A 269,593-nucleotide genomic window follows, 5' to 3' on the forward strand; every position below is an offset into this window, starting at 1 on the left:
AAGTTTATTTACAAACGTCGGGGTGCTTTTTCTCCTTTATTCCTTGTGGAAACGAAAAAAAAATAAAAATTTGCTAAACCTACATCGTATTGGAAAATGTTTTTCTTTGTCATGGCCCAATTTTAATAAAATCTATGAAACACCTGTGGGGTCAAAATGCTCACTGCACCTCTATATGAATTCCCTGGGGTATAGTCTCCAAAATGGTGTCTTTTTTGGTGGGGGGGGGGGTGTTTCCTATGTTTTGGCACCCCAAGAGCTCTTCAAGCCTGACATTGTCTCTAAAATATATTCTACTAAAAAGGTGGCCTCAAAATCCACATTTGAGGCGTGTGTTGCAGTTCAGTAGCACACATGGGGCCACATATGGGATATTTCTAAAAACTTCAGAATCAGTGTAATAAATATTGAGTTATGTTTCCCTGTTAACACTTGCTGTGTTACAGAAGAAAAAAAATATTACAATTGTATATCTGCAATAAAAATAAATGAAATTTTGAAACTTCACCTTTAGGCTATGTTCACACGGAGTATTTTGGGGGAGGAATATCTGCCTCAAAATTCCGTTTGGAACTTTGAGGCAGATATTCCTCTCCCTGCACGCCGATTTTCACGGCAATTATCGCGCCGTTTTTCGCCCGCGGCCATTGAGCGCCGCGGGCATAAAACAGCGAGAAATACGCTTTCTCCTGCCTCCCATTGAAGTCAATGGGAGGTCAGAGGCGGAAGCGCCCGAAGATAGGGCATGTCGCTTATTTTTCCCGCAAGGCAGTTTTGAAATCAATGGGAGGCGTTCTCGGGCCGTTTTTGCCGAGTTTTGCGACGCGGTTTCCGCGTCAAAAAACTCTGCAAAATACCCCGTGTGAACATAGCCTTACTTTGCTTTCACTCCTGCTGTTTTGAATACTTTGAAGGGTGCAGTTTTTAAAATGGAGTGATTTATGGGGTTTTCTAATACATAGGGCCATTACAGCCATTTCAGAACTGAACTGGTCTCTAAAAATATGGGTTTTTGAAATTCTTGAAAACGTGAGAAATTATTGCTAAACTTATAAGCCTTGTAAGGTCCTAGAGAAATAAAAGGTTTAAAAAAATGATGCCAACATAAAGTAGACATATGGGAAATGTTAACTTGTACATGTGAAATAACTATTTGTCCTACAAGCAGATACTTTTAATTTTAGAAAATGCAAATTTTTCACAATTTTCTCTAAATTTTGGTGTTTTTTTTACAAGTGAACACTGAATGTATTGACCACATTTTACCACTAATAAAGTACCATATGTCATGAGGAAATAATCTCAGAATTGAGTGGATAAGTAAAAGCACTACAAAAGTTATAACCACATAAACAGCCCGTGAATACTGGCCGACATGTCCTATTTTTGGCCGTTTTAACGGCCTGACAGCCCCCTTTGCAGTCAATGGATCCGTTTTCAATGGCTGTCAATACATGTAACAACCGTTGAAAACAGATCTGTGACATGGGGATTCGCAAGGGAACTACTAGTTCCCTTGCTGGCTATCAGCGCCTCAATGACACACATCCACCGATGCAGCACCGACCTCTTCACGTGTGGTCTCTAGTCTTCACAGGTTCTGCAAAGGCGACGCGATGACGTCATCACGCCCCCTTCGCAGATGCTGTGGAGACGAGAGACCACAAGTGAAGACGAGCTGCAACGAGTGTCATTGCGTCACCTTCACAGATCCAGTACAGACCTTACCTAAAGAAGACAGAGCTGCATCGGTGAGTATGTGGGGCATCGCGTACAGGGAGGTGTGGGGCATCGCGTACAGGGAGGTGTGGGGCATCGCGTACAGGGAGGTGTGGGGCATCGCGTACAGGGAGGTGTGGGGCATCGCGTACAGGGAGGTGTGGGGCATCGCGTACAGGGAGGTGTGGGGCATCGCGTACAGGGAGGTGTGGGGCATCGCGTACAGGGAGGTGTGGGGCATCGCGTACAGGGAGGTGTGGGGCATCGCGTACAGGGAGGTGTGGGACATCGCGTACAGGGAGGTGTGGGACATCGCGTACAGGGAGGTGTGGGACATCGCGTACAGGGAGGTGTGGGACATCGCGTACAGGGAGGTGTGGGACATCGCGTACAGGGAGGTGTGGGACATCGCGTACAGGGAGGTGTGGGACATCGCGTACAGGGAGGTGTGGGACATCGCGTACAGGGAGGTGTGGGACATCGCGTACAGGGAGGTGTGGGACATCGCGTACAGGGAGGTGTGGGACATCGCGTACAGGGAGGTGTGGGACATCGCGTACAGGGAGGTGTGGGACATCGCGTACAGGGAGGTGTGGGACATCGCGTACAGGGAGGTGTGGGACATCGCGTACAGGGAGGTGTGGGACATCGCGTACAGGGAGGTGTGGGACATCGCGTACAGGGAGGTGTGGGACATCGCGTACAGGGAGGTGTGGGACATCGCGTACAGGGAGGTGTGGGACATCGCGTACAGGGAGGTGTGGGACATCGCGTACAGGGAGGTGTGGGACATCGCGTACAGGGAGGTGTGGGACATCGCGTACAGGGAGGTGTGGGACATCGCGTACAGGGAGGTGTGGGACATCGCGTACAGGGAGGTGTGGGACATCGCGTACAGGGAGGTGTGGGACATCGCGTACAGGGAGGTGTGGGACATCGCGTACAGGGAGGTGTGGGACATCGCGTACAGGGAGGTGTGGGACATCGCGTACAGGGAGGTGTGGGACATCGCGTACAGGGAGGTGTGGGACATCGCGTACAGGAGGTGTGTGACATCGCGTACAGGAGGTGTGTGACATCGCGTACAGGAGGTGTGTGACATCGCGTACAGGAGGTGTGTGGGGCATCATGTACAGGGAGGCTGTAAATAGTGTCTAGGTGAACATGTGACCTACCTTTGGGTGTTTTCAGGGGGTTGGGACAAAAAAAAAAAAGCCTGACCAATGAAATTCATCAGGTTTTTTTAACGGCCATGAAAAACTGATGCAAAACGGATGTCAAACGGCCATTAAAAACGGACAGACTGACTGGAAATGGATGAAAATTTGGAGACACTGATGCAAAATGGCCATGAAAAACTCAGTTTATCAGTTTTTAATAAATAAGGCCTAAATGCTAGTATTTGTTCTGTTCTACTATAACAATCAACATTCATATTGTCCAATATTATTTTTAATACTTTTGCCTTAGAACTTTCAAACGTTAAGTTTGGTTTCTCCTTGTTCAATAAGTCTTGCTAAATGTTCCTTTTCCTATGTCAAAAAATTGTATGCAATTAAAAACAGCCAAATTATTATTATTCATTTTAATGTGCTAGTTCTTAAGTATATTACTAGATGTAAAAATAAAAAAGTAACAAAAATAAAACTATCATTCCATTCAGACCTTTCTTGGGGCTCAAGCGCATGGCTGATCCCTGTTACTACCATACAGGCTGTCAGATTCAATGCAATGCTTCTAGAGGAGAATACAGAGTCCAATGGAGCAAAGTACCATTTTTTTCCCCTGTTGGATTTGTACTGAATTTGACGGCATAAAGTTCTGTATGACATTGGAGGCATAGAGGAGGTACAGCCGAGGGATCACGGACCTCTACTGCAGACTATTACCGCTCTGTACAAAACGGAGCAATGATACGGCAGAATGCATGAGCCCTTAAACTGATTTGCGTTGCCTTTTAAGATATCCTAGGTTGTAGTCTCTTGCCCCAGGTCCTCTTGCCCTCTTCGGCTGCACCTGGGATTGAGCCGTGAGTTGCAGCTTTATAGCACTAGAGTTTACTTTTGCAGCCACTAAAAGCTCTTTCATTCCTTTCATCTTCTGGCTCTGGAAACTGAGTGTGAGCTCCTGGGTACACGCTGTGTTCACTCCTTTTTGTTCTGATGGTGGGCGAGGCTGAACAGGTTCCTCAGGCCTGGAGTCCCTGCGAGCGGCCCTTCTTCTGGTGTCATCCGAGTCATCGTCTTCATTAGTAGAGTCAGAGTTCACCATTGTGATCTGCTGCCTTACCTGAAATTGAGAAGAAGGTCACATACGGTGGTTTGTTACGTTTTATGTAGCATATGTAAATAAAGTTAAACCCCTGTAATTCGAACCACAAAAATGGGTATGTAGGAGGCAAAAACTGATCTATCATGAAATGACCATATGAATATAGAAAATATATTTATTTATTTAAATTTAATGCACTACACTCTTTAATTATCACATAGCACATTACATATCTGGTATCGTTATACAAGACGGATAGTAAACAAATTCGAAATCTTAATATTGAGATCAAAAATTAAGAGTGTTCTTCTTCCTAGGCAACATTAACATATCTTGACGGATTTGAGGTCCTGAACATAATATGAGAACTCTTGGATAAAAGAAGAAAAAGAGAGAAGACAGAATGTATAAAGTGTAATAATATGATGATCACTTATATACATCCATATATATATATATATTGTCCGACATCAGCCAGCACATGACATTTCCTCTGTAGAACTATTCTCCAATTCCATATATTGTAGGTATAAATGCCTGTACATAGGCACACACATTGTAGCCAGTACGAACTTCCACAAGACAGTCCCATAATGTACATTTATAAATAGAACCCTTAGGTTTATGCCCAGGTGATACTTTCACATCAAATATGTATAAACTAACATTACTGACTGTCTAAATTTATTGTCATAATGGAGAATGTTCCAACAGCGACTTATCTGTCTAGCTGAAACACTTACCAAGTTCCAGCTCTCCTTTCCTCACTCATTCTCTTGCCTCTCCGTCCTTCCCAGTGAACAGGTTATGCGCACGCGCGGATTACTGCGTCATGGTAGCGGTCCCGATGCGTGAGCATACATGATGACAACACGTCACAGGCTTTCCATGACGTCTGCCGCCCTGCCGGGCGCACAGCGCATGCGCTGGGGCCGCCATCAGGTGCACATGGTGTCGGCTTCGGCGCGTGCGCACGAGCGGGTGGGCATCTCAGTCATCACACCTGTTCATTTGGAGCAGGAAGTGAGGTAAGTGCGCTCTAGGGTGCATCCTATTGCCATTACCATTCATTTATCATTCTATATAAAAGCACTACACTTTCATATGTAAACTAACCCCTGAGGAAGCCACTTTGTCGCGATACGCGTGGGGCTTTCTATCCCCTTTTTTCCCCTCCTGGTTTGAGAAACTGGACATGCTGATCTGATGCTTATTTCTTATATATTTCTTCCAAACATTTCATGCATTGAACGTTTGCTCTAGGGGGGTTGCAATTTGCTTGCCACTTATCATGGTGATTGCCCCCTCCTAGCGATTCTTATATGGCATTTTTTATGATAATTTTAAATGTTTTTAACCTTTGTGTAGTGCATTAAAATTAAATAAATAAAATATATTTTGTATATTCATATGGTCATTTCATGATAGATACGTTTTTGCCTCCTACATACCCATTTTTGTGGTTCGAATTACAGTGGTTTATAGGGTATGTGGCAGAACATACGCAGTGCCTGCCAGTGATTTATATAAAGTTAAACCCCATGGCGCCAGACATTTTTAGTTTTCGTTTTTTTACTCCCCTCCTACCAAGAGCCATAACAGTTTTTATTTTTCCGTCAATGGAGTGGTGTGTAGGAGTTGTAGTTTCTATTGGGCACTATTTAAAGTACCATATATTGTACTGGGAAACGGGGAAAAAAAATCATTGTGCGGTGGAATTGGAATAAACTGCAATTCCTCCATTGTTTTTGTGGATTCAATTTTTACGTCTTTCACCGCGCAGTAAAAACAACAACTTAACTATATTCTGTTGGCCAATAGGATTACAGTGATGCCAAATGTATATAGGTTTTTGTTTTTTATGTTTTACTATATTTGCAAAGAAAAAAAAAATTGTTAAAAAAATAATATTTTTTTTGTCGCTATATTCTGAAAGTCATAACTTGAATTTTTTCGTGTTGAGTGGTGTGAGGCCTTATTTTTTTTGCAGGACTAGCTGTAGTTTATTTTGGTATCATTTTTTGGTACTTTAGGCTTTTTGATTACTTATTACAATTATTTTGACCGCTAAGATGACAAAAAAACAGCGATTCTGGCGGTATTTTTTTTTTTTACGGCATTCACCGTGCAAGTTAAATAATGTTATATTGTAATATTTCAGACATTTACAGACGCGGCGATACAATTTTATTTTTTTTTCGATTACTTTAGGAGGAAAAATGGGAAAGGTTTTTTTTAATACTTCATATTTTTGTACACTACTGAACACTTTTTATTAGTTCCCCTAGGGCCAGGATTAGCATTCTCTCTGTTCCTGACCGGTAGTGCGAAGTATCAGCTGTAATACACAGCTGACACCCGCAGCATATGGAACGGGCTCAGCCCGTGAGCCAACGTCATACTTTAACCCCTTGACACACCAGGATGACACTATGTCCTGGTGCTGGGGTTGAAGTGTTGCTGTCATTACATATTTTATAAGGCAACTTAATTCGGGTATGTTCACACGGCAGCGTCTGTAACGGCCGAAATTACGGGGCTGTTTCCAGGAGAAAACAGCCCCGTCATTTCAGCCGTAAAGGCATGTGCAGGCGCTTGAACGCCGCGTCCATTACGGACGTAACTGGAGCTGGTTTTCCATGGAGTCTACGGAAAACGGCTCCATTTACGTCTGAAGTAGTGACATGACACTTTTGGCGCGGGCGTCTATTTACGCGCCGTCTTTTGACAGCGATGTGTAAATATACGCCTGCTATCAATAGGCAGATGTTTGTCAACGCTTTCAATCCGTAATTTCGGAAGTAATTCGGGGGTTAAAACGCCCGAATTACGTCCGTAAATAGGCCGTGTGAACATACCCTTCCTCTGTTTATACTGTTTAATTTAATACTTTTTTTTTTGTAACAGGGGTCTCAGAGTTTCTTTTATACAAAAAGATTATATTTCTATACAAATTTGTTTCTGCAACAGAAAACTGGCATAGTTATATAGATAGATCATCCTAGTGGTAGCCTTATGCTGCATAAATCCAGGGCTACAGAGCCATTTTGGCCGCTACACATACTGTGGATATGCCATAAATCTTGAGAGGTGAGGCACACCGCATGAAGTATGTGGGAGACTTGAGGACGTGCTGTGATATGTGCTGTACTATGCACGCAGGCACATTATAAAAGGGGAGAGGACATTGCGTAATTACTCGACCGGTCATGTAAAGGAACCAAGAAATCAAAGACGGGTGTAAAGGAATGCAAACAGAAGGATTGCTATAAGTTATAGTTGGTATGAAAAACTTGCATAAAGAGGCTCTGTCACCAGATTATAAGTGCCCTATCGCCTACATAATGTGATCGGCGCTGTAATGTAGATATCAGTGGTTTTTATTTTGAAAAACGATCATTTTTTAGAAAGTTATGAACAATTTTAGATTTATGCTAATTAGGTTCTTAACCCCTTCAGGACCTAGCCTGTTTTGGCCTTCAGGACCCAGACGATTTTTTCAAATCTGACATGTGTTACTTTATGTGGTAATAACGTTGGAATGCTTTTACCTATCCAAGCGATTCTGAGATTGTTTTCTCGTGACATGTTGTACTTTGTTAGTGAAAAAATTTTGTCGATATTTTTGGTATTTCTGAAAAACACCACAATTTAGAAAAATTTTGCATTTTTCTACATTTAAACGTATCTGCTTGTAAGACAGGCAGTTACACCACACAAAATAGTTACTAGTTAACATTTTCCATATGTCTACTTTATGTCTGCATCGTTTTTTGAACGTCCTTTTATTTTTCTAGGACGTTACATGGCTTAGAACTTTAGCAACAATTTCTCATATTTTCAAGAAAATGTAAAAAGGCTATTTTTTCAGGGACCAGTTAAGTTCTGAGGTGGCTTTGAGGGCCTTATAGATTAGAAAATCCCCAGAAGTCACCCCATTTTGAAAACTGCACCCCTCAAGGTATTTGAATCAGCATTCACAAACTGTTTTAACCCTTTAGGCTTTTCACAGGAATTAAAGCAAAGTAGAGGTGAAATGTACAAATTGTATTTTTTTTGCCGAAATTCATTTCTAATAAATTTTTTTTGTAACACAGAAGGTTTTACCAGAGAAATGCAACTCAATATTTATTCCCCGGATTCTGCAGTTTTTAGAAATATCCCACATGTGGCCCTAGTGCGATAATGGACTAAAGCACCGGCCTCAGAAGCAAAGGAGCACCTTGTGGATTTTGGGCCTCTTTTTTTTTAGAATATATTTTAGGCACCATGTCCGGTTTGAAGAGGTCATGTGGTGTCAAAACAGTGGAAACACCCCAAAAGTGACCCCATTTTGGAAACTACACCCCTCAAGGAATTTATCTAGGGGTACAGTTAGCATTTTGACCACACAGGTTTTTCGCTAAATTTATTAGAATTAGTCTGTAAATATGAAAATCTACTTTTTTTCTGAAAAAAAACATAGAAACTTTTAATATTTACGAGGAATAATGAAGAAAATCCCCTTAACATTTGTAAAGCAATGTCTCCCGATTACAGCAATATCCCATATGTGGTAATAAACTGCTGATTGTACCCACAGCAGGGCTCAAAAGGGAAGGAGCGCTATTTGGATTTGAGCACGGATTTTGCTGGATTGGTTTTCGGTGCCATGCCGCCTTTGCAACGCCCCAGGGACCAAAACAGTGGAAACCCCCCAAGTTACCCCATTTTGGAAACACCCCTCAGGGAATTTTTCTAAGGGTATAGTGAGCATTTAGACTCCACGGATCTTTTGCAGAATTTATTAGAATTAGGCGGAGAAAATTAATAATCACAATTTTTTTCCACTAAAATTTTGAATTTTCTCATTTTCACAAGGGATAAAGGAGAAATAAACAACCAATTTTTGTAAAGCAATTTCTCCCGGGTACGGAAATACCCCACATGTGGTCATATATTTTTTTCATTAGAAATGAATTAACCCTTTCAGGACTGATCCATTTTTTGCTTTCTTATTTTCGTTTTTCACTCCCCGCCTTCCAAGAGCCATAACTTTTTTCTTTTTCCGTTCGTAGAGTGGTGTGAGGGCTTATTTCTTGCGGGAGGAATTGTAGTTTCTATTGATACCATTTAAAGTGCCATAAAATGTACTGGGAAACTGAAAAAAAAAATAGGAAAATAGGAAAAAAAAATCTGTGTTTTCGTTTGATTTTGGCGGTTTAAATTATTTAAGTTTATTACGGTGTTCACCGTGCGAGTTAAATAATGGTATATTGTAATAGTTCGGCCTTTTACGGACGTAGCGATAACAATTCTGTTTATTTTTTTACATTACTTTAGAAGAAAAATGGGAAAAAGTTTTCTTTTTTTTTAACTTTAACATTTTTTCTTTCTCACTACTAACAACTTTAATTCTTCTACACATTTTATTAGTCCCCTTAGGGGACTTGTACCCGCAATCATTGCATCGCGGGTACAATATGCTGCAATACTAATGTATTGCAGTATATTGTTATTTTTACAGACTCCTGTAACAGCGCGATCGCTGTTCCTGTCCGTTAGTCCCAGGTGTCAGCTGTAATACACAGCCGACACCCGCAGCGTATGGAGCGGGCTCAGCATGTGAGTCCGCTCCATACATCAACCCCCGCACCATGACGTGCTATTAAGTCATAGTGCGCAAAGGGGTTAATGCACAGCGGATGGTGTGAATATTGCGATTTTCCACTGATATTCCATTTTAGTGCATAATATGTTGTGCCCAGTTTGTGCCACGGAAGACAAATACCTCCTAAAAAGTTAAGCGTGTTCTCCCGGGTATGGCGGTGCCATATATGTGGGCGCAAACTGCTGTTTGGGGACTCTGCAAGGCTCAGAAGGGAGGGACACCATTTTGCTTTTGGAGTGCAGATTTTGCTTGGTAGTAGTTCTGTTTGGGGATTTTGCTGGTATTTCAGTTTATAATGTGGGGGGCATATGTAATCTGTGCGGAGAACATCAGGGCATAATAATGCGGTAAATAAATAATAATCCGCAGATATGTGGCCGGTGTCGCACTGATAAATGGCGCCCGATCTTATCCGCTTTTAGAAAACACTGCACATTTTGCATCGCCATATTCTGAGAGCCAGAACTTTATTTTTTCACCACCGGAGCTGCGTGAGGGCTTATTTGTTGCGGGACAATCTGTACTTTTCACTGGTACCATTTTGGGGTACATGTGATTTTTTTTGATCACTTTTTATAAAAAAAAATTTCAAGCCGGGTGACCGAAAACAAGCAATTCTGACAATGTTTTTTAGTTTATTTTTTGCGGCGTTCACCATGCACTATAAATGACGATTTTACTTTATTCTGCGGGTCGATACGATTACGGCGATACCATATGTATATAGGTTTTTTATGTTTTGCAGCGTTTGCGCAATAAAATCACTTTTTTATTATATAATTTATTTTCTGTGTCACCATATTCTGAGAGCCGTAACTTCTTTATTTTTCAGTCAAAAAAGAGGTGTAAGGGCTTGTTTTTTGCGGGACGGGTTGTAGTTTTTATCGGTACTATTTTCGGGTACATGCGACTTTTTGATCACTTTTTATTCTCTATTTTGGGAGGGGTGGTGACCAAAAAAATAGCGATTCTGGTGTCGTTTTTTTATTGATTTTTTTGGGGTGTTCATCGTGCGGGAAAAATAACATTACAGTTTTATAGTTGGGGTCGTTACGAACGCGGTGATACCAAATATGTGTACTTTTTTTAACGTGTTCATTTTTTTCCTATAATTAAAGACTTATAGGAAAAAAATGCAGTGTTTGTTTATATAACTTATAACTTTTATTTTTATACTTTAAAACATTTTTATTACTTGTCCCACTAGGTGACACTTAGACTTGCAGCTCTGATCGCTGCTGGAATACATTACACTACACACGTAGTGTAATGCATTCCAACTGTCATTGTGATGTGACAGTCACACTGACAGAAAGCCTCGGAGGACCGGCGGAGGCTGCTCCTCCGAGACTTCCGTACATGGCTACCCGGAGGTCATTGTCTGACCTCCGATTGCCGTGACAAGCATCGGTAGCCCCCACGATCACTTCGTGGGGGCTGCCGATGTGCTTCAAACCCCTTAAATGCGGCGACGGCAATCTGTCGCCGCATTTATGGGGTTAATTGCCGAAATCAGCGGCGATGGTCCGCTGACCGGCAAGGTTGGAGTTGTCAGCTGTCGGGGACAGCTGACCTCCCAGTTCCCAGACACTGTCCTGATGCGGGAACTAACCCCTCTGCAGGACGTACTATTGCGGAGAAGGGCGGGAAGAGGTTAATGACCAACTGGGCGGGTTTATACTTTTTACCAAGTGGGCGTTGTACAGAGGAGTGTATGACGCTGACCAATCAGTGTCATACACTTTTCATTCTTTCAGCCCAGCTTCTTTCACTGCACAATCACACTGTAACAATCACACTGTGCAGTGATAGAAGCTGGACTGGAACAATGAGAACTGTATGACGCTGATTGGTCACTGATTGGTCAGCCTCATACACTCCTCTGTACAACGCCCACTTGGTAAAAAGTAAAAACACGCCCAGTTGGTCATTAAGAACCTAATTAGCATTAATCTAAAATTGCTCATAACTTGCTAAAAAATTATCGTTTTTTCAAAATAAAAACCACTGTTATCTACATTACAGCGCCGATCAGATTATGTAGGAGATAGGGCACTTATAATCTGGAGACAGAGCCTCTAACATTTTTTTTTACACTCCTGAAATTGATCTCACTTTTTTGTTTTAATCTCGCAAGATTACGGAGGTAAACAAGATTTCGTTTCCCTTGCTGGAAATCTCAAAGAAAAGAGTCAGAAGTGTCAGGATTCTGAATACACATGACGTCCAGGCTGGATGATCATGTGTATTCATTATCAGGACACTTGATTAACGTTAATCTCTGTGTATGTGGCTGCACATCGCTGCTGTGTAAATCAATGGAGATGAGTGTATGATGCTGACTGGTCACTGATTGGTCAGCGTCATACACGTAAACACGCCCAGTTAAAAACACAATACACGCCCAGTTGGACATAACGAAAAAAAAAACGCCCAATTGTCCATTTCAAAGCTCATTTGCATATATATATAAAATAGCTCATAACTTGGCCAAAAATGAACGTCTTTTTAAAAAAAAAACAAAAAAAACACGTTACTGTTATCTACATTGCAGCGCCAATCACATGCAATAGGAGATAGGGATTTGAGAATCTGGTGACAGAGCCTCTTTAAACCTATCCAAGCGATTCTGAGATTGTTTTCTCGTGACACATTGGGCTTCATGTTCGTGGTAAAATTTGGTCGATATATTCATTCAGTGTTTATTGGTGAAAAATTGCAAAATTTAGAGAAAATGTTGAAAAAAATATAGCATTTTTCAGAATTTAAATGCATCTGCTTGTAAAACAGTCGCTTATACCACCCAAAATAGTTACTAGTTCACATTTCCCAAATGTCTACTTTAGATTAGCATTGTTTTTTGAACATTGTTTTATTTTTCTTGGACGTTACAAGGCTTAGAACATAAACAGCAATTTCTCATATTTTTAAGAAAATTTAAAAAGCCTTTTTTTTTTTTTAAGGTACCTTTTCAGTTCTGAAGTGGCTTTGAGGTGCCTATGTATTAAGACACCCCCATAAAACACCCCATTTTAAAAACTAGACCCCTCAATGTATTCAAAACAGCATTTAGAAAGTTTTTTTTAACCCTTCAGGCATTTCACAGGAATTAAAGCAAAGTGGAGTTGAAATTTGCAAATTTCATTTTTCTTGCTGAATTTCAATTTTATTCAAATTTTTTTCTGTAACACAAGGTTTTACCAGAGAAACACTACTAAATATGTATTTTCCAGATTCTGCAGATTTTAGAAATGTCCCACATGTGGCTCTTTGTGCTCGTGGACTAAAACACAAGCCCTAGAAGCAAAGAAGCACCTAGTGCATTTTGAGGCCTCTTTTTTATTAGAATATATTTTAGGCAGAATGCCAGGTTTGAAGAGGTGTTGAGGTGCCAAAACAGTAGGAATCCCCCAATAGTGACCCCATTTTGGAAACTGCACCCCTCAAGGAATTCATTTATGAGTAATGTGACCATTTAGACCCCACTGTTTCTTCACAAAACTTATTTGAATTGGGCTGGGAATTTAAAAAAAATATATTTTTTCCAATAATATGTTGTTTTAGCTCAAAAATTCTTATTTTCACAAGAAATAAAATACCCCATTCTGTTGCGCAATTTGTCCTGAGTGCGGCAATGCCCCACTTGTGGTGATAAACTGCTGTTTGGGCTCATGGGAGGGCTCAGAACAAAAAGGACCACCATTTGGCCTACTGGGGATTTTCTGGTGCGAAGTCATGTATGCAGAAGCCCCTGAGGTACCAGCACAGTTGAAACCCGCAAGAAGTGACCCCATTTTAAAAACCACACCCTTAAAGCATTAATCTAGAGGTGTAGTGAGCATTTTGACCGGAGACATACACCCCATAAACTGTAATGTGGGTTCTCCTGGGTACGGCAATACCCTACATGTGGCTGTTATCAGCTGCCTGGGCACACAGCAGGGCTCAGAAGGGAAAGACGAGGGGGGATAACCTGTGTGGAGTACATCAGGGTAAATTATAAACCAAGGGATGTATGATAAATTTTAAAACACTTTCATACAGAGCTCTGGTTTTTCGGGACACGTGTCACATTGATATATTGTGTCCTCCCTTATCCCCCTCTTATAGCAGTCTTTGCACCTCTTGACTTTTTCCCTTCTTGCCAGTTTGGGGAACTTCTCCTGGAAAGTGTTGCCCTGGTACGATGCGTGTGGCCTCGCTTCCAGAAGTACTGGGTGCCCCCCCCCCCTCTTCTTGGTCCCTAAAGATTAGGTTCTCGATAATCACCTCTTGAAATTCCAGGAAAGTTCCCCTCTGGCCTGTACATCGACGTAGCACGTACACATTGTACAATGCCATCTGTATGATGTGCACGGCCAGCTTCTTATACCACACCGCATGACGCTGTAGGGCTTGATCTGACAAGTCCACCCCTCCCATGTACCTATTGTAGTCCAGGATGCAGTCTGGTTTGGGGGTCTCTGTACTGGTACCTCGTACAGGTACATGGGTACTGGTGTGACATCTCTCTTGTCCTTGTACGTGACACACAATATGTTGCTGCTAGATTGTGCCCTGCTCTCACCGCTTCTGAGTGTTTGCCCAAGCAGAGTCTTAGGGAGGCCTCTCAGATTTCTTCTAGCAGTGCCGCATGCCGCAGGAGTTCTGAAAGCGTGGCAGTTGAAGAGTGGGAAGCTGGTATAAAAATACAAGTCAGGGTATCCAGTATGATCTGCAGGTTGGTCAGATTTTCCTCCGGGGTGTGGATGAGAATATCGTCCAGATAGGAGACCACCGAAATCCCACTGGAATGAAAAATAGCCACGACCACAGAGAGACTCTCCGAAGACCCAGAAGTCGGTTGACAGGCCAAACGAAAGTGCAACAAGCTGGTAGTGGAGAGGAAGAACCGCAAAGTGCAGGAAGCACTACTGAGAAAGATAAATGGGGATGTGTGGTATGCATCCTAGAATTCTACTGATGATAGTAAGTCCCCCTGTTCCATAAAGGGGACCACCAACTGGAGGGACAAACGGCGTTGAGACGCTTGAGGTCCAGGATGGAACAAATTGAACAGTCCATTTTGGGGACAATGAAGAATTGCGTAGAATCTGCAGGTCTCCTGGTCTGAAGGAACAGGAAAAATTACTCCTTGACCTAAAAAAGATTCTAGTGCATGCAAAATGAAGAGCCTGTTGGATGAAAGGCATGCAAACTCAATCTTGTACCCTGAGGCGACACTTCCAGCACCCTGGTGTTCAAAATGTGAGAAAGCCGGACAACCCTAAGAGTAGAATTTTTCCATCACCCAAGATTTGTTGCAGGCTTAGCGGCCTGGGGGGGAAGGGTGCCAGGAGGAACGGGGCTTGAAGGAAGGCCTATTCTTGGGGTCATGGTGGGACTGCTGACCATTTGCATGCATTTTCACATATTCCTCAGACCACAGGCATCTGAAGTCCTGTTCACTTGGGGTTAGAAGGCAGGTGAGTGCTCTTACCGCCTGTGGCTTCTGACATGATCTCATCCAGGTGGGCTCCAAAGAGATGGGAGTCGACAAAAGGAAGAGCCGTAAAGAAGTGCTTAGTAGCAGTGTCGGCGGACCAGCACACCTGGCACTGTAGAAGTAAACTAAAACTAGTAACTAGGAGTCCACTCAATATACTGCAATAGGCAGGGCTGTAACTCCCTAAAAGCGTGTACTGGCCACCAGAGGTTACCTAGAGTGTTCAAGGTATATGCTACCCGACTGTAAATAACTAGTTTGGTGTCAGGAGAGTTTAGAAATAAAGAAGAAAGGAGGGGTGCCAAAGGCAGATCCTACCCATTTGGAGAATGAACAACATGGTCCCAGCGCCAACCCTCAAGAGGTCTTGTGATTTTGTGTCCCCGCTTGTCTGAGAGAAGCAGAGAGCAGGAGATAACCTGCCCTTTTCTCCCCTCATGCGATTGGCTGCCAGCGGCCACGAGACTGCAGTGTGCCAATTACTGGTCACCAGCAGGGGGCACGAGTTCCACACCCTGTGGCGAGCCAAAAAGGTCGTAGACCGCACAAGGAAAGTGGAAACTGGGGCCATGGGATATAATGTCTTCTCCAACAAAACCACCAGGGAAGCGACCATGGTCCACATTGTAGTGCCAGAGAGGAGCCCACCACAAAATGTGGCAGAAAAAAAATGCGCAAAAAATGCGCCGGGTGCAAAGCGCCCAAGTTGAGGGCAAGTGTCTCACGTTGGCAATACTGTGCTCGGGAAAAGCTTCGCAGGAGGAGGGAAGTAGACGTTGGTGTACACTAGTTACCAGTTTGTAGACCAGCAGAGATCTCATCGCAGCTGGCACACAGAGGTGACAAGTGATGGGGAGGGAAGGAAGAGGATTCTTTGGCTGGTGGGTGACAGAGGAACTTACACTCTTGTCCCTAGTCTTCAGAATGGCAGGGGGACAACAGTGTGATAAAACACCTTGTGCTCGCCAGATGTTGTGGAAAATAGGGGGAAAACGTTGCCCCTGTTCCCCCACTAGAAAGATTGAAAGGAAAAGAAATTAACCTAACAAAAAATCAAGACAGCCTGCCTCCTACGAACACTAAGCTAAGACTGACTAGTTCAGAAGGGTTCTGTACTGTAGTCAACACTTTTAGTCTTAGTGTCTTAATGTTACTTCTGGTGGCAACAGCATATACCCATCGTCTGTGTCCCCCAATGGAGACTTGGACTAGCGGTTGTTGGATCGTTCACACAATATCCTTCAATTCTTATGTATTGCAGTATATTGTGTGGTATGTTTTTTTTAACCGGCTTCTATTAACCTCTTAACGCCGAAGGATGGATATATCCATCCTCAGCAGCTGCTAGTTCGCGCAGGACGGATATATCCGTCCTGTGATGACGCGGGTACTGTCACTGTACCCACGCGATCAGCAGCAGGAGCACGGCTGTTATACACAGCCTGGCTCCTGCTGCAACTGCCGGAATCGAAGCGCGCTCCGATTCCGGCAGTTTAACCCATTAAATTTCGCTGTCAATAGTGACAGCGGCATTTAATGTGTTTGACAGAGGGAGGGAGCTCCCTCTGTCACCCCATCGGCGCCCCCGCAAACAAATCGCGGGTCGCCGTCGGGTTTCCATGACAGCCGGGGGTCTAACAAAGACCCCCAGGTCTGTCTTCCGCAACTGCCTGTTAGGCGATGCCGTAGGCATGACCTAACAGGTTGCCTGTCAGTTTTACACTGACAGGCAATAATGCTTTGGTATACTAAGTATACCAAAGCATTATATATGCGATCGGCACATCGCATAGTGAAGTCCCCTGGTGGGACTAAAAAAAAATATGTCAATCAGTTAAATAAAGTTTGTGAAAAAAATAAAAATAAAAATTACGGTGAAAATCAAATAAATATTTTTTGCCCAAAAAGTGGTTTTATTTAGTAAAAGTGTCAAAACAAATCACACATACACATATATGGTATCCCCGCGATCGTAACAACTTGACCAATAAAATGAAAACATTAATTAAACCGCCGAATGAACGGCGTCCAAAAAAAACGCAAAAAACAGCAAAATTCGCTCTTTTCTCCCATTCCCCCCATAAAAAAAATAAAAATTAATCTATAAGTCCTATGTACCCCAAAATAGTATTAATGAAAACTACACATTCGCCCGCAAAAATCAAGCCCACATACGGCCATATTGACGGAAAAATAAAAACTTTACGGCTCTTGGAATGCGGCGAGGGAAAAACAAGTAATTTTTTTCTAAAAGGCTTTTTATTGTGCAAACTTAGAAAAAACATATAAAACCTTTACATATTTGGTATCCCCGTAATCGTGCCGACCCATAGAATAAAGTTAACATGTTATTTACGTTGCATAGTAAACGGTGTAAATTTATAACGTGAAAATCAATGCTGGAATAGCTGCTTATTTTCAATACTCTCCTAAAATAAAGTTAATAAAAGTTAAATCAATATATTATAAGCATCTAAAAATGGTGCAATTACAAAATACAACTCGTCCCGCAAAAAACAAGCCCTTATACGGCTATGTCGACGGAATGAAAAAAAAATTATGACTCTTGGAATGCGACCGTGAAAAAACAAAAAATAATCCTTGGTCATTAACGTGCAAAATGGCCCGGTCATTAAGGGGTTAAAGAGAACCTTTTACCTCCCCATACATGTGCAGCTGAGTGCAGCATGTAATGGGGAGGGCTGCACAAACCCTGAGGCACTTTACATTTTTTTTCTATCTCCCTCCGTTATTTAGATATCGGTGCCGTTATATTTAGCGCCAGATATTTAAATAACCCCCTGAACAGTCAAGGCTGTGACACTGTCCAATCAGATACGGACAGTACCACAGCAAGACCAAGCAGAGAAAGTGCACGCTCTCTCTCTTCAGCTTTGAATATCAGTCTTTTCACCCGAACTGGCAAGGGGGCGTGTCACTGCTACGGACAGTGTAAGAGCTGGGGAGCGTTTACACTGTCCGTAGCAGTGACACGCCCCCTTGCCAGAGCGGAAGACAATACAAGACTGATCTCTCACAAGAGATGAGCGCGCGCTCCTCTCCACAGCTCTTACACTGTCCGTAGCAGCGACACCCCCTTGCCAGTTCGGGTGAAAATACTGATATTCAAAGCTGAACAGAGAGATTGTGCACTTTCTCTGCTCGCTCTTGCTGTGGCACTGTCCATATCTGATTGGACCGTGTCACAGCCATAGTAACACGTCCCCTTGCCAGTATACGCCCCTGTCAACTGTTCAGGGGGTTATTTAAATATCAGGCGCCAAATATAACGGCACCGATATCTAAATAACGGAGGGAGGTAGAAAAAATATGTAAAGTGCCCCAGGGTTTGTGCAGAACTGCCCATTACATGCTGCACTCGTATGGGGAGGTGAAAGGTTCTCTTTAAGCTCTGCACAAAGATGGCAGACCTGGAGGCCTTTCTTTAGGCTCCCAGGCAGCAATGACAACCATCGGCACGTGTCATTAGAAACTTGCACTTGTAAGACAGTGGCTTTAGTTCATTAGTTCAATTAACCTAGTAAGGGTATGTTCACACGGCCTATTTTCGGACGTTTTACAGGCCGTAAAAGGCCAAAAAAAAATCAAAAGCAGAACGCCTCCAAACATCTGTCCGTTGAATTCAATTGGAAGAACGGTGTTCCGTTCCGACAGGCCGTTGTTTTACGCGGCCGTTTTGAAAAACGGCCACGTAAAAAAACGGCCGCGAAAAAGAAGTGCAGGTCACGTCTTGGGAAGTTTTCGGAGCCGTTTTTCATAGACTATTGAAAACAGCTCCAAAAACGGCTGTAAAAAACGCAGCGAAAAATCGCGAGTGGCTTAAAAAAAACGGCTAAAAATCAGGAGCTGTTTTCCCTTGAAAAGAGCTCCGTATTTTGAGACATTTTTGAGTTTGTGTGTGAACATACCCCAAGTCTAATTTTACAAATAAAAATTCGCCTGGATTTTCACTTTAAAAGATCAAATATGGGAAGCATATGTATATTTATTTCTGAAATTGATATGGAATGGCTGCAACTTGTATAACAAGGAGAATGCCCCTTTAATTAGCGTGTAAATGTAAAGTTGTATAAAGTTCTAAAATAGATCCCTATCAATTGTCAAAATAAAGACGCTCCACAACTTGATAGGCCACTTGAAACCCATTGGTGCGACGTATTTCAGATACTACAAATCTTTGATTTAAAGTTTGTTGTGTACATCTGATTTATGCAGCACGACTTACCTGTGAATCAAATCTGCCAAGTGATTGGACAAGGAATGTTGCCCATCCCACATGTAGCACGGGTGTAGGGCTATCCTCTTCCCATTTACATATTCCATCATAAAAACGCAGAAGATTTGCAAAACATGAAGGATCCTGAAGTGCAGATCCAGTCTAAGATGAAAACAAAAGAGAAGTCACAACTACTATTCTTGGCTCAAAAGGCAGTAATCAGGATTGTGCTGCTCACTCACTGGATTGTCTGACACGGCTTCCTCCTTTAACAAGTTTGGTAACAAATCATTAGCTATATCAAACAGATCTTTATATATCTCTTCATCTTCCCGGCAATAGTTGTATCTAAAAAAAAAAAGTTAAATATATATATTTTTTTTTTAATGAATTCATTATGACTGACAAGTGTAAGATCTGATGCACACGGCAGAGCCACATGCTGCAGTTTGCATGGAGGTACATTGAATTCCTTTGGCTCCAAACTACGGTCTACTAATATGGTCGCTGTATTAGAGAATTATTCTCTCATAGAAGCAAATGCTACATAATGCAGCATCCAAAGAAGCGTGCCATGATTCATACAGAACCCAACAGAAATATATCCCATATGTCTCCATATGAAATCGAAGATATACAGAGGTAAAGTATGGCCCCATAGATGCCTACGGGTGCAGTATTACGGCTACAAAAATTGCACAGATACACCATGCAGGCAAATTAGCGATTATCTGTGTCACAAAGCAAAAAGGGAAAATAAATCGGATAGAAAAATATAGGTAATAACCAATATAAATTCTCACTCTTGAACAACAACAGCCGTCTCAGCCCAAGCTTTTAATGCTTCTCGCACATTCTTGTTCCGGCAGTGATAAGCAGCTAAGTAAATGGGAGGATACAAATGCTGGTTTTCATAATGTTCACGAGAAGAGTATATAGCCTGGGAAATTGGAAAACAGCGGAATAAGATTCAAACCTCTCATAAATAAAACAGAAAACATATGGTTACACAAAAACAGACATGTCGGTTTATAATTTCATTAGCATGCCACGGTTAGAAGTTTAAAAGGGTCATCCCTGGATTAAAAATGTAATCTGTTAGATCATGCAAAACATAACAATTAAAATAATCTAAATACAAATGCTCCTGTGTCTAGATATTGCCGATACACACATGTAATGGCGTCTCCTCGTGTTCTATTGATACCCTTTCAGAACGTTGACCTAATGTGTTCAGTGCTGGTGAGAAGATGCAGATTCTAGTGCTCAGAATGACTCCACCGCTCGTGTATAAGAGAATCCATACGACGGGAATGAGCTACTGGTCCACCAGCACTGGACACATTAGGTGATTGTTCTAAGAAGGAAGCAAAGGAACACCAGGAAGCGCCAAAACAAATATGTAACAGCAATATCTAGACACAGGAGCATTTTTTGTAAATTATTCCAATTACATTTTTTTTTTATATTTTGCGTGATCTAACAGGGAAATGTAATATTTAATTGCAAGACAAGCCCTTTAAACAAATCTGGATGTGTGGAAATTGCTTAAAGGGGTTTTCCGGAACCAATTTACTAATATTTATATCACTGCAAATATAAAAATAATGTAATTTGTAATATACTTACGTTTTGATTTAATCTTCTAACACCCAATTCCAGCACTGGTCACGTGACGTGTCTCCAGTAGCAAAAGCCTTACTTCCGGCGCTAGCCCGTCCATGATCTAAGTTCCGTTTTCTGGCTGGCTCAATGTACGGGTACGTCATTCCTGACGTCACTGTACACTGGAGGGAAGTGGTGGACCGGATACCCCCTTTCTTCTGATAGTTTCCGGTCTGCTGCTATGGGAGAGAAACACTGCTAGTCTCTGAGCATGCGTGGTAAACACTGCTAGTCTCTGAGCATGCGTGGTAAACACTGCTAGTCTCTGAGCATGCGTGGTAAACACTGCTAGTCTCTGAGCATGCGTGGTAAACACTGCTAGTCTCTGAGCATGCGTGGTAAACACTGCTAGTCTCTGAGCATGCGTGGTAAACACTGCTAGTCTCTGAGCATGCGTGGTAAACACTGCTAGTCTCTGAGCATGCGTGGTAAACACTGCTAGTCTCTGAGCATGCGTGGTAAACACTGCTAGTCTCTGAGCATGCGTGGTAAACACTGCTAGTCTCTGAGCATGCGTGGTAAACACTGCTAGTCTCTGAGCATGCGTGGTAAACACTGCTAGTCTCTGAGCATGCGTGGTAAACACTGCTAGTCTCTGAGCATGCGTGGTAAACACTGCTAGTCTCTGAGCATGCGTGGTAAACACTGCTAGTCTCTGAGCATGCGTGGTAAACACTGCTAGTCTCTGAGCATGCGTGGTAAACACTGCTAGTCTCTGAGCATGCGTGGTAAACACTGCTAGTCTCTGAGCATGCGTGGTAAACACTGCTAGTCTCTGAGCATGCGTGGTAAACACTGCTAGTCTCTGAGCATGCGTGGTAAACACTGCTAGTCTCTGAGCATGCGTGGTAAACACTGCTAGTCTCTGAGCATGCGTGGTAAACACTGCTAGTCTCTGAGCATGCGTGGTAAACACTGCTAGTCTCTGAGCATGCGTGGTAAACACTGCTAGTCTCTGAGCATGCGTGGTAAACACTGCTAGTCTCTGAGCATGCGTGGTAAACACTGCTAGTCTCTGAGCATGCGTGGTAAACACTGCTAGTCTCTGAGCATGCGTGGTAAACACTGCTAGTCTCTGAGCATGCGTGGTAAACACTGCTAGTCTCTGAGCATGCGTGGTAAACACTGCTAGTCTCTGAGCATGCGTGGTAAACACTGCTAGTCTCTGAGCATGCGTGGTAAACACTGCTAGTCTCTGAGCATGCGTGGTAAACACTGCTAGTCTCTGAGCATGCGTGGTAAACACTGCTAGTCTCTGAGCATGCGTGGTAAACACTGCTAGTCTCTGAGCATGCGTGGTAAACACTGCTAGTCTCTGAGCATGCGTGGTAAACACTGCTAGTCTCTGAGCATGCGTGGTAAACACTGCTAGTCTCTGAGCATGCGTGGTAAACACTGCTAGTCTCTGAGCATGCGTGGTAAACACTGCTAGTCTCTGAGCATGCGTGGTAAACACTGCTAGTCTCTGAGCATGCGTGGTAAACACTGCTAGTCTCTGAGCATGCGTGGTAAACACTGCTAGTCTCTGAGCATGCGTGGTAAACACTGCTAGTCTCTGAGCATGCGTGGTAAACACTGCTAGTCTCTGAGCATGCGTGGTAAACACTGCTAGTCTCTGAGCATGCGTGGTAAACACTGCTAGTCTCTGAGCATGCGTGGTAAACACTGCTAGTCTCTGAGCATGCGTGGTAAACACTGCTAGTCTCTGAGCATGCGTGGTAAACACTGCTAGTCTCTGAGCATGCGTGGTAAACACTGCTAGTCTCTGAGCATGCGTGGTAAACACTGCTAGTCTCTGAGCATGCGTGGTAAACACTGCTAGTCTCTGAGCATGCGTGGTAAACACTGCTAGTCTCTGAGCATGCGTGGTAAACACTGCTAGTCTCTGAGCATGCGTGGTAAACACTGCTAGTCTCTGAGCATGCGTGGTAAACACTGCTAGTCTCTGAGCATGCGTGGTAAACACTGCTAGTCTCTGAGCATGCGTGGTAAACACTGCTAGTCTCTGAGCATGCGTGGTAAACACTGCTAGTCTCTGAGCATGCGTGGTAAACACTGCTAGTCTCTGAGCATGCGTGGTAAACACTGCTAGTCTCTGAGCATGCGTGGTTTCAACACTAGCAGTGTTTAAAACTCCTGCGCGTCATTTTCACCCCCTAGCAGTAGACCAAGAACTATCAGAAGAAATTATGTGAGGTCAGGAGCCAGTTGCTAGTAGAGCTCTAACAAGGACTCCGGCGTTGGGGTTAGAGCCGGAGACCCGGGCAGAGCGCTAGTATAGGCTCTGCTCCTGGAGAATCCCCTGACATTACTGTCCATGTATGGACAGTGTTGTCAGGGGCTTCCCCGGAGCCAGTGTCCCTGTCAGAGCACTAGTATAGGCTCTGCTCCGGGACTCTGTGGAATCCGCTGACATCACGGTCCATATATGGACAGTGTCGTCAGGGTCTTCCCCAGAGCGGAGTCCTGGGCAGAGAGCTAGTATAGGCTCTGCTCCGGGACTCTGAAAATCACCTGACCATCACTGTCCATATATCCCGGAGCAGAGCCTATACTAGCGCTCTACCCTGCTCTGGGACTCCGGCTCTGGGGTCAAATTACGTGTTTTTTTAACCATTATATAGGTACAGCACTGATGTGTTGCAGATTTATCGTTAGCTCTCACGGATCTAATGAAAGCAGTAAATGGCAACGGAGATTGTTTATAGCTGGGTGTAGTAGGCGTGGTGAGTCCCTGCTGCCGGTGCATTGCATGCTTGGACACAAGCGGTGCATGTCGGCAACTGTATGACCGGAAGAGCAAGACAACGAACACACAGAGGTAAACAAACCTCTCAATGTAAACAAAAGAGAATGGTAAATTAAAAAATAAAAATGTCGATAATGATATTCAGGGGGCATTAATAAATTGAGAAGCGTTGCAGAGATTAAAACAAAAAAAAAAAAAAAGTATTGGAAAACCCCTCTAATAAACATGTCAAAATTTGTCTCCTCACACAACCTAAAAATTAGATTTTAGGTTACATAGTTACAAGTATATACCGTTCACTCCAGATTTATCAAGAATACATAACCAGGTAAGTGGGTGTGGATACATCTACTATGACATGGCACGTTACTTCTTAGTGGTCTAGTAATACGGACTAGCTTCTCAAAGCACCATTTTCCTATAAAACAAAAATGTCAGTCCAGTGATGTGTAATTTTCCACTTTAATTATTCATTAACCCCTTAAGGACGCAGCCTAGTTTGGGCCTTAAGGCTCAGTCTATTTTTCAAATCTAAAATTATTTCACTTTATGTGGTAATGACTTCGGAATGCTTAAAGAGTCTCTGTCACCACATTATAAGTGCCCTGTCTCCTACATAAGGAGATCGGCGCTATAATGTAGGTGACAGTAATGCTTTTTATTTAAAAAAAACGATCTATTTTCACAACGTTAGGAGCGATTTTGGTTTATGCTAATGAGTTTAATGCCCAAGTGGGCGTATTTTTACTTTCGACCAAGTGGGCGTTGTACAGAGGAGTGCATGACGCTGACCAATCGGCATCATGCACTCCTCTCCATTCATTTAGACAGCAGAATCGCGTTCTTACTAGAACATGATCTGCAGCCACATACACAAGCGATTCTGCTTGATTAACGTTAATCCAGTGTCCGGATAATGAATACACATGACCATCCAGCCTGGACGTCATGTGTATTCAGAATCCTGATACTTCTGAATCTTTTCTGTGAGATTCCAGCAATGGAAATGAAATCTCGCGAGATTACGGAGGTAAACGAGATTTCGTTTCCCTTGCTGTAAATCTGACAGAAAAGATTCAGAAGTGTCAGGATTCTGAATACACATGACGTCCAAGCATTACTGTCACCTACATTATAGCGCCCATCTCCTTATGTATGCGATAGGACACTTATAATGTGGTGACAGAGCCTCTTTAAGCCTATCCAAGCGATTCTGCGACCGTTTTCTGGTGAAACTTTGGGCTTTATGTTAGTGGTAAAATTTGGTCGATATATTCAGTGTTTATTTGTAAAAAATAGCAAAAGTTTGAGAAAATTTGGAAGAAATAGCATTTTTCTGAATTTAAATGCATCTGCTTGTAAGACAGATGGTTATACCACCCAAAATAGTTACTAGTTCACATTTCCCATATGTCTACTATATGCTCGCATAATTTTTTGAACATTATATTATTTTTCTAGGACGTTACAAGGCTTAGAACATAAGCAGCAATTTCTGATATTTTGGATAAAATTTCAAAAGCCACTTTGTTTTATGTACCAGTTCAGTTCTGAAACCCCCATAAAACACCCAATTTTAGAAGCTAGACCCCTCAAAGTATTCACAACAGCATTTAGAAAGTTTATTAACCCTTTAGGTGTTTCACAGGAATTTAAAGCAGAGTAGGGGTGAAATGTAAATTTTTTTTGCCAGAAAATCCTTTTTATTAAATTTTTTTCCTGTAAAACAATGTTTTACCAGAGAAACGCAACTCAATACTTATTGCCCAGATTCTTCCGTTTTTAGAAATATCCCACATGTGACCCGTGTGCCTTATGGACAAACACAGGCCTCCGAAGCAAAGGAGCACCTAGTGGATTTTGAGGCCTCCTTTTTGTTAGATTATATTTTAGGCACCATGTCAGGTTTGAAGGTCTTGTGGTGCTAAAACAGTGGAAACCCCCGAAAGTGACCCCATTTGGCAAACTACACCCATCAAGGAATTTATCGAGGGGTATGGTGGGCATTTAGACCATACGTTTTTTTTGCTGCATTTTGTGGAATTAGGCTGTGAATTTGAAAATCACGTTTTTCAGTTAAAAGTTACAAAATGTAAATTTTTACAAGGAATACAGGGGAAAAAACACCCCAACATTTGAAAAGCAATTTCTACCGATTACGGCAATACCCCCACATGTGGTCATAAACTGCTGGTTGGACAAACAGCAGGGCTCAGAAAGGCAGGAGTGCTGTTTGGCATGTAGATTTTGCTGGATTGGTTTCTGGGCGCCATGTCGCATTTGCAGAGATTCTGAGGTACCAGAACAGAGGAAACCCCTTAAAAGTGACCCCATTTTGGAAACTAGACACCTTGAGGAATTCATTGTAGTTTTCATGGGGTGCATGCAACTTTTTCAACAGTTTTTATCCTATTTTTTATTTTTAAGAGGCGCGGTGACTAAAAAACAGCAATTCTACTATAGTTTTTTTATTTTAAAAAATTTACACCGTTCACCATGCGCTATAAATGACATTCACTTTAGGCCTCATTTACACGAACGTGATATACGTCCGTGCGACTCGCGTGCTTTTCACGCGGGACGCACGGACCTATACAAGTCTATGGGGGCATGCAGACAGTCCGTGAGTTTTGCTCAGCGTGAGTGTGCTGAAAAAAAAAACAAACTCACAACCTGTTCTAAATTTTTGCGTTTTTCGCGCATCACGCACCCATTGAAGTCAATGGGTGCGTGAAAACCACGAAGGTCGCACGGAAGCACTTCCGTGCGAAATGCGTGATTCGCGCAAGAGCTGTCAAACTGAATGTAAACAGAAAAGCACCACGTGCTTTTCTGTTTACAAACATCCGAACGGAGTGTTTTAGAGATGAGCGAACCGAACTTCACCGAGTTCGGCCTAACTCGTTTTGACCGAACCCGGCAGGAGACAGTCACTGTCCAGGGTGCTGAAAGAGTTAAACTGGTTCAGCACCCTGGACAGTGACTTCCGATCCCAATATACGTGAAGGTGTAAAAAAAAAAAAAAAAGTTCTGACTTACCGATAACTCCCGGCTTCTTCCTCCAGTCTGACCTCCCGGGATGACAATTCAGTCCAAGTGACAGCTGCAGCCAATCACAAGCCAAGCACAGGCTGCAGCGGTCACATGGACTCCCGCTTCATCCAGGGAGGTGGGGCCAGATGTCAAGAGAGGCGCGTCACCAAGGCAACGGCCGGGAAGTTCTCGGTAAGTACAAACCTCTTTTTTTTTTTAAACAGGTTACTCGATATGGTGATCGGAATTCACTGTCGGGTGTGCTGAAAGAGTTACTGCCGATCAGTTAACTCTTTCAGCACCCTGGACAGTGAGTGACGTCGACTAGCCTCATCTCTATGATGGCGGCTGCGCGAAAATCACGCAGCCGCGCATCATACACGGATGACACACGGAGCTGTCAAGTGCCTTTTGCGCACGCAAAACGCTGCGTTTTTTTGCGTGCGCAAAACGCACACGCTCGTGTAAATCAGGCCTTATTCTGCGGGGCGATACAATTACGGCGATACCATGTCATATGTTTATAGTTTTTTTATGTCTAATGGCGTTAACACAATAAAATATTTTTTCTAAAAAAATCATTTACTTTGTGTTGCCTTATTCTAAGAGCCAGAACTTTTTTATTTTTCCATCAAGAAAGCCGTGCGAGGACTTTGTTATGCGCCATATGCAAAAAAATAGTTTCGATCAGTACAATTTTTAGGTACATGCGACTTTTTGATCTCTTTTTATTCCATTTTTTGGGAGGTGAAGTGACCAAAAAAAATTGGGAATCTGGTATGGTTTATTATTATTTTCTTTTACGGCGTTCACCACAGGGTATAAATAACGAAATGGTTTTGTATTTCAGGCCGTAACAATACCAATTATGTATAGTTTATTTTTAATAATAAATGACTGATCAGGGAAAAAGGGGGATTTTAACGTAACTTTTTTTTTTACTTGGGGAACTTGAAGGCAGGAGACCCTGATCGCAATCCTAATACACTGCACTACATGCGTAGTGCAGTGTATTAGAGCGGTCAGCTACTCACTGACAGCAAGCATAGTGGGTCCTAATTTTTTCAGGACCCACTAGGCTTCCGTAGATGGCATAGCCGGACGCCATTGTTCGGCCTCTGACTGCCATAGCAGCCATTGGTGCCCGCGATGTCGTGGGACGTCAATGGTGCTTTAACGCCTAAGAATCCGCGATCGCTATAGAACGCGGCTTCTAAAGGGTTAATTGGCAGGGACCACCGCCATCGGTCCCTGCACACTGAGCTGTGATAGCCTGCTGTCGGAAACAGCAGGTATCACAGCTCAAACACACGCCTGGGAAAGATGGCGCAGTGTTAACTCAGGTCAGTACATTTACGGAGCTGATCGCAAACAATGCGCTCAGCCCGACGTAATAGTACTGAGCTGAGCGGGAAGGGGTTAACGACCAATCAATTTTTTTTCCCTTTTCCATCGTCGCATTTAAAGAGCTCTAACTTTTTTTTTGGTCGACTTAGCTGTAGGAGGACTTTTTTTTTTTGCAGAATTAGGCCTCATGCACACGACCGTATTTTTTCCCACCCGTAAATACTGGCGTAAATACGGGTCCGGTGTCACACATATTCCACCCGTTTTGCACCAGTATTTACGAACCCGTGCCCGTAAATATGGGTCCGGTGTCACACGTATTCCACCCGTATTTACGAGCACGTTTTTGGCGGCAAAATAGCACTGCACTAATCGGCAGCCCCTTCTCTCTATCAGTGCAGGATAGAGAGAAGGGACAGCCTTTTCTGTAATAAAAGTTAAAGAAATTCATACTTACCCGGCCGTTGTCTTGGTGACGCGTCCCTCTCTTCACATCCAGCCCGACATCCCTGGATGACGCGGCAGTCCATGTGACCGCTGCAGCCTGTGATTGACCTGTGATTGGCTGCAGCGGTCACATGGCCTGAAACGTCATCCAGGACATCGGGCCGGATGTCGAGAGGGACGCGTCACCAAGGCAACGGGCGGGAGACCGGACTGGAGGAAGCAGGAAGTTGTCGGTAAGTATGAACGTCTTTTATTTTTATTTTTTACAGCTTTATTATACTGATCGGTAGTCACTGTCCAGGGTGCTGAAAGAGTTACTGCCGATCAGTTAACTCTTTCAGCTCCCTGGACAGTGACTATTTACGGACGTCGCTTAGCAACGCTGCCGTAATGACGGGTGCACACATGTAGCCACCAGTCATTACGAGAGCTCCATAGACTTCTATGGACTGTCCGTGCCGTTTTTACGGCCTGAAATAGGACATGTTCTATCTTTTTCAACGGCACGGGCACCTTCCCGTGAGAAAACGGGAAGGCACCCGTCGCCAATAGAAGTCTATGAGCCCGTTATTACGGGTCGTAATTACGACCCGTAATAACGGGAGTTTTTACGGTCATGTGCATGAGGCCTTAGTTGTACTTTTTAAATGGTCACCATTTTGGGGTACTTATAATTTTTTTATTAACTTTTATTAACTTTGTTTTGGGGGGCGGGTATAGAAAAATAAACAGCAATTCAGCCATTGTTCTATGCGGTTTAAATTTAGGCTGTTCACCGTGCGGTGTAAATAACATGTTACCTTTATTCTATGGGTCGGTACGATTACGGCGATACCACATATGTGGAGGTTTTTTTTTATGTTTTACGACTTTTGCACAATAAAAACACTTTTGAACTAAAATGATTTGTTTTTGCATCGTCGCTTTCCAAGAGCCACAACTTAATTTTACGTCAATGTAGAAATACGTGGCCCTTTTTTTTTGCGGGACGAGACGTAGTTTTTATTGGGGTTCATGGGACTTATTGATTAACTTTTATTATAACTTTTTGGGGGGGCAGTAGAAAAAAATAGCAATTCCGCCATAGTATTTATTTATTTTTTTTAACTCATCCACTTTGCGGTTTAAATTACATGTTAACTTTATTGTTTGGGTCATTGCAATTGCGGCGATACCATATACATGTACTTTTATTTATTTTTTTACACTTTTACTAAATAAAACCACTTTTTTTTAACTAATCTTCATTAATAATTTTTATTTAACATTTATTACTTATTTTTCAGTCCCACTAGGGGACTTCACCATGCGATCTCTTGATCGCAGATATAATGCTTTGGTATACCAAAGCATTATTGCCTGTCAGTGAAAAAATTAGGCCATGGGTGAGAGAGGGAGCTCCCTCCCTCTGCAAACAACTTAAATGCTGTGGTCGCTATTGACCACAGCATTTAAGGGGTCTGATGAAAGCCGAGCACCTGCTCCAGCCTGCAAGGGACACCCGTGCAGGACTTAAACTAGCCTGCCGTACAAAAGGTGGCAGCCTAAGGCCCCTTAGTGACCGCCGTGAAAAGGAGTATTGGTGGTCACTAAGTGGTTAATACTTATTGCCCAGATTCTGCAGTTTTGAGAAATATCCCACATGTGGCCCTAGTGCGGTAATGGACTGAAGCATCGGCCTCCGAAGCAAAGAAGCACCTAGTGGATTTTGAGGTCTCTTTTTTATTAGGCACCATGTCCGGTTTGAAGAGGTCTTGAGGTGCCAAAACAATGGAAATCCCGCAAAAGTGACCCCATTTTGGAAACTAGACCCCTTGAGGAATTCATTGTAGTTTTCTTGGGGTGCATGCGGCTTTTTGATCAGTTTTTATTCTATTTTTAGCTGGCGTGGTGACTAAAATACAGCAATTCTACTATCGTTTTTTTACAGCGTTCACCGTGCGCTATTAATGACATTCACTTTATTCTGCGCGGCGATACGATTACGGCGATACCAGATGTTTATAGTTTTTTATTATGTATTACGGCGTTTGCACATTAAAATACGTTTTGTAAAAAATCATTCACTTTTTGTGTTACCTTATTCTAAGAGCCAGAACTTTTTTATTTTTCCATCAAGAAAGCCGTGCGAGGACTTATTTTTTGCGTAATGGACTGTAGTTTCGATCAGTACCATTTTTAGGTACATGCGACTTTTTGATCTCCTTTTATTCCATTTTTTGAGAGGTGAAGTGACCAAACAATTGTGATTGTGGTACGGTTTATTATTGTTTTCTTTTACGGCGTTCACCGCGCGGGATAAATAATGAAATAATTTTGTAGTTCAGGCCGTTACGGACGCGGCGATACCAATTATGTATAGTTTATTTATCTATTTTTATTAATAATAAAGGACTGATCAGGGAAAAAGGGGGATTTTTACTTTGATCACTTTTAAAACTTTTATGTTCTTATTTTTACACATCTTTTTTTTACTTTATTACTTTGTCCCACTAGGGGACTTGAGGGCAGGAGGCCCTGATCGCTATTCTAATACACTGCACTACATGCGTAGTGCAGTGTATTAGAACTGTCAGCTACTCACTGACAGCAAGCATAGTGGGTCCTGACGTTGTCAGGACCCACTATGCTTCCGTCGATGGCATAGCCGGACGCCATTGTTAGGCGTCCGGTTGCAATAGTCATCATCGCCGGACGCTATCGTGTAGCAGGCTGGTGATTGTAGCTTAACCCCTAAAAAGCCGCGATCCCTATTGAATGCGGTTTTTAAGGGGTTAATCAGCGGGGACACAGCGATTGGTCCCCGCTGTAGGAGCTGTGGCAACTGCTGTACGAGACAGCAGCTGTCACAGCTCCTGCATGTGTCGGGAAGACGGACGAAACTCCCGTGACGTACTATTAGGTCATGGAGCGCGAACGATACAGCTACCATGACCTAATAGTACGTCCAGGAGCGGGAAGGGGTTAAACCTTACCAACTAATTTTAAGGATAAATAATAATAATAAAAAATAAAGCCCTTAACGACCTGTGTATAGTCTTTTTACATCGGCCGTTCGGGGTAGTTCTTCTTAGGTGCCGCCTTTTCACGTCGGCACTTTAGAAGAACTTTTCCCGCGTTGTGCTCCTGAAGCCCGGGCTGTTGCTAACAGCCTCGGGCTTCAGGGCAACGATTAGAGACCACTAGCAGTGGTCTCCGATCGTATTTAACCACTCAGATGCGGCGCTCCATAGCAAGCACCGCTTCTGAGTGGTTTTAGAGAGAGGGAGCTCCCTCTCACCCCACTGGCACCCCGCGTACATCGCAGGGTGCCAATGGTTTCTATGGCAGTTTGGGGGCCTAACAAATGCCCCCTGGTCTGCCTGCGCATGGACTAACAGGCGCCTGTGAGTTTTACACTGACTGCAATAATACACTGCAATACTGAAGTATTGCAGTGTATTATAAAAGTGATCAAAAGATCACACGGTAAAGTGGGACTAAACAATAAAAAAGTTAAAGAAAGTTTAAAATATATAAATAAAAGTCCCAAGTAAAAAAATAAATAAAAATAAAACCCCACTTACAAATAACTTCATGAAAAAAAAGTAAAATAATACTCATATTTGGTATCGCCGCATCGATAACAAACCCAACTATAAGAAGATTACATTATTTAAACTGCACGGTGAACGCCGTAAATAATAAAATAAAAAGCAATGCCAGAATTGCTGTTTTCTGTTCCTCCTATCTTCCAAAAATTTGATAAGTGATCAAAACAGTCGCATGTACTCTAAAACGGTACCAATAAAAAAAACAACACATACCGCAAAAAAAAAAAAAAGCCCCCATACAGCTGCATCAGCGAAAAACTAAAAAAGTTATGGCTCTTGAAAAATGGCAACACAAAAACAAATTTAAAAAAAATTAAAAAGTGTTTTTACGGTGTAAAAGTAGTAAAACATAAAAAAAACTATATAAATATGGCATCGCGGCAATCGCAATGACCCGTTGAATAATGTTATTTATACCACGCGATAAAGGTCGTGAAATTAAGAGGCAAAAAAGAATGGCAAATTTTCTGTTTTTCCAGTACCTCTCTAAAAAGTTAGAATTTATTTAAGTACCCCAAAACGGTGCGATTAACCACTTCGGACACTTTTGACCTTCCTGACAGAGCCTCATTTTTCAAATCTGACATTTTTCAATTTATGTGGTAATAACTTCGGAATGCTTTTACCTATCCAAGCGATTCTGAGATGGTTTTCTCGTGACACATTGGACTTTATGTTACTGGCAAAATTTGCTCAATACATTCAGTATTTAATTGTGAAAAACACCAAAATTTAGTGAAAAATTGCATTTTTCAAAATTTAGATGCATCTGCTTGTAAGACAGGCAGTTATACCACAAGAAATAGTTGCTAATTAACATCCCCCATATGTCTACTTTAGATTGGCATCGTTTTTTGAATATCGCTCTATTTTTCTAGGACATTACAAGCCTTAGAACTTTAGCTGCAATTTCTCACATTTTCAAGGAAATTTCAAAAGGCTATTTTTACAGGGGCCAGTTCAGTTGTGAAAGTGGCTTTGAGGGCCTTATATATTAGAAACCCCCAATAAGCCATTTTAAAAACTTCACCCCTCAAAGTAGTAAAAACAGCATTTAGAAAAAGTTTCTTAACCCCTTAGATGTTTCTCTGTAAATTTCACCTCTACTTTGCTTTAATTCCGAATTTCACTTTTTGCAGAAATTCATATTTAATCCATTTTTTTTGTAACACAGAAGGTTTTACAAGAGAAATGCAACTGAATATGTATTGCCCAGAGTCTGCAATTTTTATAAATATCCCACATGTGGCCCTAGTGTGCTAATGGACTGAAGCACCAGCCTCAGAAGCAAAGGAGCACCTAGCGTATTTTGGAGCCTCCTTTTTATCAGAAAATATTTTAGGCACCATGTCAGGTTTGAAGGGCTCTTGTGGTGCCAAAACAGTGGAAATCCCCCAAAAGTGACCCTATTTGGGAAACTAGATAGGTATTATGCTGCTCATAGGCGTAATGTTATAGACTGATATTTGTGACGTTATTTTCTATGCATGTAATTAGTGCTCCAGGTGCCATCTAGTGGCCAGTGTTGGTAATTTTCTCCATTGTGTAATTTCTTGTTTTCCCCACCCATGAGAAGGTGAAAAGCATTCTGGGAAGGAGGGCAGTCTCTTCTATGTCTGCTCAGAGAGAGTACCTATGCGTTTCATTCCATCCCTTTGTAGTAGTATAGCCGGTAAGCAGATAGATGGTTTATATTACTGGCCATCAGCAGCCACAGGAATACTGTTAGGACAGTATTCACTCTGTTACATGGGACTGTAATATATCAGTTGGTGTAGTTGTGAAGCTCGGCCTAGCCTCATGGTCGGCCATGTATGGTCCTATACCGTATTTGTACTGCCATACACTGTTCATATTGTACTATAACGGTTATCTCTACTGTTTATTTGCAGATAGGCTTAATATATGTCAGCCTGTTACCTGTATCTGTGGTACATTTATTCAATTTGTCCTTGTTCTTATGTACTGCTCTAATATAATGTAATGTATATTCTTGTTTGTTCCTCAGTTTTACCCTAATCCTATGACCAGTTAAAGGAACAGTGTCATGGCAAATAATTTTTTTTATATGTTAAAGATGTTAGTGCTTTAATAAAAACGTTTTTATTCATTTGTGTGTTTGTGTTTTACTTTTTCTTATTTTTACACTTTTTCTTCCCTATGGGGGCTGCCATTTTTTGTTCCATTTCTGTGTGTGTCGATTAACGACACACACAGACATGGAGTACGGCAGCCACAGTCCCATAGGGACTGTGAACGGCTCCCGTCCCATTCACGTCCGTGTACGGCGTCTGTGTGGGAACTGCGCATGCGCCGCTCCCACACAGTCCTATTCGAAATTGGCGCCGTCCGGCGCCATTTTCCTGTGGACCGGAAGTCGCGGCCGGACTGTAATATTACTACTTCCGGTCGCGGCTTCCGGACTTGTGCACATGGAACAGCGGCAGCAAAGGGAGCGGACGGGCCGGAGGGAGCCGCGGCGGCAGGAGCAGGTAAGACATTTCAATGTATGTTAGTGTTTGTGTGTGTTTACTACTGTATGTAAACCTACTACACTGTGGGTTACCTCAAAAAATGGCGACACACAGTGTAGGAGGTTAAACCTTTCAAACCCCTCGTTTATCCCGGCACTAGCCAGGATAAAGGAGGGGGGGATGCTGAGAGCTCACTAGAGCGAGGGCTTTTAACCCAATGTTGCAATGCTGCAATTTTGGGAACTAGCTCCATCTAGTGACCAAAAATGGGTAGTATTATAAATTAGAATTAATTTATAATATTTCCTGACTATTTCCTGACTCGTGAAAAAAATAAAAAAAATTTGAACCATGTTTAATCACCCACACACTAAATGTTTAATTTTTAAAAAAAAAACATGTTTTTCTGGCAACACCATGCCTTTAATAAAGCTACAGACTTCCAGCCAGTCTCATTTATTGGCTAGTAGGAAGGTGTTTAGCTGCCTGTCAAGCTCCACATGGACCCCGGGGGTGCGTGAAGTGGGGGCAGGACAGGTATTGACCCCACAGGTTTATTGCAGAAATTCTTGGAAGTAGGCCGTGAAAATTAAAATTACATTCTTTCAAAGAAAATGTAGGGTTAGCAAATTTTTTCTCATTTCCACAAGGACTAAGGGAGAAAAAGCACTGCCAAATTTGTAAAGCAATTTCTCCCGATTAAAGCAATACCCCACATGTGGTACTAAATGGCTGTTTGGACACACGGCAGGGCTTAGAAGGGAAAGAGCGCCATTTGGCCCCCAATGGGACAAAACAGTGGAAACATCCCACAAGTGACCGCATTTTGGAAACTACACCCCTTGAGGAATTCATCTACGGGTGTAGTGAGCATTTTGACCCTACAGGGGTTTTATAGATTTTATTAGAATTGGGCAGTGAACATAAAAACAATCTCTTTTCTTCAAGACGACGTGGATTTTTGCTCAAAATTTGTAATTTTCTCAACAAATAAAGGAATAAAAGAACCCCAACATTTGTAAAGCAACTTCTCTGGAGTACGGCAATACCCCATATGTGGTCATAAACTGCTGTTTGGGCACACAGTAGGGCTCGGAAGGGAAGGAGCGTCATTTGGCTTTTGGAGTACAGATTTTGCTGGATTGGTTTCAGGCTGGATTGGTTTCAGGTCGCTATGTCGCATTTGCAAAGCCCCTGTTGGACCAAAACAGTGGAAACCCCCCACAAGTGACCCCATTTTGGAAACCTCAAGGTATTCACCTAGGCTTATAGCGAGCATGTTAACCCCGCAGGTGTTTTGCAGAAATTAGTGTGCACTCGATGTTGCAGAGTGAAAATTATATTTTTTCCATAGATATGCCAATATGTGGTGCCCAGCTTATGCCACCATAACAAGACAGCTCTCTAATTATTATGCTGTGATTTCCAGTTTTAGAAATGCCCTACATGTGGCCCTAATCTTTTGCCTGGACTATCGACAGGGCTCAGGAGTGAAAGAGTACCATGCGTTATAAATTACATGATAACTTTACTCAGCAGGTCAGTCCGATTTCGGCGATACCTAATTTATAGCACTTTTTGATGTTTTACAACTTTTTGCACAATAAAATTACTTTTGTAAAGAGAACGTATTTTTTCTATGCCAAGTTGTAAAAGACATAACTTTTTAATTTTTTCGTCGACGGAGATGTATGAGGGCTTGTTTTTTGCGAGACGAGCTATAGTTTTTATAGGTACCATTTTTGATCACTTTTTCTTTCAATTTTTGGAATACAAAGTGACCAAAAAAACAGCAATTCTGGCATTATTTTCTAGTTTTTCTTATGGCGTTCATTGCGCGGGACAAATAACATAATATTTTTATAGTTCAGGTGTTTACGAACGCGGCGATAACAAATCTGTATGGTTTTATGATTTATTTTCAATAATAAATGACTTGATAAGGGAAAAAGGGCGATAGTGTTTTATGTTATTACTTGAAACTTTCTTTTTTTTTTACTTTTTTTACACTTTTCTTTAGTCCCACTAGGGGACTTGAATTTCCAACTGTTTGATTGATGTTCGAATACATTGCACTACCTATGTAGTGCAATGTATTCGAACGGTCAGTTGTTCACTGATAGCAATCCGATCAGACTCCAGCTCCAGTCGGGGCCTAATCGGCTTCTGTAATGGCAGACAGGAGGGCATTCTTAGGCTTCCTGTTGCCATAGTAGCAGTTGGCATCCTTGCCATCGCATGGCAGGCTGCCGATTTGCTACAAACCACTAAGATGCAGCGATCGCTTTGGATCGCTGCATCTAAAGGGTTGACAGCAGAAATCGGAGCTAGCTACGGTTCCTGCCGTTACAGCGGGGTGTCTGCTGTAACATACAGCGGACAACCACTGCTGATGACTCCGGTTCATCTACTGAGCCGGCGCCATCTTGCCGATGGTACCGGAAGCCTTTTAAGCCTTGCCTGCGAGCAGGGCATCTGAGGCTTCCATTGCTGGCTGACCGGGAGGCCAGTATTAGGCCTCCGGTTGCCATTTCAGCCACCGGCAACCAAGCGATTATGTTGCTGGGGTGCCGGTGGCTAAAAACTCCTCACATGCTGCGATCTCTATTGAACACAGCATCTGAGGGGTTAATCGGTTGAATCAGATGCTAGCTCCGGTCCTGGCTGTTACCGCAGAGTGCCAGCTGTAACATACAGCTGGCACCCGGCGGTGATGGTGCAGGCTCAGCTCCTGAGCCCGCACTATCACCGTCACATAATGGTACTGCGCATTGCGGGAAGGGGTTAAAAAATACTTGTGCCGCATAAGAAAAGTCCTTATATAGCTATGTTGACGGAAAAATAAAAAAGTTATAGCTCTTTGAATGAGACTATGGAAAAACTTAAATTGCTTTAAGATTTAAAATACTTTAATGGGGTTTTGCAGTCCCTATGATGGCTTATCCTCAGGATAGCCCATAAATAGCTAATCGCTCAGGGTCCAAATCCTGGGACCCCCACCGATCAGCTGTTTTAAAGGGGGTGCAGCGCTTGTACGAGCGCTGCTTCCCCTTAATTTCTGCTTGCTCAATGTGAATCGTCAACACACCTGTAGCGGCGATTCACAGTATCGCAGTCTTCTCCCATGGAAGCGACTAGAAGAAGGCTGCAATACTGTGATTCGCCACTATATCTTTGTCAACGATTCACAGTGAGCGCTGCACCTCCTTCAGAACAGCAGGTGTCCTAGGAGTCGGACCCTGACCAATCAGCTATTGATGGCCATCAAATTTTTAGGAACTGGAAAACTCCTTTAATATTAATGTTGTATATAAATAAAATAGAAAGGAAAATAAAAGAAACCCAGCAGTGAACAGTCACCTTGTGATAGAGTTCAAGAGGCTTTGGAAGTCTGGAAGTTGAAGCTAGGTCTTCAAGGTCTGCCAAATTACCCAGAGCCATTGGGTACCTAAGGAAACAGAAGCTCTTTAGACATCAGAACAAAGCAGTCTTATAGTTTTGTCACAATAGTAAAATTACATTCACTGCAAAGAATACCTGCCACTGCACTATTTTATAATCCACCTACATGCTTACCAGGGATAGACCAATTACTGCTGACATCCGTTTCAGTAGGACTGTTCCAGGAGCAAGTTTGCCAGGTAATCAAATTTGGGGATAACCCCTTACACCAAAATAAAGTCTGCAGCAACCTTCTCTGTATAAATGAACTTTCTCTTTAGAAATTGTAAAATTCCTTGAAGCATTATATCCTGTCACTGATGTGTTCTGTCATTTACGTTCTAGGCATAAGCAAAAGAAGTCCTCCGCTCACATTCCACTAATACACAGCAAAACGATCCACCTTAGGGACTGTACTCCTTTCAACTCCAGCTTGTAGTAGAGTTATAAGTGAACTCTAGGAGAGCAGAGAAATAGGTTTTTCAGGCCAAACCTCCTTCCAGTGTTTGCTCCGTTCAGATCAAAAACAACCGAGTCTCCCCGAATGCTGACAGGAAGACGCTGTTAAGGCGAAACCCAGAATCGGGTCCATGCGAGGCGTGCTGCTTGCATGGTTATGATAAAGCGCTGTTTATATTCATGTCTGTGAGTATAATAAAAAAAACCTTGTTTTAACTGTTCATCTGAAGTTGTGGATTTACACTATGTTTGGGTCATTTTAAACTTGGAAAAAGCCAAGTGGAGTCTACAGGAGAGAGACTGATGTGGGCCATTTGTCAGAGGAGAAAAACAGATTCTTTATATAGTTTTGCAGCAAAAATTCCGTATAATTTTTTACAGTTCTTGATTTAACTCCTTCCCACACCCCACTAAGTGTACAGCACATTCATCAGAGCTCAAATGCACGGTCGTACAGTTACGATGCGGTGATGGCCTGGGCAAAGAAGTAGCAGATGTCAGCTGAAATATACATCTAGCAACCAAGATGCAATGCCGTTATTGGAGGTTACTCTGGCATCTAAGGGGGCCAGGATCACAGTTAATAGCGACTGCATCACCCAAGTAGTTTGACAGAGAGAGGGTATACTTCTGTAACCCCATCAGGGCCAGTGAGGTGCTGATGGCTTGGCATAGCAGGCGGTGGCCGAACAAAGGCCCCTAGGTCATATCTGGGTTTTCAGATTTTCATTTAAAAAAAAACACAGAATACAAATCCAATACCTTAGGCAACTACTTTTTTTCTGTAAAACACCCCCCCCCCACAAAAATAAAAGCAACCAAAACCTCACCACGATCTTTGTACTTATCGCACGACTTTCTTCCTGGTGTGGGAAGTGTCTAACACCTTCTATAATGCAAATTTTTACGTACACACTTCTCTGTACACACCATCCTCCTTGCCACATTTTCTCCCCTGCTCACAATGGTGATGATATCACGCATGCTCACTATATGGTTTAGACGATCTAGCCCCCTGAATGGGAAATCACTGATGCCGTTCCATACATAGGGGGAAGTAGGGCTGAGTGATTTTGCCCAAAAATAAAATCTCGATTTTTTTTTTCAACACTTTGGGTGATTTTCGATTTGAATCTCGATTTTTTTTTTCATTTTTTTTCTGTTTATTTAACAGTAATACCAAGAGATAATTTAGTACATTTTCTTTATATAAATAACTTATAACATATATTACTATAATTATTTTATGTAACTTCACAACTTTTAACCTCTGCAAATACTTTTTATCATAAATACAATTGGAAAAATTTATATCTAATTGATCATAACTTGTGTTCCCCGGTAGGGAACAGGTTACCAGAATCTATAATCAATGAGGCACTGCGTGCACTAACATCCCCCTCTGCCAGTCACCACCTCAGACGGTCTCTGACATTGCCGGATTCACGTGACCGTGATTGGACAGTGAAAAACAGTCCGTGTCCCCGCCGGATTTCGTGGCCCGATCACGGTACATGTGAACAGTCCTGACATCAGTCATTTAGGCAACAATCACACGACAGTGAAAAAAATGGCCATTAAAAACTGATCAATGGTCAGTTTTTCATGCCCATTTTGCATCAGTATCTAAAAAATCTCATCCATTTCCAGTCCGCCATTCATGGCCGTAAAAAAACCAAAACGATTTCATTTGTCAGGGTAGATAGTGCCCCAATGCCCACATATAGTGCCACAGGGCCCATGTAGACAGTGCCACAACCCCGTGCAGATAGCACCCCCACCCCACATGTAGATCGCACCCCCACCCCCCTTGCAGATCGCAGCACCACCCGCCTCCCTTGTAGATCGTGCTGCTGTAGCTCCCACTAGGAGCTGAATCCCTGGCCAGAGGTTGCCGACGCTTTGGCCAGGGATTCAGCTCCTAGTGGGAGCTACAGCGGCACGATCTACTATGTACAAGGGGGGTAGTGCGATCTGAAAGGGGGGGTTCTATCTACAGCGGGGCGGTATCTACAGGGCGGTGTGGGTATGTACTAGGAGTCCCTGCTTCCCCACGGAACTGCTGTTCCATACTGTATTATTTTGTTTAGTACAGTACAGCAGTTCCGTGGGGAAGCATAGAACGGGGTGGACCAGAAAGTGACTAGACGGCGGGGCAGAGCTTCCTCCTGCACCACGGCGTGACGGCGCCACTAAAGAATAGATTGTACAATTCTGTTAAAAAAAAACAGAAATCGCAAATCCTTGAGGCCGAATTATTTTGATCAATCTCCCAGCCCTAGGGGGAAGTATATTACTGAACTGGAGAGACTTGATGGGTCAGAGGGTACAGTGTAGGGTATGTGAAGGTAAGCATAGCAAACTCCCTAGAGACGAGCATGTTAACCTTTTGGACGCCTGGAGCCGATGTATCTTCTTTGTCCGACGACAAGGTTGAAGGACCTGTGGTTGACTTCACGCTGTGTGTGTGCAGTGAAAGAAGCTGGGTGGGAACAATGAGAAGTGTATGATGCGGATTTGATACGGTCGTGTGCGTGGGGCCTTAGTGACCACAAACTTTCAGGCCATGACAGTATATCATAATTCATCTTATATTAATTGTACTTACAAATTTGTTGCGTATCTAATTTAAATGTGATATTTGCCATCTTCAATATGTGGGATGCATGACGTGTGCTTGAAACGTCCGCAAACTGAAAAATTTGTCAGACATACAGTCATTGATAAAGTCAGGTTACTGGCAAGAGGCGGTCAGATCATAGATGGGCCCTACTAAACAGGAAAGCCTATTGGATTTTTGTTCTAAACACTCGTTTCCCAAATAGTCTACATTATAGATGAGGCTTGACTAAACACATGCATCAGTGTTACCAATTAGGTTTACTTGAAACGCGTAAGCAGTGTATGTTGGTTTTTACTATTATTGCAAAGATATGGATTCGCTATAGGACTTGAAAAACGCATGTACAAAATGACAAAAAAACCAACACCACCAAAATCGTATGTAGAAAATTCATTAAAAAAGCTGGTGTTTTTAATATTGCATTTAATAAAGCTGGTGTTTCTTTACATGCATTTTTTCAGTTTTGATTTTAACATGGGAGCCTACGTGCCATTATATTTGTCACAGGTATATGTTTACCATGTAAGTCAGGAGGCTTCCCCAGGGCCAGGGTCCCTGAGAAGAGTATCGGGTAGCGCTTGGCGCTTTTGATGCTCTGCCTGGCGACTCCGGCATTGTAAAGCTCCCCAGGGACGAAGTTCTTGGCCAGAGTGATTCCCATGTTCTGAATGTGGTGTCCGGCTCCTGACATCACTGTCCATATATGGAAAATGATGTCAGTAGCTTTCCCAGATACATTGATTCAGCCAATGCTCTGCCTGGGGGCTCAGGCAACGTATCCCATGGTATGCCTTTACAGTGGGATACGTTGCAGCTTTCCTTCAGAGTTATATATCAGAGACCTCCATACGTATACCTCGGACGGAAAGAAAGAGCTTTTTATTTTTAATATAACAAATTATTTTTTTGGGGGGGTGGGCAGATGGGGCTTTAATGCAATACCAAAATACAAATAATATCTTAAAGCAGCACTCAACTCTTATTTCCCCCACCGTTTGTACATTGGTGTTTCAGTGGGGTGCTGTGTGCAGAAATACTTACCGATCCCTGCATTATGTCGTTTTCGGGTCTGGCGCTGCCCACGTGATCTTCACTCTGACCTGTCTAATCACTGCTTTTCAGAAAACCGGAACTCAGGCTCAATGCTTTCCTATGGGAGCCAGAACGAGGCTCCCATAGGAATACATTGAGCCTGGGTTCCGGTTTTCTCAAAGGAAACAGTGATTACAGACAGGTCAGAGAAGATCACCTGGGCAGCGCTGGACCCGAAAAAGACGTGATGCAAGGATCAAATCAGAAGTGGAGATTAAGAGAGGAATCGCAGGGACATTTGAAACAATTTTTGAGAATTTTGCAAGTTTGATGTTTAAATATCTCAGAAAACAACTTTAAGTACATCACAAATGGAACCTAGTTTTCCTTCATTGGAACTTACTTGTCTAGGTGTCCTCCATCATATAACAACCAAAGTAAGCTCTGGAATATAACAGAAAATGCATATTTATTACAAACAGTAAGGTAGCTCCAACCTATACTCACTCAGCTTTACCACTAATTGGTGCCCAAAGACGTTAGTGATTAGTTGCCTAAAACCTAGGGTTCATGTATATTTCATCTCTGATAGTCAACAATATCTGGTAAAGAGGGATCTGGTAAAATTGTTTATAAGCTCATACACAGACAACGGTGAACAATTAATGGATCAGATTACACCTAAAAAGAATGCTAAATGTTCGTTGTAAGCAAGAAAAGCTATTGGCAGCAAAAAGGAATGGCCAGGGAAAAGCGCTAATAATGTACAACTGGTTGTAGACAAACCCACGGATACGTAACAAACCACGAAGTGGAACCACTGGGTCACTAAAGGGTTGCAAAGCATCAGGGATTTTCTCACAGCCCACAAAAACTAGAAAGAAAGTATAAAATTAGCAGGGAAAATAGTAGTCAAACAAGAAGAGATGGGCAGACGGGGTTCAATGAAACTAGGCGAGACGGGTACAGGTCAAGGAAAGTAGATTGCAAAACGAGAAGACGACAGGCCAGGACAGTAACAAGTAGACAGGACACGAAGAAAATGCACAATTTTGAAACAAACAGGAACTCAGAATGTTGTCCTGAGCTGGAATATATAGGGATGTATGAGTTAATTAAAATGATGCATCATGGTCTGCCTGTGTACTGCAATTATAGGAACATAAAATACCATGTGCACCCCTAGAGGAGCAGCAGCCAGAAGTACTGAGCAGACCATGCAGCTGCTCCAGCAAATAAACACAGGAGAACATAACTACACTGCAGAGGTAAGTGACAACAGCCACCGCAAACCAATTACTACGTACAATAGCAGGACAGGCGCCCGAATACAGGCTAGCTATACTTTATAATAATAATCTTCTAAAATGTCAAGGATTAGGAAAACAAGGCTGCTTTCTTTCAGAAACCGCACCATTCATGCCCATGGACTCATTCACTTCAAGCTGCAATACCACTTGTAGACACGTGTGGCACTATTTCTGTAAGAGAAGAGACATGTTTTCCTAATCCCAAATAACCCCTTTGAGGCTCAAGGCCAATGATAAATATGTCAGGATGTGAACTAACCAAATTAGCTGTAAAATGTTAACCTAGAGGGGGAAAAAAAAAAAAACATAAGAAAAAAAATAAAATATGATGCGTAATATTTTTAGGATAATTCACCTGCTGTAATTGCAGCAATTCCAGGCTGTCTGTGTGAGCATCTATTGAAGGATTAATAGCACAGACCATAAAAGCCACTTCCATGTGACGGTCACAACGCAGGTGTCTGCCATTTAGATACAACCAGCTCTAGGAAGGGAACAACCAGTTAAAATAAGTAAACATAATACATTTCAGTTATATTTACAATGTGTTTGCCGTGCATGTTCAGGTATGTGCCGATTATGTTCGCAGACCCCTATGGGCCCAATTACCAACAATAGATTGTCCTTTTGGCATCCAACGGGTTTGTATAAAAATGTTTTTTCGCTGTGTAGGAAAGAGCAGACCGGAAACACAAACAAACAAACACACACACACACACACACACCTTCACAAAATGGGCGACATACACAACTGTATGCCATACTGTTGATTTTAATCAGAGGTCATGCAATGTGAAAAGAGCCTGAGCTTTTCATTCCATGTTTTTTTGTGTTTTTTTTCTACATTGTAGAATCCATATTGAAAACATGAGAACTATGAAAGAACACATATGGAATTAAATAGTAAACAAAAACAGAGGCTGTCCTAGTTGTTCTGTTTGGAAGGTACTTTCACCAGAAGATTGTCCCAGGATGGGATAACCGCTATCCTCCCCCTGGATCGGAGGAGAGTCATGGGCGCCATGAGCTTGGTGAAGACCCTTGGAGCAGTAGCCGCTCCGAAGGGGAGGGACAAAAACTGGAAATGCTCAGAACCTACTACAAAGCGCAGGAAACGGTGATGTGCTTGAGCAATGGAAACATGAAGATAAGCATCCTTGATGTCTATTGAGGACGGGAACTCGCCGACCTCCAAGGAAGCGACCAATGATCGCAGAGACTCCATGCGAAACCTTCACATATCGATTGTGAGGTTTTAGATCCAGAATGGGTCGAAGAAAGTCTCTCTTTTGTACTGTGAAAAGGTCTGAATAAAACCGTTTGAACAGTTCTGGAGTTGGTACTGGGACAATTACTCCTTGACGGAGGAGGCTTTGAATGGCTTGAGAAAAAGCTTTGGCCCTGGAAGGGCATTGACCGGAAAAAATGCCCAGGAGGGTGAGAAGAAAACTATTTTATAGCATGCCGACACAAACTCCCGCACCCAGGCGTCTTCGACATTTGAGCCCCACCCGAGGGAGCAGCTCAAAGGGCGGCAAATTTTCAGGCTGTGGAAGCCTGCTGTGCCGACACAGGCCTAGCGAGTCTATTGCGGGGCTGCCAGTAGTTTCTAGACCGGAAGCAAGGTCTCTGCACTCGGAAGGGTCAGGAGTCATGAGAGTTCTGCCTCGGACGTTATGCAGAGTACCAAAATTAACTAAAGCATCTTTGTAATCTGAATGAGGGAACTGGGCTTAGTCTTGGACGACGTTGTGGAAGAAAAAAAAAGCTCCTTCCTCATGTAGCCTCAGAAATTTGTTGGACCTGGTCAGGTCCATATAGGAGATCTGGGGCAAATGGAACGGCGGAAACCTTCTTCTTAGAGCAGTGATCCCCAACCACCGGGCCACGGACCAATATCGGGCCACGGATACTTTGGTACCGGGCCGTGGTATCTGCCCAGGTGGCCTCAGGGAATTTCAGGCAAAAAACCACACCAAGCTGAATTCTTGCACCTGGGCCCATGAGCTTTTAGCTACGCCCCTGCTGCTATTTGTTGTGGGTTTTACCTCCGCATCGAATTCAATGGGGAAAACCTGCAAGAAATAAGCAGCGTTTACACAAATAGAAATGGACCTGCGGTGCAGAATGTTATTCCGCAGCATGTCAACTGTATTTGTTTTTCCTGCTCACTATTTATGCAGCCTGTGGACGAGATTTGTTTTATATCACCCACTTTGCTGCTACTGTATTACGATGCAGATTTTCCGCAGCATAATACAGGTATACGCCGTATTTACGCAATGTGTGACCTAACCCTACCCCCCTCCGGAACAATTTTCTCGCATCAAACTGGTCCTTGGTGCAAAAAAGGTTGGGGACCGCCCTCCTAGAGGACTATCAGTTTCCCAGTTCCAAGTCCAAATGGCCCTTCGGACAGCTACCGCATTAGCCATAGCCGATCTATGGGCAGCTTGGACAGAGACGTCACAGATATATTTGGACATCTGCAAAAGCTGTGCAGCGAGGAGGGAAATATCCAGCTGAGAGTCCCCTGAAACAATTGCATCTTGTAGTTGAGTAGCTAGTTCAATACCAACCAAGCTAACCCAATATGCTGCAAAAGAGGGCCTGACTGAAGCTGCGGCCCTGCTGAAAGTGTCTTTTGCCATAGACTCCACATTGGCATCAACAGGATCCTTTAAGGCAGTATTTTCATAAAGTTGGGCCATGAGAGCATCTAGCTTGGGGTAAGCGTACCATTTTGCAATACACTCATCAGGGAAAGAAAACCTAGTCCGCACGCTTGGACACATGCATAGACCGGTCAGCGTGTTTCCATGCAGCAGAAAATAATTTGTCCAAAAACCCTTATGATCTGGAAATACCGGAGGGGAGTAGCCTGTGGCAATGCAATAATAACTCATTCTGAGGGGATTCAGCAGGATCATCTTCAACCAGAAAGGGTTATTCCCAAGTAGTCTTTTATTTTTTTAATACATCCTAAACATATAGTCTAAAAAATGTTTTATTCATTTCCCAACTAGATAATGCATCTAGTGCTGGTTAGATTTTCTAAAAGGGGGCGCGAGCAACTTTGTCAATCAAGCCGCTCTGCTCCTTTAGTGCACGTACCAGACGTTGTTAGATAAGGTAGTAATAAATCGCCCTTATTCCCTTATAAAGTCCTTTATTATTATTAGAAAAAAAAATAAACATCTAAAAAAAAAAAACCTAACAAAGTGTAATTGGTATCGCCATGTCTGTAATGACCTGAACTTTAAAAATACAATGTTTATCCCACACATTTCCAGCATTTTTTTTCTTTTAATGTTGATGATTATGGCTAACCGTTAATGAAAACCAAAAATGTAGTCTCTCTGAAAATTTGAATATTATATAAAGCCCAATTTAAAAAAAAATATTTTTAATACCGAAATATTAGCCTACTGAAATACAGTATATGAACTCAATACTTGGTCGGGGCTCCTTTTGCATGAATTACTGCATCAATGCGGCGCGGCGCGGCGGCGATCAGCCTGTGGCACTGCTGAGGTGTTATGGAAGTCCAGGTTGCTTTGGTAGCGGTCTTCAGCTCGTCTGCATTGTTGAGTCTTGTGTCTCTCCTCCTCCTCTTGACAATACCCCATAGATTCTCTGCGGGGTTTAGGTCAGGCGAGTTTGCTGGACAATCAAGCGCAGTAATACTGTGGTTAATCAACCATGTATTGGCAGTGTGGGCAGGTGCAAAATCCTGCTGGAATATAAAATCAGCATCTTCATAAATCTTGACAGCAGAGAGAAGCATGAAGTGCTCTATAATTTCCTAGTAGACGGCTGCGCTGACTCTGGACTTTATATAACAGTGCACCAACACCATCACTGACTGTGGAAACTTCACACTGGACCGCAAGCAACTTGGATTGATGTCGCTCCACTCTTCTTCCAGACTCTGGGACCTGGATTTCCAAATGAAATGCAAAATTTACTTTCATATGCAAACAGGACTTTGGACCACTGAGCAACAGACCAGTCATTTTAAAGGCTTAGGAAACCTTTGCAGGTGTTTTGTGTTGACTAGCTGATTAGAGTGTGACACCATGAGTCTACAATCTTCAACTTTTACCCAATATTCTAATCTTCTGAAAAACAAAATTTTGGGTTTTCATTAACGTTAGCCATAATCTTAAACATTAAAAGAAAAAAAAAAAATGCTGGAAATAGATCACTCTGTGTGTAATGAATCTATATAATATAGGAGTTCCACTTTTTTAATTGAAATACTGAAATAAATTAGAGTCCCCAAAATCCTCTAGGTGCTCCTTTGCTTCTGAGGCCGGTGTTTCAGTCCATTAGCACACTAGTGAGATATTTCTAAAAACTGCAGAATCTGGCCAATAAATATGGAGTTGCGTTGCTTGGGTTAAAAAAAAAAGATATTTTGCCTCTACTTTGCTTTAATTCCTGTGAAACATCTAAAGGGTTAAGAAACTTTCTAAAAACGGTTTTGAAAACTTTGTGGGGGGCAGTTTTTTTAAATGGGGTGACTTATGGGGGTTTCTAATATATAAGGCCCTTAGAGAGATTACGCTGCAAACTCATTTAAAACGAGATTACGCTTGCTATGCTGTAGTGTCGGGATTGTATTAGCGAAGTCTCAGAATTCTGAACACACATCCCGTCCTGGCTGGAGGTAATGTATATTAATTGTCAGGACACTGCAGTAACGTTATAGTGTGTTTATGTGGTGCACATAGCGATATAGCTATATCGCTATATGCAGTGTAAATGAATGGAGAGAAATGCATGACGCCGATTGGTCAGCGTTATACACTCCTCTGTACAACGCCCACTTGGCCAAAAAGTAAAAACACGCCCAGTTATTCATTAAGAAACTCATTAGCATAAAGATAATATAGGTCATAACTCCGTCAAAAATGATCGTTTTTCTAAATAAAAAACTGTAATGATGGGGTAGGGAGACAGAGTTGAGCCCTAATCTACCCGCCACTCAGTCCCTGCCTACTTGCACGGCCCGCCCTAGGCGACGGCCCCTACGCTCAATATGTGCACGACAGACAAGTGTACACAGACGCTAAGGGAAATGGGGCAGTTCCCCACGGCAACACCGTAACAGGCGTAGTGAACGAGCCGAGTCAAACCAGGAGTGTAGGAGGTACCAAACGCAGAGCAGGAGCGTAGTCAGTAAAGCCAGTGTCAAAATGAAGCAAGGTCAATAATAATAATAGCAGGAGCAGCAGAGCCAGGAAACAGGACAGAATCACAGGCAATGAAGACATAAATAGACCGAGGGCGGGAGCTAGAACCGTCTGGCCAGGCTGTGATAGGTTCTCCCACTCCTGAGCCTACCAGCCTGAGTGGTAGCAGATCGAGTCACTATCAGACCTAGGAGCAGGTGCAGACGGATTAACCACGGGCGTCGACACAGAAGCTGTGTCTGGCAGATCCTTTACAAAAACACTGCTGTAATCTACATTACAGCACCGATCACATCATGTAGAAGATAGGCCACTTATAATGTGGTGACAGCCTCTTTAAAGCCACTTCACAACTGAACTTGTACCTATAAAAATAGGTTTTGGAAATTTTCGTGAAAATGTGAGAAATTGCTGCTAAAGTTCTAAGCCTTGTAACATCCTACAAAAATAAAAGGACGTTCAAAAAACGATGACAACATAAAGTAGACATATGGGAAATGGTAATTAGTAACTATTTTGTGTGGTATTACCATGTGTTTTACAAGCAGATACATTTAAATTTAGAAAAATTTAAATTTTTGCCAATTTTCTCTTAAGTTTGGTGTTTTTTACAAAAAAATACTGAATTTATTGATCAAATTTTTCCACTAACAAAGTACAATATGTCAAAAGAAAAACAATCTCAGAATCTCTTGGATAGGTAAAAGCATTCCCAAGTTATTATCAAGTGACATGTCAGATTAGAAAAAAAAATAAAAAAAATCAGCTGCATCCACATGGCCAAAACAGGCTCAGTCCTGAAGGGGTTAAAAAAAAAAAATCTAAAAAGAAGAAAAATATTCTGGTTGTTTAACACTTGTCTTCTACTTAATTCCACATGTGTTCCTTCAAAGTCTTCAATATGATTTTAGAAAAAAAAATTAAAAAAACAAAAAAAAACGACATGAACCAAAAGGGGTGTCCAAATATTTATTTTGTAATCATTAATTTATCAAATAAGTCCATCAGTTTACAGAAATACAAAATTTGTACATGTATAAAAGTACAAAACAGTACAATCAAGGACAATGAAGGCATTCAAATGAGAATAACTGGAGGGGGGGGGGGAGGGGGAGGAGGAAAGGAAGGGAAATGAGGATAAGCACCAAGGAAATATCTGTACATCCAATAGCATGTTACAAAGGCATAAAAAATAAATAAAAATAATAACAACCCGACAGGGAGGATTCCCACCCTCCCTTCATCAAAGGCCAAAGTCCCAAGCGTGGAACCTCAACAACGGAACATATCTGTCCACAAGTGCCACTGGGCCTTAAAACTACCTAACCTGTTCTGTTGGAGTGCAAAGAGTCTCTCATACACACAATGTGACGAACCTCTATCAATAACCTCCCGCAGAGAAGGAGCCATGTCAGACTTCCATTTTTTAGCCAACAAAAGTTTAACAGAGAGGCAAATATGACAGACTAGAGCCCTGTGAGCCGGCAAAACAGATACCATATCTAAGGACAGGAGAGCCATAGCCGCGTTCGGTACAAACGGACTACCCAATAGTCTAGAGAAGAGATCAAAGACTGCCGCCCATAATAGAGTAATAACCGGGCAATCCCAGAAAATGTGATATAAGGATCCCACACCCCCGCCAGCACAAGTGACTAGAAGTCAGAAAGATCTTGGGACAGCTTAGATGGAGTATAATACCATCTTAAAAGGAGTTTGTATTGAACCTCCGGAAGATTTGAATTCATAGTTGACCTAAGCGTCCACTTAATAGCTTTAGACCAATCAATAAGGTAAGTAAACCACAAATCTCCCTCCCACTTTAACATTTGCGGGATCTTAGAAGCCACATCCCCCAAGATCATATCATAGAAAGGCCTTGTTAACTTTGAATCCCCCGTGGAGGACGTGAAGAGCATTTCATACAGCTTAGAGGGAATTTGAACTTGCGTGTGAGACCTAGAAGGGAGAAGGTGTCGAGCCTGCAGGTACTTGAAAAAAATCAGAGTGTGAAATTGCAAACTCCGATTTCAATTCCGAGAAGGATTTAATAGAATCATTTTGGAAAAGGTCGTCCAGTGTCTCAAATCCTAAAGTAGCCCAATCCCTCATATTTAAAATTAGGATCAAAAGCTCAAGAGCATCCACTGGTAAAGAAAGAATGTGAGTAGAAGCAGAATGGGGGGGGGGGGGGATCAGTTTTAAAATCGCTCTCCACGCTTGAAGCGAAACCTGCACAGTAGGAAATTTTGCATGGGTCAAGAGTAACGAGGGAAGAGAAACATCTCCCATCAAATGTCTTTCAATCGTAGGCCAACTAGAGCCTGAGAACGGGAGGCACCAGTATCTCAATTAATGCACCACTATAGCCTTGTGATATGCATCAAGGTTTGGCACACCCATACAGCCCCCCCCCCCCCCTCTGCCGATGTATATAAAGTCGATGCCGAACTATACAAGGCCGACCATTATTCCATATAAATCTCATCAATTGATCCTGTAACTTCCGGAATAGGGATCCAGGCATAAGGACCATAACAGTCCTAAAGATGTAAAGTATCTTAGGGAGGATAAGCATTTTATATAGTACCATCCTACCCATCCAGGAAGGCTCAGTGTCCGATAGGCGTTTCAATTAGTCTTGCAATTTAGCATGTAGGGGGAGAATGTTAAGATGAGCTAGCTTAGAAGTTGGGGAACACAACTTGATACCCAAGTAGGGAATCGACACCTCCTCCAATCCGAACAGGAACTCCCTCTGAATGTCTTGGCGCAATGCTAGGGGGATCGATACACCCAGTATCTCAGACTTGGAGGCTTTAATTTTAGAATATGAACCCTACCACATTGCGACAGAATCTCTGAAACTCTTCTGAGTGAAGCCAACAGGTTTGTGAGGGTCAATATGACATCGCCCGCAAATAAACCAATTTTGTGCTGCCGATGACCTACAGAAATACGGTGCACTTCCATATCCATGCGTATCATCTCTGCCATAGGTTCCATTACAATAGTGAAAAGGGTGATAACGGACACCCCTGCCTCGTACCATTAGTGATATGGAACGGCTTAGACCACATACCATTCGCTAATACCCGAGCAGAAAGGGAGGAGTAAAGGGCCCCAATTGCCCCAAATATAGAGCTGGAGAAGCCAAACCTCTTCATAGTCAAAAAGGCAAACTCCCAGTGTATCCTGTCCTAGTCAAGAGACGTTGGGCCAATATTTTTGCATTTTGTATCACAATTTAGCAACAATATGGGCCTAAAGTTAGACGGAAGAGTAGGAGGCTTCCCCTGTTTCTGAATAGTCACAATAGTGGCCTGCAGCATCTCAGCGGGAAGACTACCTCTGGACATTGCGACATTAAAAATACGTGCCAGATAAGGGGCTAAAATAGAATCATTAAATTTATAATATTCGGAGGAGGACCCATCCGGCCCTGGAGCCTTTTGTGGTTTGGCAAGTCTAATAACTTTAGTCACGTCTTCAGGCAGGATAGGAGCGTTCAGCTGGTCAAGATGAAGGAGAGATATTTTAGGCAAATCGATCTGATGTAGAAAATTTTCTATGGCCTCCGAAGTAGGGTGAGGTGTATTAGGGTCGTCCTTTAAATTATAAAGTTTGGAATAGAACAAGCTAAAATCGGTCTGCAATATCCTGGGGACTCGAAATTTTTGGATCACTACCTTCCGCTAACAAAAACGGTATCTTGGATTTTTGCGGTTTCTGTTTATCTCTTCTCGCCATAAATTTACTAGCTTTGTTATGTGAAGTGTAATAGGTAATGCGAAGGGAGGTTAAATGTTTGTCAAAGTCTGCTATTAAAAGCTCCCTCAATTCCTGTCTGAGTTTAGTCAAAGCGTCATGTAAAGTGATTGAAGGGGAGGATTGTTGTTGGGAGTCCAGGGCCTTAATCTGGACCAGAACTCTGTCCAAATCCACCTGTTTTTGCTTTTTATAATGGGAACTCTGTTGAATCAAAAAGGCCTCGCATCACCGCTTTATGGGCATTCCACAACACAAAAGGGATCTATGTCCGGGGAATCATTAAGATCAAAATATTCCTGCAATTGAGAGGAAATACGCCCTTTATATCGAGCAAGGGCCATTAACCCTTTCACGCCACAGCCCTTTTTCAGATTTTCATTTTTGTTTTTTCCTCCCCACCTTCCAAAAGCCATAACGCCTTTATTTTTCAGTCGATATAGTACTATGAGGGCTTGATTTTTGCGGGACCAGTTGTACTTTTTCGTAGCACCATTTACTTTGCCATATAATGTACTAGGAAACGGGGAAAAAATTATTTGTGGGGTAGAAAATGAAAAAAACACCAATTCCTCCATAGTTTTTTGCGCACCATTTTTACGGAATTCACTGTGCAATTAAAACATCATGTTAATTTTATTCTATGGGTCAATACGATTACGCCGATACCAAATGTAGTTTTTTCTATATTTTACTACTTTTACAAGTAAAAAAGAAAATTTATTTTGTTTCGCCAGATTCCGAGAGCCGTAACTTTTTTATTTTCTGTCGATTACGTGGTATAAGGGCTTATTTTTTGCGGGATAAGCTGTAGTTTTTAATAATACCATTTTGGTGTACATGCGACGGTTTGATCACTGTTTATTTCATTTTTTGTGGGAGATTAGGTGAACAAAAAATAGAGATTCTGGCGTTTAAATTAATTTTTTTTCCGGCGTTCACTGTGCGGGTTAAATAATGATATATTGTGATAGTTCAGACTTTTACTGACGCGGCGATACCAATTATGTTTATTTATTTAATTTTTTTACTATACTCTAGGGGGAAAATGGGAAAAGGGGTTTTTTTTAACTTAATTTTTTTACACACAAAAACAAAAAAAAACTTTATTTAACTAATTTTTACTTTTTTTATTAGTTCCCCTAGGGGACTTCGCCCATGTAATGTATTGCAGTATATCGGGATTCTGACAGTCTCCCATGAAGCCCTGCCGGAGGCAGAGCTTCATAGGAGAACAAAGATGGCGGACCTGGGGGACTTAGTCAGGCCCCCAGGCAGTTGTGCCAACCAACGGCTCCCCCCGATCTCGCCGCGGGGGGGCCGTTGGGACGTTACAGGAGGTCGCCCCCCTGTTTTTAGTAATTTAAATGCTGCGATCTCTATTGAAAGCGGCATTTAACAGGTTAAACAAGCGGGATCGCGCTAAAACCGGATCCCGCTCGTAACCCGGAAATGTCGGCAGTAACACTCAGCCCGTGAGCCCGCTCCATATTCCCCCACCCGGCGTGCGCCGTATATATACGGCAGATGTCGGGAAGGGGTTAAGAAGGTATTATTACGCCAAGACCTGTAAGGACAAGACAAGGGCGACAGCGCTATTTGTATGGAAATTGGGGCATGGTCTGACCAGGTGATCTCTCCCACCTCTGCCCTAACAGCCGACCAAAGCAACAATTTATCCACCAGGAACAAATCTATCCTAGAAAAGGTGTGATGACCGGACGAATAAAAGGTGAATTCTCTGGACGAAACATTATGACATCTAAATACATCATAAACATCCTCCCGCTGAGCCCATGGTGATAAGGTAGGGAGAGACCTCTTGCTCCTACTAGTAGGATCCAGAAACCTATCCGGAATAATGTTAAAATCTCCACAGAAAATAAGTTGGCCTTGTTGAATTTTGCTAATTTTCTGCATGGTTTTGTTTAGAAATCGGATCTGAGAAGCTTTGGGAGCATATATATTGATTAAGGTATGTATCATCGATAGAACATATCTGAGCAAGAAATCTCCCAACATCAACCAAGGCATCAATAAGTTTACAATCCAGAGTATCCCTAATCGCTACCAAGACCCTAGCTCGTTTACGGTCAGAGTTGGCCATAAATATATGAGGAAATTTAGCATTCACAAAAGGTAGGACACGGAGATTGTTGAAAAGGAGTTTCCTGCAAACACAGAATATCCGCACCAGAAGTCAGAACCTCCTTCCAGGCAGACGACCTTTTAAATGGGCTATCCAAGCCTTTAACATTAAAGGGAACCTGTCACCAGCATTTCACCTATTAAACCAGCAATACCTGGTGGTAGTGGGTGAAAAATAATTTCTATATAACCTATAATTGTCGTCTTAGTCGGCTCTGTAGCTTTAATATTCCATTTTTTAGTGTTCCCACTCCGTATGCTAATGAGCATAAGAGTCAAATCTTCGTTTGAAAAGAGTCAAATCTTCATTCCTCAAGTCTTTCCGAGTTGACCCCGCCTCCTTACTTTTGATTGGCAGCTCCTCGCCTTCCCCTAGCACACACAATCCCGCGCTTGTGCATTGATGTCCTTTTCTGGTGTGTGCGCACAAAGGGACACCGGATTATTACGATAAAAGGCGCAAAATGTTTGCAGACCGTTATTTACAGTCGTAGGAGGAGTTTAGGAGCGGAATAATGGTAATGAACTATTTATAGCAGCGGCCAGTGAGGGATAAGTAAAGTTCAATCGGTGAAATGCTGGTGACAGGTTCCCTTTAAGCAAGACAATCTTAACTGCCATAATCAAATTTACAGAGCTGCAATGGAAAGTAATTAATATACATCATCTCCATACTAACATCTTGGAAAATACAGAAGAGAGTAGATTTGGTGAGGAACTTTGGGTAAAAAAAAACAAAAAAAAAAAAACAGGGAAAAGTAGAGCCAAAGTAAAAAAACAGAAGTATCGGAAATACAACATTCCCTGAAGGCAGGGATAGTTCCAGCAGGATCCAGAAGAACTCAACGATCCTGTAAAGAGCTCTGGGGACGAAAGTTCGACCAAATGAGACTCAACCTCATGTAACACAGAAGAAAATAAAGTACCTTAGCGAGAATCAGCTTTCGTCGACCAGTCTGGAGAAAGTCTAGTTGGTCCTTTGGGAAAGGGTTTCAGCAATGGATCAGACAACTGAATACCCCACTCTCAGTAATTCGATGCCATCAGCAGGTTGAAGAAGGACATGCGTGTGGTCATCCTTACGAATCAAGAGCTTTGTTGGGAAACCAAATTTATACGGGATCTAGTTATGGCGAAGCGATAAGGTAACAGGGAGGAAGCTTCTCCTAGCCTGTAGCGTAGCTTGTGTTGAAGCATTAAGAGTTCCCTTCACTAAAACAAAGGGGCGTAGGCCAACCCCATAGCATTATCCCTCCTCCACCAAACTTTACAGAAGACACAATGTAGTAAGGCAGGTAACATTCTCCTGGAATTCGCCAAACCCAGACTTATCCATCAGACTGCCAGATATAGAAGCGCGATTAGTCAATCCACAGAACACGTTTCCTTTGAGTTTAGTGGTGCCATACTTTACATCACTCCATCGGACGCCTGGCATTGTGCTTGGGGATGTAAGGCTTGGAAACCCACGCCATGAAGATCCCGGCGCAGTTTTTGTGAAGATGTTATTGCCAGTGCATGTTCGAAACGCTGCAGTCATTGCATCAGCAGAGCGTTGTCAAAATTTGTGTACTATGCGCCTCAGCAGTCGGTGACCCCGCTCTAACTTTGTGGCTAAGTTGCTGGGATTCCTCACGGGTGGAACCGCTCCATAAAATGCACGTGTCAGCCGTATCTTACAGCCAAAACTTCAGGGTAATGAGCGGATCCTGCTCGTTTAAACCATTAAATGACGCGGTCAATATCGACTGCTGCATTTAAATGACTAGAAACAGGGGGGCGGCCCCCTGTAACATTGCAAAACCTACCCCGTCCCCCCCAAAAAAAAAAAAAATAGAGGAACTCGCTGTTTTTCCTATTCCCCAGTTTCCTACTGCATTATATTGTACAATAAATGGTGTCGTGAAAATCTACAACTAGTCCCACAAAAAAACAAGCCCTCATACGGCAATATTGATAGAAAAAGAAAAGCGTTATGGCTTTTGGTAGGTGGAGAGGAAAGAACAAAAGTGAAAAGCTGAAAAATGGCTGCGGCGGGAAAAGGTTAAGGCTTCTAATGTTTTAATGGCAAGAATAGAAATGCACACTGCGTTGTTATTGCCTTGAAAAGTGGCAGAACCCTCGGGGCAGGCTCTTAACCACAATGTGAACAAAACTGAAAACATGATAAGATTTCATAGGTAATGCAGATAGATAAATCAGGGGACAAATTACTGTAGATTCATTTAGTGGCCAAACAATAAAGACTCTCAAACATCAACAGAGACACCCAGAAGCAAGCAGCACACTACCAAGGGCACTGACAACCGGACGCCTGGTATTTATCAACCATGAGAACATACTAAACGCAAGCCCACCTTTTCTGATACACCAGGGCTCACAGATTGCCCTCTTCTGTCCTCGTTGCCTTTCCCATGCCAGGTTACTTCAGTCGACTCCTCACCATCCTTTCCAAACACCACCCAAGCATGATCCTCAGAGAGAGCTAGATGTACATCAGAAAGACCAAGAACTTGACAGGCAGCTACAACTGCGAATGCCACACCCGGGGAATCAAGCTTTGTACCTAAGACAAGGCAGGCAGAGAAAAAAAAACACCAAAGTATTTGGTATTATAAGTCATCATTGCAATTTTAAATCTAAATACCAACTTCAGTCAACAATTCTTAGGGGCGGTTCACACCTGCCTTGGAGGCTCCGTTAGGGGCCTCCGTCGCAGATCCGGCAGGGATTACCGGAAACAATAGAGCAGCATGCTGCGCTATTGTATCCGGTAAAATCACTGACACCCCGACAGAACCCATTGAAGCCGTTGCTCCCCAGTATTCCCTTGTTCTGCTCCTCTGACGGAACAAAACAACGGAATACCACAATGCAGACGTGCACAGGCCCTTAGTGCCTGGTGCCGATGTGTCCTCGCTCGTCCGACACGATGCAGGACCTGGGGCAGGAAGTGACGTCACAGCGTGATCTCTCGAGAACACGCTGTGTGTCTGTGCACTGCCAGAAGCTGGGTGTTAACGAAGAGAAGTGGATGATGCTGATTCGTCAGCATCATACACTTCTATTCACAACGCCCAGCTAGTAAAAAGTAAAAACGCCCAGATGTACATACACAATACACACCCACTTTTACATAACTTTAAACACGCCCAGTTGTACTTAAGAAAGCCTCATTTGCATAAATATAAAAATGGTCATAACTTGGCCAAAAATGCTAGTTTAAAAAAAAAAAAACAAAAAAAAAAAACCTTACTCTTATCTACATTGCAGCGCCGATCTGCTGCAATAGGAGATAGGGGTTTGAAAATCTGGTGACAGAGCCTCTTTAAGCTCTGTTTATGTAAAACTGGAGAACACAAGAGGTCAACATGCATTAAACTATACTTTGTTACCAGACACCACAAGCATTATTTTAAACATGAAATAGAGCCCTTTTCAAGCTGAAATTGAACTTTTTGGGTTTATTTTGGGCCGAAGTATAGTTGGATGCAATGCTGACATCTTCGTACACATTTCTTAGAATGTTAATCAGAGGTGTCATAAAAATCCCATCAGCGTATGTATGGCATTTGGGACAATGAACTAGTCCTGGTAGTACGGTCCACATGCAGCCACAAGCCAAGACCACCATGTGAAACCATACCCTTACCCGCAAAGCTGAATAAAGGCCCTTTTACACTGACCAATTATCGGGCAAACGAGCGTTTACAGAACGCTCGTTCCCGATAATTGCCCAGCGTAAACAGGGCAACAAGCAGCCGATGACCAAGTAAATGCTCGTTCATCAGCTGATTGTATCATTTTAAATAGTGAAAATATCTCCCTGATGTGCTCCCGACAAGACAAGAATGTATGGGGACGAGCGATCAGAGTAACTAGCGCTCATCCCCATACTCTCTCCTTGTGAAAGGAGCAAATGAATGACGATCAACGAGCTGTCTCGTCGATCGGCGCTCGTTTAGACGGCCCAGGTCGGGCAGTGTAGAAGTAACTTAAGCCCCACATATGTGGTTCTCTACAGAAACCTATGCATAAGCACATAATTCTCCTGATATTGTGGTAACCACTAGGAACATGCATATTTAAACAATGCTATTGCAACACCAGTAACGCACAAGATTTACAAAATAATATCCTAAAATCAGCTGGATCATAAGTAGATCATCCTTTGTTCTCACCTGTTACAAAGCTGAAAAGGGACTGAATATGTGCTCTGTCTTTGAAGTATGATCGACTAAGGCCATTCCAGATGACATCAGATACCCTACGAATTAACTCCCGACCGGACGCACCATTTTCACGAGGATAGCAAGACAAATCCACCGCCCCTCTGGTCTGGGCTGTGAATCGTGCATACAGAGCCTGGACAACAGCTAACTCGAGAGTAGGAAAATAGGGAACTCCTTGCTGGATGGGCTCTCGCTTGCCATTATCCGCTTTCCCAGTGCCTTCCTTTCCAGGTCCAACCGTTGATGCCTCCTCTGTGCTACTGGTGTTTTCACAAGCTACTTCATTTTTCTTAACCTCAGATCTTTCTTTTACAGATTTCTTCACGTCTTTCTTAGTTAACTTTGCTGTGATTTCTTTTTCTTTCATTGCTTGTGCCCCAGAACCTCTTTTCCTTCCCAGTTCATTCCTAGTTCCTCTCTTTACATGGTCAGCCTTAACACCACCACGGGTCCCCTGGTTTGACGAATCTCCACGTTTTGCCTTTATTCCTTCTTCGCCTATTTTTGACAATAAATCAGGCCCTCCTGGTATGCTGGTCACATTTGTGGGAACAACGCGATTAACTGCCAAAAAGTGCTCAACAAAGCCTAATGTAAGCGATAGTAGAGCTAGATCAGGCTCAGGACGAGATAGCTCCCATCTAAACAGTTTAATAAGGGACTCCAAAGAACAAAGAGGGAAAAATGATTTTTGTGTACGTAGAAGACCCATACTATTGACCTCAGGCTGTGTGAATAAAGGATGGCAAAAAAAAGGAAGGGGGAGAGAAAAAAATATAATTATAAACGTACTATAAAATCAGTAAAAGTGTGATTCAATACAATTAAATTAAAGTAGGAAAAATTCTAAAATAAAAAAATGTAAGTTTATTATGCCACAGCCACACACCAGCATAGCCGAATACAGGTTTTATTCAAGTTTGAGGGACAAAACATTATAATGTGTGTGAATAAGGCCAATTTTAGAGTACAGACTTGGTCATTTTAAGCCCAATTCAGGAGTGCATACAAAAAAAGAAGATGAATAAAGGTTTCCATTATACTTTTTTCTCTAGAACCCACTCCTGGTTTTGGCTTAAACAAACACGGATGCAAAAAAACACTCTAAATTTGGACCGTGCGAAAGTGGCCTTAACTGTACATTAATTGGTTTTAAATATACTTCCAAAAAAACTTGACATGTCAGGAGTTTTGATTGGTAGGGGTCCAAGCACTGAGTCCCCCACCGATCGCTACAACTAGGCTGCAGAAGCACTCAGGTGAACGCAGTGCCGCTGAGTTTCTGCTCAGCTTTCCTGCTCTCCTATCTCTATTACAAATATAAAAACTGTATGTGGATGACATTATACAGCAGTAATGAGTAGTATAGCTGACTATCCAGCACTGTGGTGAGATATAACTTACCAGTACGCTGCAGCCCGTCTGCCTGTGTATCTCACTCTGCTTCCCACTCCATAGACTTGTATTAGCAGGCAGTGAAGAGACATACCCCCACCTTCTGCAGTGCTTCTAACTAGGGATAATGCGATTATGTTGAGAAAAACGGGACCAACGGCGCTGCTTGGTTTAAAGAAAATCCACAACCATTCCAGTGGGTAAAGAAATAGAAGGATTTATTGGTATCAGGCTACGCGTTTCGACGCCGCACCGGCGTCTTCCTCAGGCCTGAGGAAGACGCCGGTGCGGAGTCGCAACGCGTAGCCTGATACCAATAAATCCTTCTATTTCTTTACCCACTGGAATGGTTGTGGATTTTCTTTAAACCAAGCAGCGCCGTTGGTCCCGTTTTTCTCAACATAATCGCATTATTAACATTGACAGCAAACCTGCTTTGACTGACGTGGACCTGGCTGCAGCTTTTCAAGCCGTATTGACACCTCAAGGTGTCCACCACCCGAGGTAAGCGGAATCACCGCACTCACCATTCCTCTGATAAGTATCAGATTCTCATTTGCGGCGCCGTGTCTCTTTTCTAATCTAACTAGGGATGGATTTTACAACAGGGGGTGGACAGCAGATTACAGTAAGGGAGACACCCAGTGGCCGTAACTTCACACACAATTTGCATGGATAAAACTAAAACGTTAACAGTAAAAGTGGATCTATATCAGTTATACTATTAAATTAGCATGCGGTAAGTTGTTTGAAAATTGTGTCTATTTAATTAATTTATATGCACCCCAAAACTGTGCCATTTAAAAATAAAACGCAGCCCACAAAATACAAGCTAGGTCGACACAAAAAAAAGAAAAAAGGTTATGACTATTATGCGACAAAAAAGTGAAAAAAATCCTGCAAGCCTTTAAAGGGGTATTCCCAACCGAGACATTTATGGCATATTGACAGGGTATGCCATAAAGATAGATGCGGGTCTCCACTCTGGGACCTGCACCTATATCGAGAACGGGGGTCAACAAACCCCCGTGTCGCCTTGTGAGGCTGCTGCTAGCTGCAGATTTCAGGTGGGGACTGGTGAAGCTGGGGCCGTAGCTCTCTCCATTCTAGTCTATGGGAGTTATGGAAACAGCCAAGCATGTCCTGTGGATATGCCATAAATGTCTAAGGGATTAAAGCGGCTCTGTCACCACATTATAAGTGGCCTATATTGTACATGATGTGATCGGCGCTGTAATGTACATTACAGCAGTGTTTTTTTTATTTAGAAAAACGATCATTTTTGACGGAGTTATGGCCTATTTTAGCTTTATGCGAATGAGTTTCTTAATGGACAACTGGGCGTGTTTTACTATATGACCAAGTGGGCGTTGTCGAGAGAAGTGTACGACGCTGACCAATCAGCATCATACACTTCTCTCCATTCATTTACACTGCAGATAGCGATATAGCTATATAGCTATGTGCAGCTACATAAACACACTATAATGTTACTGCAGTGTCCTGATAATGAATATACATTACCTCCAGCCAGGACGAGATGTCTATTCAGAATCCTGACACTTCGCTAACACAATCCCGACACTACAGCACAGCAAGAGTAATCTCATGAGATTACGCTGCAAACTGTCATTTAAAACAAGATTACGTTTGCCTTGCTGTAAATCTCCCAGAAACGTTTGCGAAGTGTCAGGATTCTGAATACACATTACGTCCTGGCTGGAGGTAATGTATATTCATTGTCAGGACACTGCAGTAACGTTAGGGTTTGTGTATGTGGCTGCACATCGTGATATAGTAAGATCGCTGTGTAAATGAATGGAGAGAAGTATATAACGCAGATTGGTCAGCGTCATACACTTCTCTCCACACCGCCCACTTGGCCAAAGAGTAAAAACACACCCAGTTGTCCATGAAGAAACTCATTAGCATAAAGCTAATATAGGTCATAACTCAGTCAAAAATTATAGTTTTTCTAAATAAAAAACACCACTGTAATCTACATTACAGCGCCGATCACAACATGTACAAGATAGGCCACTTATATTGTGGTGACAGAGCCTCTTTTAAGAGAATCTGTCACCAGGCTTATGCTGCCCCATCTGAGGGCAGCATAAAGTAGTGCTAGAGACCCTGATTCCGGCAGCGTGTCACTTACCTTGTAATATTTACTAGTTTTCATAAAATCCCTGTTTATCTCCTGAGCATGAGCCCAGCTAGGAGTCTTCTCACTGATGGGTTCGCGCTCAGGAGTCATAAGCTGCATCTAACCCCACCCACCCATGGCTGACTGTCAGCTTTCTCCCCATGCACTGTATGGGGAGAAAGTTGTCAATAAGCGGCCGGAACTAGTCGCAGCCCATTAATACGAGCTGCTGAAGGAAAATAGATTTTTCATAAAAACTACTCAATGCTAAAAAAGCGAATAATACAGCATTGGAATCAGGGTCTCTGGGCCTGCTTTACGCTGCCCTCAGATAGGACAGCATAAACCTGGTGACAAATTCCCTTTAATAGGAATTCTCTGGTACTTAAAAAAAATTACTTACGGGTAATTTCTTTTTCCAGAACCCATGACAGCACCAGTGAAAAAGGATCCACCCCCAGGGACAGGAAACCTACAGAATAAAAAAGTGGAGCCTCTCCTACCACTTCAGTGTGTTTTATAGTAGAACCAGAAAAAGAAAAAAGCTGGAATGTAACGGTGCTGTGATGGGTTCTGGAAAATCAATTTACCAGTAAGTAATTATAATTCCTCCCCCTCACCCATGACAGAACAGTATAGGAACCAATCAGGGAAGGACCACTGCTTGATGCACCTTCCTACCAAAGGAAAGATCAGCGCTAGATACCATATCCAACCGGTAGTGTTTGAAGAAAGTAGAAGGTGAAGACCATGTAGCGGCCTTGCAAATTTACTCGTTGGAAGCAATGACCTTTTCCATCCAGGATGTAGAAATTGCCCTGGTGGAGTGGGCTCTCAACCCCGCTGGAGGAGTACCAGCAGAGCTATAGGCTAAGGAGATGGCAAGCCATATCCATCTGGCCAAGGTATCATTGGAAGCAATGCCTGCCTTGTTTTGGCCCTGAAAAAGGACAATTAGGGAACTAGTCGTCTTTCTCCATTCTGACGTAGACAAAATATACTGAATAATGCATCTTCTGACATCCAGATCGTGAAAAATCTACCACCCTATGAGATTTGGGGTTGGCATGAAAAGAAGGCAAAATAATCTCCTTTGAACGGTGAAACTTAGACGACACCTTAGGGAGAAAAGCTGGGTCGAATCTAATCACAACTCTATTATCAGTGATAGTAATGAAGGTTGGGTAATTGAAATAGCCTGAAGCTCACTAATAATCCTACTTGAAGTGGGAGCCACTAATAAAATGGTCTTAAAAGGACAAAGTTCAAAATGGGAATAGACTAAGGCAGGGGTGGGGAACGATCATTTGGTCTGGCCCAACACCCCACTCAGACTGCGCTGCCGCCACTTCATTTGCTACTTGACTCTGTCCACCCTACTCACTCACATTTAGGAGCAGAAGGGCGGCGGTCTGAGTGAGGTCGGGGCGTGTCGGCCCAAGAGTGTACCAGTCCGGTCATCTGACCCGAGTCAGTGACGTGAGGTCAGGTGGCTGAACTGGTCCACTCCCGTCACAGCAAGCCCCACCGTGTCATTCCCTCCGTCGGTCGGTCTGAAGCCAGCGCGTGCCGGCCCGGGAGTGGACCAGTCCAGTTACCTGAGTCACCTGATGTAATGTCAGGTGACTGGACCAGTCCCGGGCCGACACGCACTGACCTCACTCAGACTGCCGCATCCTCATTCACCATCTGCCCTCCTCCTGACCTAAAATTTAGAAACTAAGCGGAGGCCTAAATGTAGAAATTTAGCTGCAGTGTAGACATAGGGCCTGTCCTAAAAGAATGAAGTGAGGTCAGGTGACTTAAAGGTGTTGTTTTCATGAAGGACATTTATTATATATCCACAGGATATGTCATAAGTGTCAGGTAGATGCGGGTTCCAGATCTATCTCTAGAACATGGCCTCCTAAACCCCGTTCTACCACTTTGTGTTGTGACTCGAGTGATTTCCGACCATGAAGAAAACCACGCAGCTTGCTGACCTACGCGGTTTCCGTAAGTCCCATAGAACTGAATAGTAGCTATGGAAACAGTGTAATTCGCATGTTACACTGCTTCTGTAACGGTTATTTACTTCTATGGAAGTAGCGAAAACAGCGTAGCTCAGCGAATAACGCGGTTTACTTCATGGTCGGAAATCAGCCGAGAGGTAGAACAGGGTTTAGGGGACCCTGTTCTAGAGATAGATGCGGGTCCCACCTCACTCAAAAAAGAAAAGTTATTTTATATTTTTGGATAGGTGATAACTTTTGATTCTGGTACAACATCTTTAAGCATTGTGTTCCAGAGTGCAGAAGCCACAGCTTCTGAATTCAGGGGACTACCAGTGAAACCTGGGACATCAGTACCAGAAGGCATGCAGAGAAGATACAATCTCTGTCTTCTACGCATGTTTCCTTATACAAGTCACTGGTAATAGTGATCGAATGATTGTTCGCCGTTTCATTAAGTCCTAGTAGTAAACTGTACAAATAAAAAAGGAGAAAATAAAAATGACGTGATACGGCATCAGATGCTTATATGTAGTACAAATTCTACAATCATAAACTGTGCTACAAATTTAAAGCACAGCATGAAGACAGTGCGAGTACACTATAGAGAAATTACATGTACCCCCAGGGCACACATACCAGTTTTAAGGGGGTTATCCGGGATAAAAAAAAAAAAATTCACATCTGCGTTGGGGTCCCGTTCTGACATTCCATCTGGATGGGACCCTGAACAGACACAAACGGAAGCCAGAGGTCTCCGTTTCAATCACCATTGTCAACTACGCTGTTGCTTCCGGCAAAAAAAAACGGGTCTGGTGCACAACAGACACAAACGTAAACCATGGGCACCGGATCCGTCACCATTGAAAGCAATGGTAATGGAAACCTCTGGTTTCCGTTCGTGTCAGTTTGTGTCTGTTCAGGGTCCCGTTCTAAGGGAAAGCTCAGACGGAACGTCAGAACGGGACCCCAACGCAAATGTGAACGAAGCCTAATCCCTTTAAGAACCTAGGCTCTATGTGAAATCATTACAATACGCAACATGTTGAAAGGGTCTGTATAAAAACAAAGTATCTTCCAGGTTCCAGCTTTTATATAAGCAACTGCATCATCTGATAGAACAAAAAAATGAAGACATAATAAAAATACACGTATGACTCACATCTACACTGTGTTCTTCATTTAATTCAGAAGTCTTCTTGGCATCAGACGCGGACTTGGATTTGCCAATTCGTTTGTGCCGATTGGTCGTCTTTTGTGGACTTTCACTTTTGTGCTGATCGGACAGGTCTTCAAGCTTGTACTTTTTTACCAGTCGTGATACCGTGCTTTGGTTACAGCGAAACTGCCTGGCGATCTCATATTGAGATTTGCCACTCTTCGCAGCTTCAAAAACTAACTGTCGCACGTCTTCCGGTAAATTTTTGCCATTCTTCACCATAATTATACTTGATAATGTTCTAATTGTATTAGTAGAGCATCTGTGATGCACCAAGCCTTAACTAACCAGAAGATGTCACTTTATTCTTGGATGATCACAGCTCATTACTATTATTACTAACATAGGAGTAGGGTTTTTTAGCGCAGCTCACATATAAACTATAAAAATGAACCACTGCCGCTACGTGCTCACGACATAAAAAGAAAAAAGTCCCCCGTATATGTATTATTTTTCTCTCAGGACCCAGAGTTGCTCCTCACGCTTGACGTACTGTAGCCGCACACAAGCTCGCTCAGGTAATAACTGCAGCGCCCGATACACTATGCCTTCCAGCTTCATAGAAATATTCAGCACTCACCACATACGCGCTAACTCCACAGCAGAAACCGCTGCGCTTATGCTACTCACCTTCTACACAATGAAGGAGCAACTTCCGGTCTGTGCGTTCCATATCCAGGAAGCGCTCCTGCGTTCTACCGCCAACTACAATAGCATTAGCTGATTGGGTGCAGAAAAGGGCGGGAACGCCGAGCGAACTGCTTTGCTCGCGTCCGTACGTCAGGTCTACCTTCTGTACAACTTCACGGCCTGAGCTGACGAGAGCTGGACGAAACTCTTGTGGTTTCCTGTGACTTTTGCCTGCCTCCTGTGTTACTTTTTTGAATCAGTGTGACTTTAAAGCTAGGCCTCTATCGACGACACAAGCATAACGTTTTCGTTCTTGGGGAGGAGCTATATAAGTGTATTAGGGGGAATTTATTAAATACTGAAAGGCAGTATTCTGACAAAAAAAAGTAGACATTCCTGTTTTGCTGGAAGGTTTGCGACTTTTTAAACTTCCGCCACTTATTTTTTTAAGAGCGCATCGGCTTCACAAAAGTTGTCAGGCCAGCTACAGTAACAAATTTACCGTGATTTAGGCCAGAAACTTGCTAATAATGGCACAAATCAAGACACTCTGGCACACAGACGGCGAGAGATGCGCCTAATTTATTAACCCCTTAATGACCAGCCTATTTTAGACGTTAATGACCAAGCCATTTTTTACGTTTTTCCATCGTCTCATTCAAAGAGCTATACACTTTTTTTTTATTTTTGCGTCAACATACCTGTATAAGGTCTTGTTTTTTGTGGGATAAGTTGTCATTTTTAATAGCACCATTTTGGAATACATAGAATTTATTGATTAACTTTTATTAACTTTTTTTGGGGGGGGAATAGAAAAAAAACAGCAATTTCGCCACACTTTTGCGTCCTAAACTTACACCGTTTACCGTGTGGTATAAATAACACAATAACTTTATTCAGCGGGTTGTTGCGATTGCAACGATACCAAATTTGTATAGATTTTGTATGTTTTACTACTTTTACACTTTTCAAAATTATTTGTTTTTGTGTCTCCGTATTTGAAGAGCCGTAACATTTTTATATTTTCGCCGTAACATTTTTATATTTTTTTGCGGGACAACTTGTAGTTTTTATCGGTACCATTTTGGAGTAGATGCGACTTTTTGATAACTTTTTATCACATTTTTTTTAAGGCTGGATTCAAAGAAAACAGCAATTTTTGCATGTTTTTTTATTTTATTTTTTACGACGTTCACCGTGCGGGTTAAATGATGTAATAACTTTATAGTTGGGGTCGTTACGGACGCGGCGATACCAAATATGTGTAACTTTTTTACTTTATTTTGTTTGTCAATAATAAAGCAGTTTGTAAAGGGGAAAAAGTGGGTTTTACATTTTTTTTCACTTTTTTTTTTTTCACTTTTTATTAAACTTTTTTTTAAACTTTATTACTAGTCCCAGTCGGGGACTTTACTATGCGATAATCCGATCGCTATTATAATACACTGCAATACTTTTGTATTGCAGTGTATTATGCCTGTCCGTGTAAAACGGACAGGCATCTGCTAGGTCATGCCTCCGGCATAACGTAGCAGGCATACACTACAGGCAGACCTGGGGGCCTTTATTAGGCCCTCGGCTGCCATCGGAGACACAGACACTCGGCGATCTTATCGCCGGGTGTCAGTGGGATGAGAGGGAGCTCCCTCTCTCCATAACCACTCAGATGCGGTGCACGCTATTGAGCGCCGTATCTGAAGGGTTAAACGGGTGAGATCGATACTAATATCGATCTCACACGTTCGAGCAGGGATGCCCCCGGCCCTCAGCTAGCTCTGGCAGCTGAGAGCAGGGAGATTTGACAGCTCCCTGCTCTGTTTACTTATTCCGATGCCGCGACGTAAAAAGTCTATGGCATCGGCATAAGGCCTGTTCGTGACCGACGTAAAAACACTATGGGCCGGTCACTAACGGGTTAAGAGGCGTGTATTTTGGCTTGTATTTTTTAAGATTGGGGTTTTATATACGTCAGTCTTTAACCTCTTCCCGCGCTGCGCCGCAATAGTACGTCCTGCAGAGGGGTTAGTTCCCGCATCAGGACGTACTATTGCAGAGTAGTTCCCGGCGCACACTGTCCTAACGGACAGTGTCCGGGAACCGGGAGGTCAGCTGTCCCTGACAGCTGACACTCCAGCCTTGCCGGTCAGCGGACCATCGCCGCTGATTTCGGCAATTAACCCCATAAATGCGGTGACGGATTGCCGTCGCCGCATTTAAGTGGTTTGAAGCACATCGGCAGCCCCCACGAAGTGATCGTGGGGGCTACCGATGCTTGTCGTGGCAATCGGAGGTGAGATAATGACCTCCGGGTTGCCATGTACGGTAGTCTCGGAGGAGCAGCCTCCGGCCGGTCCTCCGATGCTTCCTGTCAGTGTGACAGTTACGTCACAATGACAGTTGGAGTACATTACACTACGTGTGTAGTGTAATGTACTCCAGCAGCGATTAAAGCTGCAAGTCTAAGTGTCCCCTAGTGGGACAAGTAAAAAAAAGAATAAAAATGTTTTAAAAAAAAGTGTAAAAATAAAATTATAAGTTCTATAAACAAACACTTCATTTTTTTCCTATAATAAGTCTTTCATTATAGGAAAAAAATGAACACGTTAAAAAAAGTACACATATTTGGTATCACCGCGTTCGTAACGACCCCAACTATAAAACTATAATGTTACTTTTCCCGCACGGTGAACACCGTGAAAAAAATCAATAAAAAACTACGCCAGAATTGATATTTTTTGGTCACCACTCCTCCCAAAATAGAGAATAAAAAGTGATCAAAAAGTTGCATGTACCCGAAAATAGTACCAATAAAAACTACAACCCGTCCCGCAAAAAGCAAGCTCTTACACAGCTTTTTTGACTGAAAAATAAAATAGTTACGGCTCTCAGAATATGGTGACACAGAAAATAAATTATTTTATAAAAAAGTGATTTTATTGCGCAAACGCTACAGAACATAAAAAAACCTATATACATATGGTATCGCCGTAATCGTACTGACCCGCAGAATAAAATATAATGGTCATTTATAGTGCACGGTGAACGCGGCAAAAAATAAACTAAAAAACATTGTCAGAATTGCTTGTTTTTCGTCACCCGGCTTGCAAAAAAATGTAATAAAAAGTGATCAAAAAAATCACATGTACCCCAAAATGGTACCAAAGAAAAGTACAGATTGTCCCGCAACAAATAAGCCCTCACGCAGCTCCGGTGGTGAAAAAAGAAAGAAGTTCTGATTCCCAGGAATATGGCGATGCAAAATGTGCAGAGCGTTCTAAAAATGGGTAACATCCGACACCATTTTCAGTGCGACACCGGCCACACATCTATGAATTATTATTTCTTTACCGCATTATTATACCCTCTTATTATGCCCTGATGTACTCTGCCCAGCCTACATATGCCCCCACATTATAAACTGAAATACCAGCGAAACCCAAAACAGAAAAACTACCAAGCAAAATCTGCGCTCCAAAGGCAAAATGGCGTCCCTCCTTTCTGAGCCCTGCAGCGTCCCCAAACAGCAGTTTGCGCCCACATATATGGCATCCCCATACCCGGGAGAACCCGCTTAACGTTTTATGAGGAATTTGTCTTCAGTGGCACAAACTGGGCACAACATATTATGCACTAAAATGGCACATCAGTGCAAAATTTAATATTCACACCATCCGCTGTGCATTAACCCCTTTGAGCACTATGACTTAATAGCACGTCATGGTGCGGGGGTGATGCATGGAGCGGACTCACATGCTGAGCCCGCTCCATACGCTGCGGGTGTCGGCTGTGTATTACAGCTGACACCCAGGACTAAGGGACAGGAACAGCGATCGTGCGGTTACAGAAGCCTGTAAAAATAACAATATACTGCAATACATTAGTATCGCAGCATATTGTACCCGCGATCCAATGATCGCTAGTACAAGTCCCCTAAGGGGACTAATAAAATGTGTAGAAGAATTCAAGTTATTAGTAGTGAGAAAGAAAAAAAAGTTACAAAAAAAACCTTTTCCCATTTTTCTTCAAAAGTAATGTAAAAAAATAAACAGAATTGATATCGCTACGTCCGTAAAAGGCCGAACTATTACAATATGTCATTATTTAACTCGCACGGTGAACACCGTAAAAAACTTAAATAATTTAAACCGCCAAAATTGCTGTAGTTTTCGTTTTTACCGCACGGCGAAAGCTGTAGAAACAAAAAAAAACCAAAATGGAATCAGATTTTTTTCCTATATTACTATATTTTCCTATTTTTTTTCAGTTTCCCAGTACTTTTTATGGCACTTTAAATGGTATCAATAGAAACTACAATTCCTCCCGCAAGAAATAAGCCCTCACACCACTCTACTGACAGAAAAATAAAAAAGTTATGGCTCTTGGAAGGCGGGGAGTGAAAAACGAAAATAAGAAAGCAAAAAATGGATCAGTCCTGAAAGGGTTAATTCATTTCTAATGAAAAAAATGCATGACCCCATGCGGGGTATTTCCGTACCCGGGAGAAATTGCTTTATAAAAATTGGTTGTTTATTTCTCCTTTATCCCTTGTGAAAATGAGAAAATGCAACATTTTAGTGGAAAAAAATTGTGATATTAATTTTCTCTGCCTAATTCTAATAAATTCTGCAAAAGACCCATGGAGTCTATATTCTCACTATACCCCTAGAAAAATTCCTTGAGGGGTGTTTCCAAAATGGGGTAACTTGGGGGGCTTCCACTGTTTTGGTCTCTCCAGGGCGTTGCAAAGGCGGCATGGCACCGAAAAACAATCCATCAAAATCCGTGCTCCAAAATCCAAATGGCGCTACTTCCCTTCTGAGCGCTGCCATGGGTCCAATCAGCAGTTTATTACCACATATGGGGTATTGCCGTAATCAGGAGAAAATGCTTTACAAATGTTGTGGTTCTTTTTTCCTTTATTCCTTGTAAAAATTTAAAATTTCTATGCTTTTTCAGAAAAAAAGTTCATTTTCATTTTCACGGCCTAATTCCACTAAATTCTGCAAAAAACCTGTGTGGTCAAAATGCTAACTATACCCCTAGATAAATTCCTTGAGAGGTGTCGTTTCCAAAATGGGGTCACTTTTGGGGGGTTTCCCCTGTTTTGGTCTCTCCAGGGCGTTGCAAACGCGACATAGCACCTAAAACCAATCCAGCAAAATCCGTGCTCCAAAATCCAAATGGCACTCCTTCCCTTCTGAGCCCTGCTGTGGGTCCAATCAGCAGTTTATTACCACATATGGGATATTGCTGTAATCAGGAGACATTGCTTTACAAATGTTGGGGTGATTTTCTTCATTATTCCTCGTAAATATTAAAAATTTCTATGTTTTTTCAGAAAAAAAGTAGATTTTAATTTTTACAGACTAATTCCCATATATTTAGTGAAAAACCTGTGTGGTCAAAATGCTAACTATACCCCTAGAAAAATTCCTTGATAGGTGTAGTTTCCAAAATGGGGTCACTTTTGGAGGGTTTCCCCTGTTTTGGTCCCTCCAGGGGGTTGCAAACGCGACATGGAACCGAAAACCAATCCACCAAAATCCGTGCTCCAAAATCCAAATGGCGCTCCTTCCCTTCTGAGCCTTGCTGTGGGTCCAATCAGCAGTTTATTACCACATATGGGATATTACCGTAATCGGGAGACATTGCTTTACATATGTTGGGGTTCATTTTTTTTATTATTTCTTGTAAATATTAAAAATTTCTATGTTTTTTCAGAAAAAAGTAGATTTTCATTTTTACAGACTAATTCTAATAAATTTAGCGAAAAACCTGTGCGGTCAAAATGCTAACTATACACCTAGATAAATTCCTTGAGGGGTGTAGTTTCCAAAATGGGGTAACTTTTGGGGTGTTTCCACTGTTTTGGCACCACAAGACCTCTTCAAACCTGACAAGGTGCCTAAAATATATTCTAAAAAAAAGGAGGACCAAAATCCACAAGGTGCTCCTTTGCTTCTGAGGCCGGTGCTTCAGTCCATTATCACACTAGGGCCACATGTGGGATATTTCTAAAAACTGCAGAATCTGGGCAATAAATATTGAGTTGCATTTCTCTGGTAAAACCTTCTGTGTTACAAAAAAAAAAAATGTATTAGAAATGAATTTCGGCAAAAAAAATACAATTTGTAAATTTCACCTCTACTTTGCTTTAATTCCTGTGAAACGCCTAAAGGGTTAAAACACTTTGTGAATGCTGATTTGAATACCTTGAGGGGTGCAGTTTTCAACACATGTCAGATTTGAAAAAATCGGCTGGGTCCTGAAGGCCAAAACAGGCTGGGTCCTGAAGGGGTTAAAGTGAAGCTAAACATTCAACAAACTTGTCACATGTCAGAAGTTTTGATTGGTGGGGGTCCAAGCACTGAGACCCCCACCAATCGCTAGAACGAAGCAGCTGAAGCGCTCGTGTGAGTGCTTAGCTGCTTCTTGTCTGTTCGGCTTTTTCCGGAAATAAATGTATCGGTGTACGGACTCAATAGAAAGTCTATGAGCGGGTCCTCCGATAGATCGGCTTTCCGGAAAAAGCAGAACAGAAACTAAGCAGCTGAGCGCTCACACGAGCACCTCAGCTGCTTCGTTCTAGCGATTGGTGGTGGTCTCCGTGCTCGGACCCCACCAATCCAAACTACTGACATGTCAGAAGTTTGTTGAACATTTAGCTACACTTTTAATATAAAGACAGTTGGAGTTAGATGCAACATTTATTAAGAGACTAATGCCTCCTAATAAATGTGTCGCATTTTTTCAGCTGGTCGTGCTTTACAATTCTGGCACTGCAACTGCTGCCGTGCGCCTTAGGGCAGATTCAGACGAACGTTGCGTTTTTGCGCGCGCAAACAACGCAGCGTTTTGCGCACGCAAAAACCACTTGACAACTGCGTGTGTCATCCGTGTATGATGCGCGGCTGTGTGATTTTCGCGCAACCGCCATCATAGAGATAAGGCTAGTCGACGCCCGTCACTGTCCAAGGTGCTGAAAGAGCTAACTGATTGGCAGTAACTCTTTCAGCACCCTCGACAGTGAATGCCGAACACAATATCGAGAATCCTGTTAAAAAAAAAAAAAGTTCGTACTTACCGAGAACTTCCCTCCCGGCCGTTGCCTTGGTGACGCGTCCTTGGTGACGCGCCTCTCTTGATATCGGGCCCCACCTCCCTGGATGACGCGGCAGTCCATGTGACCGCTGCAGCCTGTGCTTGGCCTGTGATTGGCTGGAGCTGTCACTTGGACTGAATTGTCATCCCGGGAGGTCAGACTGGAGGAAGAAGCCGGGAGTTATCTGTAAGTCAGAACTTCGTTTTTTTTTTTTTACAGGTTCATGTATATTGGGATCGGAAGTCACTGTCCAGGGTGCTGAAACAGTTTAACTCTTTCAGCACCCTGGACAGTGACTATCTCCTGACGTCGCGTACCGGGTTCGGCCAAAACGAGTTCGGCCGAACCCGGTGAAGTTCGGTTCGGTTGTCCGGGTCCGCTCATCTCAAAGACACTCCGTTTGGATTTTTGGAAACAGAAAAGCACGTGGTGCTTTTCTGTTTACATTCATCCTTTTGACAGCTGGTGCGCTGTTTCAGTCGGTTCGCACGGAAGTGCTTCCGTGCGACCTGCGTGGTTTTCACGCACCCATTAACTTCAATGGGTGCGTGATGCGCGAAATACGCGGAGATATTGAGCATGTCGCGCTTTTTGCGCAGCTGACAAACGCTGCGCAAAAAGCACGGACTGTCTGTACTGCCCCATAGACTTGTATTGGTCTGTGCGTGGCGCGTGAAAACCACGCGGCCCGCACGGACCCAATACACGTTCATGTGAATCCCCCCTTAATGTCATCAGTGCTGCGCCACATACAGCCTCCTGATCCTGAAAAAAATGAAACTGAAAGGAAAAAAAATACCATTGAAATCAATAGTGTTACAAACGGAAGGCGTAGTTTACGATTGGCTTTCCTATCATCTGTTCCTCTGCTGGTAAGGTTGAGCGGAACAGATGAACTAAATACAACGCTGATGTGAATGGGCCCTTTAAAGTCATTCAGATCTATATTGATGTATTAATGATTTTCTATTAATTGTTTTAATGAATTAATGTATATATTATACGTGTGGAGATTCCTTGACATTCGATTTAAATGATAGAATTATCGGTAACTTATTGATTAAGGAGCTATTCACAGCTGTTATGTATAGTCTATGATATGGCTATTATATAGCAAAATTGAAGGCGCTAATTAGCGCTATGTACTGCTGTTACCCATAATGACATGGCCACAGTATGCCCAGATCGAGTGTATTCTCCAGCGCTATTGATGTTTGGTTGCTTTGCAACTTAGCGTCCAGTCGCTGTGCAGCGGAATGTCATTAATAGCAAAGCAACATGACGTCACATCCGCGTGCCTTCATTAGCGTGAGCTTCGTATAATTTGTTCCAACCATTTGACTTTTAATTGTAATTTATTTATACGAGCGCTGTCCCTCTCACTGAATGTTTGACATCCGTATATCCCGCTCCGTTGAAGGTTATTGGTGGCTGGGACTCTCTTCATATTGGTAGGTTTCTTTTGTATGGCGCTTTCTGCCCAGAAAGCTGGCGCTTCAACCAAAGTTTTGACTTTAATAAAAATAAATTAATCTCTATAATTAATATTTGTGATGTACTTTTTGTAAGTATGGATTTTGTATTAGGCCTCATTTACACGAGCGTGTGCGTTTTGCGCGCGCAAAAAACGCAGCGTTTTGCGTGCGCAAAAGGCACTTGACAGCTCCGTGTGTCATCCGTGTATGATGCGCGGCTGCGTGATTTTCGCGCAGCCGCCATCATAGAGATGAGGCTAGTCGACGTCAGTCACTGTCCAGGGTGCTGAAAGAGTTAACTGATCGGCAGTAACTCTTTCAGCACCCTCGACAGTGCATTCCGATCACCATATCGAGTAACCTGTTTAAAAAAAAAGAGGTTCGTACTTACCGAGAACTTCCCGGCCGTTGCCTTGGTGACGCGTCCTTGGTGACGCGTCCTTGGTGACGCGCCTCTCTTGACATCTGGCCCCACCTCCCTGGATGACGCAGCAGTCCATGTGACCGCTGCAGCCTGTGCTTGGCTTGTGATTGGCTGCAGCTGTCACTTGGACTGAATTGTCATCTCGGGAGGTCAGACTGGAGGAAGAAGCCGGGAGTTATCGGTAAGTCAGAACTTTTTTTTTTTTACACGTTCACGTATATTGGAATCGGAAGTCACTGTCCAGGGTGCTGAACCAGTTTAACTCTTTCAGCACCCTGCACAGTGACTGTCTCCTGCCGGGTTCGGTCAAAACGAGTTCGGCCGAACCCGGTGAAGTTCGGTTCGCTCATGTCTAAGACACTCCGTTCGGATGTTTGTAAACAGAAAAGCACGTGGTGCTTTTCTGTTTACATTCAGTTTGACAGCTCTTGCGCGAATCACGCAGTTCGCACGGAAGTGCTTCCGTGCGACCTTTGTGGTTTTCACGCACCTATTGACTTCAATGGGTGCGTGATGCGCGAAAAACGCACGATTATAGAACATGTCATGAGTTTTACGCAACGCACTCGCGCTGCGCAAAATTCACGCATCGTTTGCACTGCCCCATAGAGTAATATAGGTGCGTACGACACGCGTGAAAAGCACGCGCATCGCACGCGCTTATATTACGCTAGTGTAAATGAGGCCTCACTTTATTGTTTTAACTATGTATGCGGTTAACAGGAGTTGTGTTTTGGCGCCAATTTCGTACCTGTACATGGGGGTATATATTGTTTGGTGGTGGGTTAATATGGATTTTAGAAAGGCCATTATATGGCTGAAAAGTCGCCTTCACTGTATGCATATTTGTTTACCATTAAATAAATAGATCGTCTTTGAATCTAGATCTGGGGCAGTGGCATTTTTTGTTGGATGGTAATTTATGCCAGGAACTGGTGGAATCTGAAGCCACAGTTGCACAGTTGATCTTCACGGATGGTGCTAGAGGCCCTCGCTTTACCTTTTAGATCCTTCGCACAGGTTGGCTACGCGGCGTAAAAGTACACACCATATCCGAGCCACAGGGAATTCTGTCCGTAAAACCGCACCAAATTGTGTGAATTTGTCCGGAATTGCTGCTGCGAAAAGAGTAAAAAAAAAAACAATACTTGCCTTCATTGGTGTTGCCATAATGACGTGACGTGACCTTATCTGTCCATTTTTTTTTTTCTTCATTAAAATTGATAATGTTACAAAATAGCACAAATATTACATTACCATAGCATAAAAATGCTCTTGAATATTCCCCTTACTACCGAAGGTATTTTAAACCTTAATGACCGAGCAATTTTTAAAAAAATTTCGATCGTCGCATTCAAAGATCTATAACTTTTTTTTATTTTTGCGTCGACATAGCTGTATAAGGACTTTTTTTTTGCGGGACAAGTTGTATTTTATAATAGCACCATTTTGGGGTACATATAATTTATTGATGAACTTTTTTTTAGTGGGGTACTGGAAAAAAAACTAATTTCGTCATTTTTTTTTTGCGTCTTAATTTTACGGCGTTTACCGTGTGGTATAAATAACATAATAAATTTATTCAGTGGGTCGTTATGATTGCGGCGATGCCAAATGTATATGGATTTTTTTTATGTTTTCCTACTTTTACACAGTAAAAACAGATATATATTTTTTCAAAATTATTTGCTTTTGTGTATTTTAAGAGCCATAACTTTTTTTATTTTTTGACCGATGCAGCTGTATGAGGGCTTTTTTTTTTGCGGGACGACTTGTAGTTTTTATTCGTACCATTTTGGAGTAGATGCGACGGTTTGATCACTTTTTATCAAATTCTTTTGAAGGCAGGATGAACAGAAAACAGCAATTCTGGCATTGTTTTTTATTATATTTTTTACGGCGTTCACCGTGCGGGTTAAATAATGTAATCGTTTTATAGTTGGGTTCGTTACGGACGTGGCGATACCAAATATGAGGGACTTTTATTCATAAAGTATTTTGTAAGGGGAAAAATAGTTTTTATTTTTTTTACTTTTTTTACTTTTTTTATTTGGGACATTTATTTCAAACTTTATTTAACTTTTTTTTACTTTATTTTTCGTCCCACTGGGGGACTTTACTGTGCAAACTTTTGATCGCTATTATAATACACTGAAATACTTCTGTATTGCAGTGTTTTATTGCATGGCCTAACAGGCAATTACTAAGGGCAGACCTGGGAGCCTGTTAGGCCCCCAGGCTGCCATAGAAACCATCGGCAACCCTCAATGCACGCGGGGATGCCAGTGGGGTGAGAGAGGGTGCCCCCTCCCTCTAAAATCACTCAGATGCGGCGCTCGCTATTGAGCGCCGCATCTGAGGGGTTAAATATGATCAGAGAACGCTGCTAGTGGTCTCCGATCGTTGCCCTGAAGCCCGAGGCTGTTACTAACAGCCCGGGCTTCAGCAGCACCCCGCACAATGCGGGAAAAGTCATTCTGAAGTGCCGACGAGAAAAGGCGGCACTTCAAAAGAACTACCCTGAACGGCCGAGGTAAAAAGACTATACGCCAGTCGTTAAGGGGTTAAACCCACTCTCCGTAACCTCCCTACACAAAACAATAAACAAAAAAAAATAGGACAAAAAAAATAAATTTTTTATCATATACTTCTAATCTCCCATGTTACACAATCTAAATTCATTAGAGATGTCCACCATGACCATTTTTTTTTTAACGTTTATTGAGTATTTAGAACTACATTTTCAGCTAGACATTCTTCATAGGTATAGCACTGATTCACTTTTGCATTTACCATTGGATTATCCATACTTTTCCCTCCTTTCCAGTTAGATGCTATTATTGATCTTGCTGCAATTAAGAACTGATTCACCAACCCCCCATATTCTAGAGGAATGTTTTCAAAATATATGTTTACAAGCGCCTACTCAAGTGAGGGAGGTATTTCTTTCCTACATATTTGAGATATTAAGTTTCATATTTCTTTCCAAAACATTTGCACTTACCGTACAATCATCCCATATATGTTGAATGAGGCTCTGTCACCACATTATAAGTGCCCTATCTTCTACATAATGTGATCGGCGCTGTAATGTAGATCACAGCAGTTTTTTTTTATTTAGAAAATGATAAATTTTGATGGAGTTAGGACCTATTTTAGATTTATGCTAATGACTTTCTTAATGGACAACTGGGCACGTTTTTACTTTTTGACCAAGTGGGTGTTGTGGAGAGAAGTGTATGACGCTGACCAATCCGAGACCAATCAGCATCATACACTTTTCTCCATTCATGTATTCAGCACATTGTGATCTTGCTAGATCATGATGTGCAGTCACATACACACACATTAACGTTACTGAAGTGTCTTTACAGTGAATAGACATCGCTTCCAGCCAGGACGCGATGTCTATTCACAATCCCGACACTTCGGTAACGTTTGTGTGGGACTTAATGACAGCAAGCGTGATCTCTACAAAAGGATCTATCATTGATTAACATTAAATTATTGGAGGTGGAGAACACACTAAAGGCGACACTAGCCATTGAGGAATTTACTAAATTTGTGGAAAAATAACAGATATATCTTGTCAAATTTAAAGCAGAATCAGAGGATATAAAAAGGAACAAATGGCATCGTGACGTTGAGGACTACTCGACGGGGAAGGTTTACACCTGGTTGAGTAATCAAGACAACTATTATGTTCCGTATAAACAGAAAAGAACAGAGGAATCTCAGAAACAACATAAGGAGTCTGGTTTTTTAGAACCAATGGTGAAGGAGTAATAAGCCAACCAGAAGAGGTGGGCGGAGAAGAAACAGAGGTAGGAAGAACAAGACTTGCCAAATTGAACAAGGGTCAGAGTCAGAAACCAATGCTATCCAAAAAGAGGGACACAACCAAATAGTGGTAAATATTTCTTCCTATTGCCTTAGTCCTATTGAATTACAAGTGTTAAGTAAGGGCCTAAGTTTTTGCCCTAGTCAAAAAATTAATTGCTTTCAATTAGAGATGGATATTTTGAATTTTATTTGTGGTTTAAAATTGAAGGTTTGGTTCGATTTGCATAATGATGCACCTGTGGTTATTCCTGCTGTTACACCTGAATTATGCCTTAAAAATACAATATATCTTGCGTTAGTAACTTTTATCCACCTGTTGCATCACATATGATCGCTGCTTTTTTGGAGTTGATCAAAAAGGATATAGAATTATTGAAACTAAGACAACAAGACAACAAATTGAAATATCCTAATATGACCAACAACGAGAGGACAGCTTTGAGGGAATTGACCCTTAACCGCGACCTCGCCATCAAGTCAGCTGACAAGGGTGGTGTGGTTATGGATACCTCTGAATATATTAGAGGCTTATAGGCAACTCAATGATGGGGTCACTTATGAGGTGCTCACACATGATCCCATATTGGACATAGAAAAAAAGATATTTACTCTATTGGAAGAGAAATACAATGGTGGTCTTATTGACAGTAAATTAAGAGAATTTTTGACAGTTCAACATCCATTTATCCTATATTATATTTATTACCTAAAATACACAAATCTTTGATTAGTCCCCCAGGCCGACCGATTGTCTCAGGCAGGGATTCGATGCTCAGCAAGATTTCTGTTTTTCTAGATAAGTTACTTAGGCGGTTTGCTATGGAGGCAAGGTCATATATACAGGATACTTCAGATTTCTTAAGAAAAATACAGGAGGTAGATTTATCGAAAGGAGCCATTCTGGCTTAATTTGATATAGTGAGCCTTTATACCTCAATAAACCACACTAGAGGCATAGATGCGGTTAAATATACGCTTTCCAAATCCGATTTTTCCACTAATTGTAAAGAATTCATTGTTTAATTACTTATACTTACCAATAACTACTTTCGGTTCCTTGATGTGTTTTATATGCAGAAAGTTGGTACTGCCATGGGTTCGAATGTCGCACCTACATAAGCGAATATTTTTATGGCCTATATCGAAGAGATGTTGGTCTTTGTATCCCACCACTTCAGCCTGGTACTGAGGTGGTGGCGATACATCGACGACATCTTCCTCATTTGGCTAGGTACAGAAGTAAAACTTTTGGATTTTCATAAATTTCTGAACGAGTTAGGTCCTGACATTAAATTCAATTTGGTGTTTTCATATGAGTCCATACAATTTTTGGATACCAAAGTAACCATCTCCGACACTAAGTTACACACTGAGCTTTTCACTAAGCCTACTGATCGCAACACTTTGATTCATTATGACAGTTGTCATCCGAGAAAAATCATAGATTCCTTACCGTTCAGTCAGATGCTGCGTATCAGAAGGATAGTTGATCAGGAAGAAAAAGTGGATCCTACTTTTAGGACCATGATCAACAATTTTTTAGAAAGAGGATATCCGCAACGAGTCATAGACAAACAAAAAAATAGGGTACATCAATATACAAGGGAACAGGCTCTAGATAAAAATAGTAAAAAGCAGGGTCTTGATAGAATGCCTTTTGTTTCTACATACAATGATTTGATTCACGAGATAGGCAACATCATTGACCAATAGTAAGGGATGGACATAGAGAGATTCAACAATTTGAAACGTGTCCACTTATGTCATATAGACGTCCTACAAATTTGAAAGATAGGTTGGTCAAATCGGATATTGAAGTTAATACTGGAATAAGACAACTGTATTTGAAACCTCAAAGAATGGGGAGCTTTCCGTGTTTAGGATACATCAACTGCGCATTAATGTCAAAAGGTAGTGCCTTTGTACATCCACATACTGGATAGAATTTTAAAATCAAGCATTTTTTTACCTGTACTTCCGATTGGGTAATATATGTGATTTGGTGCCTGTGTAAACTCCTATACGTTGGAGAAACAATGTGTGATATGAAGACACGTCTCAATAATCATAGGTACACTATACATAAAGAAAGAAAAGATCTACCGGTGTCTAAACACTTTTTTGATAAAAGACATGGTGAACGTGACTTTCGGTTTATGATTATTGACCATATACCAGTTTTAAAACGTGGAGGTGATAGGCTCACTGCTCTAAAAAAAAAAAAACGTGAATTAGAGTGGATCTTTAAATTAGATACATTGAGACCCAAGGGTCTAAATGTTGATTTTCAGGTATCTAGGTTAATGTCCAGATAATAACATTAAATAATAATTTGGTGTGATGTTTCGCTTGCATAGGGAGTTTTGCCCTCGTTCCTCAACCACTTTCTGTTGACGTTTTGTAAAGTATAATGGTAAGTCATTTTTATTAATTACTTTTTTATTGTCCTTTTTATCTAGAATTGAAATATCGAACGGAGATGAGCCACACACCTTCTGAGAACAGCAGATATTTAATGAATATCGCTTTGTATAGAACATATATCTATTGATATTTTAGTGATTTTCCGATTGTCAACGATCAACAGGTTAATTAATTGCCTCTAGTTCTCCTAATAGGGAAGTCTCGTGCAAATAGAAATTTGTCCAGTTCTAATATAACTCCTACTGTTTCTCTGCTTTGATGCATATTTGACCTTTATGCCTATAATGGATAACCACCACACGAAAGTGTGGGTGGTAGACCATATTAGACATGGAGCTTGTGTGATCTACTACATTATATATATGTGGATAATAAGATAATGACCCGGTCTGCAAACTTACTAATGTACTTTTGTGTTAATATTGCTTGTGTCTTTTGACTTATTTGATAGCACTAATTTAAGTCTAGTACTGGCATGATTTATTTTATTGTGGATGCAATACACATTGTACAATTGCCGTGAAAACGTGAGGCTTCGTTACTTTAACTACGGGACCATCCGGCTCCTGATAGGCCATCGTAGACAGTGGCCATAGCAACATGAGACGCCGCCTGCTGATTGGATGCTGGCCTCTCCTTGCATAATAATAATCTTTATTTATATAGCGCCAACATATTACGCAGCTCTTTACAATTTAGAGGAAACATGAAACAAACCATATCAGACATTACATAGTGTAATTTACAATTCAAACCAGAGGAGTGAGGACCCTGCTCGCAAGAGCTTACAATCTGTGAGGAAATAAGGGAGACACAAAGTGTAACAGTGTTTGTTCTGTACAATAGTCCGGCCATTTTTTTATACACATGGGGTGTTACACATAAAGCTGCATGAGCCGGTCACCAGTCATTATCCGTGTATGACGGACATGAAGAGAAGGAGTGTGAGTGAATCTTATTCTGATGACTAATCTAAAAGGGGGGCCATATATATATAATATATATATATATGCTGTTTTCACATGACATGATTTGCTTGAGAAATGCTCTTGTGTTGAGCTGAAACGTTGCACTTATGGACCATTAAAGCACCACCACTTTTTTTGCTCATACCTTGGAGTGCTGCCTGATTTTTTTGGATCTACTTGTTTTGGGGTCTTTGGTCGGGACCCAGGCAGGCTTGCACCCATACATTATTGCGGCTGACATTTTTTGGATACTATACCCCTAGATAAATACCTTGAGGGGTGTGGTTTCCTAAATGGGGTCACATCTTGGGAGTTTCTACTATATTGGTACCTCAAGGGCTCTGAAAACACAATATGGCACCTGAAAAATATTCCAGCAGAATCTGTGATCAAAAACCAAATGGTGCTTCTTCCTTTCTGACCCTTGCCGTGTGCCCATATAGCAGTTTACAACGGATAGGTAAAAGCATTCCGAAGTTATTACCACAAAGTGAAACATGTCAGATTTGAAAAATGGGGCTCTGTCAGGAAAGTCAAAAGTGGCGAAAGCCTGAAGGGGTTAATGAAAACCATGGGGTCAGTTGATGCGTCCCTCTGGACACACAGTGAGCTGTGGGGAATACCTTTGTTGCCCCAGCTGTTATCACAATTGAACCATTTACCTTTTTATTGTCTTTAATCACATTGTGTATCAGATAAACATATAGAACCCTACTGCGCACTCTGTGGGACTTCTTAATAGCTTCCCGATCAATTTTGCATTGTGGCATGTTTCATGTGTGTTTCATACAGAATTATTGTATGGTTTTAATTAAGATTTTGCTGAAGTATTATTAAAAGTTATATTTTTTATTTGTTTTACCGCGCTGCTGACTGATTTTTTATTTTTAGTGATAATGTAAATTTCCACTTTAGTATTGAAGTTAGGAAGGCATTACTGCTGCTACATTAATTACATAACAGTTTTATGCATGAGGGCCATTTATGTTTTTTTTTCTTTTTCTGATATTTCCTTACTTCAATCCAATGATATAATAATTTTATAAAATAAGTTCTGTGTATAATGATCCTATTTTATAAAATGCCACATGACAAACACCTACATGTGGTACAAGCACAGTTTACACTAAAGGGGTATTCCCAGAATCGACAATTATGACAAGGGCCGCCACCAATCGTGAGAACGGGGGTTCTGAGCCACCCGTTCCTCCTCGCTGAGAATGACCCCCCCCCCCCCCTGTAGTGATACAAAGCTTAATATAGGGCGCCGGTCAAGCTTGTGCCTGCCGCTTCATTCATTGTCTATTTGACTGCTGGAAACAGCAGAGTGCTGTTCTCGGCTGTTTCCGTCATTCCCACAGACTTTAAATGGAGCAGCACAACTGGGACCTCCACCGATCAAAAGATCTAGGGTCCTGAACCCCCTTTTTTGTTACCCTCTGCAGTCGAGCAGTGCGGATGCACAGGGGTTCCCATCGGTGGGACCCCCATCAAACAGATAATTATCACCTATCCTGTGGATAGGTGATATCTATTGATTCTGGGAATACCCCTTTAACCCTTTCACTGCTATTGGGTTTTGGAACAAATCCCAAAATCACATTGTACATATGTTCTGAAAGCACTTTACACTCATGGGTGCCTTCATGCAATTTTGCATCAAAGCATAATGTCATGTAAAAAACAAATCAGAATAGTTCATGTTTGGCTACAAGTCTGGCACAAGCAGTGCCTGAGATGTTTTACACCTCTGAAAAATAACATTTCAAGATGTTCAGAATTCATACATGGCACTTATACATAAACTTATGTCTACATACACATATCTTCACATAATCACCAGAACCGAAGAAACAAAAAATTTGTGTTTCAGATAAGCGCAAATTAATGAATTAGGCCTTATTTACACGAGCGTGTTAAACATCCGTGGGCCGGCTGTTGAAACAGCGGCCGTCCCACGGACCTATGTACCGTATATGTTGGCGTATAAGACGACTGGGCGTATAAGACGACCCCCAACTTTTACCCTTAAAATATAGAATTTAAGATATACTCACCATTTCGTGCAGGAGCGCTTCACTATGGCCATCGGCGGCAGGACCCAGGACTCTCTGTCTCTTTGAACTCGCGCATGCGCAGATAGGCTGCTTCATCGCGCGAGATCTGAGAGGCAGGGAATGAGAGGAAAGGGCGGGCCAGAGGATCTTACAGAGATGTTCCCTGGTGGCTAATACCGGCTTCCCTCAGATCCGTGGCGGATTCCGTGCATCCCGGGAGCCTGTGTACCGGACTGCAGGCTCACAAGGTAACACACAACCTGTGTGTAGACAATATGTAGACTAGGGATGTCACGATACCAGAATTTGGACTTCGACACCGATACTTCGTTTAGTATTGCGATTTCGATACCAATTTCGATACTTTTGCCAACAGTAATAAAAAAAAATTCTTCCGTTTTCTGATGTGAGGCGCGACGTGTGATGAATTTTGAACGCGCCTCACATTAATAGTAATTAATCCCATCATGTTTCTCAGTCATATTGGGTTAATGTGCGAGGTACATGATGGGGTTAATTACTATTAATGTGAGGAACATGGAGGGTAAATTCATCGCACCTCGCGCCTCACATTAATAAGTGAATGAAAGCCGTGTTTATTTCATTTTTTTACAGCGTACACATCATAAATGATGCAAAAACATTGTTGTCCGCGCCATTACTGAATGTGTGTATTTTATGTATTGAGACTTATTTTAATGTTTATTGTAAAAAAGGTGAATGTGTATTTATTTTTTTTACAATTTAACAATACTTTGTTTTTACTTTATTTTTAAACTTTAATGTACTGACATATATCAGATATATGCCAGTACATTAACCTGTGGACGGATAATACACAGGCAGTTGTTAGGACATACTTGGGTATGTCCTAACAACATGAAATATGGTAAGACAGCCCTGGGGTCCGTCAATAGACCCTGGGCTGTCTGCCCATATATGGTATGGCCCTCGATCGCGTCACAGGAATTCCCTGTGACGCGATCCAGGGGCATCCCCCCTTCTCACTTTCCCCTGAATGCTGCAGTCAGCTGTGATCGCAGCATTCAGGGGAATAACGGCGGAGATGAGCGGTTTCTCTGATCTCCGCCGTTATAGAGCGGGGCTGCGGCTGTGTAATACAGCCATTGCCCCGCTCCTGACAGGAAGTGCGCGCGCGGTCAGCATGAGGTGATGCGGCCGGCGCTGCACTAATGAGCGGCAGTTCAGGCACTGAAGACAGAACATGGGGGTGTTTTGTAGCGCGCCCGCCATGTTCTATCTCCAGTGCCGCCGCTCATTAGTGCAGCGCTGGCCGCATTGCATCATCCTGACCCCGCGAACTTATCATGACTCAGGAGCGGGGCTGTGGCTGAATTACACAGCCGCAGCCGCGCTCCCATACATTCATGTGTATTATACTGAGCTGTGCGGCTGCAACGTGCATCCCTAATGTAGACAATATCCGGCATATAAGACGACCCCACACTTTTGACATTTTTTTAAGGGTGTAAAAAGTCGTCTTGTACGCCGATATATACGGTAACTCAATGTGGCTGTTCACACAGCCGTTGTTTCAATGGGCTGTGGGAAAATAGGACATGTCCGTTCTTTTCACGCATCCCTCCATAGACTCATCTATGGGGGATGCGAGACATCGTGTCCCGCAGCGCCGAGCCCGGATGCACCTCGGCCGTGAAAAACTATTGTTTTTCACGTCCGAGGTGTGCAACGCTCGTGTAAATAAGGCCTTACGGAGTAGATAAATTGCCTCATTAGGCACAGCTGATGAATAGATGTGCAAATACTCAACTTCTTGACTCTGAAGCAGGAAAAAAAGATGCCCTGAATGTGATATGAGAACACATATTCTGATTGGTAAGTAGGGTGATAACATGTATTAAAGTTCCTTTATCACACCCCTCGGTTTACCGGGAGACTGTATAGGAGGAGAGATGATAGTAAACAGGCTATGAATTTTACATTGTTGATTGTTGATGTTTTGCAAACTTTGTAGAACGATTTACATCAAGATTTATTATTATTTGTTAGTGGGAAAATTAGACTAGTACCCTAAATGAATTCAGACCAAACCCCTAAATTAATTAAGACACTAGATCACTAAAATCATTTAGACCCCAGATTGGCCCCTAAAATTATTCACACCCCAGACCAGACTCCTAAACAAATCGGACCCTAGACCAGCCAGCTAAAATGTATTCAGACCCCAGACCAGACTAAAGAAATAAATACTTACCACTCCAGGGTCCCCATCACTTCCAGGCGCCGCCACACAAAACGTCCTGAAGAGGGCCAGTGTCAGGACCTTGTGTGCCTGACCCGGCAGTAGTTTTTGCTCCTGACGACCGACCTGCCGTCATAGATGCATTGAAGGAAACACTGCCCTCCTCCAATACATCTATGACGGCAGGGTAAAAGGGTCCGACCATCTAGCGTCCTAGGTCCAGATTCAGGTCTGCCAGTTGAAGACGGTGGGATAGGCCATTATTGTAGCATTAGCGGAGGCCGGACCCCTGGGACCCCACAGAACAGCAGATCGCTAGGGCTGCAGCTGGTTTTACATGGGGCTGAACTGAAGTAACAGTCACAGCCACATATAGAGGGGCTATGCTAAGTCTAGATATACATTGATCCTTCATTCTGCTGATCATTGGGGGGTCCTTGTAACCGGGCCCCCACAGACTTTATGCATAGGCCATTCGTTTATATTTATAAACCTCCTTAATACAGTAAGGCCAGGCTAGCATTAGAGTAGCAAGAAAAGCACACATTATACCGTACATATTAGAGAAGCAATGAGAGATTTCAAAAATGTTAAGTTATTAATTAATGGAGGTATTTAAATAAATGTAAGTCACATATACCTTTGTTTATCCTTTTGATTCTTTGTGAAAAAACAACAACTTGGAAGCCTATGGAAACATGACAATGTAAAAATGTTGTCTTTATTTTAATGCCCAAAAGTTTAAATGCAACACTCGTTCCCCAGTATCTCTCATACTCCGTAAGTATCGACAAGTGTAAAGTTTAGAAGATTACAAATATATCAGAATTCTGTAACTTGCTTAAGTCCAAACAAAATGGTTATTGGAATAATCAATAAACAAGCATAGATCTGTAATGTAGCAAAACGTTACATTGAAACAATGATTGAAGCCAGATAGCACTAGCGCTGAAAAGGAAATACTTCTTCTCTGGCACGTTAGCTCCCACCTTAACCGTACACAGAGATAGAAACTCACTACAAAATATCATTCATGACCGTAAAGACTGTACAGCACTGTTCAATGAAAAAAAATTTAAACTATCATGTTTTATTGTTATATTATATTCTGATATGTGTGTATACAAAGTTGATCAACCTATGCAAAATACTGAATAAATCATAAATATGACATCATAACATTGCAAAATAATAAATACATGTATTTTTTAATAAGTCCAATACATTTCACACAAGCAATACAATAAAGAGAGAGGATGTATGTATAAAATAGCAGTATTGTGAATTTAACATGTCAATGAGAAGCACAGCACCATGGTCAATGTGATGACCGGTCCAGAAACCTGAAGAAGTCTTGCTTATGCTAGGTTCACATCACGTCTGGGGTAAACGTTCTGCATATATGCCGGGGCTTCTAACCTGCCCATAGACTTTTAGTCACCAAATGTATGGCAAAAGTCTCCTTTTGGCATATGTTTGGCCTGTATGAGAAATGGAATTTCATTGATACCAGAAATCCAGTTCCATTAAGTTTTTTTTTTAATCTCCCTATACGTGTGCGTGCGTGCGTGCGTGCCTGCGTGTGATAATTGTATGCATATAGTGGGCAGCAAAAGTTAGTACAATATTCATATTATTTATTTTACCTTTAATAAAAGGGGGCTATTTTTGGATGAAATTAGGCTTGTTCCAAAATTATCCACACGTTGCTTGTTTGTCATCAGCTTGGATAGAAGGTGTGGGTTTTCTATCTCTCTTCATTCTTTTAAACCCTTTTCATCATTATGGTATCTATTTTCCTACAAAGCACCAATACCAAAGTAATAATATCAGCTGCAGATGAAGATACCACTGCAGTCCATTATTAGTGCAAAATGCCAAACATCACCCCATCCACGAAAACATTGGTGCTTATCTTAGTATATAATGAAACTGGGCGCAGTGCTGTTCAATAATCTGGTGGGGAAGGGTATGCGGCTTTATAGCCAGATTATAATGGATGGGTGATGGCATCTACAAGATTTATAATGCCCTAAAGCATTGATCTGTGAGAAAGTTTTGCTATAAATAACTGTTATATCATTGGTAGTTATAAAAAATAGCATATCTAGTAGAACTCCAGGCAAAACTGATACACTGTGTTATGCCTGGTGCGGGGCCTGAGGGGGAGGTAAATGACATATAGACAAAAGTGAGAATCTCTGTCGCGTGCACCATCCCCAGGCCCTGCACTAGGCATAACACAGTATGTTTGCCTGGAGTGTTCTCTAAATAGAGGTTCTATTCAACCACATGTTTTAGGGCCTGTTCACACTGAGTATTTTGACTAGCTTTTTGGAGCGGAAAACGCTCCACAAAACTCGTCAAAAACCGGCCGAAAATGCCTCCCATTGATTTCAATAGGAGGCGGGGGCGGTTTTCTCCCGCGAGCAGTAAAACCGCCTCGCAGGAGAAAGAAGGGACATGCCCTATTTTCCCGCGTTTACGCCTCTGACCTCCCATTGACATCAATGGGAGGCAGAGAGAGTGTATTTCGCTGAGTTTTTTTGCCCGTAGCACTCAATAGCCGCGGGCAAAAAACGCGGCGAAAATCGCGGCAATCGCCGTGCAGGAAAGGACAAATCTGCCTCAAAATCCCAAATGGAATTTTGAGGCAGAATTTTCCTCCTGCAAAAAACTCTGTGTGAACTCAGCCTTAGTCAATCATCAGACATAAAAGGTACACATTTGGCATACATTTGCATAGTGGGCATCCATTTGACAGATCTGTGGTTTGTTTGCCGTTATTTTCTTAACATAAATCCAAACATACTGCGTAAATAAATGCAAATTAAATCCCATACATTTGGATCCATTTGCCATTGACTTGCATACAAAAAATATATATATACTATTCTTTTTAAAATCACTTTAATCCATATGCATTAGTCAGAGGATGCCTTAACCCTTTTACTTCCAAGGAAATGTGTAATATGTCATGATTTTAACAGCTTTCTAATATCATAATAAAGCCTAGAATCTTCTCTTTCAAATGTTACCAGGATCAAAGCTCTAGATTCAATATCCTGGGAGCAGAATTACGTTTTATTTCCCGGTTTTGTATCTATGTACTGCAAGTGACAGGAGGAAGAAAGATCAGGCTTTTAGCCACAAATATAAATTTGTATGAATTTTTTAATAAAACATTACAGTTGTATGAAGACACTCATTACATTGCATTATGGTGCCACTGAGAGTTAAGTGCTGGGTGGCGCGTGTGCGTGCGTGCGTGCGTGCGTGCGGTCGTGTGTGTATAAAATTATCTTTTTGATTTTTGGAATTCAGAATTTATTTGTGTGTCAAAATTGTCTCAGCAGTGAAAGGGTTAACATGCATTTGCCTTTAAAACAGTTGTCTGAAACGGTAAAAGCCTTTAAATAATGTAGCTTTATATATATTTACAATATGATCTAAATGATAGAAATACCCAAATCTTGAATACTATATTTGTCATGCATTCCAGATAGCATATATTCCTCACCTGTATAGACCTATATACATATATAGACTCTTGCAATGGTCCCTACTGCCGGACACAGATGGAGAGAATTCTGCCTTTACAAGAGCATGGTACATAGGTCCCCTATTTGAAATATTTAGACAATGAGAGTATGAGTCTGGTAAACTAGTTGACTGTTGGACAAAGATTTACCGCAACAAACAAATTTCTCAATACTTTAATTCACATCACATTTCTCTTTTCATGATGGAGCTTTCGTGAGTGTCACTTCGTTGAGACATGTCCGTACAGACTAGTTGCATACCGGTAATTATCTAGTGACTGTGTGAACCATGCTATCTTTTCCTCTGTGGCACACATATGTGAGGATGACGAGATCGTGTGTAACCTGATTTACACACACATCGGAATGACCCCAATGTGTTTGTACAACGGCTGTTTTTGCAGAGAGCTCCTCTTGGGTTCTTCTGTCTACATTCATCCAGATCTATCAGACCAAGGAAAAATTAAAATAATTACATGAAACAGTTGCAAGGTTCTACTACTATACTTCTTTTTATATTTTGGTATACCCTTATATATTCTAGGCTTATCCCTTAGGCCTTGTTCACACAGTGCAGATTTGATGTAGATTTTTCGGATATTTTTGAAACCAAAACCAGGAACGGAACCTAAACAGAAGAAATATATAAAGGGTCTCCTCTCTTAGGGCGGGTTCACACATGGCGGAATTCCACTTAAATTCCGCTGCGGACACTCCGCAGCGTTAATCCGCAGCGGAGCCGTTTCTCCATTGACTTTCACTTTAATTTAGCAGTGTTCGTTTACACGATGCGTACAATTCCGCTGCGGAGCATAGGCTGCGGAGCGGAATTTGGTGTCCGCAGCATGCTCTGTCTGTTGCGGAGCAGTGGCGGACTCATGGCGGAATTTCTCCATTGACTTCAATGGAGATTCTAAGTTCCGCAATGAAGTCCGCAGCTGTCATGCACATGTCATGTGTGCTGCGGATGCGTCTTGCTTTTTTAACTTGACATTTCTTCATTCTGGCTGGACCTAGGTATTTCTAGGTCTACAGCCAGACTGAGGAAGTCAATGGGGCTCCCGTAATGACGGGAGCGTTGCTAGGAGACGTCTGTAAATAGTCACTGTCCAGGGTGCTGAAAGAGTTAAGCGATCGGCAGTAACTGTTTCTGCACCCGGGACAGTGACTACCGATCCCAATATACATGTATCTGTAAAAAAACATATAAGTTCATACTTACCGAGAACTCCCTGCGTCTGTCTCCAGTCCGGCCTCCCAGGATGACGTTTCAGTGTAAGTGACGGCTGCAGCCAATCACAGGCCAAGCACAGGCTGCAGCGGTCACATGGACTGGCGCGTCATCTAGGGAGGTCGGGCTGGATGCCGAAAGAGGGACGCGTCACCAAGACAACGGCCGGTAAGTATGAAAATCGTTTACTTTCACTAGGGAAAGTGCTGTCCCTTCTCTCTATCCTGCACTGATAGGGAGAAGGGAAGCACTTTTCCCGCAGTCTGCAGCAGCTAGTCCGCATCAATGTACTGCACATTTTGTGCAGATCCGCTGCAGAATCTGCAACGCAGATTCTGTGCGGCATCGATGCGGACAGTTGCGGAGGAATTCCGCCATGTGTGGTCATGCCCTAAGAACCAATTCTTGTTTTGGTTTGAAAAATGCATCCAAAATCTACATCAAATCTGTACAGTGTGAACAAGCCCTAAGGGTATGTTCACACGGCAGCATCCGTAACGGCTGAAATTACGGGGATGTTTCCGCCTGAAAACATCCCCGTAATTTCAGCCGTAACGGCATGTGCAGGCACTTGAACGCCGCGTCCAATACGGACGTAATTGGCGCTGCTATTCATTGGAGTCAATGAATAACGGCTCCAATTACGGCCAAAGAAGTGACAGGTCACTTCTTTGACGCGGGCGTCTATTTACGCGCCGTCATTTGACAGCGGTGCGTAAATATACGCCTCGTGTGAACAGACAAACGTCTGCCCATTGCTTTCAATGGGCAGATGTTTGTCAACGCTATTGAGGCGCTATTTTCGGACGTAATTCGGGGCAAAAACGCCCGAATTACGTCCGTAATTAGTGCGTGTGAACATACCCTTAATGTTATACTGTATGTAGTAGAATTATCATAACATTATATCTACAGTGAAAAAGAATTACATAAGTTTATTCCATCATTTTGGGGGTACCACAGTATTTATGTTATGTAACAACAACTCAATGCAGCCACCACTAGCTAAAAATGTGAGGTTTATTTAAAAAAAAAGAAAACTCTAAGAACAATCAACAGAAATATTGCTAACAACAACAACAAAAAATTCATTTATTTAGTAAGTGTTTTGTCTCACCATTGCAGCGTGTTCCAGTGATATCTACTTGGAAGCCACTCTGGCACTCACATGAGAACCCATGAGAACCTCTCACACAACGGCCATTGACACAATGACACTCCTCAGACAGCTCCTCTGAGCTCTCATCATCTAAAATGAGACATCGAAATTGTGTGTTATGAAACAACTAAATAGTAAAAATGACAATAACTCTGGGAAAAATGGTAAGAGGAGGGTGGTTTACAGAATTGGGTGACTAAAATTATAGAATATTGCCTAAAACATTAACATATTTGTTATTAATAACACTTATACGTGTTTATATCAAGCTGCATAGTAAAAGAGAAAATAATACATAGGCGCATCAAGCAATATCTAGTTATCTCTAGATTCATCAGTGGCTCCGGCTGGATAATATATTTGGCGCATCTTTAGACACTACTGCCTAACTTTATACCTGTTGGTTGGCTTACTGTAGACCACTTTTTTAGCGACAAAATTTTGGCGCAATATGCAAAGTTTTAGGCCACGCCCCTTTCCACTAAACCACGTCCTTTGTCAGATGGGTTGCAAAAAAAGTGCCTAAAACACTTTTGGGTATGTGCACACGCTAACTGGCTTTTACGTCTGAAATTACAGACTGTTTTCAGGAAAAAACAGCTGCGTCGTTTCAGACGTAAAAGCTCCTCCTCGCATTTTGCGAGGCGTCTTTGACGGCCGATCATTTGAGCTGTTCTTCATTGAATTCAATGAAGAACGGCTCAAATTAAGTTTCAAAGAAGTGTCCTGCACTTCTTTGACGAGGCAGTCATTTTACGCGTCGTCGTTTGACAGCTGTCAAACGACGACGCGTAAATGACAGGTCGTCGGCACAGTACGTCGGCAAACCCATTCAAATGAATGGGCATCCCCGCCTTTCTCCCCCTTTTTGTTTTCCTACTGTGGCTCCACATGTCTAACATTACGGTTGTTTCCCTGAATGCACAGGGCCTGAACGTTCCAGAGAAGAGATCCTCCATCCTCCGTCTTCTATGGAAAAAGAAAGCGCATGTGGCGTTCCTCCAGGAAACTCACTTCCGGGCGGACGGCATTCCACGGTTGACGGACTTTCACTACACGGAGGGGCTCCAAGACCAAGGGGGTCTCTATCTTGATCTCTCGTTCTCTTCCGTGGGAGCACGTGGAGACTCGTACAGATGGAGCGGGACGGTATATCTTCGTGAAGGGTAGGTTGGCTAACACACTGTTCACATTGGCCACATGCTATCTCCCTAACACCAATCAGGTCGCCTTTTTTGAAGGGGTCTTGACGGAGTTGGATGGTTTTTTGGAAGGCACTCTCATACTAGGGGGGACCTGAACCTTACATTGGACCCGACTATAGACTCCACACGTGGACACTCGTCGTTATTCAGGTCGGCACACCGCCGGGTGCGTCGGTTGTTACATGAACACCAATTGATAGACGCGTGGCGGCTTATGCACCCGACGACAAGAGACTACACCTTCTTTTCGGCCCCCCACAACACATACACCAGACTAGACTACTTCTTCCTGCGCCACTCCCATCTCTCGAACCTCTCCTCAGTCTCTATAGATAACATAACCTTCTCGGACCACGCCCTCATCACACTCTCTCTCTGTCTCCCTGCAGCCCACCCTCGCTCCTGGCAGTGGCGGTTAAATGATTCGCTCATGCAGGACCCGACGGTAATTTCAGAAATACACAGGGACCTACGGGAGTATTTTGCTACGAATGTATCCCCAGATGTAAGTCCGCTTAGTGTTTGGGAGGCACATAAGTGCGTGATCCGGGGTTCCTTCATCCGGATCGGATCTAAACTTAAAAGGGAGCAGACGGCTCACTTGAGTGAACTGTTATCTCGTATACACCTCGAGCAGTCCCACAAGGCTTCCTTGGACCGGGTGGTGGGGGCGGAGTTGGGGCAGTTGCGTGTTGAGGTCCGTTCTCTTTGTCTTGCTAAGGTTAGGGCCTCCCTAGTAAAGTGTAAACGACATTTCTACGAATTCAGTAACAAACCAGGTAGGACTTTGGCACGGGCATTGCGGAAAACTAGGTCACGTACCTATGTCCCCCAGGTACAGGTCCCTGGAGCTGGGGGTTTGCACCGCCCCCAGGACATCTCGGAAGCCTTCCGGGCGTACTACCACTCACTCTACAATCTCCCGCGGACCTCTCCTACCGCAGATGGGGGAACTAGACGGGAGGCATATCTCCGCTCCTCGGGGATGAAAAGTATCCCGCAGAAAGCTCTAGCGGCTCTGGAAGAGCCGATTTCGCCAGAGGAGTGGTCCTGGGCCCTGAAGGACTCTCCGGTGGGGAAGGTGCCGGGCCCGGATGGTCTCCCTATTCAGTACTACAAGGTTTGTTCAGATCTTCTCGCGCCTCATTTCCTGCAGGCCTATAACTCTCTCACAGACGGGTGCTCTCTCCCTCAGGATGCCCTGCGGGCATACATTACGGTTATACCCAAAGAAGGAAAGGACCCCACCAGCTGCCAAAATTACCGCCCCATTTCACTGCTTAATGTAGACCTCAAGCTGTTCGCAAAGATCTTGGCCCATATGCTCACACCCCTTCTCCACAGTGTGATCCACTATGACCAGGTGGGCTTCATGCCCCTTAGGGAAGCTAGGGATAACACCACTAGGGCAATTAATCACGCGGCTGCCTCGTCTCTGCCCACACTACTGCTGTCCACGGACGCGGAGAAGGCATTTGACTGGGTAGACTGGGACTTCATGTCGGCCACTTTGCGGCACATCGGGCTGTGTTCCCACATGATGCGATGGATTTCGAGCCTCTACTCATCTCCTTCTGCCAGGGTTAAGGTTAACAGTACCTTATCTTCTCCGCTCTCTATCTCCAAAGGTACGCGGCAGGGATGCCCCCTGTCGCCCTTGATTTTTATTTTGTGCTTGGAGCCCTTCCTTTGTCGGGTTCGCTTAAACCCAGATATAGCGGGTGTATCAGTGGGTGGAAGATCCCATAAAGTGGCTGCGTATGCGGACGACCTTCTGTTTTTCCTCACTGCGCCCAGGATCTCCTTGCCCAACCTCATGGCGGAGATGAGTAGATACTCGAAACTGTCAAATTTCAAAATTAACCATCAGAAGTCAAAGGCTCTCAACATATCGCTGCCGCAGTCCCTAGAGGATGACCTGTCGGGGTCATTTTCCTTTAAGTGGGCCAGAGACTCACTTCAATACTTGGGGGTCCAGCTCTCCAGGGATCTCTCTCGCCTTTATGCAGTTAACTATCCTCCTCTCCTTCAGCGTGTAAAGAGCGATTTGGATTCCTGGACGAAGGGTACCTTCACGTGGTTCGGCAGATGTGCAATCTTAAAAATGAACATTCTCCCACGGATACTGTACTTCTTCCAAGCTCTACCGATCCACATTCCCCGCACTTTCTTCCGAGCTTTGTTGTCCTTACTCCACTGCTTCATTTGGGTGAGGAAACCGGCCCGTATAGCCCGCTCCACGCTTTTTCGCTCTAAGAGTGAAGGGGGCGTGGGGCTCCCTGACTTCGTCTCCTACCATCAGGCCTCGCACTTGGCGCGCATCCTGGATTGGTTCCGCCACACGGAGGACAAACAATGGGTGTCGATGGAACAGTCTTCTATGGCTGTCCCCCTGCAGGCCCTGCCTTGGTTGGGCAGGGATACCCCTCTGCCAGCAAGGACACACCCGACGATAGGGCCCTCACTGGCAGTTGCGTCTAAGGTCTTTCCTCGGACAGAGATCTCCCCTTCTCCGTCCCTCATGTTTCCAGCCCTGGGCAACCCGGCGTTTCCTCCAGGGCGGAAGGGGTGTCCATTTAGGAACTGGTTGCAGGCAGGTAGGGGCCCCACCTCTCATTACCTGCACGGGGAGTCATGGATGACTGGCTTGCAACTGATGTCTTTGACAGACCCTCCCCCCCCTTACTCCCTGGCAGATCATTCAGCTGAGACACTTCCTGGTGTCCTTGCCTAACACTGCGGAATATGCTCGAGTTAAAACTCACTTTGAACTCCTCTGCGTGGGCATTGGCTCGATGCGTCACACACTATCCAAACTATACTCCCTACTGATCTCCCCATCTACCCTCTCCACACCCACATATTTGCTACGGTGGGAAAGGGACTTGGGAATCACACTCTCGGCGGAACAAATAGATAGGATATACACAATGACACATAAATTGTCCATGGCCAGCAGGTATCAGGAAGCGGGTTTTAAAATTTTAACGCGCTGGTATAGGGTTCTTATACAGTATAAGATTACTGTCTGCTGGGGTCCTGTGTCTAAGCCCGCCTTGTAGTAAGCTTAGATATATGGTTTTTACGGTTGTGTGCATGGGGCCAAATAGAATAGAATGCAATAAGGACTTTCAACTCAATAGAATATTATGCCTAATAGAATGCAACAAGGAATTTCAACTGAATTATGTTCAATGGGTATGCCTAGTTGATTGCCTTTAGTCCTGGGTTTGTCAATTGCAGTACAAGGTGACATTCCAATGGAATAAATAATGGAAAATAATTGAATGAATGTCATGTATTTAAGATTATATTGTCTGGCCCGCAATTGAGGTCTTTGACAGACCCTCTCTCCCTCACTCCCTGGCAGGTCACTCAGCTGAGACACTTCCTGGTGTCCTTACCTAACCCTGCGGAACATGCTCGGGACAAAACTCTGTTTGAACTCCTCTGCGTGGGCACCGGTTCGTTGCGTCACACACTATCCAGATTATACTCCCTACTGATCTCTCCATCTACCCTCTCCACACCTGCATATTTGCTCCGGTGGGAAAAGGACTTGGGAATCACACTCTCGGCTGAACAGCAAGATAGGGTGTACACAATGACACATAAATCATCCATGGCCAGCAGGTATCAGGAAGCGGGATTTAAAATTTTAACGCGCTGGTATAGGGTGCCTTCCAGATTACATGCAATGATTCCGGCGGTCTCCCCGCTGTGTTGGAGATGTGGTGACGAGGTGGGAATGATACTACATGTCTTTCGGGAGTGCCCGAGGCTGACTGCCCTTTGGTCAGAAGTGTGGCGTATCACTTCCAAATTCACTGACTTCCCACTCCCGTGTACACCGGCCTTCTTCTTGCTCCATCTGTGCGAGGTCCCGTTGTTCTCATATCGTCGCTCTGTGGTCCGCCATCTGGTGAATGCTGCCAGGGCCTGCATACCAGCGCTGTGGAGACAATCTTGTGCGCCGTCGCTCAGCATGTGGTTCGATAAGATACAGGAGATCATGAGGATGGAGGATCTCACGGCATCTATGAGAGGTACTCACGCCAAGTTCCTTAAGACTTGGTATCATTGGGTCAGGTTTAAATCATCTTTGGAATTCAGGAACATCGTAGTCTCTTGATTTGTACTTTCTGCATGTCATATAACAACGGAACTCGTCCCTTCCTTTCCCTCCTCTGTCGTTCCTCTTTTCTCCTTTTTTATACTTCCTTCTAAGATATGTTTCGCTGTGGGCCTTAATGCATGTCTGCAGGTTCAGGATGCAGGGGATTAGCCCCAATTATTGTTTGACAATACTCTGTTTGTACATCTACCATACAGGATGACCACATATGCCGGCCGGTGTGCCGAAGTACTATATGGTTGCATATTCTTTTGGCATTAACGTGACATATTTGTTTGTAAAAATTGATAAATAAAAGAATTTATAAAAAAAAAATGAATGGGCAGATGTTTGCCGACGTATTGGAGCCGTATTTTCAGGCGTAAATCGAGGCATAATACGCCTCGTTTACGTCTGAAACTAGGTCGTGTGAACCCAGCCTGAAGATATGTGGTGCGCGTCATGTGCGCCAGAATTCTGCCTGCAAATTTAGACTAGTAAGTCAAGTTTAAGTCTTTAAAATTAAAACCTATTCTTTAGTCATTTTAACGTACAATTGACCTTTGCATATATTCAAGGAAGGTCATTGACACTTGTCAGAAGAAACCAGCAGTGGAGGTCCGTGAGCTAGTACTACCAATGACCCACTGATTGACATAACCAAAAGCCCTATGGTACTCAAGGTTTTTAAATGGTTGAAGGCATAATGAGATTGAATGAGTCTGTAATGTTTAAACATTATGCCTCCTTTCACCAGGGCTTCTTTTATACTACTGCCTCTGTATGCAAGTTGCTCTATTGTGATACATATAATCTAAAATATACACTAAATGGACGAAAGTATTGGGACACCTACACATTACACCTACAGGAGCTTTTATGACATCCCATTCTAAATCCATAGGCATTTATATGGATTTGGCAGGGACAGTATGGCTGGTACTGCAGTCAGGGGCCCGGCTGAAATAGAAAAAAAAAAAAAATAGAGGACTGCTGTTGCTGCCTGTCACTCTTGGTAACTGAGTACCATGTAGTTACACTTAATGGAAACTGCACGGGCCCTTGTAACAGCAGACAGTAGCTCTGCTACAGTAAAGCAGGGCCCTATGGATCAGGCTCAGACTGACCCACCGGAAAGCTGGTGAATCCCGTGGTGGGCCCCTAAGCCAGGAGTGGGTCTCTGGCCTCCCACCATATAAGCAGCATTCAGCATCTCAGCCAGCCTGTGAATCCATGTAATAAACTGGATATGATATTTATCAAACTATTCAATTTATTATTAGACGCATAGGCTGGCTGTGATGACATCCAGGCTCAGTGACAGGTCAGCAATATCTTCCCTCCCCTGGCTATACCTCCTCAATGGCGCCCCCCACCACCAATCATCTAGCAGCTTCCTGCTGCAGGCTGACGCTGCATGGGCACTTATGGCCCGGCCACCACAAGTCTAATAAAAAGGGGCCCATCTGCCAATGCCTGCCACCTCCTCCATCATCTCCTGCTAACTTCTCCCCCTTCCTCTCCAGCGGGAGTCCTGAGTGCCTGCCCTTCCTCACCAGCGCACCAGAGCCAGCCAAGCCAGCAGTGAGCACAGCCTCTGCAACATTCCCAGGTAGGGAGACTTTGCCTACCTTTTACCTTGTGCCTACTCCTGCCCCTCCATAGAGCCCCTGCCCCCTTCTGTGCCCCCATCTGCTTTCCCCCACAGTATGCTTACCACCTTCTGTGTAACTCTCCCCTTGAAGAGCCCATCACTTTCTTTGTCCACACTCTTAACAAAAACCCTGCCCCTTCTATCTCCCTGTCCCCTACCTCCCAGAGAAGCCATACAACCTTCTGTGTACCCCTTCCCTAGAAAAACCTTGCCACCTGTTGTCTTACATGTCCCCACCCTCCCTCATAGAGCTCCAGTCATCTGCTTCTGTCCCCAGTTCCCTAATAGAGCCCCCGTACAGAAACCTGGCACCTTCCGCCCGCTGCCACCTTATGTCCCCCCTCCCCCACAGAGCCCCTGCCACATTTTGTCTTCCATGTCCCTGCCCCGCTCACACTGCCCCTGGCACCTTCTGACCCTTTGCTCCCCCATAAAGTTCCTCCTACCTTTTCTCCCCCTAAATGCCCTGTTCACCCCCACCTTCTTCTAATTCCGGTCATCCCTTTCCCCTCTGTGGTGAACTATAAGGCCCCATGCACACGAACGTGTTTTTGCGTCCGCAATTCCCCCGAAAATCCATGGGAGAATTGCGGACCCATTCATTTCTATGGGCCCATACACACTATCCGTGTTTTCACGGGTCCCTGCATGTCCGCAAATCCGTGCCGCACAAACTCAGGACATGTCTTATTACGGTCCGCAAATTCGATGCGGACATGCACATAGAAGTCAATGGGCCCGTGGAAAATGTGGGTCACCTCCGTGTGTCAACCGCAGTTTGTGGATTTGCGGAAGTGTTGCTAGGCGACGACCGGGAATGAGTTCTGTCGTCATCCTGTTTTACCTAGGCTTTTTTTTTTTATCCGCTTTTTGCGGATTACATACGGATGAACTGCGGATTACATACGGATGAACTGCGGAGGACATTTCACGGAACACGGTCCTGGAATTTGCGGACCAGAAAAACACTACGGTCGTGTGCATGAGGCCTAACTCGTAGAATGCCTTGACAACTGCAGACCTTCAAGACCTGCTGGGAGTTGAAGTTTTCCCCACATATTGCATTCCACAAGGAACCTTCTTAAGGATGAGTTCACGTGTAGTGACAACAGCAAGGCCGCATTGCTTCCAAAAACTGCGCTGACAAACAGTTTTACTACAAATTGGTGCCGTTATTAACAAGCAATTTTAAAACTGCGCCGTCATGCAGTAATATCGCAAGTCGGCGCAGTTTTCAGCCACGCTGTGACCTTGTAAGTGTGGACTCACTCTTTACACAATATTCCATACATACCACCTCTGGGATCCCTAATCAATCTGTCAATCCCCCCACCCACCCACATTCTCCAAATATTTCAGTGGGGACGTGGCCACATTTCCATTTATGTATATCGAGAATGCGGCAGCCGGGAATTGGCCACAGGGGTCAGGAAGTATTGGCATGTAGGACCCTTATAAGTGAGAACTTATAGAAACTTTGGCCCCTGTTCGAGTCTGGCCCATCTCTCCATTTAGCCTACTTCACATTTTGCAAGATATTATTTTTTCATCTTTTTTTTACAAAAAAAACATTGCAAAAGAAAAAGGTATGCAAATGAATGTCACGCAGCTCCGTACTTCCGTACGAGTTCCAAGTATACGGCTCCGATAGATCAAAACAACAAGAAAGGCAACCATTATAAAGTGTTTGGGTAAAATATATATAATGTGGGGGGCCCCAAATCTTTTGCTTTATGGGGCTCAGAAATTCCTGATGGCGGCCCTGGGAGTTGGTCCCCACTTTGCAGCTAAAACAGCTTTCACTATTATGGTAAGTCTTTCTAAAAGATTTTGGAGTGTGTCTGTGGGAATATTTGCCCATTAATCCAGAAGAGCATTTTTGAGATGAGACACTAATGTTGGATGAGAGCGCTGGCTCACAATCTCTGTTATAGTTCATCCCGATGGGGCCGAGGTCAGGGCTCTGTGCAGGCCAGTCAAGTTTTTCCACACCAAACTCGCCCAACCATGCCTTTATGGACCTTGCTTTGTGCATTGGAGCCCTTCCCGCACTGCAGGTGAGTAATCTCTGTTTACCTTGCTTACACAATGACGTGATTTGTTCATGTCATGTGATCGTGGCAGCCAGTCAACGCCATATTAAGTAAGGGTTCTGGCGGTGTGGGAACGGCACAGTATTTACAGTAAACACAAATACAATTACGTTTATTTTTAAAGTTCTAGCCCTATTGAACCTAATTTAAATGGAATCTGTCACCAGGTATATGCTGCTCTATCCTACCACCATCCTGAGTGAAGAGCAGGGTAAGTTTAATACCCCTTCTGCTTGAAGCTGATTGGTGGGGTCCGACTCCCAGGACCCCCGCCAATCACCTGTTTTGAAGGGGACGCAGCGCTCGTACGAGAGCTGGTGCTTCCCCTTCATTCCGGTCACTTGCTCACATTGTGAATCCGTGTCGGCGATTCACAGTGTGAGCGAGTAAGTGAAATGAAGGGGAAGCAGCTCTCGTACGAGTGCTGCGGCCCCTTCAAAACAGGTGATTGCGGGGTCCCGGGAGACGGACCCCAAGCCATCAGCTATTGATGGCCTATCCTGAGGATAGGCCATCAATGTTTAGGGACTGGACAATCCCTTTAAGCCTACGATGTAGCAGGCTTAGAGGGCCCATGAGACAGGATCACAGATTGTGTGATGCTGTCTGCTGGGCCCTGTATCTAAGCCAATCACATGGTAGACTTAGATACAAGGCCCATGTGTGATCCTGTCTGCTGGGCCCTGTATCTAAGCATCTTACATAAGCACATGGTAGGCTTAGATACAAGGCCCATGTGTGACCCTGTCTGTTGGGCCCTGTATCTAAGCATCTTACATAAGCGCATGGTAGGCTTAGATACATGGCCCATGTGTGATCCTGTCTGCTGGGCCCTGTATCTAAGCATCTTACATAAGCACATGGTAGGCTTAGATACATGGCCCATGTGTGATCCTGTCTGATGGGCCCTGTATCTAAGCATCTTACATAAGCACATGGTAGGCTTAGATACATTGCCCATGTGTGATCCTGTCTGATGGGCCCTGTATATAAGCCTACCACACGTGTTACTAATCGTTTTTGTTGTGTTTGTGTTTTTTTTACAGGTTCGGTCGTTGGACTACGTCGGATTCGAGGACTACTTTGATGACGGCATTTTTATTATCAATAAAATGGTTAATGAGGGTTGTCTGGGTGGTTTTTATTTCGATAAAATATTTTTTCTATGTCTTTGTTTGTTTTTTAAACTTTATTACTACCGCCTTAGTAATGGCCACCGGCTGATTGACAGTGTCCATTATTAAGGCGAGGCTTAGTGTTAGCCGGTACAGAGGCTAACACTAACCCCCATTATTACCCCGGTACCCACCGCCACCAAGGGTGCTGGGAAGAGCCGGGTATGATCCAGTACCTGACCATCTGTAGTGATGGTCGGGCAATGGGGTGGCCGCAAGCTGGTATTATTAGGCTGGGAAAGGCCAAAAACTGTGATCCCTTCCCCCCTGGTAATGTTAACCTGCTACTGCTGGCTGGTTATGAAAAATGGGGGGGACCCTGCCAGATACAACAGCAGCAGCCTAGCCTTACCAGGGGGGGAAGGGTCACTGTTTTTGGCCTTTTCCAGGCTGATATTACCAGCCTGTGGCTGACCCGGTACCCGACCATCACTACAGCCTGTGGCTGACCCGGTACCCAACCATCACTACAGATGGTCGGGTACTGGTTCGTACCCGGCTCTTCCCAGTACCACTGGTGGCGGTGGGTACCGGGGTAATGGGGGTTAGTGTTAGCCTCTCTGCCTGCTAACATTAAGCCTCGCCTTAGTAATGGATGTTGTCAATCAGCCAGCAGCTATTAAGGCGGTAATAATAAAGTTTAAAAAAATACAAGGACATAGAAAAAATATTTTATTGAAATAAAAAAACAAACACAACCATCATTAACCATTTTATTGAGAATAAAAAAAACGCTACCATTGAAGTAGTCCTCGAATCCGACGTAGTCCAACAACCGAACCTGTAAAATAACACAAACACACAAAAATAATTAGTAACACATAAAAAAGCAAAACAATTCTTATACTTACCTTTTCTGGGTCCAGCGCTGGAACAGCAATGTCAGCGAGCTGGTCCCTATATCTGATCCTATCATGTGTGATACTGTCTGTTGAGCTACTGTATCTAATCTTATAATGTGTGATACTGTCTGTTGAGCTACTCTATCTAATCCTATCATGTGTGATACTGTGCTGAGCCACTGTATCTAATCCTATCCATAGTTTGTAGGGTCGTAGTGCTATAGATATGCTGTCTCCTATACACACAGACATATACACACAGACATATACACACAGACACACACACATATTCAGGGACACAGTGTATAGTACTATTATATTCAGGAGTGCAGTGTCTAGTACTATTATATTCAGGGGCGCAGTGTATAATACTATTATATTCAGGAGTACAATGTATAGTACTATAATATTCATTGTATGATACTATTATAGTTAGAAGCATAGAGTGTGGCATCATGAGAATTTTATCTTCGTTTACAGGTGCGGAAATGTTGGAAAAGTAGGGAGCCGAAGACATCTGAGCTGCAAACTGCAGAAATGGGCCGTGCCCGGGAGAAGTAATCACAGCGGTCTGGACCGGATGGAGATGAAAAGAGAAAAAGAACGAAAAAGAATCTGAGACGTCACCGGTGAGTCACTCAATATAAATGTTTATTCTACCTGTGACTGATCAGTACTGTAGTCACTGTATGATCTGCAGCAAGATGACGGATGGTAGCATTCTTTTTGTTAAACAGCAACTCCCAGCATATCCTAACCATTGTTCAGGCTATACTGGGAGCTGTCGTTTTATGATGTACAAATTTATATGGCAGGGGTTTAACTGAATTTGCAAATGATCTCTGTACTGAACTGTATTTGTTCTGGTGCTGTATATATGTACTGAGCTTGGTTATGGTGCTGTATGTATATATATATATGTATATATATATATATATATATATATATATATACACTGAGCTTGGTTCTGGAGTTATATATATGTACTGAGCTGTATATATGTACTGAGCTTGGTTCTGGGGATGTTTATATGTACTGAGCTTGGTTCTAGTTCTGTATATATGTACTGAGCTAGGTTCTGGTGCTGTATTTATGTACTGAGCTTGGTTCTGGGGCTGTATTTATGTACTGAGCTTTTTTCTAGTGCTGTATATATGTACTGAGCTTGGTTCTGGTGTTGTATATATGTACTGAGCTTGGTTCTGGGGCTGTATATATGTGCTGAGCTTGGTTCTGGTTCTGTATATATTTACCTTCTCTTAAGGTAAAAGTATATGTTAAATCTACTTTTACCTTAAGAGAAGGTAAATATATACAGTAAAAACTAAATCCAAAAAACCATGGAGGAATCTCAGTTTTTTCCAATTCACCAATTATATGGTACTTTACATGGTGCCAATAAAAACTATAACTCCTCCCGCAAAAAAATAATCCTTCACACACCACTCCATTGACTTAAAAATAAAAAAAAGTTATAAAGCTCCTGACCAGGGTCTCAAAATATTCCGCTTTTTCTCTTCTGTATGGCTCATTCTTCTTTTACAGCTAAATTAAAACCGTGCCAGATCTGTGGCCGCCTAAAAAGAAATCTGCAAATATGTACGGTACAGCGTCTTCGGAGATCGCGGGGGGGGGGAGACCTGAAAAACCTTAATCCGCCCCTGCCTCCAGGGGTGACGTTTCATCCCATGTCACTGCTGCAGCGAATCACGGGCTGCAGCGGTCACATGGGATGAAACTTCATCCCAGGAGGTCGGGCTTCAGGACTTCAGAGGAACGCGTCACCATGACTACGGGTAAGTATGAGATTTTTTTTTCTACCTGCTATTTTTCGCAGCAGACATTCCAGATAAAAAACTGCACCACAATTTGGTGCGGTTTTTCGGCTGGAATTCCCTGCAGCGTCCAGGGTGGATACACTGTGTACTTTTTACAGCATGTCTGCCCTGTGTGAGAATAGCAGCTCTGCGGCTCAAGCAGCCAACAGTGTAAAAATAAACACATTAATGCAGCTTCAGACGGGCCCTGGTCCAAGGGTGGAGGATAACACTGAGGGGGGATTACCTCGCTGTGGATTCGACTTGTAAGTATGAACTTTTAAATATCTAATTGAAAAGAAAAATTGACCATAGAAACTGAATTGCTCTGTGTGTTTTCACACTATTAGCAGGGAGTATGATCCCAGCCTGTAAGGGTATGTGCACACGACCTCTTTTCAGACGTAAGGGAGGCGTTTTACGCCTCAAATTACGCCTGAAAAGACGGCTCCAATACGTCGGCAAACATCTGCCCATTGCTTGCAATGGGTCTTACGATGTTCTGTGCAGATGAGCTGTCATTTTACACGTCCCTGTCAAAATACGGCGCGTAAAATGACGGCTCGTCAAAAGAAGTGCAGGACACTTCTTGGGACGTTTTTGGAGCCGTTTTCTCATAGACTCTATTGAAAACAGCTCCAAAGACGGCCGTAAAAAACGCAGCACAAAACGAGAGTTGCTCAAAAAACATCTGAAAATCAGGAGCTGTTTTCCCTTGAAAACAGCTCCGTATTTTCAGACGTATTTTGTTAATCGTGTGAACATACCCTTACTGTCACCTCTCCCCCTGCTGTGGTGCTGCTCCTGAGGAGGATAATCATCCTGGCACGGCTTGAGATGATGTCTGGTCCGTCTTCCGTCGCTCCGGTGAAGGACCTGCGGAAGTAAGTGACGTCACAGCGTGTTCTCGCAATTCTAGCTGAGATCATGCTGGGCTGTGAATCACGCTGGGCTGGACCGAAGAGAAGTGTTTGACGCTGATTGATCTGCGTCATACAGTTTTCTATACAACGCCCACATGGTAAAAAGAAAAAAATGGCCAGTTAGCCATTAATAGAAAATTAGCATAACTCTAAAAAAAGAACATAACTTCGAAAATAATAACGTTTTTTTTAAACAAAAAACACAGGAGTTTTCATCATTAAAGTGCCTATTAGATTGGGTAGAAGATAGGGAAGTGATGAACTGGTGACAGAGCCTCTTTAAGTCTAAATATAAATAAATTATTATAATAAACAGGGAAATAAATATGCTATACCTCTGCGTGATTTTCTTTTTACGTGATGTGCACTGAACTCCCAGAATGAATTTGCCGCACTGTGAGAGATTGAGCAGACCAAAGCTGAAAGAAAATAAAAACAATAAAAGAACAAATTATATATATTTTTCGAAATTTAAATTCTAATTACATTTGGGAATTAGGTATAATAACAAAAGTCTCAAAAAACACACAATCTGTAAATTTGGTGCAGGCACTAGACATGCATCGGGCCAAACTTCCTCCCTCACATAGTCAAATATTTTCTTTTAAAGTTTAAAATGAAACTTTAATAAACTTATCAAAACAAAAAAGCTTTTCAAAATCATTTGTACTTATCTTGTTCTGATCCGAAATTATAGCCCAGTACTACATTAAAAATTCTGCTGACTGCAGAGCTGAAATCTCCCAGCATTTTATGCTGGCTCAATGTCTACACAGAGCTTACTCTGGAGATTTGCTTTTCAGAAGGTCTATACCAAGCACTATTACTGGAGAAACCAGCTGCTCCATTGTATTTTAGGAACTTAGCTAAGGGCCTCTTCACAACAGCGTTCAGGTTCCGTTCATCGGTTCCGGTTACCCTTTCCGTCAGAGGAACTGATGAATGGAAAGATGAACGTAAACTACAGCTTACGTTTGCATTACCATTGATTTTAATGGTAATGCTTCAGTTTCAGTGTGTTTCCGTTCCTTAAAGTTTCCGTTTTTTTCACGAAAACAATAGCGCAGTTGACGTAAATATACGGGAAGGTGTCCATGGCAATAAATGTCAGTATTTTATCCGCAATTATGGATCCGTAATTCCTTCAGGAATTTCGAGGCAGATTTAGCCCTGCCTCCACTTTCTTAGTCGCATTTTTCACTGCGTTTTTCGGCTGCGACCATTGAGCGCCGCAGGCAAAAATTTTTGCGAAAAACGCTTTCTCTCCCTCCCACTGATTTCAATGGGTGGTCAGATATGGAACTGTGGGAAGAAAGAGCATGTCGCCGAAAGTTTTTTCCTGCGAGCGGAAAAAAACCCTCATGGGGAAAAACCGCCTCAGCCTTCCATTGAAATCAAATTTCAAATTTCCGCATCAAAAAAAGCGCCAAATAACTACGCGTGAACTTGCCCTTTTGCTATATTCACACAAACGTATTTCACATCCGTGTGCTGTCCGTTTTTTTCATGGACACCACACGGACCTATTAAAAACGTTGGGGCAATTCTGACATAGGTTGTTTTCACGCTGCGTGTGTCTGTTGAGTGAAACTCACTGCATGTCCTATTTGGTGCGTTTTTGCGCACCACGCAGTCCATTGAAGTCAATGGGTGCGTGAAAAAAATGGACAGCACACGGACGTTATCCGTGTGCTGTCCGTGATTCACGCAACAGTTGCTAAGGAAATGATGAGGGAAAAAAAACACCTTCTGCAGGTTAATTTTGCTGACATAAAAAACGCGTGACATACGGATGACATACGCGCGTAAAAAACGCAGACGCAGAAAAAATCTGACTCAGAATGCCTTCAGGAATTTTAAGACAATTTTTGAACAGCCTGCATGTATTTTTACACGTTTTTTGGCAGCGTTTTTTGCCCTCGGCCATTAGAGCTAATACAAGGACTATGGGCAAAAAACGCAGCTAAAAACGCTCAGAAACTAGCACTGCAGGTTATTTCTTCCTCCAATTGATTTCACAGGGAGGTCAGAGGCGGAAACCGCAGCAAGAAAAGACATGCCGCTATTTTTTTCCGCGAGCGAAAAAACGCCTCTGCCTCTCATCGAAACCAATAGGGGGCAATTTTGACAGTTTTTTGGCGCCGATTCTGACACCCTTTACGCGTCTAAATCAGTTTCAAAAAACTGTGTGAACTGACCCTAAATGTGTATTGATTTTTCTTTTTGCTTTTTTAGATCCTTACCATGCCTGGGTGGGCAGGAGAGACACCTAGGACCCCAACCATGACCTTGCCGACAGCAGCATTCATTCAGTGATAACTGAGGACCATTCATTTGATGAGAACAAATTCCATCTGTACCTCGTATCATCCAGCAGATGTCCAGAGCCTCAGAGCGATCTGCAGTGGAAAATTAATCTCATTTAATACTTATAGGATTTCTATTCTTGAACATTGCATGCTTCAATAAAATAAAACTGAATTCCATCCATAGTCAAGTTATTTTCTGGCGGTACTCATGGTAAATGATACATTTTGAGCTTTATTTTGAGTTGCTGTTTAAAAACTAAGAAATCCTGTTTATTCACATGGGTGTATGATGGCTCAGCTGAGAGATGATATTTATGGGTGTTTTTGGATCTCTTACTTTCCCATGACGGCATCCGATCCAAGTTTTTGTGCTGAATTTATGTCTCTCATACATTATGGCAGTGTGAATAAATAATTAGGTTCATTTCTCACAAAATGTTCAGGTCAAGCTTCCATGGTGTTTTTAGTGATGTATTTTCAGTGGTTTTGGGGTTGCTAAAAATTATGTGGATAGATGTTGGCTGCTATTCAATCGGGGAAATATGAGGTTCCCACAACATATTTTTGTTTGTGGCTTTTTTTTCTCTGGCCCTGATGGTTTGTTAGACTGCAATTTTAACTAAAACTGCAATTGCCTGTGTGACTTGATTTCACACAGATACAATTTTATGGCAATTCTTTGTGCATTTTTATAATACAAAAAATAAATATCAGTTCTACCTAGTGGTGGCTGCAGGCAGCCATAATTTAGTAATTTAACTCTATCTGTGCCGGCTTCATATCTCATCCACTCTGCTGCTACTGTATTATGCTGCAGATTTTCTGCAACTAAATACATTGTGTGAACCCGGCCAAATGGCGCTCTGACCACTATAAATATATACTAAAGATATATTAAGAAGTTAATTACTGCATAATTTTAAACCTATTAAGATTTAAATATATGAAATAAAATAGTAAGGACATTCACTTTAAACCCTTCCCGACATCCACCGACACTTCAGGGTAACGAGCTGGATTCCACTTAAGCATGATCTCGCTAATTTAACGCATTAAATGGCGCAATCAATTGCGACTATGCCATTTAAATGACTAGAAAGAGTGGAGCAGCCCCCTGTAACATTTAAACGGCCCCCCCACCATGCAGTCGCAGGGTGCCGTTAGTTGGCGCCCCCAGGTCTGCCATCTTTATACTATTATGAATCCCTGCCTATAGGAGAGTGTCAGTGTCACGCAATTGCATGCAAGCGATCTAACGATCACTGGTTCAAGTCCCCTAAGGGGACAAGTAAAAAAAACAGTAAGGCTCTATTCACATCTGCATTGGGGTCCCGTTCTGACGTTCCGTCGGAGGTTTCCGTCAGAACGGGACCCTGAGTAGACACAAACTGACACTGATGGAAACCAGAGGTTTCCATCACCATTGATCTCAATGGTGACGGAGTCGGTGACCGTGGTCTCCGTTTGTCTCTTTTGTGCACCGGACCCGTAGTTTTGCCGGAAGAAATAGTGTAGTTGACTACGCTATTGCTTCCGGCAAAATGACGGATCCAGTGCTACGAACCTATACGACCCTATAGCTATGGATAGGATTAGATGATACTGTCTGTTGGTCCCTGTATCTAAGCCTTCCACATGATAGGATTAGATACAGTGGCTCAGCAGACAGTATCACACATGATAAGATTAGATACAGTGGCTCAGCAGACAGTATCACACATGGTAGGATTAGATACAGTGGCTCAGCAGACAGTATCACACATGATAGGATTAGATACAGTGGCTCAGCAGACAGTATCACACATGATGGGATTAGATATAGGGCCCAGCTCGCTGACATTGTGGCTCCAGTGCTGGACCCAGGAAAGGTAAGAATAATAATTGTTTTGCTTTTTATGTGATACAAATTTTTCTTGTGTGTTTGTGTTTTTTTTTACAGGCTTGGTTGTTGGAATACGTCGGATTCGAGGACTACTTAGATTACGGCTTTTTTATTCTCAATAAAATGGTTAATGAGGGTTGTGTGTGTGGGGGGTTTTGTTTCAATAAAATATTTTTCTGTGTCCTTGTATTTTTTTAAACTTTATTACTACCGCTTTAGTAATGGCAGCTGGCTGATTGACAGTGTCCAGTGCTAAGGCGAGGCTTGGTGTTAACCAGTGAAATGGCTAGCACTAACCACCATTATTACCCCGGTACCCACCGCCACCAGGGGAAGAGCTTGGTACGATCCAGTACCCGACCATCTGTAGTGCAGGTCGGTCACTGGGGCGGCCGCAGGCTGGTATTATAAGGCTGGAAAAGTCCGAAAACAGTGGGCCTTCCCACCCTGGTAATGCTAGGCTGTGGCTGCTGCCATATTGTATCTGGCTGGTTATCAAAAATGGGGAGGACCGCACGATGTTTATTCCATTTAACCCCTATCCGCACCAGGACGTAACTGTACGTCGTTGCGGGAAGTTACTTCCCGCACGAGGATGTACAGTTACTGAGTTAATCCCGGTGCACACTGTCGGCGACAGTGTGCACCGGGAACCAGGAGGTCAGCTGTCGCCGACAGCTGACACTCCCCTCTTGCCGGCCAGCGGTCCTTTGCCGCTGATTTCGGCGCATTAACCCCTTAAATTCGGCGATCGGGTGCAATCGCCGAATTTTAGGGGTTTCTAACATATCGGCAGACCCCCGTCCGAAATCGCGGGGTCTGCCGATAGTTAGTATGGCAAACGGAAGCCAAACAATGGCTTCCGGGTCTGCCATGGACAGAAGCCCATCAGGACCAACCTTCGGCTGGTCCTGATAGGCTTCCTGTCAGAGTGACAGGAAGTCACTGTGTCGTTCCCGATGCACACTGTCGGCGACAGTGTGCATCGGGAACTTGGAGATCAGCTGTCCCCGACAGCGGACACTCTCCAGTGTTGCCGATCAGCGGCTCATCGCCGCTGATTTCGGCAATTAACCCGTTACATGCGGGGCTCGATTGCAATCTCCGCATGTAGCGGGTTTGTAGCGCATCAGCAGCCCCCATGCAATCGTGGGGGCTTCTGATGCTTGTGATGGCACCTGGGGGCCAGACAACGGCCCCCAGGTCTGCCATGTATGTCAGCCTATGAGGATCAGCCTCTGCTGATCCTCGTAGACCAACTGTCAAAGTGACTGTGACGTCACACTGACAGTTGGAATACATTACACTACCTAGGTAGTGTAATGTATTCTAGCAGCGATCAGAGCTGCAGGTCAAAAAAAGAAAGTGTAAAAAGTAAAAAAAAAAGTTAATAAACAAAAATATAAAGTGTAAAAAGTAAAAAAAAGTTAATAAAAATGTTTTATAAAAGTGTAAAAATAAAAGGTTTTGTTTTCCTATAATAAATCATTTATTATAGGGAAAAAATGAAAACGTTAAAAAAAAGTACACATATTTGGTATCGCCGCGTTCGTAACGACCCAATCTATGAAACTATAATGTTAATTTTTCCGCACGGTGAACGCCACAAACAAAATAAACTGAAAACTGTCAGCATCGCTATTTTTTGGTCACCACCCCTCCCAAGATATAGAATAAAAAGTGATCAAAAAGTTGCATTTACCCCAAAATGGTACCAATAAAAACTACAACCCGTCCCGCAAAAAACAAGACCTCCCACAGCTTTTTTGACGAAAAAATAAAAAAGTTACGGCTCAGAATAGCGTGTCCCAGAAAATAAATTATTTTATAGAAACTTCATTTTATTGTGCAAACGCTGCAAAACTTAAAAAAAACTATACACATATGGTATCGGCGTAATCGTACCGACCGGCAGAATAAATTAAAACGGAATTTATTGAGCACGGTGAACGCTGTAATAAATAAAGAATTTAAAGCGCCAAAATCGCTGTTTTTTGGTCACCCTAGCTCTAAAAAACATCCTGAGGGGCCAAAATGCTCACTATACCCCTAGAAAAATTCCTTGAGGGGTGTAGATTCCAAAATAGGGTGACTTTTGGGGGGTTTCCACTGTTTTGGTCCCTCCGGGGCGTTGCAAACCCGACATGGCACTGAAAACCAATCCAGCAAAATCTGCTTCCAAAATCCAAAAGGCGCTCCCTCCCTTCTGAGCCCTGCTGTGGGTCCAAACATCAGTTTACGACCACATATGGGGTATTGCCGTAATCGGGAGAAATTGCTTTACAAATGTTGGGCGGCTTTTTCTCCTTTATTCCTTGTAAAAATGAAAAAATTCTATGTTTCCACAGAAAAATAGGTGATTTTCATCTTCACAGACTAATTCCACAAAATTCTGCAAAAAAACTGTGGGGTCAAAATGCTAACTATACCCCTAGAAAAATGCCTTGAGGGGTGTAGTTTCCAAAATGGGGTCACTTTGGGGGGGTTTCGGCTGTTTAGGTACCACAAGACCTCCTCAAACCTGACATGGTGCCTAAAATATATTCCTAAAAAAAGGAGGCCCCGAAATCCACTAGCTGCTCCTTTGCTTCTGAGGCCTGTGCTTCAGTCCATTAGGACACTAGGGCCACATGTTGGATATTTCTAAAATCTGCAGAATCTGGGCAATAAATATTGAGTTGCGTTTCCCTGGTAAAACCTTCTGTGTTACAGATTTTTTTTTATTACAAATGAATTTCGGCAAAATAAATGAAATTTGCAAATTTCACCTCTACTTTGCCTTAATTCCTGTGAAACGCCTAAAGGGTTAAAATATTTTCTGAATGTGGTTTTGAATACCTTGAGGGGTACAGTTTTCAAAATGGGGTGATTTATGGGGACTTTCTAATATATAAGGCCCTCAAAGCCACTTCAGAACTGAACTGGTCCCTGAAAAAATAGCCTTTTGAAATTTTATTGAAAATATGAGAAATTGCTGCTAAATTTCTAAGCCTCGTAACGTCCTAGAAAAATAAAAGTACGTGAAAAAAAATGATGCAAACATAAAGTAGACATATAGGAAATGGTAACTAGTAACTATTTTGTGTGGTATTACTATGTGTTTCACAAGCAAATACATTTAAATTTAGAAAAATGCTAATTTTTGCACATTTTTGCTAAAATTTGAAGTTTTTCACAAATAAATATTGAATTTATCGACCAAATTTTTTCACTAACATAGAGTACAATATGTCACGAGAAAACAATCTCAGAATCGCTTGGATAGGTAAAAGCATTCCGGAGTTATTACCACATAAAGTGACACATGTCAGATTTGAAAAAATAGGCTGTGTCCTGAAGGCCAAAACAGGCTGTGTCCTTAAGGGGTTAAAAAATAAAAAAAAAAGACATGGGGTCCCCCCTATTTTTGATAACCAGCCAAATACAACACAGCATCTGGCTAGCATTACCAGGGTGGGAAGGGCCATCACTACAGATGGTCGGGTACTGAATCATACCCAGCTCTTCCCGGTACCCCTGGTGGCGGTGGGTACCGGGGTAATAATGTTAGCCTCTGGACCGGCTAATACTAAGCCCCGCCTTAGTAATGGATGCTGTTAATCAGCCAGTGGCCATTACTAAGGCAGTAGTAATAAAGTTTAAAAGAAAATACAAAGACATAGAAAAAATATATTTTATTAAATAAAAAAAAACACACAACCCTCATTAACCATTGAAGTAGTCCTCGAATCCGACGTAGTCCAACGACCAAACCAGTAAAAAAAACACAAACATAAAAAATAACACATTAGTAACACATGTGGTAGGCTTAGATACAGGGCCCATGTATACTGTATAAGATTACTGTTTGCTGGAGTCCTTTATCTAAGCCTGCCTTGTGATAAGCTTAGATACATGGTCCAACAGACAGCATCACACATGGGCTTAGATACAGGGCCCATGTGTGATACTGTCTGTTGGTCCCTGTATCTAAGCCTTCCACATGTTAAGGTTAGATACAGGACCCCAGCAGACAGTAATTTTATACAGTATAAGATTACTGTCTGCTGGGGTCCTGTATCTAAGCCTGCCTTGTAGTAAGCTTAGATATATGGTCCAACAGACCGTAGTACGGTCCGCGGTTTTTACGGTTGTGTGCATGGGGCCAAATAGAATAGAATGCAATAAGGAATTTCAACTCAATAGAATATTATGCCTAATAGAATGCAACATATGTTCAATGGGTATACCTAGTTGATTGCCTTTAGTCCTGGGTTTGTCAATTGCAGTACAAGGTGACATTCCAATGGAATAAATAATGGACAATAATTGAATGAATATCATGTATTTAAGATTAGATTGTATTGGCAGGCAGTGAACTACATTATTTCTCAAGACTAGGCTGGAGTTGACACTCCCTAGTTTTGTTAATATGTTGAATCTATAATGGAGGTAAGGCTGAAACGGTCTATTGGTGGTCTAGTGGGGTAATATAAGATCATTCCCCATTAGATTAATAAATAGAGGTTACAGAATGGGAGAAACATCAATTAGAATCGGTTACAGCTAAAGAAAACACGCTGTACTGTCAGCAATAGTAGCGTAAATACACTAGTTATTTGTTTGTAAGATTACCGAGCAACAGTCTAGCCCCCTGTGGCGTTTAATATGACGTGTGCTGTGTCTGTGATCCTATTTGCTCTTGCAGAGGGTTGGAGGGAGCCCCGGCGCATGTCATCAGACTGATGGCGGAGCTTAGCCTTTATTTATTCGCATTCTGGTCGCTGCGTGTCGCTCTCATCGTGGCCACCGGGGTTAGATATAACGCTGGCGTTCAAATCTGTTATCTGTGTTTGTGTGTCAAAATAATAACAGTCTCCTGAGGTGCCTGTGGGTTATGCTGTAGGTGAAACGCGTCGAGATATAATCCATCTATCTGGATGTCAGTTTTAGTGCAGGAATACTAGGGACAATATTGCAGGTGTTTCTGCTCAGGAAGGGTGGAAATACTGGTTTCCTACACTAGGTCTAATGCTGGTGTTCAATAAAGTTTATACCAGTTAAAATTGCCCTAGTCTCAAACCATTTTTTTTTTTTTAGGTGGAAAGGAATACCTAGTGCAATAAAAACATTTTTTTTTTTTTTATGTATATCAAATAAAAGTATTTTATTCAGGGACACAGTGTATTGTACTATTATATTGAGGGGCACAGTGTATGGTACTATTATATTCAGTGGCATAGAATGTGGCACCATGAGAATTTTATCTTTGTTTATAGGTGCGGAAATGTTGGAAAAGTGAGGAGCTGAAGACATCTGTTTGGCAAACTCTGCAGAAATGGGTAGTGGCTAGGAGGCTCTGTCATGAAGGTCTGGACCAGACGGAGAAGAAAAGAGAAAAAATGACTCCAATCTGAGAAGATGTTACCTCTGAGTCACTAAATGTAAATATTTATTCTCCCTGTGACTGATTAGTACTGTAATCACTGTATGATCTGCAGCGATATGATCGGTGTATCATTCTTTTTTGTGAAACAGCAACTCCCAGAATATGCTTACCATTGTTCAGTCCATACTGGTACCTGTAGTTTTATGTCGTACAAACTTATATGGCAGGGCTTAAACTGTATATGTGCTTGTGCTGTATATATGTACTGTATCAAAAACCAGGAATGGGCAGGCACACCGCCTACCTATGGAGTGCAAAGTCTATGCCCTAGAACAAACGAATAAAACTACCAGAGATAGTAGGGCAAAAAAAATTGACATGCACCTCCAAAATTGTATCAAAACAGTAACAATATTTTTATTGACACCAAAAAGGGGAAGACAAACAAGTTAAAAACATAGTATACAAAAATTCAAACAGTGATCCATAATAAGATACACCATAAGGCCCCATGCACACGACCGTAAAAAACCTCAGTTTTTGCGGACCGCAATTGCGGTCCGCAAAAACGGACACATTCACTTTCATTGAACGCGGACACCTTTCCGTAGCACTACGGAAGGGTGTCCGTGCCGTGGAAATGTTCCCGGGAATTCTGGAACATGTCCGTTCTTTCGCATTTTGCGGGCCGTGCTCCCATGCTTTGTATGGGAGCACGGCCCGAAAATGCGGCTGTCAGTCAGCGGCCGGCCGTGCCCGCAATTGCGGGCCGTGATTGCGGGCACGGTCGTGTGCATGGGGCCTAACACTGCTATACAGGTATTAAACAGTGTTAGGATATTTGAGGATATGATAAAAGTAGAATTTCGGAAAATATTCAGTTCTTACCTAGTTCAGGATTGGGCATGCAGCGCTTGTGTTCAGCATGATATTGCATATGAAGAGAGCAGCGACAGTAGAAGGAGCCTCGAGTATTAATGCACTGGCCATTTATGCAGTTTGACTCATCTACACACTCATCTACATCTATAGGATAAAATATGAAAAGATTTTCTACATGAGTTTACAGTCTACAATTATATCCATTTTAAGAATTGTAGGATATCTTAAGTTTTGAAGCTGACTGTAAGCTGTTACAACAGTCTGGACCAATTTATATGTAAACTGGGATAATGGACTTTGACAGGCAGGAGCAGCATTAGGCCAGGATCACACACTCACAGGATTGATGTAGTTTTTGTGGCGGGTTCTGGCTTTTTTAGCCAAACACAGAAGTGGTCACAAAATAAAAGAGATGTATCAGTCTTTTCTTTTATATTTTTGCTTTCTTTAGAATCAACTTCCGGCTTTGGCTCAAAAAACCGAGCCAGAAACTGCACCAAAACAATTTGTGAGATCCTGACCTTTGTTGGATTGTTTTTATTGGTTTTTGGAGGGAACAAAAGTAATTTTAACATTCTTAACTAATTGGAGCATACCTTTACCTGAGTGGAGTTATAGTGGTGTAGATCTAGTGAGTACAGGAAGTTTTGGGTATAAACATTATTCCTGTCCTGGCACACTGCGCTGTCTATATTATCCCCTCCCTAGAAGGGTTCATGCAGATTATAAATGGCTGTTGTGAGATGGATATTGCTAGTTGTTTAACCATTTTGCTGCCTGGACAATTTTCACACTTTTCACATACACAAATAAAACCTGAATTAAAAAATAGAAAAATCATCTTATACTCCCATACCTAATATATTTTCTGCAAGTAGACATCCAGCACATTGGGAAAACACTACCTAGCACATTACACTCATGGACAACTTCATGCAATTTTTAATCAAAGCATATTATTTAGTAAAAAATGCATAACAATTAATCTTTGTGTATAAGTTTGACCCAAGCAGAGCCTGTGATGCACCTCTTCAAAATAAAAGCTAAAGATGTGTAGCGGTTATACATGCCACTTATGCCAGTTCGCAGAAAAAAAACATATTTTGACCTCGTAGTATGAACCCGGCCTAAATGTGACAATCAGAAAGCACATATCCTCCCTGATTGGTAAGAGGAGTGACAGGGCCAGCCTTAGGTTGGATGGCGCCCTGTGTGGTATTTTCTATTGCTGTCCTCCACAAACCAAAAATTAACCACATATATAGGCATGCACATACTGGAACATACATAAAGGCAGATATTTAGACAAAACAGGCAAATACATATATACACACATTCTGGAATATATACAGTCGTGGACAAAATTGTTGGTACCCTTCCGTTAAAGAAAGGAAAACCCACAATGGTCACTGAAATAACTTGAAGCTGACAAAAGTAATAATACATTTTAATTGACTGAAAACCAACTAATGTAAATCAGACATTGCTTTTGAATTGTGGTTCAACAGAAAATAAAAAAAATAAAAAAAAACGAATGAAACTGGCCTGGACAAAAATGAGGGTAACCTCTAATCTCTTTGGAAGTTGTTCTGTGCTCCTGGGATACCATTTGAATTATCCGTATCGGTTATGTTTAGGCATTCTGGAGCTAAATGTGCTGCCCAGTGTCAGAAAGCTTGGTCTCAGTCGCATGTCATGGGTCCTCCAACAGGATAATGACCCAAAACATACAGCTAAAAAAATCCAAGAATGGCTAAGGGTATATGCACACACACTAATTACGTCCGTAATTGACGGACGTATTTCGGCTGCAAGTCCCGGACCGAACACAGTGCAGGGAGCCGGGCTCCTAGCATCATAGTTATGTACGATGCTAGGAGTCCCTGCCTCGCTGCAGGACAACTGTCCCGTACTGTAATCATGTTTTCAGTACGGGACAGTAGTTCCACGGAGAGGCAGGGACTCCTAGCATCGTACATAAGTATGATGCTAGGAGCCCGGCTCCCTGCACTGTGTTCGGTCCACTACTTGCGGCCGAAATACGTCCGTCAATTCCGGACGTAATTAGTGTGTGTGCACATACCCTAAGAGCAAAGCATTGGACTATTCTGAAGTGGCCTTCTATGAGCCCTGATCTAGATCTTATTGAACATCTGTGGAAGGAGCTGAAACCTGCAGCTTGGAGAAGGAACCCTTCACACCTGAGACAGCTGGAGCAGTTTGCTCATGAGGAGTGCGCCAACATACCTGTGGACAGGAGCCTAAGGGGAGATTCACACGAGCGTTGCGTTTTTGCGCGCGCAAACAACGCGGCGTTTTGCGAGCGCAAAAACCATTTGACAGCTGCGTGTGTCATGCGTGTCTGATGCGCGGCTGCGTGATTTTCGCGCAGCCGGCATCATAGAGATGAGGCTTGTCGACGCCCGTCACTGTCCAAGGTGCTGAAAGAGCTAACTCTTTCAGCACCCTCGACAGTGAATGCCGAACACAACAGCGAAAAACCTGTTAAAAAAAAAGATAAAGTTCCTACTTACCGAGAACTTCCCGGCCGTTGCCTTGGTGACGCGTCCTTGGTGACGCGTCCTTGGTGACGCGCCTCTCTTGACATCGGGCCCCACCTCCCTGGAAGACGCGGCAGTCCAAGTGACCGCTGCAGCCTGTGATTGGCTGCAGCCTGTGCTTGGCCTGTGATTGGCTGGAGCTGTCACTTGAACTGAAGTGTCATCCCGGGAGGTCGGACTGCAGGAAGGAGACAGGAGTAATCGGTAAGTTAGAACTTCGTTTTTTTTTTACAGGTTCATGTATTTTGGGATCGCAAGTCACTGTCCATGGTGCTGAAACAGTTTAACTCTTTCAGCACCATGCACAGTGAATCTCTCCCGACGTCGCGGACCGGAAATTTTTTTGCCGGGTTCGGCCAAAACGAGTTTGGCCGAACCCGGTGAAGTTTGCCTCGGTTGTCGGGGTTCGCTCCTCGCAAAGACACTCCGTTTGGATGCTTGGAAACAGAAAAGCACGTGGTGCTTTTCTGTTTTCATTCATCCTTTTCACTGCTGTTGCGCGAATCACGCTCGTCCCACGGAAGTGCTTCCGTGTGGTGCGCGTGATTTTCACGCACCCATTGACTTCAATGGGTGCGTGATGCGCGAAATACGCAGAGTTATTGAACCTGTCGCGCTTTTTGCGCAGCAGACAAACGCTGCGCAAAAAGCACGGACTGTCTGTACTGCCCCATAGACTTGTATTGGTCCATGCGTGCCGCGTGAAAACCACGCGGCCCGCACGGACCGAATACACGCTCGTGTGAATCCCCCCTAAGTCTCATTGAGAGTTACAGAATTCATTTGTTTGCAGTGATTGCCTCAAAAGGTTGTGCAACAAAATATTAAGTTAAAGGTACCATCATTTTTGTCCAGGGTAGTTTCACTATTTATTTATTTATAATTTTCTGTTGAACCACAATTCAAAAGCAATGTCTGATTTACATTAATTGATTTTCAGTAAATTTAAATGTATTACTACTTTTGCCAGTTTCAAGTTATTTCAGTGACCATTGTGGGTTTTCCTTTCTTTAACAGAAGGGTTCCAACAATTTTGTCCACGACTGTACATACATAAAGGTAAATATATAGACATACAGACACACATACACACACGAACATATACAAATACATAAAAGGAACATATATACGAGCACAAAGACACATGCACACAGACCCATATAGACACATATATACACAGTACAGATAATGCATTATGTGTGTACAGATAATACACAGTGATAACTCTCTGAGTACAGATAATGTAGTAGATATTACCTGCAGTCCTATGTAACACGACAGATAACACACAGTGATAACTCTCTGAGTACAGATAATGTAGTAGATGTTACCTGCAGTCCTATGTAACACAACAGATAACACACAGTGATAACAGTGTTCACACCATCGTTGCCCTTCCGTTGAGGTGTTCCGTCGACTGCGCTATTGATTCCGTCAAAACAACGGAACCCATTCACAATGGTGACAAATGGAAACCTTTAGCAACGTTTCCATCACCATTAATGTCAATGGTGAGGGAAACGGAAGCTTAGCTTTGCATTTGCCTTTCCGTTGATGGGTTTACCACATAGAAACCTCAAACGGAACCCCTCAACGGAAGGGCAATGGTGATGTGAACAGGCCCTTACCTGCAGTCCTACATATGTAACACCACAGATTTCATGCAGTGATAACTCTCTGAGTACAGATAACGTAGTGGATGTTATCTGCAGTCCTATATAACACCACAGATAACACACAGTAATAACTATATCCACACATGCCCATATAAACACACTGAGAAATATATATATATACACACACACCCACACACACGCATGTACACACGTACACAGAGACATCTATACACATGCAGACAAATATGTAGACACACATACTGGAACATATACACATACAGACACATATTTACACACACATAGGCACTTACCATCTCTCCTTGCTGACAGACTCACAGGTTTCTTTCAGGGACAGGGTGTGGACGGAGCTTCCTCCGCTCCTCTGCCTCGCTCTTGGTGTGTGTGTGTGTGTGTGTGTGTGTGTGTGTGTGTGTGTGTTTATGTAGAGGACAGAGCAGAGGCCAGTGGCGCCCCCTACATACTGGGAGGGTGCAGCGCCCTGTGCACTCTGACAGGTCGCACACCGCTAAGGCCGGCCCTGAGGGATGATAACATATAGAAAAGTTCCTGTACAACATATAGAAAAGTCACTGGAAGGCTACTATCTCTTGCAGCTTCTCCCCTTCCACCATACCTTACACACAGAACCACGAATGAAAACTTTTCATTCTGCTCCCCTGAATTCAAACGGGTACTGCACCACAAATATTGCACATACAGCTTCAATTATAGTGTAATTTCCTTACCCATACATTGTAGTAATCGGGTATCATAATAGTACCCATGTTTACAGTAACATTCATAGCTGGGTTGTGTATTCACACACTTTCCTTCCTTGCAAATTTCTTGTCCAAATAGCTCACACTCATCGATATCTATAAAAGACAGAAATGTGACAGAAATATTTCGATATATATTTTTTTTTTGCATAGTGCCTTGGGTTCACAATTTGGCTTGGTACTTCCATAGGCCAATGTAATTGATCTAGACCACCCATTTTTCTCAATGCTTTCATAATCGAATTATTGAACTTCAGCTACTCAATCACTGGTGAAAATTCCTCCTGCAAAAACTGCTCCAGTAGGTCAAAACACTCGTCGAGGTTTTTTTTTCCTCTTTCTGACTGATTGAAATGGGGTTTTGGAGGCGGAAACCGCCTCAAGATGGGTCATGACGCTTCTTTTTACAGCGACGCGTTTTTTTTACTCGCGGTAAAAAAAACTCGTCCAACTCCCATTGAAATCAATGGGAGGCATTTTCGGGCGGTTTTGGAGGATTTTTTTGGCGCGGTTTCCGCGTCAAAAAACTTGTAAAAAAACTCAGTGTGAACAGGGCCTTACGCTGCAGGTTTTTTTCCGCAGCGTGGGCATAAGATTTTCTAAATCTCGTCTACTTTGCTGCTACTATAAATGCTGCGGAATATCCGCAAACACAACAATTTAGTTGCGGAAATTTCACAGCGTTTACGCTACGTGGGAACCTGGCCTAAAATTTTATTTTGTAACTGTAGGTCAGGTGCTGGCTATCAGAAAACACCTGTTTAGGAAGGCAGAAATGGTTTATTTATATTGACTTTTTTGCATTGAGCACTGTACACAACAGCAGGAAAAGAAATGTGCTTTCTTGGTTGGTCCTTGTCGTGATCATTTGCTCTACACGATTCTAGTCATGTGAAAAGCTGCTAGGTCTAACTAGTGTTTTCCTGTTACCCTGTGGGGGACATACTGTAATAAAAAAATCCCAGTAAAGTATAAACCTCCCACAACCCCTAGCCATAGCAGTAGCCAAATGCAACTACCCACATTAACACATGTCAAAATAAATGGACAATGATAAATCCAAATTTAAACTGTATTTTAGGGTTCATTTACATGATTCTGTGAGTTTGAAATATGATGGTGCCTTCTATAGCTTATCAACACGTAAACTTAGTCACTCATAAAATAATATGTTATCTGGACACATTTTCACAATATTTCATAGTGATACCAGGAATGTGGTGCATTTGAGTTACAATTTCTCATCATATATAAAATACTTGATAGTTCTACTATTTTATAAAAGTTCTTATTAGCATGTACATCATCTGAACACCTGTTCCTTACCTCGATATGTGGGAATACCATAACTCATAATATCAAGGTCAACAATGAAGCCAATCCCATCTGGGCAGAGTGAAAGGAACTCGACTGAAGAAAAGAAAAAGCAAGTTACTCAACAAGGAACACCATGATTGTATGTTGACATCTCATAAAAATTATAAAAGTAGAAATCGGACTAATGTGTTGTTACATTGATGAACAATCTATCCACAAGCACCAATTCTATAGTTGCATAATGTTATCGTATCTATATTTCATTTCCATGAAAAAAGAAAGGATGAAGAATAAAGTTGAAAGGAAAAGAGAAAGCAAACTTTTGCCATGGTAAACAGTATTGGGCTGTGAACCACTAATGGGAACTATTAGGCCTTGTTCACACAGTGCAGATTTGCTGCAGATTTTGCATGTATTTTTTTTAAGCCAAAACCATTATTGGATCCAGGAGAACAGACCTATTAGGCCTTCCTTTGAGCTATTTTTCTGCTTAGGTTTCGTTCCTGGTTAGCTTGAAAAATACATGCAAAATCTGCAGCAATTCTGCGATGTGTTTACAAGGCCTTAAAATCCAGGAATTTCTGGGACTTAAAGAGGCTCTGTCACCAGATTATAAAATCCCTATCCCCTATTGAATGTGATCGGCGCTGCAATGTAGATAACAGCAAAGTTGTTTTTTTTTTAAAAATGATCATTTTTGCCCAAGTTATGAGCAATTTTAGATTTATGCAAATAAGCTTTTCAATGGACAACTGGGCGTGTTTTCTCGTTTTACCAACTGGGCGTGTATTGTGTTTTTACCAACTGGGCGTGTATTGTGTTTTTACCAACTGGGCGTTGTGAATAGAAGTGTATGACACTGACAAATCAGCGTCATACACTTCTCATCGTTCCCACCCAGCTTCTTTCACTGCAGACACACAGCGTGACGTCACTCACAGGTCCTTCAACCTTGGCGTCGGTCAGAGAAGATACATCGGCTCCATGCGTCCGAGAGGGTAATATGCTCGCCTCTAGGGAGTTTACTATGCTTACCTGCACACGGTGATGCTGCTGCAGATTCAACTGTACCCTCTCGGACGCCTGGAGCCGATGTGTCTTCTCTCGTCCGACGCCAAGGTTGAAGGACCTGTGGGTGACGTCACGCTGTGTGTCTGCAGTGAAAGAAGCTGGGTGGGAACGATGAGGTCACCCATAGGTGGCGTGTAAAAAAAAAAGCCTGTATGCACAGAACATCGTAAGACCCATTGATTTCAATGGGCAGATGTTTGCCGGCGGTTTGGAGCCGTATTTTCAGACGTAATTTGCGGCGTAAAACGCCCGAATTGCGTCCGTAAATAGGGCGTGTGAACATACCCTTAGAGTGAGTTCACACATTGTGTAAATACTGCAGAGTAGAGGGAGCCCCCGACGTCTCTACACCCCTGCTGTAGATAGTGTTCCCACCCTGCTGTAAATAGCACAGAGCGATCTGACACCGGGGATTCCACTCTTGGAGCCACTGACGAAACTGTCCATATATGGATAGTGATGCCAGCGCCTTCTTCAGTAGTGGAATCCCCGGTCAGAGTGTCGGCCGGGGATTCCGGTACCGGAGAAGCCCCTAGCGTCACTATCCATATATGGACAGTGACGTCAGGTGCTACTCCTGGAGCGGAATCCCCGGCCACAGCGCTGCCGACGCTCAGGCAGGGGATTCCGCATTTAGAGTAAACCCCTGACGTCACTGTCCATATATGGACAGAGACATCAGGGGCTCCCTCTAGGAGCGGAATCCCCGGCCAGATGGATTCCACTCCTACAGGGAGCTACAGTTGTGCTGTTTACAGAAAGGGTTTGTCATTTAGGGGGGGTAGTGGGGCTGCTATCTACAGAGGGAGTGGCACTATCTACAGGGGAAGTGTCGCTATTTGCAGCGGGTGGCACTACATGAAGGGGGATGTTGCTATCTACAGGGTGGTGGCTCTATCTACAGGGGGGATGGTGCAATCTGCAGGGGGGTGACGCTATCTACAGGGGGTGGTGCTATCTACAGGGGGTGTGGTGCTGTCTACAGGGGGTGTGGTGCTGTCTACAGGGGGTGCTATATACAGTGGGTGTGGCACTATCTACATGGGCACTGTGGCATTATATGGGCACTACCTACAGGGGACACTGATGTGCTATCTATGCGGGCATTATCTACAGTGGAAATGGTGGCACTATATGGGCACTATTTACAGTGATCACTATTTCCATGAGCACTGTGGTGTTTTCAGTTAGCTGGGACAAAAAAAACCTAACTAATTAAATTCATCAATTTTTTTAACATCCATGAAAAATGGATGCCAAATGTCGGTGAACAACGGTATAACAAATTACAAAAAAGTGTTTTTTAATATTTTTTGTGATTTGTCTGCTTATAATAAAAATTAAAAACATAGAATTAATTAAACTAATCTAGAAAATGAAAGCCTCATAAGTCTTGTAAAAAAACAAACAAAGTAAAAATAGTTGTGATATTCAAAGCGGTTGCAAAGATATTATCGTTTAACCGGTTCCCGACCGCTAGCTGTGTATTTACGGCCAGCGGTCGTTGTCCTTAAAATCCGCGCCATAAAGTATTTACGGCGCGGGTTTTAGCTTGCTGCCAGAGCGATCTGGCAGCTGAATGTCGGGTCTCCGGCTGTCAGTGACTGTCGGAGACCCTGAGGAGAAGATAGAAGCAGCTTCCGCTGCTTCTACCTTCTCTTTTCTCACACATAGCGCTCAATGAGCGTTGTGTATATGAATAGAGGCATCGGCTGCGCCGGGATTCCGTTAGTGGCAGACTGCTGCTGGGTCCAACTAGGCCCAGCACAGCCCTATTAGTGACAATAGTCACTATAAGGCCACGTTTAGAGTGGCAGAATTTTTCCGCTGCAAATGTTGGTGCTGATTCGGGGCAATCACGCAATGAATCTGCAGCAATATTTGCATATTTTACAGGTAATTCAGACGTTGCAGATATCACAGCGGACTTGCCACAGATTTCAGATTTTGCATTGCAAAGACTGAAATCCGCAGTGAAATTCCGCTGCTTCTCCGCAACATAATGAGCATGCTGCGGAGGGAAAATTCTGCACCACAGCCTAATTTCCGCACAGTTATTTTCCGCAACGTCTGAACTAAGTTTCCTAAAAATGTATAGAAACGAATGTAAAAAACGGCTGCTGCAGAATTCCACTGCGGACTGTCCGCAGCGGAATTCAACAGCAATTCCGCCACATCTGAACGTGCCCTAAGGGGGCTGATGGTGTAAAAGAGGAAAGTAAAAAAAAATAAAGTCCCCCAAAGGTCTTTTCTGACATTTGAGTGACAGACCATAGTAATAAAAAAATTAACATAAAGTGCAAACATTTTTTATAATAAATACACATAAAATAGCCACCCCAAAAAAAACGCTCCCCCCGCCAATCATTGTCGTGACGCTAGCCCTGAACCAATTACCCTAAAATAGACAAGTAATATATAAAACTATGTTATTACCAGAAAAAAAATAGCTAAAATTAAAAAAGTTTATTTTTTACTATTATTCTCAAACTTTAAGCCTAAAAACTCTAAAATGAGGGCAGATACAGACGGACGTTGCGTTTTTGCGCGCGCAAACAACGCTGCGTTTTGCGCGAGCAAAAAACATTTGACAGCTGCGTGTGTCATCCGTGTCTGATGCGCGGCTGCGTGATTTTCGGGCAGCCGCCATCATAGAGATGAGGCTAGTCGACGCCCGTCACTGTCCAAGGTGCTGAAAGAGCTAACTCTTTCAGCACCCTCGACAGTGCATGCCGAACACAATATCGAAAAACCTGTTGAAAAAAAAGAAAAAGTTCGTACTTACCGAGAACTTCCCGGCCGTTGCCTTGGTGACGCGTCCTTGGTGACGCGTCCTTGGTGACGCGCCTCTCGACATCGGGCCCCACCTCCCTGGATGACGCGCCAGTCCATGTGACCGCTGCAGCCTGTGCTTGGCCTGTGATTGGCTGGAGCTGTCACTTGGACTGAATTGTCATCCCGGGAGGTCAGACTGGAGGAAGAAGGCGGGAGTTATCGGTAAGTCAGAACTTCATTTTTTTTTCTACAGGTTCATGTATATTGGGATCGGAAGTCACTGTCCATAGTGCTGAAACAGTTTAACTCTTTCAGCACCATGGACAGTGACTATCTCCTGACGTCGCGTACCGATAATTTTTTTGCCACGTTCGGCCAAAACGAGTTCGGCCGAACCCGGTGAAGTTCGGTTCGCTTGTCCGGCTTCGCTCATCGCAAAGACACTCCGTTTGGATGTTCGGAAACAGAAAAGCACGTGGTGCTTCTCTGTTAACATTCATCCTTTTGACAGCTGGTGCGCTGTTTCAGTCGGTTCGCACGGAAGTGCTTCCGTGCAACCTGCGTGGTTTTCACGCACCCATTGACTTCAATGGGTGCGTGATGCGCGAAATACGCAGAGTTATTGAACCTGTCGCGCTTTTTGCGCAGCAGACAAACGCTGCGCAAAAAGCACGGACTGTCTGTACTGCCCCATAGACTTGTATTGGTCCATGCGTGCCGCGTGAAAACCACGCGGCCCGCACGGACCGAATACACACTCGTGTGAATCCCCCCTAACAAAAAGGTTGTGTATAAAAATGATTAAAAAAAGAAACCTGCATTGTCTACGGAAAAAACATCGCAAAAATCACATCACTAGCTGGCTAAACGGTGTCTTGTCCTGAAGGCTCAAAATAGCCTGGTCCTGCACAGAAATACATATGAGAAATGGAAAATGTGACCTGGACACAGGGGCATCAATGACCTTTGGTCATGAAAGGGTTAATAATCATTCAGTTTAAGATTAGTATATTATTTCCCAAAAAAAATACAGGTACGGATTCAATCAGAGACAGCAGAAAAACATTTATTTGTTCATTGTTTTCGTACTTCTCTCTAATTCTAATTCCATCATATGGTGGGGGTCCCTGCAGCCATATCTCTTTATCATGACATGTGTGATTGAGCTTTTCAATGCAAAAAGGATTGTAATAGAACATACCTGATCTGTGAACGGGACAGGGGTAGATCTCACAGTGGTCTCCCCATCCTGCACCCAAGGAACAACAGCACTGCTCTCGTGATACATTCACTGCAAGAACACTGTCACAGAACAGAGTGTCATCCAGACTTAAGAAGCAGTCTTTGAGTACTGAACCACGAGAAACTTCTGGAATTGTGGAAACAAAGATAGAATATATGAGTAGCAAATCAGAAATAGAAGATTGTATTTTAATTGTAATCTGTCACAGAAGTAGTGATATACATAAAATAAAAAATGAATGCAGAAATAAAGAATAGCTGGAATCTCTAGAAATATGGAGTCTGCTTTTTATTAAATCAGATGCTTTCCCACCAGAAAGCATCTGTCTGCTTTCTGGGGGGACTTAAAGGGGTTGTCCCATCAGCTCAATTAGGGAATATTAATGGCACCCGCCTTTATGAGCCCGAGCCGCTAACAAGCAGTGGCTTTTACTCTGGCAGGTTTGAGTCATTCATGTATTACATGGATGGCCATTCATCTGAATGCCCAACATGTAATGCTACACATTCTCTGTAGAGGGCGCTGCAGGGGAAGTGCATAGCCGGCTGAATCTAATATCAGATCAAAGTGGTTATCTGTGATTAAAAAAAAACTTTCATGTATTAGAACAGTAAATTGTTCTAACTTCCAGAACTCAGCACTAGGTAACAATACTGCTGATTAGCCAACACTTGTTTTTAGGGGTAGTTCACACAGCATTTTTTGTCTGGCTGAACAAATCTGCCTTAAAATTCCTTCAGGAATTTTAAAGCATATTTTGAAATGCCAGCGTTTTTTTAATAAAAAATGTTGCCACGGTATTTGTGGTGGATTTTTTTTACGTGATTTTTAAAAAACAAACAAACGTACGAATCTAATGCAAAAACGTTAAATACAGCTAGAAAAAATGCTCCGAACGAGCACCGCAGGGTTTTTCTGCCTCCCATTTATATTAATGGGAGGTTGAAGGTGGAAACCGCTCAAAGAAAGAGCATGCCACTTTTGTTTCGGCGAGCAGTCAAAAGCTGCCAGGGAAACCAATGAGGGACGATTTAGGACATTTAGTAAAAAGGCACAGACTATAATCTCTATGCCAATGAAACAGTTAAAACTTAAATAAACAACAGATAAAGAGGTAGGCAAGATACTATAAAGCAGAAAACTTAAACCCTGTTCAGATTACGCTAAAAGCCTACGTTTGGCGTATATGCTGGAATTAGCTCCTTGCATATACGATAAATGTATCCATAAGGCTCCATTCATCCGATGAAGACCAAAAAAGTGTCCTTTTTGGCCTCCATCCATCCGGTATACGTTGATATACCTTTTGTAGAATGTAATAGCTTAGTAGACTAAGCATTTGATACTATACCACACAACAGTCTTGTTCTAATCTGAAGCTACAGAGGCATGGACTTGCTACTGTCCGAGCTGCCACAGGTACCCTATACGAACTGTAGAGTTTGAACTGCGTGCTGTTGGCCAGCTGCCCTACCGCCAAGACGGTACGGTCCAGTGGGTCCACGAACCCTTCGTGACAGTAACTGTAAAGGATCTGCCTGACACAACTTCTGTGTCGACGCCCGTGGTTACTCACTCTGCACCTGCTCCTAAGTCTGGTCGAGTGACCACTTCTTCCACCAATCAGCCTGGGAGGCTGAGGAGTGGGAGAGCCTATCACAGCCTGGCCAGACGGAGCTAGCTCCCACCCTCTGTCTATTTATACCTTCACTTCCTGCTCCTCCTTTGCCTGTGATTCTTTCAGTCTGTTTCCTGGCCCTGCTGCTGCTTACTACTTGTCTTCTGCTTCATATTGATCCTGGCTTGACTGACTATTCTCCTGCTCTGCGTTTTGTACCTCGTCCACTCCTGGTTTGACTCGGCTCGTTCACTATTCTCCTGCTCTGCGTTTTGTACCTCGTCCACTCCTGGTTTGACTCGGCTCGTTCACTACTCTTGTTGCTCACGGGGTTGCCGTGGGCAACAGCCCCATTTCCCTTAGCTTCTGTTACCCTTGTCTGTTTGTCTGTCGTGCACTTAGTGAGCGTAGGGACCGTCGCCCAGTTGTACGCCGTCGCTTAGGACGGGCCGTTGCAAGTAGGCAGGGACTGAGTGGCGGGTAGATTAGGGCTCACCTGTCTGTCTCCCTACCCCGCCATTACAGTAACTATGTTATTCCATGAAAAGCCATACAGTAAAAAAAATCATATACCGCACGACTTATGTCACCATTTGCCTTTACAGTGGGTTACATAGCAGCCTCCAGTCGTATATATATCTGGAGAGCCTCCCGACATATACATCCAACGTGGCCTCTTAACAGGATGTGAACAGGGACCAAGTAAAACATCTAGACCTGTAAAGGAAGTTATTCATCTAATATGATGTGCTAACCTTCACATTTTTTCTGGTCTTCACTAGGTGCGAAGCCACTGTCACAGATGCACATGTATGATCCATCCAAATTCTCACACTTGCCATGAGGGGAGCAGATTTCCAGGAAGAGAGAACATTCATCTATATCTAAAATGACAAAAATAAATGCATAGAAAGTCATGTTCAACAGTCATAAACACATAAAGGCTGGACAGTATATTTATGAAGTACCTTGACATATTTGTTGGATTCCTTGGTTATATAGTCTGTAGCCTTCAGGACAGACACATCGGAAAGAGCCAGGAGTGTTTATACATTGTCCTCCAACACATTGCTGCTGTGTTGTACACTCGTTGATGTCTGCAATGTAATCATAATTCAGTAGCAGTAGTAATATTAATGTTTTGTACACCCCTTACTTTATAATTGATATATAATGGTTTATGTACAGATGTAGCCATCTTTATCTTGACTTTTCATGCATTAAATACACAGTGTCAAGAAACTTTACCCCAACTTTTTAAATGTTTTTTCAATGACTTTTGTTGTGTGATATCACACTGCAGCAAGTTATCACAGTCAAGATAAACTTAGCTTCATCTGTATTCATAAAGAGTCATGTAAAAATACTGGTTTTGAGTTGGGTTAATTTGCCTATCGGAGGCTGAAAACTTAGATTAAATTCTGGGCTTTAAGACTCAAAGGGCCTTTTTCACTCTCTATAATTTAAATCTCTTTGACTCCACCCAAGTCAAGTTCATCAATTACGGTAACTTCCATTTTATGTTGCTTAGTAACCAGGTAATCTATCAGCTTTATTCTATATGGGATCATCGACATAAGAAAACCTATCTTTTTACCATAACGACATGAGTCTGCAAATTAACTGGATTATTCTTCCTTTTTATACATATACTGTATGTACACAACTTAAATAGTCACATTTTAACAATTGTTTTGTATTTTTCAGGTGTACTGTACATAGATTCGACCATCTCTATTGTAATCACCTAAGTTGCATTACAAAAAAGTGAATATCAAAATCTTTAATCACACCTTTTGGCCACATTGTGTCCAGTGTATGTATCCAAAAAATATTATAAAGAGCCCTACTGGTGGGTTTAGGAAGAACAGTTTTCCATATTTACATATTTGTTTTACAGCAACTAATATTCTATGTTCCTACCAGTATTAACAAAAATTACAATTTTTATTGTAATCCATGTCTAAGTAACTTGTGTTATATAGAACATCACTGAAACTATAGAGGTTATGTAAAGGGTGGTTATTAACGGTACATACTCAGATTTGGTCACCGTTACAAGTGGGGTACCACAGTTGTTAATATTGGGCCCTAATTTATTTAATTATTACTATTTATTAATGACTTTAAAGAGAGATTTCTCAGTAAAATATATTTTTTTCCAGATGATATTAAACTGTGTAAAGTAATTAAAGTGTAGCTAAATGTTCGACAAACTTCTGACATGTTATAGTGACATTTGTGTTGTTGTTTGGCATAGCAAGCAGGGTAGCCCGCTCTATGAATTATCAAGGCGTCACAAATAGGCTTCTACCTGGCTATACACGTTGTGCCTCATGACGTACACACTATCCCTCCATGTTTCACTCACTTGCACCCCATTATCCATTTATTTCTATTGAGGCACTTCATTTATTACTGCCCCCTATATTTCACTCATAGTATTACACTTGCACACACACTATTCATTTATTATTTCTTACTACACATCCCATGCACCACACACCACTCCCCTCAAGACTAGTGGGAGTGGCTATTATTATTTAAAGCACCTGCTCGCCCTTTCATCAGCATTTCTGGCCTGGCTGTGTCCATTTGTAAGTATGGCCTTTTTCGGTGTTTTTGTATATGTCCCTGTGTTTTTATCGGTCATGTTATAGTGACATGTCAGAAGTTTGTATTGGTGGGGGTATGAGCACGGAGACCCCCACCAATCGCTAGAATGAAGCAGCTGAAGCGTTCGTGTGAGCGCTCAGCTGCTTCGTTTCTGTTCGTTTTTTTTCCTGAAATAAATGTATCGGAGTACGGGCTCATAGACTTTCTATTGAGTCCGTACACCGATACATTTATTTCTGGAAATAGCCGAACGGACCCGAAGCAGCTGAGCGCTCACACGAACGCTTCAGCTGCTTAGTTCTAGCGATTGGTGGGAGTCTCAGTGCTCAGAGCCCCACTACTACAAAGTTCTGACGTGTCACTATGACATGTCAGAAGTTTGTCGAACGTTTAGCTACACTTTAACACAAAGGGTATGTGCACACACACTAATTACGTCCGTAATTGACGGACGTATTTCGGCCGCAAGTCCCGGACCGAACACAGTGCAGGGAGCAGGGCTCCTAGCATCATACTTATGTACGATGCTAGAAGTCCCTGCCTCTCTGCAGGACAACTGTCCCATACTGAAAACATGATTACAGTACGGGACAGTTGTACTGCAGCGAGGCAGGGACTCCTAGCATCGTACATAAGTATGATGCTAGGAGCCCGGCTCCCTCCACTGTGTTCGGCCCGGGACTTGCGGCCGAAATACGTCCGTCAATTACGGACGTAATTAGTGTGTGTGCACATACCCAAAGAAGGACAGTAATATGTTACAAATGGATAAGTTGGTGGCTTGGGAGAGAAGCGGCAAATGAGGTTTAACACTGATAAATGTAAGGTTATGCACTTGGAAAGGGACAATATATGTCACCATTACATAATGAATGGGAAAACACTGGTAAAACTGACATGGAAAAGGACTTAGGAATTTTAGTTGACAGTAAACTTAACTGTAGCAACCTGTGTCAGGCAGCTGCTGCCAAGGCAAATAAGATCATGGGGTGCATCAAAAGGGGCATAGGTGTACATTATTAGAGAACATACAGTAGTTCTACCAAATAAATTTCTCGTCAAACCATGCGTAGATTATTGTGTACAGTTATGGGCACCCCAGTACACAAGATGTCGTAAAACATTAAAAACCACTGCATATTTGGTATCGTAACTACGCTGTTTCCCTAACTCCCATAGTAGTAAATGGCAGTTACGGAAGCAGTGTAGCATGCGAGCTATGCTGTTTCCGTAAGTACTGTTCAGTTCCATGGGAGTTATGGAAACAACGAGTTACGCTGTTTCAGTAACTCCACATGTAATCAAGTGGCCCGGAGAGCACAGAAAGCTAGAACGGGGTTTAGGTGGCCCCGTTCTAGAGATAGGTGCCGATCCCAGAGGTGGGACCTGCATCTATCTGATATTTATGACATATCCTGTGGATATGTCATAAATGTCCTTCATAGAAAAATCCCTATAAATGCCGCGGTCTCTATTGACCACGTAATTTAACTAGTTAAAGGGATTTGCCATAAAACACATTTATCCCCTATCCACAGGATAGGGGCTAGATGTGAGATCGCTGGGTGTCCGACTGCTGGGATCCCCAGCGATAAGGAGAACAGGGGACCGAAAGTCACCCAAAATGCAACATGAGAAGCCTGAACTTCCGGATTCTGTGTTTGGCTTATCTGTTCCGCAGCTCCATAGAAATCAATGGGGAGCCGCATGCGCAGAAGAATCCCATTGATATCTATGAAGCTGCAGGACACAGAACGGAAGTCACATCTTCTCATGCAGCGCTCTTGGTAACTTTCGGTCCCCGTTCTACTTATCGATCACATGTATCCCCTATCCTGTGGATAGGGGATACATGTGTTTTATGGCACAAGCGAAATTGTTGTTCCTGGCCATTAGAGCAACATGTCAGAAGCTCAGTGCGTGAGGCCGCTCCATACATCATCCCCCTCCAGCTCCATGATGTGACGGCACGGCATGGGTCGGGAAGTGGTTAAGTAATGAAGCGGTCATGGCGCCTGGTGATGCCGGGTCCCTTGACTGCGGGTTATAAGACGCAGGGACTTTTTAGCAAGATTTATTCTTGCTAAAAACTGCGTATTATAGTCCGAAAAATATTTATTATATAGCCGTTTGACCAATACATATGAGAAATAATTGCCCTGGTATAAAGAGGTTAAATAGGTTGTCTGTGGGGAGACAACCATTTCAATTGTAATAATTTGCTGGGTCCACATGTGGAATTCTGAAACAAAAAGGGATTTGACCCTTTATATTCCTTCCTTAGATTAATAACGCATATTCAATTGTATATTCTGTAACAATCAGTACTTTATAATATTTCCTTTTCCAAAGTTTCTTGAAATTTTTTCTTAAAGCATACTTATACCTATTAGGTGACTTTTCAGAATAAGCAGTCATGTGTGTGTACATGAGGAATAATGCTATATCTGACCATTATATGACTTGTATATGGCTTTTTTTTTTTAGCAGTTTCTCCCTTTTGTAGGCTTTGTTTCTAATTCTCAGTCTTCACTGAGTACCGCTCCAGAGAAGGAGAAAACTGCTGTATATGACTGACATCATAACAGCTACAGAGAAGAGGAGAATTATGCTCTCCTATCTCTATCTATCACAAATATAAAAACAGCAGCATCATGAACTACAGTATACAGCAGTAATGAGCAGTGTAGCTGTGAATCCAGCACTGGGTGAGATGAAACACTTACTAGAAGCTGCAGCAGCAGCGTCTGTATGTATCTCTTCTCCCCTTCCCCTCTCCATATACTTCTATGGGAAGCAGCTGTAGCCTGAACTCTCAGTGTACAAACTCCTATGTACGGATTTTATCAGTAAAGTGAGTGAGCCATACAGGAGGCAGGGAGTGAGGAGGAGGGAAGTATGATGAGTGTAGAAATTAAATTTTTCTGTAATAAGATATATTACAAAGTTTCTTATTTTATTGAAATTGGTCAATGGCATGTTGGATTTTTAACAGTTCAAAATTTTTACCCGTCATCTCACCTTCACATAACAATGGTCTTCTATTTTTTACTTTGTATCCAGTCTGACATTCACATTTGTAGTATCCGGGAAAATTAACACAACTGCGAGAGTCACCACACATTCCAGAGCGTGAACACTCATCAACATCTGAGAGACAACAATGTCAGTGGAAACAAGGTTATATACAGGTCAGAACATATCTAAAGTTCAAAATAGAGTTTCTATCTATATTGACTTCCTAACAAACAAATGTATCCTTGTCACACCTGGTCGTATACTGTAAGGCCAGGATCACACAAGCCGTTTTAATGCAATCTTTGGTGCAGTTTTTGGCTCTTTTTTTGCGCCAAAGCCAGAAGTGGATCCAAAATGAAGGAAAGGTATAAATAAAAGACGAATGCATTTTCTGTCTTTTGTGTCCACTCCTGTGTTTGGCTAAAAACGGCAATAAAACTGCGTGTGTGATCTTGTTCTTATGAACTTCGGAGATTACATAATGGTTACATTTGTAATTTACAAAAACTCTTTACTAATATTCATGCTCAGTTATAGTGCCCTAAATTCCTTTATACTATGTGTTAAAAGAGTGCAAACCTCAGGGGATATGGCTGCCAAAAGACAAATAAGTAATGTTCATGTAATGACAGGGATAGGGAAACAGACAAGTGAGCCCTAATCTACCCGCCACTCAGTCCCTGCCTACTTGCAACGACCCGCCCTAGGCGATGGGGTACAACTGGGCGACGGTCCCTACACTCAGTAAGTGCATGACAGACAACCAGACAAGGAAACACAGAACAAAGGGAAACGGGGCAGTTGCCCACGGCAACACCGTGAGCAACAAGAGTAGTAAACGAGCCGAGTCAAACCAGGAGAGTACGAGGTGCCAAACGCAGAGCAGGAGAGTAGTGAACAAGCCGAGTCAAACCAGGAGTGTACGAGGTACCAAACGCAGAGCAGAAGAATAGTCAGTAAGCCAGGGTCAATACGAAGCAGGGACAAGTAGTTCAAGAAGCTGCAGCAGGGCCAGGAAACCAACAGAGAAGAATCACAAGCAAGGAGGAACAGGAAAGGCAGGTATAAATAGACAGACGGCGGGAGCTAGCTCCGTCTGGCCAGGCTGTGATAGGCTCTCCCACTCCTAAGCCTGCCATCCTGAGTGGTGGAAGATGGAGTCAGTCTCACAGACATAGAAGCAGGTGCAGACTGATTACCTATGGGCGTGGATACAGAAGCTGTGCCTGGCAGATCCTTAACAGTTCATTTACATATGTATTTCCATGTATATGTCTTTAGTGGGCAGATGGGTAATTTGCATAGATGATTTCAAACATATCACACCTTCTATGTTGAAAATACATTGATACAAAAATGTGAGAATTGGCAGAGCCTCTATAAAGTGGCTATTTTTTTCATAGAGAATATTTTATCCATAATGTTTTACTATTAGTCACGGCGATCTTAGACTTATGTAGCCTCAGTGGCAATGCCAGTAGAAAGGCTATTGACAAAACCAGGATGGTATCTAAAAGACAGTCCAAGTATGCAGTTTCCTTTTATACTCCGCCTTTTATAATCTGTTCTCGGATGTGGCAAAATGAGGAACACTTAGGCCATTTTCACACTTGTGCAGTTTGGTCAGGAGTGGGGATCTCTGCTGATTATATCCGCATCACAGATGTCCAAACAGTGGCGTAGCTATAGAGGTTGCAGCAGTCACAATTGCGACCAAGCCCTGAAGCCAGGGGGGCTCATGGCCCCCCTCACCACGTCAATCCACAGTTACTGTAGTAACTGAGGTCTATGTACTAAGCTACACGGGCCCCACTTGCTACAGTAACAGTATACTTACCCACCTCACACCTGAGTCGGATCCAGACAAGGCGCTGGGTACTGACACCATGCAGCGTCACAACGTGATGCGCGCCGCACACAACGTCGTGACTCTGGATGGCATAAGAAGTCGACCCGATCTGCACTGATGAAGAGGATGCCCACTGCACCCAAAGATGAAGAGGACCTGATTCAGGAGCGAGGAGGGTAAGTATAATATTACTGTCTGCTTGGTCCTTTATCTAAGCCTTTCATGTGTGATACTGTCTGCTGGGCCCTGTATCTAAGTCTACCATGTGTGATACTGTCTGCTGAGCCGCTGTATCTAATCCTATCCAGTGGCGAAAATATAAGATATGCTGTTTCCGATACATACAGTATACATATGTATATGTATATATATATATATATATATATATATACTGTATGTATAATAAATATATATAGTGAGGGGACATAACATGTCTTGGCGGGGAAAGAGACATAGCGATGTAGCGGAAAACTGCGGGGTGTCGGCCATGAAGGGAAGTTGGGGGGGGGGCAAGAAGATTTTTTGCACAGGTGCCCATGAGCCTTTAGCTATGCCCCGGTGCCCAGACCTGATTATCTAACCATCTTATTCTATAACTGAGGAGGTAGCTTTACACATATGTATCTTTTATATCTATCTATATGTATGTATGTATGTATGTATGTATGTATGTATGTATGTATGTATGTATGTATGTATATATAATATATATATACACCCCCTAATTTACTTGTTCCACTGGTTGTGGTGCTTGTCGAAGTATATTGTCTCCCACAACCTTTAGTAAAATATATTCCCTGTAAAAGTTCTCTATTGTCACTGTGACATATTTGTGGAACAATTTTTTGTCACGTTGACGTTCAGTCCCTTCGACCTCTTGATTGATATAATCTCATATAACTTGAAACCCAATAAAAATCTTTATTGTAAAAATAATAAGTGTGAAAGTGTTTTGAGAATTACAAATTAGAAGCATGTCACTGTCTAAAGTGAACGGTCTTGTCATTGGACAAAATGTAATTTATTTAATCAGAAACAAAAAATTTATAAAACTATGCAAATGTAGCTCATAAGGGTATGTTCACACGGCCAAATTTCAGACGTATACGAGGCGTATTATGCCTCGTTTTACGTCTGAAAATACGGCTCCAATACGTCGGCAAACATCTGCCCATTCATTTGAATGGGTTTGCCGACGTACTGTGCAGACGACCTGTTATTTACGCGTCGTCGTTTGACAGCTGTCAAACGACGACGCGTAAAAATACAGCCTCGTCAAAAGAAGTGCAGGACACTTCTTTGGACGTTTTTGGAGCTGTTTTCTCATAGACTCCAATGAAAACAGCTCCAAAAACGGACGTAAAAAACGCCGCGAAAACGGCGCGAAAAACGCCGCGAAAAATACGAGTTGGTAAAAAAACGTCTGAAAAGCAGGGTCTGTTTTCCCTTGAAAACAGCTCTGGATTTTCAGACGTTTTTGTTGACTACGTGTGAACATACCCTTACTGCTTTTAAAATCACATATGTAGTCATTTAAAAAAGTTATGAGATCCTGATATAACTCTTGTATTTCATCACTTGCTACCCCCTTCATATATGAAACATGTACAAATTCTACCATCTGAGCTAGAAGAAACCACTATGTGCCTAACTTGTACATATGTATGGCAGCTATAGTCAATCAATAGCAAACACATAAATACATATGTATTCAAACGGGGAAAATTAGTTATAAAATATATTTAAAGTGTAATTAATCTTTTAAAAGACATTTGACATGTCATACTGACATGTCCAAAGTATTAAACGTTGGAGGTCCGAGCACTGAGACCCCACCGATAGCTAAAACAAAGCATCAGAAGCACTCGGGTTAGCGCTCTGCCGCTTCGTTTCTGACCGGCTTCTCTCGGAAAGTCGAGTGAGCATTGTACAGACTCACAGACTTTTCTATTGAGCCTGTACTCCGCTCCAAGGAAAGCCGATCAGAACGTTTTAGGGATCGTTGGGGGTCTCAGTGCTCGGACCCCCACCGATCGAAACTTTTGACATGTCACTATGGCATGTCAAACGTTTTTTAAAAGTTTTTAGTTTTTTAGTGACACTTTAAAAGATTCCCCTCCCTTCTTTCTCAACCATTCACAAATTCAGAGGCTATAAAGATAGTAGACTTTTACCCAGTTCTGTAATAACAATTGATATGCTTGTGATATTTTAGAAGCTGGAGGTGCTTGTTCAGTTTGTTGCTAATATGTCTATATTAGTATTTTGAGTTATTGACAAATATTATATGATCTTTATGATTTATTTTTGTTTTCCAGTGTGACAGTAATCATTTGTCTGCCCGTGAAGTGGAGGTTGGCAACTCTACCTTTTTTTCTCCCTCATTTCTTTCCAATATTCTGTAATGTCACTAAGGGTATGTGCACATGAGAACTGTCTTTTTACGTATGAAAAGACAAACTGTTTTCAGGAGAAAACAGCTGCGTCGTTTCAGACGTAAAAGCTCCTCCTCGCATTATGCGAGGCGTCTTTGACGCCCGTAATCTTGAGCTGCTCTTCATTGACTTCAATGAAGAATGGCTCAAATTACGTTGCAAAGAAGTGTCCTGCCCTTCTTTGCCGAGGCAGTCAATTTACGCGTCGTCGTTTGACAGCTGTCAAACGACGATGCGTAAATGACAGGTCGTCGACACAGTACGTCGGCAAACCCATTCAAATGAATGGGCAGATGTTTGCCGACGTATTGTAGCCGTATTTTCAGATGGAAAACGAGGCATAATACGCCTCGTTTACGTCTGAATATAGGTCGTGTGAACCCAGCCTTACAATAGATTAGTCTGGAAAAAAATTGAAAACAGACCAAGTGAAAAGAGAAAGGCAAAACATTTACTTACCCACGCAAGATCTTTGTCCGTATGATACATTTAGTCTGTATCCATGATGACAATGGCAGTTAAATGAACCAGCCGTATTCAGACACAGTCCCTTTCCGTGACCACAAGGTTCACTCTTACATTCATCAATATCTAAAATATACAAATACAATATAAGCCATAATCTAACAAAAGAAGTAGAATGTTCTTAAATTCTCATCAAACATTAATATTTCAAAGATTTTATTGGCTTTTTGGAACATTGAAAAAAAAAGAACAGGAAATATATCTTACACACAAAGGAAACAGATAGGATACAAAAAGTGCACAGTAAAATTTACAGTAAAAGACTACTATTTCAGTGACACATATATGAGCATATATTCTATCACCAGGTCTGTCTGACAATGCATCTCCACATCTTCATGTAGATAAATATTATTGCCTGTATGATGCAGTATTAGCCAATCCTGGCAGGGCAACAATATTTAACCTCGTAAGGACATGGCCTATTTTGGCCTTCAGGATCCAGTGGATTTAATTTTTTTCACTACCGCATTTCGAGAGCCATAACTTTTGTATTTTTACATTTACATAGCCATATGAGGGCTGTTTTTTTGCAAAGCATTAGCGCAGCCTAATGTAGAATATGCAGTTTAGTCTTGGGCTCCAGTTCATAGAAAGGATGCCCTGGAGGTAGAAATAATACAAAAAAGAGCAACGAAGCTAATAAGGGGCATGGAGGATCTAAGTTATGAGGTAAGATTAAAAGAATTAAACTTATTTAGCCTTGAAAAAAGATGGGGGGACATGGTTAACTTGTATCAGTACATAAATGGCCATCCAAAAAATATGGTGAAAACCTGTTCCATGTAAAATCTGCTCAAAAGACAAGAGGGCACTTCCTCCATCTGGAGAAAAAAAATCCCCATACCTATATATTTTCCGAAAGTAGTCACCTGGCACATTGTCAAAATGCCACTTAGCACTTTATACACACAGGTACCGTCAAGCAATTTTGTGTCAAAATAGTAATTTTTCACCAAAAACTTCATACAAATGTATATTTGTGTCTAAAAGTGTGACCCAAGCAGAAAATTTGGTGCACTATGCATCCTAAAAAACGAAGTTCAATATGTGGAGAGTTATAACATACCACTAATGCCTAATTTTACATGCACATAACTATGTAAAATCTCCAGAATTGAGGAGACCACAAATCTGCTGAAATTCTAAGAAGAGTAACAACCTATAAAATACAGGGATTACACATGGTGAAAAGTAAGTTCACCGACAAACCCTGTATATTTCCCGGAGCAGACTACCTGAAGAATGCAGTTGTCTTTACATGCTGTTGTTCACGTACTGTAATTTCGTAACAGACAGCAATAATTTTAGAATGCAGTAAAACACAAATTTGCTCTTAAAACTCTCATACGAGCAAAGGTTTACACACAAAAACAAATGTGAAAATAATAGACCAAAGTGTGCAAAGTTCATATATTCCACACAAGTCTACATCAACAGAGCTTGTGCTCTCAAAAACTCTGAAACAACGCTAGGAGTCCCTGCCTCTCTGCAGGACAACTGTCCCGTACTGTAATAATGTTTTCAGTACGGGACAGTAGTTCCACGGAGAGGCAGGGACTCCTAGCGTCGTACATAACTATGATGCTAGGAGCCCGGCTCCCTGCACTGAGTTCGGTCCGGGACTTCCGGCCGAAATACGTCCGTCCATTACGGACGTTAATGTGCTCGTGTGAACCCAGCCTTATTAGTTTACTGGAATCTTTTAATCTTACCTTATAACTAAGAGATTCCATGCCCCTTATTAGTTTACTGCACACGGCAAACTGCAACTATGCTAAAAAAAAAATCTTCATTTTTTGAGAGCATATAGCCTACCGTGTAGAAAAAAAAATACAACTTTGTAATTTATACACACATCCACTTTTACGCAACTTTGCTTTAAAATTATAAGCAAAAAATTCTAGAAGATTCAACTTTGCGGTTAAAATGAAGAGATATATTTTGATGGATAGACTGGAAACAGAGAGGGTGGCAGAAACGCAAACCGCACAATTCTTTCAGAAATGGAAGATATATATCTGTAAACATTTTCAAACTAGTGATATTGTAGAATTGATGACATCCTTTGGGCAAACTTCATGGTATCACAGGGAAAATTTCGCAGGTACATTGGGAAGGTTGAAACAATGAAATTGGGGAAGGTGGGTCTTCATAATTATAATTTGAAATGATTCTTTTTGTTTTGACATATATGATCTAGATGTGTGCCTGAGATCCATTTGCATTGGGGGTGGGGGGAGAACATTGGGTATGGTTGAGTGGTATTTTTGGGGTAAATATATACATACATACCACTGTTATACAATGCAGTACAAAAAAATAATACATTTGATATGAGACCCTAATGTGGGGTGTAGCTGTATATTATTTCCACTCAAAGTGAATATATTGTACATATATATTGTTTGTCTGAGTGTTTTTGAAACTCAAATGAAAAAAGAATTTAAAAAAAATGACTACTCAAGCAGGCTCCTTATGCAAACAAAATTTAATCTGCAAAGAACTGTAGGATGTGAGTATATACATACCACACATGTACACAGGTTTGTGTGATAAAGGAAACCAAAACCGGAGGAAAGCACCAACCAATTTTTTCATGCAAATTAAATTGGGGATTATAAAGATATATAATTTCCCATCTCCCTTTATAAAATCTAAGGCTGTGACCTTTCTATTCTGCAAAGTTCAGCGAAAATTGCTGTACAAAAACAAATTGACTTCAGCATGTCAACACAGCCTGACCCTAATCAATAATTGTGAATCCCTAAACCTAATCTAATGCATTAACCGTTAACCTATACTCATTTTTATAATAGAACTAGTTGGAAACGATCGGTTATAGGGACCATCAGTGGATGAAAGTATCTTTTCTGACTGATGGAAATCTTTTCCATTCTTCAGAAATGTATTAGACATTCCTCTCTAGTAATAATCGTTATCTATACATCCTTGTCAAGGAAATGGTTAAATTAGCCATAGTCATTCATTTTTCTATGGTCTATGAGGACTGCCTAATTGTGACCTCACATCACCTGTGGTCAAAGAGGGATCCTACAGTTTGGATATTAACCTGCCCAGAGTTTGGATTAGAGATTACATTTTTGTGGTGTTTTTACTTAAAGTATTCACAAACCATTTATCTACTTTTAAGACCTGTTGGCAATAGGACTACAGCCGGCCATTCACGTATATGAGTTAACATTTGATAGCACAATAAGAGAAGATGTCAACCATGCATAGAGAAAAAGCTCTTAGCAAAGGTAACTAAAGGCATTGGGAACTAATCCTAGTGAATTAGATATTTTACCTACCTACACAAACCCTCTTCTCAGAATCTGGATAGTATCCAGGATTACAAATGCAGTAGAACCCTGTAGGGGTTGAGATGCATTCTCCATGTCCACACAGGTTTCTAATCATTTTACACTCATCGGTTTCTAGGTAGAAAATAAGTAGGTTACTAATGAAAGATTAACCATAATTTATAAAGCAGTTAAACAGTTTTCCTGGACTCCAACACTTATGGCATATTTTTAGGTTAGGCATGCTATCAATGTTCGATTGGTGGTAGTGGAATGAAGGGGCTGTGAATGGGACTGTGCTGCAAAACCAGGCACAGCCACACTTGTATGTAAACAATAAAGGAGTGCCACATTTTGCTGATTGGTGATGGTCCTGGGGTTGGATTACCCCAATCAAAGATTGATGGCTTATTCTAGTGATAGGCCATTGATGTTTAAGACCTGGAAAACCCCATTAATGGCAGAAATTACTTAAAGGAGCACTCCCACTAATTTTTTTAATTCTCTGGCCCATTAGAGAGGTACATTATGTAAATTGTGTTGAAGGTAACTTTCTTACAGGTGGCTGTATTTGTGTTATCCACTCCCTTCTGGTCCTCCGCTGTGTCATGTGACCAGCAATAGGACTCTCCAACCGCTCCAGCGTCTCATGTGTGGACAGGAAGTCAGTTCCTCTTCTCATTACTATCACAGCCCCGATGTGAGTCTTACAGGACTGAATGGAGAAACTGACTACATGTCCATACATGAGATGCTGTAGCAGTTGGAGAGTCCTATTGCTGGTCACAGGACACAGAGGAGGACCAGAAGGGAGTGGATAACTCACAAATACAGCCACCGGTAAAATTATTACCTTCACCACAATTTGCATAATGTGCCTTTTCAACGGGCCAGAAAATAATTTTTTTTGTGGGAGTGCTCCTTTAATGACTTACCTGTTAGTTGTGTGGGAGCAATCTCAACAGCGCTTCGTGTGTCATACTCTGCAGGTATTTTTCGTACAGCCACGGTTGTAGGCTCCAAAACAAGTGCTGAAATTAAGACATATTAGTAAGTTACTTTGTATGTGCCACTTACCCATTGAGAGTCCATAAAAGTAAATGTACAATAAATATATACATGCATTAGAAGTTCCAACATGTTTATTTACTGACAAAAATGTAAAAAATTTGTGCCGCAAGAGAAGTACTAGAGCAGGGGTGGTCAATCCGACATATCGTGGGTGTCTCAAATGCAGCCCTTGATGCCATCAAAGGGCAGCACATCACATTCAGGCAGGTGTAGGCACTAAGCCATGTTTGACTTTTATGGTACATAGCTGTGTTTGTGTCCAGTGGTTTCTATATATATTTTAGGAAGCTAAAATAAGTTTGAACTCAACAGAAAAAGATATGTTCTTGTATTTGTTGAAATCCATATGGAGTGAGCATAGACCAAAGGCATATAAAAATACGATGCATAGATACACATGTACACAAACCTGCACATGACACAACTTACGCAGATGGGAAAGTTACATAGTTGCCAGCAGTCCTGAATTTACAGAGATAATCCTGGCAAATTACTGTTCCTGACGTGTCCCGGCAACTGGCGACTGCCATATTCAATTGTATCTGCGTTCTCAGGACACAGATACAATTGAATACTATGGCAGAGAAGGAAACTATCCATTTCGTGCTCTGCCATTCACTAGGCTACAGGCCACGTTAGGCCGGCAGTTTATAAAACTCTGGTACAAGATCCCTACATATGCCGGTGTGATGACGTCACTGGATCGCGCCGGCCTAGGCAAGGATCCTGTATCGGTGCATAGCAGGCTGCAGGACTGAAGAGGCTGTGGAGATCCGTTCTTCGTGGGAATGAGAATACGTGAGTATAAGGTTTTTTATTTATTTGTGTGGCACCTGGCCACTATCTACAGAGATAGTGTAGCACTAAGTACAGGTGGGCTGTGTGGCACTATCTATAGGGGAGTGTGGTACCATCTATAAAGGGGGGAGTGTGGCATATACAAAGAGGGGAGTGTGGCACTATCCACAAAGGGGGAGTGTGGCACTGTCTACAGAGGTGTGTAGCACGTTTTACAAGGGGGGTGTGGCACTATCTACAAGGGCGGGTGTGTGGCACTATCTACAAGGTGGGATGTGGCACTAACTACAGGGGGGCTGTGTGGCACTATCTACAAGGGGGCTTTGGGGCACTATCTACATGGGGGCTGTGTGGCACTATCTACAAGGGGGCAGTGTGGCTGCAATCTCCGTTGCTGTGGGCTGTCAGCTCCAGCCTCCTCCTGACAGCCGCAGCCACGAGTCGACAAGCGCTGGCCCCAGCCTCCTCCTCAGGAGACACCAGCGCTCGTGTCCACTCACCTCAGCCGGATCCTGTAGGGTGCGCGTGCATGCTCGTGCCCGCTCTTAAACGGGTAGTGCGCGCAACGGACCTCGTTGATGAACTTTGACCCGTGTGTACCCTGGACTATAAGAGGGGTCCAGCCAAGGGGGTACGGCCCAGTGGGTCTACAGACCCTTTGTGACAGTGGCACTATCTACAGATGGCAAAGTGACATTATCTACTGAGGGCTCTGTATAATTATCTACTCAGGGCATGGTGGCACTATCTACAGGGGCCGTGTGGCACTACCTACAGGGGGACCATGTGGCACTTCCTACCGGGGGCTGTGTGTGGCACTCTCTACAGGGGCTCTGTGGCATTATCTACAGGAAGAAGTGTGTGGCAATATCTACAGGTAGCAGTGTGGGGCACCATCTACAAGGGGTACTGAGTGTGGCGCTATCTATGCTAGTTTTTATGCTACCACTAGTGGTCAGCACATATCGCCTAGCCCTAGTGATAAAGTGACACCTGCCTGTATACAACCAGATATTCAGGGAGAGATACTGGCCACCATAGTAGTTGTAAGCCAAACTAGTTCAGAAATGTTTGTTCGTTTGTTTGTATGCAGAAATTCTGGAAAGAAAGCCACTCCCTATTAGCCACACCTCCCATATAAACCACGCCCCCACAAGACACACCCACCAAATAAGCCCCAAGTGTCCATGGAAAAAAATTTCAGATATTGGCAAGTATGAACATACCCCAGTGCCCCCATAGCAAAGGATAAACAGAGTAGCTCTTCTTTTATTTTCACAGTTGGCAAGCAACTATACCATATGAATTTTCTGTCCCCTGGGTAACGCACAGCAATAACATAAGAATTATATGCTGCCCCTGGTCTGCCAGATGGGCATCATTTCACTAGAACATATGCTGTTATATATACAGACCATATGGGCAAGAAAATTTGATATCAGCGCTCGTTAACCTATTCTTGACTAAAGCCTTGCAGCTAAACTTTTGTTTCTCTAGTGCATTTCTACTTCACAATAACAACACTTAGGATGAGTTCACACATAGCGTAAATACTGTGTATTTTCCACAATAGATTTAGTTGTGGAAAATCTGCAGCATATTACAGTAACAGCAGAGTGGATGAGATTTGTAGAAATCTCATCCACACATTGCGTAAATGCTGAGCGAAAAAAACGCTCAGAAATTGACCTGCAGTTTGTTTTTTTAATCTGCAGCATGTCAATTATATTTGCGCAATCGCTGCTTATTTGTTGCAGGTTTTCCCCATTGAATTGAATAGCAGATGTTGCGTTTTTTTGCGGTGGAATGGAAGTGATTCCGCCGCAAAAAACACAACTCAGAAAAAAATATATCTTATACTTACCCAGAATTCTGTGTTTCTATGTCCAGGCTGGTCTTCTTAGATGACGTATCATCCCATGAGGCCACTGCAGCCAATCACAGGCTGCAGTGGTTACATGGGATGAAACAACATCCTGGGAGGCTGGACGTGTCGCCATGGCTACCTAAGTATGAAACATTTTTTTTGTTCACCACAATTCGTTGCGTTTTTTTTTGGCCGGAATTCTCTGCGGTGGACAGGGCGGATACGCTGTGTGCTTTTACGCAGCTTATCCAGCCTGTGTGAACATAGCCTTATAATGTAATATAGCTGTTCTATTCCTAAAACTTTACATTCATCAAAGAATCCTCCACTTGCTGCAGTCACAGACCTTTACCATGCCAGAAAAACGTGGCTAGCTTTTGAATGGCTTGTACTCCCCCTATCTATGGGACTGAATCTATTCCGTCGATTTAACTTTACCCCTGTATAAATAATTCTATAAACATAGGAACAATGAGGTTGAATAGCACCAGATCTGGGATAGGTGGCTGAATTCTACTTGGGTATAACATTTGTTTTTGCTTTGTTTGCATCTATTGAGTAGGATATGTGATAGATAGATAGATAGATAGATAGATAGATAGATAGATAGATAGATAGATAGATAGATAGATAGATATGAGATAGATAGATAGATATAGATAGAAGTTACAGCAGTCCAGCGAGGGGGGCGCGAGAGTGGGGGCACCAGAGGGGGGCACGGGGGGTGTGAGAGGGGGGGCACGAAGGGTGCCGCGAGGGGGGGCGGGAGCCGCAAAAAGAAGGGGTGACTGGTGAGTACACAGTTTAAACTATTTAGTGCCTGGAGACACAATATTTTCTAAAACCATAAAATAATGTAATTTATTTTATGATTTTAGAAATGCTAGTGTTCCCAGGCACTAAATAGTTTAAACTGTGTACTCACCAGTCACCCCTGTCCTGTGGCTTCGTTCTTTTCCTCCCCAGCGTTCCGCTTCGGTGTAGCTGCTGCACTCTGCTCCCTTGCTCCAGGCAGACAGCTGCGCAGGCATCGTCGTTGCCGGGGGGGCGTGGCTGGCAACAGGGAGGGTCCGGAGCAGGATGGGACATTGCTCAGACCGGCGGGACAGCGGTGAAAAACCGGGACTGTCCCGACCGGATCCGAGACGGTTGGGAGGTATTCTCTTGATACACTACTTTTGAATGACATCTGGTATCATATTGCCTCTTTAAGATAGATGCACAATATTAGACTTACACCCCCTATGCCCAACTAATTACTTTTTATGCCCTTTCCTACATGGATACTGTACCTCTCAAACTTCCTCAGCCCCCCTTACACAACGAAGTCACTAACCTCATACATCTGATTTGATTAGGCACACTTTCTTTCACTTTGGTACTTTTTTCTTTTTTCTAATGTTCTCTTAGATATCTCTCCTTGGGCTGTACATGCATTTATGACTCTGGCACATTGTTTTTCACAAGAAACATTTTTTGTTGATTTAAAAAAATAAAATAAAATATGGCTGGAACTATTATATTGGCACTATGGATGCCACAATTAAGGTTTTTTTTCACCACCATAGGGCACTTATAACACAAGCAGTGCTTATAACTTAAATTAACAGACACTATAATGCAAGCTGACACTGCGTATCCGCGCCGGTGGCCCATGCACCAGATCCAGAATCAATTCTCCAGTAAAGTATGGTAGAAGAATACGCATAGAGTGAAGGCCTATGTCAATGTCCTTTCTCGAGTTGCGGGTTAACATTAAAAATTTGCTGCTTCAGAACTTAGTCAAGTCTGTAAAAGCACATAATGAATACATATGATATTAAATATCAGTTACTTGTACTTGTGCAAACAGCAATTCTCATAGCAATAAGCATCCTAAATGATGTATCTAACAATGTGCAAAGACATATTTTGTAAGATATGTCCCCAGACAAAAAAATGTGCTGAAAGAATTCTGTGCATTTTTCTCCTTATAAGATCAAGCTTGTGTTCTGTGGCTTAATGCCAATTAACAAAGTACGGAGTGTTATGGAATCACCAGTTGCGCAATTCCCAGGCTGGAAGTTTATGGAATTGTTAGGTGAACGATTCCCCAAAGGTTGCTGGAGACTGTCAGGAATGAGCGTGCAAATAAATCAGCAACACCAAATCCATCACAACAACAGAATCTAAGGCTACTCTGTGGATTTCCCCAGAGCCCACCACAAGGCACATTGGACTTTGCAGCATAGAACCCAGGTTGTTTTAACAGAGTTCAGTGTTGGATAAGAGGTGCAATGCAGGCAACACCAGAGCAGATAACAAGACAGTCCGAGGATAAACAGAAAGTACAAATCACAAAGCTAGTGGATATCAGGGATTGCAGAGGTCAAAACCAGCTGGGAGCAGAAAGTCCAAATCACTAAGCAAAGGGTAAGCCAGAGACAAGCCAAGATCCAGTTCTAATAAGTGCAAATAGTCAAAAGGTAAAGGGTACAGTCAGTAGCTTGATCAAACTCATGGAAACAAGGAAAATCACAAGCAAAGATAATAGAACCAACCCAGATTTAAATACTCCACCCTTCAATCTGATAAGTGGAAAGACAGAGAAGTGGAATAGGCTCAACAACTAAAACCAGAACCGCCCAGAAGCTAGACTAGTAGTCATGGTAATCTTAAAGGGACGGACGTTTCCTAACACTGAGCACTATAGGAAAACAATAAGATCCAGAATAAATAAAGTTAAATAAGATTGTCCCAGCGTTTACAAACAATTTCTTACTTCCGGCGAGAAACAATCTTTTTTTGTCTCAGCCTTCAGGAGTGTCAATTCCTCATCTCCTGCCAGGATTGATATTTACATAATTTTCAAGTCCTTACCCACTGGGCTTCCTTCCCAGCACTCGCTTGAGTGCTCTGCCTAGACACTATGGAAGCCGGAGAGCGAACATCTTCACCTCCATCGACATTGTATTCTTGCCTCCAGTCTATACTGCGTCCTGGCCAGGGGCGTAGCTAAAGGCTCATGGGCCCCGATGCAAAAATTCTTATTGGCCCCCCCCCGCAAACTTCTCATGGCCGACGGTCCTCCTAAGTGACCCATCAATGCAGCACTAGCAGCCAGGGGCATCCCTAAGGCTGGGTCCACACACACTATTTACGGACGTAATTCGGGCGTTTTAGCCCCGAATTACGTCCTAAAATGCGGCTCAAAAGCGTTGGCAAACATCTGCCCATTCATTAGAATGGGTCTTACGATGTTCTGTGCCAACGGTAATTTTTTTTACGCGCCGCTGTCAAAAGGCGGCGCGTAAAAAAGACACCCGCGTCAAAGAAGTGCCTGTCACTTATTCAGACGTAAATGGAGCCGTTTTCCATGGACTCCATGGAAAAACAGCTCCAATTACGTCCGTAATGGACGCAGCGAAAGACGCCTGCACATGCCTTTACGGCTGAAATTACGGTGCTGTTTTCTCCTGAAAACAGCACCGTATTTTCAGCCGTAACGGACGCTGCCATGTGAACATACCCTTAGGGCTTAAAATGTCAGGGGAAATAGCCCCAATACATATGTGTCCGCCCAAAAAAAAATGTGTGTATAGGAGACAGCATAGCATATCTATAGCACTACGACCCTATAAACTATGAATAGGATTAGATACATTGGCTCAGCAGACAGTATCACACATGATAGGATTAGATACAGTGGCTGAGCAGACAGTATCACACATGATAGGATTAGATGCAGTGGCTCAGCAGACAGTATCACACATGATAGGATTAGATGCAGTGGCCCAGCAGACAGTATCACACATGATAGGATTAGATACAATGACTCAGCAGACAGTATCACACATGATAGGATTAAATACAATGACTCAGCAGACAGTATCACACATGATAGGTTTAGATACAGGACTCAGCTCGCTGACATTGCGGCTCCAGCGCTGGACCCAGGAAAGGTAAGAATAATAATTTTGCTTCTTTATGTGTTACTGATTATTTTTGTGTGTTTGTGTTTTTTTACAGGTTCGATGGTTGGACTTCGGATACGAGGACTTCAATGACGGCGTTTTTTATTCTCAATAAAATGGTTAATGAGGGTTGTGTTTTTTTATTTCAATAAAATATTTTTTCTATGTGCTTGTATCTTTTAAAACTTTATTATCACCGCCTTAGTAATGGCCGCTGGCTGATTGGCAACCTCCATTACTAAGGCGGGGCTTAATGTTACCAGGTGCAAAGACCAACACTAACCCCCATTATTACCCCGGTACCCACCGCCACCAGGGGTACTGGAAAGAGCCGGGTACGAACCAGTACCCGACCATCTGCAGTGACGGGCAGGCACCGGGGCAGCCGCAGGCTGGTAGTATTAGGCCGGGGAAGGCCAAAAACAGTGGCACCTACCACCCTGGTAATGCTGCCTGCTCCTGCTGTGTTGTATCTGGCTGGTTATGAAAATTGGGGGGGAACCCAACATCGTTCTTTCCAATTATCTTTTATTTTTTTTAAATGACGTGGGGTCCCCCCCATTTTTCATAACCAGCCAGATACAATAAAGCAGCAGCAGCCTAGCATTACCAGGGTGGGAAGGCCTTTCCCCTCCTGTTAATACCAGCCTGCGGCCACCCCAGTGGCCGCCTATCACTACAGATGGTCAAGTACTGGATGGTACCCGGCTCTTCCCAGCACCCCTGGTGGCGGTGGGTACCGGGGTAATAAAGGGGGTTAGTGTTAGCCTCTGCACCGGCTAACACTAAGCCCCGCCTTATCAATGGATGCTGTCAATCAGCCGGCGGCTATTACTAAGGTGGTAGTAATATAGTTTAAAAAAAACCACAAAGACATAGAAAAAATATTTTATTGAAATAAAAAAAAAACACACAACCCTCATTAACCATTTTATTAATAATAAAAAAAAAGCCATCATCGAAGTAGTCCTGGAATCCGACGTAGTCCAACGACCGAACCTGTAAGAAAACACAAAAAAAAAACGATTAGTTACACATGTGTTAGGCTTAGATACAGGGCCCATGTGTGATACTGTCTGTGGGACCCTGTATCTAAGCCTACCACAAGGTAGGCTTAGAAACAGGGTCCAGCAGACAGTAATCTTATACAGTATAAGATTACTGTGTGCTGGGGCCCTGTATCTAAACCTACAGTGTGGTAGGCTTATATACAGGGCCCATCAGACAGGATCACACATGGGCCATGTATCAAAGCCTACCATGTGATTGGCTTAGATACAGGGCCCAGCAGACAGGATCACACAATCTGTGATCCGGTCTCATGGGCCCCCTAAGCCTGCTACATCGTAGGCTTAAAGGGGTTGTGCAGTCCCTAAACATTGAAGGCCTATCCTCAGGATAGGCCATCAATAGCTGATGTGTCCGGGGTCCGTCTCCCGGGACCCGCCAATCAGCTGTTTTGAAGGGGCCGCTGCACTCGTACGAGAGATGCTTCCTCTTCATTTCACTACTCGCTCACACTGTGAATCGCAGACACGGATTCATAGTGTGACCGGAATGAAGGTGAAGCAGCTCTCGTACGAGTGCTGCGGCCCCTTCAAAACAGCTGATTGGCGGGTTCCGGGAGTCGGACCCCGCCAGTCAGGGCTACTAATCTTACCTTCCTCTTCAGCCGCAGCGGAAGTTCTGTCCTCTCGATGTTGTGCGCGGCGCATAGCGCTGTGACGTCATGCGCTGCGCACAGCGCTTGACGTCAGGACCTCCGCTGCGATCCGGAACCAGGAAGGTAAGTACAGTCTGTTACTATAGTAACAGGGGCCCGCGGCCCGAGTTACTATAGTAACTTTTTATTTATGTGGTGCGGGAGGCTGTGGGTCCCCCTGGCTTCGGGGCCCAGTCGCAATTGCGACTGCTGCGACCCCTATAGCTACGCCAGTGGTCCTGGCTAAACTGGGATCTTTTGAGAAAGCCACAAAGGATAAACCGTGATGTCTCGAACGGTTTTGCCTTTCTGGCTTTCTCAAGGGATCTCTCGGATGAATTGTGTTTGACTGGGCTTCTTACATTGTAAGTATTAAATAGAATCAAGCATGGGCGAGAAACCTGAGGGTTCTGTGCAGTGTTTGACTTTCTCTCTTTGACACGGGTGTATTGCTCAAGCTGCACTAACGTGTCTGCACTAGGACGCAACCGAGTTGCGGACTTACCATTGGTGCAACCTGTGCATTTGCACATGTGGACAGTAGGTAAGGGGTACACTGTCACCTTAAAGCAACCTTCTTCTGTCTATTAGATTTTCTGAAGAGGTGAGCAGAAGCCTAGACAGAGGGGCCGCTGTGGATATAGTGTTTTTGGACTTTGCAAAGGCCTTTGACACTGTCCCTCATAGAAGTCTAATGGGTAAATTAAGGACTACAGGTTTAGAAATTATCGTTTGTAATTGGATTGAGAATTGGCTCAAGGACCGTATCCAGAAAGTTGTGGCCAATGATTCCTACTCTGAATGGTCCCCGGTTATAAGTGGTGTACCCCAGGGTTCCGTGCTGGGTCCACTATTATTCAACTTATTTATTAATGATATAGAACAGGGGTCTCAAACACGCGGCCCGCGGGCCGCATGCGGCCCCTGGGGCTGTCATCTGCGGCCCGCGGGACACAGAGCCGCTAGTATCGGCTCTGCTCCTGTGTGTCAGGGTCTTGCCCAGGGTCTTGCCCAGAGCGGAGCAGAGCGCTGGTGTCGGCTCTGCTCCTGGACTCTGGAATTCCCTGATATCGCTGTCCACATATGAACAGCGATGTCTGGGGCTTCCCCAGAGCCGGAGTCCCGAGCAGAGCGCTGGTGTCGGCTCTGCTCCGGGACTCTGTGGAATTCCCTGACATCGCTGCCCATATATGGACAGTGTGTCAGGGTCTTGCCCAGAGCGGAGCAGAGCGCTGGTGTCGGCTCTGCTCCTGGACTCTGTGGAATTCCCTGACATCGCTGTCCACATATGAACAGCGATATCTGGGGCTTCCCCAGAGCCGGAGTCCCGGGCAGAGCGCTAGTACAGGTTCTGCTCCGGGACGCTGTGGAATTCCCTGACATATCTGCCCATATATGGACAGTGTGTCAGGGTCTTCCCCAGAGCGGAGTCCCGGGCAGAGCGCTATTATCGGCTCTGCTCCGGGACTCTGGGGAAGCCTCTGACATCGCTATCCATACATCGACAATGATGTCAGGGGCTTCCCCAGAGCAGGAGTCCCAGTGATGTCAGGAGCACAGCTGGAGTCCCAGGAAGAGCCTAATAGCGCTCTGCCTGGGACTCCAGCTCTACAGAGGGCACTGGGGCAGCCTCTACAGAGGGCACTGGGGCAGCCTCTACAGAGGGCACTGGGGCAGCCTCTACAGAGGGCACTGGGGCAGCCTCTACAGAGGGCACTTTGGCAGCCTCTACAGAGGGCACTTTGGCAGCCTCTACAGAGGGCACTGTGGCGTTATCTACAAGTGGGTGTGTGACAGTATCTGAAGAGGACACTGGCATTATCTAGGGGTGTGTTGCATTATCTAGAGGGCACTGTGGCCTTATCTACAGAGGGCACTGTGGCCTTATCTACAGAGGGCACTGTGGCCTTATCTACAGAGGGCACTGTGGCCTTATCTACAGAGGACACTGTGGCCTTATCTAGGGGTGTGTTGCATTATCCACAGAGGGCACTGCGACAGCATCCACAGAGGGCACTGCGGCAGAATCCACAGAGGGCACTGCGGCACTATCTAAAAAGGGGCTGCCCAATCTTGACATGTGTGCTAACTGAGCCGCCGGACTGCATTTGGCGACACTTAAACTGGAAAGCTGGATTGTTGAAATAAGCACGTGGAGAAATATCTCAAATTTTAAACCTAGCGCTATTATTATAGTAATATAGTATTATTATTATAGTAATGTAGTGTTATTGTAGTTCAAATAACTAATTGATTAACAATAATTTTGTATTGTATCAAATTTGAAAGTAATGCGGCCCGTCAACTTCTTATTTATTCTATATGTGGCCCACTTACCCGGCCGAGTTTGAGACCCCTGATATAGAGGATGGGATTAATAGCACGATATCTACTTTTGCAGATGACACCAAGCTATGTAGTAATGTTCAGTCTATGGAAGATGATCGTGAATTGAAAGCGAATTTAAACAAACTAAGTGTTTGGGCGTACACTTGGCAAATGAGGTTTAATGTAGATAAATGTAAAGTTATGCACCTGGGTACGAACAACCTGCATGCATCATATGTCCTAGGGGAGCTACACTGGGGGAGTCACTTGTTGAGAAGTATCTCAGTGTACTTGTAAATCATAAACTAAATAACAGCATGCAATGTCAATCAGCTGCTTCAAAGGCCAGTAAGATATTGTTGTGTATTAACAGAGGCATGGACTCGCGGGACAGGGATGTAATATTACCACTTTACAAAGCATTAGTGGGGCCTCATCTAGAATATGCAGTTCAGTTCTGGGCTCCAGTTCATAGAAAGGAAGCCCTGGAGTTGGCAAAAATACAAAGAAGAGCAAATAAGCTAATAAGGGGCATGGAGAATCTAAGTTATGAGGAAAGATTAAAAGAATTAAACCTATTTAGCCTTGAAGAAAGACGACGAAGGGGGGACATGATTAACTTATATAAATATATTAATGGCACATACAAAAATTATGATGAAATCCTATTCCATGTGAAATCCCCTCAAAAAACAAGGAGGCACCCTCAGTCTGGAAAAAAAAGGTTCAATCTGCAGAGGCGACAAGTCTTTACTGTGGGAACTGTGAATCTATGGAATAGTCTACCGCAGGAGCTGGTCACAGCAGGGACAGTAGATGGCTTTAGTAGGATCTACAGATAGGTCCAGAATTATTTGCACAGTGACACAAGATTTGGCATTTTAGCTGTTTACCAAAACATATTAAATATACAGTTTTATAATCAATATGGGCTTAGGCTGGGTTCACATGATTTTTTTTCAAGCGGAAAATCTGCCTCAAAATTCAGTTTGGAATTTTGAAGCAGATTTTCCTCTCCCTGAAAGCCGATTTTCACAGCGTTTTTCACCCGCGGCCATTGAGCACCGCGGGCATAAAACGCTGTAAAATACGCTTTCTCTGCCTCCCATTGATGTCAATGGGAGGTGAGAGGCATAAACGCCAGAATACAGGGCATGTCCCTTCTCTTTCCCGCGAGACGGTTTTTCCGCTCACAGGAAAAAAACTCCTTCGCCTCCCATTGAAATCAATGGGAGGCTTTTTTGTTGTGTTTTGCGGCACGGTTTCCACATCAAAAAACTCGCCAAAAACTTTGGAGGTTTGGAGTTGATTCCAGTTGTGGTATTTGCATTTGGAAGCTGTTGCTGTGAACCCACAACATGAGTTCAAAGGAGCTCTCAATGCAAGTGAAACAGACCACCAAAAATGAAGAAATCCATCAAAGAGATAGCACAAATGTTAGGAAGGGCCAAATCAACAGTTTGGTACAGTCTTGAAAAAACAAAAGAGCGCACTCGTGATCTCTTGAACACCAAAAGGCCTGGACGTCCACGGAAGACAACAGTGGTGGATGATCACAGAATCACATCTACCCAAGTGAAGAAAACTCTCCTGGAAGTAGGTGTATCAGTATCTAAGTCTACCATAAAGAGAAGTCTTTATGAGAGCAAATATAGAGAGTTCACCACAAGGTGCAAACCATTAATCAGCCTCAAAAATAGAAAGGCCTGATTAGACTTTGCCAAACAACATCCAAAGGAGCCAGTCCAGCTCTGGAACAGCATTCTTTGGACAGATGAAACTAAGATCAGTCTGTATGTAATGCCGGGGTAGGGAGATAGACAGGTGAGCCCTAATCTACCCGCCACTCAGTCCCTGCCTACTTGTACAGCCCATCCTAGGCGACGGCGTACAACTGGGTGACGGTCCTTACGCTCAATAAGTGCATGACAGACCAACAGACAAGGGTACACAGAAGCTAAGGGAAATGTGGCAGTTGCCCACGGCAACACCGTGAGCAACAAGAGTAGTGAACGAGCCGAGTCAAACCAGGAGTGTACGAGGTACCAAACGCAGAGCAGGAGAGTAGTCAGTAAAGCCAGGGTCAATTTGAAGCAGAGGTCAATAATATTAGCAGGAGCAGCAGAGCCAGGAAACCAGACAGAATCACAGGCAAAGGAGGAGCAGGAAATGAAGGTATAAATAGACAGAGGGCGGGAGCTAGCTCCGTCTGGCCAGGCTGTGATAGGTTCTCCCACTCCTCAGCCTCCCAGCCTGAGTGGTAGCAGATCGAGTCACTCTAATAGACCTAGGCACAGATGCAGGCTGATTAACCACGGGCTTCGAAAAAGAAGCTGTGTCAGGCAAATCCATTACACTGTACCAAAATTATGGGAGGAAGAAAGTATTGAGAAGGCCTGGAACGTCTCATGATCCAAAGCACACCACATCCTCTGTGAAACATGGTGGAGGCAGTGTGATGGTATGGACACGCATGGCTGCCAAAGGCACTGGGTCACTAATGTTTATTGATGATGTGACTGAAGACAGAAGCAGCTGGATGAATTCTGAAGTGTTCAGGGATATACTTTCTGCTCAGATTCAACCAAATGCAGGAAGGTTGATTGGACGTTGCTTCACAATACAGATGGACAATGACCCAAAACATACTGCGAAAGCAACCCAGGAATTTTTTTAAGGCAAAGAAGTGGAATATTCTGCAATGGCGAAGTCAATCACTAGATTTCAACCCGATCGAGCATGAATTTCACTTGCTTAACAAAACTTAAGGCAGAAAGACCCACAAACAAGCAACAACTGAAGACAGATGCAATAAAGGCCTAGCAAAGCATCACAAAGGAGGAAACCCAGTGTTTTAATTGCTTCTCAGTTGTTTCATTTCAAATCCATTCTGGTGGCATGAAGAGCCCAAATCATGAAGATTGTGTCACTGTAATTTCACTGTCTAGTTTGATAGAAATCTAATTGTGCTCCCACAATATGAGTAAATTATATAGTTCACTGAAGTAACAATAAAGTAAAAAATACCTTTTAATTAGTAACTGGTTAAAAACAGGGGTAACACACCACTGTGACATAAGCCCCACCGTGATTGTTAAAAAACGTATTAAACAAAAAACACTGAGTCATTGTGATACATCTAACTCGGTGTTTATAACAATATTGTGTCTGGAAACAGCATATATCCAGGGCACATCAGTAGTACAATCCCAAAATAAAGCACAGGCGTCCGAATAGATCGGGTCTCCTAGTGCTGGGTGTAACACGATATGACTATCCCCAATGCAAACATTCCATAAACAGTACAACGACCCTACGCGTTTCAGGTACTCATCCTCAGGGGTCCGTATAATGGTAACTCTGGCCTTCACACCAGCGATAGAATCCTTTAACAGCAGATATTCTGCTGTGCGTCACGGCAAAGATGCACGTATTGATGTCAACGGCATACTTCATTGCAGGCGCTACGTTACTATAAACGCTAAACTCCACCCCTCGTATTCTAGCGGCAAACATGAACTGACCAATCCCCACACCCTCACGATTAGTGACACCTGCCCATGTGACCCCCCGCCGTCAGCTGACAACCAGGGGTCATTATCGGCCGCATCAAGCCGCACGCGCAGGCGCAGTAGAAGTCAGGGACAATTCGCCCAGACTGCCAAAATAGGAGAAGGTAAGCGCTACACGATAATGGATTGTAAGTAAATCTCGCGGGACAGTTAAACACCGCAAGTAGGCTACCTCACAAAGCAACTAAAAATGTAATTAATCACATGTAGGGTGGAAGGAAATACGATCCCTCATGACATGGGGGACCGAGAGACGATCGCCGTTAAAAAACGGCAGACCAATAGGGCCATCTCAAACCTACATGTGTTGGGCAAAAATGAACTCACCCACCCCCTGGGCAACCCAAGGGAGATAGGTCGTCCATACGGAGTGTTAAATAAAACATGTATAATTAGTCTGCTCATTTAAACCTGCTGGATGTATGCATTCCAGTCTGTGGATCCATTGTGCTTCTTTGCGTAAAATCAGGTTATCCCAATCACCTCCTCTTTTGGGGGGTCTAACAAGTTCAATAGCTTGAAACTTTAAACATGCTGCCTGGCCTTGGTGTTTGGCATGCACATGCTTAGATATTGGGGTGTCCCTATCATGGACAATGTCTCCAACATGCTCCCTAATACGGCGACGAAATTGTCGTGCTGTTTTTCCCACATAGTTAAGGGGGCATGGACATGTGATTAGGTAGACCACTCCCGCAGTCTTGCAATTGACATAATCCCGAATAGTGTATTGTTTCTGTGTGGTGATGCTAGTGAAGCTATTACCTTTAAAAATGAAATCACAGGCTTTACAGCTACCACACCTAAAGGTGCCTGGTATTTGTCTGTCCAGCCACGTGCCCCTAGGTGAAATGGGGTCAAAACAGCTGTGCATGACTCTGTCCCTTATATTTTTCCCTCTCCGATAGGTGACAGACGGCCTCTGTGTGATTTGATCTACCAGATCTGTATCAGAACTGAGAATACGCCAATACCTATTCAGTATCTGCATAATATCATTTTGTTTGGAGTCATAGGTACCTATGAGTCTTGTGACCTGTTCTTCTTTCCGTTTTTTAGGGACCAGAAGACATTGCCTATCAGCATCCCTTGCTCCCTCATAGGCCTTCCTGATAACCCTCTCGGGGAAACCTCTGTCCTTCAATCTTGTTTTGAGCTCCTTGGCCTGGAACTCAAAATCACCCATAGAACTACAATTCCTACGTACTCTCATAAATTGGCCTTTTGGTATGCCACTTTTGAGGGAATGGGGATGACAGCTATTCCATTGCAGGAAACTATTTGTTGCTGTTTCTTTCCTATGTACCTTAGTGTGGATTGTGCCATCTGATGTTTTTGTGATTTTCAAATCTAAAAAAGACAATTCTTTCTCACTGATCTCACATGTGAATTTAAGTCCTACATCATTCTTGTTGAGGGCTGCTACAAAATTATGGAACTCATCTGCTGTAGAGTTCCAGAGGATCAACACGTCATCAATATATCTAATCCATAATCCAACAGATGAAGTCCAATTGACAAATTTGTCCCCAAAGACAATTGTCTCCTCCCACCAGCCAAGAAATAAATTTGCATAGGTGGGAGCAGCAGGACTCCCCATTGCAGTACCACATTTCTGATGGAAAATTTTGTCTTCAAAAATAAATATATTTCTTTCAAGAAATATATTTATTTTTGAAGACAAAATTTTCCATCAGAAATGTGGTACTGCAATGGGGAGTCCTGCTGCTCCCACCTATGCAAATTTATTTCTTGGCTGGTGGGAGGAGACAATTGTCTTTGGGGACAAATTTGTCAATTGGACTTCATCTGTTGGATTATGGATTAGATATATTGATGACGTGTTGATCCTCTGGAACTCTACAGCAGATGAGTTCCATAATTTTGTAGCAGCCCTCAACAAGAATGATGTAGGACTTAAATTCACATGTGAGATCAGTGAGAAAGAATTGTCTTTTTTAGATTTGAAAATCACAAAAACATCAGATGGCACAATCCACACTAAGGTACATAGGAAAGAAACAGCAACAAATAGTTTCCTGCAATGGAATAGCTGTCATCCCCATTCCCTCAAAAGTGGCATACCAAAAGGCCAATTTATGAGAGTACGTAGGAATTGTAGTTCTATGGGTGATTTTGAGTTCCAGGCCAAGGAGCTCAAAACAAGATTGAAGGACAGAGGTTTCCCCGAGAGGGTTATCAGGAAGGCCTATGAGGGAGCAAGGGATGCTGATAGGCAATGTCTTCTGGTCCCTAAAAAACGGAAAGAAGAACAGGTCACAAGACTCATAGGTACCTATGACTCCAAACAAAATGATATTATGCAGATACTGAATAGGTATTGGCGTATTCTCAGTTCTGATACAGATCTGGTAGATCAAATCACACAGAGGCCGTCTGTCACCTATCGGAGAGGGAAAAATATAAGGGACAGAGTCATGCACAGCTGTTTTGACCCCATTTCACCTAGGGGCACGTGGCTGGACAGACAAATACCAGGCACCTTTAGGTGTGGTAGCTGTAAAGCCTGTGATTTCATTTTTAAAGGTAATAGCTTCACTAGCGTCACCACACAGAAACAATACACTATTCGGGATTATGTCAATTGCAAGACTGCGGGAGTGGTCTACCTAATCACATGTCCATGCCCCCTTAACTATGTGGGAAAAACAGCACGACAATTTCGTCGCCGTATTAGGGAGCATGTTGGAGACATTGTCCATGATAGGGACACCCCAATATCTAAGCATGTGCATGCCAAACACCAAGGCCAGGCAGCATGTTTAAAGTTTCAAGCTATTGAACTTGTTAGACCCCCCAAAAGAGGAGGTGATTGGGATAACCTGATTTTACGCAAAGAAGCACAATGGATCCACAGACTGGAATGCATACATCCAGCAGGTTTAAATGAGCAGACTAATTATACATGTTTTATTTAACACTCCGTATGGACGACCTATCTCCCTTGGGTTGCCCAGGGGGTGGGTGAGTTCATTTTTGCCCAACACATGTAGGTTTGAGATGGCCCTATTGGTCTGCCGTTTTTTAACGGCGATCGTCTCTCGGTCCCCCATGTCATGAGGGATCGTATTTCCTTCCACCCTACATGTGATTAATTACATTTTTAGTTGCTTTGTGAGGTAGCCTACTTGCGGTGTTTAACTGTCCCGCGAGATTTACTTACAATCCATTATCGTGTAGCGCTTACCTTCTCCTATTTTGGCAGTCTGGGCGAATTGTCCCTGACTTCTACTGCGCCTGCGCGTGCGGCTTGATGCGGCCGATGATGACCCCTGGTTGTCAGCTGACGGCGGGGGGTCACATGGGCAGGTGTCACTAATCGTGAGGGTGTGGGGATTGGTCAGTTCATGTTTGCCGCTAGAATACGAGGGGTGGAGTTTAGCGTTTATAGTAACGTAGCGCCTGCAATGAAGTATGCCGTTGACATCAATACGTGCATCTTTGCCGTGACGCACAGCAGAATATCTGCTGTTAAAGGATTCTATCGCTGGTGTGAAGGCCAGAGTTACCATTATACGGACCCCTGAGGATGAGTACCTGAAACGCGTAGGGTCGTTGTACTGTTTATGGAATGTTTGCATTGGGGATAGTCATATCGTGTTACACCCAGCACTAGGAGACCCGATCTATTCGGACGCCTGTGCTTTATTTTGGGATTGTACTACTGATGTGCCCTGGATATATGCTGTTTCCAGACACAATATTGTTATAAACACCGAGTTAGATGTATCACAATGACTCAGTGTTTTTTGTTTAATACGTTTTTTAACAATCACGGTGGGGCTTATGTCACAGTGGTGTGTTACCCCTGTTTTTAACCAGTTACTAATTAAAAGGTATTTTTTACTTTATTGTTACTTCAGTGAACTAGATTGTGTCACTGTCCAAATAATTCTGGACCTAACTGTAGTTCCGAGTTCATCACTATATTAAAGTCACCACAGACTATCAAACCACCTTTCTGAAGTGATTTAGCTTTAACTATCACTTTTTTTTAGAATAGGACTTGTCTCTTATTTGGGGCATATAAAGAAACCAATGTATAAACCTTATTATTAAGCTCACAGACTATGATAATATATCGTCCCTGTGGATCAGAGAAAGAGGCAAGGGATTTAAAGGCAACAGTCTCTGTTATAGCTATAACGACACCAGCTTTTTTTTAACATCCTTAGAAGCAAATATAACGTGCGGAAACTTCTTGTTTTTAAATAAATGTGAATCTCGGGAAGACAGATGTGATTCTTGCACACATAAGATGTCGCAGCTAGATTTAAGGGCTTCATTTCAAAGAAGGGATCTTTAAAATTGGGAGTTCAGGCCATAAGCATTGATTGATAAAATTTTAAGATCCATTTATGCAATAAGGATACTTCCTGGCTTTTCCCCAGTGACAAGGAAAACATTTTGATGAATTTTAGAAATTGAAGTAAAAAAAAGGCACAGCACAATAAAACCAGAACAAAGTACAAAACATTGTTAACATTACTACAATTGTTGCAAAATTCCAGCAAAAACATAAAAAAAACTGCTTCTTTCAGGGAAAGGGAACGGAGAGGCAAGAGTCTGTCTGGTCACTTAATTCTCAGGAGTAAGAGCGACAGAGAAGAAGGACTTACACTCAAGTGGCAAGCAAGAAGCCTTGATGCGTAACCTGTAATTTTAAGATTTTATCAGTCATTGGTTCTTTTTCTAGACCTGCTAACGTTCTCTTACCACAGAGGGGTTATGAATTCTGGGCGGGCAACGTTGTTGCGTGCAGGTCTCTATGGAGGGGAAGAAATGAGACACCAAGTGTGCAAAAGAACTTTCACCGCATCCGGAGATGTGCAGACGTGTTGATTCTCATTTTTTGTAATAATGAGCTTCACTGGAGAACCCCATTTGTAGATAATTAAGATTGTCACGTAGCATTTTAGTCATTGGAGCATATTCTTTACGGCGTAGCTTAGTCGGTGACGATAAGTCAGGATATAGTGTAATATCTTTGAAACGTTCTGGTAAATCAGGAGAAGATTTCATCACTCTGAGAAACTCATCTTTCACATTGAAGAAATGGATGCAGGCAATCGTATCCCTGGGAAGTTGTGTGGCAATATGGCAGGGTTTAGGATTTCGGTGAATTCTATCGATCAATAAATCCAGGGTAGATTTGTGAGGTAAAACTAGTGCCATCAGGTCTGTGAGATATTGAGACAGGAGGTCAGGAGTAAAAGACTCAGGGATTCCCCTGATACGGACATTATTTCTTCGGGATCGGTCTTCCAGATCCAAAACTTCATCTTCTCAAGTTGAGTTTGCATCAACGAGCAGATTGTGAGACTTCGCAAAATCTTCTATTTTATGCTCGATATGATTAGTTCTCATGGCAATAGATTATATGTCGGATCTCAAATCCCCCAGTACTTGTCTCAGATCTGTTTGAAGGGAATCCCTCACAGAGAGTTCAGGAGTTTCTTTATTGTAGCCTCCGAAGCGGGCTGAGAGTTAATTTCATTAGGTATGTTATTGTCCACTGAGTCAGCCCTGGAAGAGGGGCTGGGGGGAGAGATGCGCCTGTTCACTTTAGAGTGTTGAGATGTGGGATTATTGAAAAACTCAGTAAGTGTAGTTGGTTTAGCCTTAGTGTTCTTTTTGGAGGTACCTCCCATTTTCTATAGCGTAGATACTCAATATAACTCAATAGAACAATAAACCTTCACCACAGACATGGAAAAGTAGTAGGTAAGGGTTAACACAAACCTGACCTCATGCTGTGGGCACTGCGAGGAATAACATTTATAGGTTCTGAGAGAAGTTGTATGATTATGAGAGCTGAGGATAGAACTTTTTTTTTTATTGTGTCTCCTTCACTTAATGGATTGGGCAAAGGAGTGAAGGACTTCACGTACAATGTATTGTGTATAGACTGGGGTGAGGAAGAAGCGAAGATGGACTCAGGAATACCCCTTAGTAAAACTCTCCTCAATAATAGATTTCAGTAAACTCAGTTCAATAAATGATCTCAGCCGCGTGTTAGTTAGTTAGTCCCCAGGATGGCCGTTGTGGAGGGGGGCATATGTGGCACAGTCTGAGAGAAATAGCTGTACTAGCGAAGTGATGAATTTGTTGTGGGGAGATATCCCCTAATTTTGGGTACCTCCGTACATAGCTCTCAGAAATCTGATTTTGCCACACTCCACAGCTGATTAATGAACCGCTACTGCAGTCTCTTACCTCAAAGGTGTCTGCCTTTGGCTGTTACTGCTGTGTCCAAGATAACCAACGGAGAAGAGGTGGCCCAGGTAACGAAAATGCGGTAAGCGTGTGGTCCCTTCAAGAACGGTCACGCTGAAGGGCCGATGGCAGGAGTGACACTCACGTATCCCTCGGTATCGGGAGACAGTGGGATGATTGTAGTGCAAACCTCGTGATGGGGGGGGGGGGAGCGCGGCGCATCTGTCCCGACTCAGCTCGGTGAGGCAGGCCGAGGGCCGAAGTATTACTACCCCAGTCCGTCCCGTGTACTCCGGCTGAGTGCAGCTACAACCTCTCGTGCAGGCGTATCGGAGGCGTTTGCACGAAGGAAAAATCTGCAGGTGTGAGGTTTATTTTAGCTGGTTTAGGCTTCGGTGCTCCAGAGCTCAGCAGTTACACGTCCTCCTCCATGTACAACCACACCACGCCCCTAAACGGTGTAATTTGTAAGACCCAGAATACATAACTGCCCTTCATCTTAGTCGTTTATTGTCGGTTTACCTGTGCTGTCTTATTTTTTTGTGGGACCCACGGGAAGAATGTAAAAAACATGCAGTTTTCAAACACAAAATATGAGTCCGATTTTTACAAATGTTATTTACGTTTGTATAACATCTGGCTACTAGGGAAAAAAAGGACCTGTAAACTAAGTGTCCTAAGGCTTTATTCACATTATACACGGTCTACGTGAACCATGTTTTGTACTAAATGGCATAAGCCATGTTGATGAATACAGCGGCAGGTTTTTGTACTATGAAAGTGGCAGTATTTTCTTGTAATTAAAGTTGTTTTCCAAGTTATTTAACAAATTGGCCACGGTAGGAGGGATGCAAAAAAAAAGAGCCATTGCTCAACTCACGAATCTCCGTTCTACCGCGACCGCTTCCGTTCCTCCCCGCCGCTGTGTATTGACATAGCTGCAGCGATGATGTGCTTCTATACCCACCTGATCGCTGCAGCCAATCACTGGTTTCATTGGGTATACGGCACAGAATCGCGGAGGCCAGTGCTTGGCTGCAGCGATCACGTGGGTATACGGGCACATCATCACTGCAGCTATGTCAATACACAGCGGCGGGGAGAAACGAAGCGGCGGCACTGAAACTACGGGTATCTGTGAGGTAAGTAGTGGCTCTTTTTTTTCTTTTTTTTGCATCCCTTCTACATTGGCAAATTTTTTAATTAACTCGGAAAACCCTTTCAAAACTGCACTGCATGCGACTATAAAGCCACACTCCCTTTTGTGGCACTTGACAAGTGTTGAAAAAAAAACCTAAATGACATTCCTTTCAATGCAATTGCTCAAGAAAACTGGTGCAATTGCATTGATAAATATGCTCCATGGTGGTTTAATAGCACATTATCGTACATCTATGATAGAAAGTTTGAACAAATAACATAAAATATCCTTTAAGTAGACTGTATTATTACCTGGCTTTGGTGGAATGAGAGATGGCAAAGACATAGTTTCTTCTAGGTCTGTGATGAATACTGGAAGCTGGAATTTAAACATGTAAGTATATAAAATAATATTAATATTAAGGCCTTATTCACATGGACATATTTCACGTCCGTGTGCTGTCCATTTAAATAACTGACAGCACACCGGCCAATGCACTTCAACGGGGCTATACACACATCCGTGTTTTTTGACGGAGCGTGTGTCCGTTGTGAGAAACTCACTGGATGTCCTATTCTGATCCGTTTTTGTGGACCATGTTGGTCACTGAGTAAATGGGTCTGTGAAAATAATGTACAGCACACAGATGACATCCGTGTGCTGTCTGTTTTTTATACGAAAGTAAAATGGTCCATGTTTTATGGACACAAATCAGACGAACCCATCTGAATGATTAATACTACACTTAAATCAATAAATAATATTAATCAACTTAGATTTAATTGGTATTAGTGTTAGATAAGCTGTCAGGATAGGGCCACACGGAGCGGCCCTGACACGGTCACAACGCAGCTAACAACCGCGCCGGCACCATGTTCGGTGCGGCTGTCATACAGCCTGTTAGTGGCCGCACGTTAACGCAGGCAAACCGCCCCTTTATCTGCAAAATCATGCGGCCATGAATTAATACACCCTTTATGGCCTCACGATTTTGCAAATTAGAACAACTTACCCCCTATTCATTCTCTATGGCAGCGCCGGAAAAAGCCGAACACTGAACTCGGCTATCTCAGGCGCTCCCATAGAGAATGAATGGAGCTGCAGTGCGCATGCGCATGTAACTGGAATACTTCTTAAAGAGGTATTTGTCAGCCGCTCCTACATACTGCCAGCGCGGTTGTTGGCCGCGTTGCGACCGTGGCAGGGCCGCTCCGTGTGGCCGTACCCTCAGAGGCACACAGGAGCCTCTTCCAGCCGAGTTGTCAGCCCAGTACACTGGCAAATTCGGTTCAGAGCAACAATATGCAACTTCTATGGAAAGTGGATACATAGAAGCTGCATCTCTAAAACCAGCAACATTTTTAATATATATTAGAACTATGTTTAATATGGCAAAATACATATATTAAATTAAAAAAATGACATCAAAGCCTTTAAGCTCCTGCTGATAGTGTTGATACTACATTTTGCTCTGTACCTATTTTGCTGGATTTGGGAAAATGATGTAACTCCTGTAAAGATATGTACACTTACTCTACTAAAACACAGACATGAAGGGAATATACAGCCTGGGGAAAGGTATGAAGCAACTATGGAAATTGATGTGGGGTACCTAAGGATGGCAAACTGAATTTTAACAGTGCTAGGTAGCTGCTGCCAAGGCAAATACAATCATGATATACCACAAAAAAGGGCATAGATGCACAAAGGTTTCTCCGTCAGGGTAGAAGGTATGTTTTTTACTGTCACAGTAATGAGACTATGGAATCTACTCTTGTTGTGATGGTTAATTCGTTAAATTAATGTAGGTCTTTCCATTGTTACAGGGTATTTGTCATAGATTGCTTGAGGTGGGTTATTGATCCACATATGCCATGTTTGGAGTCAGGAGGGATTTTTTTTCCCCCTTCTGGATCAATATTGCAGGATAATAGGTTGAACTAGATGGCTTTATGTCTTTATTTCAACCTTACTATGTAACTATTAGGGCTGTTATGTTCCATTGAATCAGAAGTTCCCATATCACACAGGCAAATTCTTCATTGATAAATTAACTTGTGGTTGAATTTTCATTCTCATTATCACTGAAAAGAAAGAAAAAAACTTACCATTGATTCAGTTACTTCACCTAGAACAAAAAAATATATAATTACATTTATACAGTGCTTTTTGCTGCTAAAATGCTACATTTACAAATGTGTGATTTGACTCATGTCTTCTCTTAAAACGTATAGTCTGTACCCACTCGGTATATCAAGCAAAAAGTATTATGTATATATGTGACAATGCACGCTGTAGGGGAAACAAGTCTAAGACAGGCGCATCTCCTCAGCGCTCTGCTCCTGTGACAGATTTATTAGCTTTTTACTATGCTTCCTAATATGTGACCCCTTGAAATCCCATACCTGTCACTGCCTAAACACCACATATCTTCCTTGGGGAGTTTTCTTCCTGCTCACCTCAGATTTCAAAGTGGTATTCTAGGCAAAAGTTCTATGGCCTACAAGATGTAGCCATTTAATCACACTCTGGTTACAACTGCTATTCACGGTGCTCAGCCTCTCAAGACGCAAAGGACCAACATCCTGACAGCCGACCTCACTATCAAGGCAACCCTTAGGGTCTAATTCTTGCTCATAAGAGTAACCGTCGGTACCCAGTTTATGATTCTGATAAAGGTCGGTACACAAGTATCATAAGTTCTCCAGTGTCACTGTTAAGAACTAGGTACTCCTGGGTACCAGAATAGCCCTGCCTTTTTAAACACCATGAGTTGTGACCAATGTAGCTCCATAAGTCCAGCATTGCAGCATACATTGTTCACGCCTTTGATAGACTTACGGCTGACAAACCCACTTTGTTGCTGGGCATCAATATTACCCATTTTACCCGTGTACCTCCTGGACCCAAGATTTACCACAGCAGACTTTGCCACCAAAATGGCTGCCCAGCTTTCAACACGCCACCCAGGATGGGGAAGGTTGAGGGAGAACAAGTGCTCTAGAAGGGGCTCTAAACTTAAACCATATGGTGGACTAGAAACCTTACATAGTCTATGCTTTCCGTTTTATTCCTATTTCACTTCAATTAGGTTTTAATGTTTCATTGCTGTCATTCCTATTTGTTATTATAATCACTCCAAAACCTTAAGCCCCCCCCCTGTTTCGCACCTCCATTTCTAAAACATATAAGTACAATGACAGCCGTTTGTACACGTTTTATGTTATAGCTAATATAACTTTTACAGAAATGATGGAGGGGAGGTATAGACCCAAAATTTGCAGGTTCTAAACAACATTTCTTACATCGAATGCACACATTGACATACACACACACACACACACACACACACACACACACACACACACACACATTTCTGCACATTCTTGATACAATAGTCAGCATTTTGCACAAAGTAAAACTCCAATGGACTAAATATCTCAATGACACCTTTACCCATTACTATTACTACATACAGATTGTAGAACATTAGGGAACAAGAGTAGCGTCATTTGTCATTCAAATGTTTGAATTATTATAGACATTCATGTACTCAAATTTAAAAAATGACTCACGTTGCCCTTCACTAGAATCAAGTTCTGGTATCTTTTGAGGTGGAGGAAATTCCGGGATGTTTAGAGGTGGACTAACATCTGGAGTTCTTGGAGGAACAACCTGCTGATCCCCTAAATCTGGCTGCAAATGCAGAGTGATTTCACTTTGACCCTGAATCATAAAAGTATGATGAGTACTAAAGATATGATAGCCTTTCCCAGCTGGGCATATCTCTGCAAAAGAGGCTGGAAAAAAGGAATTAGGAGGAATTAGAACTGTCGACTGTGCACCTAATGGTCACTTTTAATGACTGAATTTTTTTGATGCGATTTCTATCCATTCTTACCTGTTCCTTCAGCAGGACATGCCTCACATTGAGGACCCCAAGCCTTTCCAACACTACAGCAGCATAGTTGTTGAGTCATTCGAATAGAAATAGGGTGCTGACATTGTCCTTCTTGGCCTATAAGCCTGTAGCACAGACTTTTCACATCAGACTTCTCCTCTATAAGATTAAATAAATGTTAATGTGATATATAGACATTAAATCCTCATTTGCATCAAGTCCTGTACACATGAAGTTCTCACACTTGTATCATGTTAAAATATTGCAGCTAAGATTAGCTCTTAGGGCAGTTCTCCAATGAACTACCTGACAGCTAGATATGCCTGGTAGTGTAATTCAGTTATCCATCATTGAGGAAGTAAGTAAGTAAGTAAATCTCTATTCACATCTGAATTAGAGGCTCCATTTGGTGCTATCATTGTAGATCCGGTCAATTATAATGGGTAGAATAGTGCTGCAATGGTGTCCGTCATAGGACGGATCCAGCACAGCTTCATGATTTCCATTATAAATGTAACCCACAAAGCAGATGTAAACAGAGCCTTAGTGTGCCACTTATGTGAAGCCTAGTGGGTTACCATAGACTTGCCTATTGGGTTACCAAGAACCTGCTGTTCTAAATGTGATAAGCAAGAGCCATAGCTGCTAAATGCACATAGCAGCCTTTTTTGCAACCTGTGTCCGCACAGACACGCTGTTGGAGACTATAAGAGTCTACAGTGTAAGTGTTGGACATTACAAGTCCCTAAGCAAATCTGCTGAATTATTTATGAACAGTGTATACATTTATTATCTATAACAATACAGTAATATTTCTTCAAAGTGAGTTGTTCAGTTCAACTTCTGTCTATACAGCTGTGAAGTCATATAGAAATCTGGCTGCCTATGGGTATATTCACATGCTGCAGATTTATTTTTCCTTAAGAATCCACGAGTAAATTTGCATTAGTTAAAATTAGATATGCACCATGTGTGAATGTGGCATAAAAGTTGTATCAAACTGTTCTACTGAGACACGAGATATAAGCTTCAGAGTAGTCATCACTTGTTGGTGGTTGCGCTACAGGAATGTAGCACATTGACGTCATCAGAGTGGGCCGGTTGTCATGAAGAACCGATGTAGTCGGCAGCTGTGAGCAGGAAGCGGGAGAGCAGCACTGGATCGGGCGGAAGTACCCCCTCTCTTAAGCCCCCCTGAAAGGCCTCCTGGCAAACTTGCTACAAGTGAAATTGTTTAATAAGTTATGGAGCATGAACATCCTCATTTGGAATCCATGTTCTTTGTTCTTTCCTCTGGACCATTTCCTTCCCATTCTATTAGATAGTAAAGTTTTCCACATACATGTTTGCAGCCAAGAATATGTTTGACTTCAAACTCAGACAAGGATTCAAGAGCAGACCACTGAAACATGAAGCAAGTTTATAGGACAGAACTTAAAATCTATTGTTCCTTGTGGAGTGCCAAATTTATCTCAAGGATGTATTGGAACTGGGCGTCGATATTACACGCAACTCCCCGGTTAGCAGGCATAGCAACTGATATAGCGTTCAGCAACTAAGGGGGCTTATCTCAACTCAGTGGTAAGGTGCAGTAAGTGATAACTGTGGATAATGAAAGAGTTGTAAAATTAAATGTAGATCACTGGAAGAACAAGGAACGGAGAAAAAGATACAGGGAACAGAGTGCAGACCAAAATGATCAAAAGCCTTTTATAACATGATGGAGTAAACCCATTCCAAGTTTTGCTATAGGGCCCCATCGTTACTTGTTACGCCACTGCCCTCGATGTTGGTCAGCGGACCTCTTAACTTTGGCAGCAGAGCTTAAAGCTCCTATGGACCTCTGTCCTGATGATTCTTACAGACATCAGCAGCTGGTCGTATTTGAGATTGCCCAGAAAGGGGAATGATAGGACATCCAACATTGACAGTTTCAAAAGGAGATTTATGAAGATTCAGAGACATGGGTGTTGTGACCAAATTTGGCCCAAGATCGAACCAATTATCATTATAGGCATTGGCATAAATGCGGAGAAATTCCTCTAGAACCTGATTGATCTGCTCAGTCTATCTATTACTCTGAGGCCCCTTTTGCCGGCGTATATGGTCTCCACTTGACATATACTCCTTGAAAGCCTCCTGATGTATATATTAAATAGAGGCGGTGACGGATACTTAACAGTGGTATCCATCACCCATAAACTATTATGGAATCCGTTAAACAGATATGTCATGAACTATCATGACCTTCTCATAACGTATTCGTTGAAAGGATTTCAGAATATTCTATGGGCAACAGATAGCACTGTTAGACATCCATCAACCACAGGCTACTATGGCATCCGTTTAACAAATAATCCATAAAAAGATTTTGTAAAGCTCAAGACGTATACATTAAATGGATGTCTGTGACAGATGCTATACAGTGGCATCTGTCAACGATAGGCTCCCCTGTTAAAAAACTCATGATCATCATTGGAATCATTTCTCTCAGGAGAGGAAAATTTCCTAGATCAGAATTGCAAACGGAAAATATTTGCTCCATCCGGATTACTGAGAGAGAACCACACCAACCCCATTCAAGGAAATACAGATTTATAAAAGAAAGATTTGTTAGAGTATCATAGGGGAAGAACCCAGGGCTGTAGAGAAGCGTAGATTTGCCAATCTCAAGAATTTGCTCCTTACCAAGTTATGGTATTTCTGAAAAAATTTCATTGGTAAACTGCTGTAAAACTGCTTGGGCATTACAGAGTTACAAAGGGAATCACAAGGTATTCAAAGTATTGTTCCCTAGTGTTGAAGGCGGTTTTCTACTTCCTTGATTTAAACTACACTATATGCTCCCTGGAGTTCCTATTTAGAAAAGTAGCAGACCCCCTTGCTGCGATCAAACAGCTTGAAGATAAGTGGAAGCGGATATCTGTTCTTCACAGTGATTTTATTTAACCCATGGTAATCAATGCAAGGTTCCAGAGATCCGACCATTTTCTTAACAAAAAAGAACCTTTTTCTTTTGAATGTAGGCCAATATCACCTCGGTTTCCGGTACAGATAGTGGGTACACCAGACCTCTGAGAGGGTCAGAGGCCTAGGATTGTAAAGCATAATCGTAAGGACTATGTTTCAGAAGGGCCTGCTTTGTGTTTTGTGATGACAGGAAGCCAGCAGGTATGAGTCAGTCTTTGTAGACAGTACTGGGAACAGAAAGCCCCCTTGTAAGCATTCTGACCTGAGGACCAAGCAATAAATTTTGAGTGTTGCCTGAGGGTATACCAAGCACTACAGAACTGTTGGAACGATGAAAAAACAGAACATTTCTTTGGAATCAACAACTCCCAGTGTATAGAATAGGAACCATTTAGTAACTAACGTGACCCTGACGGATGAGTGACCCATTGGTGGAAGTAAAGAGACTGCATTTAATAAAGTAGGGACTCACTTAAAAGAGGTCATCATGGAGTGGCAAGTAGACTACTACAGTTTGATCCAAATATTTACTAAGAACCTCATGTTTATGTTTATAAATTTTGCTTAGAAGCAATAGATCAATGTATAAAAAGTGGATGTGTGTTCTACGTTTTTTTCTCCCTTTTTGAATACACTTTGAAGAAACAGGAGATGAATCCGCAGGTTTTAGGTGAGGAAATACTTGAGGAAGTTCTATGCGGCTCCAAAAACCATGAATTCCTAGAATGGCTATTGACAACAGTCAAAAGCTAGGGTGACATACACAAGGAATTTATCTTCAGGAAAAGGCAGTGTCAAGTCCAAAGAGATCTCCACATTTTCACATAGGCCCTGAAGTTTTCCGATTTAGAAGGATAAACCGGACAGTTGAAACTAAGATGTCCCCTTTGTTCACAATAGAGATACAGACCTGGAGTCAACAAATTGAATGGGTTTATCTGGAACTGTATCTGTAATTGGAGGATTGCTGGAGATGAGGGCCAGATGAGGATAACCATAAGCATGTTTCTTTTCTTGCAATCTCTCCTGGAAACAAATATCTACAATGGTAGACAAGGAAATTAAGATGTCTAATGCTGAAAAGAGGTTTTTACCCCCAATTCATCTTTTATATGCCCTGGCTGTCCTTCATAAAAGGCTGCCACAAGAGCCTCGTTATTCCAAGCGAGTTTGATGACAGGATAAAAAACGTCATTGCAGAACGCATACCCTTTTTCTGGCATAAATGGTCCAAAGCAACTGAAGAAAAATTACCTGGTTCCTTGAAGACTCTGGAAAGTAGCAAGGAAGGTGGACAAGGAAGACACAAATGGGTCTCTATGTTGCCATAGAGCTGAAATCCAGGCGCAAACCTCTTCTGAATGTAACTAAATACTATAGGCCACTTTGGTTCGATCTGAGTAGAATTGCTGAGTACAAAGTGCAGAATCCAGGTGGAGCTGGGAAATGCAGAGCAGGTACAGAAGTTGAAGGCACAGGTGGAAGAGTTACCATGGCAGTTTGCTGGACCAATAGCATATGGCACAGAAGCAGTGGGCTGCATATTGTCCAGACGACTGGAGATTCCTCAAAGCACTTGAATAGTCTCTTGCTTTCAAAAACCTTGCTGGGACACTTGTTTGACTAATTCATAGACATCCACGGGCAAGGGGGTAGACATTGCAGCGCCTTTGGGATCCATGGCCGGTGTATAATGTTACACAGTAGTGACCAACTGGCAGCGCATGCGCTACAGGAATGTCCGGATGTGGGCAGGAGCAGAGTTAGAATGAAGCTAGGGGTCGATACCAGAAGAGCGGACCAAGATGCGACAAGCCACTAGAGAAGAAGGAGATGTATCCAGGGCTCAATAACACGAAAGTTGAACTACAATCAACACTCGACAAAACCAGTACTAGCGAGATAATGGCATAATCCATACTAAAATTAGGGTCAAGATGTAGCTAGTGATAAGTAGAGTTCCTCAATACATTAGTTCTCAGTACGCAGACTCTAGTTCCAAAAATAATCTCCCTTTACATCTGCTCCCGCCGGGGTTGATGTCATCAGAGTGGGCTGGTTGTCATGGAGAATGGACTTGGCTGTAAGTTGGGAGCTGGAGACCTATGCTGGATCCGAAGGAGGTAACATAAATTACCATTTTATTGTTTAGCTAACACAATGAGCTATTGGAACGCAGGAGTGATATTTATATATACACACACTGATCAGCCATAACATTAAAACCAATTGACTACTATTGTGTAGGTCTCCCTTTTGCCACCAAAACAGCTCTGCCCCATGAATCCCTCAAGGCCTCTGAAGATGTTTTGTGGTATCTGGCACAAACAGATTCTTTAAGTCCTGTAAATTGCGAAGTGGGGCTTGCATGGTTCAGACTAGTTTTTTCATCACATCCCATAGATGATCGATCAGATTGAGATCTGGGGAATTTGAAGGCCAGGTCAACACCTTGAACTTTTTTTCATGTTCCTCAAACCATTCCTGAACAATTTTTGCAGTATGGCAATGCGCTGCTGAAAAAGGCCACTGTTGCCATGAAGTGGTGTACTTGTCTGCACCAACGTCTTTAGTTAGGTGGTACATGTCAAAGTAACATTCACATAAATGCCAGGATTTAAAGACCAATGAATGCCTCGGCCAGCTTTTTTTCTTCCCATAGTGCATCCTGGTGCCATCTCTTACCCAGGTAAGTGACGCACCCACACCCATTGTAGGCGCTTTCAATGGTGGACAGGATATAGCATGGGCACTCTGCAGATACGCATCAAGCTGTGTGTTCTGAAACCGTTCTATCATACCCAGCATTTAACTTTTTTGGCAATTTGTGCTACAGTAGCCCTTTAATGAGATCAGACCAGACGGGCAAGCCTTCGCTCCAAACACGCATCAATGAGTTTTGGGCACCCATGACCCTGTCACTAGTTGTCCATCCTTTACTTTTGGTAGATACTAACCAATGCATACTGGAAACAACTGCAAGACCTGCAGTTTTGGAGATGCTCTGACCCAGTCGTCTAGCCATCACAATTTGGCCCTTGTTATAGTTGTTCAGATCCTCATGTTTGCCCATTTTTCTGCTTTCAACTTCATGAACTAAATGTTTACTTGCTGCCTAATCGATCGCACCCCTCGGCAAATGCCATTGTCACGAGATAATCATTGTTATTTACCTCACCTGTCAGATATATATATACACAGTCAAGTCACATTATTATGACCACCAGCTAATATCCAGAGTAACCGCAGTGTGAAGCACGGACAGCCGCTAGACGGGCTGGGAGTGACTCAATAAGGTGCTGGTAGGTTGTCTCCGGTATCTGGAGAGCCACGCTGACCGCAGTGCATCCCACATTTGCGGGAGGATGAGTGGGGGAGGTTACATAGTGCGAACAAGACGATCGAGGTGGTCCCACAGATGCTCAATTGGGCTCAAGTCTGGCGAATTAGGGGGCCAGGGAAGTACTTGGAAGTCTTGGTCGTGCTCTTTCAACCACTGTCGAGCATTTCTAGCTATGTCACATGATGCATATTCTTACTGGAAGATTCCATCTGCCCCAGGGAACACAAATAGCATGTATTGGTGGACGTGATCTGCAACCATGGATTCATACCCAAATCGGTTCAGAGTGCCTTCCACATGGATGAGTGGGCCCAGAGAATGCCATGAAAACATTCCCCAGACCATAATGGTGCCGCCACCAGCTTGTGCACTTCCAGCAATGGTTGCAGGGTGTTTGTTCTCTGATATTTCTCGTCTGACACGCCAATGTCCATCCGTTCGATGAAGCAGCAAATGTGACTCATCAGAAAAGGCAACCCTTTGCTAATTATCGGTGGTGCTATTCCGATACTGCCGTGCAAATTTTTTTCCTATGCACCTTTGTTAGAATAGGAGCAGTGACCATCCGTCTGCTTTGGAGCCCCATATGCAGTAGGGTTTGCTGAACTGTTGTTTTAGACACACGTCTGGTAGCCCCATGGTTGATTTTCACGGTGAGAAGCTCCACTGTAGCGTGTCGTTTGGCCCTCGCACACTTTTGTAGCCAACTTTCACCTCTCACATCAATGGCATGTGGTCCTCCGCAGCTTCCATATGAGTTATTCCCAATGGTGCCATTTGTCCACTCACAAGGCACTTTCACCACAGCAGAATCCGAACAGTTCACAAGCTGCGCTGTTTGAGAAATACTGCCACCCTTGTCCTGAAAGCCAATAATCATCCCCTTTTGCAACTCAGATAAATCGCCCCTTTTACCCATGGCAACAACGACTGATATGTGTTCAGACAGCCTATCGCACATCTTATATACCCACCAAGCCAGCCCATGACACATCACTTCCTTCATGCGGTCCGTGCTGACGACGTCAAAAGCAGGAGGTGGTCATAATAATGTTACTCGACTGTGTGCATACTGTATATATATTTTACACACATATAAACAATAAATAATTAAGATTTTCCACAAATATATTCCTGCATTTTACACTTGGTGGCATCTATCATTAGGCTGCAGGAGACTCACGTGTACAGCGCATCTGAGAAGAGATGAAGACATATCCATGTTTACATGCACATCGGAAGCTTCCTTGAGTATTCAGACACTCCCCATTTTGGCATACTCCTTGCATGCTGCACTCATTTATATCTGTTGGAAGAGCAGGTCTAGTCACGTAATTTGTTCATAGATAGATACAAATGAATACATAAAAAAGTAAGATATTTTACATAGTAGCCTATAGTGAGTCTACTCACTATACACCACAGATGCCTGGATAATTGCCTTTTGGGAGCCCTTAATCCCAGAAGCATAAAATATGCCTTTGGGATGTGCTACAGCAATTTTTTCAAATGTATGCACCACCCCAATAACATCTCCAAAGCTGACTTCTTATAATCTGAAGCAATTCTGTTGCCTCAGCCTAAATGTATAAAACGTGTGACAAATGATACCCCTGAATTGGTAACATAATTAGTAAGGCTGAAAAAAGACACAAGTCCATCAAGTTCAACTAAGCGATGAGAGAAAGGGAACGGATATGGGTAAATTTTAGAACTTTGTTTTACCCCGATTTACCCTCATTGAAAACCATGAGACATGAACCAATTTGCCCTGAAAAGGAAAAGTTTTCCACCTGATCCCAAGTGGCGATCAGACTGGATCACCTTTCAAAACTAGAATTCTATACATGACATAGGCGCTGATATTATTTTGTTTAAAAAAAAAATGATTTAATCCTTTTTTGAAGCCATCAACTATTACTGGTGTGACCAGCTCCTGTGGTAGGCTATTCCAGATTCACAGTTCTAATGGTAAAGAAAGCTTGTCTCCTCTGGAGATTAATTATTTATTTTTCTTATGAAGATAGTGTCCTGATGTAAGGGGATTTTACAGCTTTTTGAAATATTTTTGGTAGGGGCCATTTACATACGTATACAAGTCAATCATATTTCCCCCTCAGACGTATCTTCTGAAGACTAAATACATTTAATTATTTTAATCTTTCCTCATAACTTAGATTCTCCCTGCCCCTTATTAGCCTCGTTGCCCTTCTTTGTATTTTTTCCAACTCTAGGGCTTCTATTCTATGAACTGGAGCCCAGAACTGAACTGTATATTTCAGATGAGGCCTCACTAATGCTTTGTAAATTTGCATTGCTGGTCGTCCTCTTCCTCTTTTTCCTTCAACTTTTCCAAGCATAACTGTCTTTACTAATGAAGTTGTTCTTCTCATGATATGTCCAACATAAGACAGCTTCAGTCTGGACACTTGTGCTTTAGTCTATATCTTCTCCATTAACTATAAAGCGAGGATTGGTTGAAGGGGATGGAAGGGAGCAGGTAAATGAAAATATATATATATATTATTTATTTTTTATTATTATTATTTTTTTACTGTACTTTGGAAATATGAAACTCACTACTTTCATTGATATTTTTTGTACGTTGAAAAAAATGATATAATTAAAAGTATAAAAAAATGAACAAACTATAAAGTACGTTTTGTTGCCTGCTGACATAAGTTTTCACTTCTTTCAGTTTCCTTATAAGTGACTAGGTCTTCTACATTTTTATCTATGAGGACCACATTGTACCTACACATTCACGCCACCTTGCAGCTATTTTCCACTATTGTGCCCTAGAATGAGCGTGACCCAAATTGGGGATGTTAAATAAAAAGGTTTCCATGGAGTTGGAAGATTTTAAAGAAGTCCAACAAAATTGATAAGGGACATGTAGTACCTATGTTATGAGGAATGATTAAAATAAGTAAATATATTCAGTCTTGAGAAGAGATGTCTATATTTTTATACAATAAAACTTTGTACTAATATGTAAGTGGCCCATACACACAGAAAAAAAGCTAGGGACACCTGAGAAGACAAGAAAAGAGACTAGAGCAAGAGCAAAAAAGCAAGATCAGTCACCACAGGCGAAAAGCTGATCACTTCAAGAGAGATTTACGCCATTCCTCTGAATCAATGGGGAGAAACGAAGTTCTAAGAGATTTTTTTTCTCTCCCCTCCCCATTGCTGCCAAGGAAATATGTAGTCAGCGTTGGACTGACCCACCGGAGGACCAGATCATCCGCCGGTAAACCCAGGCACTGAGCTGCAGCTCTCTGGCTATGTAGCAGTGAGCCATTTGCTCTCTGCTGCCACTTACTCTTGTAGGTGACAAGCTGTTTAAGACCTGTGGCCCACTAAAGGTCAGGAGGATGCAGAAAATGTGACTGCACCGGGCTATGTACAGCAGTCAGAGGACCCATCCGCTCATCGTGGGAACGAGATTGGGAGAGGTTTTTTCATTGGCGCAAATGGGACTACTATATGGGGGGAACAAAGGGGGCCTAACTACTATATGGGTGGCACAAAGGGGCCTAACTACTATATAGGGGCACAAAAGGGGACTAAATACTATATTGGGGCACAAAGGGGGCCTAATTACTATATAAGGGCACATAGGGGGCCTAACTTGTATATAGTGTACAAAGAGGACCTGACTACTATATAGGCGCACAACTGGGGCCTAACTACTATATAGGGGCACAAAGGGTGCCTAACTATATAGGGGCACTAAGGGTACCTAACTACTGTATGGGCAGCACATACATATGGAGGCATTCTTGTGTAGAGAGTACAGGGGTGCTTTATTACTGTGTGAGGCACTAGGAGGAACACTATTACTGTGTGTGGCCTAAAGGGGGCACTATTACTGTGTGGGGCACTAAGTGGAGCACTATTACTGTGTGGGGCTCAAAGGGGGTACTAATCCAGTGTGGAGCACCAAAAGGGGGCATTATTTCCATCTAGGGCACTTTAAATGGTTAGTATTTGTAGAGGGTGGGGAGTGGGAAGGGGGCTGGAAAAGCGAGTCATGGCTCAAAGAAGTTGTCATGGCGTTCTGGGTTGGATGAAGAAGAAAAGGAAAAGCAAACAACTCCAATCTGAGAAGATGTCACCTGTGAGTTACTGGATGTAACTGTACTGTATTAAAGCATATGGTCTGCAGAGCGCCTGTGTAGGACTGGTATCTGTCACTATATGATGGTAATATTTGTCGTTGTTTTACTTCACAAGTTTTACTACACAAGACTGGTTACATTATTTCTATATAGCTGAAGGATAGGCCCCAGGAATAATTTCCTCCAGGGGGCCCAAGGTACTCCAGTGCTACAGTGTATTTAATACGCCATGACTTTCAATGCTTGACATATACTAAATATCTTAGTATCATATTAAAGGGGATTTCCCATCTTGGACAATTACGGCATATCCACAGGATTTCCGGAAATAAATGTATCTGTGTACGGACTCAATAGAAAGTCTATGAGCCCGAACACTGATACATCGGCTTTCCGGAAAAAGCTGAACAGACACGAAGCAGCTGAGCGCTCACACGAGGGCTTCAGCTGCTTCTTTCGATTGGTGGGGGTCTTAGTGCTCAGACCCCCACTAATCCAAACTTCTGACATTTCACTATGACATGTCAGAAGTTTTCGAACGTTTAGCTTCACTTTCATTTTATATGTGGCCCATTGTATATCAGTTGGTCAGCTGTGACACTTGTATATACAGCATTATAGGTTACATGGCATGTAGGCTATACATGCTACCTCTTACCTTGTGGGCACAGTTTATTAGATATTTACCCTGACAGTGAGTGCTGTTGAGTCTTTTATAACCCTGTGGGCAGTCTGTACCGAGCTCTCCTCTGAATGGTGCCGTTTTCTGTGTGCCAGAATCTGAAAAAAAGTAGCACAAAAAAGGTTACATAATATGGCCAGAACTATAGCTGTAGCAGTCATGGCAGCTGCTGCGGGGCCCAGATGATGGGGAGGCCCGCTCAGGAGCAAAAACGTTGTTTGTTTTTAGTGGGAAAAAACACATTTGAGACTTTCTGTTATCTAGCACTACTATGTGGATTCTCTCAAATATATGGCGCTATTATCCATACCTTTAATTATTGCTACTTATGCTGCTGTTTCAGTTTCCTGTCACTAGGTGGGGGGGGGGGCATGTTATTTTGCTATGGGGCACTATGAATTTTAGTTGCGCCGCTGTTACATTCATTATACATGAATAGTCAGTACACCTCATTCACCATCCCATCCCCCTTTCTATTGTCTGATGTATTTTACTTCCAACAGCTCTGGAAAAACTGAATCCAAATTCTGAGAGAAGTGAGAAAAAAAGAAAGGGAGGGAGGGAGGATGGAAGGGATATGTATAAACAGAGAAAGTGATCTGCGTTCTACTCTGCCAAAACCTGTTTGAAAAGTTTTTTTCATGGGTGTTGATTTCCAGGAACATTTTACTCTGCACATAGTTTAACAGTTGTCCGTAAAAAACGAAAAATACATAGATGTAAAAAGCACAGAGCAGAAAAAGGAGCAAAAGAATGATGTCAGAGAGTAAAAGTATGTACAACACACAATAGTAACTAAACCACTGTTCAGACTCAAGCTGCATACTAATATCCTGAGCTTATTCCTGGGGTGTTATGTGGTATCAGCCCTTCGCTGGCAGTTCAGCTACAGTAAGTCCACTTTATAGTCTCTGACAAAGAAACTTACGGTATCTTTATTCTTCTACGGTCTCACTATGACAACTGAAGTAACAGGTTAATGTTGATTTTTGCATTATATTTGGTGGCTGTATTATTATTATTTTTATTATTATCATTATTATTTCTGAACTATATTAATGTATAGATTAACAAAATGGCATTCTATGTGTTTTAGTGTAAAGTGTTTCTAATACTAACATACAAGTTATATTTACTATGTATATGGAATAATGTTTTTATACTTAACGTATATTACAGCAATTTCAGCTCCATTATGTTACATAATCTGCAATTTTAGGTTAATCGTGTAAATCACATGTTGGCTGTGCTGACTTATATTGCATCTGCTTCCAATTATAATTGTAATGTAAGGACTGGTTCCCTTGGACTGGCCCCACCACAATAGGAAAGTGTCTTTTTACTGTGTTTTGTGGTATTCAACATTCCATATATATATCACTTTACAATCTGGGCCTGGGAATTGAAGGGTAACTAAACGTTTGACAAACTTTTGACATGTCATAGTCACATGTCAGAAGTTTTGAGTGGTAGCGGTCCGAGCACTGAGACACCCACCAATCGCTCAAATGAAGCGGCAGAAGAGCTCACATGAGCGCTTCTGCCGCTTCGTTTGAGCGATTGGTGGGGGTCTCAGTGCTCGGATCCCCTCTAATCCAAACTTTTGACATGTCACTATGACATGTCAGAAGTTTGCCAAGCGTTTAGTTACACTTTAACCATTCATAAAGTAAGCATACAGTTATAGGTTCCATGTTTGATTCACTTTTGCTGATTGGTTAGCAAAAGTCCAGCACCTGTATAATATATCTTTATTTATCTTTATTGCTATTTTAAAACTTTTTTTTTACTCTATTGTAGCTACCTGGAAACCATCTACAAACTGCTGTTGCCGGATCTGTTATTTCTCCACTACTTTGAATGCACAAAGACATAGGGTTGAGAAAAAAATGTGGGTTTGATTGTCTCACTAACATTTAACAACCCTTGCAGCCATGACTATTAACACATGAATATCCCATTCAAGCCTTTAAGGGCTAATAAATTTTTGAGAACGCATATAAATGTAAAGCTTATTAAAGAGCAGTGAAGATCATGCACTTATATTTATCTGTTTTTAAATGTTCTGAAAACTGGACAAATGAGAGACAAAGTAATGATTATGGTAGCAAATATTTTCTAGACTTTCCGTCTATCCAGAAAATCCGTTCAGGTAAATATCTCTTAAAATAATTAAATGGTATTAAAAATCTTAAAATGATGAAGACCTTGTTGATGTCTCCTTTTACAAAAGACAGTGTTTTTTTCTTGCTGTGGGGACCACTTTCATCTTGTACACCAGTGACTTGCTATTTACATATGTCAAATTTAGGATAAAATTTGAATAAAAATAAAGTCACAAGATCTGTCAACAGCAGCATCAGCTTTAACTATAAGCCTACTGACTGGTTAAAGCTAGCAACATATTTTTTCTACATTGCACAGGGTAAAGATTAATTAATGTGGAAAATTATAAATAAGTATTGGCTGTGTATATAATAAAAGGTGGAGCTGCCATTTAAATTGGAGAACAACTACTTTGCTTCCAGAGAAACATGTTTTTTCATCTTTTTGATTTATTACCGTTTTGTTAGAGAGCATCAAGTAAAAACAATGAGTAATCTTAAAAATTAAGACTAATGGGATCTAAGTGTTTCTACAATATAAGCTTTTAAATGTAAAGTATAATTGTTTGCATTGAAAGCTATGTGTACTATTTTAATCAAAATATCCCCGATTTTATACTTACATAGTATCTGAGGACACTTATTACATTTGTGGTGTCCCCAAGATGTTCCCACACTGCCACAACAATCCTCTTCCTTGGTCAGTCCAGGTAGAGGGTTAGAGCCACACTATAATAAGAAGAAACATCAAATCATAGTTACATAGTACGGTTTTAAAAAAGAGACAAAGGAAAAGGGGTAAGAAAGGGACTAAGAAAGGGGTGTGGGTAAACTATAGAACTTTGTTTTAACCCTATTGATTGAGAGGAAGGTAAGAAATCCATAAGGCATGAAAAAAATCTTCCCTAAAAAGAAAAATCTCCCTCTTGATCCTAAGTGGCAATCTGACTGGATCAACATTCCAACAAGAATTCCATACATTGACATAGGAGCTGATATTTTTTTGTTCTAGGAAATTATCTAAACCTTTTTAAAGCCATCTACTGTCCCTGCTGTGACGGCTCCTGCGGTGACTATTCCATAGATTCACAGTTCTCACAGTAAAGAAGGCTTGTCGTCTCTAGAGATTAAACCTTTTTTTTCTCAAGACGGAGGGAGTGCCCCCTTTACATGGAATAACTTTTGACCATATTTTTTTGTACAGACCATTTATATACTTATACATATTAATCACATTCCCCCATTAATATTCTCTTTTCAAGGCTTAAATAGGTTTCATTCTTTTAATCTTTCCTTATAACTTAGATTCTCCATGCCCGTTATTAGTTTAGTTGCTCTTTTTTTGTATTTATTCCAATTCCAGGGCATCCTTTCTATGAACTGGAGCCCAGAACTGAACTGCATATTCTAGATGAGGCCTCACTAATGCTTTGTAATGTGGTAATATTATATCCCTGTCCCGTGAGCCCATGCCTCTTTAAATACACAAAAATATACTATTGGCCTTAGAAGCAGCTGATTGACATTGCATGCTGTTATTTAGTTCATGATTTACAAGTACACCCAGATCCTTCTCAACAAGTGACTCTCCCAGTTTTGCTCCCCCTTGAACATATGATGCATGTAGATTATTAGTACCCAGGTGCACAACTTTACATTTATTCACATTAAACTTAATTTTACAAGTGGATGCCCAAACACTCAATGTGTCCAATTCGGCTTGTAATTTATGACAATTTTCCATAGACTAAACTATGCTACAGAGCTTGGTATCATCTGCAAAAACAGAAAAAGTACTATATTATTAATAAATACGTTGAATAATAGTGGTCTCAGCACTGAACCCTGGGGTACACGACTTTTAACCAGGGATAATTCCAAGTAGGAATCGTTTAGCACTACTCTCTGGAAATGGTTGTTGAGTCATTTTTCAACCTGATTACAAACTATACTTTCTAAACCTATAGGCCTTCAATTACCCATTAGGCGTCTATGAGGGACAGTATGAAATGTCTTTCCAAAGTCCAAAAACACTATATCCGCAGTGTATTCTCTGTCCAGGTTTCTACTCACATCATCATAAAAAACAAATTAGGTTGGTTTGACAACTTCTGTCCTTAGTAAATCTGTGCTGGCTATCACTTATAATACTATAACTCTGTCCAGCGGGGATTAAAGAGGCTCTGTCACCACATTATAAGTGCCCTATCTCCTATATAAGGATATCGGCGCTGTAATGTAGGTGACAGTAATGCTTTTTATTTCGAAAATCGATCTATTTTAAACCACTTTATGAGTGATTTTTAGCTTTATGCTAATGAGTTTCTTAATGCCCAAGTGGCCGTGTTTTTACGTTAGACCAAGTGGGCGTTGTACAGAGGAGTATATGACGTTGACCAATCAGCGTCATGCACTTCTCTCCATTCATTTACACTGCACTAGCGATATAGTTATATCGCTATGTGCAGCTTCATACACAAACACTAACATTACTGTAGTGTCCTGATAATGAATATACATCACTACCAGCATGTACGTGATGTGTATTCAGAATCCTGAGACTTCTGAATTTTTTCTGTGAGATTCCAGCAAGGCAAGCGTAATCTCGCGAGATTACGATGTAACCTGTCATTTTAAACGAGATTACGCTTGCCTTGCTGAAATCTCACAGAAAAGATTCAGAAGTGTCAGGATTCTGAATACACATGACGTCCGGGCTGGTAGTGATGTATATTCATTATCAGGACACTACAGTAATGTTAGTGTTTGTGTATGAAGCTGCACTTAGCGATATAACTATATCGCTGGTGCAGTGTAAATGAATGGAGAGAAGTGCATGACACTGATTGGTCAGCGTCATACACTCCTCTGTACAACGCCCACTTGGTCTAACGTAAAAACACGCCCACTTGGGCATTAAGAAACTCATTAGCATAAAGCTAAAAATCGCTCATAAAGTGGTTTCAAATAGATTGTTTTTCTAAATAAAAATCATTACTGTCACCTACATTATAGCGCCGATCTCCTTATATAGGAGATAGGGCACTTGTAATGTGGTGACAGAGCCTCTTTAAGTTCTACCTTGATATACTCGGATAAAGAGTTGCAATTCCAAGATACAAGGGTATACAGTTAGATCCAGAATTATTTGGATAGTGACACAATCTTCATGATTTGGGCTCTGCATGCCACCACATTGGATTTGCAATGAAACAACTGAGAGGAAAGTGTTGACATTCATGTTTAATTCAAGGGGTTGAACAAAAATATCCTGTGAAACGTTTAGGAATTGCAACCATTTTTCTACCCAGCCTCCTCATTTCAGGGGCTCAAAAGTAATTGGACAAATTAATATTACCATAAATAAAATGTTTTGTTTTTTTAATACTTCAATCCTTCGCAGGCAATGACTGCCTGAATGACTTAGACGATGGTCCAAAATTATAAGAGAGTGGTGCAAAACAACTTCATGTATATGTCTAGGTAAGGAATATCACAGGTGAGTGAACTATTGTGCACCAACAAATGAATGAGCTATAGCATAGGCATGAGAAAATACCCAGTCAAAGACCAAAAATAGCAAAATATCGTCATATTTCGATATTTTGCTATTTTTGGTCTTTGACTGGGTATTTTCTCATGCCTATGCTATAGCTCATTCATTTGTTGGTGAGCAATAGTTCACTCACCTGTGATTTTTCTTACCTAGGCATATACATACATCCACATGCCTGTGGGTGGACATACCTATATGTAGTTCATTTGGTGCCTACCAATATTTATTTCCCATTTTTCCTGGTCAGCATCGGTATTTTTGCATCATCTCCTTTTTTCATTCTTTTATGTTATACATTCATCAAGATTACTGATTCTTAGAGATTTTACTGTATTGATGTATTGATACAACTAGAGTGTGTACAGGTTTAGAGTTGTTACTATATCCTTATCTAATTCTGTTTTTTAATCTATCTAATAAAATGTAGATTTTAAATTAATGGCTGTCTGAAGTCTGGAACCCATGGACATCACCAAACGCTGGGTTTCTTCCTTTTTGGTGCTTTGCCAGGCCTTTACTGCAGCGGTCTTCAGTTGCTGCTTGTTTGTGGGTCTTTCTTACTTAAAGGGAATCTGTCACCAGTATTTTACCTATTAAACCAGCAATACCTGGTGGTAGTGGGTAAAAAATAATTTCTATATAACCTATAATTGTCTTCTTAGTCAGCTCTGTAGCTTTAGTATTCAGCTATTTAGTGTTCCCACACCATATGCTATTGAGTATAAAAGAGTCAAATCTTCATTTGAAAAGAGTCAAATCTTCGTTTGAAAGAGTCATATCTTCATTCCTCAAGTGTTTCCGAGTTAACCCGGCTCCTTACTTTTGATTGACAGCTCCTCGCCTTCCCCCAGCACACAAAATCCCGTGCTTGTGCATTGATGTCCTCTTCTGGTGTGTGCGCACAAAGGGACACCGGATTATTACGTTAAAGGGTGCAAAATGTTTGCAGACCGTTATTTACAGTTGGAGGAGGAGTTTAGGAGAGGGGATAACGGTAATGAACTTTTGATAGCAGCGGCCAGTGAGGGATAAGTAAAGTTCAATAGGTGAAATTCTGGTGACAGGTTCCCTTTAAGTTTTGTATTAAGCAAGTGAAATGCATGCTCGATCGGGTTGAGATCTGGTGATTGACTTGGCCATTGCAGAATATTCCATTTCTTTGCCTTAAAAAACTCCTGGGTTGCCTTCGCAGTTTGTGTTGGGTCATTGTCCATCTGTAATGTGAAGTGACGTCCAATTAACCTTGCTGCATTTGGTTGAATCTGAGAAGAAAGTATATCCCTGAACACTTCAGAATTCATCCGGCTGCTTCTGTTTTCAGTCACATCAATAAACACTAGTAACCCAGTGCCTTTGGCAGCCATGCATGCCCATGCCATCCCACTGCCTCCACCATGTTTTACAGAGGTTGTGGTGTGCTTTGGATCATGAGCTGTTCCAAGCCTTCTCCATACCTTCTTCCTCCCATCATTCTGGTATAGGTTGATCTTAGTTCCATCTGTCCAAAGAATGCTGTTCCAGAACTGGGCGGCTTCTTTAGATGTTGTTTGGCAAAGTCTAATCTGGCCTTTCTATTTTTGAGGCTGATTAATGGTTTGCACCTTGTGGTGAACTTTCTGTATTTGCTCTCATGAAGTCTTCTCTTTATCGTAGACTTAGATACTGATTCACCTACTTCCAAGAGAGTTTTCTTCACTTGGGTAGATGTTGTAAAGGGTTTTTTTTCACCACGGAAAGGATTCTGCGATCATCCACCACTGTTGTTTTCCGTGGAAGTCCAGGCCTTTTAGAGTACAGAGATTACAAATGCGCTCTTTTTTTTCAAGAATGTACCAAATTGATTGAATGTTGATTTGGCCACTCCTAACATTTGTGCTATCTCTCTGATGGATTTCTTCATTTTTTCAGCCTAACGATGGTTTGTTTCACTTGCATTGAGAGCTCCTTTGACCTCATGTTGTGGGTTCACAGCAACAGCTTCCAAATGCAAATGCCACACCTGAAATCAACTCCAGACCTTTTACCTGCTTAATTGATGAGGAATTAATGAGGGAATAGCCCATGCAGCTCATTAAATAGCTTTTGAGATAATTGTCCAATTACCTTTGGTCCCTTGAAAGGGAGGCAGCTACATATTAAAGAGCTGAAATTCCTAAACCCTTCTTCAAATTAGGATGTGAATACACTCAAATTAAAGCTGAGAGTCTGCACTTTAAGCCCATATAATTACATAACTGTATATTCAATATGTTTTGGTAAACAACTACAATGACAAAACCTGTGTCACTGTCCAAATAATTCTGGACCTAACTGTATGTCCAAAACAACAGCCTTGAGACGGATATATTTAGGAAGGATACAGATAGAAACAATGTCTTACACTACCTTTGTTTCCATTCACAGGACATGAAATGGGGACACATTCGTACACCCATACACTGGAAAGAGGTACTCGATTAAACATCAATATACCTGTAGATCGAGCTTTGTGATAGATAGATAGATAGATAGATAGATAGATAGATAGATAGATAGATTTATATATATATATATATATATATATATATATATATATACACATATATATATGATTGTATGCCCTTGCAGCATGATTTATGTTGGGAAGAAAACAACAGAAGTTAGGGATAGAACAGAAAACACAAAAGTACAATTAGGACAGAGTCCATAGAGTTACCAATTCTGCGAAATTTTTTGGAGCATTCCCACACAATTGGCCAGTTAAGATATAGGTTCATTGACAATGTCCCACCCTTATCAAGAGGAGGGGTAAAGGAGGCACAGTTAAGTAAAAAGAAAATTAGATGGATTTTCATGCAGGATAGTTTGAGTCCTAAAAGTCTAAATTTTGGAATATAACATACCATACATGCAATTGTAAAGAGTACTTGGATGAATTATTGGGCGAACACTCAGTGTGGGTAGTGTTGTTTTAAAGATCTTAGATGGGTTTCTAAGTAAGTTTTTAATGTATCTAATATAAGTTTTTATTCTTATTTTTTTAGTTATTACGATTTATCCCAATGACGCAATTTTGTATGAAGAAAACACAATGGACCACCGATGAAGTTTTATCTCCAGCATGGGAAGTTTGATTGTTATGCTATGTGGTCACCTTTCCGTTTTTGTAGTGTCCTTTGGTTACATACAAAAAAGTTGCATCAGAGGTAGGTTCATCATCGTGAGATCCCTGTTGTATAATATCTACCTGTGTTTCACTGACTCTATTGGTGATGTTGTTCTGGGGTGTGGACACTAAACATGCAAAATTTTCCAATTAGCGCTCCTGCTAAAATAGAATTGTGAAAGTGAGCAAAATATGTTTATGTGACTCCAGTTTGTAAGTGTGGTTATGTGATATTTTGTATGAAGAATCCATTTTGTATTTTGAAGAATCCATTTTGTGTTTTGAAGAATCATCTGTTTCTCTGTAAAATTTAATTTATGCTGGGATTGTCTGAAGACTCATTAGGTTAAACATTCTAAGCTATGTTTATCATTCTTTATCCGGGTTTGCTAGGAGAACGTACGTATTGGTACATATTGTTATGACTCTTGCCTTACTCATTATTTCTCATTATAAAGCTTCTGTCTTACAGTAAGTTTACAAAAGATGCCTTTCCCTTGCTCGTGATTGGTTGAGCTAGAGCCACCATCCCATTTGTAAGAGATTGGCTGTGCTCAAGCCTACTCCCCTTTGATACTATTGGAATTGCATTCTATCAACAAACCGGAGAAGGATTTGGGGTATACAAAGCATTGTCTCTTTATGTCTTACTTCGCTCCGATATATCGATATAACTAATGGATTTGGATCTGGGCAAGTTTAGTCTAATATATTTTGGCCAGGATTGCATCAACAAGAATAATATTAAGATGTTTTGGTATATAATAATAGGGGTTAAACCCACGGAGGTAAGTTTTGTGCTGATGAGAGGTGATGGGCCATTTGTTCACCACCTCATACGCAACCCCTCCGAACCAGTGATTTGGATCCTAATATAGCGTCCGATCAAGGGGATGGGGGGTTCCCTCCCTGGGTGATATACCCTGGTCTTTAAAAGACCATAAATGTTCTCGGATAAAGCTCTTCAGATGAGTCTATGGTTTTAATGTTGTGCCCTTTGTGTTCAGTTACAGTGTTCTAAGCCCCTTAATATATGGTGGTATATGCTGCTGAGCAAGTTAATTAGGAGATATGGGGTTAATGGATATGCTAATCTCAACAATGTGATATATACATTATCTATGGCCATTTCTAATTGAAATGGTTAAGATACATTCGCATCTTTGATGGAACTGCCGCTGGTGCAATGTAAATTGTGGGCATGGTGTTTTAGACACTGTGCACAGCGGTCATGTGACCGCTGTTGCATAGTAGCAGGGACGCTGGATGGCTCCACCTTAGGACATGAGCTGACACATCACAGGATCGGTCTTCTGACCAACATCATGTTGATGTATGCCCCTACTGACATCACGGCTGTGATACGTATTGTGGGTGTGTATTCCAGGGAGGAGATGAACAGTTGACAAAGTCCTGATTGGCTAAAGCGCGGACATGCTCATTGGCAATTGGTGGATGCTGTAGGGAAGACATGGCGCTGATCAAAAAGGTGTGTTCCATGTTGCTCCTTATTTGTTAATTATTTATTACACATGTTTTGTGATCATATGACATGTATCTGTTATCTATATGATTGGTTGGGGATACATTGTATGTACAGTGTATGATTGATGGATTTAAATTTGTAATTGATGTTTTTTATGGTTGTCATTAGTGAGAGGTGGTTCCCATTCATGTTTGGAGAAATGTAAGTAGTATATAAGGAAGGTGAAACACTATTAGTATAGGCTTGACAAAGACTCCTGTGCGAGTCAAAACACTGCTTTTTCTATAATGTGCTGGGAATAATAAAAGGAGGATATTCTTTTGTATACACCTGCCTTGATGCTGCTATTTTTTCCGGATGGAATGTGAGTACTGAGGTCCCACAGGGTTTGGGGGTGAAGTGGCATGCACATTTTGTTTGGTATAACCATTATATTTTTTCCTCTTCCAGTCTGGTGACTGTTGTAATTGAGGATTTGGAGTGTGCTGTTGATCTTTTTACACTTTATAACACTATTTTTTGTCACATACTACTGTATATAGTCCCTTAACATTTTTCCCACGATGGATATTAAGCTTACTGGTCTATAATTACACAGGGAAGAGCTATACATGGGTGAATGTAAATGTGGTGCAAGTGCTATATGTTTGAGCATTTATTATTATTTTTTGAATGACAAGTCACATGGGAGTATTTGTAGGGGATGTAGAGCATAAGGGGCCCAAACGGTCCTTCTTCCCCATATTAGGAGACCAGTACGAATAATGACATGTGATAGTTGGGGGACCTTGCGACCGTTTTTTGTATATAGGCCCAAGAGCTTCAAGTTATGCCTGTGGTATGGCTGTAAATATTTTGTTGCCTTTGGCTATGTTTGTTATCATTCCTCAAATCTTGTTGTATGCCAGCATATTTCAAATATCTTTGGCTACTTATTCACATTTTTGAGTACCTTGTTTTGTCAACGTACATCTAGTGAAATAAGGAAACCAGCTTTCCCAAAGATATTTGCAATTGTGTTTATTTGCACATTACCAGTAGTGGGATAACAGGTGATATTTACTATTGACCCTTCTCCTTTTATGTCCTTTATTGCAACATCGGAGTCAGTTACAGGAAATATTATTTTGTAATTCCTAGTGGTAATAATAAACATGATCTTATAATAAATTTAGTCTTGTAATAAAAGAAGTTGCACTTGAGCAGACAAAAACAAAACTAAGGCCCCATGCACACGAATGTGCTTTTTGCGGCCCCATTCATTCCTATGGGGCCATGCACACGACCGTGGTTTTCACGGTCCGTGAATGGCCCAGGAGCCCGGACCGCAGAAAGAACGGGCAAGTCTTATTACGGCCGTGTTCTGCGGTCCAGGCTCATAGCAAATAATGGCCGCGGCCATGTGCATGGCCCGCGATTTGCGGGCGGCTTGCCGGTGACACTCCGCCCCTGGCCGACCCGAAAATCACGGCCATGGACATGGCTACGGTCGTGTGCATGAGGCCTTAAATTGAGGAAACAGATTATTAAAGCTCCTGAATCTTTATATGTGTTTACATAAAATAATATACATATAATCCGTGTAGGCAAAGTTCACATATGTCTTATAAGATTGAAATGATACCTAATTGCCATTTAGAAGAATTCAATTTGAAATTTATGGCCTCCATTTTAGTTCGTGAGGTACTGAATAGAGAATGAGGCATTGGTATTTATCTTCGAGGGGATAAAAAGGCTGAATGATTTCTAGAAGACCGTCCAACTATCTCTGTTTTGTTTACATAAAACAGGCACAACTTAAAGAGATATTACGCTTTCAGCAAACAATGTTATTCATTGTATAAGTTATAAAATTTTCCCATGAATTTCCAATTCATTTATCATGCTTTTCAAGATATCTGCTTGCTTTTATTCTATAGGAACTGTGATTGTTTACTTACAGGTGAAAAAATCTGTCCTGGTCATGTTATCTAAAGTCACAGAAAAAAACCGACTGATTCAATAAACGACACAATAAAACATAACTTTTACTTCATATTGATAAAAAAAAGGAGGTTGCCCTTTAAAAAAGAGGGTGGATCAAAAATGCTATAGGGAAAACAAACTAACCCTGTTAAACCCTACCAGGTCACCCTGCCTAAACAGAGCAACGCCCCTACTCAAGGGACAGCCCAAACCTCTAACCTATACCCTAGATGCTCTGTTAATGTCCTATCCGATTTAATAGTCTAGAGAATGGGTAGGGTGCAAACACAGTGAGATTTGGTGTGATACCAATAAGTAAAAAAAAGAAAAAAACAGCTGTCAAGGAATCACTACTTGAGCAATTCCCCAGAGTGAAAGTTTATCAAAATTGCTATACGAGCAATTCCCCAAAGGCAGCTGAAAACGGTCTGGATTAAGCGTACAAGTAAATCAGCTACCTCAAGTTCGTCACCACTCCGGTCAACAGAGTCTAAGGCTACTCTATGGTCTTCACCAGAGCCAGCCGCAAGGCAGATTGGATTTGGGCGCATAGAACCCAGGTTGCTTTAACAGAATAAGGTGTTGGACAGGAGGTGCACTTGCAGGCAATACCAAAACGAATAACCAGAAAGCCAAAGAGGCAATAAACTAGCAGAATTCAAACCAGTAGAGACTAAAAGTCCAAATCGCAAAACGGAAGTATACCAGGAGTTGCAGATGTCGAAACCAGCTTTGAGCAGAATATCCAAATAAGTAAGCAGAGAGTAAATCCAAAGACAAAGCTGAAGTCCAGTTCAAAGAGTCAAAGTAGACAAGGTATTCACAAGAAAATCACAAGCAACAAACAAGAAACTGAACAGATTCAAATACTCCACCCTTGGCCCTGATAGACTGCAGACAGAGAAAATAGAGCCACCCAGAAGCTTGGCTAGTAGTCATGACAACCTAAAAGGGACGGACGTTTCCTAACAATACCCCCTTTTCTACGAGGGGCCACCGGACCTTTAAACCTCGGGCTAGGTTTCAAAGGAAACTTCAAATAAAAAACTTTAACTAAACGATCAGCATGAACTGAATAAGCAGGTACCCAAGTTTGTTCTTCTGGCCAGTGGCGTAACTACCGCCATAGCGGCTGCTACGGGGCCCGCGGCATTAGGGGGCCCGTGTCACCCGCCGGCAAGGGCCCCCACGATGGCCGGAGGCTCCGCTAGCAGCCGCTATGGCTGCTACAGCGCGACGCCACTGAACACTACGGCAGACCAGGGAGGTATCTCCCCGCTCTGCCATTAAACAAAAGACATGTATCCCCTATCCACAGGATAGGGAATACATGTGTGATTGCTGGCATTGATAGGGAGAACGGGGGACTGAAAGTCCCCTGAAGTTCTCCATCACAAACCTCAGACTTCCGGGGTCTGTGTTGGCAGCTCCCTAGAAATGAATGGAGCGCCGGTCGCGCTTGTGCGCATGCGTGACCAGCGCTCCTTTCATTTTTATTGAGCTGCGCAGACGCCGGAAGTCAGAGGTTAGTCATGGAGAACTTCGGGGGACTTTCGGTCCCCCGTTCTCCCTATCGCTGCTAGCGATCACACATTTATCCCCTATCCTGGGGATAGGGGATACATGTCTTTTGTAGGACACACTGTAGGTCGCATTTCTTTTGGAGGGGGGACGCTGCATGGCGTTCCCTACAGGGGGGGGGGCTGTATGGCGTTCCCTACAGGGAGGGGGCTGTATGGCGTTCTCTACAGGGGGGGCTGTATGGCGTTCCCTACAGGGGAGGCTGTATGGCGTTCCCTAAAGGGGGGGGGGCTGTATGGCGTTCCCTACAGGGGGGGCTGTATGGCGTTCTCTACAGGGGGTCTGTATGGCGTTGTCTACAGGGGGGCTGTATGGCGTTCTCTACAGGGGGGGCTGTATGGCGTTCTCTACAGGGGGGTCTGTATGGCGTTCTCTACAGGGGGGCTGTATGGCGTTCTCTACAGGGGGGCTGTATGGCGTTATCTACAGGGGGGCTGTATGGCGTTCTCTACAGGGGGGGCTGTATGGCGTTAGCGCCATACAGCCCCCCTGTAGATAATGCCATACAGCCCCCCTGTAGATAACGCCATACAGCCCCCTCTGTAGATAACGCCATACAGCCCCCTCTGTAGATAATGCCATACAGCCCCCTGTAGATAACGCCATACAGACCCCATCTGTAGATAACGCCATACAGACCCCCCTGTAGATAACGCCATACAGCCCCCCTGTAGAGAACGCCATACAGCCCCCTGTAGATAACACCATACAGCCCCCCTGTAGATAACACCATACAGCCCCCCCTGTAGATAACGCCATACAGCCCCCCCTGTAGAGAACGCCATACAGCCCCCTCCCTGTAGATAACGCCATACAGACCCCTCTGTAAATAACGCCATACCGCCCCCCTGTAGATAACGCCATACAGCCCCCATTGTAGATAACGCCATACCGAGTCCCCACTGTAGAGAACGCCATACAGCCCCCTTTGTAGATAACACCATACAGAGTCCCCCCTGTAGATATCTACAAAGGGGGCTGTATGGCGTTATCTACAGGGGGGACTCTGTATGGCGTTATCTACAGGGGGGATGTATGGCGCTATCTACAGAGGGGGCTGTATGGCGTTATCTACAGGGGGCTGTATGGCGTTATCTACAGGGGGATGTATGGCGCTATCTACAGATGGGGTCTGTATGGCGCTATCTACAGAGGGGTCTGTATAGCGCTATCTACAGGGGGGGCTGTATGGCGTTATCTACAGGGGGGGCTGTATGACGCTATCTACAGAGGGGGCTGTATGGCGCTATCTACAGAGGGGGCTGTATGGCGTTATCTACAGGGGGGCTGTAAAAAAGGCACTATCTACAAGGGGGGGTTGTGTGACACCCAAGGGAGGGGGGGCCCCAGTCAACAGTTTGCTATGGGGCCCAGTCTTTCCTAGTTACGCCCCTGCTTCTAACCCTGACTCTTCTGGAACCTCAAATTCCATATCTCCTTCTATCTTAACTGGAGGAGGAGGTTTCTTGAGGGGATTAGATGGTGGTACAATTTTTTTAAGGAGAGGTTTGTGAAAAACATTGTGAATTCTAAAAGATGGAGGAAGAGCCAGGCAAAAACAGCGTTAATAACTTCAACAATTTCAGATGGACCTATAAACCTAGGAGCAAACGTACGAGATGATACTTTCAGTCAAAGATTCTTAATAGAAAGGCACACCTTTTGTCCCACACTGAACACAGGACTCACCGTACGTCTTTTGTCAACATTTTTCTTTTGAATTAACTGGGAATTCTTCAGGTTGAGCCCAAACAGTGTGCAGTTTATTTGATTCAACTTCCACCTCAAGGTTATTGCTAGAAGAGGCGGAAAATGAACCAAAACAAGGGTGGAAACTATAATTACAGAAAAACTACGAGGTATCAAGGGAAATATGGTGGCAATTATTTATAGCAAATTCCGCTAATGGAAGATATGAGACCCATTCAGCCTGGTTATCTGAAATATAACACCTAAGATGTTATTCTAAGGTTTGATTAAAGCATTCAGTTTGACAATTAGTCTCAGGGTGAAATGCAGAAGAGAAAGATAACTGTACACCAAGTTTCTTACAGAAAGCTCTCCAGAAGCTAGCCACAAATTGTACACCTCTATCAGAGACAATATTTTCTGGAATACCATGCAGACGAACCACTTGATCAATAAATAATTTAGACAGAGTTTTGGAACCAGGGAGTTGAGGCAATGGAATAAAATGACGCATTTTACTGAAACGGTCCACCACAACCCAAATGACAGTTTTCCCTTCAGAGGGAGGCAAATCGGTGATAAAATTCATAGACAGATGGGACCAAGGTTTCAGTGGCACAGACAATGGAAGTTGTTCACCCATAGGACGAATTCGAGGAGTTAGGGTATGTTCACACGGCCAAATTTCAGACGTATACGAGGCGTATTATGCCTCGTTTTACGTCTGAAAATATGGCTACAATACGTCGGCAAACATCTGCCCATTCATTTGAATGGGTTTGCCGACGTACTGTGCAGACGACCTGTTATTTACGCGTCGTCGTTTGACAGCTGTCAAACGACGACTCGTAAAAATACAGCCTCGTCAAAAGAAGTGCAGGACACTTCTTTCAGACGTTTTTGGAGCTGTTTTCTCATAGACTCCAATGAAAACAGCTCCAAAAACGAGTTGGTAAAAAAATGAGTTGGTAAAAATGCGAGTTGGTAAAAAACGTCTGAAAAGCAGGGTCTGTTTTCCCTTGAAAACAGCTCTGGATTTTCAGACGTTTTGGTTGACTACGTGTGAACATACCCTTATAGCGCGAGCGCAGACATCACAAGCAGAGACATAGGAACTAACATCATGAGATACAGATGGCCACCAGTAGAGACGTTAGATTAATTTTTTAGTACCAGTTATCCCTGGATGACCACACAAAACAGAATCATGTAACTCATTATGCAAACAAAATCTGAACTGAGGAGTTACAAACAATCTCCCAGCAGGAATGGTTTGCGGAGCGAGCTGCTGACATTCTTTAATCTCAGTTTCAAGATCAGGCGATATTGCAGAAACCACTATCCCTTTAGACAAAATAGGTTCAGGAAAGACATCCTCAAAATCTTGAATACACTCAGGCAATGATGTTGCATTACAAGATACTGTAACATCTGTGGTCGCTGACCACAAACTCCTTCCATCCGGTAGACACCCTTCTCTCCAGAGTTGTTTGCACATGCAGCCATCCTGTTCCACAATGACCACCACCACGCTGGCGAGCTCAGTCAGCCTTGGAGAGCACACTGGTGTGAGATTGAGCTGATTGCTTCCAGAGCACCCTGGACTATAAGAAGGGCTCCTCCCCTTTCTATCTTGCTTGAGCCTTGTTGTCCTACCTTAAGGCGAAATTCACACGAACGTGTGCGTTTTGCACGCGCAAAAAACGCAGCCTTTTTTGCGTGTTGTAGTTCCGTATGTCATAAGTGTTTGGTGCGTGGCTGCGTGATTTTCGCGCAAATGGCATCCTTATGACACGCGGTTTTGAGGTTTAGAAAATGAAATGAAGGAGGTGGTTTTATTTTTCCCTTCATTTCTTGAACAATTCTTACCGGGGATTCCGCTTCTAGAGGGAGCCCCTGTCTACCGCTGTAGCAGCCATAGTGGCTGCTTCAAGGCCTGCGACATGAGGGGGCCCGTGCCAACCGCCGTCACGGGCACCCCCATCTACGTTGGCGCCGCTAGCATTCCTTAGGACGCAGATACCTTTGAACACTATGGCAGAGCAGGGCGGTATCTCCCTGCTCTGCCATTTACTAGGCTACAGCCTGCAGCCTATCATGCGCAGGGAAGGGATCCCTGCACAGGCTTGCGTGATGATGTCACTGGATCACGCCGGCCTACGCAAGGATCCCGTCGGCGTTGATTCACTCCGTTCTTTGCGGGAACCTAGGTGAGTATGATGTTTTTTTGTTTTATTTGTTTGGGGGTCGCTATAAGGCACTATCTACAGGATGGGGTGGGTCGCTATATGGCGCTATGTACAGGAGGGGGGTAGCTATATAGCGCTAGCTACAGTAGGGGAAGGGGGTCACTATATGGCGCTATCTATTAGAGGGGGGCTTTATGGCGTTATCTACAGGGGGGCTGTATGGCGCTATCTACAGGGGGAGCTGTATGGTGCTATCTACAGGGGAAGCAGTATGGCGCTATCTACAGGCAGACTGTATGGCGCTATCTACAGGGGGAGCTGTATGGTGCTATCTACGGGGAGGGCTGTATGGCATTATCTACAAGGGGGCTTATGGCTCTATCTACAGGGAGAGCTGTATGGCGCTATCTACTAGGGGACTGTATGGCGCTATCTACAGGGGGGCTGTATGGCTCTATCTACAGGGGGGGTATGGCGCTACCTGGGAGGGGGGCTGTGTGGCACTAGCTGGGAGTGGGGCTGTGTGGCACTACCTGGGAGGGAGGCTGTGTGGCACTACCTGGAAGAGGGGCAGTGTGGCACTACCTGGGAGGGGGCTGCGTGGCACTACCTGGGAGGGGGGCTGTGTGGCACTACCTGGGAGGGGGGCTGTATGGCACTATCTACAGAGGACAGTAAATTTATGAGGGTACAAACTTGGGGCCTATTTACTGCCGCCATGTGTTCCCCCGCAAAAGGGCCCACTATGTCTGTGTCACCCAAGGGCCCACATAAACCTGGAGCCAGCCCTGTCTGTGATGCCCAAAACAATCAGCATAGATGAAGTTAAAGGGAACAAGCATTTCAGCTATTGAACTTTCCTCACCCCTCGCTGGCCGCTGCTGTCAAAAGTTTGTTATCCCCTCTCCTAATCTCCTCTGACCGTAAATAATGGCCTGCAAACATTTTGCACATTGTATGGTAATAATCCAGGCAGTCTCGTTCTTTCCACTTCTTATGCCTGCCCACCGCCGAAAACTGGTCCGCCCTGAGATAGCACGCATTCGCCTGTCGTATATGTTCTGATACCATTCCCTGCTTCGTCCGGGCCTCAAATCTAGTTGCTGCGCATGCGCCACTATGGTGTCCTGTTGTTCGCACGCACTAGAACAGGACATCGATGCGCAAGTGCGCAAGTGTGTGCTGGGGTGACGAGGAGCTCTCAATCAAAAGTAAGGAGGCGGGTTAAACTCGGAAAGGCTTGAGGAATGAAGATATGACTCTTTTATGCTCATTAGCAGACAGCACGGGAACACTAGTAAACTGAATACTAAAGGCACAGAGCCTACTTAGAAGATAATTATAGGTTACATAAAAATTATTCTTTACCCAATTCCAGCAGGTGTTGCTGGTTTAATAGGTGAAATGCTGGTGACAGGTCCCCCTTAAATAGGTTACTGTGTTTATTCATTAAAAAAAAAATTCTCTTATCTATGATTTTTACCTATTATATTTTACTTACATATATCCCTTCTCCCTGCTTCAGCATAGTCTGTAACTAAAATTTACAATGAAAGAGGAGGAGTCCATTTCTGGAGGAGCGCTCAATTCCTCCCATCTTCTACATCACCCATGAACTGCTGACAATATCCCAACTATTTAGAACAATTTACACTATATTTAAGAGAACAAAAATGAACTACTGACAGTAACTTGTATCTCTAATGCTGGATTCACACTTGCCTGTTCGGTCCGTGATATATACGGACCGTATGTCGGCCGCATTTCCCGGACCGAACGCAGTGCAGGGAGCGGGGCTCCTAGCATCATAGTTATCTATGACGCTATTAGTCCCTGCCTCCCCGCGGATCTGCTGTCCCGTACTAAAAACATGATTACAGTATGGGACAGTTTTGATGCAAGGAGCCTGGCTCCCTGCAGTGTGTTCGCTTCGGGAAATACGACCGACATACGGTCCGTATATGACAGACCGAACGCGCGTGTGAATCTGGCCTAACGGTATGTTCACACTCTGAAGTTAAAACGGCTGTAAAATACGGAGCTGTTTTGAAGGGTGTTTTCAGCCGTTTTTAAAGCATCAAGCGTTTTTTGATGCGTTTTTTTTACGGACGTTTTTGGAACTGTTTTTCTATTGAGACAATGAAAAACGGCTCAAGAAGTGACACGCACTTCTTTTTATGGGGATGTTTTTACGCGCCGTTTTTTCAAACGGCTGCGTAAAAAAACGCCTTGACGGAACGAAACTCAGTTTCAACTTCCATTTTTCCAGCCATTTTTCGTGCCGTTTACGTCCCAAAAAACGGCTGAAAATAAGCCGTGTGAACATACCCTTAAGGTACATATTTTCTAAGATATTAAATGGCCTTTTAGGTAAATCTTCTATTACACCTATCGACCTGGACAAAATACAGATCTAAGTTGTGGCACAGGCCCATACTATTAGGGTATGTTCACACAAAGTGTTTTCAGACGTTTTTCGGGCCGTAAGCATCCCGAAAAACGGCTGAAAAATCAGAAGCAAAATGCCTCCAAACATCTTCCCATTGATTACGTCAGTAATGGACGCGGCGTTCAAGCGCCTGCACATGCCGTTACGGCTGAAATTACGGGGATGTTTCCTCCTAAAAACATCCCCGTAATTTCAGCCGTTACGGATGCTGCCGTGTGAACATACCCTTACTATTCCTCCCTTACCTTCCCTTTCATGATTTATACTTTGCTGATTTCATTATATTATGATTTGCCTGTTTGGCCTTGTGGACGCAGCCGATTTTTTTCAATTCTGACATGTGTCACTTTATATGGTAATAACTTGGGAATGCTTTTACCTATCCAAGCAATTCTGAGAATGTTTTCTCGTGAGATATTGTACTTTATGTTAGTGGAAAAATTTGTTCAATAAATTCAGTATTTGTTTGTGAAAAACACCAAGCTTTAGAGAAAATGTGCAAAAATTTGCATTTTTCTAAATTTTTATGTAAATAGTTACTAATCAACATTTCCCATATGTCTACTTTATGTTGGCATTGTTTTTTGAACATCCTTTTTTTTTTTTCTTGGACGTTACAAGGCAACTTTAGCAGCAATTTCTCACATTTTCAAGAAAATTTCCAAAACCTATTTTTATAGGTACCAGTTCCGTTCTGAATTAGCTTTGAGGGCCTTATATATTAGAAACTCCCATAAATCACCCAATTTTAAAAACTGCACCGCTCAAAGTAAATTATTTTTTTTGTCAGAAAATCCATTTTAATCAATTTTTTTCTGTAACACAGAAGGTTTTACCAGAGAAACGCAACTCAATATTTATTGCCCAAATACTGCAGTTTTTAGAAATATCCCACATGTGGCCCTAGTGTGCTAATGGACTGAAGCATTGGCCTCAGAAGAAAAGGAGCACCTAGAGGATTTTGGGGCCTTCTTTTTATTAGAATATATTTTAGGCACCATGTCAGGTTTGAAGAGGTCTTGTGGGGCCAAAACAGTGGAAACACCCCAAAAGAGACACCATTTGGCAAACTACGCCCCTCAAGGAATTTATCAAGGGGTAGTGAGCATTTTAACCCCACAGATTTTTTCTGAATTTAGTGGAATTAGTCCGTAAAAATGAAAATCTTTTTTTTTTTTCAATAAAACGTAGAAATTATCAATTTTTACAAGGAATAAAGAAGAAAAATCACCCCACCATTTGTAAAACAATTTCTCCTGATTACGGCAATACCCCACATTTTTTTTAATAAACGGCTGTTTGGACACACGGCAGGGCTCGGAAGGGAAGGAGCGCTTTTGGAGCTCAAGTTTGCTTTATTGGTTTTCGAGTGCCATGTCGCATTTGCAAAGCCCCTGAGGGACCAAAACAGTGGACACCTCCCAGAAGTGACCCCTTTTGGGATAATAATTTATCTAGGGTTATCTAGCATTTTGATCCTAAGGTTTTTTTTGCTGAATTTAGTGTAATTAGGCCGTGAAAACTTCTATTGTTTTTTTTTTATGGAGTTGACCATGACATAAATGACATTATTAATTTATTCTGTGGGTCGATGCGATTATGGCGATACCATATGTATACATTTATGTTTTACACTGTTTGCACGACAAAATCACGGTTTTAAAAAACGGATTTAGTTTTTGTGTCGCCATATTCTAAGAGCCAGAACTTTTTTATTTTTCCATCAAGAAAGCTGTGTTTTTTGCGGAACAAACTAGTTTTTATTGGATACCATTTTTGGGTACATGCAACTTTTTGATTCTTATTTTTTCAATTTTTTGGAGCTGATGTGACTAAAAATAGCGATTCTGGTATAGTTTTTTTTATAAAAAATTCTATGGCGGTCATCGTGCGGGATAAATGAGATTAGATTTTTATAGTTCAGACATTACGGACACGGCGATACCAATTATGCATAGTTTACTTATTTTATTCATTTTTTTCTAACATTAAAGGACTTTATAAGGGAAAAAGGGCGATTTTTTTATTTTATTATTTTTACATTTTACTTTTGTACATTTTGTTGTAACTTTTTTAAACTTTTTTTTTTTTTTTAGTCCCACTTTGGACTTGAAGATTCAATTGTTGGATCATTGTTATAATACCCTGCAATACTTATGTATTGCAGGGTATTATACCTGTCAGTTTCACACTGACAGGGGGCATATTAGGCAGGACCTAATCGCCTTCCATAGATGGCAGACCGGAGGCCTTTGTTAGGCTTCTGGTTGCCATAGCAACCATCTCCCTCCCGCAATCGCGCCACGTAGTGCCGATGTTGTTATAACAACTTAAATGCGGCGTTCGCTATTGACCGCCGTATTTAAGGGTTTAATCGGCGGGGATGACCGCTGGGATCCGACCTGATGTTTTCCCACAGTACTAAGGCTGCTAAGTAGCAGCCTATACTGGGAGATGCCGGGCTGCGGTGAATGCCTGTGCACTCGGTTGGGAGCACACGTAGATTAACGGGCTGCAGGCACATGGACCAGCGCTGCAGCCCGTTAATCTACGTGGGGTGGTCGGGAAGGGGTTAAACTTTTGACATTTAATATATTTATGCCTAAATGTGCACCTATATTTAATGGCTTGCCTAACATAGTGTAATAAAATTATAACAGGAAAGGCTATGGGAGTAAATGAAGACTGCCTGAACAGCCTTTTCCTGATCTGTACCACTGATCAAGTGCCATAAACATGGTCACATGAAGGGAAAGAAGAACAGACCATGTTTGTTGTTCTCCATAGTGTTATTTTTAGCATTTTTCTACTATGATTTCATGTGCCACAAATACTCAGAGAGCTTTCAGCGAAAATGCAGGAATATCTATAAACTAAAAATAAATATATGGAATCAAGACAGATAGATGTTGTTAGATAAAGGACTCCAGTGATAAAAATACAGGATTAGAGAAGCAGAGCTGGGATCTGTATAAAGAAGAGTGACTGGATAATATGTAATAAAACATAGAACTACATATAAGAAAAAAATGAGTATATTTGACCATGGCGCAATTTAAATGCAGCCCTGTACACACATAGTCCGCTTAATGACTGTATCCGAATAAGGGCGGATTTACATGAACGTGTAATACATCCGTGCAACGCGCGTGATTTTCACGCGCGTCGCACGGACCTATGTTAGCCTATGGGGCCGTGCAGACAGTCCGTGATTTTCACGCAGCGTGTGTCCGCTGCGTGAAACGCACGACATGTCCTATGTTTCTGCGCTGTTCGTGGGAAGCGCGTGATTCGCGCAACAGCAGTAAAAAAAGTATGATTGAAAACAGAAAAGCACCACATGCTTTTCTGTTTACAAACATACAAACAGAGTGTCATAATGATGGTGGCTGCGTGAAAATCACGCAGCCGCGCATCATATGCTGATGACACACGGAGCTGTTAAGTGCCTTTTGCGCGCGCAAAACACCGCGTTTCTTGCGCACGCAAAAATCCTCGTGTAAATCCGCCCTAACGCTGATCTAGGAGATACATAACCTTGATGTCCACTTTAATCACCATATTACAGTATACAGTATACACACCTCAAAAGCATTCACTGATCGTGAGTGACAGCCTGTAGCTGTATTCACAAGTCTGCAGGTTGTCATTGGAAATAGACTATAGGTGTAAAGGATCTGCCAGGCACAGCGGGGTTAACTCCCAGAACTAATCAGTCAGCACCTGAGAATACATCCCTGAGACTGACTCCTGCTTCCACCATTCAGGCTGGCAGGCTTAGGAGTGGGAGAGCCTATCGTAACCTGGCCAGACTCAGCTAGCTCCCGCCCTCGGTCTATTTAAGCCTGCACTTCCTGTCCCTCGGTGCTTGTTATTGCTTTTGTTTCTTTCCTTGTGGTTCCTGGCCCAGCTACAGCTCCTGCTATTTTTGATCCTGCTCCATACCGACCCTGGCTTACCGACTACTCTTCTGCTTTTCGTTTTGTACCTCGCACACTCCTGGCTTGACTCGGCTCGTTCACCACTCTGGTTGCTCACGGTGTTGCCGTGGGCAACGGCCCCTTTTCCTTGCTTGTGTTCCTTGTATGTTTGTCGTGCACTTACTGAGCGCAGTGACCGCCGCCCAGTTGTACCCCGTCGCCTAGGGCGTGTCATTGCAAGTAGGCAGGGACAGAGTGGCGGGTAGATTAGGGCTCACTTGTCCGTCTCCCTACCCCCTGCCATTACAATAGGCTTGTCACCAGAGATAGCCCTAATGCCTTGCTCACACGGCTTGCATTTGACTCATGTTACGTGACGAGAAAAACGCGTCAAAAACGCATGCTTTAAGCTTCCAATTGACATGGGAAAACACATTGTAGCATACAACGCGTCTTTTTTACGCACGCATTATTAAAAAACGCGTCTTGTAAAAAAAGAAGCATTAGGTCAATTCTTGGCACGTAAAACGCGTCAAAAATGCGCCTAATTCCCGTGGTCAATCAGAGTCCCCAAAAAACACGCCAAAAACGAGTAAAAAACGCGACAAAAACACGTAAATAACGCCTGTATTTTAAAAAGTGCTTTACAAAAAAGCGTTTTTGACACGTTTACATGTTGTTTTTTGAGCGCCGTGTGAACAAGGCCGTTAAGCTGAGCTCTTCTATATCAGTTCAGTTAGTTCTTCCTACATTAGAATACTGTACAGTACCTAAAGTAATGGTAACACTTTTCAGAATACAACTCACTAGAGCAAAACTTGTGCAGACATTAAGTCAGCAAGGAGTGCTTGGAGATTGCAATTTTAAAGTCTGCAGAATTGTTAGGGTATGTTCACACGGCGGGGGTCCGTAACGGCTGAAATTACGGGGATGTTTCAGCCTGAAAACATCCCCGTAATTTCAGCCGTACCGGCATGTGCAGGCGCTTGAACGCCGCGTCAATTACGGCCGTAATTAGCGCTGCTATTCATTGGAGTCAATGAATAACGGCTCCAATTACGGCCAAAGAAGTGACAGGTCACTTCTTTGACGCGGGCGTCTATTTACGCACCGTCATTTGACAGCGGCGCGTAAATATACGCCTCGTGTGAACAGACAAACGTCTGCCCATTGCTTTCAATGGGCAGATGTTTGTCAGCGCTATTGAGGCGCTATTTTCGGGCGTAATTCGGGGCAAAAACGCCCGATTTACGTCCGTAAATAGGCCGTGTGAACATACCCTTAAAGGGTGGTTTCAGATATGCATTTGGTTTTCTCTCCCGCTAGAAGTTTTAAAGTGATGGCAGGAAATGCAGTCAAGAGGGTGAGCTGCAACTGGACTGCCAGCTTTCCCATTCTCACATTTTTTGCATGGCTTAATTTTATATGCAGCCGAAAATGTTCATAATTTGACCTGCGGTGCGGATTTTCAATCCGCAGTATGTCAATTTACATACCTCCCAACCGTCCCGGATTCAGTGGGACAGTCCCGGATTTCGGGCGGTATCCCACTGTTTAGGGCAGGCGGTGGTATGTCCCAGACTGCCGGTGTCAACAGTATCTGCGTGCTCAGGACGCAGATACAGTTGGACCCAATGCTGAAGCAGGGAACCATCAGCTCCCTGCTTCAGCTTTAGTACAGAGGACTCTCCGGTCACAGCGCTACTTTAAGCGCTGAGCTCGGGGAAACCACTGATGTCACTGTCCATATAAGTGACGTCAGTGGCTCCTCCATAGTGGAATCCCCTGCCAGAGCGTTGCTGATGCTATGGCCGGGGATTCCACTCCTAGAGGGAATCCCTGACGTCACATTATAGTGTATGCTGGTAACTATTGGGCATTATACTGTATGGCGGAATCTATCGGGGCATTATATTGTATGGGGCAGCTGTGGGGGCATTAAACTGTATGGGACAGCTATGGGGCATTATACTGTATGAGAACAGCTATGGGGGCATTATACTGTATGGGTCAGCTATGGGGGCATTATGCTGTATAGGGGCAGCTATGGAGAATTATACTGTATGGGGGCAGCTATGGGGCATTATACTGTATGGGGCAGCTATGGGGGCATTATACTGTATGGGGGCATCTGTGTGGGCATTATACTGTTTGGGGGAATCAGTGTGGGCATTATACTGTATGGGTGCATCTATGGGGCATTATACTGTATCAGAGGCACTATGGGAGCATGATACTGTGTGGGCTGAATCTGGTGTGTATGGGCCGGGATTTGGCAAGATTAGAGGCGTGGCTTAAAAGGGAAAAAATTTGCCGCACCACAGCGGTTATCCCTCTTCGCGATACTTCAAAGTTGGGAGGTATGGAACTTATGCTGCATTTTCGTTGCTTTTCTGTTGCGGGTTTTCCCCATTGACTTCAATTGGGATGTGAATCACGCAACAAATAGTCAAGTGTTGAGACTTTTGTGGGGAAAACGCTGCGAATCCGCCACAAAAATCGCAACTAAGAAAAAAACAAAAATTAATTAAAAAAAGCTCACGCCATTTTGCATTTTTCGTGAATTTTCAAGATTTTTTATTGCATTTTTTACTGTAATAGGCTTCCCTATAGGAATTTAAAGAGCCTCTGTCACCAGTTTAATACTTCTCTATCTCCTACCTAATCTAATAAATGCTCTAACTGATGCTGATAACTACTGTGTTGTTTTGTTTTTTTTTTAAACTTTTATTATTGGCAAATTTCTGATCATTTTTAGATTTATGCTAATTTTTTCTAAATGCCCAACTGGCATTTTTTTTCCGTTTAACCAAGTGGGCGTTGTAAAAAAAAGTGTATGACGCTGAACAATCAGCGTCATACATTTCTCTTCATTCATGCCCAGCTTTATTCACAGCACAGCGTGATCTCATGAGATCATGCTGTGACGTGACTTCCTCCTGCAGTTCTTTCAATGGAGCGACGGATGAATGACCGGACATCGCCTCCAGCTGTGCCAGGACGATTATCCTTCTTAGCAGTAGTCCTGACACGGCTGGAGGTGATGTCTGGTCATTGTTCCGTCGCTCCAATGAAGGAACTGCGGGAGGAAGTCACGTCACAGCGTGATCTTGCGAGATCCCGCTGTGCTGTGAATAAAGCTGGGCATGAATGAAGAGAAGTGTATGACGCTGATTGGTCAGCGTAATACACTTTTCTTTACAACGCCCACTTGGTTAAACGAAAAAAAAAAAATGTCCAGATGGGCATTTAGAAAAAATTTGCATAAATCTAAAAATTATCAGAACTTTGTCAATGATAAACGTTTTAAAAAAAACAAAACACAGTAGTTATGAGCATCAAAGTGTTTATTAGATTAGGTAGGAGATAGAGAAGTATTAAACTGGTGACACAGCCTCTTTAAAATCCACTAAATACACAACTAAAAACGCCATAAAAAAGGCATGTTACATTTTAATAATGCTGACCTTTTTAGAAGTATTTTTTGATGCAGTTTAAAGTGGCAGGAAAAAAATCTGTGTGTGAAGAAGGCCTTAGGCTGGGTTCACACAGGTCTATTGTTTAGCTACACACAGAGTTCCATGGGACATGTGGAATGGACGCATGCATGCAGGAAGAAAGTTGGAGAGCCTGTCTGCTTGTTGATTTCCATGGCAACTAGTGAGGGGTTTCACTGTGAAACCACTGGAGGAAGTAACTTAGAGTATAAAACCCAAGAAACGCTGAGGACAGTGTTTGGACTGACACAACAGTCACATTTGCCCAAATCAAAGTCCACTCTGAAGATGGGTGAGGTCATACCTCCCAACTTTCAAGTATTGCAAAGAGGGACAACCGATGTGTAGTGCGGCAATTTTTTCCCTTTTAAGCCACGCCTCTAGCCATGCCCAATCCTCACCCATACATACCCAGTTCAGCCCACACATTATCATGCTTCTATAGAACCCCCAGACAGTATAATGCAACTATAGCGGCCCCCACACAGTATAATACCCCATGGTGCCTCCCATACAGTATAGTGTCAAATAACTGCCCCCACATAATATAATGCCCCCTTAGCCGCCATCAAACCGTACAATCACCCATAGTGCTGCAATGCCTCTGTAGATAGTGCCACAGTGCCGACTGTAGATAGTGCCCACATACTACCACAGTGCCCACATAGTGCCACACACAGTGCCCACTGTAGATAGTGCCACAGTACCCACATGTAAAGTGCCAGTGGCCACATAGTGTTATAGTGCCATGTAGATAGCCACAGTGTTCCCTGTAGATAGTGCCCATATAGCATAGTCCATAAATGGACAGTGACGTCAAGGGCTTTACCAAGAAAGGAGTCCCCGACCAGAGAGCTTGCGTTGCTCTGGCTGGGGACTCCATAGTTGAATGCTGAAGCAGGGAGCTGATGGTTCCTTGCTTTAGCATTGGATTCAACCGTATCTGCGTCCTAAGGAAGCAGATACAGTTGACACTGGGACATACCACCGGCCGCCTGGGACAGCGGGACACTGCCCGGAATCCGGAACTGTCCTGCTTAATCCGGGACGGTTGGGAGGTGTGAGTGGGACGAAAGTTTGTTGAGAACAATAGCTCCCGGACATTCTTATTCACATTTATGTAGGTTCACACAATGCAGATTTGCTCCAGATTTTGCATGCATTTTATAACCTAAAACCAGAATTTGATGCAGGAGAGCAGCCCTATAAGGCTTTCCTTTACTGTATATATTTCTTCTGTTCAGATTCCGTTCCTGGTTTTGTCTTAAAAAATACATGCAAAATCTGCGGCAATTCTGCACCGTGGGAACCCAGCCTCTGGGTATATTCACACATGGCATATTTGATGCAGAAACTTCTGCAACTGAAAATCCGTTCATTCATTTTAATGTGCATGTTTCTGTAACAGGTGCATGGATTTCTACAGGCCCCATTCTTAACACCTTCTGTTAGATCCAGTTTTTATACACGTGCCTCTAGGTTTCGGAGGCTTTTTTTGGTTATACAGTATTTCCATTTACCCAGTGGCGGACACAGACAGCTGAGGGCCCCTGTGCAAGAACAGTATATGGGCCTCTTGCTCTTCGATATCTCATTATAAATTACCCCCTTATGTCTCTCTTACAATCTATGAGTAGTTGTTAGGGTATGTTCACATGGCTTATTTTCGGCTGTTTTTTCGGGCCGCAAACAACCGAAAAATCGGAAGCAGAACGCCTCCAAACATCTACTCATCGATTTCAATGGGAAATACGGCGTTCTGTTCCAACGGGGTGTTTTTTTACGTGCCCGTTTTGAAAAAACGGTGCGTAAAAAGATGCCCCGTAAAAAGAAGTGCATGTCACTTCTTGAGCCGTTTTTGGAGCCGTTTTTCATTGAATCTATAGAAAAACAGGTCCAAAAACGGCCTTGAAAAACGTGAGTTTGCTTAAAAAACGGCTGAAAATCAGGAGCTGTTTTCCCTTAAAAACAGCTCCGTATTTTCAAACGTTTTTTGCTAAGCATGTGAACATAGCCATAAAATTCATCATTTCAGGCATTTATATGCAATCTAATAGACCAAAGAAGGCTGCTTTATGGTGACGGTGGGCCACCTTATCTACTGGGCCCCTGTGCAGCTGCACAGGTTGCACCAGTGGTATGTGAACCCCTGCATTTACCATGCATACTGACTAAAAATTTTTGTCAGAAGTGTTCTTTATTATATTTCTTTTTACTTATCTTAAGAAAATATTTTATTTTATCATACAGCCATAGTTTTTTTAATCATTGAAATTTTTATTGAGCTTTTTCAACACATTACATAGGAAAAATACCTCCAAGCTTCAGCACCCAAGGTTCTCAACATGAGAAGTCCTACAAAGGAGTGCACAAAACAACATAACAGAAAATCAACTAAACAGAAAACAAAATAAATAAAAAAAAGACATTCATATACTCTGTGACTCATATACTCTGTGACTCTGTTCAGACATATTCATGACTTATTTATAACATTTTGAGCTTTTCCATAAATCCCACACCGCCACCTTAGTATGAGGTGTATTAAAGTAATAGAGGAAGGACGTTTCATGTCTACAATCTATGTTAACTCTTCTAATTACCTCTAATATGGATGGAGGGACGGAAGACTTCCACAATTTAGCTATTGACATTCTTGCAGCTATGAGAATATGTTGAGAAATCAGTCGGACTTGGTGAGGTATATCTTCCAACCCCATGTCCAAAACGGCCAATTCTGGGGACCCTGAGATAAGTATACCTGAGATCTCAGAGATCAGTTGAAACACTTCTTTCCATAGAGAGCTAATAGAAGGACAGGTCCACCACATATGTAATGTGGAGCCTTTGTTTCCGCACCCTTTCCTACACATATTAGAGCTGCCCCCTCCAAAGTGGGAGAATCTGGAAGGCGTTAAGTACCACCTAAGATGTATTTTTTTAACTAACTCCATATGATTTATGCATCTAGAATGCTTGGAGATCCAATTAGCAGCTTTAATCCATTGTTCTGAGGAGAATGAAGTACCCAACTCTCCTTCTCATTTTAGCATATAAGGGTCTTTTGAATCCTGCCCTCTATGAAGCAGTAAATCATAACTAAATGTGAGGCCTTTCGGAAAACCCTACCATTGAAATATAAACTTATGAAATGTAGAGAGTTGGGGCGGTTGGGTGGGAATTTTCAAGCCCTGCAAGAAATGCCGAATTTGGCGATATTGAAAGAACTACTTATGAGATATGTGAAATGAATCGGCTAAATCTGCAAATGTTCTAAAAACCCCGTTGTCATAGAAGTCAGAAAGAACCTCCACCCCAGCTGATTCCCATTCTAACATTGGAGTGGCAGGAACAAAGTCTTGAATAGAAATCACTGGCATACTTTGTAAGGAGACATGCACCCAATTTTTATAAAAACAGCAATTCTCTCTTTGTATACCTCCCCTTCAGCAAGGGTTTTGAATTCCGGGTTTATGTCAAGTACATTTCAGATAACTAATGGTACTCGTCAGGGATGTCCATTGTCTCCGCTGATCTTTACTCTTTGCATGGAACCTTTCGCAGAATTGATCCGTACTACTCAGGAGATCTCAGGGATTAAAGTGGGTGCCATGGAGCACAAAATAGGCCTATACGCCGATGACGTGGTTATGACTTGTACTTCCCCCTTGAAGTCCCTGACTGCAGTACTAAAGGTTATCTCCCAATATTCCAGAGTTTCATATTATAAACTAAACATATCCAAGTCGGTAATGTTACCAATTAACATTTTGGATCCCTTGAGGGCAGATCTATCAAAATTTCAGTTTGCATGGGCAGAAACAGGCATTCCATATTTAGGTATAAAGTTATTTTCATGTCCTTCCCAAATAATCTCTAAAAATTATTCTGCTCTTTTGTTGAATATAAAGGAAGAATGTGAAAGGTTAAATAAGTTCCAATTATCGTGGATAGCCAGGATAAATTTGGTTAAGATGTTCTTACTGCCTAAGATCTTATACTTATGTAAAACCATCCCATTCCTTATACCTGTCTCATTCACTTCACAATTCCAAAATGTTTTGCTTAAATTGATCTGGAATCACAAACGTGCAAGAGTTGCAAAGTCACTGCTGTATCGAAGGAATGGGGATGGAGGTTTGGGAGTTCCTGACATTGCTTCCTATAATGTGGCAGCGATAATGGACCAGCTGTGAGAGATGTGGCATGCTTCTCCTAAGCACCTATGGGCGCAAATTGAAGAAGTGCTTGTTCCTCATCACTCTCTCAAAACCCTGATGATAATAGCATATATGGGAGGTTTAGTTCCTCCTCTCCCCATACAATCTATGAAAGACTCCATACAGGTTTGGTCACAGGTAGTGTGTAAACAAAATTGGGTGCATACAGCCATAGTTTGATCTCTGTGACCTTTCTAGACTTTTTTTATTTATTTTTTCTGCCTCTGCCAGTACTTAACTTTTTATATTCTGTCACTAAGCCTTCTAGACTTAAGTGACCACGAACTGCTTTGCCAGGGCGTAAACCACCCACGTTCAACTGTCAGTGCTGGCAGCCGTCTGTCGGCAATAGTTTGCTTAATTTGTCTCTTCCTTTACAAACACTGTGCCAAGTTGTGCTGCTTATATTATACACAGTATATATAATAGTATATATATATATATATATATATATATATATATATACATATATATATATATATATATATATATACATATATATATATATATATATAGGTACACAAAAAATGTCAACCGCACAGTCCAGGGGTCTCATAAAAATGAGGGTGCAAGCCTGCCAGGGATACGGCCACAGTCTCCCAAGGTATATATTTTTCCAAAAAACAGGCAGCACTCAAAAAGTTGTAGCAAAATTAGAAAAGGTGCTTTATTCTATCAATCCAATACAGCAACGTTTCAGCTCTTCAATAGAGCCTTTTTCAAGCTTGAAAAAGGCTCTATTGAAGAGCTGAAACGTTGCTGTATTGGATTAATGGAATAAAGCACCTTTTCTAATTTTGCTACAACTTTTTGAGTGCTGCCTGTTTTTTGGAAAAAAAAAAATATATACAGAGTATATATATATATATATATATATATATATACCATTCCGCTATAAAATTAAAATAATATAATAATGTGCAGGTCTCTCTCGTGCTGCCAAAGCAACTCTGACCTGGTAAGGTATGGACTCCACAAGACCTCTGAAGGTATCCTGTGGTATCTGGCACCAAGACGTTAGCAGCAGATTCTTTAAGTCCTTTAAATTGTGAGGATGGAACAGACTTGTTTTTCCAGCACAGCCCACAGATGTTTGATTGTCAGGATTGTCATTCTGAACAATTTTTGCGGTAAGGCAGTACACATTATTCTGCTGAAAGAGGCCATTGCCATCAGGGAATACCGCTGCCATGAATTAGTGTACTTGGTCTGCAGCTATGTTGAAGTAGGTGGTGTGTCAAAGTAAAATACGCATAATTGTCAGGACCCACGACGATGTACTGTGTGTTCTGGCACCATTCTATCATAACTTTTTTAACAAAGACCTGCTGTTTTGGAGATGATCTGACCCAGTTGTCAAGCCATTACAAACTGGCCCTTGTCAAAGTTGCTCAGATCCATATGATTGCCCATTTTTCCTGCTTCCTACATATCAACTTCAAGAACTGCCTGTTCACTTGCTGCTAAAGGCAGGGTTCACATGTCGTGTTTTATGTTGTGTTTCTTTTTGCATTTTTGAACTGTTGGGGAGAAAAACTGATGTGTTTTTTATTACCCATGCGTTTTACAAGGTGTTTCAGCTGTAAACCTATGACTAGTAAATTTAAAACCAGAATACAGCTGAAACACTTTGTAAAATGCATGAGTAATTAAATAACGCATGTGTTTTTTTAGATGCCTTCTTCTCCCTAAGGCCGGATTCACAGGAGCGTGTTCGGTCCTTGATATACGGACCATATGCCGGCAGTATTTCCTGGACCGAACACACTGCAGGGAGCCGGGCTCCTAGCATCATAGTTATCTATGACGCTAGGCGTCCCTGCCTCGCTGCAGGAAAACTGTCCCGTTCTGATTGCAGTAAGGGACAGTTTCCCGCAGCGAGGCAATGACTCCTAGCGTCATAGATAACTATGATGCTAGGAGCCCGTCTCCCTGCAGTGTGTTCGGTCCGGGAAATACTGCCGGCATATGGTCCGTATATCATGGACCAAACACGCTCGTGTGAATCCGACCTTAGGGCTTATTTTAATAGCCGTTACACGGCTGCATTAAAATCAATGCACGTCTATGGGGCTATTCACTCAGCCGTTTTATTAACAGACCGTGTGAACGGCCTGTGAAAAAAAAGCACATGTCCTTTTTTTGCCTGTTTTTCCGGATACCTTAATAGACTCTATGAGGGATCCGTGAAAACAGGTCCCGCACGGATGCAAATCAGCCATAAAAAACTGTCATTTTTCACGGCCGATTTGACACCTGTTTGTGTGAATATGGCCTAACAGTTCAAAACCACACATAAACAACATAAATGCAACATGTGAACCATCCTAAGGGTACAGAGGTAAGTTGTTGTAATTTGCAAAATTGTGCGGCCATAAAGGGTGTATTAATTCATGGCCGCACGATTTTGCAGATAAAGGGACAGTTTACCCGCGTTAACATGCGGCCACTAACAGGCTGTTTGACAGCCGCACCGAACATGGTGTCGGCGCGGTTGTTAGCCGCGTTGCGACCGTATCAGGGCCGCTCCGTGTGGCCTTACTGTAATATATCCCACCTTTTTCACAGGTGCCATTGTAACGAGATAATCAATGCTATGCACTTCATCTGTCAATAGGTTTAATGTTATGGCTGAATGGTATATGTTTACATAGAAGTTATATCTTTGTATCTAGCTAAATACTCCAGATTAACCTAATTATTTTAACTTACTGAAGTATCGCAGTGCACAAACGAAACAGTAAATTAGAAATTCTGCTCTGCAGCATATCTCTCTGTTCAGCCTAAAAATTGGATATGGTCCAGTAAGGGTATGTGCACACACAAAAAAAAAAAACGTCTCAAAATACGGAGCTGTTGTCAAGGGAAAACAGCTCCTGATTTTCAGAAGTTTTTTAATCAAAGTCGCGTTTTTCACGGCCGTTTTTGGAGTTGTTTTTCTATGGAGTCAATGAAATACGGCTCCAAAAACAGCCTAAGAAGTGACATGCATTTCTTTTTCGCGGCTGTTTTTTTACGCGGCCGTTTTTCAAAATGGCCACGTAAAAAACGGCCCGTCGAACAGAACTCTGTTTTCCCATTGAAATCAATGCGCAGATATTTCGAGGAGTTCTGCTTACGATTTTTCATCCGTTTACGGCCTGAAAAATGGCCAAAAATTAGCCCTGTGAACCCTTATGATGATTCATTTTTGTAACAGGTCAAGAACTGTAATAATCCATAACACTAATATGAAAGGTAATTTTTTGTTAGTAAAATTTTAAAGCAGACAAAATGGTTTCTGGCAGTGTGTTGCAAAGAGGTGATTTCCCAGATATTAACCCCTTAACGCTCAGTGACATACTATTCCGTCATGGAAACCGCCCTGTTTGCGCTCCATGACGGAATAGTACGTCACGGGAGTAACGTCCTCCCGACACATGCAGGAGCTGTGACAGGTGCTGTCTCGTACAGCAGCTGTCACAGCTCCTACAGCGGGGACCGATCGCTGTGTCCCCGCTGATTAACCCCTGAAAAGCCGTGTTCAATAGCGATCACGGCTTTTTAGGGGTTAAGCTGCCATCGCCGGCCTGCTACACGATAGCGGCCGGCGATGGTGACTATGGCAACCGGACACCAAACAATGGCGTCCGGCTATGCCATTGACGGAAGCCTAGTGGGTCCTGACGAAGTCAGGACCCACTATGCTTGCTGTCAGTGAGTAGCTGACAGCTCTGATACACTGCACTACGCATGTAGTGCAGTGTATTAGAATAGCGATCAGGGCCTCCTGCCCTCAAGTCCCCTAGTGGGACAAAGTAAAAAAGTTAAAAAAAAGTTAAAAAAAGATGTGTAAAAATAAGAAAATAAAAGATTTAAAAGTAATAAAAGTAAAAATCCCCCCTTTTCCCTTATCAGTCCTTTATTATTAATAAAAATATATAAACAAACAAATAAACTATACATAATTGGTATCGCCGCGTCCGTAACGGCCTGATCTACAAAATTATTTTGTTATTTATCCCGCGCGGTGAACGCCGTAAAAGAAAATAATAATAAACCGTACCAGAATCACAATTCTTTGGTCACTTCACCTCGCAAAAAATGGAATAAAAAGAGATCAAAAAGTCGCATGTACCTAAAAATGGTATTGATGGAAACTACAGTTCGTTACGCAAAAAATAAGTCCTCGCACGGCTTTATTGATGGAAAAATAAAAAAGTTCTGGCTCTTAGAATATGGTAACACAAAAAGTAAATGATTTTTTACAAAACATATTTTATTGTGCAAACGCCATAAGACATAAAAAAAACTATAAACATCTGGTATCGCCGTAATCGTATCGCCACGCAGAATAAAGTGAATATGTCATTTATAGCGCACGGTGAACTCTGTAAAAAAAATAGAATCAAAAAACAATAGTAGAATTGCTGTTTTTTAGTCACCACGCCATTTAAAAATAGAATAAAAACTGATCAAAAAGTCGCATGCACCCCAAGAAAACTACAATGAATTCCTCAAGGTGTCTAGTTTCCAAAATGGGGTCACTTTTGGGGGGTTTCCACTGTTTTGGCACCACAAGACCTCTTCAAACCGGACATGGTGCCTAATAAAAAGGAGAGCTCAAAATCCACTAGGTGCTCCTTTGCTTCGGAGGCCGGTGCTTCACTCCATTACCGCACTAGGGCCACATGTGGGATATTTCTCAAAACTGCAGAATCTGGGCAATAAGTATTGAGTTGCGTTTCTCTGGTAAAACCTTTTGTGTTGCAAAAAAAGTGGTATAAAAAGAATTTTCTGACAAAAAAAAAAAGTAGATTTCACCTCTACTTTGCTCTAAATTCCTGTGAAACACCTAAAGGGTTCATAAACTTTCTAAATGCTGTTGTGAATACTTTGAGGGGTCTAGTTTCTAAAATGGGGTGTTTCATAGGGGTTTCTAATACATGGGCCCCTCAAAGCAACTTCAGAACTGAACTGGAACCTAAAAAAATAAATAAATGAGGCAATACTTCGCTTCTTACATTATACCGATAAAGAGCCGTGCCCACACCGAGATTACCCCAGTTTTGACCGTTTGTATAAATGGAGACCCCTATTAGACCGTTTCAGTGCCCTGTTTTCCCAAGCATACACCCCCGAGAAGTGTATTTCTATTGATGAGTCCTTGGCACATTTTAAAGGGAGGGTTCAATTCCGCCAGTACCTGCCGGGTAAGAGGGCAAGGTATGGCGTAAAGATGAATAAGCTGTGCGAGAGAACATCAGGGTATACCTACAAATTTAGGATATATGAAGGGAAGGACACCAGTGCTCAGCCCCCAGAATGCCCCCCCCCTTACTGGGTGTTAATGCAAAAAGTGCGTGGGATTTGGTGCACCCACAGCTGGACCAGGGTTACCACCTCTACCTGGATCATTTTTATACCAGCGTCCCACTCTTCAACTGCCTCACTCGCAGAAGTCCTGCGGCATGCGGCACTGCTAGAAGAAATCTGAGAGGCCTCCCTAAGACTCTGCAGGGCAAACACCCAGAAGGGGTGAGAGCAGGGCCCAATCCAGAAGAAACATATTGTGTGTCAAGTACAAGGACAAGAGAGATGTCACACCAGTACCCATGTACCTGTACGAGGTACCAGTACAGAGACCCCCAAACCAGACTGCATCCTGGACTACAATAGGTACATGGGAGGGGTGGACTTGTCAGATCAAGTCCTGAAGCCCTACAGCGCCATTTGGTGTGGTATAAGAAGCTGGCCGGGCACATCATACAGATGGCATCGTACAACGCGTACGTGCTACATCGATGTACAGGCCAGACGGGAACTTTCCTGGAATTTCAAGAGGTGGTTATCAAGAAACTAATTTTTAGGGACCAAGAAGGGGGGGCACCCAGTACTTCTGGAAGCGAGGTCACACGCATCATACCAGGGCAACACTTTCCAGGAGAAGTTCCCCAAACTGGCAAGAAAGGAAAAAGTCAAAAGAGGTACAAAGTCTGCTATAAGAGGGGAATAAGGAAGGACACAATATATCAATGTGACACGTGTCCCGAAAAACTAAGGCTCCGTATGAAAGGGTGCTTCAAAATGTATCATACATCCCTTGATTTTTAATCTACCCCAGTTTTACTTACCCTGATGTGCTCCGCACAGCTTATCCCCCCTCGTCTTTCCCCTCTGAGCCCTGCTGCGTGCCTAGGCAGCTGATAACAGCCACATTGAGGGTATTGACGTACCCATGAGAACCCACATTACAGTTTATGGGGTGTATGTCTCCGGTCAAAATGATCACTACACCTCTAGATGAATGCATCAAGGGTGTAGTTTTTAAAACGGGGTCACTTCTTGCGGGTTTCAACTGTACTGGTACCTCAGGGGCTTCTGCATACATGACTTTGCACCAAAAAATCCCCAGTAGGCCAAATGGTGGTCCTTTCCTTCTGAGCCCTCCCATGGGCCCAAACGGCAGTTTATCACCACAAATGGGGTACTGCCGCACTCAGGACAAATTGGGCAACAGAATGGGGTATTTTATTTCTTGTGAAAATTAGAAATTTTCAGCCAAAACTACATAATATTGGAAAAAATAATTTTGTTTTAATTCCCAGCCCAATTCAAATAAGTTCTGTGAAAAAACTGTGGGGTCAAAATGGTCACAACACCCATAAATTAATTCCTTGAGGGGTGTAATTTCCAAAATGGGGTCACTTCTGGTGTGTTTCCATTGCTTTGATATCTCTGGGGCTCTGCAAATGCGACATGGCACCCGAAAGCCAATCCAGCAAAATCTGGACTCCAAAGAACAAATAGCGCTCCTTTCTTTCTGAGCCCTCCCATGGGCCCAAACGGCAGTTTCTCACCACAAATGGGGTATTGCTGCACTCAGGACAAATTGGGAAACAAAATGAAGTATTTCATTTCTTGTGAAAATAAGAAATTTTGAGCTAAAACTACATATTATTGGAAAAAATATTTTTTTTTAAAATTCCCAGCAAAATTCAATAAAGTTCTGTGAAGAAACTATGGGGTCTAAATAGTCACATTACCCATAAATGAATTGTTTGAAGGGTGTAGTTTCCAAAATGGGGTCACTTCTGGTGGGTTTCCATTGCTTTGATACCTCTGGGGCTCTGCAAATGCGACATGGCACCCGAAAACCAATCCAGCAAAATCTGGACTCCAACAAACACATAGCGCTCCTTTCCTTCTGAGCCCTCCCATGGGCCCAAACGGCAGTTTATCACCACAAATGGGGTATTGCCGCACTCAGGACAAATTGGGCAACAAAATGGGGTATTTTGTTCCCTGTGAAAATTGGAAATTTTGATCATAAATTACATCTTATTGGAAAAAATTTCATTTTTTTAATTTCACAGCCCAATTAAAATAGGTGCTGTGAAAAAACTGTGTGGTCAAAATGATAGCAACAACCATAAATGAATTCCTTTAGGGGTGTAGTTTCCAAAATGGGGTCACTATCGGGGGATTCCTACTGTTTTGGCACCTCAACACCTCTTCAAACCTGGCATGCTGCCTAAAATATATTCTAATAAAAAAGAGGCCTCAAAATGCACTAGGTCCTTCTTTGCTTCTGGGGCTTGTGTTTTATTCCACGAGCGCACTAGAGCCACATGTGGGACATTTCTAAAAACTGCAGAATCTGGACAATACATATTTAGTAGTGTTTCTCTGGTAAAACCTTCCGTGTTACACCAAAAAAATGGAATAAAATTGAAATTCAGCAAGAAAAATTAAATTTGCAAATTTCACCTCCACTTTGCTTTATTCCTGTGAAATGCCTCAAGGGTTAAAAAACTTTCTAAATGCTGTTTTGAATACTTTGAGGGGTTTAGTTTTTAAAATGGGGTGTTTTATCGGGGTTTCTAATACATAGGCCCCTCAAAGTCACTTCAGAACTGAACAGGTACCTTAAAATAAAGGCTTTTTAAATTTTCTTAAAAAAAAGAGAAATTGCTGTTTATGTTCTAAGCCTTGTAACGTCCAAGAAAAATAAAATAATTTTCAAAAAACGATGCCAATCTAAAGTAGACATATGGGAAATGTGAACTTGTAACTATTTTGGGTGGTATAACCATCTGTTTTACAAGCAGATGCATTTAAATTCTGAAAAATGCTAATTTTTATAAATTTTCCCTAAATTTTGCAATTTTTCACCAATAAACACTGAATATATCGTCCAAATTTTACCACTAACATAAAGCCCAATGTGTCACGATAAAAACAAAATCTCAGAATCGCTTGGATAGGTTTAAGCATTCCGACGTTACTACCACATAAAGCGAAATATGTCAGATTTGAAAAATGGGCTCTGAGCCTTAAGGCCAAAACAAGGCTGCGTCCTTAAGGGGTTAAGCTTAAATAGCCAATGCACTTTGAACAACTTTGCATAAATCAATAGTACAAGCAAGTATAAGAAACTTTGTAAAATATCCTATTCGAGAAAAATGCCTCTTTGTTAGGGATCTGCCAGGTACTTCATCTAGGTATACTCCTGGGATTAATCAATCCACACCTGAGGCCAGACCTGTTCGACTGACACCATCTCCCACCAACCAGGGTGGCAGGCTCAGGAGTGGGAGAGCCTATCGCGGCCTGGTCTGTCGGAGTTAGCTCCGCCCCCTGTCCTTTATTACCTGCCCTGTTCTCTCCCTCAGCGCTTGTAATTCTTTTGGATTCCTGGCCCCACTGCTGCTTGCTCCAGCCTGCTTCTGCCGTGCTTCTGCCTTGCTGCAGTTCTGCTTGACCTGCTTTGCTTTGCCCCTGGCTTGCTTCTGTCTCCGTGCCCGCTTGGGTGTACTCACTTCGTCCTGGTCCTGACTGTTCGTTCGCCGCTCCGTTTCCTCGTGGCGTTCCGTGGCTACTGCCCCTTCCCTTGCGTGTTCCCTGTTTGTTTTCCTGTGCACTTAGACAGCGTAGGGACCGCCGCCCAGTTGTACCTCGTCGCCTAGGGCGGGTCGTTGCAAGTAGGCAGGGACAGGGCGGTGGGTAGATTAGGGCTCACTTTCCCTTCACCTCCTTCCTGCCATTACATAATTACAAGCCCTTACCTAGTCTACCATTTCTCCTACGCTGACGCTATCATGGACCCCCTTGAGACCCTGACCCAGCAGATGCAGGGCCTCTCCCTACAGGTCCAGGCCCTGGCCCAAAGGGTCAATCAGGGTGACGCTGCTTTAGTAGTACCCCTCACCTCACCTCTAGAACCCGACCTCAAGTTACCTGACCGGTTCTCAGGGGACCGTAAGACGTTTCTCTCCTTCCGGGAGAGTTGCAGACTGTATTTCCGCCTAAAGCCCCACTCCTCAGGTTCCGAGAACCAGCGGGTGGGTATCATCATATCCCGACTCCAGGAAGGGCCCCAAGAGTGGGCCTTCTCCTTGGCTCCTGACGCCCCTGAACTTTCCTCTGTTGATCGTTTTTTCTCTGCCCTCGGACTCATTTACGACGAGACTGACAGGACTGCTTTAGCCGAGAGTCAGCTGGTGACCTTACGTCAGGGTAGGAGACCGGTTGAGGAATACTGTTCTGATTTTAGGAAGTGGTGCGTAGCTTCTCAGTGGAACGATCCGGCCCTAAGGTGCCAGTTTAGGTTAGGATTATCTGACGCCCTGAAGGATCTGCTGGTTAGCTACCCCTCGTCTGACTCCCTTGACCAGGTTATGGCCCTAGCAGTACGACTTGACCGACGTCTCAGGGAACGTCAGCTAGAACGCTTCAGTGTGCTCCCCTCTGACTTTTCTGCGATCCCCCCCGAGGTCCCGTCTCCTCGCCCCTCCACGGAGGACTCGGAGATACCTATGCAACTCGGGGCCTCCATGTCCCCTCGACAACGTAGGGAGTTTCGCAGAATGACTGGTCTCTGCTTCTACTGTGGGGACGACAAGCATCTACTGAACACCTGTCCCAGGCGCAAGAATAAGAAGCCGGAAAACTTCCGCGCCTAAGTGATCATCGGGGAGGTCACTTGGGCGCACAGGTATTTCCCGTTAATGTGAAACGCAATAAAATTTTGCTTCCCTTTCAGGTCTCGTTTGCTGGCCGGTCTGCCACGGGCAGTGCTTTCGTGGATTCTGGCTCATCTGCTAATATCATGTCTGTGGAATTTGCTATGTCTCTAAAGATGCCTTGTATTGATTTACCTTATCCTATCCCTGTAGTAGGAATCGACTCAACTCCCCTTGCTAATGGTTATTTTACTCAGCATACTCCTGTTTTTGAACTCCTGGTTGGCTCCATGCATTTGGAGCAGTGCTCTGTACTGGTGATGCAGGGATTATCGTCTGATCTGGTTTTAGGCCTTCCCTGGTTGCAGTTGCATAATCCCACGTTTGATTGGAATACTGGGGATCTCACCAAATGGGGTAATGAATGTCTTATGTCATGTCTTTCTGTTAACTCTATTTCTCCCCGGGAGGAGGTAAACACACTTCCTGAGTTTGTTCAGGACTTCGCCGATGTGTTTTCTAAGGAGGCCTCCGAGGTGTTGCCCCCCCATAGAGATTACGATTGCGCTATCGATTTGGTGCCTGGTGCCAAGCTTCCTAAGGGTAGGATATTTAATCTTTCATGTCCTGAACGTGAAGCTATGAGGGTGTATATCCAAGAATGCCTGGCCAAGGGTTTCATTCGCCCCTCGACTTCTCCTGTAGGTGCTGGCTTCTTCTTCGTGGGGAAGAAGGATGGTGGTCTTAGGCCGTGCATTGATTATCGTAACCTGAATAAGGTCACCGTAAGGAACCAGTACCCACTTCCTTTGATTCCGGATCTTTTTAATCAGGTTCAGGGAGCCCAATGGTTTTCTAAGTTCGATCTACGGGGGGCATATAACCTTATCCGCATCAAAGAGGGGGATGAGTGGAAAACTGCGTTCAACACACCCGAGGGTCATTTCGAATACCTGGTCATGCCCTTTGGGTTGTGTAATGCCCCTGCTGTCTTCCAGAATTTTATTAATGAAATCCTGAGAGAGTACCTGGGTAATTTTCTTGTTGTGTACCTTGATGACATACTGGTGTTTTCCAAGGACTGGTCCTCCCACGTGGAGCATGTCAGGAAGGTGCTCCAGGTCCTTCGGGAGAATAATCTGTTTGCTAAGACTGAAAAATGTGTCTTTGGGGTACAGGAGATACCATTTTTAGGGCAAATCCTCACTCCTCATGAATTCCGCATGGACCCTGCCAAGGTTCAGGCTGTGGCGGAATGGGTCCAACCTGCCTCCCTTAAGGCGTTACAGTGTTTTTTAGGGTTCGCCAACTATTACAGGAGATTTATTGCCAACTTCTCGGTCGTCGCTAAGCCTCTTACGGACCTTACCCGCAAGGGTACTGATGTCCTCCATTGGCCCCCTGAGGCCGTCCAGGCCTTTGAGACTCTCAAGAAGTGCTTTATCTCGGCCCCCGTGCTGATTCAGCCCAACCAAGAGGAGCCATTTATTGTGGAGGTTGACGCTTCCGAGGTGGGAGTGGGGGCCGTCTTGTCCCAGGGTACCAGCTCCCTCACCCATCTCCGCCCCTGTGCTTACTTCTCTAGGAAGTTTTCGCCCACGGAGAGTAACTATGATATTGGCAACCGCGAACTTCTAGCCATTAAATGGGCTTTTGAGGAGTGGCGGCACTTCCTGGAGGGGGCCAGACACCAGGTAACGGTCCTTACGGATCACAAGAATCTGGTTTTCCTAGAATCGGCCCGGAGGCTTAACCCTAGACAAGCTCGGTGGGCACTATTCTTTACCAGATTTAATTTCTTGGTTACCTATAGGGCTGGGTCCAAGAATATTAAGGCTGATGCTCTGTCACGTAGTTTCATGGCCAATCCTCCTTCCGAGAAGGATCCTGCTTGTATTTTACCCCCTGGTATAATCGTCTCTGCCACGGATTCTGATTTAGCTTCTGATATCGCGGCTGATCAGGGTGCAGCTCCCGGGAACGTCCCTGTGGACAAACTGTTTGTTCCCCTGCAATACCGGCTGAGGGTACTCAGGGAAAACCATGACTCCGCTCTATCTGGTCATCCTGGCATCTTGGGCACCAAACAACTCATTACCAGAAACTATTGGTGGCCTGGGTTGCCTAAAGACGTTAGGGCTTACGTCGCCGCTTGTGAGGTTTGCGCTAGGTTCAAAACCCCTAGGTCCCGACCTGCGGGCCTACTACGTTCCTTGCCCATTCCCCAGAGACCTTGGACCCATATCTCCATGGATTTTATCACCGATTTGCCTCCATCTCAGGGCAAGTCGGTGGTGTGGGTGGTAGTCGACCGCTTCAGCAAGATGTGCCACTTTGTGCCCCTTAAGAAGCTACCTAACGCCAAGACGTTAGCTTCTTTGTTTGTGAAACACATCCTGCGTCTCCATGGGGCCCCAGTCAATATCGTTTCTGACAGAGGGGTACAATTTGTTTCCTTATTTTGGAGAGCTTTTTGTAAAAAGTTGGAGATTGATCTGTCCTTCTCCTCCGCCTTCCATCCCGAAACTAATGGCCAAACGGAAAGGACCAACCAATCCCTGGAACAATATTTAAGGTGTTTCATCTCTGACTGTCAATTCGATTGGGTCTCATTCCTTCCCCTTGCTGAATTTTCCCTGAATAACCGGGTCAGTAACTCGTCAGGGGTCTCCCCGTTTTTCTGTAATTTCGGGTTTAACCCAAGGTTCTCCTCCGTCTCCCCTGGTTGTTCCAATAATCCTGAGGTAGAGGATGTTCATCGGGAACTGTGCACTGTCTGGGCCCAGGTTCAGAAGAACCTAGAGGCGTCCCAGAGCGCACAAAAGATTCAGGCGGATAGTAGACGTTCTGCTAACCCCCGGTTTGTCGTCGGGGATTTGGTCTGGTTGTCGTCCAGGAACTTTCGCCTTAAGGTCCCGTCCAGGAAGTTTGCTCCCCGATTTATTGGACCTTATAAGATCATTGAAGTCCTCAACCCTGTATCCTTCCGTCTGGAGCTCCCCCCATCCTTTCGCATACATGACGTCTTCCATGCCTCCCTCCTTAAACGCTGCTCCCCGTCCTGGTCCCCCTCGAGGATACCTCCTGTTCCCGTTCTCACCCCTGAGGGGGTGGAATTCGAGGTGGCCAAGATTATGGACAGTAGGATGGTCCAGGGCTCCCTCCAGTACCTGGTCCATTGGAGAGGATACGGGCCGGAGGAGAGGACTTGGGTACCTGCCCGTGATGTTCACGCTGGGGTATTGATTAGGAGGTTCCACCTTCTCTTCCCCACTAAACCGGGTCCCCTTAGTAAGGGTCCGGTGGCCCCTCATAAAAGGGGGAGTACTGTTAGGGATCTGCCAGGTACTTCATCTAGGTATACTCCTGGGATTAATCAATCCACACCTGAGGCCAGACCTGTTCGACTGACACCATCTCCCACCAACCAGGGTGGCAGGCTCAGTAGTGGGAGAGCCTATCGCGGCCTGGTCTGTCGGAGTTAGCTCCGCCCCCTGTCCTTTATTACCTGCCCTGTTCTCTCCCTCAGCGCTTGTAATTCTTTTGGATTCCTGGCCCCACTGCTGCTTGCTCCAGCCTGCTTCTGCCGTGCTTCTGCCTTGCTGCAGTTCTGCTTGACCTGCTTTGCTTTGCCCCTGGCTTGCTTCTGTCTCCGTGCCCGCTTGGGTGTACTCACTTCGTCCTGGTCCTGACTGTTCGTTCGCCGCTCCGTTTCCTCGTGGCGTTCCGTGGCTACTGCCCCTTCCCTTGCGTGTTCCCTGTTTGTTTTCCTGTGCACTTAGACAGCGTAGGGACCGCCGCCCAGTTGTACCTCGTCGCCTAGGGCGGGTCGTTGCAAGTAGGCAGGGACAGGGCGGTGGGTAGATTAGGGCTCACTTTCCCTTCACCTCCTTCCTGCCATTACACTCTTTCTTCACTTATCAAGCTTCTTTCCTAACCCCCTCCCTCCTAACTATTCCCTCACCCCAGGACAAGACCGACTCACTGGCGGATCAGGTTACAGCTGCCCATATACGTTAATGGGGGAGAGCAGGAACAGAGTAAGAGAGAGAGACAGACAGACGCTGCTGCACCTTCCCGATAAGTGTTATATCTTCCCAGTGCTGGATTCTCAGCTACACGGCCTGTTACTGCTGTATAATCTCTTCCATGCTGCTGCAGCTTGTGTGTGACAGATACAGATAGCAGAGCAGGATTCAGTGTATGCAGTGTAAAGAAGACATGATAGCTTTAGGCTCCGCCCATTAGATCTGAGAAAACTGATAATTAGGGCTTGTCCACACGTAACGGAATTGTTGCAGAATGTTTCTGCAGCATTTCCGCTCAAAATAGCATACAATCCGCTGCGGAAAAACCACACCATTTCCTGGGTTTTTACTGCAGAAAATAGTGCGGATTTTGCAGAGTTTTTTTCAAGCCTGTGATGATTATACCTCCTCTGAAAAACGCAGGAATTCAGTCCACTTTCCGCAGCAGTAATTGACATGCTGCGGAACTTAAAGTACGCACCGCAGGTGAATTTCAGGACTGAAATTTTACAGAGCGTGTAGCTGGGGGCTGGGGACATCCCTGCTTGAACAGGTGAGATCGATATCAGTATTGATCTCACCCGTTTAACCCCTGAATGATCGCCGAGTGTCTGTGTCTCTGATGTCTCTAATAAAGGCCCCCAGGTCTGCATGTTCTGCCTGTAGTGAATGCCTGCTAGGTCATGCCAGAGGCATGGCCTAGCAGATGCCTGTCCGTTTTACACGGACAAGCAGTAATACACTGCCATACAAAAGTATTGCAGTGTATTATAAAAGCGATCGGATGACAGCATATTACAGTCCCCTAGTAGGACTAGTAAAAAAGTTAAAAAAAGTTTAATAAAAGTTAATTACAAAAAAATGAAAAACCGACTTTTTCCCCTTACAAAATGCTTTACTATTAAAAAAACTAAATAAAGTAAAAAAGTTACACATATTTGGTATCGCCACATCCGTAACTACCCCGACTATAAATTTATTACATTATCTAAACCACTTGGTGAACGCCGTAAAAAAGAATATAAACAACAGTGGAAAATTTTTTGTTTTCTGTGAATTCTGCCTTAAAAAAAATGTGATAAAAAGTGATAAAAAGTCGCATCTGCTCCAAAATGTTACCAATAAAAACTACAAGTCGTCCCGCAAAAAAAAAGCCCTCATACAACCGCATCGGCAGAAAAATAAAAAAGTGATGGCTCTTCAAATACGGAGACACAAAAACAAATAATTACACAGTTTTCACTGTGTAAAAGTAGTAAAACATACAAAATCTATACAAATTTGGTATAGTTGCAATCGTAACAACCCACTGAATAAAGTTATTGTGTTATTTATACCACACAGTAAACGGCGTAGATTTAGGACGCAAAAAAGGTGGCGAAATTTCTGTTTTTTTTCTAATAAAAGTTAATCAATAAATTATATGTAGCCCAAAATGGTGGTATTAAAAAATACAACTTGTCCCGCAAAAAACAAGACCTTATACAGCTATGTGGACGCAAAAATAAAAAAGTTATATCTCTTGGAATGCGACGATGGAAAAACATAAAAAATAGCTTGGTCATTAAGGTTTAAAATAGGCCGGTCATTAAGGGGTTAAAGAAAATTCTTGCTTAAAACAATAATATTATGGTGACTAAATTGTCTTCCCAAAAGTAAGCCCTTATTCACACGACAGGGTTTCCCGGCCGGGTGACGGCCGTTCATAAATCGGCCGTCACCCGGCTGCAGTAGGAACAATAGACCCCTAATGGGGCTATTCACACGACCAATTTTTTGACGGGCCGGGAAAACCGGCCATCAAAAAATGTGACATGCCCTATTTTCGTCCGTTTACCCGGCCGCCCGACTCCCATAGAAGTCTATGGGGCCAGGTAATACACGGCCCTCACCGGAATGTGTCCCGAGTGATGGCCGTGTCTACTGTCGCTCGCTCTCTCCTCCTCACAGCGCAGAGTGCATGTGAGGAGAAGGAGTGTATCCCATTCATAAGAAGCGCTGTATGCTGGAGGTAACACTGTAGGGGTACTGCTGTAGCGACGTCCCTGCTCTGCTATGTGCAGGAGTACTGTGTGGCAGGGCTGGGGTGTACAGCGCTGGCTCCCTTCCCAAATCGCCCTGGCCCGGCGAATCAGCCTCCTTTCCGCCCTGGCGCTTCTTCAGGCATCGCTACACCTATAGCAGCCATAGCGGCTGCTAGCGGCGACACCTACCATGGCCGATGGCGCCGCTAGCAGCTGCAGTAGCTGCTACTGCTGTAGCTTCGTCCCTGCTCTATGTGTTAGCCCCACATTAGCTCCCTGAAGGAACGGAATCCCCGTGTGTTCGGGGATTCCGCTCCTGGACAGAGCGCTTGATGTCTCTGTCCATATCTGGGCAGTGACATCAGGGGAAACTCCTGAAGCGGAATCCCCGAACAAAAGGGGATTCCCCTTTAGGAGTTGCCTCTGATGTCAGTGTCCAGATATGCCCGGCCCGGAACGGATGCAAAACCAATGCAAACCGGCCTGGAAAAACGGCCGATTTTATCGGCCGACACTCGGGCTCGGGCGGGACCCTGTCGCGTGAATAAGTCATAAGATTATGTTAGCAGAGTAGAGTGAAAAGTGAAAGACCACGGAGGAGAAAAATAGGTTATATTATAGAGCCATTTTTGTCTGTCCTTGAATGGGCCGTGCTAAATAAGTCACTACTTCATGGGTACTTCCATCTGACTGTGAAAGCTATATGTGACTTCTATGTTATGGGCACAATGTTATGCATTACTGTAATGTAGTGTATTATTTGGCCTTTACTGCTGTATGGACAATGCTATGTTTTCTGAGATTATTCTTGGATTGGAGGTGTATTGAGTGGAGATTCCATTGGAAAAATGTGCTCCACAAGCTCCAATGCTTCCATGATTGAGACTGTCAGCTAACCATCTTTGTGGTTTCCAAAAAGCAGACTTCCGGGTCTGTTGTGCTTATCTGTTGTCACAATGGTTGTGTAGTGTAGAAATCCATATAAGAAATCTGCATGTAAGCACACTGATTTCTGAAGCGTATTTGCTTCAAACCCACGATTTTTCAATCGAAATTACAACCCGCGTGAACATACCCTTATGCTTACCCTTAGGCTGTGTTCACACTGAGTTTTTTGCAGGAGGAAAATTCCTCCTGCAAAAACTGCTCCAGATGTTTTTTGCACAGTGGTTTTACAAAAACTCATCAAAACACTCGTCAAGGTGTTTTTTTACCCTTTCTGACTGATTGAAATGGGTTTTTTTAGGCGGAAACCGCGTCAAGATGGGTCATGTCGCTTCTTTTTACCACGACGCGTTTTTTTTACTCGCGGTAAAAAAACTCGTCCAACTCCCATTGAAATCAATGGGAGGCATTTTCGGGCGTTTTTTGACGAGTTTTGCGGAGCGGTTTCCGCGTCAAAAAACTCATCAAAAAACTAAGAGTGAACAGGGCTTTATGTTTTCACATATAAGGGGTTCCCAGAATAGGAAAACATATTTTAAGGTTTCCTACCTAAAACAGTTAATAAAGCTTCGTTCACATCTGCATTGGGACTTCGTTCATGGGTTCCATCAGACCTTATCGTTAGGGGAACCCATGAACGAAATTCAAACGGAAACCGTAGGTTTCCGTTTGCATCGCCATTGATTTCAATGGTGACGGATCCAGTGCAAATGGTTTACGTTTGTCACCGTTGTTTAAGGTTTCCGTTGTTGTGACGTAATGAATAGTGCAGTCGACTACGGTATTGATTCCGTCAAAACGACTGAACCCTTAAACAACGGTGACAAATGGAAACCATTTGCACCGGATCCGTCATCAATGAAATCTATGGTGATGCAAACAGAAACCTATGGTTTCCGTTTGTTTCAGTTTGGACTCCGTTCATGGGTTCCCCTGACGGAAACTCAGACGGAACCCATGAATGGAGTCCCAACGCAGATGTGAACGAAGCCTAAGGGTTATGTTGCATTCGATATTTTGAGATAAAAAAAATGCAGAAAAGAATAAACATGTCATGCTTTTATTTACATAGTACGGACTGAGTAAAAAAATGTCTCAATAAGTAAAGAAAAAATAAAAAGTATGGAAAATTCTTCCTCTGTGATATGTTGTCAGGGCCGATTCTAGACGAATATTGGAATGGCACCCCCATCCGCAAAAAAATTATAAGAATTCAAAGTAACCAACCTCTATTGGATTACTCACAGATGTAAATTGAAACAAAAAAATGAAAACTATGTAAAAAAAAATTATTTCCATACTACTAACATTTCTTTTTTTGGTAGATGGATCATTTGGACTAAGTCATAGATTTGTTGGACTACTTCAATGATCTACGGTTTTTGTTTTGTTTTTAAATAAGATGGTAAAAGAGGGTTGCGTGAGGGAGTTTTTATTTCAATAAAAAATATTTTCTTATGTCTCTGTGTTTTTTTTATACTTAGTTTTCTGATAGACAACGTTCCATTACTATGGCAGGGGTTAATATTAGCAGGTAAAAAGGTTAGCACTAACCCTCCATTATGACCCCGGTACCCATCGCCACCAGGGGTACCGGGAAGAGCCGGGTATGATCCAGTATCCAAACATCTGTAGCGATGGTCGGCTACCGGGGCAGCCACAGGCTGGTATTATCAGACTGGGAAGGGACAAAAACCGTGGCCCTTCCCACTCTGGTAATGCTAGCCTGCTGCTGCTATGTTGTATCTGGCCCGGGACTTTTGCTCTGGGGTTGCCCCTGACATCACTAGCCGTATATATGGACAGTGATGTCAGGGGCTTCCGCAGAGCTGGAGTACCGGAGCAGAGCCTTTACTAGCACTCTGCCCGGGACTTCAGCTCTACTCCGGACATCACTATCCATATATGGACAGTGATGCCAGGAGCAGAGCAAGAGTCCCAGGCAGAGTGTTAGTAGTACTCTGCCCGGGACTATGGCTCTGGGGTTGCCCCTGACAACACTGTCCATATTCCTGAAGCGGAATCCCCAGCCAGAGCATCGGCAATGCTCTGGCTGGGGATTCCACTTCTAGAAGAAAGCCAAAAGGTGCTACCTACAGGGAATGATACTACGAGGGAGGGTGGCTGTGTGGCCCTACCAGGGAGGGGGGCTGTGTGGCACTACCTGGGAGGAGGGGGCTGTGTGGCACTATCTGGGAGGTAGGGGCTGTGTGGCACTACCTGGGAGGTGGGGGCTGTGTGGCACTACCTGGGAGGGGGCTGTGGCACTACTTGGGAGGCACTACCTGGGAGGGGGGGCTGTGTGGCACTACCTGGGAGGGGGCTGTGTGACACTATCTACAGAGGGCACTACATTTATGGAGGTACAAACTGCATGTCACCCCCCCCCCACCCCCGACGGCACACACAGCCCGTGCTGGGATTAAAACAGAAGGCAGGCTCACCTCGCTTTGTCAGGTTCGGCCCTGTATGTTATGAATACCATGATGTCTCAGCACAGCATCACATGAGTAGCTAAAGCTAGTACCAGTTCTGCCTGCTGGCAGGACACTGATTATCCTTTCCTCAATATTCCCCTTTAATAAACTAAGAGATTAAATGTATAGTGTCAGGGAAGCTGAGCTTCATTATAACTGAGTGACAGGAGTCTGTCTAATCATCAGCAGTATCTGTGATGGGAATTTGTGCCCCCCTTCCTCTGTGGGGAGCCTGGGTTGAACCGTTCATGCAGTTTCATCATACAGTAAGTTCTGGTGCCTGTATGAGTGACACAGGCTTACTCCGTTGACTCAAGCAGAAAAAGTGTGTTACCAAAGAGACTGAACCGTGGAACTAATGGAATTGTAGATCGGTGTATGTGCATATATTTGTGTATGTGTGTATGCTTGTGCATGCATATGTATGTATTTATATCATAATTTACAATCCTCCTGGATTTTCTAGGAGTCTCCCGCAAAAAGGGAAACTGCCCATCAGAGCAGGCAAGTCTTCTGTAAAGCCAGAAGTCTATCTGATAGCAGTCATATGCCAATCTAGGTGTGTTCATCTATGCATTTGTGTATATATGATATAATGTATAACATTAGTGACATAGTTACATAGTTGATAAGGCTGTACACAGGTCCATCAAGCTCAACCTATAATTCTAGCGGAAACCATAGCGTAGTCGACTACGCTATTGTTTCCGCTAAAAACCCGGAAAACTTGCGGAACGGAAACCATTTGCAACGGAAGCATTACCTTTGAAATCAATGGTAATGAAAACAGAAGCTATGGTTTCCGTTTGGCTTTGCGTTCATCTGTTCCTCTGATGGAATGGATAAATGGAAACCCCAAACGGAACCCGCCGCTGATGTGAATGAGGCCTAACAGTGCTGCTATAACATGTATTTATATTGCTTCCAGTCTAGTAATTTTATTTCATTAATACAAACAATTTCTAATACAGGCTCACTTCACACTAACATTATAAGGGTCCATTAACCTTCAATATTTTCAACTTAAAAACAGGAATGGTGCTAGCAGAAAGTAAAGATTTGGAACCTATGTGATAACATAAATCATAAGCGACAGTGAATCTGTAATTCTAATGTAATATGATCATTGGCGGATGCCCATAGGTCCGTTTATGGTGGCCGTCCGGGGCCTGAGGATCCTGGGGGGGCCCATGGCCGCCCTAAGAATAAAACCACATCGCAGTTTTGTCACATTTTTTGCCACGAATCGCAGCAAAGAAACGCAAGAAAACTGCTTTGTGTATGGGGTAGAAAGCCCCCCTGGGGACAGGGGCTGGAAGGCCCTTACATAAGACTCAATTGTGCCTGCGTAACTCCACTGGATTAGGCCTGGTCAGAAGAGACAAGGCCTGCATTGCTGTAGAAGAGGACAGGGCTGGAACGAGGACAGGTGAGTGTGGTGCTACAAGGAGGGGGTGGTGCTATCTACAGGGGGATGGTGCTATGTACAGGGGGGCAGTGTGGTGCTATCCACAGGGGTGGTGTGGCGCTATCTACGTAAATGTTGGAAAAGTGAGGCGCTGAAGATATCTGAGTGCCAAATTCTGCAGAAATGGGCCGTGGCCGGAAGAAGTTGTCATGAGGTCTGGAGCGGATGGAGAAGAAAAGAGAAAAATAATGACTAGAATCTGAGAAAACGTCACTGAATTTGTAGAGAATTTGTCCCCTGTCCTGACATTTCTATTATAGGAAATCTTTGTATTCCACAAAAAGTCTTTGTGTAGTCCAGGACTAATAGACAAATGAGTGTTACCATTCTCAGGAGGATGTGTCCCTCCCTACACAGTGTGATGCTGTCAGTGATGGATGGAGACTGTCAGTATGTAGGGACACAGCCCTTTGACAAGGGGAATCGTAAGGGTATGTGCACACGATAGCTGCCTTTCACATCTAAAATTACAGACTGTTTTCAGGAGAAAACAGCTCCGTCGTTTCAGACGTAATTGCTTCTCCTCGCATTATGCGAGGCGTCTTTGACGGTCGTAAATTTGAGCTGTTCTTCATTGAATTCAATGAAAAACGGCTCAAATTACGTCCAAAGAAGTGTCCTGCACTTCTTTGACGAGGCAGTCATTTTACGCGTCGTCGTTTGACAGCTGTCAAACGACGACACGTAAATTACAGGTCGTGGGCACAGTACGTCGGCAAATCCATTCAAATGAATGGGCAGATGTTTGCCGACGTATTGGAGCCGTATTTTCAGGCGTAAATCGAGGCATAATACGCCTCGTTTATGCCTGAAAATAGGTTGCGTGAACCCAGCCTAACACTTATTTTTCAATGCCAGCACAGCAACGCTAGTACACGGGGCGACAGGGCGGCGGTGAAGGGGGGCCCAAGTTTGGGGAACAGCCCAGGGCCTATGGTCCACCAAATCTGCCACTGAATAAGTTGGCGTTACATAAGTAACAGAAATAAGTAAATAAGTTATAGAAATAAATAAATAAATATTATCCCAGGCGAACGTTGTAAAACTCTGTGTTTCATCAGGGAAAAATTGACAATTTTACATCAGAGTTTAATCATTATTGTGTCAGAGTGCGTTCCTAGTGTCAGTTTGTAACATCAGTGTAGCATCATTGATCATCAGTTTTTCACGTCCATTAAAAAAAAACTTGCGATTTTCTCTGCATGGAACGTTGGTTTGTGCGGAAAAACAGATGTGTGAGCGAGCACATTGACCTTAATGGGTCAGTGTTCAGTCCATGTGCTGTCAGTTCTGCATTGGAACAGCACATGGACGTGAACATCGCTTAACACGGTATTCCTAACTTAGACATATATGGCATATCCCTGCCTACTTGCACGGCCCGTCCTGGGCGACGGTCCCTACGCTCAATATGTGCACGACAAACAAAACAAGACAAGGGTACACAGAAGCAAAGGGAAGTCGGGCAGTTGCCCACGGCAACACCGTGAGCAACAAGAGTAGTGGACGAGCCGAGTCAAACCAGGAGAGTACATGGTAGGAAAAGCAGAGCAAGAGAATAGTCAGACAAGCCAGGGTCAATATGAAGCAGAGGTCAATGGTAATAGCAAGAACAGCAGAGCCAGGAAGCAAGAGAATCACAGGCAAAGGACAAGCAGCAAATGAAGGTATAAATAGACCAAGGGCGGGAGCTAGAACCGTCTGGCCAGGCTGCGATAGGTTCCCCCACTCCTCAGCCTACCAGCCTGAGTGGTAGCAGATCGAGTCACTCTAGCAGACCTAGGAACAGATGCAGGCTGATTAACCACGGGCGTCGACACAGAAGCTGTGTCAGGCAAATCCTTTACAAAATGTCTGATAGATGCGAGACCCAGCTCTGGGACCTGCACCGTCAGGGTATGTGCACACGATAACTTTTACGTCTGAAATTACAGACTGTTTTCAGGAGAAAACAGCTCCGTCGTTTCAGACGTAAATGCTCCTCCTCGCATTTTGCGAGGCGTCATTGACGCCCGTAATCTTGAGCTGTTCTTCATTGAATTCAATGAAAAATGGCTCAAATTACGTTTCAAAGAAGTGTTCTGCACTTCTTTGACGATGCAGTAATTTTACGCGTCGTCGTTTGACAGCTGTCAAACGACGACGCGTAAATGACAGGTCGTTGGCACAGTACGTCCGCAAACCCATTCAAATGAATGGGCAGATGTTTGCCGACGTATTGGAGCTGTATTTTCAGACGTAAAACGAGGCATAATATGCCTCGTTTACGTCTGAAAATAGGTTGTGTGAACCCAGCCTCACGCTTGGTGTGGCAGCCACAGTTTCCAGACATGGACTAGTAGAGGGAGGGCTGTGCAGTCACCTGACTCTCTACATTCTGTTCAATGGGAGTTACGGAAAGTTTCCGTAACTCCCATAAAACAGAATGGAGAGAGCCGCGCGCATGCTGGGCCTTATGTCCACTAGTCCGCCTGGAATCATCAGCTTGTGGATTGGGAGAACCCTGTTCTCAATATAGGTGCGGATCCCAGAGCTGGGAACCGCATCTGTCAGACATTTATGGCATTGTTAAGGATCTGCCAAGCACAGCTTCTGTATCCACGCCCATAGGTAATCAGTCTGCACCTGCTTTTATGTCTGTGAGACTGACTCCATCTTCCACCACTCAGGATGGCAGGCTTAGGAGTGGGAGAGCCTATCACAGCCTGGCCAGACGGAGCTAGCTCCCGCCCTCTGTCTATTTATACCTGCCTTTCTTGTTCCTCCTTGCTTGTGATTCTTCTCTGTTGGTTTCCTGGCCCTGCTGCAGCTTCTTGAACTACTTGTCCCTTCTTCGTATTGACCCTGGCTTACTGACTACTCTTCTGCTCTGCATTTGGTACCTCGTACACTCCTGGTTTGATTCGGCTTGTTCACTACTCTCCTGCTCTACGTTTGGCACCTCGTACTCTCCTGTTTTGACTCGGCTCGTTTACTACTCTTGTTGCTCACGGTGTTGCAGTGGGCAACTGCCCCGTTTCCCTTTGTTCTGTGTTTCCTTGTCTGTTGTCTGTCGTGCACTTATTGAGTGTAGGGGCCGTCGCCCAGTTGTACCCCGTCGCCTAGGGCGGGTCGTTGCAAGTAGGCAGGGACTGAGTGGCGGGTAGATTAGGGCTCACTTGTCTGTTTCCCTATCCCTGTCATTACAGGCATATCCTTTGGACATGCCATAAACATCTAAATAGGGAATACCCCTTTAAGTCAACTTTCACATGGTAGTATTTTGGTCAGTATTTTGCTTTAATATTTGTAAGCCAAAACCAGGAGTGGGTCCGAAACACGTAAGCTACAAATTTTTCCATTATACTTTTTCTGTTTATTTTCAGTCCTTTTTGGCTTATAAATACTGATGCATAATATGAACCAAAATACTGCCGTGTAAGGCCCAATGCACACAACCGTAGTTTTTATCCGCAATTACGGATCCGTAATTGTGGATAAAATACTGACACCTTCATTTCTATCGGCCACAAACACCTTCCCCTATATTTACGGGTGTGTGTCCGAGCCGTTGAATTGAGCCGCAAAAAAATAGGACATGTCCTATTTTTTGCGTTTACGGACCGTGCTCCTATACTTATTACTGTGAGCACAGTCCACACATGCGAATGACATTCCGCGGCCCGTCCGTGCAGTATTTACTGCCCGTATTTACTGTTGTGTGCATGGAGCCTGAAAGTGGCCTTATTTTAAAACTAATTCATGTAAGCATCAAAAACTAAATTAAGTTAAACCAATATTACTGTTCAAGACAAAGACTCAAACAGTACATTTGTAGAAAGCTGACACAGCACAGCACAAGACCACGTTCTGTTTCTATTTATTCTTTCTCATTTCAGTAGTTGCCATGATGTCAGTAGAAATGATCTGCCTAAGGGCTTATTCAGACGAACGTATAATACGTCCGTGCTACGCGTGTGATTTTCACTCTCTTCGCACGAACCTATGTTAGTCAATGGAGCCGTTCAGACAGTCCGTGATTTTCACGCAGCGTGTGTCCGCTGCGTAAAACTCACGACATGTCCTATATTTGTGCGTTTTTCGCGCATCACGCACCCGTTGAAGTCAATGGGTGCGTGAAAATCACGTGCAGCACACATTCGCGCAACAGCAGTAAAACCTATGAATGAAAACAGAAATGTCATAATGATGGCGGCTGCGCGAAAATCACGCAGCCACGCACCATATGCTGATGACATACGGAGCTTTTATGGAGCTTTTGCGCGTGCAAAATGCACACGCTCGTGTGAATTAGGCCTTACTGGCATAATTATTATTTGCAATGGATGGACCATGGTTTACAAATAGTGGAAAAAAGCAACCAATGCCAAATCATGGCTCAAGAACTGGAGAGTAGAAATGCTGTGAAAAGGGGTTAATGTTTAAAAATAAAAAGTGCAATTGGAGTTGCAAGTAAGTGCACTTGTGAGAAGTTCCTTTCAAGAGCTGACGAAACTGCATAGAACTTTAAATTGTATCAAACATTATCAATGCATCCTAAAATCTTGATAATCCTATCTGGGTGCAATCCATTCCTAAAGCATTCCTCCAGTGAAAAATAAAAACCTCACAGTTTTTAAGTATGTGTTGCGGATAAGGAATTTTATCATAGACTTCAATGCTTTGTGAAATTTCACACTGAAATACGCAAAACAAGTAGCAAATTCGCCACAAAATCTGAAAAAGTAAAACTACTGAGGAATGTGCTACGGAAATACTGTTGCTTATTTTGTGTTGTGCTTATTTTTACGCCACGTCTGACTGCTCCCTAATGTTGTATGATATACAACTGATAGGCAGATTTTCAAAAGCACTTTAATGTTTTTCTCGGTTGTTGAAAAAGACTGTAGTTATAGCATTTACTTCACTATCACCCTAGATATAAACATGTAGAGCAATGGTAAAAATAATAAGTTATTTTAAGTTAAAATAATGGAAAATATTCTTTCATGTAGGTTTTTTTTCCGATGAGCATCCCAAAAACGAAAGATATTCTAACAATCTAAGGATTGTGGTCAAATTGTCTCATGTAGCTTTACTGTATCTTAGCAGACTTTGAAGACAAAATGCATCACCAACTACTTTTTCACATTATTACTTACAGCTTGTTTGGGTAGAGTGTCTTGAAAACATCGTCCTAGAGGTTTGTAGGTGACAGGACGGGATGGTGCTGCTTTATTTCCTTCAGGATGAGGGAGTAAATGTTGGCCTCCACCTCCTGCAGTTCCTTCAGCTCCAAGTCCCTCAATCCGATGAACTTGGATGGATGCATTGGGTGGGTGGTGAACTCGGACATTTAAAAGAGGTGGAAGGACCTGAACTATGAGGAGAAATAACAAAGTACATTGAAATCAGAATAAATGGAAAAGAGGATGGAAAAGAAAAAAAATCAAGAAAGAATGGGGATGAGTGGAGAAAGTACAGTAGAGAAGTAATGGTGAGAGCAGCCGGAAGCACAAATTGTTTAGATTTGTCTGTAAATTTTTTTTAGTTCATCTATTGGATATATGGAAAATTCATATAGACTAATCTCACCACATACATAGATGACATATCTAGAATAACCACCAATGTCCAATCAGCGGGGTTCTAAACACTGTGACTCCCGCCTGCGGAACAGCAATTGTGGATAGTATAAAACACATGCTAACCTATGGGCCAATGCAAAAAAAAATAGGACTTGTCATTATACGGTCCGCAATTGAGGTCCAGGCTCATTGAAATGAAGGCACATCTTGTGTGTGCACGGCCTGTGATTGTGGACGGCCCGTGGATGACACTCCTCTTCCCGCTCGTACCGTAATCACGGACCATGCACACAGCTACAGCTGTGTGCGGGAGGCCTAATGTAGGTCATCTTCAGCACAATTCATAGAATTTTGTTTGTAAAGAAAATACCTTCTGCAGAGCTGTGTCCAGGCCCTAATGGTATTGTCAGAGCAGATTGACTGATTTTCACCCCTTTGCCTTCAGGATCATCGTCTCCTGTAATGACTTGCACAGCATAGACTGCATGTTTCCCTGAGGATGCCTCCATTCCTTCTCCTTCATTCGCCTCACTTGGACTTCGTCCCAGACTCCCCCCAGAAACAGCAGGGAACTGACAAAATCTCCCTGTGAATTCTGGAGGGCACAGACAGTGATTGTTGGAGGAGCACTGGCCACCGTTCATACACGGTATGGGACAAACCACTGTGTAGAGAACAGATAACGTATAAATCTCTAAACAGACAGCACAAATGTATCTTAATATACAGTTTAATGAGGCCTAAATGAGATGTTCTTCGATTTTTTTTCCTAGTTCACATTACAGTCATCTATTCAAATGATTTTATTTAACTAATAGATGGACATCTGAACTGAATTTGTGGTTTTCCATTAACACAGCACCAGATTAGGGAACCTCTTGATAACCTCCTGACATGTTTTCATATTGTGTTGTTATAAATGGGTTAAGCTCTGTTCACAAATCCATCACGGCTTCTGTGATTGATCCATTATAATCCATTTTATAACACACTCTTGAGGTCCTATTACAGAGCCCGACGAGTGCTGTGTAAACGGGCGCGATCAACGAGACGAATAATGAGTCTGTCAGGTTTCCATTTTGTTTTTACTACGTGAAATAGTGCAGCATGTGGCAAATATGACGGTCAAAACAGAAACCTTTTTTTTTAGTAAAGTTTATTAGAAAGAGAACTTCATGTTTCTTTGTAATATGTGTCCTTAAAAGGTATGTACCACTTTGCATCCAATTTTTTTTTATTGCTCCACTGTATTGAAAAATTGAAAAAATGAAGCAACGTTGCATATAGTCCTAATTAAAAAATATCCTATCATTTGTGTCTACAGCTCTTATGCAGACCTAGGTATCTCAATGGTTACAGACTACAAACAAACCCTGTGTAGTCAGATCCTGCAGTCATTCTCTTTTCTATTTGTTCCTTACATCTTATTAACTTACATTTCGTAGGTTAGCAAAAATTCAATAGAGCATACCCTGCAAGATAATATTTCTATAATTTATATGTTTCTTGGACTAGGTAGAAATATATGATCTAAGAATAATGCACAGCAACTATAATAATGTCTCAAAATAAAGGGTGAATTTACTGTCCTCTACTCTATAAATAGCCTTCTATAGAATAGGATTGTTAAAAAGTGCAACACATATAGATTATAAGGATCACAATTGGAAATAATTGAAAATACATTCCGTCACACATAACAATGTAGCGCTATCTATTAAATACAATCAAAATCAATTAATCCCATGCCGACATTTTAACCAGGGTTATGTCATAGCTGGCAAGAGGAAGTATGGAGTGAACTCATGGTCTGAACCTTCTCCATACTCAGTGGGTGTCAGCTGTATATTACTACAACGGCCGGGATCAGCGATACAGATGTAGCAGTCTCTATCTTGACTTTTAACGCATTAAATATACAGTGGCAAGATCTCTTATCTTGACTTTTTCAATGACTTTTCAATGGCTTTTGTTGTGTGATATCACGCTGCAGAAAGTTATCAGAGTCAAGATAAAGATGGCCACATCCGTAACTCCGATCCCAGCCATTTACCACTGAGGGTAAGGCCACACGAAGCGGCCTTGACACGGTCGCGTTGCAGCCAACAACCGTGCCTGCACTACGGTATTCATCCCGTCAAAACGACAGAACCCTTGCACAACGGAGACAAACTGAAACCATTGGCACCTGATCCGTCACCATTGAAATCAACCTTTGGTTTCAGTTTGTGTCAGTCAGGGCTCCGTTCCGATACGTCGAAACGGAGCCCTGACGCAGATGTGAACGAAGCCTAAGTCAATAGTTTTAAAATACTGCAGGGTAGATTATAGAGTGTGAACAGTGCATTGACTGTAGAGGTCATTAAGCGCTAAGCCTTAAAAAAGTGAATGTAAGTTAATAAAATTAAGATTGTGTCTCATAGACTAAAACATTGTAATCACTTACTATAAAAACAATGAGAGACAGGAGTGAGAGAGGTGGGTGGTCTTCCAATCAACACATTTCACACAACAGAGCAATATTTCCAGAAACTCATTTCTATTTAGAGCATAGATATATTTGTGCGCCCTGTACAAATCTCTATTATAGTCATCACCAAAGTGGAAATTCCTATTTGCCTGTGTCATGGTGCCACCCTGCTGGAGAACAGCCAATTCTAATCAGTGGGCCACAGTTGAAACCCTTAGTTCCTCATTATATGTAATAACTATAGCATTCTCTTTTTATTATAATAGTGCCAAGGAATACAGACAGATTCCTAGCACCTATCTATGTACAGTGTTAATTTACTTTGTCTATAGGAATTAAAGTAAAATGTGTCGTCACCGTGTCATTGTCTCTATAAAGGAAAGTTATCTTACTTTTCTCTGTGTCGTTTTATGGCGAAAAATTGGCTATGGGTGATTGCTATCTGTGTGCCTACCCCAAGCCCTTAATAGCCAGTGTCTCTGACTGGAACAGATACTCACCCACTCTAAATCCAGACCCAGTGAGGGTGTCTGTGGAACCTCCATTCTCCGCTATCAGCGTCATGTTGCTCCCCGGTTTGCAGACATCACGACAATAGCCTTTGTGACATGTCCTTTTACATACTACAGGGGCAAATACCACCTTGAAGCGCTCACGTGAAGCAGCCGAAGAAAAGTAACAGAAAAATGTTCCCAACCAGAGGATCAGGATAGAAAATATAGGATAGGAGCGTGCTGGAGCCATGCTCAAGTTTCAAGAGGCTTCCCTTGTGTATTGTCTGATTGTCTATGTGTATTTAGTCTTGTTTATTTGACACCTCACTGTCACTGGTTGTCATTGCCTGTTACCGCTCATGATCACCTCACCCTGCATAGGACCGTTTTTACGGTAAAGATTTTACTGAGCTGCTTTAACTTTGTGCGACTGATCTAGGAAAACTATATTAAAGGAGAATCCTATGTATACTTGTGCATAGTGTAAGTGCGGGCTCCTCTACCGAGTCACATAACTAGCTGCATATACTTTCTGTACAGATGCTTAAAATCTTTTTACCTACGTATCTGTCCCTGCTGCCACTATATTACCCCTTAAAATAATATATGCAGCTATGTCTACTTCTAAGTTCAAATGTAGATTTCGATGCTATGAATGTTATCACCTACCAGTTGATTGAATAAAGAAAAAAAGAAAAGAAAGGGAGACTGGAATGCGAGAAATGACGAAGGAAGGGATGAGGGGATATAAAAAAAAAGTAGTCAACTAGATAGCGGAAAGAAACAAAGAGAAAGTTTTAACAGATAGATGCAGACATACACATAGACAGTGACAGTCACTGAAGCCGCAGGCTCTGGTAGAAAGGTTTTCCGGATGAGAGCAATGTCTTGAGAGCAGCCAGGAAAGAAACAGAGAGTGAGAAAACAGGAAGACGGAGGAGGGGGAAAAAGGGAGTAAGAGGCAGGCAGGGGAGGAGAGACAGGCACTGAAGGTGGGAGTAGTCTGGAAAAGAGGGAGAACAAAAAAAAGTTACATAGAGCAAAATGTGTGGAATAAAAATGTAAAGACACAAAAAGATCATAAGTGTGAGAGTACAGTGAAACAATCATACGGCACGTGTGACAAACAGTGTAACCATAGGAATCAGCAATAAGAGATACAGGCGAACAATAATGAGAGAGAATACACCAAACCTATGTCTCCTACAGAGGGATTTAGGGTCCAGCATATTTTACTGGGTAAAAAATGTACTTCAAACCTCTAGAAATGTCGCACATATAAAAACAAAAATATTTACATTGTATTGAAAAAGTATTTAACGCCTTATTGTTGCATATTTTTTTACTTTGAACAGTTTTTGATCTTATATTACGGCATATATTCATCCCGTCCACAACACCCTACATATATGATGCATGTATAATAGCCCTCGACAGCTGCCAATCACTAGTAACCGATATGAAGGCCAAATTACAGTGATTAGCAACTGACCAAACAGAGCGTTATAGGCTTCATTTATCAAATCAGTCTAACAGAAATACTGGCCTTGTTTCTTATAAAAACCAATCTGAGTTCAGCTATCATTTCATAAACTGCTTGGGAAAAATTAAAGCTGCACTGTGATTGGTTGGTATGGACAACAAAGACAGTTTTTTTTCTGTTAGCTGGGTTTGATAAATGAGGCCCAGTCAATATGAACAATTTTATTCTTAGTTCACATCTGCGTTGAGATTCCCGTTCATGGGTTCCGTCGGACCTTTTCATCAGGGGATCCCAAGAACTGAATCCAAACTGAAACAAACAGAAACCATAGGTTTCCGTTTGCATCACCATTGATTTCAATAGTGTCAGATCCGGTGCAAATAATTTCTGTTTGTCACCGTTGTTTAAGTGTTCCATCGTTTTGATGGAATGAATAGCGCAGTCGACTACGGTATTGATTCCGTCACAACGATGAAACCCTTAAACAATGGGGACAAACAGGAACCATTTGCACCGTATCCGTCATCATTGAAATCAATGGTTCAGTTTGGATTCCGTTCATGTGTTCCCCTGACGGAATGGTCCGACGGAACCCATGAATGGAGTCCCAATGCAGATGTGAACGAAGCCTTAACCAGCAGTCACATTTGTGCTAGTGAGGATTTGAAACAGGAAACTTGTCGTTGTCGGAGAATTGTCAGGAGCCGTCTAGTTTTAAAAAAACAATTCAAATTTTCACCCCTTGTTGCTGCAGCAACCCCAATACTACTCAGGTACCTCCATCACTTTTCAGTGATCCCCCATTTCATAAAACTATAAAAAAAATATATATATATATATTGCAAGTTAGATACTTTTAACCCTTTGAAGGTTAAGTACACCTTTGAACTAAAATCCCTCCCTCCTTGCTGCTATTTCTAACATTGAAAGAAGAGAAGGGGGAGAGCAGTTGAATCAGCCGTCAGGAGCAGTGGACTGATGGAATTAGAATTTTTTGGGGACCAGCTGTCTACAAGAGTTGCTTAATTTTGCGTTTAGGAAGCAAATCAGCAATTAAAAAAAAAAGCCTATAAGAACACAGCTTCTTTTGGGCCTTAAATTGACACTATTTTTTCAAACAACATATTTTGATCTAATAGTATACATGATATAAAACAACTTTGGAATTTACTTAATGTTAAAATTCTGTTTTTTTATCCATGCAAATTCTGTATGAAGTTACTGCCATTAGGTGTCTCCCTGCCTGTAATCTGCTGTCAACCATCTGTTGTCAAGCAAAATCCATCCCTGGTTAAAGAGCAGAATTGACAGGCTGCAGAAGGTGGGGGGGTGTCACTTCACTGCCTGCCTATATAAGTCTATGGAAAGGGGAGGGGGAGCAGGACGCAGAGAGAGTGACTCAGCAAGACACGAGGCATGTAAGTCTAAGACCCTGTTCACACAGAGTTTTTTTTTTTACGAGGAAACCGCATTGGAAATCGCACCAAAAAACGGCCGAAAACGCCTCCCATTGATCTCAATGGGAGGCAGAGGCGTTTTTTTTCCCGCGAGCGGTAAAACGAGCTCGCATGATATAGAATCGAAATGCCCTATCTTCGGGTGTTTACGTCTCTGACTTACCATTGACATCAATGGGAGGTAGAGAAAGCGTTTTTCGCTACGTTTTTGCCTGCGGCTCTCAATGGCCACAGGTGAAAAACGCAGCAAACAGCGTGCAGGCAGATCAAAATCTGCCTCAAAATTCCAGATGGAATTTTGAGGCAAAATTTTCAGCCTGCAAAAAACTCTGTGTGAACATATCCTTAGGAGGGAGAGGGTTGAGGAGGAGAAGGAGGAGGAGGAGGCAGGAGCAGAGAGAAACTGTAATGAATCGGGGTAGGGAGACGGACAGGTGAGCCCTAATCTACCCACAACTCAGTCCCTGCCTACTTGCACGGCCCGTCCTAGGTGACGGCGTACAACTGGGCGACGGTCCCTACGCTCAGTACCTGCAAGACAGACAACACAAGACAAGGGCACACAGAAGCAAGGGGGGGGTTAGGGGCAGTTGCCCACGGGAACTCTGTGGGCAACAGGCAGCGGTGAACGAGCTGAATCAAACCAGGAGAGTACGTAGTAGCAAAAACAGAGCAAGAGAATAGTCAGGCAAGTCAGGGTCGATAAGTAACAGCGGTCAATCGGGTAAATAGCAGGAATACCAGAGCCAGGAAACCAGAACAATCACAGGCAAGGAACATGCTGCAAGTGAGGGTATAAATAGACCAAGGGCGGGAGCTAGAACCATCAGGCCAGGCTGCGGAAAAGGACAGATCAATCTCCAGCTTCTTACAGAAAGCTCTCCAAAATAATGAAACAAATTTGCACCCCTCTGTCAGAAACAATATTGAACGGGACCCCATGGAGACACAGGATGTGTTTGACAAACAAGGTAGCTAACGTCTTGGCATTGGGTAGTTTCTTGAGGGGTACAAATTTGCACATCTTACTGAAGCGGTCTACTACAACCCACACCACCGACTTTCCCTGGGAGGGAAGTAGATCGGTGATAAAATCCATGGAGATATGGGTCCAAGGTCTCTGGGGAATGGGCAAAGAACATAGTAAGCCCGCAGGTCGGGACCTGGGAGTCTTAGACCTAGCACAAATTTCACAAGCGGCGACGTAGGCCTTAACGTTTTTAAGCAACCCAAGCCACCAATAGGTTCTAGAAATGAGGTGCTTGGTACCCAGGCTGCCTGGATAGTGCGGAGTCATGATTCTCCCGGAGCAACCTTAGCCGGAATTGCAGGGGAACAAACAGCTTGTTCTCAGGAAGGTTCTCGGGAGCAGAACCTTGATCAGCCGCAATTTCGGAGACTAACGGTATGTGCACACGAGGGCATTACGCCTGTAATTGACGGACGTATTTCGGCCGCAAGTACCGGACCGAACACAGTGCAGGGAGCCGGGCTCCTAGCATCATACTTATGTACGACGCTAGGAGTCCCTGCCTCGCTGCCGGACAACTGTCCCGTACTGAAAACATGATTACAATACGGGACAGTTGTCCGGCAGCGAGGCAGGGACTCCTAGTGTCGTACATAAGTATGATGCTAGGAGCCCGGCTCCCTGCACTGTGTTCGGTCCGGTACTTGCGGCCGAAATACGTCCGTCAATTACGGACGTAATGTCCTCGTGTGCACATACCCTAAGTCTGAATCCACAGAGGATATGATAATACCTGGGGGCAAAATACAAGCGGGGTCCTCCTCAGGAGGAGGGCTAGCCATGAAGCTACGCGACAGAGCATCAGCTTTAATATTTTTTGACCCAGCCCTATAGGTAACCACAAAGTTGAATCTCGTAAAAAACAACGCCCAACGAGCTTGCCTCGAGTTTAGCCTCTGGGCAGATTCTAGGAAAAACAGATTTTTGTGGTCAGTGAGGACCGTTACCTGGTGCCTAGCCCCCTCCAGGAAGTGGTTCCACTCTTCAAATGCACATTTAATGGCTAAGAGTTCGCGGTTGCCAACGTCATAATTTCTCTCGGTTGAGGAGAACTTCCTGGAGAAGTAGGCACAGGGACGCAGATGGATGAGAGACCTTGTACCCTGGGACAAAACAGCACCCACTCCCACCTCGGAGGCGTCAACCTCCACGATGAATGGCTCCATTTGGTTAGGCTGAATCAGCACTGGGGCAGAGACAAAGCACCTCTTAAGGATCTCAAAAGCCTGGACCGCCTCCGGAGGCCAGTGGAGGAGATCAGCACCTTTACGAGTGAGGTCCGTAAGAAGCTTGGCAATGACCGAGAAGTTAGCAATATATCTCCTGTAATAATTAGCAGACCCCAGGAAACACTGTAAGGCTTTCAGGGAGGCAGTGCGGACCCATTCTGCCACAGCCTGAACCTTGGCAGGGTCCATGTTGAGTTCGTTAGGAGTGAGGATTTGACCCAAAAATGGTATCTCCTGCAACCCAAACAAACATTTTTCTGTTTTAGCAAAGAGTTTGTTTTTCCGAAGGTCCTTGAACACCTTCCCGACATGCTCAATGTGGGAGGACCAATTCTTGGAAAACACAAGTATATCATCAAGGTACGCTACAAGAAATACCCCCAGATAGTCTCTTAAAATCTCATTTATGAAATTCTGAAAGACCGCGGGAGCATTACACAACCCAAAGGGCATGACGAGATATTCGAAATGACCTTCAGGTGTATTAAACTCAGTCTTCCACTCATCCCCCTCTCTGATCCGGATAAGGTTATAAGCCCCCCGAAGATCGAACTTAGAGAACCATTGGGCCCCCTGAACCTGATTGAAGAGATCAGGAATCAAAGGAAGGGGATACTGGTTCCTTACAGTGATTTTATTTAAATTTTGGTTATCGATGCACGGCCTAAGACCACCATCCTTCTTCCCCACGAAGAAGAAGCCAGCACCTACCGGAGAAGTAGAGGGGCGAATGTAACCCTTGGCCAGGCTTTCCTGGATATAACCTCTCATGGCTTCACGTTCAGGACAAGAGAGATTAAATATCCTACCTTTAGGGAGTTTAGCTCCTGGTACCAAATCGATTGTGCAATCATACTCTCTATGAGGAGGTAACTCTTCGGAGGCCCTTTTAGAAAAGACATCAGCGAAGTCCTGAATAAACTCAGGTAGAGTGATCACCTCCTCAACGAGAGAAACCAAATGAAGAGAAAAATATGACGTTATGCATTCATTACCCCATTTAGTAAGATCACTAGCATTCCAGTTAAAAGTGGGATTATGCGTCTGCAGCCAAGGGAGGCCTAAAATCAAATCGGACGATAACCCCTGCATCACAAACACAGAACACTGCTCCAAATAAATGGAGCCAACAATGAGTTCAAAAACAGGGGTATGCTGCATAAAATAACCATTGGCAAGCGGTGGGGAGTCTATACTCACTACCAGGACAGGTTTAGGCAAATCAATTAGTGGCATAGCTAGAGACATAGCAAATTCCACAGACATAATATTAGCAGCAGACCCTGAATCCACGAAGGCAGTGCCGGTGGCAGACCTACCATCAAAAGAAACCTGAAAGGGAAGCAAGATTTTATTAGGCTTCATATTTACGGGAAATACCTGTGCGCCAAAGCGACCTCCCCGATGGTCACCTAGGCGCTGAAGTCTTTCCGGCTGCTTATTCTTGCGCCTGGGACAGGAGTTCAATCGATGCTTGTCATCCCGACAGTAGAAGCAGAGATCATTCCTCCTGTGGAAATCTCTACGTTTGTAAAGGATCTGCCAGATACAGCTTCTGTGTCAACGCCCGTGGGTAATCAGTCTGCACCTGCTCCTAAGTCTGAGAGAGTGACACGATCTTCTACCAGTCAGGCTGGGAGGCTGAGGAGTGGGAGAGCCTATCACAGGCTGGCCAGACGGAGCTAGCTCCCGCCCTCTGTCTATTTATACCTGCATTTCCTGCTCCTCCTTTTCCTGTGATCCTTTCCTGTTTCCTGGCTCTGCTGCTCCTGCTATTATTATTGACCTTGCTTCATTTTGACCCTGGCTTTACTGACTATGCTCCTGCTCTGCGATTTGTACCCCGTACACTCCTGGTTTGACTCGGCTCGTTCACTACTCTTGTTGCTCACGGTGTTGCCGTGGTCAACTGCCCCATTTCCCTTAGCTTCTCTGTACCCTTGTCTGTTTGTCAGTCGTGCACTTATTGAGCGTAGGGACCGTCGCCCAGTTGTACACCGACGCCTAGAACGGGCCGTTTCAAGTAGGCAGGGACTGAGTGGCGGGTAGATTAGGGCTCATCTGTCTGTCTCCCTACCCCATCATAACAACGTTGTTGGGGAGACACGGAGGCCCCGAGTTGCATCTGTTCATCTGAGTTCTCCGTGGAAGAACGAAGCAACGCAACCTCTGGAACCATCATAGGGGAGCCAAAGGTGAAGGCACCAGAACGTTCAAGTCATCGTTCCCTGAGACGTCAGTCAAGACGTACCGCTAAAGCCATAGACTGATCTAGAGAGTCTAAAGTGGGATAGCTACTTAGCAGGTCTTTCAGGGCGTTCGACAGACCCAATCTAAACTGGCACCTCAAGGCAGGGTCATTTCACCGAGAAGCTACACACCACTTCCTAAAGTCAGAACAGTACTCCTCAACGGGTCTCTTACCCTGACGTAAGGTCACCAGCTGACTCTCGGCCAAGGCAGTTTGTCAGTCTCGTCATAGATGAGCCCGAGAGCAGAAAAAAAAGGTCAACAGAAGAAAGTTCAGGGGCGTCAGGAGCCAAGGAGAAGGCCCATTCCTGGGGGCCGTCCTGGAGCCGGGACCTAATTATACCTACTCGCTGGCTCTCAGGACCTGAGGAGTGGGTCTTAATCGTAAATAGAGTCTACAACTTTCCCGATAAGAGAAAAAGGTCTTCCGGTCCCCTGAGAACCGGTAAGGCAACTTGTGGTGGGGTTCAAGAGGTGAGGTGAAGGGCACTACCTGGGTAGCATCACGCTGGTTGAACCTCTGAGCTAGGTCTTGGACCTATATGGAGAGACCCTGCATTTGCATAGTAGCGTCAGGGACCAGAATAAGAAAAGGGACGTGGCCTGTTATTATGTAATGAATCGGGGTAGGGAGACGGACAGGTGAGCCCTAATCTACCCACAACTCAGTCCCTGCCTACTTACACGGCCCGTCCTAGGTGACGGCGTACAGCTGGGCGACGGTCCCTACGCTCGGTACGTGCAAGACAGACAACACAAGACAAGGGCACACAGAAGCAAGGGGGTGGTTAGGGGCAGTTGCCCACGGGAACGACGTGGGCAACAGGCAGCGGTGAACGAGCCGAATCAAACCAGGAGAGTACGTAGTAGCAAAAACTGAGCAAGAGAATAGTCAGGCAAGTCAGGGTCGATAAGTAACAGCGGTCATTCGGGTAAATAGCAGGAATAGCAGAGCCAGGAAAGCAGAACAATCACAGGCAAGGAATATGCTGCAAGTGAGGGTATAAATAGACCAAGGGCGGGAGCTAGAACTGTCAGGCCAGGCTGTGATAGGTTCTCCCTCTCCTCAGCCTGCAAGCCTGAGTGGTAACAGATCGCGTCACTCTAGCAGACCTTGGAGCTGATGAGGGCTGATTAACCCCTGGCGTCGACACAGAACCTGTGTCTGGCAAACCCTTTACAGAAACACACAGAGACGCTGCTGGTAAGATGTAAATCTCACCCCAGTGCTAAATTCTAAGCTACACTACACATTACTGCTGTATAATCTCCTCCATGCAGATGAAGCTTCTATATATGTGGTAGATAGAGATAGGAGAGCAGGATTCTCCTCTTCTCTATGTGATATGTATAGAAGACATGATAGCTGAGAGGCTCCGCCCACTCCAGCTTTGAGACAACTGAGAATTAGACATAGGGCCAGCAGAGGGGAAAACATCTAAATAATGCAGAATACAAGTTATATATTGGCCCGAAATAGTGTTATTCCTCATCTACACACATATGACAGCTTATTCTGAAAAGTCACCGGAAAAGTTAGTTTTTTTCCAACGTAGATATTCATGTCGTAGAATTGAGTCTTTGTCTTAATCAGTAATTTTGGTTTTATTTAATTTAGTTTTTGATTGAAGCATGACTTTTAAAATGACTGCCATGTGAAAGTTGTCTTAAAGGGGTATTTCCAACTTAGACATTTATGACATATCCGAAGGATGCCTTTCAGCACCCTAATACAGTATCGCGGGGGTGCTGATGGGCTTGAAGATGCTGCCCACCTCATTTGTAAAACCACTTAGGTGCCGCTGTCACTATTGACTGCCAGCTGTTAGAATGGGGTGTCGGCTGTATAACACAGCCAGCAACTTCAAGTGTTGGCAAGGCACATCTGCGAATAGTAAGACATTGTACTGAAATATGTTAGCAGCAGGTCTTTTAAGTCCTCGGAATTGCAAGGTGAAGATTCCATGGACTTGTTTTTCGTATTCAGATCTGCGGAATTTGGAGATCAATACAGGGGTGGGATTAAAATTTTTAACAACAGGTTCCCTGTTTTTCGGACGAAGACATGCGGGGGGGGGGGAATGGGCTCACAGTGTTTTGCGGTGTATCGCGCCATTGAAAATTATTCTAATAATAAAATAAAATAATTATGATATTCCAAATACCCCCTACATTAAAGTGGACTCTAAATAAATAAATTCCCTGTCCAGAATGTTTTAGTGTGGATTGCCACACTGTGTATATAATTACATAAGCGTACAGACCTACCCACACATTATATTAAACTCATCCATTACGTATAGACCTATATGGGCACATTCAATATCCTAAGCGTGCTCAGCCCATTTAGTTAGGCTGTGCACATGAGAAGGATCTAGGACAGTGCGGCATGCGTAGTAAGCCACGACAACTTTCCCGGCTAATGCACAGATACGGCGACCAGGAGCAAGCTCAGTACATATATACAGCACCAAAACAAAGCTCAGTACATATATACAGCACCTGAATCTAGCTCGGCACAAATATACAACACCAGAACAAAGCTCAGTACATATATACAGCACCAGAACAAAGCTCAGTACAAATATACAGCACCAGAACCGAGCTCAGTACATATATACAGCTCCAGAACGAAGCTCAGTACATATATATATATATATATATATATATATATATATATATATATATATATATATATATATATTGTAGTGTCCATGGGCGCGGGCCGTCGGGTTTACTCACCTCCAGACGCCCGCAGCCATGGATCCGTGAGCGCTGGTCCCCATCTCCTTCCTAGGAGACGCCAGCGCTCACTTCCGCTCCGTTCTGCTGTGTCCCGTAGGGTGCGCGCGCACGCTCGTGCCCGGCCTTAAAGGGCCAGTGCGTGCAAATATGAAGTCGTCATCATCATCAACTGCCACGATTTCCTGGTCTATAAGAAGGCCCCAGGCCTTCTAATCCTTGCCGGAGCGTTGTTAGTCTTTCACAGTCTGTCTCGCAAATGGTCCCTTAGTGTTTCCCCGTTCCAGTTGTTACCCGTGCCCTGTTACCTGTTCCCGTGTTCCGTATTGTTCTTGTTCCTGTGCCTACCAGTGTTGGAGTCATGTCTACTGCACCTGCTATCGTTTGCCACATCCAGTGTCTTCTGCCACGTCCAGTGTGTTCTGCCACGTCCAGTGAATTCTGCCACGTCCAGTGTCTTCTGCCACGTACAGTGAATTCTGCACGTCCAGTGTCTTCTGCTACATCGGATACTGCCTGCCACGTCTGGTGCTACCTGCCGCACCGGCCTCCATCCGTGCTGAAGCCACAGCTACCGTCTGGACTAGTTCAGGTACCCAAGCATTGCGATCTGCTATTGACTTTCGTATACACTGTGACCTGGTCAGCTGCCTCCCCGCTACGGCGGAGCGGCCTAGTGGGTCCACATACCCTGTGTTCGTGACAGTATGCTGAGGCCATGGAACCCGCTGGCCAGCCCAAGACCGCAGTCCAGAAGATACAGACAGAGATGCATGACCTACGCACACGTCAGGATCAACTCCTCGAGGCTGTGAATTCTATCCTGGTCCGCCTGGATCTACTCACTGTTCCACCCCCGGTTCTTCATCCTGAGGCTGTTGCTGTGCCACTGCCCGTTGCTCCTCCTGTTTGTTCTGGATCCACAGTTCCTCTGCCTCTTCCTAATCGCTACGACGGTGATCCCAGAGCATGTAGAGGATTTCTTAATCAATGCACGGTTCATTTTAGTCTGCGGCCTCATCTCTTCCCCTACGAGGAGGCCAAAGTGGCGTTTATTATCTCGCTCCTCGCTGGCAAGGCCCTCGCATGGACAAACCCAATCTTGGAGCAACAAGGACCTGTATCCTCGGACCTAGCCTTGTTCCTGCAGTCCTTTTGTGCTGCGTTCGAGGAGCCGGGTCGAACATCCTCTGCCGCAGCCACTCTGTTGACCCTCAAGCAAGAGGGCTCCACAGTAGGGGAGTATGCTATCTCCTTCCGTACCCTAGCAGCCGAGCTGGCATGGAACAATGAGGCACTGGTGGCAACCTTCTGGCAGGGACTGTCCTCTCACATCAAGGACGAACTGATGGCCTGCGACCTTCCTTCTACCTTGGATGCCCTCATCCTGTTAGCCACTCGGGTTGACATGAGGATCTGGGAGCGCACTCAAGAGGTTCGACAGGAGAGCCGGATCCACAGACCAGCACCCTCGGTCCAGAGACCACTATTGTCTTCCCCTAGTGCGCTACCTGAAGAACCCATGCAGGTGGACAGAGTCTGGTTATCTGAACAGGAGAAGCAGTGCAGACGCTCCTCTAGACTATGTATGTATTGTGGCCTTAAGAGTCATTGTGTGCGTCAATGCCCACAGAAACCGGGAAACTCCAGCACCTAGGGTTGGTTGGAGAGGCAACTCTAGGTGGAACTTCTCCAAACGTTAAAACCTCTTCCAGATTATCTATTCCTGTGGCCATCGTCTCTGGAGAGAAGTCACATCCTTCCTCCGCCTATCTTGACTCTGAAGCGGCTGCTAATTTTATCCAGCAGGATCTAGTGGATCGTTTACGCCTACCCACAGTCCGTCTGGATTATGCTCATCACGGAGCCATTGACACTACAGGTCGGAGCTCTTCACTCTGAACATATCACCTTCCTGGTACTACCTAAAAATAGAGTGAAAAAACATGGCGCCACATGTGTGTATCAATTGTGAATAAGATGGGCAAAAGATCGTAAATGCTCACCTGTTAAGTTGAAAGTAATCTGTGAGTACAAAGCTGCTGCCGATCCCAACGCAAAACTCCAAAGAGATGCCAAATTTGATTGATAAAGAATAAAAAACGGAATACTTAGGCGCTGCTTGATAAAGAGTTAATACATTTAATTGAGGTAGTATTAATAATAGATAATTGCTACGCGTTTCAACGCCGGACTGACGTCTTCCTCAGGCAAGTTGAGATGACAGTGAGGTGGCACATATTTATACACATATGGAATGCAGGGCTAATTGAGCCAAATTCAAACCAGAGTCATGGCAAAAAAACGCCAAAACCAACGGGTCAGAGTTCAATCCAAACGAAAAGTGTTGAAACAATTCATTGTTGTCATATGTTACTAACATTAGTGGAATAAAACTATCAGACAGTACATAACTGCATAATTGCATAATTAAATAGAAATGAAATAATTTAAACGAAATAGCATAAAATATTGCATGAAAAGCAATGGATTATAAAATTACACATTAACATAAAAATAAAACAAAGAAATAAAGAAATAAAATAGATACAAATGCATTTACAAATACTGGATACATATGAAAAATAATTGTACCAACAATAACACGCGTTGTCATGGAGACCAGGAGCGAACACGGCGGGGAAGGAAGTCAGAATGCTAGTGGAACGCAAGGTGAGACGCATAGCCAGCATCTCATAGGGTGCAAGCAGAACGAGTGTTTGATTATGACAAGGCAGGGAAGGAAGTCAGAACGCCAATGGAACGCAAGGTGAGACGCATATCAAGCATCTTATAGGGCGCAAGCAGAACGAGTGTTTGGTTATGACATGGGCCGTAGTCATGACGACCGCTATCAAAGTGATACGGTGGCCGGGAAAGTCCAATCGAACTTATGGAACGCATAGTGACACGCAGGGTCGCGCAAACAGTGAGCTAAAGAGTTGTAACGAAACGAGGACCGGAGAATCTCGAAAATGTAAGTAGAAAGATTATATTTAGATGTTATTCTATCAATAATGTACGGACTATTGAGATAATGATCATTTTGGTAGGAAAAATTCTAGGTATTGTCTGGGGTGCTGATGAGATGAGAACATACAGGAAAAACGACACATCTCTTCTATAAAAAAAGATTAAAAATATTAAAAGAATTCAACAATATTAATAGTAATAAGAAGAAGCTCATATGTAAAAGTGCATTTTAAACGTGCATTTTTAAAAATGTAACTAAAGGATATCAGTCCAATGTAGATTCTGCAATGTCATTGAGGCCATTTGGATACAAGGTCCCCAGTTTGTAGATCCAAAAGTTTTCCCTTTGTTTTAACCTAATGAACCTATTGGATATATCTACAGGAATATACTCAATAGGGGTGACAGTTATGACATCAAAGTTACACTTATGCTCTATAGCACAATGACGTGATACACTATGTTTGGTGTATCCACTTTTAACAATGAACCTGTGTTTGTTGATCCTATCTCTGAGGGTTTGGGTAGTACGGCCCACATATTGTCGATTACATGGACATTGGAGAGGATATATGACATAGTTGCTTCCGCAGTTTAAAAAGCTTTTTATCTGAAACTTTTCGTTAGTTGACACAGAAGTAAAATCCGTTTTTTTATTAGTAATACTCAGGCAGCACAGACATCTCGTTCTCCCGCAGCGATATGAACCATTCATAATCAAAGTAGTTTTGATAGGTATTTGGGAAATATTCCGAAGTTTACTAGGTGCAATTAGGTTCCTTAGGGTTTTAGCCCTTCTGTAAGTAATTTTTGGTTTAACTGGGAGGATGTCTTTCATAAATTGGTCATTTTTAAGGATATGCCAATATTTATGTATTGTAGAGCTAATGGACTTACTTCCTTTATTGTAGGTAGTGATAAAATTACAGCTAAAATCAATCGATTTTTTTAGGGTCTTTAGCCACAGGGTTGATGCACTCAAGTTGTGTCAGAGCTTTCGCCCTAGTTTCTGCACCCTAACCCTACCTCTCAACCCTATTCCAGCTCTTAATCTTTCTTCTCAGCCCTAACTCTATCTCACAGCCCTAAACTTAGCTCTCAAACAAAGCTCCGAACTCTAACCCTACCTCTCAATTCTAGCTCTCAACCCTAACCCTAGCTATCAACCCTAACCCTAGCCCCCAGTCCTAACCTTGCCCTAGCTCTTAACTCTAGCTCTCAACCCTAACCCTGTTTTAAACCTAGCTCTCAACCCTTACCTTATGTTTCAAACCTAGCTCTCAACCCTAATTCTAGTTCTTAACCCTAACACTATCTTTCAACCATAGTTCCCAACCCTAACCCCAGCTCTCAATCCTAAATCTAGATCTCAACCCTAACCCTAGCTCTCAACCCTAACACTAGCTCTCAACCCTCACCCTAGCTCTTAACCCGAACCCTAGCTCTCAACCCTAACCCTAGCTCGCAACCCTAACTCTAGTTCTCAACCCTAGCTCTTAACCCTAGCTCTCAACCCTAAAACTTGCTCTCAACCCAAACCCTAGCTCTCAACCCTAACCCTAGCTCTCAATCCTAAACCAAGCTCTTAACTCTAGCTTTTAATCCTAACCCTGGTTCTCAACCCGAACCCTAACTTTTAACCCTAACTCTCAACCCTAGCCCTAGCTTTCAACTCTAGCCCGAGCTCTCAACCCTAGCTCTAAACCAGGGGTCTCAAACACGCGGCCCCTGAGGCTGTCATCTGCGGCCCATAGGGCTATGAAGCTCCCTCGGGAGAGAAAAGGGCAGGCCAAATGATGAGCATGCCAGCGCTCCTTCATGACGTCATGAGGGAGCGCAGTCCCTTTTCTGCACTGCTGGATCGTTGGTGGTAGGTGAGAAATGGCCACACAGCACCCTGTAGATAGAGAAACCGCCCCCTGTAGATAGCGCCCCACACACTCCACCCTGTTGACAGCGCTACACCACCCCTCACTGTAGTTAGCTCCATTCGGGCTCCCTCTAGGTGTGGAATCCCCACTCCTTACGTTGCCGACGCTCGGACCAGGGATTCCTCTGCTGGAGGAGCTCCTAAAGTCACTGTCCATATATGGAATCCCAGGCCTGAGCGTTGGCAAAGTTCTGGCTGGGGGAATCGACTACTAGAGGGAGCCCCAATGGAGCTATCTATAGGGGGTGGCACTATCTATAGGAGGGTGGGGCATATCTATAGGAGTGTGTGTGGCACTATCTACAATGTAGTGTGTGGCACTATATACAGGGGGCATTGTGTCACTATCTACAGGGGGAACTGTGGTATTAACTACAGAGGGCACTGTGGTATTATCTACCTGGGTGTGGCCTTATCTACAGGGGACAATGTGGCATTATCTACAGGGGGCACTGTGGCTTTATCTACGGGGTATGTGGCACTATCTACAAAGGGCACTGTGGCAATATCTACAGAGGGCACTATGGCATTATCTTCATAGGGCACTGTGGCATTATCTACAGGGTGTGTGGCACTATCTACAGAGGGCATTGTGGAATTATCTACAGGGTGTGTGGCACTATCTACAGAGGGCACTGTGGCAATATCTACAGAGGGCACTGTGGCATTATCTACAGAGGGCACTGTGGCATTATCTTCAGAGGGCACTGTGGCATTATCTATGTGGGGTGTGTAACTATCTACAAAAGAGGGCACTGTGGCAGTATCTAAAAAGGGGCTGCACAATCTTGACATTCTTGTGTCTGCCAAACGCTGCCAACTGAGCAGCCATACTGCATTTAGCGTCACTTAAACTGGAAAACTGGATTGTTAAAATAAGCACGTGGTGTAAACTCGCAAATTGTCGGTAAGTTTAAACCTAGTAGTATTATTAGAGTAATGTAGTATTGTTATAGTAGTTCAAATAGCTAATTTATTAACAATAATTTTGTATTGTATCAAATTTGAAAGTAATGTGGCCCGTCAACTTCAAATTTTTTCTATGCGCGGCCCACTTACCCAGCCGAGTTTCAGACCCCTGCTCTAAACCCTAACCTAAGCTCTCAACACTAACCCTAGCTGTCAACCCTAACCCTAGCTCCTTTTTCAAGCTTTCAACCCTACCCATGGCTCTCAACCATAACCCTAGCTCTCAACCCTAACCCTAGCTCTCAATCCTAACCCTAGCTCTTAACCCTAATCCTAGCTTTCAACCCTAGCTCCCAACCTTAACCCTTGGTCTGAACCCTAACCCTAGCTCTCTACCATAATCCTAGCTCTCTACCATAATCCAAGCTCTCTACTATAATCCTAGCTCTCAACCATAACCCTAGCTCTCAGCCCTAATCTTAGCTTTAAACCCAATTCTCAACTCAGGAAACTCACCATCAAGCCCTGGTAAATCGTCTCAAACTACCAATTTTTCATCTGTAGAAACCCTTTGTGGTGGCTTCCATTGATGGTCAACGTCTTCCTGATCCCATTCTATTCGACACACAGCCTCTGACTCTAAAGGTGGGAGTACTTCATTCCGAAAAAGCTCCTTCTATGTGTTACCAGTATCAAATAACCCTTTGCTTCTGGAACTTCCCTAGCTACGGGAGCATGCACCAGTCATTGATTGGAATTGTGGCCAAGTTCTTCAGTGGGGATCACACTGCTGTACTAATTGCCTGACCAGAGTTGTACCCGTCTCTGCACAGCCTGTAGTACGGAACTTGTCTGGCTTGTCTCCCTGCTTCACTTCTGATGTCTTCAGTAAAAAGGAGGCAGAAACTTTATCTCCTCATCGACCCTATGATTGTCCGATTGACCTATTGCCAGGGACAACTTCTCCCCGGGGACATGTCAATTCTTTGTCTGTACCGAAGACTCAAGCCATGACCAAATATATCAAGGAGAACCTGGAAAGGGGGTTTATCAGAAAACCTCCACTCCGCTACCTTTGATTACCGAACTCCCTGACATGATCCATGGAGGTGGATCTTCACTAAATTTAATCTGCATGGAGCTTGCTACCTGATCCGCATCTGTGAAGGTGATGAGTGGAAGACAGCCTTTAATACTCGAGATGGCTACTATGAATACCTTGTCATGTCGTTTGGACTTTGCAATGCAAGGGAATACAAACAGGGAACAAGCAAGGGAAGGGGCAGTAGCCCACGGAACACCGTGAGGAAACCAGAGTGGTAAACGAGCCAGTCAGAATCAGGATGACACGAAGTATACGAACGCAGAACAATGAGCAGAAAGCAAGCCGGGGTCAGAGCGAAGCAGGATAAGCGGAAGCTGTAGCAAGGCTGAAGCAAGGCAGTAGCAGGCTGGAGCAAGGCTGTAGCAAGGCCAGGAAACCAGGAAGAATCACAAGCAATGAGGAAGAGAAAACGGCAGGAGTAAATGGACAGGGGGCGGAGCTAACTCCGACTGACCAGGCCGCGATAGGCTCTCCCACTCCTGACCCTGCCACCCTGATTGGTGGGAGCCGGAGTCAGTCTAAGAGGTCCGGCCTCAGGTGTAGATTGATTAATCCTGGGAGTATCCACAGAAGTAGTGCCTGGCAGATCCTTTACAGGACCCATTGATTTCAATGGGGCTATTCACACATGCGTGAGTTTTCACGCAGCGAGAGTCCGTTGCGGGAAACTCACTGCATGTCCTATATTGGTGCATATTCACGCACCTTGTCGCCCATTGAAGTCAATGGGTTCGTGAAAACCTCCGTGTGCTGTCCGCATTCACGCATCAATTACACTGAAAAAAAAAAGTGCTTGCAAGTGCGTGGAAAACACATGCCACACGCAAAGTACACTGCTGCAAAACGCATCGCACATGGACAGATTTACGTGCGTTTTTAACCACGTAAATCTGTCACGCTCGTGTGAATGTAGACTTAGATACAGGGCCCCACCAGTAAGTATCCTTGTACTAAACCTCAGGGGCAAATTTGCCATTTCTGGGGCCCCAAGCAAAATATGTCTTGGGGCTCTAATCAAAGGCACCTGTAAAGAGTTCCCAACAAAATGCCCCCTGTATATATTGTCACAACCCCCCTGTATGGTTCCACACACAGTCCCCCTGCCATACCTCCCCCTTGTTGACAGTGCCATGCAGTCCCCTGTAGGCAGTCCCACATACTCACGTTGTCTCAGTAGACAGTATCATACATGATAGGCTTAGATACATGGCCCCAGCAGACAGAATCACACATGATAAGCTTAGATACATAGCCAAGCAGACAGTATCACACATGATAGACTTAGATACAGGGCCCCAGCAGTAAGTATTCTTGAACTAACATATGTTCACCCCCCCAAAAAAATGTGTGAGCGTGTATGTGTGTATGTATGTATGATAGGATTAGATGTAGGGCCAAGCTCGCTGACATTGCGGCTCCAGCGATGGTCCCAGGAAAGGTAAGTATAAGAACTGCTTTGCTTTTGTATGTGTTACTAATTTTTTGGATGTGTTTGTGTTTTTTTACATGTTCGGTTGTTGGTCTACGTCGGATTCGGGGACTACTTAGATTACGTCTTTTTTATTCTCAATAAAATGGTTAATGGGGGTTGTGTGTTTTTTTTTTTTTATAAATGCATGCTGTAATAGTGGCAAGTCAAACAAATTTTATATATATCATACATTTTTTTTAATCATAATTTTATATCTTTATATTTTTCCTTTGGACTGGGTATTTGGGAAATGTGCAGCTACTGGGTAGCTTGTGTTATACCTTCCAGTCAGATTTCTACCTTTATCTGAGCTGATTACATTTTTCTGGGAAAGTGGCTTAAGTAATTCTTCTACCTACTCGGAAAACAAATTAACACACACTTATACACATTCTCAACCTTAGGAACTGAACGAAAGCAATTTGTATGACCTGGGAAGGTCTCTCTGTGGGATGTGGGTGTGTTGGTGAGGTTGGCACAGGTCTGCCAGGACTGTTCTGTAGACATATCAAACAGCTCTAACACAATTCAACAATATCAGCTGTAAAACCTGGGGCAATACAAATTAGATCTTCTCAAATCAATCTTTGCAGTCTTAGAGGCATATGTGAGGCCATACTTCATCAATGCATGTGCCATCAAGAGTACCTACTGTGCTACCGGTTTACCTTCCTTAGGGTATGTGCCCACAGGCAGGATACTTTATTTGTCACAGAACAGTCACCATGAATTGTGTGTTTAAAACATAACCTTTAATGCCTTAATGTAAAATATATGTAAAGCTGGAACAATTTACCATACAAAGTATATAAATATATACGTGAAAAACTAAGTGTAAGCGCACATTGTATTGACGCTATCGTATTAGGGTAAGGGTATTTTGTACAGACAGTATGCATTGATTTGTTTAAATTATTTCTTCATAATTGAGCCTAATAGCCCCACTAATGTGTTTAGCCGTAAGCGGATTTATTTACCTGCGCATTGGTTGTGGAGTTAATTAGCCTCATTACCATAGATCTCTTAGGGCTCATTCAGACGAGCGTAAAACTCGTCCGTGTGCTGTGTGTGGAAATCACGCACAGCACACTGACCCATTGATTTCAACGGGGCCATTGACACATGCCGGAAACTTCACACATATTGGTGCGTTTTTACGCACTTATACGTCCATTGAAGTCAATGGGCTCGTGAAAACCATGCACGGTGCACACGGATGCACAGCCATGTGCTGTGGGTGATTTGCGCATCAGTTTCATTGAAAAAAATATGTGCTTTACAAGTGCATGAAAAACACATGCCACTCGCAAAGCACAGATGCAATAACGCAACGCACACGGACCATATTTATGTGCGTAAATCTGTCACGCTCATGTGAATGTGGCCTTAGAGTAGTGTTGTCCACCTACCTAAAATAGGTCCCTTGTTTGTGACTGCAGCCCCATATATGACTATCTTTTTTTGCCACACAATGGCTGTTAACCCCTTCCCGCTGCAGCCACTTTTGACCTTCCTGACAGAGCCTTATTTTTCAAATCTGACATGTGTCAGTTTATGTGGTAATAACTTTGGAATGATTTTACCTATCCAAGCGATTCTGAGATGTATCTGCTTGTAAGACAGATAGTAATACCACACAAAATAGATGCTTATTAACATTTCCCATATGTCTACTTCAGATTGGCATAGGTTTTTGAACATTCTTTTTTTTTTCTAGGACGTTACAAGGCTTAGAACTTTAGCAGAAATTTGCACCCCTCAAAGTATTCAAAACCGCATTTAGAAAGTTTTTTTTAACCGTTTAGGTTTTTCACAAGAATTAGAGCAAAGTAGAGGTGAAATTTACAGATGAATTATTTTTTAATAAAAAAAAATCTGTAACACAATATTTATTGCCCAGATTCTGCATTTGTTTTAGAAATATGACACATGTGGCCCTAGTGTGCTAATGGTCTGAAGCACTGGCATCAGAAGCAAGGGAGCGCTTAGTGGATTTTGGGGCCTTCTTTTTATTAGAATATATTTTAAGCACCATGTCAGGTTAGAAGATGTCTTGTGGTGCCAAAACAAAGTAAACACCCAAAAAAAAAACTATTTTGGAAACTACAACCCACAAGGAATTCACCTAGGAGTGTAGTGAGCCTTTTGACCCCACAGGTGTTTCATAGATTCTATTAGAATTTGGACGTGAAAATGAAAAATGTTAATTTTTTCCAATAAGATGCAGTTTTAGCTAAAAAAACAAACCAACACCTCCAGTTTATAGAAAGGATGCCCTGGAGTTGGAAAAAATACAAAGAAGAGCAACAAAGCTAATAAGGGGCATGGAGAATTTAAGTTATGAGGAAAGATTAAAATAATTAAACCTATTTAGCCTTGAAAAGAGATGACTAAGGGGGGACATGATTAACTTATATAAATATATTAATGGCACATACAAAAAATATGGTGAAATCCTGTTCCATGTAAAACCCCCTAAAAAAAACAAGGGGGCACTCCCTGCGTCTGGAGAAAAAAAGTTCAATCTGCAGAGTCGGCAAGCCTTCTTTACTGTGAGAACTGTGAATCTATGGAATAGCCGACCGCAGGAGCTGGTCACAGCAGGGACAGTAGATGGCTTTAAAAAAGGCTTAGATAATTTCCTAGAACGAAAAAAAAAATCATCTCCTATGTTAATGTCTAGAAATTTTTCCCTTCCCTTTTCCCATCCCTTGGTTGAACTTGATGGACATGTGTCTTTTTTCAACCGTACTAACTGTGTAACTATATAACTATAATGTCCACAAGGAATAAAGAAGAAAAAGCCCCCTAACATTTGTAAAGCAACTTCTCTGGAGTACGGAAATACCCTATATGTGGCCATAAACTGCTGTTTGGGCACACAGCAGGGCTCAGAAGAGTAGGAGCGTCATTTGGCTTTTGGAGTACAGATTTTGCTGGATTGGTTTTTTGGCATCATGTTGCTTTTGCAAAGCCCCTAAGATACCAGTATAGTGGAAACTAACCAAAAGTGACTGCATTTACAAAACTACACCCCTTGAGGAATTAATCTAGTGTAGTGAGAATTTTCACCCCACAGGTCTTTTCCATAAATGAATGCGCTGCGGATGGTGCAAAGTAAAAATTTTATTTTTTCCCTAGATATGCCATTTCAAGGGCAAATATGTAATGCCCAGCTTGTGCCACTGGAGACACACACCCCAAATATTGTTAAAAGCGTTCTCCAGGGTATGGCGATGCAATATATGTGGAAGTAAACAGCTGTTTGGGCACACTGAAGGGCTCAGAAGGGAGGGAGCGCTATTTGGCTTTTGGAGTATGGATTTTGCTTGGTAGTATTTTTTTTTTTGAGTATTGCTGGTGTTTTCAATTATAATGTGGGGGTACATGTAAGCTGGGCATAGTACATCAGGGGCAAAGTCAGGCGGTATAATAATGGGGTAAAAAAACGATAAAATAATTCATAGATGTGTGAACACTGTGAAGCAATCCTTTATGCAGAGGCAATTGTCGCATTGACAAATGGTGTCCTTTCTTATCCCCCTTTAGTTACACAATCTGCACCTTTGCAGTTTGGGGAATTTTGCTGGGAAAGTGTTGTCATGGTATAATGTGGGCACCCTCGCTTCCAACAGATATGTTTGGGCCCTCTCCTTCATGGTTCCCTAATTTTAGGGCCTTGATATATCGCCACTTGAAACAGAAGAAATGTTCCCCTCGGGCCTGCACAACTGCATATTTTTTCTTTCTTGACTTATGGCTTAACTAATTTTATTTTTTCCTAGTCGTAGTGGTATAAGGGCTGTTTTTTTGCAGGACAAGCTGTAGTTATTATTGGTACCATTTTGGGGTACATGCGACTTTTTGATCCTTTTTGATCCTATTTTTTGGGAGGCAAGGTGACCAAAAAATAGTAATTCTGGCATAGCTTTTTAGTTTTTTTTTATACAGCGTTCACCATGAGTTATAAATTACATGTTAACTTTATTCTGCGGGTCAGTATGATTCCGTCGATACTAAATTTAGAGCACTTTTTTATGTTTTACAACTTTTTGCACAATAAAATAGTAATTTGTAAAAATAACGTATTTTTTCTGTCGCCATGTCGTAAGAAGCATAACTTTACAAAATTTTCGTCGACAGAGCTGTATGAGGGCTTGTTTTTTGCGAGACGAGCTATAGTTTTTATAGGTACCATTTTGGATACATGTGACTTTTTGATCACTCTTTATTCAAATTTTTGTACAGCAAAGTGACCAAAAAACTAAAATTCTGGCATTCACCTTTTTAATTTACGTTGTTCACCGCATAGAATAAACAACATAATATTTTTATCGTTCAGGCCCTTAACCCCTTCCCTCTTTGGCCGCTTTTGACCTTCCTGACAGAGCCTCATTTTTCAAATCTGACATGTTTCACTTTATGTGGTAATAACTCCGGAATGCTTTTACCTATCCAAGCGATTCTGAGATTGTTTTCTCGTGACACATTGGACTTTATGTTACTGGCAAAATTTGCACGATACATTCAGTATTTAATTGTGAAAAACACCAAAATGTAGCGAAAAATTGCAAAAATTAGCATTTTTCTCAATTTAAATGTATCTGCTTGTAAGACAGGCAGTTATACCACACAAAAATGTTGCTAACTAACATCCCCCATATGTCTACATCATTTTATTTTTCTAGGACGTTACAAGGCTTAGAACTTTAGCAGCAATTTCTCACATTTTCAAGAAAATTTCAAAATGCTATTTTTACAGGGGCCAGTTCAGTTGTGAAGTGGCTTTGAGGTCCTTAGATATTAGAAACCCCCAATAAGTCACCCCATTTTAAAAACTGCACCCCTCAAAGTATTCAAAACAGCATTTAGAAAGTTTCTTAACCCTTTACACATTGCGCAGGAATTAAGGCAAAGTAGAGGTGAAATTTACAAAGTTCATTATTTTTTTCCAGAAATTCATTTTTAATCCATTTTTTTTGTACCACAGAATGTTTTACCCAAGAAATGCAACTCAATATTTATTGCCCAGGTTCTGCAGTTTTAGGAAATATCCCACATGTTGCTGTAGTGTGCTACTGGACTGAAGCACCGGCCTCAGAAGCAAAGGAGCACCTGGTGGATTTTGGGCCTCCTTTTTATTAGAATATATTTTAGGCACCATGTCAGCTTTGAACAGGTCTAGTGGAACTAAAACAGTGGAAACCCCCCCAAATTGACCCCATTTGGGAAACTACACCCCTCGAGGAATTTATCTAGGGATGTAGCAAGCATTTTGACTGGCCAGTTTTTTTGCAAACATTTTTGGAACTAGGCCATGAAAATGAAAATCTACATTTTTTCAAATAAAATGTAGGTTTAGCTAATTTTTTTTCATTTCCAAAAGAACTAAAGTAGAAAAAGCACCACAACATTTGTAGAGCAATTTCTCCCGAGTAAAATAATACCCCACATGTGGTAATAAACGGTTGTTTGGACACACGGCAGGGCTTAGAAGGGAAAGAGCGCCATTTGGCTCTTGGAGCTCAAATTTAGCAGGAATGGTTTGCGGAGGCCATGTCACATTTGCAAAGGCCCTGAGGTGACAAAACAGTGGAAACCCCCAACAAGTGACCCCATTTTGGAAACTATACCCCTTGAGGAAATTATCTAGGGGTATAGTGAGCATTTTGACCCCACAGGTTTTTTGCAGAAATTTTTGCAAGTAGGCTGTGAAAATGAAAATCTACATTTTTTCAAATAAAATGTAGGTTTAGCTAATTTTTTTTAATTTCCACAAGAACTAAAGGAGAAAAAGAAAATTTGTAAAGAAATTTCTCCCGAGTAAAACAATACCCCACATGTGGTAATAAACGGCTGTTTGGACACACGGCGAGGCTGAGAAGGGAAAGAGCGCCATTTGGCTTTTGGAACTCAAATTTAGCAGGAATGGTTTGCGGAGGCCATGTCGCATTTGCAAAGCTCCTGAGGGGACAAAACAGTGGAAACCCCCAACAAGTGACCCCATTTTGGAAACTACACCCCATGAGGAAATTATCTAGGGGTACAGTGAGCAGTTTGACCTCACAGGTGTTTTACAGAACTTATTGTAAGTAGGCCGTAAAAATGAAAATCTACATTTTTCAAAGAAAATGTAGGTTTAGGTATTTTTTTTTCATTTCCACAAGGACTGAAGGAGAAAAAGCACCACAACATTTGTAAAGCAACTTCTCCCGAGTAAAACAATACCCCACATGTGGTCACAAACATCTGTTTGGACACACGGTAGGGCTCATAATGGAAGGAGCACCATTTGGATTTTGGAATGGTTTCTGGGTGTCATGTCATATTTGCTGAGCCCCTGTAGTACTAGTACAGTGGAAACACCCCAAAAGTGACTCCATTTGGGAAACTGCACCCCCTGAGGAATCATCTAGGGGTATAGTGAAAATTTTGATCCCAAAGGTTTTTTGCTGAATTAATTAGAATTAAGCCATGAAAATGAAAAATAATTTTTTTTTTCCAACAAGATGTAGTTTTAGATACACATTTTTCATTTTTACAAGGAATAGAGAAGAAAAAGCACCGCAACATTTGTAAAGTAATTTCTCCCGAGTACAGTAACACCCCATATGTGGTTATAATCAGCTGTTTACATATATGGGAGCATTCAGAAGAAAAGGAGCGGTATTTATCTTTTGGAGCGTAGATTTTGCTGGAATGGTTTGCGGACGCCATGTTGCATTTGCAAAACCCCTGATGTACCAAACAAAAGTGACCCCGTTTTAGAAACTACACCCCTAAAGGCATTTATCAAGGGATGTAGTGAGAATTTAGACTCCACAGGTGTTTTTCAGAAATGAATACGCAGTGGATTGTGCTAAGTGAAAATTGAAATTTCTCCACTGATCTGCCCATTCACCGCACAAGATGTTGTGCCCCTAGAGAATCTTACCCCATAAATTGTTAAGCAGGTCCTCCCAGGTATGGTAATGCCTTACTTGTGGCCATAAATTGCTGTTTAGGCACACTGTAGGGCTAAGAAGGGAAAGACCGCCATTTTGAGCATGGATTTTGCTTGGTAATAGTTCTGTTTGGGGTTTTGCTGGTATTTCCGTTTATAATGTGGTGGCATATGTAATCTGTGCGGAGTACATCAGAGTATATGTAATCTGTGCGGAGAACATCAGGGTATATGTAATCTGTGCGGAGTACATCAGGGCATAATAAGAGGGTATAATAATGGGGTAAATAATACAATTATCCATAGGTGTGTGTTACGCTGTGAAGCGATCCGTTATGCACAGGCCGGTGTCACACTGATAAACGGTTTTCTTTCTTATCCCCCTTTTGTAACGCTCTGCACCTTTTGGGGACTTTTTCTCCTTCGTAGTTTGGGAAATATTTCTGGGAAAGTGTTGCGCTGGTATAATACGGGCGCCCTCGCTTCCAGCGGATGTGCTATGTCCCTTTCCTAGTTCCTAAATACTAGGGCCCTGAAACTGAAGGAATGTTCCCCTCCGGCCTGCGCATTGAGATGTTTTTTCATCACCGCATTACTAGTGCCGTAACTTTTTTGTTTTTCAGTTGATTGAGCGGTGTGCGGGCTTGTTTTTTGCAAGACGGGCTGTAGATTTTATTGGTACCATTTTAGAACACATACGACTATTTGATCACTTTTTATTTCATATTTTGGTAAAGGAAATTACCAAAAACAAGCAATTCTGGAATAGTTTTTTATTGTTTTTTTTATTGGCATCCACAGTGTGCCCTAAATTACATGTTAGCTTTATTCTGCGGGTTGATACGATTACGGCGATACCAAATTTATATAGTTTTTTTTATGTATTGCAGCTTTTGCACAATAAAATCACTTTTTTTATAAAATCATTTGTTTTCAGTGTCAACATATTCTAAGACCCATAACTTTATTATTTTTGCGTGCACAAAGCGGTGTCAGGGATTATTTTTTGCGGCACGGATTGTCATTTTTTATTAGTACTGTTTTGGAGTAAATGTGACTTTTTGATCACTTTTTATAGCATTTTTTGGAAGAGATGTGACCTAAAAACAAAGATTCTGGCGTTGTTTTTCATGTTTTTTTTTTACGGCGTTCACCGTGCGGGATAAATTACATAATAGTTTTGTAGTTTGGGTCGTTACGGACTCAACGATACCAATTATGTATAGTTTCTTTTATTTTTACGGTTTTTCCCATAATAAAAGACTTACTATGGGAAAAAAGTCAGTTTAGCTTTATTTTTATTTGAAATGTTTGTGTTTTTATTGTTTTACCACATTTTTATTAACTTTTTTTACTTTTTTTACTTGTCCCACTAGGGGACATGAGGGCCTGATGCCCCGATCGCTACTCTAATACACTGCACTACATACGTAGTGCAGTGTATTAGCGGTGTCAGTTAT

The 269,593-nt window shown here is 43.0% G+C and overlaps 2 protein-coding genes across 3 annotated transcripts; both read right to left on the reverse strand.

Moving 5' to 3' along the window:
- Window positions 1-3,153: 3,153 nt before the first annotated feature.
- Window positions 3,154-66,352, reverse strand: MEN1 (menin 1). Of its 2 annotated transcripts, none has more exons than XM_075837462.1 (10): window positions 66,263-66,352; window positions 58,831-59,608; window positions 57,007-57,215; window positions 43,891-44,019; window positions 42,629-42,669; window positions 38,031-38,118; window positions 20,166-20,302; window positions 19,605-19,710; window positions 19,372-19,524; window positions 3,154-4,008 (listed from the first exon to the last, which is right to left on the reverse strand). In XM_075837462.1, exons 2-10 carry the CDS (start codon window positions 59,591-59,593, stop codon window positions 3,655-3,657), a joined length of 1,980 nt encoding a protein of 659 aa, XP_075693577.1. In that variant the 5' UTR covers window positions 59,594-59,608; window positions 66,263-66,352; the 3' UTR covers window positions 3,154-3,654. The 2 variants fall into 2 exon arrangements, with proteins under 2 accessions (XP_075693577.1, XP_075693576.1); XM_075837461.1 differs by lacking the exon at window positions 66,263-66,352 and adding an exon at window positions 65,576-66,250.
- Window positions 66,353-90,480: 24,128 nt separating this feature from the next.
- On the reverse strand, window positions 90,481-243,531 carry LTBP3 (latent transforming growth factor beta binding protein 3). The gene is made up of 24 exons (XM_075837463.1): window positions 242,618-243,531; window positions 240,018-240,311; window positions 239,222-239,439; window positions 184,121-184,226; window positions 181,398-181,490; window positions 177,770-177,892; window positions 170,274-170,432; window positions 169,948-170,172; window positions 168,481-168,500; window positions 166,684-166,750; window positions 144,639-144,734; window positions 143,713-143,838; window positions 140,333-140,464; window positions 135,593-135,721; window positions 130,924-131,052; window positions 130,711-130,839; window positions 128,296-128,463; window positions 123,258-123,341; window positions 121,899-122,027; window positions 116,982-117,119; window positions 108,778-108,933; window positions 106,870-106,953; window positions 92,670-92,801; window positions 90,481-90,765 (listed from the first exon to the last, which is right to left on the reverse strand). The coding sequence occupies exons 1-24, from the start codon at window positions 242,859-242,861 to the stop codon at window positions 90,614-90,616; spliced, it is 3,333 nt and encodes a 1,110-aa protein (XP_075693578.1). The 5' UTR covers window positions 242,862-243,531; the 3' UTR covers window positions 90,481-90,613.
- Between the last annotated feature and the right edge of the window lie 26,062 nt (window positions 243,532-269,593).

The sequence above is a fragment of the Rhinoderma darwinii genome, chromosome 9, assembly GCF_050947455.1.
Source record: "Rhinoderma darwinii isolate aRhiDar2 chromosome 9, aRhiDar2.hap1, whole genome shotgun sequence".
In the NCBI taxonomy this organism is placed as follows: domain Eukaryota; kingdom Metazoa; phylum Chordata; class Amphibia; order Anura; family Rhinodermatidae; genus Rhinoderma; species Rhinoderma darwinii.

Excerpts from the sequence above, each read along its gene's own strand:
- MEN1 (XM_075837461.1), bottom strand. The coding sequence starts at position 65,854 with ATGGTGAAGAATGGCAAAAATTTACCGGAAGACGTGCGACAGTTAGTT. Across the intron at positions 59,609-65,575 it reads ATGAAGAACACAGTGTAGAT|CCTGAGGTCAATAGTATGGG; the intron begins GTGAGTCATACG and ends TTATTCACACAG. Across the intron at positions 57,216-58,830 it reads CCTTTTCAGCTTTGTAACAG|GTACAAAGCTTGATTCCCCG; the intron begins GTGAGAACAAAG and ends GCCTTGTCTTAG.
- LTBP3 (XM_075837463.1), bottom strand. The coding sequence starts at position 242,861 with ATGGCTCCAGCACGCTCCTATCCTATATTTTCTATCCTGATCCTCTGG. Across the intron at positions 240,312-242,617 it reads TGGGTCTGGATTTAGAGTGG|TGGTTTGTCCCATACCGTGT; the intron begins GTGAGTATCTGT and ends TTCTCTACACAG. Across the intron at positions 90,766-92,669 it reads CACTGGAACACGCTGCAATG|ATCTGGATGAATGTAGACAG; the intron begins GTGAGACAAAAC and ends TTGGTCTGATAG.